The sequence below is a fragment of the Thermobia domestica genome, chromosome 10 (genome assembly GCF_964235325.1).
Source record: "Thermobia domestica chromosome 10, izTheDome1.hap1.1, whole genome shotgun sequence".
Taxonomy (NCBI): domain Eukaryota; kingdom Metazoa; phylum Arthropoda; class Insecta; order Zygentoma; family Lepismatidae; genus Thermobia; species Thermobia domestica.
The window spans coordinates 58,333,949-58,622,306 of NC_137463.1; positions in this window are offsets into that span (position 1 = coordinate 58,333,949).

A 288,358-nucleotide genomic window follows, 5' to 3' on the forward strand; every position below is an offset into this window, starting at 1 on the left:
TTATTTATTTATTTATTTATTTATTTATTATCATCAGAACAAGGACAATAAGATCTTTTCAATCATAATCATATATGAAAGGTAGGCGTTGTTTTAATAACATAAATGCAATAAGATATAACATAATTATAAGTGGAAATTATAAAATAAATAAGAAAATGTTAGAAATATACATAAGTGAGATAATGAAGCTGAGAACTATTTAAGTATAGAAACTAAGAGGGATAAAAATAATACTGCTATACATAGAAAAATGACAAGTTGGTATACATATACATGAGCATTGAATATTTTGAGTGATCTTGAAATATTAGATTACAAATTGAATGAGAGTGATAGATGGAGCAAAGTGCAATACACGAGACGACACAGGGAGTATTTATACAAACAAATGAGTGTTATCTTCTGCCTAGGGGCATCTCTAGGCTGATGAAGACACATGAGCCTTATTAGAGACAAGAGGTATCACTGTGCACTAAATGATGGGGAAATGTAAGGTAGATGTTCATGAAGTTGATAATATTACAATAGGACCTCATCAGGATGATCGGGACACAGAGTGTAGCAGTTAAGTGTGAAAAAGAAACATCAAAGACAGGCCTTCTGAGCATATCAGAAATGACTAAGTAATTGTTAGTAAGAATTTTAATTACATTTTATTGTTTGCAACGAGCAAAGCTTTACGCATTGGATATTTTTGCCAAGTAACGAACAACGTAACATGTTCTGCTTTAATCAGTCACGAAACTGAACCATCTGACAACAGTTACATGAGTAGCAGTGCTGCCACCTGTTGTTATGTCCTAGCACATAAACAAATAGGTGAGAATAGTTCTCAGCGGACGTTACCGAGTCATCACCATCATTCAGAGGTCATTCGTCGAAAAGTCGCTACAACACGGCCTGGTGGAAAAACGACAACTGCCATCTAACTTTACGACAATGACAGCAGCTTTGGTGGCTTTCCGGTTGGAATCGAAAGCGGACGATACCGGCAGTACCGTGATTTTTCCTACCCTTAGGCGGCTATTCGCCAAGAGGCGACGACGGACCGATGATAGTTGGCAGCACTTTGCACACGGGGATATTCTTTGGTGGATGAAATCTGTCACTTGGAGCTCCAGGTCCACATCTTGCTAAATAGATGGGAAAAGGCATTGATGCATTGAATTTTTCTAAGTCTCAGTTTAGGATGAATGTGCGATAAACACAACATTGTCAAATGTTTAGCGCTGTTTGTCAGCCTTGCTTACGTGAAACAGTGGAGTGAAGCTCCACTTGCCAACCGAGCCCCTCTCAATGACAATAACGTTTTGTCAGTTCTGAAACTTTACCCAGACGAATCTCTTTTCAGCGATGCATATGCAGTATTTGCAAGACATCTCTGGTTTTTGTTTGAACATTTATCACGATTAACATTCTTTGATGATAGAGCATCAGAAGAAACAAATAAAAAGATGGTCCAAAGCCTGCAGGCGGAGAGCGTTACCAAACATTCCACGACGATTTAAGCTGATAAAGAACCCCAAAGAACTTAATTTGGTGGATCTAATAACAGAGAGAACACTATCGATATTTGATATCCTAATGGAAAAAGGCAAAGAGAAGTTCAGTTTGTTCTCAAACAAACTCAACAACACTGGCGAGATAATTCTTTTTTCCAAAAGTTTTGTGAATTATCAAAACAAATGTGGTGAATGATGTATAAGAATCATCCAAAAGTATAAAGAAGCCCTGACAAAAGATGAGGAACAGAAGTATTTTCTTCTTCGATTGGTTAAAAACCACCATACAAATATTCCCGCTACACTATTTGTAAATTGAGAATACAAATAGTGACATTTTTATAAAAGTTTTGACAATTGAAAAAAAAATAGACAAAATGGAGCGACCTGTAAATGTGACTTAATTGTACAGAAATTTCGTTAGCTATTTGTTACATCAGAAAGAATAAAATAAGTCTTATTGACGTCCGACTACTGTGGCGTATTTACGATTTTGTTTCTGGGAGAGCTTTACTAACTTTCGGGGGGGCTTTGCCTGCAAGATATTTCATATACTTTACTATAGTAAGTAAGATTTCGGGGGGGGCTTAAGCCCGGAAGCCCCCTAAATACGCCACTGACTGTTGGTTTTGTTTCTTGGACCACCCTAATGTGACATAGTACGATTATTTTAGATCCTTTAATCCTAAAATCTATTGTAAAACAAAGTTGGCAATTGAAAATTAGATTTTCTTTTACAAAAAGGTTTCAAACATTTCATTTTTTTTAAAAAAAAGTCGACTTTCTATCTTTTAATGAAAAGTATTTATTGAAGATGCTTTTCCATCTTTGGTTCCTGATCTTGTACTATCCCAATATTTGCCTGGCGTGTTTTAAGGGAAACTAAAGAAATCTTTAATCAGGACAGGTGACCGAAGGATTTGAATCTTGAGTGTAATAAGGGATTTTGTTCTTATTCTATATTATCTAATAATATATTTTTTATAAATCTAGAAAATTATCTACTCCCTCCTTTCAATAAATCGAAACATAAGTAAGTGCCAATGCTGAAGCGTATCCCACGAAACGCGTATTCCTTTCGTGCGATAAAAAATGTCTGCAGTTTGATGTATATATTTGAACATGAATGCTTAAATTTTACTTTAAGTAGGAGTATGGCTTTAATTGTACTAAAATTTACTAAACCCAATTTTGTCCAATTAAGTATTAAGTATAGAAATTATATTAAGTATTCTGCCTGAAGTTCTGTGACTAATGAGGGTTTTTTTCCTTTCAATTTTAGACTTGGGTGTGGAAATGTTTCTTCCATGCTTCTCGATTTTCAGCTTCCTCTTTTAACTCCTAATATTTTCCCCTATTTTTCAAATCATCGGTCACTTGTGTTCTTCTTCTTCCTATTCCTTGCTTTCTTTCCACCTTTCTTTCTATGGCGGTATGAAGAAAACAATTCCTTCGCAAGATGTGTCCAATCCAATTGGCCTTCCTATGAAACATGCTGGATAGCAGTCTTCTCTTCTATTCTATTCATTTTAAAACGTCGTTTCTTTCTCTCTCTGTCCATTTTATCTTCTCCATCTTCCTCCAACACCACATTTCAAAGTTTTATAAATATTTGTTCCCTAATGCTCCATATATATCACTTCACCAATTTCTTCCTTAGTCCAAGATTAAGCCTGCTAGTTAAGAGTGATCTTTTCTTGTTGAATGCTTGTCTGACTATGGCTATTCTTGACCTAATCTCTTTGGTGCAGTAAGCATCTCACGTGAAAATACTTCCCAGATACTTGAAATTCTCGACCTCTTCAAGTTCTCTTTGTTCTACTCTGACCCGTAAGGGCACGTTTTCACGGGACATTCTCATGACTTTCGTCTTTTCGACGTTGATGTCCATTCCGTATAGTTACCCAATGTCAACTATTTTGTCAATTATCTCCTGTAGTCCATTAGTCCAATCAAACATAATTTTACCAAATAAAAGCCACTAGGCTGCATTTTTTAAAAACAAAGCCCGGGTTTTTCACAAGCCTGTCTCTAATGAGGGTTGAATTAATCTTTCTTCATTTAAAACCGTGTTTCTCTATAACTTCCATTAAAAAAAATATATTCGATTTTATACAACATTCCCTACCATGAAATTAAAAATCTGTCAATCATGTGAAAGTTATTTAACCTCCTCCTCTCGATTAAGAATTTTTATAACTTTCGTTGTATTGGATTTTGCTGCAATATGGAGCAAACAGAAAGTAGATGTTAGATGATATTTTGAAGAATATACTGCAATATTATTTATGTGATTTTGAATTTTAAAATATCCAGATATATCTGAACTTAAAGACTTATACATAAATTTACTGTTTTCACAAAAGAAACACTGACCAAAGCTTCAAACCCACTATATTTTAAACTATAATATGTAAATGTTTCGGATATCTATCATATCCTTCCTCAGACACTATAGAACATAAATGAAAATACAGACACATATATACTCCTTGTTATGAACATTATTTATTTTTTATTTCTTTATTTTTTATTTTTTTATTTTTTAAATTCTTTTAACAGACATATATACAAGGTGAGTCATAAGTCTCCATACAAGATGACTAATGTTTATTTTTTATTTTCCAGGTAGTTGAACCAAAGTGAAAGAAGCGAAAGAATGCCAATTTGAAGGAAGAACGTATTGACATCATTGTGTTAGCTGGTAGTGGTACCACGTGTCATGTAGCACTGCGTTCAATGAAACACACAGAACGCAGATAACCCATGACACAGTGGCCAAACTCATTCAGAAATTCAAGAGGACAGGTTATGTGACCGACGAACCTCGATGTAGAAGACGGCAACAAATGAAGTTACGTCAACGATGGTGCTGGCAGCGATGGTCAAGAGTCCGAAAAAGGGAAACCTCTGCAAAACTCTGCAGAAATTGGTATCAGCCAAAGCAGTGTCATGCGTATCTTGCATACTAACAAGTGGCACCCATTCAAGCTACAAATGTTGCAGAAGCTGCCAGAAAACGATCCTGATCGCAGGGCAGAGTTTTGCGAATGGGCACTAAACATGTACCATAGTGATCATGATTTCGTTAGTACCATCTTTTTTTCAGATGAAGTAAATTTTTATGTTAGTGGTGAAGTGAACAGGAAAATGTGAGGTACTGGAGTGATACCAATCCACATTGGATGTCTGAGTGCAAACAGCAAAGTGCAGCAAAACTTATTGTGTGGTGCGGGATATGGGATAACAGGATTGTTGGCCCTTTTTTCATTGAAGGAAACCTTAACGCCAAAGGTTATCTTGACATTGTGAAAAATGACATCTTCATGTCAATCTTGGATGAGAGTGGGGACTTCCCTGCATTTTTCAGCAGGATGGAGCACCAACCCACTACGGCATTGAAGTGCGCCGATGGCTGGACCAGCAGTTTCCTGGACATTGGATCGGTCGACGTGGTCCAGTGGAGTGGCCACCAAGGCCACCAGACCTCACTCCCATGGATTTTTATTTGTGGGACCACCTGAAATCGATTGTGTACCAGGAGAAAATTCGGGATTTGGATCATCTTAAACAAAGAATCAGTGCAGCTTGCAAACAAGTAACAAGTGCAACATTGACAAATGTTCATCGGAATTGGTTGGAGCGCCTGTCATTTTGTCTCGACATGTAAGGGAAACATGTGAAACATATTTTATAACTGTAGTGTAGTATTATCATCATTTGTATGGAGACTTATGACTCATCCTGTATAGTCATTGTTATAAAAACAAAGTTTAATTTCTATTTGCTGAGGCCTTCAGCCAATCCCTCTAAAGTTCTTTAATCAAAGCCGTTAAAAGATAAAATGTTTAAAGACATTTATATAATACTTTACACCTTGCAATGTTAAATTGCATGCAATATAGGCACCCATGGTCACTACTTTATACGTTTAGGTTGTAAGAACAGATAAATCGGGACAGCACAGAATGACAATATTGAGACAGCTTGTGTAATTGTGATCTCAATTTAGCGTCCCTTTCAGCAGCGAGCCTATACGAAATCTGAAACTACAGCTTAACATTGGGTCCGAACCAGGTCCGTATCCAACGGGGTCTAGGGGGGGCCGGTCCCCCTAAATTTTTGCAGCCCCCCTAAAATTTCACGGTAGGTTTGCAAATGAACTATAATATGGTGATGAACTGTAATATGGTTGGATCGGGCCCCCCTAACTTCAGCCGAGCCCCCCTAAGTTTTTGGGCTGGCTACGGGCCTGGTTCGAACTGCATGAACTCCAATCGGGAATCGAACCCGGGTTTACCACACCACAAGCAGGCACGCTAACCGCTTCTTGATATTTTTGAGAAAGAATATATACTGTATAAAGTAGTGGCAAAGGACTTTTTTCAAGCTTTAACTCACTTACTCCCTTCCTTGAACAAGATTCTATGGAGAAATAAGTATTTACTGTTTTATGATTTTTTTTACACAAGTCCTGAAAGAGATTACCATAAAAGATTTAACTTCTCCCCCTTTTGAAATGCATGGTAAAAATGCCTTTAAACTTTAGTGAAAAGCTTTATTCTAAATTCAATAGAAGAGTTTCGATGCAGCTAATATGTCAGCGCTCATGTCTTTGGTTTGTGTGGTATCGAGTTCAATTCCCAGTTACAGTGTTTGCAGACTTGATCGATCATAGTGAAGCATCTTGGGGTTTATTTGAGGTTAAGAGTCAGTAAACAACTACGACCTAAAAATCTTAGAAATAACAGTTGCTGAAATTCACATACTGACATGTGGCCTAACATAAAGCCATCTCGTAAGCACTTTGGTCTAAATGCAAGAGAATTAATTTTATGATTGAAATAGACAGAAAAAAACACGGAGTACTTATCTGTACCCGTCTTCCATAGATAATAAACATACATAAATATTATTTATGGTAACTAGTTTACGCTTACAAATGTTTGGTTGGCTTCATATGTACTTTTTTTTTTTCAAATGATAAATGACTATTAATTTTCGTATGTGAGAAAGGGGCAAATGTACAATGGAGGAGTGGGTTGTTCTCCCATCGTAAAAGCATGTTTCCCATGATTGAGGACGTCTCACTGGTGGTGTTAAAACGAACAGCAGATAAGCACAATGGCTCGTAACACAAACTTAATAGTTCCACCAGCTGCCTCCCAAGGAAAAGAACAGCACGTTATCTTGGAGAAATGTCAAGAACAGAGGCTGCGTATCCCTGGGGCATTGCAAAACTTCCTACTGAGAAAACTGGACTGGACCCTTCCTAGCAATAATAATAATAGCACTGATGCTACTGAAAATGCTACGCAGCTATCTTAATTTATTTCAGTTACAAGTTTTATTTCTCTAATTCTTCAACTGTTTCCTTTAGATTATCTCTCTCCCTCTCTCTTTCTAAATTTACAATCCCTTTTTGCGTGATACATCTGATTTTATGAGTCAAAACATTAAGTTTCTTATTTGTTGGTTCTTCTTTGAACAATTAATACATAAAGATGAAAGAACATAATATAGTCCGTGAGCTCATAACTAGTTCCGTTCGTACACAAGTAATTAAAGCGCATGCTTTTAAAACTCAAAATGAACCCTCCAAACTCCAGTTAAGGTTATTAAATTTCAGGATACAAGTCAGTGGTCTCAAAATTATGATTCAATAATATTAGCAGTGCGATTCGCGGAATTACTTTAGATTGTAAGTTAAGTTTGAATTAATTATGTAAGTAACTATCACTAATTGTGCCAAGATTGAAAACAAGAAAAAGTTCATTGGCGACTATATAGTTAGCATACGGAGTTAAATGTGAAGGACTCGGGTTCGAGATCCCGGTAGGAACTCATGTGGTTTAGATCTCACGTTAAACTGTAGGTCCATGTCCGATATAATCTTGGTATTAAAAGAGACGCTTAACTTCTATCCAACAAACCAACCAAAATAGGCACGTTAAATATTAACTAATATTGTATTTATCTTTACAAATTATTTTGACATGCATTATTACAAGGTCTGGGTAGTAATGCCAACATTATTATTATTCGTACCAAGTGTTATCTTCAGACAAACACCCAGAAGCGGAGTTTAGGGTGGTCATTGGGGTACGTATAATCCTTATTGAAGGTAAAATTCACAACATCCATGTGTATACATTTTGTTATATATTAAGAAAAGTAACCATAATGCTCTTTGCACTAGAACTGATTTGCAAAAGAAAAAAGTTTACACATAGTTTACAAATAAACTAGTATGTATGGTTTTCATGCGAAATATAATCAGAAATGGAAATGAATAAAGAAGCATGAGAATAATGGGGAAAAGTTACGTGTAAGTTTCATGTCTGCCATAAATTAGTGCATAGCTAACACAATTTAGTTAGGGCCAACATGTTAAAACATCATCATGCATGTCGAAATCCACAGTGCACTTGTAAGTAGCAGTGTTCTTTTAAAAATATATTGTACTTTCTTCAAGTATATTACGTCGGATTTTTTTTAATAATAATCCATTCTTCATAAAAAAAAAGAGAATATTTAATAATAAATATAGGTATGGGAGTCTGAGAAAATTGACTACTGCTTTATCGGCTTTAGATGTAGAATGTATTCGCTCGGCGACTTTTACCAGTACTCTGGCCCCGCAGGGTCACTATTGACATTAGGCCCCGCGCGCACCTGTCACATTCTGAGAACACCTGTCACATTCCTTCAATGTAATCGCTTTCCATCTCTATCATCTTCAGCTACACACACGAAAGGCATCGTACACCGTCAGCGCGTCTATCTTTGTAGATGTCTAGCAGGGAACCAAATAAACGTGGCGCGGATTGTCGCTTCTCTTGTGTCGTAGTGCTTTCCAAGAATTGGTTCCGTCATTTTGGCGAACAAGTCGTCACGTTGCCCCTGAAAGCACTGTTGTGCACTGCGCCCACATGCCACTTTCATCTTCATCCATACTTGTTTGTCTTTCCGAAAACAGGCGCTTCCATTTGCTCCTCTATCCTACGCTACTGCTGCTTTTGGCTGAATATCACACAGTCGTAACAACTCGTCACTTTTTATCACTTCACATTATCTTGTCAGCTACAGAGCTCTTGCAGTGCTGAAGCACACCCCTTTGATGTGAGATGTGATGCCACTACTTTTATATAACCTATATATTTGTAGCAAAACCCAAAATAATTGTTTCCTATATTGTTTATTAACATTGTATTAGAAAATTAAACAATTTATTTGGAACCCATTTTATGTATCAATTCATTTCCTAGAAAGCACTTGTGTTCACCTTCTTCGTTCAATTTCACTCATGTTAGTAAGACTATATTAATAGTACATAGTTTCATAAGAGCTTTTCTTTCTTCCAAGAATTTGTGTTATTTCTTCCTTTATTTACATTACGTGCAGCTTACAGTAAATCGTGGATTAAAGTTTACCGTTTTACAACTTCTGGTACGTGAGATATTTCCTTATTACCCTACTTTACTTGACAATAAATTGTTCCTATACATTGCAAAATTTTCCCTCGTCAATGGTTCTATAAAATTTACAATATTGGACTTTCTCTACTTTTATTGTGTTTCGTAGGTGGAGGAGAGTAAAAAAAAAAAACATATCTTTTATGTTTTGTCACATCTACGAACAAATAAACTATTGTTTGCATCAAAGTACAACATAAAACAAATAGGAAATATTTGTTTTTGTTTTACTCATTTTATCATCTTTTCTAGGAAATAATTATGATCCTTTACGTGAATGTGCTATTCTGTACTGATAAGTGTAATAGTATATGTATTCATCTACCAGAACAATATATCGATTTCAGTGGCGGGTCTTGAGCGAAGTCAATGCTTGAACCTATCGAAGAGAAGCAAACTTATCTAAATGGTTTAATTCTTGCATACAATAATTAATACTTTGCGTAGATTTTTTTCTTTTGATTTGAGGCGTAAGAAGTTCGTATTTTACGGATGATTTCCCTCAAAAGAGACTGGTCACAGATCGTTTTGATTTCAGAAATGTGAAAGAGTAAGACTCATAAAATTGCAAAATTATGAAGCAATGATAAATTCGAAACACCAGGTAACTTAATAGTGTCACGTGTGTAACGTTATATTTTATATTTCAACTTCTTACATTTATAGCTCACAGTTCGAATCACAAAAATTGGTAAATACAATTAAACACCTTAATGGTTCTCACTTTCATCATTCTTATTTTATGTATATTTATTCCGTTGCCATAGCAACAACAGACAAATACCTATCTTCTTTTCAACAACTGACATTACATGATTATCTATACAAAATCAACATATATATTCTACATTTTCTTCTTCTTCTACTTATCAACAAATTGTGCAGTTTTAAGCGCCGTTGCCCAAAATAACTACAAGGAAATGGAAGTAATTTACAGATTAGATATACAATCTTGTTGTACGTGTACATCAATTGTGGTAGTTTAGTTTGTATGACGTCACATTTTCCCTAGTAATATTAAACCGGAAGTACTAGTAGATTCGCTACTTGATTCTACCCCTTTCGGTTTTAATAGAGAGATTAAAGTAGATGTTCAATATATTCTTGGGACGCTTAATTCATTGGAAAATACAGCTTCTCGCTATCTGTTCGTAAAATAAATGATTCTCGCTATCTGTTCGTAAAATAAATGATTCTCGCTATCTGTTCGTAAAATAAGTGATTCTCGCTATCTGTTCATAAAATAAATGATTCTCGCTATATGTTCGTAAAATAAATTATTCTCGCTATCTGTTCGTAAAATAAATGATTCTCGCTATCTGTTCGTAAAATAAATGATTCTCGCTATCTGTTCGTAAAATAAATGATTCTTGCTATCTGTTCGTAAAATAAATGATTCTCGCTATCTGTTCGTAAAATAAATGATTCTCGCTATCTGTTCGTAAAATAAATTATTCTCGCTATCTGTTCGTAAAATAAATGATTTTCGCTATCTCTTATCGTTCTTCCTCTAATATAGATCAATATTGAAACGGAAAGTTGTAGCAGACTTTTATTACCTCCGATTTGAGTAGAGAGCTGAAGATGGATTTCAACTACGGGAACTTAATCCATTGCAAAAAAAAAAAAAAAAAAAAAAACTTCTCGGTATCTATTACCCCCTTATCTCTAGTGAATGGTGTCCCTGGTTCGATCCCCAAACAAGTAAGTTTGTGGTGGACATCGTGCCCGTGGGTTTTCTCGGGGTATTCTCATTTCCTTACACTTTATCATTGCAGCAATTCTTCCGTCATCCTTCCCCTGCTTTTTATCATCGTCTCCCTCAGCCTAAGGAGCATAATCATGGAACGTTAAAGTAAAAGATTTTTTCGCTATCTATTACTGTTTTTACTGATTAAAAATTCAATACTAAAACCGGACATGGTTGATTTCTACCACTTCTTGTTTGATGCCTCCATTAACGACTCCGATTCCTAGCTATTAAGCCTCAACATCCTGGACAGAGCTGATAGTAATTCATTAAATATTTCTTGAAATTCTTGTATCTCAGAATACAAGACAAATGGACAAACGGATAGTTCTGGTAAATATATCATTCGATAACCAATGCGAATTTAGGCGAAATCGATCAACTATCAGCTAGATATTTACCATACGACAAATACTCGAAGAGAATTGGGAATATAATACTTTGGTACATCAATTATTTATTGATCTTAGGAAGGCCTTCGACTTAATACATGACAAGCTATTTAGACTAATTAAGATGTGTTTATATGAATAGCAAAGTAAAGTCGGAGTAGGAAAATACTTGTCCATGAAGTTTTACAGGTTGAGAATGACCTGAAACAGGGATATGAGTTGTCGCTATTATTTTTCAACTTTGTTCTTGAGTACACTATAAGGAAAATCAAATATAACAACCAGGGTCTAAAAGTGAATTGTATTCACCAGGTTATCTGATACAGGATGATAGCAGAGCATAAAAGGAAATACAGAGGTTTTATTAAATGCTTGCAAGGTCACGGGTTTAGAAATAAATGCTGAGAAAAATAATACATGGAAATTCATAGCTACCTTGCAGAGGAAATTCAGATGACAGTTTCTATATGTATTTTTATAAAATCTTCTAGCGTCGAAAGCAAATTTCACTACATAAACTTTCAAAGTTTAGAAGAATCTGTGCAAAGTATAAGTTTGACGTAAATAGAAGAGAAGAAGAAATCAGGTCTGGAAAAAGCCTGTAAGTAGGTAATTGCTTTTTAAATGCTTATTAGTAGAGACGCAAGACTTTTATACACTGTTGCCAAGACTTAGAGGGGAAAATACTTTGTCAACTGAGAAAAACTGTTTAAAACTTTTAGATAAAGTTCTTGTATTGTTTTCTCTCCTTCTCCCTTTTATCCTGTTTTAAGGAAAGTGAGATGTATTGTGTTTCTTAGTTCTTGCTTTCGCTTCTTTTGTTTTAGAAGCGGGATTTTTTTTTAAGTTGTTTCCCAACACCATCTGTGGAGATTTCTTTCCATTACCAAAGATTGTCCTTGTTTTCCACAAAACGCCATCTCAACCATATGTTTCTTCTAATATTGTTTTAATTTTTGCTCCTTGCTTTCAGGTATTTATTTTTTAATCAATTTGTTACCAGCAACTCTTTTGTATCGTTGTCACAAGACCTTGGAGTGTTTTATTTAAGAATTCTTTGTCATTAACCTAAGAAAGAGGCATCCGAATACCATAAAGTAGCGTTTCTCAAACTACGGTCCTCGAGATCTGCTCTTCTGTCCCTCTTAAATTGAACATTAATCCTAAAAACACATAAAAGAATAATAAAGAATCAAGCGAATTTCACATCACACAGTATTGAAAATTTCATAAATAAACGACTTTCACTTTCTGTATTAGGACGGTCATTTTATAAAATTTATTATCCTATCTGCTCTATGAAATATTCTCGATAGCTTTCAACTTTTAAAAAGAACTAATATTCTTTCCTTTTATTAATACTGAAATATAAAAGAATTTTAATGAATACTTGCACTTTATAAATATAAGTATAGTGGTATTACCCTTTCAAAAGCGAGGTTATATTAGACGTGGACCTATATCTTAAGTGGAATCCAAACTACAAGCGCTCCCTTCGGGAATGCCTACAACGCCAAAGGCTAGCACTTTAAATCCTTAGCCATGAGGTAGTTCTTTCGATGTATTGACCTATATCATTAATCGTTGTAAGAAGTAGTAAAGGTGCAAGGTTTGGGACTTGTGGAACACTTGAAATTGTATCAAACTTTCAGAAAATGTCTAGACTTCGTAGTGGTCTTGCAGTTGTCTACCTAATTTTTTACCCTTACAATTTGTAATCCGAGATATACGCTACTAACATAAATATTCCAATACCATACACAACAGCCCTACACATACACATACTCATGGACATTAAGAGAAGTTCAGTTTAGGTTCTTCTAGGTTTTTTAAGGGTAGCTGTTATAAACTGAACACTTGACACGTTTCCTCCGTCGAAACGAGACTTCAACAGCCGAATCCCCATTTAAATGCATTGGAGGAAAGCAAATTTAGAGGGAAAAGAGTGACGTTTTCTTAAAGCTGGAGAGTACTAGAAAAACAGTAAAAAAAGATAGGAAAGAAAAAAGGAGGGAAATTTGCTGCCTATCGCATTTGGTACGACAAGCTTTGATAAAATAAAAAAGAAGTCCCTCGAAAATCAAAGGGATTTTCCTTCGACGGAACATACTAGAAGAGAAAGGGGGAAAATGGTTTGAGCTTGTATATATGTTGAGGGAAAAGACAAGAAAAAAAGACTCTCATATGTGTAAGAGGGCAGACAGAAGGTGATGAATCCTGTAGAATACTCTATAGGTTAAGTTTGAGAGAATGTATGTGAGACACATATACGCACACACACATAGAGACACAGCGAAAGAGAGAAAAAGAAAGTCCCTTTTTCGATTTTTCCCCTTTTCGTCTGTAGGTGTGAGAAGCAGTGAAGACCCTGAAGGTTGAGAAAACACATATTGAATCAATTTTTAGACTTATCGAAGGAAGAGGTTTCTTATAAGACGTGATGGGGTTTTGTAGAGACTCGAGGTAAACCTTAGAACTGAGTTTCACTACTTCTTCTGGTTTCAACAGAAAGAAATAAAAATAAAATAAAAGGAAGAATTTTCTTTCATTACTCACAATACCTTATTTATCATCATCTTAAGGATCTCTTTATTTTAATAAAAAAAAAAAAATATGATAATGAAGTAATTTGCGAATTCACCGCTAATCCTCTTAAGGAGGAAAATTTTCGATTTTTCAATTAAGGAAAATGAGAGGTTTATTTGTTTGTTCGTTGAAGTTTGGCAGTTGTTATCAGCTCCGAGGTTATATAAGATGTGAATTTAAAATTTCAGTTGAAATCCGAACATCCGTGATGCGTTCAATACCCCTCTCCAGGAATCGAACAAGAATCCGCGTGCACAAAAGGCTAGCCACTAGAAGGGAAGGTGAAAATTAGAGCTTACACCATATTAAAACCATAGTTCCTAGCCTCAGAAAACTAAAATTATGTGACTAAAATTCTTATAAATATATAATTTGCCCTATGTAATGTTAATGCTAATATTAAATCTAAAGCTTAAAAACCAGAGGATCATCTAAACCATTGAGATTACGTTTTAAAGTAGCTTGTCAGCAAACTAGACAATATGCGACATGATTAAATGTTAAAAATGAAATCCGAACCACTTCTCGGGTTTGTACTCGAGGCAAGTACTTCACTGAAATCATTTCGTGCGGATGACCTGCTTCTGTTCCTGGCAGAAACTCATATGGTTCGGATCCAACGTTAACCTCTAGGCCTCGGTCTTAATTTTTTTTTTTTTTTTTTTTTTTTTTTTTTTTTTTTTTTTTTACAGGAAGGCAATTATTACAAACCTGGAAAGATTGCAAGAATTCGAAACCGCGCATGCTAACTTCTTATAGACGAAGAGCCAAAACACAGTCATAAAAAGTACTGGACAGTCGTAGAAAGTACTGGAAATGGATTAAGTAGTAATGAACAGTAAGGCCTAAAACCATCTGTGAAGTCTGATTTTAATACTTTATTCAATACGAAAACGTAAACTCTCTCTTCCAACAAGTCTAAGAATTTTTAATAGTAATAAAATTATCAAGAAATAAAATTATGAAGTCCACTTGATGTCAGTACCGTTGTAGTTGAAATTTATTCTGTCTATAAACTTAGTAGTTTTCTTTCTAGAATGAACTTAATAATATACTCCAACTTTGTATTGAAGTAACGCATTAAAAGTCAATTTATTAATGTTCATTATCAGTGGCGTATTTAGGATCTTGTTTCGGAGGGGGCTTGAGAACAAATAATAAGCATTTATGTGTACGTATAATACAAACAAAACTAATAATGAAATTATTTCGGGGGGCTTGAGCCCGATAGCCACCCTTAAATACGCCACTGTCATCATCAAGAAATAAAATTATAAAACCCACTTGACGTGAGTACTGTTGTAGTTGAAATTTATTCTGTTTTTAATCTTTTAAAAAATAAGAGTCCCACAAGGATCAATTCTGTCCCCTTAACTTTAGAAATACCCATAATGCAGTTTACGGCAGAAAAGGAAAAGTAAATATTTGAATTTTCAATTTGAAACAAGTCAATTTACAAACAAGTCAATCGGAAAGAGGGGCACGATTATTTAGTGGAGCCAGTGTGATGTAAAGGCAAAAGGTTTAAATCGCTCTGAAGACCTCGATCAAATTTTTAGTTGTCAGCAAAGTTTCTGTAACCGAGTTTCTGCCAACTATGGTAGTTCTGAACTGCAGAAAAGCAAATTTTTAGTCAGTATCATTGAAAAAAAGGGTTAGATCGCGGATCACGTAAATTTGTAATTGGTGGACAACATTGTATCTGTTAACTTTCTCGTGATTCTTCAGCTTCCTCCCGCATGCTCATTAAACTAATTCTTTAATAATCATTCACTTTAATTAATTATTCGTTTTCTTTGGCCTAAAGGTAATGGGGATGTCAAATTAAAGATAAGATTTCATTTCATTATGATACAATCAAAATTTGTATTGGTAATCTCGTCGAATTTCTTAACAACAAAGTTACGTAACTTCCATGTGTATAAAATGTTATTTTAAATCATGGATAATCTAATTCTCTTATCCTTTGGACACAAAAATTGAGAACAAAAGTCACAAGGGAAGCCATTTTCAGCAAAAGTGTACATACAAGAAAGAATATGTGTTTCTCTGTTTCTTCTATTATTTTTCTCCTTAAACGAAAAGACCTTTTTCCTGTCTTTCTTCTCACACTTTATTTTCTTCTTTTTTTCTTCATTCTCCTTCTTACGTTATTTTATTTCTTCTTTTGTTGCTCCTTTTTTTCTTTTCTTTCTCAATCCAAAGGAATCTTCAATAAAAGATCACAACGAAAAGAAGCAAAATGAAAGTAAAAAGAAAAAATATTAAACTAAAAGAAGAGTGAAAGAAATTGAGGAGAGAGAAAGCAAACTGTAAAAATAGTGATCGATCAGCTCCCTGTAGCGGTAGGAATTGAAGCCAGACCACATATATATCCACACACATACACACGTACTCAACACACATATATATAGAGAGAGATACATAAATAGGAACCAGTCTGAACCCACTTCCATTTTGTGTGTAGCCGTTTTCAACCGATAGACTGTTCGTCTTCATTTTCCATTATATCTTCTCGTTCACTTCTATCTTCTGCCGATACATTAATTTCACTTATTTTCTAGAGCAAGAAAAAGAAAATAAAAATAGAAAATAAAATTTACTGACGAAACATTTCAACTCTCTTTTAAACACAGAAAAATGTAATTTTACATTAAATGAAACGTGTTGTTCGTTTTGTTTGTTTTATTTTTGTTTCCTTCTAAAATTTATTTGTTTCATTATCATGTCCAATTCAAGAGGGATAAGAAAAATAAAATGACACGAATATATATTATTTTTTGTTTTCTTTCTAGAATGAACTTAATAATATACTCCAACTTTGTATTGAAGTAACGCATTAAAAGTCAATTTATTAATGTTCATTATCAGTGGCGTATTTAGGATCTTGTTTCGGAGGGGGCTTGAGAACAAATAATAAGCATTTATGTGTACGTATAATACAAACAAAACTAATAATGAAATTATTTCGGGGGGCTTGAGCCCGATAGCCACCCTTAAATACGCCACTGTCATCATCAAGAAATAAAATTATAAAACCCACTTGACGTGAGTACTGTTGTAGTTGGAATTTATTCTGTTTTTAATCTTTTAAAAAATAAGAGTCCCACAAGGATCAATCCTATCACCTTAACTTTAGAAACACCCATAATACAGTTTCATAAACAGATCAACAAATATTGCATTTTCAATTGTACAAAAATAAAATCAGAAACAAATCAACCAGAAAGAGGGGCACGATGGCTTATTGGAGGCAGGGTGGTATAGCCAGGTGATCTATGGCGGCGTAGGCTGAAGATCGTAAGGGAAGACCAATTGGAGAGATTAAAATCCTTCTATAGATCTTGATAGTATTTTTAACTGTCTTCAAAGTTTGCGTAATCGTTTCCTCGGTAACTATGGTGGTTCTGAATAGCATACAAATTTCAATTAAATATTAAAAGAGTTTATTTTTGAAAGATTTGAGGGCCTGTATGTTTTAGATTCCACTTAAGTTATATTGTTATTTTATATATACAGTATTGTATACATACACAGGGTGTTTCATGGAGAAAAGTGATTATTTTCACAGCTACTGTTACCCATAAACGTAGAAAAGCTACATTGCAAATTTATTCCGAAAATAAAATGAACTGAAATATTTTAGTTTAACGTCCCATTATTATGCCCTTAGGCTAAGGAGACGGGGATTGAGGCAAGCGAATGATGATGGAAGAATTGATTGAATAAAAAAGTGGGGGTAAACGGGAAAACTCTGAGAAAACCCACGAGCACAAAGGTAAGTTTTGAAAGCAATGACCCAGGTAGCACCGGACGTCATTTATGACGTCTTCTGAAGGTCATGAATAACGTCAATGGTACGTCATATTATGGGCATTTAGGTACAATATTATCTCCAACTATTCCAAGGGTACGATTGTCCACTTCTTCATTACAGTCATGGCCTACCGAAATCTAATAAATACCTTACCAGTAACTTGAACCTTAACAACTCTTTTGCTAGTATTATATAGATAGCTAATATATATTACCTAGGTAGTTACCTGTCTGGTATCTATCTTCTTTACTGCAAACAATTCCAACGTTTCTTCATTTGGAGGTTCACTCTTTTGTATAGCTGATTCGAATTTCGATGACGACTTGTAAAGCGGCCAAAATGCTTCCGATTTTCGCCAACCCCATATTAATAACTGCAATCGGATTGCTGTCTCCTATAGATGCCTCTTCTGCAACTACAGGATACATGTTTCTTCAAATTAAAATATATACAGTAACTTTTCATGAGAATTCAATGACAACAAAAACACACAACATGCAAACAAACACGACCGTTCCAATGCCGGGCGCCAAGCTGGACTTTTACGCATGCGTGTTCCATTAATTAGTTTGGTCTCTCTTACGACGTCACTTCTGTCACTATTATGGTTCATACAGTGTATGTTTATTTTTAGGCCCTCTTTTGACGTCATTTTTGTCACTAATATGGTCCGTACACTGTGCATTTATTTTTGGTCCCACTTTTGACGTAATTTTTGTCACTATTATGGGTCGTACACTGTACGTTCATTTTTGTCTCATGGTTAACGTCATTCTTCTGCCATATTCGGTGCGTAGAAATAACGTCAGAATATCTTGCAAAACGTCATTTTCACAAACAACCTCTTAATAATACGTACAGTGTACGTCAGTGTGCTACGTCAGGAATACGGAAGGTATCAATTAGAAATGGGAAGTGTTACTGCACCCAAGTTTCACTATTCGTCGTGTTCTAAATAATGTGCGGTGAGATGTATTTTTTCACGTTTATACATTTAAAAAAGTGAAATATACCATGGGCTATTCCACACTGTGTTTCACGTATTCGAAATAACGTGAGTTTCAATTAGATTTTCCAGGCTTTTGGTCAACCCTAGCTGTGAAACTAAGCTTATTTTCTAATAGTATTTTATGATATTTTCTTACCTTGGTCGTCTCAGGAATCATCTCCGAAACGCTGTCGTTCTTGTTTTGAAACACCCTGTATAATATGGTTGCTTAATTTAGTCAAAGTTCAAAAGTTTTCAGATGGAAGAGACTGTTGTACCTCGATCACAGTGTACCTTTGATCATTCATGAGTCTCTTCACATATATTACTACTACAGGAAAAACAGCTACATTAGTTCAACCTATGTTCACCAGGAAGCATTATTAATTGTTTGACAGTTTCCTGGAATTGTTTACGAGTAAGTGGACAGTCAAAGTTGCTTGATGTCCCAAGTTAGATACTGTACTTTTTTGTAATTGTTTTTTCATTGTCTTGTTTCCATTGTGACTAGCTGAATCCCTTATCAACCTGCAATGGCAATTATCATTTAATAATAAAATATATAATGTAATATTTTAGAAACGAAAAAAAGAAACGTTAAATGCAAAATTGTACTTCAGCTGCTTTTCTCGCTAACACTGTGGAGTATGTGGCGCCGCCAATCTAGGAAGTTGGGTACTACGATCTACTAAAAGCAAGAACGAATCAAATCATTCAGAGCGCATGAGTCTGATGGAATTAGCCAATGATACACTTAGCTACTGCTGGTAGGAGACGATGCAATTAGTTACAACTCTAGCCGGTAGTGTCGCAGAGTCACTTTTGTTGCATTGTGGGAATGATTTGAATTTCCATTACGAATATAGGGAATGGTTTACCAGGGTGATCAGTGTTCATGTATCGTGGATCACAATAACTTCGTGTACGATTGTACATCGTGTACCAATGTACAATAATCATTGGCACAGTTACATGATGTTACATTTATTTGCTTCTTTTTGTTGCACGAAGTAAAAAAAAAAAAAGAAAAAAGAAAAAGAAATCCTGTAAACCGTGAAGCAGTGAAAAATAGACCCTCAAGCAGTTACAGCACCTGACAAAAGATGTCTAAAGTGAGGCGTGCATTGTGTATAATAATAAAAAAAATGCAATATTAGTTCGTGACCAGTGATGCCAACCTGACACAATATGAAATCCCATCTCGAGAGGCAAAAAATCCCATTTTAGGTGGGAATTTCCCACGTTATACTAATTAAACGTATGCTATAATATTAAAAAAATTAAATTTCTCTGTGTTAGTCACTTTTTACAATATCTAAATGAATAAGCCGTAAATGTCGATCTTCTCGAAAAATCCCATATATGCTGCTTATTATCTCTTTCCGAGAAAATAAGGTCAAAAACTACCACGATATGGGATTTTCCCCACAGTTTGGCATCACTGTTCGTGACCTAAATGCCTTTAAAGCATCTGGGAAAGTGAATTTTAAATATACAGTATAATATGATGTGAAGAAATTATTCACAGATGAAGAAGAAATTAAAGTAGTAAATACATAAAAAGGACCGCTGAAATGAATTATGGCCTCACTAAGAAAGGGATTAAGAGATCTAGCATTTGAAGTCGTTGTTGCTAACAAGAAGAAATACCCACCAACTTGCAAAACAAATAAGATTGCTGGTGGGGCCGCAGTGGCTCAATAATAGAGCGTTCACCTCCGGCGCATGGGATTCCTGGTTCAATCCCAGTTTGCGCCAAGAAAACTTTGTGGTGGACAAAGACCGTGTGCGTGGGTTTTCTCGGGGTTCTCCCGTTTCCTCCCACTTTCTTCATTCCACCATTTCATTCATTTCTCATTATCATCGTCTCTTTTAGTCTAACCGGCCTAACCGTGGAACGTAAAACTTCATTTCATTTTTAATTTTCACTTCAGATTATAGAATTCATTTCATTTTAAGATTGCTTGTGAAGAGTGGATACAACTGCTTTAAAAGAGACATTCTGAAACCTTTTCAATAAGGAAACCGGAACAAATTAGTCTTTCTCGTGCGACAGTTTTCAACAAAACTAACCTAACACATTTCTTTATAACTTAGAAGAAGCTCACAAACACTATGGACCCTGCCCCCAGAAAATATGTGAAACCAAGACGAAACGGAGATTGCGACAGTTCTCAAACCATCAAAAATTGTTGGGCAGAGCTCAAAACATATCGACACCATGTGGGCATCTGGTGACATTATCTACTTGCGTCAGCGCTACTGAGAGTCGCATTTCTCTCATGATGATACTTCCATGAAAATATTTTTTTATTGAAGGGTGGACTCCTGAGACTGTTGGTGGGGCTAATGAAGAATTGTATTTTCAGTTCATCTTGTCTTGTCTTCTTCACCATTAATGGTGTTTTTAATAGGTGCATCAGTCATATGAGCCAAGTATGCTATAAATGTGTGTAATTTGAATTACTTATTCAAAAATTGAATTACTTGGATTAAGAATTGTAAAGAAGTTTACAAATGGCGGATGATGCCATTTTCATTTTTCAGTTCATGCAACAATTTATAAAAGATATAAAACCCACAATGAAATAACGTGTGTTGTTAATTGTTGATAATTATAAAATCCATCTTTCCATAGAAACTTTGGATTTAGCATCAGAAGCCGGAGTTATTATTGTCATCTTTCTATCTTCACATAGGCTACAACCACTAGATATTTCACTGTACTCTCGCGTTAAAGACTACTACAACCAAGACGTTGAAGTGTGTAGGGTAAACCATCCTGAGAAGATAGTGGATATTTATTCTGTTGCACAAATTATAGGCCAAGCTCATCCTCGAGTTTTTACGACGAGAAACAGAACCAGTGGTTTTAAGAAGGATGGCATTTTCCCCTTCGACAGAAATGTGTTTAATAATGGTATCTTCTTTATTTTCTTATGTAACTGATCGTCCTGCTAGAACAATGCGAACGGAAACTTTAGGTCGTCAGTTGAAGCATCCTCAACGGAAACTGAACCTTCGCCAAAAAATTTTCAAACTGGACCATCAACACCATCACCACCTGAGTGTCTAACATAATTAAATAGCAAGAGCTCACAAGATGAAGAGTGTGGGCGAAAATCTATTGAAACTCTAGAAAAAGTCCAATCGTGCCGAAACGTTTTTGCCCGAAAGAAAAGAGGCAAAGAAGGAAGGAAACAACCCAGAAGAACAAAAATAGCAACATCCATCCCTCAAAAGAGAACAAATCCGAAAACTGAAGGGAAAAAGTTGTTTAGAAAAAGAAACAAAAGAACCTAAAATAGATAAAGCTAACACAGACATTGAAAATGTTAAATGTTCCGAGAAACTTACCAATGAAAGTAAATCAGAAAGTGAACAGTTTTATTTGTTTTCTGATTATTAAAAAATGCTGCACAAGTGATGAATACTTTTATAAATTAAGAAATATCAAAAACGTAAGAGAAGATTGATTTTGTAAGAGTTGTTGTATCCAAATCTTCGATAATGGAGAATATGTTTTGGTGACGTTTAACAAAGAAAACTTCAGGATGGATCATTATAGGGGCCAAATCAGGTCTAGAGATCACCATCCACAAAGATATCAGATCCAATTCGACAAACGATCTGCAAACAGTAATAAGTTTGTCAAGGAGTCTGAACAGATGTATGATGTCGAAGAAGTTACCTTGATGAAGCTACCTAAGCCAATACAATATAGTGGTTCAGCAAGAACTCAAAGGCATTTATGGTTCAATGTCGACTTGTCCAATTTCAATGTCAAATAAGTAGCAGTAAGTTAGGATTCTTTTTAGAGGTTTGAAGTGTTTTTAAATTTTATTAATGACGAAGTTAGTTTTCCAGGATTACGGTTGTGTATTAATTTTGCTGCCTTAATTTGAAGTTTTGTCTTGAGAGACTGGCCTAGTTGCAAACATGATGAGCTACAAGATTTTTCTATTCCTGTTTTTATTCAGCATCAAATTTGTATTTTTATAGACTATTTATGCAATAATAATAATAAACTCTACTTGTATGTTGGCAAATAACTGTTTTTTTTATTTTTAAGTACTATATGTGTAATTAAAGTAAGCCTGATATACTTCAACTTACGTGTTTGAAAATAGCCTAGTTGGTTGTTTAAATTTTAACTCCATGATTCTCTGTACATGAAGTGAGTGATCCAAAACGTACATTATCTTGTGTTCAAGTGTACATTAGAGTTATTGTGCGTCCCTACCCTACCCCCACACATAAGGGGGTCACGCCTCTGGTTAAAAATCTGCTAGTTTAACATTTTGCAACATTCGTTTATATTAATTTGATTTTCACCCACGTTTGTGTAGCTCTTCTAAAACTAGATAAATCCGTGGATAAAAATTTATAGAGCAATCAGGATTTTGTAATGTAGCTAGGTACTTAGATTTCCATAATAGCCATTATTTTGATTAGTTCAGTTCGAATATTTACCCTCTTTTTCAAAATATAATAAAAGCAAACTGAAATTTACTTAGTTTTCTTCATTTATTGCAACAAATAGTCAGAGCACAAGTGGAAATTAACGTAGAAGCTAAAAAGAAACAGAGACATGGAATTTCGTATTTAGACTTTTCAAAAGCTTAAATGAGAGGTGTAGGGCAGCAGGCCGAGCAAATGTTAGGGTCTGTAGGCGAAGTTTCCAGCTAGCCAAAGACTAGTTTCTAATGCAAGTAGTCCTGACTGACTGATCAAGGACCAGGCCAAATCACTTAAACTAGAAACTTGATATTGACCGTGCATACGATTTGTGACGTAAAATACACTTTTTTTTTTTTTTTTGTAAACTCGATGGGAAAAAGAAAAAATGGAAATAGCAATTATGATAGGAAAATGTCCATGTATCCGAGTCCCTGATGGGTAGAGACACGAAATTTAGTATGTGAACTTTCCACTTAAAATAATGGGAAATCCATACGCGTTCCACCATTTTTTGATAGCTTCCCTTGAAGGGAAGAGAAACAGGCGGGAAGAAGGAAGAAAGGGATTGCAAGTGTTATAACAGGATAATCATATCTCAAAATCCATTAAGGTTTAGAGACTTGGGATTTGCTATTTAGATTTTTCATTTAAAATAATGAAACATGTGTTCGTTTATTTTCTCTAGAAGGGAAGAAAAGGTCGAGTAGAATGAAAAAGCAGGGGCGGTAATTGCTGATACTTCTTGAAATCCATTAAGGTTAGAGACATCAAAATTGGTATTTAGGCTTTAAATTTACGTGTATAAAAATGAAAGTGACAATGTTTGTGACTTCATTCCTCTTGGACCACCCAACCGATCTCGATCAAATTTTCAATATAGATGAGGTTTGGCCTGGGATTATTTTTATTATTGCACATTGACTGTACAACGTAGGAAAGGGAGAGAGGGAGACATATAAAAATACATAAAGATGAAAGTGAGTATGTTTGTAATTTAATAACTCTTGAACCACCGACCGATCTCGATCAAATTTTCAACATAGATGAGGTTCGGGCCTGGGATGGTTTTTATCATTTCACTTTGACGGTGTGACTTAGGGAAGGAGAAAGGGACGATATTCAAAAATTATCGAAAATGACCTAATGTCGAATCCTTTGTTTTAGAGGTCGCTGAGATGAACAGTGACACTTTTAATGCCGTTGAAATCCAAATTCAGCCGTGAAATTGATATATGCAGTGTGTCCCAGGAGGAAGGGGCAATATTTTGGCAAATGGTAGTATGGGTGATTCTAAGTAAAAACGTTCATATGAACATTGGTCCTCATCTCATAGGTTTGAGACCTACAGGTTGTGAACCATCTTTTTAATTTTATGTTAGGTATTGTTCACCCTGTAATCACATTACAGAGATGGAACATAGCGGATTAAAAGGTTATGGAATGAACTTTCCAACGGTATACATCATGTAACAGCGGTATCTTAAAAAATTGAGTTATTGTGGAAAAGTTAAGATTATGTAAGGAAATTGGATGGCAACACTGATTCCCAAATTTCCCTCAATAACTTCCTTTCCAAAGAAATCACTCTCACATGTTGCATACCGTTGGAAAAGAAATTCCATCACTTTCTCAGTGCGCTATGTCCCATCTCTGTAGGATAAATACAAGGTGAATAATAAGCAACATGAAGTCAATAATGGTTCATAACCTGTAGTTCTCAAAACGTTCAGATTAGGACCCATGTTCACGTGAACTTCTTTGCTTAGAATCACTCATACTACCATTTTATTGCCCCTTCGTCCTGGAACACCCTATATATATATATATATATATATATATATATATATATATATATATATCGATAGATAGATAGATAGATATAACCGATATCAAACACCGCTTCAGTAATAGTAAAAAGCGACTGACTAACGAAACATATTACTAGTTTTTCTTATTTTAACCTAGCGAAATGAGAAATTAACGCTAGTTTAAAATAATTAAAGATATGTTTCAGCGTTTTTAACTTAGGATAAAAAGAAGGGAAGGAAAACACGCGGGAGTTGCAATTGTTTCGTCCGCATCTCGAAATCCCTTGAGATTAGAGACATGTTAGGATCTAAGAGATGTGAAACGGTAGGCCGAGCGAATATGGATGTCTGGAGCGAAGTCTCTCATCTAGTCGAAGGCTAGTATAGATATATTTAAATTATGACAACATAAAAACATAAGTAATAAATTAAGGAAATAAATTATCAGATCTGTATGCCAGAATAAACACTATTGAATAGCAAGGAATATATAACATGGAATATATAAAAACTTCAAATAACATTAACTAGAAAGAATAACATATCATCTTGCAGGTAGCATTAGAGAAAAAAAGCTTCTACAGCGGAACGAGCAGTTACATATTGAATATCCAAATTTTATTTCGTCTGGTAACCGATCAGAAAAAAAACTATTTTACTGTACTTTTGCTCCAACTGTTGTAATTTCTGAGTTGTATTGCAGAAATATAATTTTATTTTTAGATTATCCTAATTTCATAAAAATTTTCACTGTTGGAGGCCAGGCAAAGGGAGCTGATGAAGATGCACAACCTCTTCCAATCTAGGATACGTCTGGTTCAGGTAAACAAACTGCTGCCAGAAAACAGCAGAGAACAAATGAACATGGATAGGAATATTGCCAGACAATGCCAAGCAATGTTACCAGACAAATGTGGGTAAAACCTAAAAGAGTCCGAAAATACCAATTAGAGATACGCCCACTTCCAGATTACCCTGTATAAAGGTAACAAACACAGTTCTCCGCTTTTTGTGGAGGTCTGTTTTCAATTCGCCCTCACACAGTGAGTTGAATGCGAATGGAAATAAGTCGAAGGTCAGTTGCTGGTGTGGATATGGGGTGTGGCAGTTCAGTTACAAAATGAACTTGCGTAAGAAGAGAAGGAACATGGGATTTCCATAAAGTGTCCTAAGGGCGTGTATGCTGTACTGGTTGTTGAAACTAGGGCCAAACGGCCGCTGCAGCGTTGCGGAAAATATGTCAGGTCTTTGGTGAGGGTGTCGTGACTACTCGGAGAGTGCAGTGGTGGTTTAACAAGTTTAATGATGGTGACGAAACCCTCAAAAACGCACCACGTGTCGGAAGACTAACATTTGTACAAAATGAAGATTTTCAGGCAGCAATTAAGACGAATAGTTCCATACATGTGACGAACTGGAACTACAATTCTCTGTGAGTGGAGAAACCATTTGGCAGCACCTCCATCTACTTGGGAAGCACTACAAGTTAGGTCGATGGGTCCACACATGACTTGACTCCGGGCCAGAAGACAACGCGAACAGCCACCTGTGCTTCTTTGCTGTCTCGTCTGAGAAAGGACACATTTCTGGACAGGGTTTTGACATGTGATGAGAAGTGGTTCCTGTACGAAGCTCCACGGCGCCGTCATCATTGGTTAGCACCCCATGAACCGGTTCCAAAACAACCGAAACCTGCACTCCACCAGAAGATCCACCTGCATGTTTGGTGCACTGCTCGCGGCTTCTTGCATCAAGAACTGCAACCAGGTGGTCAGAGCATCAATGCAATTGTGTATTGTCAGCAGTTTTGAACCGTGTTCAAGAAAACTCAAAACTCTGAAGCCAGCACTTCTGAATCGCAAGGGGGTCCTCCTGTTACAGGACAACGCTAAGCCCCACGTGTCTAGGATGACCCGAAACACCGCTTTACACCTTGGATAGGAAATACTATTGCATCCGCCATACTCCCCGCATGTTGCGCCGTCCGATTATCACCTGTCCCATTCCTTGAACAATCACTATAGAGAACGCCAGTTGAAAACCCTAGTAGAGGTGCAGAATGCACTTGATACCTTCTTCGCTTCATGGCCCTCCAAGTTCTACCGCGATGGGGTTCATGGTTTTCCAGAACGTTGGCAGAAGGTTGTTGATGCTGATGGGGATTATTTTTGGCTTTCCAGGTAAATCTTAGGTGGCATATCGATGTTCGAAGTTGGTGGGTTAAAAAGCGACAGAGTTTTATATGTTACCTTTACAAATACGTATTGCAAAATGTTCTTAGAAAAAACATTATGTAAGGTCACACATGGAAATTTCAAATTAAGAGAGTTAAAAATTTAAAAAAAAATCAGTTAAGGATGTTGGTTGATTGGTTTTTAGTATAACATCTCTTTCAGCACCGAGGCTGTATTAGACACATACCTACAGCTTAACGTGGAATCTGTACAACATGAGCTCCCACCATGAATCTTACCCGGATCTCTTGCACCTACGGCTCGTACATTAACTGGAGAGCAGAGCAGGGTAAAGGCTAAAACCTAAATAATATCCTAAAAATTACATTTTTGGAGGGTAATATGGTTTTATAATATGGCTTAAGCAGGAGAAAATATTTTTGATGGCAGTAGATGAAGAAATAGAAATGAAATCTTTAAGTTTTACGTCCCACGCATATGCTGGCTAGACTAAAGTGACTGTGATGATGAGAAATGAATGAATGAAATGATGGAATGAATAAAATAGGAGAAAACGGGAGAATCCACCCCGAAAAAATCCACATACACAGTGCTTTTGTCCAGCACAAAGTTCACTTGGCGCGAGCTGAAATCGAACCAAGGACCCCATTCACCAGAGGTGAACGCTCTATCACTGAGCCACTGCGGGTGAAAAGAAATGTAACTAATACATAGCATTGGGAGCGATTTAATGTTTAATTGATATTTTTGTTTTCGATTAGGCCGTTCATCTCTAATAGCCATAAAAAAAATTAGTTTCCAACCTTAGGAAGAGCGCTCAATACTTTTAGTCTTGTTCTCACTTGTTCACACCGAAAAATATATTTTAAGTTGACTGTATATAAACATTTGTTAACGGTTATTTTTTATTCTTTCATTCACTGTTCCATTAAATACACTTTTCTTTTGTATTTCTTTCTTCTCTTTTATCACGCATTACCATTAATAAAATTTTCTAGATACAGTATCCCCAAAAACTCAGTATCTATATTTTGTTCTCTTTATCTTCCATAGTGATCACCACTTCCTTCATTCCAACCACGAAATAAACTATGAGGGTTTTCTTGGAAACAATTTAAAGGCTTAAGTGTAAGCTTTCAATAGTGCTGTAATCTACAAAAGTTTATTCCTAAAAGTTTATTCTAATAGTATGTAGGTAATGACAAACAACTAACCACGAAATATATACTTTATACAATTGTCGTTCTGTTTTCAATTCTGTCTAATCATTTGTAAATCAAAGAACATCAGGAACAAAGCCAAAGAAGGATTGAAGTAAAATTGAGTAAAAGTGAAAATAAATCTTGAAAAATAAATACTGTTATGGTACTTGGGTTTAGTTCTTGTTAACGCTACGATACCTTATATTTTAAAAGTAATTTATCTTAGTTTTATTTACATAATCACTTGTGTTTATTAAATTCTATTACTCGACAAAAGAAATTGTGTCATGAGAATTAAGTACATTGTTCACGAATCATAGTCTTTGTTATGAAACAGGATACTGCAAGCTGGTAATATTGCATAAGAGAATTTACGTAATGAGACCATTATACAACGATTACATAACTACTATTAAATCAGCATTTTAATTCCAGAATTGTATCAGAAAATGTTTGTAATGTTGTAAGAATCTTTGTATTCATTTTTTCCAGAAATTTCTTAGATTGACAAAATTTAAATTATCCGGAAAATTGTATCTTGAGATTTTAAGGATTTTTGGTCAGCAGAATGTTCTTTCTCAACTGAGTTTTCTTAACAGTTTCCACGTGCTGGCTAAGGCCATTGTTGTTTCGAAGTTCCTCTGAAATCTACAATCTCATGTTTTCGACTTGTTTCCTTAGAAATGGGAGTAGTAGTAGTGTCTGGGAGTTAGTAGAGTGTAGATGAGAGTCCCAACGGATCAGTAAACGTAGAGAGCTGCGAACCGCACATAGACAAATATATCATGTTTTCGATATAGTATTACCTTCGAAGTAAAGAGACAGAATAATTTACTTAAGTTTGAAAAGTGTTTAAAAATTTCGTGAACGATTCTTGTCATTAAATATTTCGGTTGCCAAGTTTGATACTTCCAAGGTCATTTTACAATAACCGAAACGGAACTGCAGAGAAGGACTTTTGACAACATGGATCCAACGGTACTCAAGGTATGACATTCTCTTTGGCCAAATTTCCTTTCTTTTATCCTACACAATCTCTCAGATATTTAAACACGTCCAATCTAGGAACACAAAATACTATATTCAATAAAATGATCTGATATGAACGTAAAGCTTCTTTCTAAATTAAACATCAACCTCATTGGCCACTGTTCAGATTAGTTTTTAGTTTTCATTGTGCACAATTTTGCCTAACTTTTAGGGGCATGTTCATAAGAGAAATTTCAGATATTTCTCTAAGATTGGTCTGGTCTTCTCTCTTTAGCTACAATCCCCATATTCATTTTGAACTAGAGTAGGCCAGGCTAACAATACACTACCAGAATCAAATGTAATAAGTTGGTATGTCTTTGAACGTGTTTCAATCTACAATCAGATGATAACTAATCACACATACGAAGTAATTCCAGGAAAATTCAGAACTCAGTTTTATCTTCAAACGATCTCCGATGTAATACGTATGATTAATTAATCCAGTTTGTTAGGTATTACATACATTAAGAGGCCTAATCACTGCGAAATTAAAATACCGTTAGTTTTACAGTAATTATGTGTTATCTTCAAATAGATAAAAGCTAATCGAAATGTGAAACAAAATATAATATAATTTTGTACGAGGTGCCGTCATCACGAGTCACCTAGTAGCTTTCCGTTTCCAGCCATTTATAAACGCGAAAATAAATGCCAATTTTGTAAATAACTGGAAATCGAAAGTAGATAAGTGAGTCATGATAACGGTATCTTGTGTAAAATACGAGTAATATTGTCTAGCAGGCTCCAGTTCCATAATTACTGTAAAATTGATGGTGTTTTTATTTCACCATGATGGAGTCTCTTAAGTCTTCATTTTTTATACCTATCTAAAAATCATAAGTAACAATGTAGCAAACCAGTACAAATATGTAAATACTTGAAAAACCAATAGATGCAAAAACAATTATGAACTAGTTCGACCACTAAGAGCTAAGGTAGAATCAGTGGCGGATCTAGCCCGGGGCCGGGGGCATAGGCCCCCAGTTTTCTAAGTAACAAAAATCATTTTAAGCTATTATTTATATACTTTTTAAATTTGATACTAAACGCATGATATACCTATCATAGGCTGGGTTCTGGCTGTCCCCCCTTCCAGTTTTGTCTTCTAGATCCGCTATTGGGTAAGATGTGACCATCCCTCCTCCTATGTAACATTATAAATGTGATTTAACGGGCGACTGCGCTAATGAGAAAGTGATGCACCATTTTTCTACTTTTACTTGAACTTGAAGCAAACATTAAAAGCAAAAAGGAAAGTACAATTTTGAATTAAGTGGCTTGTATCTATGAGAAAGTTATCAAACAACTGACTTTTAATAATAAAACAACTGAAGAGTTGAACGTTATACGGAGAAAGCAGGTGGTAGGGAGAAAAGAGAGGTTTATGGGAAAACAGAAAAAAATAAGTACTGGAAAAGGTAGGAAAGAAATACGGGGAAAACAACATCGGTTTTTCTCAACAGCTAAGCGATTAAATAATTCTGAAGTGCTTATTCTAGACCTCTTGTGCTAAAATTCTCTTCCTCTCCCTGTGCTAAAAAAAAAATCCGTGCAATGGAAAAGACGAGTAAAAGCTTAGTTTCGTGGGTATTATATGGTTGGGCAACACTTGTTATGAAGGAACAAGCTTCGCAAAATCCCTTGGTCTTAACTATTAATTCACACAGTGCCTAACTGCCTGCCTCTTCTGGTTCTTTCTCGTTTTTCTCTCATTCACCACACACTAGGACAATTTTCTGTTTCCGCTGCAGGGATTTCAAATGTTAAGACTGCAGGACTAAAGGAAATAATTACAAATTAACAAGTTGTATACATGTACGCAGAGAAGGGAAAAATAATATACGTATGTATACTTTTAAAAAAATGTTTTCAACATATTACAAGTATTTTGTGAAATTAGCTACGTTTTCTACAGTAAAAATAACTATATTAAAAATTAAAACTGAACATCTTTTCTGTTTATTTATTCACACTATCTAAAATAAGACTCACCAGAAGCAACTTTATTGCCACAATCCGAGGTCAAGATATGTGTCTCAAATATCTACGTGATATCAGTTCATTCTATGTTCTCTAATTCATATTTGATATTCTATACTTGATTTTAAGTTTAGCGTCTCTTTCAGCAGCAAGTCTATATGAAATGCGTACCTAGAGCTTAACATAGGATCCAAACTATATAAGTTCTCGTTGAGAATCGGACCATGGTCTCCCACGCCAAAAGCAAGTTCTCTAACCGCGTATACCTACAAGGAATCTCGTTGATAACCTGCAAACCGATTCCTTACCTTTAAAATGACTTGTCGCAAACATAGCCAATTACCGCAGACTTAAAGAAAAAAATCCACATCTTAGTAAATTTTCAGAAGGCAAACTTACGGACATTGTCCGTTTCATCTCCCTCCGTTTCGTTTACGCATTACTAACTTACAAGGATAAAGCAGAATTTGATAAGAACTTCGGGATCATCTTTCGCGAGGCAGTAGTACAGATTTAAATTGTTAATATTACAAACTGGGAGAGCGTTGTAACCAAAAATAAAGGAGAAAAAGCCTCTTAAATCCGACTCGCCGCGTATATGATACGACGCGTAAAGTTACCAAGTGATGGCATGGCACAGTGAGCAGCATCTACGGCTCATGTGCAAAGGGTCCTGGGTTCGATTCCAAATTTGCGAATTACAAGGGGGATGAGGGGAAAATCTCCTTTGGTTACGACATACATCCAGTCTTACCAAAGGGGATTTTCGGCTCATCCCCCTTGTAATTCGCAAATTTGGAATGTGGAAACAATAATATAACTGGTGATATCAATATATTTACGGATTAGGTTACATTCTGTTGCTAGTGAACATGGAACATTGCAAGGTTTTACAACTGCTTTGAACATTTCTATTGTTTAAAGCATTATAAACATATGGTGAATTAATATTTTACATGTAATTACAAATGGCTACTTTGTTTTTTAAAGCAAAAGACAAAAAATGACCCGAGCAGGAATCTCACCAGAGAATCTTTGCATGTGAGTCGTAGACCCTCCTCACTCTGTCACGCTGTCACTTGGTAACTTTACGAGTCATATCATATACGCGGCAAGTCGGAAAATTTAAGAAGTTTTACTCCGCTAATTTTGAGCATTGCGCTTCTCCAGTTTGTAATATTAACACTTTCAATGTGCACTACTACCTCGCGAAAGATGGTCCCGAAATTCATTTACCAAGGTCTGCTTTCTCCTTGTTAGTCTTTACAAATAACAATTAAGTTAATATACTAACAAGTAAACCTTACGTTTGGGTGAATCGAGTTGCTGACTGAGACACATATGAGAAAGTAGTACTAAATGTGGTCAGTATTTCAGTGAAGTTGTAGGTGCGAAGCTGCAGGGGTTTAGGAGATACAGCTATCAGAACATCACATGGAAGTACAGAATAGTCTTCATACAGTTGGAGGTAAAAGCTCTGTAAGACCTCTTGTAACGACAAAAGGTGAATAACAAATATATGGGTATATATTAGGACTAGGGGGAAGTCATATAGTAAGGGTATACCTGACGGCGGCCATCTTGAAATCCGCCATTTGGAATTAAGGTTAAGTTTTTAAACTAGGAATAGGGTCATGTGATACATGATTTAAGGCGCAAATTTAATCAGAAGAACAATGGTCACGTTAATTTTGAGTTACGCACAATTGGTAAAAAGTTACAGGGAAATTAAATATTGTTGCAGCATATGTATTAGTCCTTTACCCCACCTTGTAAATTTTGTTTTAATGATAATAATTAAATAAAAAGCAGGTGGATAAATATTAGGTCTATGGTAAGAGTTGCCTTGATGGAGGCCATGTTCAAATCCGCCATTTTGAAGCAGACAAAAGTTTTAAACAAAACGCGTAACAGTGATACCTTATTAATAGCAAATTTTACCATAACTCCAACGGTATAACCATTTTTGCTTTATCATTAACCAGCACAAAATTAAATGGATCGCTCCTTACGACTACTGCTTTGACGGAATTGTTAACGACAGATGTGTCATGTGTAACTCGATTGCCTTTGTCAGGTGTGCTCACTGTGAGCAGAGCATTTGTGCAAGTCATGCACTCTTTTCTGAACTACATATTGATTGTACTAATTGAGGACTTTTCTGGAAGAAAGACCCAAGTTCAATTATGACTCAATTATTCTTTGGTCATTTTTCCTTAAATTAGCAACTTGTTTATGAGATAACAAATGATACTTAATGATAAAGCAAAAATGTTATACCGTTGGAGTTATGGTAAAATTTGCTATTAATAAGGTATCACTGTTATGCGTTTTGTTTAAAACTTTTGTCTGCTTCAAAATGGCGGATTTGAACATGGCCACCATCAAGGCAACTCTTACCATAGACCTAATATTTATCCACCTGCTTTTTATTTAATTATTATCATTAAAACAAAATTTACAAGGTGGGGTAAAGGACTAATACATATGCTGCAACAATATTTAATTTCCCTGTAACTTTTTACCAATTGTGCGTAACTCAAAATTAACGTGACCATTGTTCTTCTGATTAAATTTGCGCCTTAAATCATGTATCACATGACCCTATTCCTAGTTTAAAAACTTAACCTTAATTCCAAATGGCGGATTTCAAGATGGCCGCCGTCAGGTATACCCTTACTATATGACTTCCCCCTAGTCCTAATATATACCCATATATTTGTTATTCACCTTTTGTCGTTACAAGAGGTCTTACAGAGCTTTTACCTCCAACTGTATGAAGACTATTCTGTACTTCCATGTGATGTTCTGATAGCTGTATCTCCTAAACCCCTGCAGCTTCGCACCTACAACTTCACTGAAATACTGACCACATTTAGTACTACTTTCTCATATGTGTCTCAGTCAGCAACTCGATTCACCCAAACGTAAGGTTTACTTGTAAGTATTTTACATACTTAAGAATCGATGTTGCTTAAAGACACTTGAAAATGTTACACTTCCGGAACGCAAGGTGCTTGGAAGGCATTCTCTTATAGGTCATTCCATGTGATTTCTTGCGAAAGCATGGGGACATTTTCCTGTTCAAATTCCACCAACAACATCCAGACAGTATCCATGCAGGCCGTGTAAGGTGTGTGAATAGCCACATGAAGAGAAGTAAAGCTAGATGACTGAGTAAAAAAAGTAAGCTTCTTTATATTTAGAGGAATGTTCTAAAAAATCTACACTATTCTTGATCATTGCAGTAACATTGCATTTGCATTGTGGGTTATTGGAAAATCCCACATAGAACAGATTTCAAAGGTATCAGTAATATACAGGTACATGTTTCATTGTAGTCTTTGTTATATATGTTTATGCAAACATCACGAGAATATTCTTAACATTCAGAGTAAAGGATTATAAAATATAATAAAAAGTGTATCATTTTTTAAATAACTTAAAAACCTGCCTAAACATGTTTTAATTTTCAGGAAAATAATATGTATCATGGATTAATGAAGGATTTTGAACTCAACTTCAAATTTCCATAACTTGTCTGAAATTAAAAGAAGTTAATTGAAGGATATAAACAGGCGTTATCAACGTACAGTAACCCTGTCAACGGAAAGATATAGTTTTTATTCCAGTTACATACAAGTCCTATTTAGATGTGTACAAAGACTTGACAGGTATCGGAAATAATGGCATGGTAGTTGAAAACATGTCTCCGTAATGAGCTGTTCACTCAGTAGAATTTTGTGTCGGCAGGAACGAATAGATTTCATTTGTGTGTTATTATTATTATCTAATACAACTAAAGATTTTCTGTTTAATAATAGCGAGCTCGTAGATGGTATAGTTTTGGTGCTTTTTACACAGAGAGAAAACCGTAGTTGCGTACGAGAAACGTACGTTACATGCGTAAATCTTGTAATTTTTTTAGATTTAACGTACGACTATAGGTAACATAATAAAGCAAAAGTATAACTGAAAACGTGTGTTTTAAAATACTTTCCTTATAAATGTTCCATCTATATGTATTTTCCATATAAAACAAATACAGACATGTTCAAATTATTAGACTCTAAATTCAGTCTGAATATTTTACTGTTCTTACAATATTACGTCAGAAAACACCTTTGAACTTAGTCCAAATGACTGTTCTGTAACTCTGTTCTAATTTCTTGTGGTCATGGCACATGCTTTTCAATATCAATTAAACAAATGCGTAAATGACATTTAAATATAAATACTATACAGTGTGTGTATCTAAATTGGAAACAAAAAGTAAAATGGAATACTCACAAGAAAATGATTTCTCACACAAAGATCACTATTCCCTATAAAATCCGTTATTCTTTATTAAGTTTTTTTTTTTATCCTTTGTGGCATGCTATATACGAGTTTAGCACATTTTGACTTCAATTCAGAATCATGATACCACAAATTTTTTATCTCCTCGATCAATTGATGTTTGGTTGTAATATGCTTCTTCTTTAGCTTTCTCTTCATGAAGCTCCAGGGGTTTTCAATCGGGTTCATATCAGGACTATTGCTCGGCTAAGGAAGAACATTAATTTCGTTGTTCTCGAAGAATTTTGTTACAGTTTTGCCCGGTTGCATGAGACTCCATCATACATAAAGATGAACTGCGCGTTATCAAACCAGAGTGCAGTCTGGGGAAGCATTTCTTTTTGAAGAACTTGTAGGTATTGGTCGTGCTTCATTGTTCCGTCCATTATATATGTAGTTTCTCAGGCCCGAAGACAAACATCACACCGCAGACTATGACTGAAGTAGGCTGTTTTTACTGTTTGTTGGAGGAATTCGAACTTGAATTCCTCCCAGGTCGACGTCGCACATCTTTTAAACATTCATCAGACACGAAGACACATGATTCATCACTGAAACACCTATTCTACAATCATCAGCATCCAACGACAATCTATATTTCGTATGTACTTCTAAGTATTGTTTCTATTTACGAGCAAAAGTGCTATTTAAAAGGCACAAGCTGTTAAGAAGAAGAAGAAGAAGAAAAGGATATAAAGAAATAATTTTAATTATTTTGTATTATATCCATATATTTCTTGTTTTTCGTTGCTATGACAACCTTTATATTTAGTTGATATGGTAACTAAAAAAAGATAGAATGAAGAACCATCTTGTAGGAATGTGATTGTTCATTTTTTTTCAATGTGACAAATTCGATATATAGTACGAAATATATATTCTGAAGTGTATACTCGAGGTGTGATTTTATTATAATCTTACGTGGTATATAAATATTCAATATATATTTGGAATCACGGATTGTAACGGGAAAAAATACGTTACAAGCAGTCCAATGTTCAAGGTCTCATGCCCATTCGAAGCCCTTCTTTGCCATGATTGGAGTAATTTTTGCTTTCTTTCTTGGTCTGAGTGCTTTTATTCCCTCCCTCAGCACAAAGAATCCTTCGAACATTTTCAGGTGAAATGTCTACATTATACTCAGCCATTTTTATGCGTAAGTCTCTTAGAAGTTGCACTTCTGTTTCCCAGAGGAAATCTTTTTAGTTTATATATATATATATATATATATATATATATATATATATATATATATATATATATATATATATATATATATATATATATATATATATATATATATATATGTATGTCTTAGTGATAGCTGTACATTTCCTTCTTGTTCATCGTAACGAATATTTTACTCACAGATTTTTGCCCTACCCCAACTCTAATAGCAATTTGTTGTTGTGTATATCTTCCTTCAGCCAAAAGTGTTTTGACAACTTCCACTTTACGCGAAGAAAGGTCTCTGGCTTTTCAAATTATGCCGCGATTATAGAACTTCATAGAATAAAAGATTAATACACAAAACACGTCAAGATCACTTGAAACTTTCCCATTCGAACTGTTAAACGCTTTGAATGTCGTAACTGCTTACGACTGCAACCACAATACTTCAGATTGTAACTTGTTGTTAGAAACCATAATAGCTGTATACAACTGAAATACCACTTGCAGAACTCCCTCCCCGCTACTAATGCCATCTGCTGTTCAACGGTGATCTCACAACTTCAAATGTACAGTAAACAAATGAAAGATCATATATTGGTGATTTAAACCGTGAAATTACACGTTCTAGAACTCCGAAATTAGGACTGCAACATCAATTTCGCATTTTTGGAGGGTGAGTCTAATTATTTGAACACGTCTGTATAAGTGATCAGGATCTCACATACAGATGGACGTATATTACACATAGCTGACGTATGTAATATACGAAAGATTTTTAGAAATCAGGCACCTTGCAGCAACATGATGTAGCATTCAAGCGGAAAGAAAGCAGTATGTATGTAGCATATGGATAACGTACGCTCCTCACAGATTTCAGCACTAAACTTATATGTATTTTTATAATATACCGCTGTCTGGATAACGGAGTTTGCCTAATGTTTAGCAGAAGGGGTCCAGCAATTATTTCTAAAAAAAAAAAAAAAAAAAGATACAATTTCGGTCATTTCTGATCGCATTAGGTTAATTTAGGTTAGGTTAGGTTAGGTGACTTTGGGTTAGTTTAGGCTAGGTTAGTTTAGTTTATGTTAGATTATGTTAGTGTACGGGTCCAGCATAATTTTCCAAAAAATGATAGAATTTCGCTTATTTCTGCTCATATTAGATTAGCTTAGGTTAATTCAAGTTAGCTTAGGATAGATTAGGTTAGGTTAGGTTAGATTTAGTAATTATGTTACGTCTAAGTGCTTGCATCATCCATTTCGCCTGTAAATTTTGTGTTTCTTACATGCTTCTGGACCCCTTCTCCTTAACATAACCCCGGAGTTTTTTCACAGTGTATCAATTTATTGAAGCTATTTCTCTGCTATGGTGGATTTGTTCTAATTTCAAGTTGATTTCTATCTAGTTGAAGAAATTACCCTCACACCAGCTACACAACACAGAAATATACCAATGATAAAACATACATTAACGAATATTTTACATTGAAGTTACATCAGTTGTATCATTCTTCGTGTTATATATAACCAATGGTATCTAAAATGAAGAAATAGGTATATACAGGTATACATGCAGAGAGCTCAACTGTTTCTGCATCTTGGTCAAAATGGAGCTCGATCAAGTAGCTATTCGTATTCTGTATATGTATTATTAGAAGAATGTAGCGTAAATATTACGAAAGCTACAAAAGAAATCTGTGTTGAGGAATGGAAGGGAACTGTAAATATTCGGACAAACCAAAAAATGGTTTACACCACTCAGATCAGTCGACACGAGTATTGAAGACAAATCTCGTGTCAGGAGACTAGTTGCTATTAAACAGAGACCTCCTCGTGCAGACTATAACGACCAATCCACGCAGAACTATATATGAATTTGCAATACAGATGAATTATAACGAAGCATCATTCATCTTTGTTAACTTGGGTTTGCTTATTAGTTGAACTTAATTCTCATCACTTCATACCATAGCAGACCCATATCAACCGAAACTCATTTCATTTCTACTACTGATTTGTTATTGTCTTCCATAGTCTGAGGCAACGATTGGCAAAAACCCTGCGGACAACATTCAGCCTCCTGAAATGTTCTATAGGAAACGACAAGTGATTCCAACTCTGGCAAATTTAGTTTTACTTCTGAGAATCATTCCATCCCAGTTCGACCGATTACGAAAAATTGTTAAGAAATGCACTCGCAGTTCCATTCATCAGATTCACCTTCATAATCTTTTTATCTTTAAAAGGACATAGTATTAAAAAAAAATCGTGTAAAATATATTATTGTTGCTTAAATAATTATAATGGCGCATCTAATTCAGCAGTTCTCTTTTCTTTCACCCCTCCTTTGAAGTTTTGCCCATGACTAACCCAAGGAATAGAAACATGGGATGCGAAAATCAAAATGAAGAATTCAAAATTAGATATAAATGTTTTATCTAATTATATTATATTAGACATTTCAATAAATAAATATTAGTAATCTTCTTTGGTGAAAACCAATAGAAGACTCGTAAATATTTTTTAAATGTATTATTTGTCATATCTTGCAACTTCACATGTAACAGGATATGCTGGACATTGTGATATACCTGGATCGACATTTGACTTTTAATTGTAACAGTTTCTTTTAATACCACCAAGTTCATTCTGCAAGTTAAGACCGTAGCTACTACTGGATCGAATTTTGGGAAAATGCAAATTTTTGTATAGTTATCTTCAAATGTTCATACTACTACAAGGTCCTATCCTGTGTACACATATGAAATACGCCACACAATACGCAGAGTGAAAGAAAAATATAGATCATGAATGACTTACGCACATTTAGAGAACTGTTATCTCACTAGTGATGGGAGTAAAATGGACAATGACCCACAATCATGTCTTATGTCTCATCCTATGCGCTGTGTGTTATTGATTGGACATGACTGTTTTACACTACACAACTACTTCTAATTGTAATTCTCTATTTTTTATTTTTACAAAATATACAAAGAACAAACATCAGAATACAGTAAATCATATACAAAAGAAGACATTTTTCATCTCTTTTTGTATGTAATTAAATGTAATGGTCACTCCAACTCGAGACAAGTCATATAACGCCCAAACTCTGGGTGGAGATAAAGTTCTATACTTACTATAGATGCCCCTGGCGTTTACAAGAGGTAATTTAGTCAACATCAAACTCCGGTCGCCTTTTCGCAAAAGCTTTTCCCGGTATTAAACCCATTTTTAATCGACCTTGAAAAAGGAAATTCTCAGTTCAACCCTTTTTATATTCTGAATATTCGACATAAGTTCACCGATTTTGATAATTCTACTCTTTTTCTTAAGAGCATATATTCCCAGTGGTACCATATGAATTTCTTTAGGATCTGATGGTGATCTGTGAAGCTAGACTATGAAATATCTCAATGACTGCTGGGTTAAGGCACAAGCTTATACGCAACCATACATTCTTTATCGTGATTAGGGTTGCATAATAAAACAGGGGTTGTACTGCAAAATTCTGGAACAATTTCATAGTACATTATAGTGTCTCTGATATACAAGTGAGCTGCATATGTGAAGTCGGTTAACATATTTTTGTAAAGAAATGTTTTATAATTATACAGTAGTTAAGTGGAATCCCTTAGCTACATTGGAACAGTGGAGAACGAAAATATAATTCAACCCCAGGGATTCTGCAGGTAGAGACTTTATCTGTTATGCCAGCAGGTCTGAGTTGCTGTAATAATTAGTTTAGAAAACTCACACGTGTAAGCTTGATTAAATAAGTTGAATAAACCCGAGACTGACTCAGAAAACGGAGAAAAATTTGACAGAACGCCTGTGTGTGTATATACTACGATAATAATGAATAAACGGGGTTCATTAATTCATTGATCTTTTCTTTGATTCATCGTTGATTGTTTACTTGTCTTGTAGCGTCCCTTTGCAGCAGCATATGAGACGTACTCCTACAGTTTAAGGTTCAATTCGAACTGTCCTGCAATGTCTTCAGTATTTTAGTGCTCTTGTTTTGAGAATCAAAACCGAAATCAGGTAGACGAGAGAAAATCAAAATGAATTCTTTCAGTTAAACATACCAACTTTATGCCTTTTAGGATAAGGAAGACAATTATTAAAGCAAGTGAATAATGATAAAAGAATTGGTGGAATGAGAAAGTGGGAGGAAAGGGATAAAACCTACCGACATGGTGTTCTCCATTACAAATTTACTTGGCCGAAGATCGAAGCAGGGACCCCTCGCACCAGAGGTAAGCGCTCCACCACTGAGCCACCGTGTCCCCCCTGCGAGCCAGTAGAATAATGGGGAATATGTAAAATAATTAGTACAACCCCATGACTATTGAAAGCACCTATAACCATGAGAAAGGAACGATAATATTTAATTGCACCTTTCAACATACACAAATTGTGGTCTTATTCATGTAATTTGGTTATTTCATTGTTTTCTTTTTTTGTTTTGTTAATACGTTACAATGCTTTTTTTTTAAAAAAATAAAGTACGTGATGAACATTAAAAATTTTCCAACAAATGTTATTAAATAAACAATTGCTTATTTACATTTCTCTCTAAATTTTGTTCCGGAATGCTTTTTAGGTTGTTTGGAGAGAAAACAAACGTGTTCAGCACAACAATGTTCTTTATTTTTTCTTTGATTTTGTTTTTGTTTTCCAGATTTATTTTCATTTTTTTCTTTATTTTACTTTAGATAAATGCCCAAGCACACACACACACAATTCGATGAAAAGAAAAGTAGAAAGGAGAAAGTATCTCGCACACTCACACATAGGAGCCCGTGTACTTATCATTTATTTATCTTCGCTTTTTGTTAGATGTATGATGTATGTGAATATGTGTGTGTCAACATTCGGTTGTGCTAATTTAATTTCATTTGAATACCACCAAAAATTTATTGTTCCAATGTTTGTTTAGCTTCAGTTTTGTTCTTGTTTAATTTTAACCAATTGGATACGTTAACTTCAAAGAAAAAAGGAGAAAAACTAGAATAAGAACGCGCTACCTGAAAAGAAAAAAAGAGAAAAGGTGAAAAACGAGACAAGTTTAAGAAGGAAGAGAATGCGGGAAAGGGGGAACTTTTGGGATTTTTTTTTTTTTTTTTTTTTTTTTTTTTTTTGAAACTTCAGATTGCTGAAGAGCCAAAGGTGAAGGAAAGATTTTTTCTATATGTACTACAAACGTTTCGGTTGAGGTATAGGGTTGGTTAGTTGGATGTTTGACTGGCACGAGTGAGTAGGGAATGTATGGAAGATATAGGAAAGAAGAGAAAGACAAAAATAAAGAGGAAGAGAAAGGAAAAAGAAGAATTTTTAGAGGAAACTTTTCTTTGGGTGGTTTCTTCGTTGAGAAGAGACTCCTCATTCATCTTCCGATGTCCAATACACGAGGGCTCACATCAAATAGTAAAAAAGAGAAAAGCATTTAATCAAGAAATAATCGTTGAGGTGCTCCATTCTTTCCTTTTCTTTTAGTCCCTCCTTGTTATTCTTTTCCCCTATCTTCTGTTCGTTCTTCTTCTTTTGCCATATCACTTCTAAAAATCTTCTCATTTTGGTGAAATAAAAATTCACCAAATATGTTTTTATAATGTGTTCATAAGCACCTAGGTCAAAAGGAGTTGAGTTGAGTTGATTTTAAGTTTAACGTCCCTTTTCAACAGAGAGGCTATATGAGACGTGGGCCTTCTTGTTGTGTGGGGAATGTGTAGAAAACGGAAATCGTATGTTTCCGAAGACTGGAGGTCGTCCGTGTCATTCAGCAGCCGATAACACAAAGTCCGTAAAAATCTGCCAGGAAATTATCCTATCTGGTCAGTGCGTCACAAACAATGTGTCAGCCTGTTCTGAAGCCTCTAAAACTGAAATCATACTGAGTAGCATGTGTCCAGAAATTAAAGTAGCCAGGCACTAATAAACGAGTTGCGTACTGTAATTGGTTACTTACAATGATTGTAGGCGGACATTTGGACCCTCTGCTGGACGTTATGTCCAACGAAGCATGGTTCAATTTATCGGGCTATGAGAATGCGTAGAATAATATCAAATAACGATCACGTTTCTGAAAATTCCTGTTTTAAGGGGAGAGGGTATTTTATATTTATTTTTCTCTGTATTGAAGGCATCAAGGAAAAACAGCTGCAAATTTTGAAATGAATTTTGAAACACACTTAGTTTGTACCTTGAACTATACATTGTTCGGCGTAAGCTCTAAACTGCGATAAACAAAGCCACGTGAAACTAAATCTCGTTGATTTGCTGTTGTCCTACCAACGCTTGTACTCCTCCGCAAAACAGTTCATGTGATTGCATTATTACTTTTACTATGAAGCTTCATATAAAACTGCTATATTACTATAAATGACAAAATATAATATGGATTATCTAATAGTACTGCAATCAAGTGTGGCTATAATGAAACAATAGAAATAAACACTAAGCATGCGCAGTAATTATGGCCCCAACTCAACTGTGGACAGGTGTTCTGCTTTTAAAGTCTGAAAGATGACTGGCATGAATCCCGGTTCCGCGAGTGTTGTGGTGAAACACCAAGGCAAACCTTTACTCACTAAGCAACAATTGTTTACGAGCGAAATTCAAATACTTTTTTTTTAATCTTTCGAGTTTCTTTTCTTTCTTTTCTGCTGCCGCTGTAAGTATCTGGACAACACGAGACAGTATTGTCAAAATGCACGTGCATAATTTGCTCCTTCCCGTGAGGAGTGGAAGTGATACATCACTAGCCAATCGTATTTGTGACAAGCGGAAGGATACAAATATTTTGTTTAGCGGAGTTTAGAGATTACGCTGAACAATGTTTAGGATTCAATCATTACTTTGATTAAAGAGTTCATCCTAATGGGGGTATGGTGTTCAGAATTATTGAGGGACATAGAGTATCTCACAAGCCCCTCAAAATTGGACGATGAAAATTCGTAAATAAACTACTGATTACAAATAAGCAAACATGAACTAGCATTTTTCAAAATTCCGGTTTTAACGGGGGGAGATGACATTTCTATATCTTTTCGTCACATTGGAATAGACGTTGTCTATTGTTTGTGATCGCATCACAGAAAATGCGAAATTCATTTAAAGTTAAAGGGCGCTCCACATGCAAAGAATGGGAATTTCAGGCAGTATATACAGTCACTGCAAAAAATCTAAGCGAACTACTGATTTTTTGAGGGTTTTCCAAATAAAGACATTGTGTCTATACAAAACCCTGGTTATTGGTGTTGTTCGGTAAAATTAACAACATTGTTCATATAAGAATGCAAAACTGCATGAGCCTATTTACATTGAGACCCATTTATTGAGGAAAACTGTTTTGCAGTAAACAGATAATTAAAGAACAGACAACTAATGTCACGCTTTGTCTGTTGATGCATTGATACAACGTCTGATGTGTTTGTACGATCAGAACTTGTATATTTATTATCACAAACAATTGAATGTATGCTATTAAACCGTGTTGTAGTATAGGGTAATGCGATTGATCTGTGGAATTCGATCGGTACTGTTTTCACTGGCGTGAACCCGTAAAATAGTGTAATGAACGTGCAAGCACTATAAAATGAAAAACTGTGAATTAAGTGTTGAATTACCTGCTCAAAATGTTATTTTGAGAGAAGGAGCAATTATCTACGGGAAATCACTCAGTAGTTCAGATATTAGTCCTGGCAGTCCGTCGAATTTTTGAATCACACCAACTAACAGGTATAAATATTGCATGGAAACAACCTACAGTAGTTCTCCAAAAATAATATCTTCTCATAACGACAAACTTATTAGGACTACAAACAAACTGACTAGCTATTTAACAGCTTCGGACGAATTCTTACCAATCGGTATCAATTAGGACGGTAGTTCAAAGCTTGTATATTTTTGCTCTTGCGAGTGCAATTGCAGTGAAGAAGCTACTCCTACGATCAGAAAACGTTGAAAATTGGTACTGTTGGGCTAAAACACTAAGATTGGGCGGAGTAATAACGGAAGATGGTATTCTGGATTGACGAATCTAAATTTCAACTTTTTCGATTGCCAACACGTGATGTTTATGCGTTACCCTCCCGAAAAGTGCTTTCATCTTGACTGTGTACTTACCTACAGTACAACACTGAAAAAGCAGTGTCACTGTATGGGAATGTTTTACGGGCAAACAAGTTGTTGATTTAGATCAAATCAACGGAATAATGGACAAAAACGTGTATTTAAGTGAGGCTGCAAATCCATTAGGAACGTGGAGTTTGAGCTGTAATTTTGTGCTACAACAGGATAATGATCCCAGTAATTATCTGCAAAATAAAGAAAAGGCTCACATAATCAAAAATGGAATAGCTTCCACATTCTCCGGATTTGTTACCCATCGAGTTCTTGTAGGATGAACTTCACATGACAGTCCTTGAACACATGCCAACGAGTACTGAGAATCACTGGAAGGTTCTTCAAAGATGTTGGAATCTCATAGCTTTGCAAAAATTGGATAAATTTATCGGGTTAAGTGCCGTATCGCCGGACCAATTTAGGAAATTTACCGGGTCAATTGGAGAATTTATTTAAGTTTATGAGGAAGAATGAGTACAAGGCAGGTAAGGTGAATAGCAAAAGTGGTTGTATTTGTTGATTGTTTTTGATGTTGTTAGCGGCACTGTCTGTGGAGACGGATGGACTATTTCGCAGAGAGGTACACTTGTTTTACTATACGGATCCAGAAATTGTAAAATGTACGGAAAATATTTGGCAAGTCTTTAATTTGCTCATTTCATGTGAAGAACAGAACCCAACCAACCCCTTCCCGGCTTCTAACCCATTCCTACTACTACTATTACTACTTTTACTCCTGCTCCTACTACTGCTAATCCTTATACTATGGATCCGTATTAAAGTAATACTGCACGAATAATGCAACTTAATCTAACGTACTTAATGTAATCCAACAAAATATAACCGAATGCAATACATTTTGGTGCTTTTTTTTCAGTTTTCAAAGTGTCCGGCGATACGGCACAAATGCCAAATTTATCAAACAAATGCTTGGAATTTATAACTCATATCAAGAATAAGGTTCTACACTTGTATGAACGCGAACTTCTTCAATATTTTTTTCTCAATGGAAACACAGCAGCGTATTCTCATTTACTTGTGTGAAGAAATAGTTTTATGGGTTTGTATGGGTACAGTGGAAAATTTTGAAAAATTAGAAGTGTGCTTAGACTTTTGACATCTATATAGACCTTATAACATTTCTTGATATCTCTTATCATTTTGCTTTGATGCCCGTAGAGGGACAGACCGTTTTATAAGACTTAGGTCTACCATACTTATTTATGAAGTAATATAGAAGTCTAATGTGTAACATATTTAATATGTTCTATGAACTTTGAGTACTTTAATCAACATCTTTATAGCCAGGGCAAGAATTTAGTGAAACGTCTACGTAGATTTTTTCCGTCGCTAGAGGTCCCACAGACTGGAACTAAAAATAATTTTGAAAAATTCATATTTAAGTTTTGTTGTGTATATGTATACTAGCTTGTTTATTGTATTATATTTGAGAAATTCCACTTTATTGCATCCTTTGGTTTAGAGGTACCTTGTGTTCAACAATTTTAATATGAAATTGGCATTACTATATCTGAAACTTTTCAAAATCTAATTAAGTAACTAAAAAATAGTTCAATCATGAACTTACTACTCATTCCAAATTTTCTTATATATAACTACAATCTCAAAATTGCTATTGTAACGTTAACCAAACGAAAGAGTATGCCAATTTTGTTGATCCGGTTTGAATAATATTCAGTCCTTCCCTCCCAAACCAATTTCAATATACTTAGAAACAAGTGGTTCGTTTCACATTGTTTCAGTACGGTAGACTTCCGAACTATATTAATTCAATACCGAAACCGGTTCTATAGCTTTTGATTATAATAGAGGGAAAGGAACTTGTTCTTCAGATGTTGAAACCATAACAAAAAGAGTTCACCAATATCTATATTACTATATGGGAACTATGCTACTATTTTAAAACCTGAAAGCTGTGTTAAAGTTATTTATAGCAGTGGCGGCTGGAGAAGCAGTGATACTATTACATAAAACTCTATAGACATGTTCTTTATTATTCAAAAGTAGCATAAAAATGTTAAATAAACTTTTGTATATTTTAGCTGCCTTCGCAACAGTTTCCTTTTATTGCCCGCTTCGGTTTTATCTAAATGGTGGATTTAGTTGATAATGGCAACACTGCAGCTGTGATTGTCACAACAGTCTCTCTAAAACGGCATTTGGGAGTGTACAATACGCACCCTATTATCTGTATTAGGTAACTGTGCTTTCAACATCTGGCTTTGTGACAAAGAGTGCTTGTTAATAGTTTTACATTTTACGGAAATAGCCGATATTCAATGACCGCTATAAATCGGAAACGGTGGGATAAATGTGAAAACTTGAAAGGAGTGTTGCGTTATTTTTAAAGTACAACGATTTAAGTTAAAACATCTTGTCTCAGGGTCTCCGCAGGATTCCAGACAGGGTCCAACTCGAAAGTTTCAAATGGCGAGGCGGGTTAAGTAGCAAATCGTTTGAAAGCTGTTGTTAAATGAAAGAAGATGGAGCAAGTATTGACTCTCTACAACAACCCTGTGCAAAATAGCGGCGGATCAAAATGTAAACAAAAGCTTAATTCAAAAATGTATGGCTACTTTGAATCCAAGATGACCGCTTGAAACCTATGTCGAAAGGATAGGCATAACAAACTGCTGAAGCTGGAAAACCAAATTTGGCATGAATGTTGATCAGTAGGTGACGAAAAGATACGAAATATTCATAAACGTGACATCTTGAGTTCAAAATACCGCTCTATGTATCGAACGCATGTCCAGCTCAAACCACTGGTGTAGGAGAAGCGAAATGTGGTATTTACGTTTAAGGTCAATAATACATATCCATAAAATATCAAAGATGTATAATTTGTTATCCAATATGGCTGTCAGCATGAAAAATGAGTTTCTGTATAAATATGCTATTTCTTGCAATATTGTGACCAAATAATCAAAGTTTGACGCAGCTCGATGTACTAAAATGATTTACACGTGGTTTGGTACTACTCGTCAATCTTGTAAATGAACATTTTGTTTGTTTGTTTACTTGGTATTGCTTGAAATATTGTGATCAAACTAACGAATGGCATACAAATGTAACCATGAAGAATACATTACAAAAGGGGCCCTCAACCTAACTGGTGCAACAAGTGCTTTATGTATGAACTACGTAGGATAAAATTAGAAAAATCCCGAAGGTATTCAACTTTTTGTATAGCAGTATGTATAAGAAGTCAGAGTCTTGTGTTCATCGCATATTCGTTATATTCACGTAAATGATATCAGAGAACCGTGACGAATGTGCTTTAGGAACAAAACATATTTGTGTTGTTATGGAATAAAACGATAGTTGAAGTGAATCGAAATTCAATTGTTCTTTAGCCTTCCTATTGTTTCTAAATACATAATAGAGAGAAATAGAAATTTAGATTTGTACTGTTAGATTTGTACTGTACTGCTCCACCTACTTTCATTTAACAACAACTTTCAAACGATGTGCTACTTATCCTCCCCATTCCCCATGCGTACTTAACTCAGACATACATACTTTCTCATATGGAAATATTAAATTTCGGATGTATACTATGGAAATCTTGTACCTGGATTATTTGTGAAAGAAAATTAACATTGTGTTGAATGTTGTGGATCCTATCATGCTGTAGAAATAGAAACGATACATGATGGAAGATTTGATGAAGTGTTTCGAGGATGGAAATGATAATGTGTAACATTGATTACTGATTTATATTTACATTAATTGTCTGCATTGATGCTAATCGAAACGAGATATAAAGTTAAACCCTCTGACTAGCATTTTTTTAAAATCTGAACATTCTTTTATATGTAAGACTCTTTTAATGTGGGATATTCCTGACATCTGTACACAGTCTTGGAAACTAAAAGCAGTCTCCTGGTCACATCTGACTCAATGGGAGAATAACATGTATTTTTTTTTTTTTTAGAATTTTCTAAAAACAAATTCCCAACGATGTTTGAATTATTCGCATGGGACACATGTATCCCATTGGTAGTCAAAGGGTTAAAATATACTCTGAATCATTGTAATGTGTTCGGTGCTCCTCCTTCGTTAGCTTACCTATTAGATATTGGAGTAAGTCTCATATGAAGTACGTATTCCATTAAAGTAAAGCACTGTAATATGGATCAGGTAATATTGCTACTGAATGTTACAGCTGCCTATATCAAATGATCAAAACGTAAGTGACCCCCCAATATCATTAAAGGGGAATTACCACTTAGGAGGGTCGGGAGTTCAGTTCACATACACTAATAAATACAAAATGAGTTTCATACTAGCTTTTTATCAATTTACTGAGCAGTGCTTAGAGTTTCAAAGTTGTATATTTTCCATATATTAAACATTTCCAAAAACCTAAATATATTGTGTTGGCCGTAACTTCTTGCTTCGATTTTCTGTATGAGGTTCAGGTGTTTTGTGTTCCGTATAAATCTGGTTAAATTCCCTGTCCAGTTTCACTTGTTGAACAAGTTTAATGTGAATGTTTTATGTGTGTGCTAGCACAGCACAGTATGTGGGATGAATATTAAGAGTTTGAATACGAAGTATTCATTCGGTATTCATTGAGAAGATTATAAGTCCTAAGCACAGTGTGAAATGAAAAGAAAGCAATTGAAGACTCTGCAAACGTTGCTATGTTTTCCCAAACATATTCGCTGAATATTTCGATATTTCCACTTTTGTGTTTGATAAACTAAAAATTGTTTCGTTTTGCTGATCATATCAATCTTGCAATCGATCCTTCTGTAAATTCAAATTATATATTTACAAGTAGCAAATCTGTCACTGTTAGTTGTATATGGGTAATTGTTAAAAGAGTATAATGTCATTCTTACGAGTATATATGTCATTGTTAGAAATATGGGATGCGTGTTCTTTTTAAGAATGTGTGTGTCATTATTACCAGTATGTTTATCACGGTTAGAGTACGCGTGTCATTGTTAGTAATATGTCTGTCATTGTTAGAAGTATACTTGTCATTCTTAGGAATATGTGCCATTATTAGGAGTATTTGTATCCTCCTTCTGCATCAAAGGAATATGTATATCTTTGTTAGGTGTATGCGTGGCATTCTTAGGAATATGTGTGTCATTATGAAGACTATGTGTGTCATCGTTAGAACCATATGTGTCATTGTTACGAATATGTCTGTTTTTTTTTAGGAATATGTGTGTCATTATTAGATATATATGTTAGAAACGTGTCATGTTACATGCGTGTCATTGTTAAGCGTATGTGTGTCATTATTAGGAGTATGTGTATAACTGTTAGGAGCAAACGTGTCCTTCTTCGGAATATGTGTATCATTGTTAGGACTATGAGTATCATTGTTAGAAATATGTCTGTCATTGTTAGGAGTATATGCGTCATTATTAGGAGTATGTGCATCTTTGTTACGTATATGTAAATCATTATTAGAAGCATGCGTGTCATTGTATAGAGTATGTGTCATTGTTAAGAATGTATATGCCATTGTTAGATGCATGCGTGTTATTCTTAGGAGTATTTGTGTCATTAATAGGAGTATATATGTTATTGTTAGCAGTATGTGTGTCATTCTTAGGAATATCTGTGTCATTTTTAAGGACTTTGTGTGTCATCGTTAGGGGCATGTGAGTCATTCTTAGGAATATGTGTGTCATATTAGATGTATGTGTATCATAGTTAAAAGTATGAGTGTCATTGTTAGTAATATGTTTGTCATTCTGAGAAATATGTGTGTTATTGTTAGAAGTGTGTGTGTCATTATTAAGAGTACGTATGTTATTGTTAAGAGTGTATCTGTCATTCTTTGAACAATGTATATTATTATTAGGAGTATGTGTATCATTATTAGAAGCATGAGTATCATTCTAAGGAGTATATGTGTCATTATTAAGAGTATGTGTATCATTATTAGGATTATATGTGACATTGCAATGAATATGTGTGTCACTATTAGAAATATGGCTGTCATTGTTAGGAGTATTCCTGTCATTCTTAGAAATATGAGTGTGTTATTATTGGGAGTATGTAGCTGTTATTGTTACGAATATATGTGTCACTCTTAGGAATATATGTGTAATTATAAGGAGTATATGTATCGTTATTAGAAGTATGTGGGTCATTGTTAGGAGTATGTGTGACAATGTTAGGAGTATGTGCACCTTTGTTAGGAGTATGTATATCATTATTAGAAGTATGCATGTCATTGTTAGGAGTATGTATGTCATTGTTAGGAGTATTTGTGTCATTATTAGGAGTATGTATATCATTGTCAGAAGTATTATATTACTGTTAATATAGTGCCACTGTTAGAAGTATGTATGTCAATGTTAGAAGTATGAGTGAAATTTTAGGGTTATCTATGCCAATATTAGGAGAATGTGTGTCATTGTTAGGTGTATATGTGTCACCTTTAGGCGTATTTGTGTCAATGTAAGAAATGTGTGTATCATTCTTAGGAGTATACGTGTCATTGTTAGGAGTATGTGTGTCATTGTTAGAAGTATACGTGTCAATACTAGGAGTATATGCGTCTTTGTTAAGAGTATGTGTATCATTAGAAGTATGTGTGTCATCGTTAGAAGTATGTGTGGCATTGTTAGGAGTATGTGCATCTTTGTTAGAAGTATATGTATCATTATTAGAAGTATGCGTGTCATTGTTAGAAATATTATACACTTATGCGTTAAGAGTATACGTGTCATTGTTAGGAGTATTTGTGTCATTGTTAGGAGTATGTGTCATTGTTAGTAGTATGTGTGTTACTGTTAAGTGTGTGTGCCACTGTTTGAAGTATGAAAGTCACTGCTAGATATATATGAGCCACTTTACAGCTATGTGTGCCAATGTTAGAAGAATGTGTGTCAATTTTAGGTGTCACCTTTAGGCGGATGTATGTCAGTGTTAGGAGTATGTGTATCATCGTTAGGAGTAGTGATGTATCGCTCGCGAGAGAGCCGACTCTTCTGACTAACTCTTTTGCATGAGTGAGTGAGCCGTTGTTCATAGAAATGAGCAATGATTCTTCGAGAGTCGTTACTCTTCGAGAGTCGTTGTTCTTCGGGAGTCGTGGTTCTTCAGGAGTCATGGTTCTTTTTGAACCACTGTTCTCTGGAAGGGACGATTCTTTCGGAGTGACAATGTTTGAAGAACGTGAATCTTGTACGTCGCTCACTCGCGAACCGCCCTCTTGCTGTTTAATCTTGTTGGTTGATTCAGTCAGTTGCTGTTTTGGAGGGGTAGTTTCGCTGGTTCTCACTATGGCGAGAGTCTCTTCAGTCGAGTTCGGCCAATGTGCGTTGCCTTAGTGTATTTACACTTCTAGCATGAATTAATTAAAAAGAGTAACAGCAATGTAAATGTTTAGCACTTTGATGTGGCAGTTGGACTCACATTGATACTTTATACAGAAGGTATATAAAGCGTAAACTTTTAACTATCAATTAAAATCGATTGATTGATTGATTTTGAGTTTTACGTCCCGTTCAGCAGCGAGGCTATATGAGACGTGGACCTACTGATTAACGTGCAATCCGAACCACATGAGTTCCCGCCGGGAATCGAACCCGGGTCTCCCACGCCAAAGGCGTGTACGCTAACCGCTTAGCCACAGATCAATTAAAATCGAATCTGCAGAATGGGGGAGTAGGTCAAGTACGTAAAAGCACGAAAGAGCCGGTTCTTTCCTGTTTCCTGGATCCGTTCTTTGCAATCGCACATAGATAATTGAATATTCAGTTGAGAAATTATGAAAACGAGAGCGCACCAGAAGTAGAGGTTAGTCTCTCTGCGTTTGTTCGTACATCAATATTATGCAACTGGTAGTTTTAAACAAAAGTATGTGCTATACAAATCTTAAGGGAAATGGTATGTTAAAATAAGCATATGTAATTCAAATAAATTCGTAATAATCACATTAAATTTTAAATATATTTTATAATAGGAGAGAATTGATCCTGATTGTCCTAGTTCATTATTTTCGTTGCAAAAGATAATTTCAGCTTAAATAACGAAGGTCTACTTAAGGGTATTTTAAGATCTTTTTATAATATAGACCTATATGGAAATTCTTAAGACTGTGATGTATATACAAAATTCAAAACGTATTCCCCGTAAGTTGTACCTACAACATAACTGAATTTTATGGAAGCACACACGGTTGGGATGGATAGGACCGATACCCCTGTTAAGGTTTTCTGTACTTAAAACAGTTCTTAAACCGCAATGTTATGTTATTGACACAATACATCTATTATATAAAAATGACAAGAATCTTGTAATCACGCCAAGGGAAAACAGTTGAACCGTTTAAAATTATTTTTTGGATATATTTATTAACACCTACTTCGAATTCAGTTTTTATCATATTACTTTGATTTGATTCATGTCATTATCCACGGGGGGCACGGGGGCCGGGACACTTCTAAATTTTTACTGTCTCCCCTAAAATTTTCATAGTAGGCTTGCAAATGACCTATAATATGGTGATGAACTATAATATGGTTGGATCGCTTTCCCTAACATCCACCGAGCCCCCCTACATTTTTGGGCTGGCTACGGGTCTGATTTGGTTTGGTCTTGAGTCTAGCGTCCTTTTCAATAGCGAGGCACTGTAGCTCAGTGGTAAAGCGCTTACCTCTGGTGGGCGGGTTCCCTGGTTCGATCTCCAGACTCCGTTACCTCCCACTTTCTCATTCCACCAATTATTCCATCATCATTCAGTTGCTTTAATCATCGTCTTCCTTAGCCTACAGGGCTTAATCGTTTGCCATTAAACTAAAACATTTCATTTTATTTTAGCAGCGAGGCTATATGAGACGTGGACGTACTGAAAACGGGAACCCGAAGCACATGAGCTCCCACCGGATATCCCACGCCAAAGACGCGTACGCTAACCGCTTAGCCATGGGGAGCTCGTTACTTTGATTAAAATGTGTATTCTAAGGGGGATGTGGTGGCCAGCATTTTTTAGGAAAAATTTAGTTTCTCACGATGTTGTAATAAAATAATAATATATTTGGCATTGAATTTAAAGTTTTAACACTTTTGCAGTAATTCTAGAATTGTATTGCTATAGCATTGAGTCTAAATTTGTAATATTTTGCTTTCCGTATTTTGATTCGCTTAGGCTGTAATTTGCATATAGCTTTTTTGCATTTGTGATGTATTTTCACACTTATTAATAGTAATTTTATTTAGTCTAATTTGTATGTGTATTTTGTATCTGAATTGCATTTTTGTGTGATACATCTGTTAATTGTAATTTGCATTAGTTTAAAAGTGTAACTTCCTGTGACATTTAAAAGTTAAATTTGTTAATAGCAGTATGCTTGTAATCTAAAATTGTAGTTATACCTTTTAAATTAATTTTATGTAATGCATTTAGTCTGATAATACAATTTTAGTTTTTAACTTCCCCCTCTCCCCGTTGTAAAAATATAAGTGAGTCACTGAGTCGTTCAAATGAATCGATTCGCTTTAGTGAGCGAACTATTGAGCGGCGATCTTAAAGATGAATCGGTTTACCCATCACTAGTTAGGAGTATGTGTGTCGGTGTTAAGACTATATATGAATATTTCGGGTATGTGTATTACACTAAGGAGAAAATAACAATAAGTACATTATTCTCGTTAACAGTATGTTTTTGCGTTCACAGTGGATAAATAACTACATGTAAGCCAGTCGAATAAAAATTATTACTTACCATTGGCCACGAAAGATACTTTTTTAGTGGAAAAGAAGTTTACATTTTCCTGGAAAGTACGTACAATAAATTACCTTCAGGCATCTCATTTGGTTTAGCTCAATCTGCTCTATCGTCTGTTACAGGCATCATTTTTAAGCAATATTGTAATTAAACAAAAACTAAAGTCTAAAAGTCAATATTAATGTTAATCTACATTTCATTAAAGATAATACATACTGACATCTAGTAAGTGTCATAACAAAAAAACGCAAGAAAAACGGTAAACCAGAATAGGTTTCATTTTGATAGGTGACGTGGTCATAGAACAATATAAATATAATTTTTAGCTGTTACAAAGTATTCGTTTTTTCTCTCGACTTTCTTAAGACTATTCATGTGCGTATACAGTACATTCGCACTAGCATATTGTTCAGTTTAATGAGATCTACCAACCAGTGTTTCTTTCAGAAAAAAAATGTTCCGGGGGACAGCGCCGTAACTTAGATTTTTTCTGGGGAATCAAGCATTAATACGCATATTTGGCCTCTCTAGAAAAGTTGTTTTTTTAATACTTTGGCCCTCTCTTTCCATCTTTCTCTTACTCTTTATAGGCCCCAGAGCCTGTGGACCTTCCCGCACGGCAAGGTCTGCGGGGTCGTTAGTTACGCTCATGGGCCCGTTCCATACATGACAAATTAATTAAGGGAACAATATTGACAAATTTCAAAGCCATACGAATAAATATTATTTCTAGGGGCCCCTAATAATAGACATTTTTTACTGAAAGGAGTCCACGACTCATTTTTTGTTTTATTTACTTTTGTCTGCTGTTATGTTTATGTAATATAGTGAACCTGTTTGATGTTTCATTTATAATTTAATGCTACTATCGTATATGGAGTAGGAAAGTTTTGTCTTAAAATGGTCCCTCTTCGAACAGCGAGGAGCTTCCCTGGGGTGGCAGTTGCCCCCTACCCTCCCCATACGTTACGGCCCTGCCAGGGAGTAAAATTAGTATTGGGAGAGGAACATTTGGTTCTCCTACATTGGGGACACTCTCAGCGATTCGGGGTGCAGGGCTTCTCCACAAAAAAAAAGTCTTGAAGAAAAACTGCTATTAACTGGTGTATGTCACATCTTGGGCAGGGGTAAAAGTGGATCTGAAAAGGTGGGGGAACGGTAGTTACCGGCATGACGCCATGCCGCTCCTCCTGACTATCTTTGCGCATTGTAATTTCTAGCACTGTGGGGACGTCGTACATATACTTTAAAGGTGGGGGACGGCGTTCCCCTCACTTTTTCCCCCTGATCTTGGGACAACGTTTTTCTTGCTTTGTTTCTTTACTCTTTGTTTGTTAATATAATAGAGTATATGTATAATTCTTTAAATACTCACTAATTCTTCCGTTAATCTGAGTAACAATTTTTGGTCTCCTTTATCCTTACTTGATGGATTTAGTGCTTTTTAGAAAAAGAAAAATAATCGCAAACATATTTTGTACTATTTCCGAATGTCTCCGGAACACAATTCTGGGAAACATTTGATTAGTTTGACCGTTCGAACACGAAATTACGAATTTGTTGTAGTAAAAAGAAAGAAACATGTTTAGAACCTTACAAATATTGATAACAAGCAGAACACCTGTTCTTCGCATGGGGAGGGGGAGGGAATACGTCTCATTTTGGGACATAAAGGTCACCAAAACTGTCACCAATCGACTTAAGCGCCCCCTTGACTTAGGGACCCTAAAAACTATGAATTCGACATTAATATCGGTCATTTTCAATTATTTTGACATGTCACCATTCCCCCATTAGGAGTACTAACGAAGCTGAATTTGGATTTAAAGTGCATCGAAAGTGTAACTTTTCATCTCAGCGACCCCGATAACCGTGAAGTCGACACTAATCTCGGTCATTTTTGGTCATTTTTTATGTATCTTCCCCTTCCCCCTTTCTCAAGTTGCACCGTGAAAGTGAAATGATAAAATTCATCTCAGGTACAAATATCATCTATGTCGAAAATTTGATCGAGATCAGTCGGGTGGTTCAAGAGTTAATAAAGCTACATAGTCACTTTCATTTGTATATACAGTACATAGATAAATACATTAGCGTGTATGAATTCGTTATTTATAATTGAATTTTTGGTAGCATAACCTTTTGGCTTCCAAGAAAGAAAATACAGAATTGTCAATCGTTTTATTGGCCGATGTACAATGCAGAAATACTGTTTTACAATCATAGAAATAGCTTAGAGAAGTACGCAGAGAAAAGGGAGAGAAGAGAAGACAGGAGTTGAATAAGTAAATGTACTTGTAAGCAGTAGAAAAATGCAACAACAACAACAACAACAAAAATAGCGACTAAGCTATCGGTATTCCTGTTTGCCTACAATCACTGCTCATTCTCAATGCCAAATTGAATGTACCTGCTCCTTGTTGTATCATTCTGGTTTATTGAGAAGATGATCAGCAAATAGTAACATCAGTGTATATCAATTTACAAATAACTGGTATATGAATGGTGTGAGAATGTAATAAATCTCATTAGTTTAATACGCTGCAATAACGATCTTTTCATTGAAAGAGACTGATGAAAGGTACAACTTGAGTATGATTCTGAAAGAGTTGATAGAACTCTAATTAGGAGACAACTTAGAGAACTCCGAGAAAACCCATAAATACGATTATATATATATATCCGAAAAATTAACATCGCAAATCAAAGATTCATCGCGAAAGGTGATATTTCATATTATATACATTGCTCTATTCTGTTTAAAACTTAGATATAAAGCAAAATATTACTGTATACTTTTATGATAAAGATTAGGGATGCTCAATTCCGGAATTTTTACTTCCCGAAATCCGGAAAAATTTCGGAATTCGAAAAATTCCGGGTTTCGGAAAAATTTCTGATGTCGGAAAAATTCCGGAATCCGGGAAAAGTCCGGAATTTGTAAAATACCACTTTCGGAGAAATTCCGGAAATTAAATTTTCCGGATTCCGGAAAAATTTTAGCCTTCCTAAAAATTAGCCATGTTTAATATTAATTTGATTTGATTTTTAGGTTAGAGTCCCGTTGAGCAGCGAGGCTATATGAGACGTGAACCTACAGCTTAATTTGGAATCCGAACCTCATGAGCTCCCGCCGGGAATTGAACCCGAGTTTCCCACTCCAAAGGCGCGTACGCTAACTTCTTAGCCACGATTGAGCTCATATTGATATGTAATATTAGGCAAACGCTAAAAAAAAACGTTCTGTAATCAGACAACTGGCTTAAAAGTTGAATATTTGTATTACGTGAATGTGTATTACCGACGACGTGTTAAAGTAAATATCAAAGAAAAATATTGTAAAATAAAAATAAGAATGGCTTCGTTATGAGATTGCAATATGTTAATTCATTGTAAGGTTTCAGTCATCCAAAACAGAATAAAATAAAGTAAAAAATTACTTCATAATAAAATATCAGGAACAAAAAAATATTTTTCTTTTTTTACATTTTACGCTTCGATGCTATGATTTAAATTTATTCACCCACGTATATATACACGTAAGTTTAACAAATAAACAAACAAGGGAGCACAAATTAACACCTCACGCATTCACATACATCCATACAAACAAATACCTTTCTGTTTCTTTCTCTGTATATCTATCTACCTCCCTACCTCTCTTTCTCCTAACCCCCCCCCCCCGCCCCCTATGAGTGAATAGTGGACAATATTCATTCGGAAAACAAGCCACTCATTTCGGAAACATTGACAACCAATTCTGTTGCGCACGGTATAACATGAGGGAATAACCAATCCATTAGAGAGGTGGGACAAACGCAACCACGAAATAGACGCGGGAATTAACCAATCTCTCTGCATTGAAAGGCATGTTTTGCGCGATGAGGTAGGTGGGGTATCAATCTAGTCTTATAAAAGGAACTAATATCACTGCAGTGTTATTACCACACCCTTCATGTTAAACCACAATCATCATCAGTTAACTAGAACATTTTGTATCTTGTTTGGACACAGAGTGTGTAACAGCGTCAACATCTAAATATCAATTACCGTTTAATATTGAAAGTTAACACGTGTTAAGCAATCTGTGGTTATGATTGTACACTAAATTGGATTCGATACTTAAGTAATTAATATTCATATGTGTGAAATTTGGCACTTAGTTTCTAAAGACAAAGTGTAATTCACGTTGATTACAAATATCAATTTTGAAGAGTAACAAGTGTTATTTTTATTTATTGTACTTCGCGTAACGAAGTAGTTTGACAGGTAGAAGATCAGTTCAGAAAGTAGCTTCGAAGTTCAATGTATTGTGCAAGAAGCCAGATTCAAGAAGCCAAAGTTGCATGTTTAAAATTGTTAACTTACGAGGCTCCATAACGTATTTTTGGTAATTATTACTCTTAAGTATTCCGCCATTTGGCAGATCCCGAGACTAATGAGTTTTATTTATTTATTTTCAGTTCAGGGCCTGGAAATGTTTCTTCCATGTTTCTCGATTTTCAGCTTCCTCTTTCAACTCCCAATATTTTCTTCTATTTTTCAAATCATCGATCACTTGTGTTCTTCTTCTTCCTATTCCTCACTTTCCTTCCATCTTTCCTTCTATGGCGATATGAAGAAAACAATTTCTTCCCAAGATGTCCAATTCAATCGGCCTTTCTACGAAGGATGGTAGCTAGAGGTGTCCTCTTCTCTCCTCTCCTTTTTGAAACATCTTCGTTTGTTACTCTCTCTGTCCATTTTATTTTCTCTATTTTTCTCCAACACCACATTTCAGAGCTCTCTAAATATTTCTTCACCACATTTCAGAGCTCTCTAACTTCCGTAATGTCCAATACTCCATACATAGCACTTGACCAATTTGTTCCTTAGTTGATGTGGTTACATGATATTAATGGTTATTTTCATTGATAATATGTTTGAGTTATTAATAATATATTATTAAACTATTATATCTCTTTATTTAATTAAATATTTAGAAATGTAGTTTCAGGCAACAATTTTTGAAATAATTTAAAAATTATTTAATCAGATTTTAGTGTTTTTTTAACGTGAAGGACATGTTGAACTGGCTTGTCGAGCAACAGGGCAAATAACCGTGAGCCTCTTCCCTTTATGACGCCCTTCTAAAGATGTATATATTAATGAAAAATAAAATGAATAGATTTACTTGGGATATTTACATTTTTTCTGGAATAAGCTAATTCCTATATCTTGTTCAGTTTTGTTGCTAATAACTTTTCAAGGCACGTCTAACTTGACAAATCTAAAGTTAGAACTGTATTGCTGAAGTGACATGGCTCATTCGGCATGAAACTTAAACAGTGCCTCTGATTGAAATACCTGTATTTCAAAATCGTATTTTATGCTACAGGTAAAAGACATATCTGGTTATAGGCATAATATTACATGTCTATAGCAACAGCATAATATTATATATCTATAAATGGGTGTACCCTTTCTCTCCGACCAACTGATACTGTGTTCTCCCAATATCCGTACCATTGCTCTTTCCTTGAAGCCAGTCCACCCCTGGAGGAGAAATGTGTGTTGCGTTTTAGATTCATTTAACACACATCTGGTTATGTAAGTCTTTGCAAATAACCATTAATGCCATAGGAATTTTATATATATATATATATATATCTTCCTATGTGAGCCTTAATGTATAGAACGTACTGGACAGAATGTTAGTTCTGAAGTCTTTAATGGAATGAAAATGTTACGTAAATACGATACTGTACAGCTGGACGTTGTAAATGCAACACCAAAGAGAAGACATTGGATTGACTTCACAGTTTAAGAGTATGAACAGAGCGAAAGGACATTATTGGATTGATATCATTTCACATTATGAATTGATCAGACAGCTAAGAGGGAGTCCAACGCCTCCTGCAACTATCTTCAATCCCTTAAAACTTTCAGTTGTTTTCTTTATACGTTTTTAAAACTGCAATCTAGAATAAACGGTAAATTTAAGTTACCCCCTGGAATTACATTAACCCTGTTTCTATGAGCCTCAAAAACACCTTCATCATAAGCTACTGACTTCGGTCATAGCTTCTCAACCTGTAGTACACGAGTCGCTGATAGGTGGTGTGTATGACTTATTGTTGTACTAATTGTGGTGGTACGCTAGTAGTGAAATTTGAGAACCCCCAGACTAAACTAATCTATAATTGTAAGCAGGGCCGGCCTTAAGCCGATTGAACCGATTGCTCGCAATCGGGCCCCACCCCTAAGGGGGCCCCGCGCTAATGCCGTTTTTACTTTACTCTTCAGTGCCGTTTTAACAGCATATTAGGCCTTAGAGCATACAAGTGTGTTGTGTCCCTATGACTTAATTTTTCTCCTAATACATGCCATTCTGCTCACGGGGACCTCAATGCTTGCGGGGCCCCCTATCAAGTGGCTATGGTATCATTAAGATGGTTCTGGTACTCTCGGTTGTAAGGACACACAACAATATATTGCAATACAGATACATCCATGGACTCCACAAGGAAGGGTATGCCCTGTCGCTAACCAGTAAATAAATAGTTGTATTAAGTTTCCGGGCATAAGCAAATATTTTCTGAATTTAATACTGCAGTAGTTCCTTATTTTTATTTTTTTTTTTTTTTTTTTTTAGGTTTACAACTTCTGTTGTAAAAGTAGATATTATGTGCAAGCAGTATTCTTCATACCCCCAACACTCTTAACACTCCCCAAAATTTCCTTACACACATCCCTGGGCTTAAAAATACTGTTTTCTCCGAGTTTGTGTAAAAATTAGACCATTATTCTGGGTTCACGCCCTCGTTTATTTTGAACACCCCACTAAGTAAAAGTTCCTGGCGTTCTTACTGATTATGTCATGTGATACTAACATGAATACCGAGATGGTATCAAATAAATCAGCCTCATTACGACTACTTTGCATATCCTTTTTCTTATTATCTACATATTAAAAATACAAAACTAGAAGACAAACTTTGCCTTCTCCTGCGAAAAATCCCTTGGATGTACTTTTTTAAAGAAAAAAATCAAGTCAGGAAAACCGAATGTATACTAGTCCTTTCTGAATAGGTGGATGCTTATGAAGGCTCATCTTCTAACTCTAATAATCCAATGGAAATTATGCCATCCATCTTTCATCAGTTCCATAAGGTTTATGAACGTCTCGTCACCATTTCATTTTGTCTGCAATCGATAACAATTTCAAGCTGATTATACCTTTCATAACTAACTACATACAATGTTCTCACTAGCGTACATTAGGTTTTCCTGACATGAATTCATATCAATGTGCATTTCATTCAGTCTTACAAATATAAACTTATGGAAACATAGACTTCACTATTGTATTTCTATAAGTTCAGCCCTGTTTGATATATTACATGACACCCTTCATATTAAAAAAAAGTCGAGCGAGATGCAAGATGGCTTACTTCAAGATGTCGGCCATGATAAGCATACCCTCAAATGGATGTCTGCTTCTTCACGGTGTCGGTAAATGTGTTTTTGTTTTTCATCCCTTTAGCCGTTTTACAAATAAAATGAAATGTTTCAAACTTGAAACACATTGTTATGGCTTATTCTGATCAATCACGTTTTAGTCCACTACGGCCGTGTTTATCGACGGAAGCACTTTACATTTTGCGAACGCTCGTTTCTTGATATTCCACACTACTCTGCCAAATTTGGTGAAGACTGTAGATTTCGACATCGCTAGGTTTATTTATAAAAGAACAAAACTATCAAATATTGGTCAACATGGACGGCAGTGCATGGCAGCCAAGTTCCGCGAAGAAAATGAAAACTGGCCTGCACTGCCGTAAGCATATTATACACGAACAAGAATTTTGGGTAAAATCGCCGATTCCGAGGCTTTGTAAAAACGATTCTATTAACGGTAGACACATGAAATTTAGAATTTAAGGAGATATCCGAGAGATGTACTCATATGCCAAATCTCACATTTCTACCTTCAACCATATTCGACTACTGGACCCCTAAAATATACAGTTTTCAGGCTCACTGACTCACTGACTCACTCATCAAATTGATTAGGTACTTACCAATTAGAGACTTGAAGCTTCGCATAAAGATACCCTATAGCAACTTGAGTATGGGAAAAGTCCGAAATTTGAGGTATGTTCTATGGGAATTTTTTATGGGCAAAAAACTGTCCTTAGCCAGGAAAAAATAGTTTCACTGACTCACTCATCAAATTGATTAGGTACTTCCAAATGAGACAGAAACGTGAAACTCTGCACAAAGGTACCTTATAATGGCTTGAATATGGAAAAGTCCGAAATTTGAGGAATGTTCTATGGGAAAGTTTTAATAGGAAAAAAACTATCCCTAACCAAGCAAGAAATCATTTCACTCACTCATTCATCAAATTGATTAGGTACTTCCTAATGAGATAGAAACGTAAAACCTTGCATAAAGGTACCCTATAATGATTTGAGTATGGAAAAAGTCCAAAATTGGATGAATGCGCTATGGGAAATTTTTTATGGGCAAAAACTGTCCTTACCCAGGAAAAACATGGTTTCACTCACTCACTCATCAAATTGATTAGGTACTTCCCAATGACACAGAGACACGAAACTCCGCACAAAGGTACTTTATAATGACTTGAGTATGGAAAAATCCGAAATTTGAGGAATGTTCTATGGGATTTTTTATGGGCAAAAAACTGTCCTTAGCCAGGAAAAACATGGTTTCACTCACTCACTCATCAAATTGATTAGGTACTTCCCAATGACACAGAGACATTAAACTCCGCACAAAGGTACTTTATAATGACTTGAGTATGAAAAAGGACGGTAATGTGAGGAATGTGTTATGGGAAATTTTTCATGGATCATTTTTCATGGGAAATTTAAGGAATGTGCTATTGAATTTTCTATGGGCGAAAAACTGTCCTTACTCAAAGAGAGATCGGTTCATTTACTCACTCATCATTGATTAGGTGCTTCCAAATGATATAGAGAATTGAAACTCTGCATAATGGTACCTACCTTACGTAATGACTTGAGTAAGTAAAAGGTTCCAAATATAAGGAATGTACTATGGGAATTTTTATGGGCGAAGAACTGTTCATAGCCATTAAGTACTTCTTAGTGAAATAAAGATGCGAAACTCTCCATAAAGGTACCCTATAACGCCTTGAGAATGAAATTTGAGGAATTTGCTATGGAAAATTATTCATTGGCAAAAAAAAAAAAAAAAAAACTGTCCTTACAATCAGAAATCGGGAACGATTCCGTTATTGAACACATCATGTGTATAGTGATAATGTTGTCAATCGTCTGAGTGGTGGGGTTGTTGAGCTTCTCGCTGGTCTATTGGCTACCACGTGCGCCTTTGGTGTATGGGTGTATGGGGCCCTGGGTTCGGTGGAAGAGCTTTTGGAATCTTAACTCTCTTCGATGTTTCGTGTTCGTGTCCCTGTTGTCCTAGGTTAATAGAAAAACGAGCTAAGATCATAGAAAAAAATCCGTTATCAGGACAGCGGTATAGTGTACAAATATACGGGATCCTTATGTTTACTACAGATATCAATACTTAACATACGTTATTCATATGCTACATACGTACTACCCTGTTTCCCGCTTAGATGTTACACAATGTCGTTGCAGGATGTCTGACATCTAACAGTCTTCCGTACATTACGTATGTCACCTATAAGTTACATATGGCCGTCTATATGTGAGATCATGACCGTCCCATACAGTTCTTTCGTTCGTGCGGAAAGTAAGTTTATTCGGAACACTTATACGGAAAGTATGTTTAAAATATACTTGTCAGTTATACTACATTTAGTGTACGTTAAGTCCAAAAACTACAGGATATACAGATGTAACCAACGTTTTTACGTACGCCACATACATATTTTCTCAGTGTGCGGGTGAAATAATTGAAAGCTATTAATAAGTAGTTAAACGAGTTAATGAGGCATGTTCTGCGAATCAGTTAACTTTTAAAAACGTGGGCTAAGGCACGTACATACTGCCGTAAATTTCGTGGTTGGGAACCCAGAGAAGGAAAGCAAATATTTTTTTTTTTTTGTTCCGGTGGATTTTCTTTGATTGTAGTCATTAAATAGATATTGAAATTAATTTGAGATAATGTTGAGGTGAGAATATTTAAAATTAATGAAGTTTTCGAAGAAATGAGAAATCCAATTGTTCGAATTTATGCAATGAGACTAGCAACAAAATGTAACCGATTTCGTAAATATATTGGTACCATGAGTTATATTATGGTTACCACAGTCGTTATGTAAAAATGTACTTGATGCTTCGTGTCTCTATCTCTGAACAGTCTGCGAATCTCTTTCGTATCAGCCTTTTCATCAACAGTGAATTTCGTGCCTTTGCTCTTCATATTTCCTGAATTTGCCCTCCTGTGGGTTCGCCCCCACACCCCCGCCTTTGATCGGCCTACTTTCTCACACCTCTTAACCTCACAATTCCCGAATTTCAAGCTTGTTTTCCTATTTCAACTATCTAAAAGATAAGATTTTGTATTCCAGGAAAACGCCTATTTAAATAACATGGGGATTTCTTCATCTTCCTTTAGACTCCTTAAAAATTAAAAATATTCAATTTTAGCAATTTTTCTGTAGATTAGTCCCGGGAGGCTACAATCGTGCCAAATTTCATCATTCTAATCCTGCCGGAAGTGCCTAAACATTTTGGGGTGTAGACGTCCAATATAAATAACATGGAAAAGGTTTTTCTGTTCCCCATAAAATCACTCTACAGTTGGAAATTTTTATTTTTACTGACTTACTTAGGTAATACTAAAGAAAACGTTCAAGCATACAGAATTTCAAGTTTGTATTCCAATTTCAAGTACCTAAAATATGAGATTATAAGTCCAAAAAAGGCTCATTTAAATAGCATGGGGAATTTCTTCATCTCCCCTTTAGACTCCCTAAAAATTAAAAATATTCACTTTTGACAATTTTTCGGTCGGTTTGTTCGGAAAAGCTACAATCATGTCAAATTTAATCATTGTAGCCCTACAGGAAGTGCCCTATAATTTTGGGGTGTAAAAGGTGTCCCATATAAATACCATGGGAAAGATTTTTCAGTTTCCCATAAAACCACTCTAAAGTTGGAATTGCTTATTTTTACTAGTTTACTTAGGTAACACTAACGAAAACATACGAGGATACCGAATTTTCATTTTTTATTCCAATTCCAAGTTCCTAAAACATGAGATTATAGGTCAAAAAAAGACCCATTTAAATAACATGGGGAAATTATTCATCCGCCTTCATCATTTGAACTTTCCACGTCAACTGGAAGCACCCCTCTAATTTATGTCAGTTCATGTAGTTTTATATACAATTAGGATATGTTGGTGGCAAATATAATTAAGATTACAAGCTATTTGAAAGGTGTATATCATTGGAAAGAAAACCCGAGGCAGTATAAAAATGCGCAACATGCGCGTCATGTAATGAACTCAGTAATTTCGCAATATGGAAAGGTAGAGAACAACTAAGTATATTGTAACACCAGCTATGTCTAGTGATGTAGCAGCGAGGATTCACCATCCAAGGTTTTGGGCCTTGTTGGTACTCTTCGTATTTAGGTAATGAAAAATGAGATATTAGCGATCGTGATTTTGTAGATTCGGGTAAATGAATTAGAATCTCGTTTGGACATAACTCTCTGACATGTATTAAATATAATAAATCCTCCCCGCTGTTCTAGTGACTAGCATGTGCGTCTTTCTTGTACAGGGTCTTGGATTCGATTCCCGGTGGGAGAGGCCTTGGAAACTAAAGTTGCATGTGACACATTATGACTCATGTAAAAATGTACAATTTTAAATATAATCCAGCAATATGCCACAATTGAGAATCCCAATATACGACATTGACATGGTGAACTACAAAAAGAAGTGAAATATGAACAAAAACACCAGAGGTGCAAAAAGTGCAGCCAAGTTCTTCAGCCTCAAAAAGTGTTGAGATGAGGATAGATGAGCCAAGTTCCTTGGCCACTGCATCTGAAACGAACACTGGAACTTGGCACGAGGTGTCAAGGAAAATGATGTTAAGGAACCTTAGGGATAGTGGTGGTGGGCGTGGTGGGTTTGGGACCACCACCAACCTTAGGAATATTAACTTTGCTAAGACGCTAAGGCACATATCCAGCATACTGCAGTAAGATTTGATGGTTCGAAACCCAGACAAGGAAACCTTATATTCCTCTACGAAGTGTCAATGTAAATTATGTTAACGAGCCTTAGGGATGGTGTTTGTGAGCGTGGTAGATTTGGGGGTCACCACTAGCCTTAGGGCTGAAATGTCCCGGCCGTAAAACTAGGAACAGGGATCTTAATGTATTCGAATATGTTAGACACCTCGCGCCAAGTTCCAGTGTTCGTTTCAGATGCAGTGGCCAAGGAACTTGGCTCATCTATCCTCATCTCAACACTTTTTGAGGCTGAAGAACTTGGCTGCACTTTTTGCACCTCTGGTGTTTTTGTTCATATACAAAACCTTCTTGAAAAATTACGAGGCACAAGGGTGAAATATGTATTTTAATGTCTGCATTTCCATTTGTTATTTCTCTGAAAAATTAGCTGCTATAAGCAATGAACATGGTGTGTGTTTTCACCAGAACATTTAGGAGGTGGAAAAACGTTCTAAAGGCAATTGAACCCGTCCATGATGAGAGATTACTGTTAGTTCCTCTTGAAAGAGGACTCTGCAACATAGAAACGGGAAAATGTTTCGAAACTGTCTTTGACGTTAATCATCTTTCTTAATCAAGCTTATAAGTAAACATACAGGGTGTTCCGGGGATAAGTGGACAAACTTAGCATGTGTTCAGGATCTCAATACAAGAAAATGTTTTTCTGCGACTTTGGTCGGAAACGCTTAATTACGGAGAGAGAGCTAATTGAAAGTAATTATTGGAATTGCTCATTCCTCTACACTACAAGAATGCTACAAATAAAGGTATGCAAAAAGACGCCCCATAAGAAGCATCTCCAATAACATTGACAGACATAAAGGCCCTCATACAGTAAGAAATCAATAATGCTACTCAAAGAATCATGACGTGAAATATTCTCATCCAGTTGGACCATCCCGACCATGGTGGAAAGACTACAAGGTGAGTGCAATGCAGCGCTACATTCTTGTCGCTCTGGCGCATGACGTCATCTTGGTCGCAGACGTGGCCAACGAGAGGCAGATGAACTTTCAACAAGCGCTTGCTCGCTGGTATCTCACACGCAAACTTCTCTTGTATTTGTAGTGATCTTCAACGAAGTGAAAATTTTAGTACAAACAGTAATTATATAAACGAAATGCAATCAATGATTAAGCTAAGTGAGATCAAAGGAAGATATTTATAATAGCAAAAGCATGGTGGAAAGACTACACCAGTCATTTTTAACTTTGTAATCATGACTACAAGTCATTCTTAACTTTGTAATTGTGAAAGGAACCCCTAAATATGTATATACAATTATCCAAAGTTATCATTAAAATGAACAAAAATTTCAAAATCTGAGTGTAAAAATGTCCCGACAATGTCGCCCAGACATGGTAGGTGGATACTTTATTCTCTTGATCTAGTACATTGTTATACATCTTTGTAACCGTTAATCGTTATTACGAACCTTCCATTTGTTAGATACTTTGAAGTGCAAGGTCCCGTTTCAGCACCGAGGCTACAGGGAATGCATACCAGAATGAAATGGGATCTGAATTACATTAACGAGTTCAATGACTTCAATGTTCGTAACTCGGGGAGGTAACGCCTTCTAGAACATCGTGCCTCCCTTCTCGAGTTACATGCCTGCCTCTGTGGGGAAAATTTTGTCTCAATATCTTATGCAAATGATGATAGAAATGATCACCTCTGCCGCTCCCCCTCCCTCATGATTTCGAATCTGGGTCTTACCTCGAAGTTCGTCTTTTTAAATCGTACTATTGGATTTTTGTACGCAGAATCAACACAAGCCACTGTATATACTACTATTACATACCATTAATACTAAACAGAAACTACATAATGAAATCGTGTTTATGTAATTTCATTTAACATTGTATTTATTTATTATTTTCATGTAAAACTTACCATATTTTAGGTTTATTTTATCCTGTTGCCTGGAAGCTAAAATCCATTTTTGGAGACATTCCCCCTGTTCTTCAGGAAATCTAAAGTATTTTATATTAGTTCCTTTACTTTTTCTGTAGTAATTACTACAGCATACGCTGCAGAGTTAGGCATACTCTATATCACTTTAACAGAATAAAGTAACAAAGAATTTCCACTTGTCACTTCCAGCCGTGACTTTTCCCGTTGTTCCTTGCGACTCAGATGACGTCACAGCCACAACAGCGCTTCAGGTGACATGCGCATGCAACCACCTTGTAGTCTTTCCACCATGATCCCGATGATGTACGTAAGTTCATCAAAGACATTGTTGCACACACGGTTACGATTCTGCAGAAGGAGCTATACATCATACCATCAACCTTAGGTAATTTTTAAAATACCCTCAATCAGATCTAAGGGTATTTCTACAATCATCGCCAAGAAGATATGACACCAAGAATTTTTCAAGTAAATCTATAGATTTCATCAATTTTCGCCCGCTCTTCAGGGACCAGTGTTGCCACGTCCTAGCTCTGAAGTGTGCTGAAAAATAGTACCAAATTGAAACAAGAAGGGCTGAATTTTATACCAGGGTAATACACGGCTCTATAACATGAAACTGAAAGAGATAATGTTCTAGAACAGCCCCCCCCCCCTCTTTCAAGAGTACAATGTGTCGATATAGATCTATAAAACGCAGAAATGTTCGGATATCTTTATATTCGTCAATATAGCGTTACTAGTAAACAACTTAGCCCGCTAAGCCAGTAATTATGTCAAAGTATTTTTAGTGCTATTATCTTTTGGTGTAGAATCTTTGCAATGACATAAATTACATACTTACTTGAGCACACACTGGTCTTCTTTAGAATATTCAACACTTGATTCAAAGTGTTTGTGTAGTACTACTTTTTTTTAGGATTTGAAGATAATATTTCCACCACACTGCTTATTTCTCGTCTCCTTCATGCGCGGTGTGGAAGCGCTCATCTGGCATCATTTTTTTCCAGTATAGTTCGAATTTCGCATTTTCCACACAAAGTTCCTAATGTTAAGCGGTGCAACGCCACAGAATGCAAGTTCAACAGCATTTTTTAAGAGTCCAACACAGAGCATAAGTAACGTGAGGAAAATCTTACTGACACTTTAGAAAATGTGACAAGTATTTGTTAAATGGTGCTGAATTGGGTAGAATTGTACCAACTTTTTCACAAAAGGGGCTGAAAATGCCAACGTGGTACTAACGGGCCGATGAATAACAAAAAGGGCTGAATTTGGTACAATTGTACCAAGTGTGGCAACACTGCCAGGGACCCTTCAAGCAGTCCTCCTCAGAGCCAGGAATACTTGCCTCCCATTGGTGAATCAGAACCCGCAGTTCCAGTTCAAACTTCTCCAGTCTTCTACCAACTTAGCTTGCAGCCCATTGGCTTCTCATCTTGTCCAATCAACGGCTTTGGATTTGGATTGAACACAAACAGCGATTTCCCAGTTTCATTATACATTCCAGCTCTACATGCCATCTAATGCTCAGCTTTCATCTTCATTTACAAAAACGAAACAATTCAACAATTTTCCCTCTGGACAAAGTAGCCTGACGGCTAGATGTTCTGGCCCCACTTCGCGGGGACGAACCAACATTTCTTGTCTTGTCTTGTCTTTCTTGCATTAATTGTTTAAATAAATCATTTCACAGTAACTAAAACAAGTAGTAATATGACAAGAGACCGGATGTTAGGCAAAATGCCTATTCTTCAATATTAAAGATATGATCAAAAATAACATTTTAAAGTTTACATGGGGGTTATAGTTCCAATTTAAGCCGATTTTATTTTGCCTATTTGCACTATTTCGCCAATTAGGGCCCCCTGCCTAAATAATTGTTTTAGTGCCTAATGTTGCCTATGCTATGCATTTTCTTGAAAATAAGACTTTATTGGGGAAAATATATAATTTAGTATTTCAAGGAAGGATTCTATCTCTTTCGAGAAATATAAGTGTTATTTGTAGTGATAAAATGTCGTTAAACTTTGGACTGCTATGTCTACCGATAAGGTGCTGTAAAACTATGGACTGCTGTGTGTACTGATAAAGTGTGTAAAATTTGGAGTCATGTGTAATGATAAAGTGCTGTAGAGAATCCATTAGCCAATACATGTCAAGCTTCGTTTTTATATGTACTGTAAAAGAAGATATTAACAAATAGGTATGTTTCTATATTCTATATTACTTGAATTTATTTTTTGATTGTATTGAGTATTTAATTTCATTATTTCGAGTTACATTTTAGTGCTTATTTTACTGCCTATTTTTTAAATTTTAAGTGCCTGTTTGCCTGAATATTTTCCAGATTTTTAATGTCTAAACATCCGGTCTCTAATTGTGACTGTTCTTTCCAGATATGATATACTAAAATTATTAGCTGTAGATTTACATATACATATAATTTTATATTGAAATGTACCTTATATATGTTTAAGTCTATTAACTTTGACGTGCTATTTAAGCTCACATTTCGATTTCCATCCATTCTGACCGCAAATTCTCTATTAACCTTTTGAAATGAGATGAAAATGATATATATTTTTGTTTTATTTTAGGTCCCAGAATTTGTTCTTAGGGGATGAATGATTAATGAAAGGAAGTGATTATGAAATTAAATTTTGTGTGCTCTGCCACTCGGAATTGGGATCGAGCAGGGAGAGCACAATATATATATATATATATATATATATATATATATATATTGGTTCTACAGATCTTGATGCAAGTTAGTTGTCAACCTGGGGCAGGGGAATCATTTAGGGGAAAATGGGGCAATTGCCTCCCCCCTAGAGTTTGAGGAATACATATACTTTAATCGATTGTCTACTAATATACTAGTACAAAACTTGAAAGTCTTATGTCGGTGATGCTCTTGGCCCCCTCAAGCGAAGTCTGAAATGACTCTCCTGACCTGGGGTCCCGCAAAATTTTCCCAATCGGGCCCCGCACCACCTAAGGCCGGCCCTGATTGTAAGTGGATAGCAATTGCTTTGTTTCAATTCCAAAACTTCTAGTAAAATACCTTTCCCAAGAAGAGTAAAGGAATATTGTGGTGGACCGAAACTCATTTGCCAGTTATATCAACCGGTGGAGCGTAGTGTTTCTTCCAGACACGTTTTTGGTTAGGCACTATTTCCCGGAGTTTTGGTTGGGCACTGCCCCTCGGAGCTCCGAGAGTACTCCCCCGGAAGAGACAAAAATAATACGTCTATAATATAATAATAAATAGAATACTACCTGCAGTGTTTCCCCAGAATACTAAGTATGTCCCCCCGGGAGCTCTGAGTGGAACTGAGAAACACTGAGTGAAAGGAACTCATTTACTAAGCAGTAATTTATCGATATATCAGGTGGTCTAGAAAGTAGTGAGTCTTTTGTGCACGAGATGGCCTTAATGTTCCAAATTCCAGGATATATTAACCGCAGAGAAGCAAGTCTAACATCAGTTGACAAACGGCAGTTGAAGCTAACGGATGTGCAGAAAGTGTTGGAATTCTATATTCAGATGTAAGGTATTGTACCATGAAAATGACTGAACTTCATTAAAACCTACGATACATTATACAATTTTATTTCCATAAAGGTGCAAACGCTGTGCAGGCCGTACAGAAATTTGTGCTGCTTTTGACTTCAAAAGCAACAGACGAAAGATGATAAAGTCGCTTTTGTTCTGGAAATCTCGATTCCAAAATTGTCCTCGCAGTGAGTGTCCAATCACAACAAGAGTTTATAATATTTTTGGCATAAATCGAGCAAGATCGACATGTAAACAGTCATAACATTGCCAGAAACTTAAACATCCATCTCCAAATAGTGTTAACCAATTTGGAGCAATATAGCTACAGAATAAAGCTTGACGTTTCGGTTCCACGTGATCTGACTCAAAAACATTTACATGATCGCATTTCTATCTTCGAATTTCGACTGAAACGTAACAAACTTGAGTCATTTCTGAAGAGATTGATCGCGAGTAATAAAAAGTGGAGAATAAAATAAATGTGTGAAAAAGATGTGGAAAACTTATACTGACGCCAAGGAAGGTTGTGCTGTTCATTTGGTGCCGTTTTAAGAGGTTCATGCATCACGAGCTGCTCCTGCTGGAAAGAGCGATAGATTCAAATGGGTACTATCGACAATTAGCGTGAACACACCTAGCAATTCAGAAGAAATGGTCGAAACTGGTCAACAGAAAGGGGTGTAGTGCACTGTGCTGACAACGCCAAACCGCATAGCGACCAGTCAAACATGGAGAGAACTTCACTGGGAGTTTTAATGCATCCACCATATAGGCCAAACCTGACACCGTCAGACAGGATCGGATCCAGGATTTTCTGAGAGGAGTGCACCATAACTACTAAAATAATCAGACTCCTTGAAATTCTTCAAAGTGACATGTGACAATATTCTTCACACCTGACAACGCTGATATATAGAACAAAGGAGGGGGGGGGGATTGAAAGAGGGTAGCAAGTGATGTGCAGGAAAAATTGTCCCTCACTCTTCCTGGCTTCTGTTTTCTTCCCTATTGCTTTGCTTGGTGAATCTTTTTCTTTCAACTTTCAGAAAATCGACTTAAACTACAGCTTTTCCAAAACTCCCCTTTTTTTTTAAGCCCCAAACTGAAGGATGACGGTAGAAAGTTTCGAAAAGGGTTGCTGTTTTTACTGCTAGCTTCTCATTTTAGATAGTGTATATTTACAACGAAGGGAGGGGGCACAATATTAATTGTCCCGGTCTCTCTAGAACTCTCTCAATGATGTTAAGTTAGTTTCAAAAGGTGCCTGTGAAAACCAAGTGCTACATTTTGTTGACCAAGAATCACAGAAGTTCTATACTGACGGTATTGCCAGGTAAACGGCAGATCATTGAACAAAATGGTCAACATCTGGTTTCATAATGTTAATTTCAAATAACAATAAATTACTTCTCGATTTTAACCTCGGGCCGCAGTGGCTCAGTAGTAGAGCGTTCATTTCTGGTGCAGTTCGATTCCGGCTCAAGCCAAGTGAGCTTTGTTGTGGTCAAATCCGTGTGCGTGGGTTATCTATTGTTTCCTCTCACTTTCTTCATTTCATTTCTCATCATCACCGTCGCCTTTAGCCTAGCCAGCATAAACGTGGGACGTGAAACTTCATTTCATTTTCAATTTTATCCTCCAAAATGTTGAATACTCAGAGACAAACTGATATTCAGTGTTGGAACCGAATGTTAAGACAAGCTCACATATACGATATGATCACAGCGCGGCTGTCAACTCCTTATCTGAAAGCCAAGGGCGCCCATGTTGTGGCTTCCAAGGGGGCAAGTATAAGCGTTGTTTCAAATATAGTTTCAAACTTTGCTGTAACCAATGTAAAAATTCTATTGGTTTTTCGATATTCCCAAGTACAATTTCCTATAAGGAGGCGAGCGTCCCACCTTGCCTCCCCCTGATGGGCGCCCTTGTCTACTATCAAGAGCCCACCTACGGGGGAGGAGTCCACCGGGTCCGAATCTTTCCTCAAAGTTTCCTAATTCAACATACATTTGTACACTTTCTCAGTAAAACTATATTTGTTTAACAGGAAAATTATCGATGTAACATGAAAATTTGATCTTACATTTTATCTGTACTCTTTCTCTTATAAAAACAATCTAATTTTATATTTTTTTCTGAAAATACAAGTGGAAGTATTTTACAATTACGTATCGTCTTTTCGTATGCAGAATAATACCAATTCAATACTACATAGATGTACATAGTGGCTTCTAGTAGCTTTGAATCTCCCCGCCCCCCCCCCCCCCTACCAGAAAACTCCCTGAAGATGATATACTGGAAATATAATCCATTAACGCATTGAAATCGTTCTGATGAGTTAATATTAACATCAGGGTTAAGGTAATACTGGCCACATTCCACGATGTGCACACGGTTGAAAAATAACATCTGTGCTAACTGCAAAAGATAAAGACTTATACATTTTTAAAAGCAGGCTATGTAATCCTCGATTAACTCATGATTTCATATTCTCCAAATGTAAGAATAATCAACACTAAATAAGACACTGACAAACTATCACTAAACAAACGGACAAATTTTGCGGTGCGGGCTATAGCAACTGAAATGGGTATACAACATATGTTTTCGAAATTGTGTTCTCTGTGAGGTACTGTTCTAGGCTAGGTGAAATTCACACAGGTCCTAAACTAATCCCTCAGGGCTAACCTTCCCAAAGCAGTGATCACTGTGAAAGATATTCTGAGTCGTACTTATAGCACATGCACCATAAGACTATTATTCCTTTGTCGTTCTCTATATGGTGATAAATACTTGTACTCTTACAGAGTGCAATATTCTCAAATTCCTGAATGACACGCACCTTCCAATGGTTATTCCAATAAGATGAAATCTCATCTCACTTTGCTACGAATATCTGCAGATTTCTTGACATTCAGCTCCTAGGCCTTTGATTGTTTAATGCGGTTCACCTCAATAGCTATCACAATCATCAGGTGGAACAGCTATTGAACTTCGGTGGTTTTCAAAATCTTTTCATTTACACTGTGGAACATTACTGACGATTATAATCTCCGATCAGGTAGTTTATATCATCTCTTGTGCTCCATCGTGCCCACCAAGAATGGTTAAAAGGGAACGCCACGACTTTTTCATTTGGCGAAAAGACGCCACACTGAAGATGTTTTAAATTAGTAGCTTCAAAAACGAAAACTTGCGTCCCTATCTGTATATCATAGTTTAAAATGTTAATTTCCGTATTCTGTCGCGGTCCATCAAAAACTATGTTTACAGCACTGCAGTCAGCCTCACGAATTAATAAAATTGTACAGATTCTTGAGTATAAATTGAGTGATTAACCTCCCTTTCGGCGTAGTTACTTTTAGCCCAATGATGAACGCCTTGTGTATATGCAACCATTTCAGCAGCAACGATGATTTGGTTGCATAATAATGATTATAACACGACGAACAAGACATGGCCAAGTTTTTATTAAACCACATACATATAAGTTCAGTTGTTTCACTTAAACAAAACTTTTCTGTAATATCATAGCTTTGCTGCCCTTTATGCAGTGAGGCTTTATACTACAGATATACTGTTCGAATTAATTAGGACAAACATGTTTTTCTTGTCTGAGTTGGTATGTGATGTCCCGAACCGTCTCAGACCGGTCATATCAACCTTGACTATAATTTATTCGTTTGACTGGTTTTAGTGTAGCAGTAGTTCAGTTCTGAGCCTTACAGTGTGGCAGCTGGTGGTTATAATGTTGTGTTCTGTCTAACACGTATTACTTTTGCTTGTTCAAAGATAGATATTACTCCAAGGAAGCGTTCGAAAATAATCACTCTTAACGAACACGCTTCTATGGCTGTGAGATATATAGCTACGGCAGTCGGTGTGGACAAATCAAGTGTTTCAGAAATTTTAAGAACATTTCAAGATTCCAGATCATCGTCTCCAAAAGGAAAAGGAAAACTACTTCAAGAACTGATAAAATTCTAATAAGAAATAACAAAATAAATCCAAGAAAGATAAGCACAGACCTTCGAAGGGATTTATTGGATTATGGTATTGAAGTGAATACTTCAACTGTACGGAAAAGGCTTCTGGAAGTTGGCTGTAAGGCAACAAGACCAGGGAAAAACATTTCTAACTCAAACAATGATGAAAAACGTTTAGCAGTGAGCCAATAAACACCGATCATGGACTGTTAACGACCGGCAGAAGGTAATTTTCAGTGATGAAACACATTTATTTGTGCAGGGATACAAATCAAGTGTAGTTAGACGAAGTGAAGGTGAAACTCTTCGACCAGATCATATCCAACACACTGTAAAACACCCTCCTAAACAGATATTTTTTCACAACAAATGGTACTGGAAGCTTAGTTCCTCTTAAAGGTAAGATGAATTCTGTCAAATACATAGAAACATTACGCAGTAGGATTGTTTCATTCAAGAAAACATTTCAACATGACTTGGCCCTTGTCACAATTCGAAATTGGACCAGACTTTTATGCAGGAAAATAAAATAAAAGTGCTTGATTGGCCTGGTAATTCACCAAATCTAAATCCCATTGAGGGTCTAATGGCATATTCTCAAGAATCGTTTAGCTAAGATGAATTGCACAACAACAGAACGCATGCTAAATAGTGCTATGCAAGTGTAATTCCACGATGATGTAGGCAAGAACATTTACGCTACACTAGTGGAGTCAATACCAAGACGTGTTGAAGAGATGATTTCTGCTAAAGGAGGACATACTTCGTACTAATATAGAGATTTATCAGTGTACTTAAAGTATGTAATGATTAAAAGCTGAGGTTCTAGAAAAAGCGTATGTTTTTTCATTTGTCGCAATTAATTCGAACACTAGTAAGAAGCGAATCTAGAGCTCAACGTGGTACCTGAATTACATGAGCTTTCGCCGGGGATCACACGCCAAAGACACATGCACTAACAGCTTAGCCAAGAGGGAGCTCAGCCAAATTATCACATTGTATATGTGATATTTATTATTATGCCTCGAATGTAGAACCAAATTTTGATGGCGCAGAAATTTTGACTTATAATTTTCTTTTATGTTCATTAAATTAGCAAGGATCATTAAATGAATTTATTAGAGGGAGTTTAAAACACCATGATTAATTTGTTATGCGTTATAAGAAGATTAGTTAGAATTTGGAGAATTTACTGCCTTATACGGTTTGCCTTAAGTTGATTTTAAGGATTCTCAGGATACTTTATAGGATTATTTCCTACTTTTCTAATTTTCAAAAATTACTGTATTTTAAAGGTTTCTACCAATGATTGATTTTACAAAAAATATCAAAAGAAAGGTCTATTGATCATAAGTGTTTTGATATTAACTTGGAGTATATTCGTTGAAACATTAAGATATTTCTACAATATAACAGTTTTCCCGAACTATTTTCATTCACGAATTTCTAAACGAAAAGTACTAATGAGATACGTTATACCATAGCCAAGCATTTTTATGAGTAAAATAACCATTTGATAATAGTGATGGATGAAAAAAATATAAGTTATGAAAGAATATAATTGCCTCAGTTGCCTCAATACTTTACACACATTTGTTACTTTGTTCTTTGTCTTCTATTTTGACGTAGGAGTTATTCGCAGTACATTATGGTATGCGAGCCACAAGTTGGAAATCATTTTTCATGAACTGATACTATGTAAAATGCCTGTTTCCCCGAAAGTGATGCGACAGGAAAATCTATCTCTATTTTGAAAAATTCATCAATAATTAACCGTTTTAAAACTTGTTTAACGGATTTCCTATTCAGTAATTAGATAAACGTTGAAACGAGGCCAAATATTTCCACTCTTAGATAGGATACATGTTGATATAGCATGAATGAGTTGCTAATACTCGAAATTATCAACATGTTGACATGATGTGAAACCAATTTTAAATGACATTATCATTTTCCAATCTACAGGTAATAAGAAGTAAATTGAACACTAATTGATTTACAGGTTATGTGGGTGTGTGGGTTTGTGTTTGTTGGTATGTGTGTGTGTGATTGTGTATGGGGGTGTATGTAATAGTGAATTTTAGCATATATATTATCCACAAAAAGTATGATAATGTTTGGTGATTGAAAACGCTTTCCTGAACATATTAAGAGAGATTTCTTGCTATGTAACTGCATAATCTCAGCGTTTCGTATAGTAGGATATTCTAAAGATCTTTAATCTAATCAACATTTTAAAAAAAAGTTAATCAAATTATTTCATCGATATACAGGATTGTCCAAAGCCTGATCAGTCATTTTTTAAATGTCATTCTCTGGCGGTAACTATACGCAGGAAACATTAAAGACCCAAGTTCGATTCCCGGCGGGTGCTCATGTGCTTTGGATTAGACCTTAATTAGTAGATCCCGTCTCGTATAGCATCGTTGCTGAAAGGGACATTAAACTCAAAATCAACTCAACTCAACTCAACTCAAGGAAACATTAAACATTAGCTTAGAAAAGAGATTAAAGAAAAAGTTCTGGCGCCTTGTTACCCTGTTACCGTCTGGTTTAGGTTCCTGCTTACCATCAACTGCTGCAGAACGTTGTCTTTAGTGGAGTGGCATGACAATTCACTCTATCCACTAACGACCTAATCCCCACTGACTTTGGTGTTCAGGATATGGAAGAGAGACAAGGTTTGGGCATAATCACTGGCCAATGATGCTACAACCTGGAATTTTCGTTGTTGTTGTTGTTACTGGATTGGAATTTAGCGTTCCTTTTGACATATTTCTCTCCAGAACGTACCGGGCATACAAATACACGGATAGAGTAAATATATTTATATAGCAGTTTTAGTAAAGCAAACTCTTTTAAAAATTGATATTTCAACTAAAAAGTTTAAGATTTCATAGACTGAAATTCAACTATTAAATAATTTTTGAAAAAGAGAAACCTAATGAGAAACGAAGAAGACATGAGACAAAGTGGAAGATAGAGGGGAAAACTACAGACCATAAGAGGATAGCATTAAAACGTTTACCCACAACTGCACCTCCTCGACACAAACGAACACACACGAAAGCATTCATTGTGTTCTGTTTAGTAGTCTTGTGGTGATGCAGGTGCAATATTTACGCGGAGGACTGGCAACCACTACTTGTGTGACTGTCTAATGCGATTTAACGTGTGTTATTCAGGTCACACAAGCCTTTTCCACTCCTCTCGTAAACTGCATGCATTTCTCTACGTATGGATGTGTGTGTACGTGTGTGCAAGAGAGAGAGAGAGACGGGAGAGGAAGAGAAAGAGACAAAGACCAACTGTACATCTCTTGTATTCTATTGTTACCACAAGTGGAAGAAGAGACTCTGAACAGGCAGAACCAGAGTACGTCCTCTTTCTTTCTTGGGAAGTCAAGTTGAATGCAGGAGTAGTCTGGAAAGGAAAACGGATAAACTAAACAAAATTAACTTAGAAATGCATATATAAAGTATACTTACTATAACAGCCATATGTAATGGTATTCGTTGTGACATCACAATTTTGTGCTCCCGCTCTCAACAAACCACATACAGAGAAAAAGGAGCACATTCGAAACCTTGGCACACAAGATTATAGGTGCCATTGTAGACCTTTTTCCACATAGGCTATACTCGTGGATTCATGACTACGTTTTCTGTCAACATATCGCCTCCAGAAAGCAAAAAGGTGATAAGCACCAAAAATGCAAATTTCTTAGAAGATGAATAAAATCGACTGAAACGACTAATTAATAAAAAAGACTAATTAATTCCAATTCTTTCTTTCTTCTAGAATTTAGTTTTCATTGTAGACCTTTCATATTGTCTCCTTTATGCACAGCATTAAACATGAAATGGGTAGTCAGGATATGCACTTAGTTGGAAATCATGGAAAATGGCCCTTAGCACCTTTTTGCTTTCTGGGGGGGGCATATGTTTTGTTCCTTTCTTCTATCATAATTTCCCGACATTCGCTCTACGTGATTCAAGTATGTTACTAAAACAATGTAAGCATATTGCTCCTGAAAACAGAACAGTACAAAAATCAGGCCCAAATCCACGAGGGGTACGGAGGTCACCCCCCCAAATTTTTACTGCTCCTACTACAATTTTCACGGGTAGATTTGCAAATGAATGGTGATGATTTATAATATAATTGGGTTCGCCTCCTAACTACTACCGCTCCCATACATTTTGGGCTGGCTACGGGCCTGACAGAAAATATACCATACTGCAATTTGGCCGATGATTGATTTGGAATTTTGCGTCCCTCTTAATATGTTTAATATGTTACTAATAATATGATACTAATTATGTTACTGAATGTAGCAACAATAAACTGTCACGTTAAGTAGTCAGAATTTTAATAAAATGACAAGTGTCATATATTTGTGGTATTTATTAAAACCGTCACCATAAATGTAAACGATATAGATTCAAACAATATTTACAATATCATGATGTGAAATATAAGTAGTACGATGGTAGGGTCTATCAAGGAGAAATCCCTGATACTCTCGTGTGTTTATAATGTCTTGTAGTCCTCCCCCCACGACATTTATGTCATGTAAAAGTTCATCAGCGCAAAGCTCATACTCACAAACACAGGCCTTCCATCACCGCTGTCAGTCCTGGGTGGTTCCTCTGGACGCAGAATAATTGTACCATACCACACTCTTAGCAGGTGTAGGTCGAATGATGATAATTTTTAAAAATGCCTGGTTTTATAGTATCACTAAAAACTGTTTTAGTTTTAACAAGGCACTGTTTATTCTGGAAAATATGTTTTTTTCAATTTAAAATAGACACCTTGAAGATTTTAACTAATATGTTTTGGACACCATCACCTTGAATAAGCTTGATATTATCACTTTGAAGGTTTTTATGTTTTGATGCCACTGAAAAATCCGTTTGCGTAGGACGTGTTGTTTTTCGTGGTTGTATCGTATTGTTAATCTTGATAGAATTTTCACAAGGAGAAATCACGATGTATATTAGTGTTTAATAATTTTAAACTTTTCATCGTTTGATGATTTTGGGAATATAATAATCCCCCTTTTAATAAAGTACAATGGTCAACTGTTCATGAGAACCAGTGACATGGAATCCCTTAAAATTTTTCATCGTTTGACTTTTATAACCATGAGGCTGGTGCACAAAAGAAAGAAACAAAAACACTAGAGGAAGGAGGCACTAGTAAACACACACACGAGAAAAAAAAATCACTAAAACTGCTGGATCCGTGTAGATGTCGAGCGTGATCCCAATAGTGTATCCGGGAAGGCTGGAACTCGGGAAATCCTGATCGTGGTGGTGCAGCACGTCGAGAGTCAAGGGCTATCTCCTGGAAGTCTGCTATCTGGAAGGCTTGATCCTTGAGCCAGAATGGACAGCATCTTGTGGTCTGGAAGTCGAGAGGTCCATCATCCAGAAAAGGAAACTGCGACTTGGTAGGCATCATCCATGGAAACGGGTAGCAAGATGATGGGTAGCCCAGGTGCGTTTGTGAAAATAGGCCGGATGCGGAAAAGAAATTACATGACAGGAGGCACTGAATTACTTGTTAAAGACCATTGTGAAAACCTATTTTTTTTTTTAAAGGACTAAAAGAAAGAAAAGAGGGAGAAGAGATAATTGCAAAAGTAACGTACAAGGAACAAAAGGGATAACGTAAAAATATGTATAATGGCGAACTGTAATGAAGAAGGCACCTGATCAATCTTTAGGGAGATACGGAGATTCCGGGGTGTGTGACGTTATTGGTATGAAAAAGAGGAAGATAGATTGGGTTCGGAGCGGCGGGAGGTGTGTAAGATACGGTGTAAGTGTGGCTGGTAGGCGTTGGGTGGGTAAAGGAGCGACGAAATTTATGAGTTAAAAAAAACTTGATGTAAAAGAAGCCACCAATGATAAAGAAGAGAAAGAGGAGGGGGATTGCAATGTATAAAGATATGGGAATAAAGTCGCCAGCTGCAACACCGGGTATAACCAGAAAGAAGAGGATGCTAAAAGAAAAGAAAGAAAAAAAATTGTAAGAGACGAGCCCCTTATTTTATTTTTATTTATTTATTTATTTATTGATTTTTTTTTTATGATCATGTTTACTATTACTGTGTGTGCTGTGTACGGAAGTATGGTCGTGGATAGCGAAAGATTCCGTTATAGTAGAAGAAGTATAGAAATGAAGAGTGAATTTGCCATTAAGTAGGACAGAAGGAAAATATATATATATATATATATTAGTGAGACGTAGTTTATTCCTGGCCAAGGTACCGTAAGTTGACCTGGAAGACAAATGATTCGGGAGAAACTGCATGAGGTTGCCAGTCGTGAGCAAAAGGAGCTTGTATACGGGTGTTAAGAAAAAAATGGAGACGCGAGTAGCAATGGCAATTAATGTGTGCCGTCCGCGAATGTGTGGTGGTGGGTTTGTGTTTTATTAACATCATAATGAGAGGATTTGTTAAGATATCTAGAACGAGGAATGCAAATGGCGGAGGACAGGGTACGAGGTAAGTACCAAAAAGTTGTTTGATTTAGTTTTCAGATTGTCTTTTTTTTTTTTTAGGAAGAGATGCGGAAGGAGAGTTAACGTGAGTTAAGGGGAATTAGTTCGGGTGGCTGAGTTGTGGTAGGTGATAAAGGTAACTGGTGTGTACGACGATGTAAAATATAGATGAAGAGGTGTGATATATTGACTGTAATGTATGGGTGTGGGATGAGAGAAAGCATTTCGTCCTAGCGACCTTAGTGATATCAAGTGGGGTCGGACCAGCCGTTCCCGAAAAAGGACGCAAGAAGGAAATGAGATGGAAAGTCTTTCCTTACGCGTCTAGGAAAGAAAAATGACGTGAATAATGAATGATGCCGGTATATTGCTTATGGGGAGAAGGAAAAGCGTAGAGTTTGTTATGAGCGTAACTAGGAGTTGTTGCACGGGAGAAATAGTACATGTACAGCGGGTTGCCTAAAACAGGAGACGAAGCATATGCAATAATAATGAACTACCGGAAGAAAAAAATGCCGCACGGGAGAAATATTGCCTGTAATGTGTGTTGCCTACCTGTATCTGTAATTATGGCATAACGAGAGACAAAGTCGGAAGTTTTGCCAGTGTGGTACTACAGAAAGGGATCATGTTTCACTAGGAACGTTAAATTAGATAATCAAAACATAACGTGAAATGTAATTGGTAGTTGGGTTTTGAAGTAATGTGTGGTCGGATCCTATTTAGAGGTACTGAGGAAGCGCTTGTACTTATACTCAAATTCGGGGTCTGGGTTTGTAGGTGGGATGTACAGTTTCAAACGGGTCTTAGCAATGACCGTTGGCTTCCCATCAATATCTAGAAGATACTCATCAGCCGAGACATTCGAAATCACTTTGTAGGGTCCCTTATAAAGACGGGATAATGGCTTACAAGTGTTAGGTTTTGTTGAGGTATCTAAGACCATAACTAAACTGTCAGGGAAGAACTGTGTTGGATTTTTGACCTTCTCAATGCGCTTCTTCAGATCAGTGAAAACTTGGTGTTTTCGAAATTCAACGAGGTCCCTCATTTCTTTGAGTGCAAGTAGGCGATCATTAGTATTCAAAGTTTCTTGTTGAACATGTAGCAAATTGTCTAATGGTAAGGTGGGATGAACGCCATAGAGGAGAAAATGAGGAGAGAGACCAATGGAAGTTAAGGGTGATTTATTCAGAGCCGCAGTGGCATGCGCAAGGAAGCGAGGCCAAAATTTCTGGTTGTCTTGGCACAGAAATTTGAGACTCGTTTGCAAGGAGCCTAATCTTTGTTCGACTGTGCCTAGAGAACGATGTTGGTAGGGTAGGCCGTACTTAACTGTTATGTTAAGAGACTTGAGAAAGTTTAACGATACGGTAGACCGGTGTGAACTCTGAAGATCTAAGTAGATTGTGCGAGGAGTATTATATGGAAGAATGATATGGTTTGTGATGAAATTGATGAAGTTGTCGCTGTTTGGAGTTGTTATGGGATGAGTAATGGTGAATCCAGTACAGTGGTCCGTAGCTGCATAAAAGTATTGGAAACCTTCGGGATCGCTGGGTATTAGCTTGCCTGCTAGGTCCAAAGAAAATGTTTCAAATAGGCCTGACTGAGGAAAACGCTGAATTGTGGGGTTATTAGGCATGTAATTGCGTTTAAAGATGGCGCAGCCTTTACATGATTTAAGTTTCTGAGCTAGCCATGATTTTAGGCGCGGAAAGAAATACTTGTATCGCAACATCCAATACATCTTGGTAAAACCTATGTGAGTCATTGAGTCATGATACTCATCGAATAAAGCTGGTTTAAGACTGTCGGGAACGCAGAGCAGTAATCGAGAGTTAGGTACTCGGTACAGTTTTTTGTAAAGTATGCCTTTCTGAATAACGTATTGTTTGTTGAGACGTTGGAATGAAGGATCTGTCTCGTCTCGTTTGTTGAGAGTCTCGATAATTTTGGAGAAGAATTTATCTTCACCCTGTAGGCGAGATAGGTCTAAGTTGTTATCGATAGTTAAAAGTACAGAATCAGGCACAACTTCATTGTCCATGTCTATCGTGTCTTGCGTAAGAGGAGCAGGATGCCTACTAAGATAATCAGCTATGGGGTTCTGATGGCTTTTTGCATGTTTGATTGTAAAGTCAAATGTATTAATGTAGTTTAACCATCTCAAAATTTTTGGGGATGGAACAATTGTTTTCCGAACGGCAAGAAGAGAAATATTGTCAGTAACTAGGGTGAAATGGTGGCCTAACAAATATTTTTCTAATTTCCGAAGAGAAAAGTACACTGCATATAATTCTTGATGGAAGATGGGAAGGGGGGAAACGGTTTTGGGATGTCTGGAAGAGACATAGCAAACAGGTTGCACAACGTTAGTAGTGAGATCTTTCTGTAATAACACCGCCCCGACGCCTACTGATGCGGCGTCTGTCATGAGAATGTGGTGTGTATTGCGGGTTGAATATAGAGCAAGTACGGGGGGTGAGGTTAGAAGTTTCTGCATTGTTTCAAACGCTTGAACGCGCTCAGGAGTCCAGATGAGCTTTTTAGGATTGTTTGACAGAGCCTGATAAAGGGGTGCAAGAATGATGGAAAAATTTTTGAAAAAACGTCGGAAAAAATTTGCACTGGCTAACCAGCTTTTGAGGCTTTTGAGAGTGGCCGGTCTGGGTGCCTGAGCTAAAGCCGAAATCTTATCAGGGTCAGGTTGTAGAGTGTGATTGTCAATAATATGGCCTAAACATTTAATTCTTTTTGATCCGAGAACTGATTTTTTAATGTTAAAGAGCAGAGAATGTTTGGCGGCTTGCTGAAAGAAGGCACGAAGCACAATCATCATCTGATCGAATGAATCTGCGTGGACATACATGTCGTCAACGAATGATGTAATATTGTTGGGGAAGATGTCCCTATAAATGGTTTGAAGAGCTTGTTGAAGTAAAATGGAGGCATTTTTGAAACCCTGAGGAACAGATGTCAACTGAAGGTGATTGAAAGGGAGAGAAAGACCCTTAATGGAGAACGCAGTGGCCGGTCTGTCCTTGGGATCTAAGTCTAATTGATAGAAACTGGAGTGTAAATCAAAGGAGTTGAACCAAACTGAGTCAGAAAGAGACTCTAGAACGTCCTGTATATCTTCTAAAGGAGAAGCTATTGTTCTGGAACGGGAGTTAAGGCCCCTGAGATCAAAAACGGCCCTTAGCTCAGTTTTGGAATTTGGTTTTAAAACAAATAATATGTTATTTCTATACTGAGAATCTGATTGTTCAAACACTCCTTGATTAATGAGGCGCAGGACGAGCTCTCTTGCTCGCGGTCTAAGTCTGTGTGGAATGACGAATTGGGGGGACTGAAAGGGAACGTCTGATTCTAAGTCTAACGTGGCCGAAAAGGTGGGTATTTTTGTAAAATCATTGTCGTGCCATTGAAAAAGAAAAGCATATTCAGAAAGTAGCGCCTTCATTTGAGCAGTTTGATGTTCGTTCATGTCAGGGGAAAAGTGAAATTTGTTAATGTCAATGAGATGACCGATTTCTTTAAGGCGTTGTGCTTTGTGTCGTGAAGCGTCCCCGTCCGTGGGAAAATGAACCTGTCTGATGGTGTAAGCGTTAGTGTTTTGTTCCGGTGGTGAAAATATAGAACCAATAACAATGGGAGTATTGGCCTTTATAATCTGGGGACGAGACGAGACGTTTGCAAGTGGCAAAACAAGGTTATCTATGGAAACAACAGCATGCGTCATATAACAGTTACTTAAGTTTCGTAAGATAGGAGTATGTAGCCGGAAGGATGTATTTGGAAAGTGACCGTTAACCTTGAGAGGAACTGCTTTAGCTGAACGGGGTGGTATGACAAGTCTCCTACGTGCTTGAAAAACAATGTGAGGAGTGGGATGTTTTTTGAAAAAGTGAAATGTGTTTGTATTAACGCTGTGTATTGCATTATCGGCTGGAGGCATGCGACCTAGATGACGTAATGATAGGATGCCTTTGTCAAAATCAAGGGTTGCTTGATGGTCTTGAAGAAATTTACTGGAAAGGATAGCAGGAAAGTTTTTGAAAGGAACCAAACGAAAAAGTACAGAGTATTGATGACCATTAAAATTTAAGTTGAGAATGGTAGCACGGGAGAGATGTACCGGAGATGATGAAAGACCATTTAGAACCGTGTGAAGCTTAAAAGTACGAACCGAAGGGTCGAGTTGGTCGGCTGGAAAGAGACTGACTTCAGCACCAGAGTCAAGGCAAAAGAAAACATCCTTGGTCATGCAACGGGCTTTTACGTAAGGTAATTTGCCTTTGAAGTGCAACGGTAATTGGAGGTAATCTGAGGAAGAGGGAGGGGAAGAAGGGGATGAGGGAGAATTAAGCGCGAGGAGACTGGTGCGCTCTCGCGCTAATTTTTGGCGTTTTTTGGTTTATTGGTACGAGAGTTTGTGGAGACAGGGGAAGGGGAGGGGAGTGAGGGTAGGTGGGTAGGGGTAGGATATTGAAAAAAGGGATGATAGAATGGATATGGGGGAATGGGTATGGTTGGCTGTTGTGTAGTATAGACGTTTTGGGGTTGGGAAGAATGCTTATTAAAACGCTTATTGTTCTTGCCTTTACGAGAGTCGTTATTGTGATCATTTCGTGGAGTGTTACGAGTTGGGGGAGACTGAGGGACAGTTTGACAATGAGAGGAGGCGGTACATTGACAACAATGATATGGGTGTGTGGAGCAATGAGTACACGAGTTAGAAGAAGAAGAGGTCGGATTGGTGGAATGAGAATGTTGGAGACAGGAGGACGGCGGATGGGGTGAGAGGGACTGTGGAAAGGGAAGGGATTTATGGTTAGGAGAGAGGGTGTTGTGATTGTGTGGACTAGGAGAACGAGAACGGGTAGGAGCAAAATGAACAGAGGTAGGTTGAGAATTTGAAAGGGTGTTGAGGTGAAGCTGTAACTGTGAGACTTGATGAGTCAGTTCTTGAATGGCGCTAGAAGTTGGGACATCTGAAGTTTGGCGTGAAAAGGAAGAGTCCGTTTCTCGCTTTTGGGCCATGAGCTGAGTGCGTTCTAAGGTTGTAACCTCATCAATAAATGTGGGATAGTCAGATATGGTGCGAGTGCCAAACCAACGTATGTTCTCGGGTGTCATACTCGACACGCATTCTAAAAGAAACTCCTGAAAATCTAATTGCGTGTATGCCTGATCTGCCAGAAATTTCTTTGCGAAAACGTAATGAGAAAGTGGTTCATTAGGGAGTTGAACTCGAGCCCTATACCGATGAATGCGAGATCGTGGAACCTGCTCGTCGCCAAATTGTTTTAGGAATTTTTGTTGGACGGTTGACCAGGGAAGGGTAGAGAGATTTTAGGTGGAGAACCAATGTTGAGCGGGTCCAGAAAGGGACTTTTCGAAAATCTTTATGCATTTTGAGTCATCCCAGTTATTGACCAGTGCGATCTTCAAAAAATTTTGTAAAAATAAATCCGCGCGTTGTTCCTTGGACGCACTGTATATATCGGGAATGATGGAAGAGATACCTGCCATATTGTTTGAATTTTGAGCTTGAGGTGTGTTTAAGGGAATGAAAGAAGCCTGACTGCGAGTCGTGGGCATGACAAGAGAATGTGAGAAATGAAATGACCACAATGGAGTTAACAAAGCAAAAAAGTGCCTTATATGTGTGAAAAGAGGAACACAGACACTAAGAACCACACGAGAGAGATTCCTCTGGGGGGAGCCATAATATGTTTAATATGTTACTAATAATATGATACTAATTATGTTACTGAATGTAGCAACAATAAACTGTCACGTTAAGTAGTCAGAATTTTAGTAAAATGACAAGTGTCATATATTTGTGGTATTTATTAAAACCGTCACCATAAATGTAAACGATATAGATTCAAACAATATTTACAATATCATGATGTGAAATATAAGTAGTACGATGGTAGGGTCTATCAAGGAGAAATCCCTGATACTCTCGTGTGTTTATAATGTCTTGTAGTCCTCCCCCCACGACATTTATGTCATGTAAAAGTTCATCAGCGCAAAGCTCATACTCACAAACACAGGCCTTCCATCACCGCTGTCAGTCCTGGGTGGTTCCTCTGGACGCAGAATAATTGTACCATACCACACTCTTAGCAGGTGTAGGTCGAATGATGATAATTTTTAAAAATGCCTGGTTTTATAGTATCACTAAAAACTGTTTTAGTTTTAACAAGGCACTGTTTATTCTGGAAAATATGTTTTTTTCAATTTAAAATAGACACCTTGAAGATTTTAACTAATATGTTTTGGACACCATCACCTTGAATAAGCTTGATATTATCACTTTGAAGGTTTTTATGTTTTGATGCCACTGAAAAATCCGTTTGCGTAGGACGTGTTGTTTTTCGTGGTTGTATCGTATTGTTAATCTTGATAGAATTTTCACAAGGAGAAATCACGATGTATATTAGTGTTTAATAATTTTAAACTTTTCATCGTTTGATGATTTTGGGAATATAATACTCTCAGCACACCAAGACTATGTGACGTGAATCTACAGCGTAACGAACCACATGAGCTTCCATCGGAGACAGAACCAGGTAGGGGCGGACCAAGGTAAAATTTTCACCCAGGAAAAATGACTTTTGGTGCCCTTCTAGTCCTAGTTTGTATTTTACATTTTATTACTGTAATTTTAATATTTTAAACCCATTTTTCAAAAAGAAAAATTAATATTCAAATACATAATATAGGTATATTTAGTAATTAAAAATATATATATATGGTATCAATTACATCGTACTTTATTATTATTATTATTATTATTATTATTATTATCATTATTATTATTATTATTATTATTATTATTATTATTATTATTATTATTATTATTATTATTATTTATGTATAAACAAAATATCGAACAGCATTGAATACTACTAATGGTGACATGATTACTGCTTTATTGTAAATTGTTTTATTGTATCAATAGCATCAGTAGTCATTCTACCATATATCCGACTATTGGCCGTGTGCACCAATAAAGTTCAACTGTTGAACGAGGGTCATAACCAAGCTCAATGAAAATGTCTGTTGCACCAACAACGTTCAAGGTTACGTCTCGTTCAAATGGTGGATAAACTTGGTTTTAGACAACGGCCGAATTTGGGGGTTTAAACTTCGTTGATTCAAGTCAGTTTGTTTACATTCAATAATGTCTTTGTATTTTCCATTAATGAAATTACAATACATTTCTCGTGTTCGGGAACTTTTTTTCCTCGTGGTTTCATTATTTTTTTCCATCTCAATTACGATCACTGAAATTAGATTACTCACAACTCTATGCACACAAACTCGAAACTCGAAAACACCTGCACGCGGTATGCTTTCTTCATTTATTACTTTGTTAAACGAAGATTAGAGACAAAAGACCACAACCAATCAGAGTCGATTTTCACAAATTGACTGAAGTTTACTTGAAGGAGATGTACTGAACTTCGATTTTCAATGGTGCAACAAAAGTCCTGGAACCACGTTTCAACTTGGGAGTTTAATGTTGAACGCGTTCGAGTGAACGCTCGTTTAAACTTCGTTAGTGCACACGGTTGTATGTAACAATCTATTCTAAAAACGTGAAATACCTATAAAAGCATTTCACATACGTTGAAGGTGTTTTACGCAACGCAATATTAACAACCCTTTTTATGTATATCCTAATAGTTGATGTCTATAGCATTTATAAAGCGTATCTCATGAATTTGTACAGAAGCTGAACACTCTTACAAGACTAAAGCTTAATAACAGGTTTTATCAAATATTATAAAGGCTCTAACTTTCGTAAGTTTACCACTTCTAACCATATGTTGTTGCAGAGTGGTATATTTGATTTCACAAACACTGTCGAAATGAATAATTTGGCAAGAACTGTACATAACGAAACAGTAACATCTCCTAGACACTACTTTCAACAAAGACCGATAGTTTGGGGCTGCAGTGTCGTTTCTAAGAAATCAAAAGTAAGTGCTGTATGTACTGTTCCCTTTCCACTACCACTTTAAAAGTGTAACACATAAATTCCAATAGCATTCATTGTCTGGGAAAAGTTCACAAAGAATATGGGCCGCTATAAACAATATCAACTCCCCCTCCACTCTTTCTTCTACATGTTATGTCTCCATTTGTCGATACCCTCGTAGTACTATGAAATTCTCTTCTTCCAGAGTGGAATGGGAAAAGATTATGTACTTGACGATACTTTACAAGAATATAAACCAAAAAAATCAGTAGAGAACAACTTCTAGAATTTACCTTTTGAGGCTTGTTTTGGCGCCCCCTGACTTGTCGCGCCTCAAGAAATAGGGTATCCAACGCCGAAGACTCGTACGAGGAACTGCAACTGAATTTTAATTCTGAGCAAAGCAGATTATGGACGAATTCATTCTGAATGTGTTTCTAAGGAACACAGCCAAAACTAAATTAGTCTGGTCATTTTTAGTAACGATGTTTAAAACGCATCCTGACTGTGGTTAATAGGAACTGCCTCAAGGGTGTTAAAAATGTATGTGAATTTTAATTTGTGTCCAAAAGGGGAGAAACGTCTTGTAGATGAGTGAGCATAGAGTCCTAGCGCTGTTTCAAAGCCGTTTCTGTACCTGTATACTATCCGTACCTGTTGAAAGCACCTGAAGTTCAGGAACATTTTCAAGACTCTTAGGGTAGTAGTTCCTTATAATGACTTCCAGGATACATTTTAGATATTTTTGTTCAGTGATAGAACACTATTGGACGTTTTTGGACATATTTGACCAATGACCAAAAGTCATTTCTTTTAAAAAATGTTCAAATCATCTTTAAACATTGACTTATATTTTTCCAGTGTGTAATGATTGACAAGTTTCCGTTGTGAGACGTAAGAGCATGGAGTTTAAATAGAGCAGACAGAAGAAAAAATTTTTTTTTGTTTAGGTCATTCGTTCCTCGTTGGCCTGCTTCTCTTTTGACTATTTAAAGGTCTTTAATTTTGAGTATTACTGGGAGAGAGTTAAATTTTTCCGAATCTGCCATGCTTACATACCACTGTTTGTTTCTTTAGTTAGAAATGCCTTTTACTTAAGACATTTTGTGTGTGTTTGTGTTTCTTTGTGTAATTAAGCTGCAACATCAGCAAACAACAGCAATTTATCATAAAATTTAAAAACCAAATGTACTTTAAATAAAATGAAATATTTCATTCTAATGTCCTACGATTGTGGCCTTGAGGCTAATGGGCTTGAGACAAGTTAATGATGATGAAAAAATTGGTGGAATGAGAATGTGCGAGGAACTATGAAAACCGATGGACATTGTGTTGACCACCACAAACTTACTTGACAGGGTTTCGAATTAGGGACCCCATGCACCAGAGATTAGCGCTCAACCACTTTTCTTTAAGTTAACTTATTTACCGAACGTTCTTCAGTAACTTATTATTTTTCTATTTATAAGTCGTTTTACACGGGGGGCGCGGTGGCTCAGTGGTAGAGCGTTCACCTCTGGTGCTTGGAGTCCCGGGTTCGATCCCAGCCCCCGCCAAGTGAACTTTGTAGTGGACAAACACCGTGCTCGTGGCTTTTCTCGGGGTTCTCCAGTTTCCTCCCACTTTCTTCATTCCACCATTTCACTCATCTCTCATCATCACCGTCTCCTAACCGGCATAACCGTGGGACGTAAAACTTTCATTTCATTTTTTCGTTTTACACGATTTTACAATTTTTCCAGTTACTCTTTAAGAACAGGGACACGAACACAGAAACATGAAGAACAGTTAGAATTCCAAAGCCTCTCACACCTGGAATCAAACCGGACACCGTACCACCAAAGGTTCACGTGCTACCCATTAGACCAGCGGGGGAGGGGGCACTACCGTACCCCTTTACTTCAAATATAAAGTTGAATAATTATTAACCCATCACTGATTTTAAAATATTACATTATAATACAATATTGCTCCTAAATTTATTTGTGTTCCTATAAGACGTAAGGGTAAACTGACAACAAGGTAACTACATATCTACGAATATACTCCACTTAGCTCAGTCTCAGTCTCAGTCTCAGTCTTGTTCTTGGCGGTTTTGTTGTGTTAGAAGTTTCGGGCTATTGCCCATGCCTTCTATGTGTGGTGTTGCTTGGCTTTGGTGTTGTAGACGTATTTGAGCTGAGGGATCGCCACTGTCGCTGATCCCTTGTTCTTCATCGTGGTGCTGGTTTCATTGTTGATTTCGGGGCATCCTGTACAGGTGCCGTGATGGTTCTCTCGTCCCTAAAGTGTTGACTGTCGGGTTTTGGGCATCTCTGACGTTCCTCCAGAATTTGGCGGAGTACTGTTGTCGTAGATCCTCTAACATTGGTAGTTCCAGATCTTCGTGGATTTGGGCAATCCTTGTGTCTCTGGAGTGCCCTGTGATGGCTCGGGCTGCATTGTTTTGGACCACCTGGAGTCGGCGGAGGTATGTGGGGTAGGTGTGTTGCCATGCGGGATGGGCGTACATGAGGATAGGGAGGATGCACATCATGTATGTATGACGTCTTGTTTCTAGGGTCAGCTGTGGGCTGAGGAGAATGGGAAGTAGGTTCTTGAGTCGTATCGTGGCTCGTCTGGCTGTTGTTTCCAGGTGGTCTGCGAAGTTCAAACGGCGATCCAGGATGACTCCTAGGTACTTTGCCTTCAATTTTGGAGGAATGTCAGCTCCGTGGAGGGTGAAGTGGTAATCCTTTCCCTTGATGTTTTTGGTGAAGTCCACCAGCGTTGTCTTCTCGGTGTTCACCTTGATCTTCCAGTTGTTGGTCCAGGTCTCCAGAAGCTCGATGTGGCGTCGGAGATACAGTTCTGCATATCGGAAGTTGCGGTGGCTGGCGAAGATCGCCGTGTCATCCGCAAAAGTGGCGGTGGTTGTGGTTCTGGTGGTAGGTAGATCGGCGGTGTAGATGTTGTAGAGTATCGGGGACAGACAGGATCCCTGGGGTACTCCGGCTCTGATTCTTCGTAGACCAGTGAGATGTTGGACATGGGAGACTCGGAATGTCCTGTTGGTCAAGTAGCTGTGCACTGTCTTGATTTGGTATGGTGGTAGTCTTGCCTGGTGGAGTTTGTGGAGCAAACCTTCATGCCACACCTTGTCAAAGGCTTTTCCTATGTCTAAGAACAGCCCTAAGGTGTGGCCTTTTTCGTTGAACTGATATGTGATTTGCTCCGTTACTCTGACTAACTGCATCGTCGTTCCATGGCCTGGACGGAAGCCGTATTGGTGATCTGGTATGATGTTGGCAGCATCGATGTTCCGCATCAGTCTCCGGTGGAGCACGCGCTCTACTACTTTGCTGGTATGGCAGAGCAGACTAATGGGTCTGTAGTTCTTTGGATCTGTTCTGGCGGCGTTTGGCTTTGGAATGAGGATGACTCGAGCTTCCTTCCAGACTGGGGGGAAATACCCCATGCTGAAGATGGCGTTCGTCATTCTGGAGAGAAGTACCACCACCTTCCTCGGTGCATTCTGCAGAGCCAGTGGTGTGATCCTGTCTGGTCCCGCTGCTTTGTTCGGATTGAGCTTCTGGATGACCTTCCTGATTTCCCTGGGTGTGACTCGGTCTTCCGCCGGGAGGAGTGATGGTTGTTGCTGGATCTCCTGTAGGCTGTGCTGTACTGCTTCCTGGATATGTGGTTGTACCGGTGTGATGTTCTCAGTAAAGACTTCCTCCAGATAGTCAGCATGTAGGTTGGCTTGTGCTTCTGGGGTGTACACCAGTCCATGCGGACCCCGTATTGGTTGCAGCTTGGGTGGTGCTGGCGTCTTTGATAAGGAACGGAGTAGTCTCCAAAAGTCTCTAGACGGTGCTTCAAGTTCTTGGAGATGGTTGTTCCATTGTTGTAGCCAGAGTCTGAGGAGTCTCTTCTTCACTCGAGTTGTTAGAGTGTTCCACAGTGTTTTGTACCGTGGGTGGCGGGTGGTTTGCCACTTCTTCCTCGCCCATCTCTTTAGGTGGATGAGTACGGTTGTTCTAAGGTCTTCTGGCTTCTGCTGATCCGGTGTTTGCACTTGATTTGTTGTTGTTGCCAACCTGTATGCTGACTGCATGGAAGCGGTGAGTGAGGCTACTGCTTCATCAAGGTCTTCATGTGTGTTCACTGGTAATCTTGGGTCCACCATGGCTGCTAGACTTCTGGTGTATTCGTCCCAGTTGGTGTTGCGGATTGCAGGCAAGTTCGCTCGTGACACATGGGTGCGTACTGCAATGGTGTACACCACTGGAATGTGGTCCGACTGCAATGCTGTCACTGCGTGGGGACCGTCCGTTATTACTGTGTTCACTGAGAGAATCATGTCCAGCACATCTGGGTTGTCTCCGTTCCTGGGGAAGTGGGTGGGGTCGGGCGGCGCTGTTGCCAAGAAGTCGAGATGACGGAGTGCTCGGTACAGTGCTCTTCCATTGTTGTTGGAGACCCTGGAGTTCCAAGCGGGATGCTTGCAATTCAGGTCTCCTCCCAACACGACTCGTTGTCCTAGTTGTCGCAACTGGTGCAGGTCTGGTGCATGGAGCCACTTAGCTCGGAATTGCACGAGTAAGTTCTGTGTAAAACTCTAAAAGAAATTTACGAGTTTCCATTATTATAATAGATTTGTACGTATTTTTTTAATACTAACAGAACGTAATTTAAATTTGTAGGTTTCCAATGTAATAAATTTTCACTGATTTATGACAGTATAGGGTTAAAATAGCAGGGAATTCGTGTTACTACTCGGTTCAAAATCTCTTGTCATCGCGAATTCTATCGAGAAATCTGAAGCTTAAAATATACAAAACGATAATCATGCCTGTTGTTCTGTATGGTTGCGAAACATGGTCACTTACTCTGAGGGAAGAACATAGACTGAAAGTATTTGAGAACAAGATCCTGAGACGAATATTCGGACCCAAGAGGAACGGGAATGGAGAATGGCGGAAACTTCTTAACGACGAACTACATAATTTATACGGTTTACCCAACATTGTTAGGGTCGTCAAGTCTAGGAGGCTTAGGTGGGCGGGTCATGTAGCTAGAATGGCAGAAAGTAGAAACGCTTTCAAAGTCTTGACTGGAAAACCCATCGGAAAACGACCATTAGGAAGATCTAGGCGCAGATGGGAGGACAATATTAAGATGGATCTCGCAGAGATTGGAATACAAAGTAGAAACTGGATGCAATTAGCTAAGGACAGAAGTCAGTGGAGAGCTTTTATGAACGCGGCATTGAACTTCCGGGTTCCATAGGCCATAAAGTTAGTTTAGTTAGTTATAGGGTTAAAGTAGGCCTACATAAAATGTGTTTTTTTGCAAATAGAGGGGAAACAGAACCAATGACGTAACTAAGGGTATTGTGCCCCGAGCGTGGATTGGAGGGGTGCGAAACTTGGCAAATATTTATTTTCACTATAAGGCAAGGAAAGGAGTTTTAGCGAACTAAAGATCAAAACATTATCTCAGAAACTTAACAGAACAACAACGACTCACCAATCTTAGGATCATATCCATAGAGCGTAAATTAGTTTCAAAGCTATCTTTTGAGGACATTGTAAAATTCATTGCAGCTAAAACAGCCCTCAAAGTTAAATTTTAGTCCCAGCGTTTTGTGTTTTCATTTAATTTACATCGATTTAAAAGATTTGTAAAATATCTTGGCAAGATTTGAAAATATAATTCTCGAGACAACTTGACTGTTTATCATAATTAAATACGTATTCTATTCTAAAGCAACAGCCTGTATATTCATTCCACTCATATCCACATCCCGATATAACTCCAAAAACATTGTGATTTGCAGATATTATGATAAGACTATGAGAATTTAGGATTTAGATTTTTGGCCTTTCGGCATCTATGGCCATGTTATTTTGCCACGTTTTGAGGGATGACGTTCCTTGGCGAACACACTATCCGGGGAGAAGTAAGGAATGTCAAACGTGTTACTCTCAGATTATTTGGCAATCAAATGTTAGTTTGGTGTTTTATCTTGTACTAGAAGTTAAGGTTTGTACTGCACTTTTGAAATCAAGCTTTACCACTTGAAGAAAAATGGATTAGAAGATTTACTTTGTGACGCCAATATTACACAGAAGATTTACTGTGTCAGGTGTAGTCGGGAAGCGTTTCGGTTTGGTTGGTCAGCGGGAGGCGCAAAAACGAGTTTTGCCCCTGGCGACAACTAGCCTAGTTTTGTCTCTGAACATGAAATAAAAGAATCAATGAAGGATACAAATCTAGAAGGAATCATACGAAAAAGACTACAGAAGTACAGGAGAGAGAGAGAGAACATAAGAACTTCAAGAGATGACAATAGGACAGGGAAGAAGGATTAAGAAAGTAATATAAACATTATTATAATAAGGACGTCTAAAAAAGTACTGTAATTTCCAGATGTAAGAGGCAAATCCCTTCCCCTAGCAAAATATCCTAGTATCTCCAATGAGTGCTGGGCTCTAAAAGGTTCAGAACCACTGAAGAACGCAGTATTTTATGTTACTTTATACCTATATCTCATCTTTTAAGTTTTGCACACCAGTGTAGTTTATTAAAGTTTGTTTGTACCTCAATTGGTAGACATAATGCTTCGTTTATTTATTTTTTAACCACTTTATGTCACGACAAATTATCTTTACGTCTTCAAAAAAATAAAAATAGGTAGCAGTGTGTACAACCACAACATTAATACAAATTTGTCAGCCCCAATTCCAGAGAAGGAAAGGGATTAAATTCAAACAAATTTTTAAAGAACTGTGTAACACTTCTTTTTACACTCTATTTTTGCTAATTCTAACAAAGTTTCCATAATACAGTGAAACATTTTAGAAACTGCAAACCTTGGATGGTTTTCAACTCTTAAGTATCTTACAACAGAACTGAAGAATATATATGTAGTGAGTTTCCTTCTGTCTGTAGTCAAGCTTTTAGAAAGACATGTATGTACTACAAAATTATAATTAGCTAATGATAATATTTTATTATTAGTACTTACAAATGTCTTATTATTGTTCTATAGGAATCCAAGTACGTTTGACTACTGTTTTTAAATGCTCTCTTTCAAGTAAACTTAACCTCAAATTATAATATAACATCCAGATATATAGGAAAATTCAGAATGTTAAGAAGAAATTCATTACCTAAAAGACGGTGTAACTTCTAAGGGAAACAAGAATTTCACTAAATATTAATAAAATATTTACATCAAGATAGTGCTATGGAAGTAATACAAAATAACGTTTAAACCTAAATTCTGCTTTACAAAATTGTAGCGTCTTACAAAATTTTCCATTATAAAATGACTGTAAATAAAGTACTGGCAAACTAGTACTAATTTTTTCGTATTCTTAAGGAAATAATATTCGATATTTCCGGTATTTTATCAAGTATTAATTATTAGAGACTCTAAAGGCTAAAAGCATAAACAGTAACAGGATCTATATATGCTTAAAACTTCATTTGCAATTAAAATCTTTATTATAAAAAAAGCAACATATTTCAATCTACACATATTGTATTTCTGGTGCGCAACCCTGAATATGCGTTAACCTTTTTGGTCTTAAGTTTAGTGTAAGTGCGCTTAATTTTAGGTTTTACAATTTGTTAATTTTTGGAGTTAATTGCGGGCGCTTTATCCATCTCTCGACGTTTCTTCAGTTTCTCACACACTTGTAAAGTTCTGATTTCTCCATGTAAAGTTCTTATTTCTTCATATGTTTTAAGCCTTGATTTTTGAATTCATACAAGAAGTAATTTTGATAGAAAATACAGATTTATAAATAAAGATTGTAAATTTTCTATTCACTCATAATGTATACAGAATAGGGTTATATCTGGAATACTATATCAAGTAATTGGCCTCCATGACTTTGCTAGCACATACGCACCCTTGTTGAAATTTTCCGTGACCGTTTTGTATAAGTGTGGCTGAATTACGTTGATATAGCGCTCTTCTTCCTCTTTCAAGGCATGGGTGGTCGTAGGTTTGTTGGCATAAACCTTAGACTTTAAAAACTGAACAATGAAAAAATCCAACGACGTTAAATCGCATAATCTGGGCAGCTAATTGTGATCACCAAAACGAGAAATTACACGACCAGGAAATAGCTCGTGCAGCAATTGAATTGTTTCTCGGGTTGTATGGCATGTGGTGCCACATCTACTTCAATATTTTGTATTTAACGACTTGTTGAAGGACGGCGAGATCACAAATTGATCCAGTCTCCCTTATTTAAAAAAAAAAAACTTAAATCACTATTCCGAGCATATTTTTTTACGAAAATTGCAAATTATAGTTCATTATTTTGAAAATATTGCTAAACAGTGAAAACACGTTGTACTTTCGTGTAGTGTTCCATTTTAATAACCCTGTACTGTCAGCTGTGATTTTCCTTTTCGTTGGCAACACCTCATTTCGTTTATATTGACAAGGTGGTTCTTGTTGTTGTTCTTGTGGACAAGGTGTTCAGTAATGGAAGAACGACCGTTATGGATCTTATTTGCTGAAAGAAACGCATAAACACATCGTGCAGCCTCCAATACATGAGAACATAGTTGTCACACGTTTTCTATGATACTTCATGACTTTGGTGTGCACCTTTATTTTCATTCAAGAGTGTTGCTCAAATTTCGTGGCGCATTTTAAGACACTTCACACAACATTGACCACTTCAACCACGAACAGTGTCACAAGTACTCACTTTACTGTCTGTTTGTGGCACCACACAGCTTGACAACAGTCTTAATCAACCATTTTCAGATCCCTTGTGCCCACTATCATGTGTGTACTTGCCTTCCGACAGTGTTGCCAGTAGTTTAATAACAATTTTCGTAAAATGAGTTCCCAGATACCACCCAAAGTACAGGAAAAATCAATTAAAAATAACTACTGGAATTTATTTATCAATGCAATAAGTCTTGAAATATGTTTTTATAAATTTAAAATACTATGAAGTAGAAATTATGGAATGAAAGTCAAAATCATTTCTAAATACTAATGCCAAAAATTACATCTAATTTGTAATGATTTCATTGTACATATATGCACTTTTTTTACAATATTTGATTTAGATTTTTTTTACACGAGCATTACAAGACTAGTTTGTTTTGGGTTTCTGTCTGAGAATAGGATGGTAAGATTCCTCATGCAATAGGTATTAAGCCGTTGAGCTCTAGATGGCTAGTAATCCATATAGGACACCACTCAATGATCAAATGAAAACAAATATGTGTGTATAATACGCTAGATCCATACATAAGCATAAAAGAAACATCCTAAAAGGTTAGGATGAAAAGGTTTGATGAAAAGAATTGTTGAAGGAAAAACTGAGAAGGAAGCAAAAGAAGAAAACACATATGAAGCTCTCTGCCACAAGCTTGCATGACCTGGAATCGAATAATTGATTTTGCCACACCAGATGCAGAAGTCCTCCCACTGAGTCAGTAAATTCAAAATGTTCATAATCAGTAACAGATAAAAAGGCAAATTGCTTAAATTAATACATTGGGAGAAAATCCTGTAAAAATAGAAATTGTGAACGAACGTCTTTTAGTATCTAATTTAAATGAGTCTGTTGCTGAGCTACTTTTAATAAATTGCAAACAGAAGGTAAATATTTTGTATATGGAAAAAGAAGTACTAGAACTTAATGAGGCCAGAATTTTAGCCTTTCCCCTATATATCTTTCCACGATTTCTGAATAGCTTTAGGAAGCCCATTCAGGTTTGTCAGACATAATCTAAGGAGATATCGGTAAGGTTTTTAATACAAATACAAATACGAAGCAAACTTCAGGGGGACAGTTTTCTTTTGCTTCCCGCCTACGTCCAAGCATCGGCGCCTATGTTGTCACCTGTATATGGATACGGTTTTTCTTGTGGTGAGAGCACGATAATCTCTGATATAATATTGCTGTTGTAAAAGAGAACGAAATATTTAGCCAAAATAACAATCTCAAAAGATAAAACAGTTTATTTTAATTTTTAATGCGGAACACTATGAGTATTTTGCGAAAATCGAAATTACAAGACACCTGGAAATACACAACATAAAAGCACTGGACATTTTTTTAAATTTAAATATCAATGTTGTAGCTGCTCCTGCACAGAGAAAAAAAACATATTTGGCGTAATGTAACAACCTAGGTTACATGTGTAAATCATGTACTTCTTGGATATAATGTAGACTATATGTAACATCTTCCAGCAAAAGTATATTTTATAATACTTTTCGATAAGTGTTATATCTATACATATGAAAGACAAAAACTATATATAGGAGGTAAGAATTTCACATACAGATGAAAGTGTATAACGTATAGCTTACTTTATGTAACATACGTATATCAATGTAATATACAGAAGACTGTTAGAAGTCAGGCCCTACAGCGGCATGATGTAACATCTAAGTAGGAAAAGGGTACTACGTATGTATCATAAGGATAACGAATACTTTGCACAAATTTCTGTAGTAAACATATGGATACTGTATATTTGTACAATATACCACTATCCGGATAAGGGATTTTTCTCAGTTTGTCATTCGCTCCAAAGTAACTACTGTATATTGGCAAAAAAGGAAAAACAAATTTCCAAACAATTAAGTAATATTCCTTTTGCTGTTTTTTCTAAATTTTAAATTTCTTACTAAATTGAAATAAATAATATTTTATTTTGTGATTACTCTTTCTCTTGACCTAACCAATACTTTTGAATTGCATTGATTTGAGTTTTCACCGTTACTTTTCCTCACTGAGGCTATATGGGACGATACTTGTTATTTAAAGTGGGATCTAAACTCGGGTTTATATCCGAGGTAAGTTCTCTCACCTCGAATCGAACCAGGAACCAAACGCATAGAAAGCAAACACACGCATCAGTGATAAGAATGTCTTACCAAACTCAGTTGAATGCTAGTACAACATATTTTATATTAAAGATTAAGTCAATAGGCCTTTTGTGTGGTACCTGGCAGATATATAAAGGCTGTTTCAAGTTCTGTTTGATACACACTTGCAAATAACTAGACATTTTAGTCAGAGAGAGAGAGAGAAATAGAGAGTAGGAAGACGATTATATACATACATATAGATAATACACACATCCTAAGAAGCTTTTTGTTTACACGCTCTCTTTACCGTAACATAGTGGTTTCCTTTCTCCTACTTGTGCAGAAATAGGAAAACCGCAGAGCGTCAGAAGACATTACACACAGTATATATATATATATACCGAAGTATATTCCTTCGTTCTCTTCATGGAAACCCTTATCTTCCTTATTTTCTCTCTCACTCCATCTCTCTTTGTCTATCTGCTGTTTCTCTAATGTAGTTAGATCGTCGTTCTGTGATCCGGCAGATCCCTCGCACTTTGCTTTGATGTGTAATTACCAAAACGTTTATGTCTGGTAAAGGAAGATGTGTACGGGACTTGCATCAGGTATTGCTTTGATGGCTATATACATACTATATGTGCATAAGTTAAGAACAGGATAGTGCTAAAACAAGGAAGATATAATAGCAGAGAATGTTGCTTTTTTCCCCTTATTTTTAAAGTCTGTTTGTTAAGTATGAATTTTTTGTATACTAGGGATATTTAATTTCTCACAGATTCTTTTAACTGATTTTATTACCATCACTTCAGTTAGTTAAATGTTAAATAATTTAATACACTTATTATATGACTCTTATTTCAGAATTTTTTGCGTAATTAGAGGAGGTTAAACTAGATTTTTAACCGACTTTAAAAAGGCTCAGTTTGACCTCGATGTTTATATGTTTGTGTTTGTAAGTGATTATCTTGAGAACTTTTGGTCATACTTCATGCGGTTTCCACTAATCGAATAAGCTATTTCCAAGCAAGGTTTATACTCAGTGTTTTTAATTTGTTAATTTATTAATTAATTTTGAAAGAATCAAATAATTCCTGAAATGCCCAATAAAAAAAACATATCCTAAAATATACTGCAACCAGAAATTCAAAGCAATAAGGCGGGTTGCATGCAGCCAAGCGGTAAGAGCACCAGTCAGCTTTCTCCGAATGGTTTAACATTGGCGATGGACGTTTTAGTCCATTGGCGATGCCATCACTTATTACATTCAGGTCTAGCAGAATATCATGCGTTTTTTCTCTAATTGGTCGTCCCCTGCGAGAACCATGTTGGAGATCGAAATTTCCAGAACGAAAGCACCTGTTTTAGCAACTTTCAAGTCTATGTTTTATGTTTCAAGTGCTTAAATATCTGCAGCCTAGTAAAAACAAACCTATAGGTAGTCATGATGGCTATTGGTAGAGGTTTACATTTGGTTTCAAGAGGCAGATGTTTGATCCGAGGTCATGTGAGTTCGTGACGGACAACATTGAGGAAGAGGAGGGAAAGAGATTCAAGAAAGTGCTACAGATGGATATTTGGTGTGATATAATGGATTTTACTGTGGAAGGGCAACGAGATGTTAAAAAAATGTCGTCTGCAGTATAAAAAAAGTACTAAATATTCATATGGAGCTAAAAGACCTGTGTGGGAACAGTGCACTCGCAGAGAACAATGTTAGGAAATGGGTGTTAGGAATTTGCGGTAGAAGGGAACAACGAATGATTTGCCGAGGATTGTATGACCAAGTTGTGCGACAACTCCTGAAAACATTATCATGGCGAAAACCTAGTAATGAAGAACAGACGACGAACTGTTTGAGGGCATCTGCAAACTAACGGGGTTCTTGGAAGGCGCCGTACTGAATGATCAGCTTAAACTTTGAAAGATCAATTTCCGCTGGGTCGCAAAGCAGTTGTATGAAGTGAAGAAATCGTCCCGCAAAACAATTGCCAGTTCCTACTGACAAGAAACAGTGCTCCCAATGGACAATTATTTGACTCCGAGATCACTATGGATGAAACATGTATATCCCTCTTGAATTCCGAAATAAAATGGCAGTCAAAATAGAAATATTTCTCTTTACTTCCAATTCCAGCCCCAAAATATGTGTGGTTTCCTTGAAAGAAAGAGCTTCTATGTCATATTCCAGATTATATTGCTTCCTGCATAGTAGGAAAATTGACAGCAGCTCTCAGGTTCAGGGTTTTCCTTTACTAGAACGATGCACGGCCATGTAGAAAAACGATTAATCTCTTCCATATCCACCATATTTCCCAAACCCTGCTCACAGTAATTTTTGGCTATTTCTTAGGATAAGAATTTCTTTTAGGGGTAGGCAATATTCATCCAGAATTTCCCTTGGAAGTATGTATATCAGTAACTCCAACACACACACACCAAAATGATTTCACTGATGCTTTTGAAGTGTGAATACACAGAATGTGATGATGATGTGGAGGTGGACGGACATTACGCCGAAAAGTAACGGAAAGGCCTCACCTAAATATTGAACATAGCCGAAGTTATACAAGTGCCCTCATGTCCAAAATGATTATCGCATATCTATAACTGTCTTCTTGTAAAAATATAATTTGATAATGAGTTTGCAGGATACTTTTAATACTGATACTATGTGTATAATTGGGGTAAATTTCATAGGAAAATAATTATAAATACGAAAATTAGAATGAGTAAAATATTTTCCTACCATTTAGCAACATGAGTAAAACAAAATGTTGCTAAATGGACAAGAAAGTTTTATTTTTGCTTTATTGTTCTGATTTACTACTCGGCTGCAATGATATTGCGCACACTTTTCCGGTTTTATCAGTTTTACCTGATAAGCCGTTGACAACCTGTCATAATGTACAGGATTGCGCACAAAAAAATTAAGCAATGTTGTCAGAGTGAAAATATTTCCTCTTCTGTTATGTTTGTATATATGTATGACTTTATTGACAAGTTGAATGTATTTTTTTATACCTTCTTTGGGTTTGTGTTGTGACTGCCTTGTTTTGACACTGGAGAATGGCGGATTTCCGAGTAAGTGTTACTGAAAAAGGAGTTGCTTGTGTGATTAAAGATGGTTTTAAGTATCGTCGATTTCGGGAGAATAAGAAAGGATCACAGTAACGGTAAGTAAAGTATAATTATTAATTATTTATTTGATGAGGAAAAGAGCATAGGATAACTATAAATAATTATATTTTTTGTATTACAGTATATACAGTATAATTTTAATATTATATAGCAAAGTAAATTTGCTAACGATATATCTGACACTCTTGGCAAATTTATTTTCCAGATGTACGTTAAAATCATGTTGTGCCGTCATTATCACTGATTGCGACAGAACTGTTATTTTGGAATAAAGAGGACAGCACAATCACTTGAGCGATTTTTCAAGGGTTCAAAGTCACGAGTTACGAAAAATCTGTAAGAAAAGAGCAGCGGTATACCCGAAAATACAAGGAAATTAACGCATAAGGATATGAAGAGGTGTAGAGAAGCGATGTACTGTATTCGAAAAATAAAGACACACCAGTTCGTCCAAGAAATATTACAGAGGCTGTTGAGCAAATGATTGAAAGAGAAGATGAGTTCAGTCATGATGGAGAAAAGTTTCTATTTGTAAATAAAGAAGCTAAGATTATCGTCCTAACTTGTGCGAGTAACATTATAGCAGATTTCAAATGATAAGCGGCATGGCCTTGAGTTGGCTTCACGCGGCGTCCAATTGGCTTTGACCGGTGTTGACAATTCGCGACAAGCAGTTCTGCACGCTGACTTCTCGCGCTACTGCGAATCTTGACAATAGCAGAGGCGCTTATTAGAAATATTGTATTAGCACATTAACTGCTCACTTTACGAAGTAGAGAAAAGAATTAGGAACACATACGTGAAAACTACATCTTTTTATGACAACTGGTTGTCATGATACACGCTTTGAAAGGTTTCCATATAAAACAATTAGTAAAACGAGCGTTGAGTCCCGTCTAATTTCCAGTGGATTTTTCTTCGATTTGGAAATCGAACTCAACTTTTATTAAAGGATATTCAGGGGTGTAACCAACAGGTTGTTCTAGGGGAGGAAAGCTTTTAGGTCATTACTTTCAGGGGGAGGAAAGCTTTTCACACATTATAAACAGAACAAATGACCTCTTTCAGAATATGAAAGCATTTTAACTCACCATGTATACTATACACATATTATGTTTTCTCGATGCTATCTTAACAAAAGACGGATCTTGACAGTACTGAAGTTGAAAACTGGATTGTGAGAGATAAATCAATAAGCTATTCATAAGAAAACAAATGCTGTTTCTAGCAGTCTGTTTTTCCGACTTTGTGTTTATGTAGGTTAAAATACTAAAGGGGAAAAAACTCGAAAAAATATCAACTCAGATATTATTATGCAATAATATAGTAGTGAGATCACACGGTGAGCGTCCAGTTAGAGAAATAAGAATATAAAGCATATAATTAATGTTAGTTGTTTTAATTAGGCAAGGGCGCCTATCCTGGGGGGACTGAGGGAGCCAGGGCCCCCTCATTTTATTTGTAAATTTGCAATATTTTTTCTATTAGGCATAATTTGAATGCAATTTGTCTTAAAATTATCATATATGCTTTCTGCATCTGAATTCCCCCCCCAAAAAAAAATTATAGAGAAATCAGCGTCCTTGTAATTAGGTACAGAAATTGTATTGATGATGTTTTCTTTTTTCTTTTTTTAAAAAATCGTATCTTATTATAAACGTTCCTAATTTGCATTAACTATTAAATAAGTTTACTAAACATATACCAGATGAACCTCATTTCGGGGCTGGAAATAGTTTGGAAAGTCAAGGCCCCCTTTTCCCCGTTTCTACACCCTTGAGAATAGTAAGCGAAGATATATATAAGAACAGAAGGTATGGGACATTCGTAATATTGTTTTGAAATTGCCTTCATGCAAGATTCTTCCTTATTCGACAGAAGAAACGCAGTATGATTTTTTTTTCTTTGTTTCAATACCTTACGTATGTGTGGCCAATTACGTACTCCTTCTTTATTCCTCTAGCAGGGATGCAAAAGCACCAGGCGTCTGAGTGGTGTCATAAATTATTGTAACCCAAAACAAACTCGACCATATCGTGTTGCTTACGAATCAGATGGATTGTTGTTGTGAGACCTACATCAAGTATAAATTCTCAACCAAATGTTATTATAGGAACAGACATGGGAGCAAAGGAGCTAGTTGTGTGTGTAGGAACGCAACTTCTCTTCTAGCATAAACAGAATTCATCAGTGTGTGGGTTGCTTTCTTTCGTAGTAGTTCATTTGTTCTCCAAAATTATAGTTAACAATATCTTTAAGGAAACAGAGTACAAGTGCGGAATTTTCTATTTCTTTTTCTTTTCTTTTTTCTTTTATTTTAAAGTGCTACGAAGTGAAGCTTGAAGAATTATTTTTTGTGTTTACATTTTTTGGAACTAATAATAATAAATTTACAAGAGTCAGATGCAGACAATGGCGAAATATTAATTGACATAGACGACAGTGAAAGTAGTGTTGAAGACGAACGTTTAGCAGTTCCACTGGAATAAGTTAATAGGTAGGTTATTCAGTTGCTATATATACTTCTAGGATACACAGCCAAAATCTTTGAATTTGCTGGAATAGTATATTTACATTGTGAATAATGTTGCCAATGTATGTGTAATAATCTCAACTAGAGGAAGAGCGAGAAGGGAAAGGGGAGTCCGAAATCCGGCAACACCGCGCGGAATATCGCACAGCATTGGCTACTGCTCGTGATGCTTTACATCTGAAATACACAATAGGTACGTATAATGATAACATTTACTGTACATAGTCGTAGTGTATGTAATAATATTTACTATAGTTTCAATATTTCAATATTGTTGGCTGTTTTTTTCCTTTAAGCTTTTCATTTGACATTTTAGACTTGATTATGATGAACAGCTGAATAGTAGGAATTGTTAGATTTGTAGTATTAGTGTTAATAAATTTAATGCAACTGAAGTAACATTTCTCCTCGTCTCACTTTTCAGATTTATATTTGAGACAAATGATGTTGAGATGTACGCAGATGGTACATTTACATATGCTCCTCGTCATTTTCATCAGCTGTATACTATTCACGCATATAAAAACCAATTTTATTTGCCTCTATATTATGCGTTTTTGCCGGGGAAGGATAAGGAAACTTACAAGGCAATGTGGGAAATGATAAGAAGTTTAGAACCTGAAATAAATTTGAAGACGATCCATGTAGACTTTGAAACTGCAGCTCACGAAGCTATCAGGGAGGTATTTCCAGAATGTAACATCATCGGATGTCGATTCCATTTGGGTCAATCTTGGTGGAGAAAGATCCAGGGTAACAAGCACTTATATCGAGCCTACTTGAATCCTTAGTCTGAGTTAGGTAGGTACTGTAAGTGATTTTCCTTCATAAAGTTTTGCTTGTTAGCCAACTAATCAAGACAGTATTGATTCCTCTGAGATGTCATTGCTTTTAGTGCCAGATAAAGATGGTATGTAATAATATATTTTTTAAATAATAAAAGCTTTTAATTGTTAACAAGTAAAACAATTGATTATACCTTGTTCAAAGTAATTCCAATCTGAATTGTTATTATACACATTTCGTTAATAGTCTTCCAATATTGTGACATCTTACCGTCGTTGGCACTCAGAGACTAAGTCGTTCCTATTCTATTCTACTTTTGTGAACTACATATCGTTGAGTTAAATAGAAATTCTTCTGAATAATTATGGGGTTCCTTATATAAGAAGGATTCCCTCTTGTCTCATATAAGAAAGAAGAAATACAATATATCGTTGTCTGGGATTAAACAGTTCGTATGTCTCCAATTTTGGCGAACTTGAGTGTTTGATACTATTAGAATCAGTATAAGGTTGTGCACAATCTGGTTAACGATAGATGATTCTGTTATTCCCTAAAAGGCTAAAATTATTTTAGCCTGCTTATATTAAGGCTAAAATTATTTTTGTAAACGTTTTTTTTTCTCCTGTAAAATTAGCGAAGGGTTACTTACGCGGTGTTGAATCTCAGACGACGATATAATAAATTGTCAATATTAACTATAATGATCATCAGACTTATTATATTTTAAATTACATTAGAAATCATAAAATACGGAAACAGTAGTGTAATTGAGGGATTTAATTTTATTTTACAGGGATGTGGTTAAAGTCGTTTTTCGGTCTTTCATATTTACATCCAACTGAAGTATCCGATGCGTTTGCAGATTTGATATCAGTTGCACCGGACAATGAAGGTCTTCGCTTCTCCGACTACGTACTCGAAAATTACATTGAAGAAACTAGCAGGTAGGTACAAAATACTGTTTCTAATTAAATTTAGGAAGGTGATTTTACTTATATTGACAGATTCCATATTATTAATAAGTAAATCGTGTAATATTGCAAGGATTATATTGGAATAATCAGTATTTATATGAGGAAATCGATTATAAACATCAATGTTTGTATTAATAGTATTGTAATCTAAGTTTATTGTATAGTATATTATTGTAACAAGTATATTATATGGCTGAAAAAAAAAGATGTTAAGGACAGACGTTAATAAATTTATAAAAGCAAAGTTTTACGACAAGGGAGAACATTATTCATTTTGATTTTCAATTGTCAATTTTTTCCATAAAACTTGGATAATAGTGAAAAGCATGCCTACTGTACTATATTATTATTATTATTATTATTATTATTATTATTATTATTATTATTATTATTATTATTATTATTATTATTATTGAGTATGTTTTTAATAATTGTTTGCTTCCTTTTTTTTTAGATTTCCACCTAGAATATGGGCTTCAGAACCCTCAGTAGCTCCTCGAACGACGAATGGGGCGGAAGCATTCCATAAACATTACAATGAACAGTTCTATTCACCGAGTCCGGATATTTATCAGGTGATTTCATCTTCGTTGAAGACACAATCCGAAACAAAATTGAAATTAAGATCAATTACTAATGGAGATACCAATACACAAAGAAAGGAAGATGTGAAGAGATATAATTTCATATTGAAGCAGTATGAGATGCTTAAAAGTGGTGCATATTCAGAGTATCAGACAAGGAGAATTAAATTTCTAAAAACTGTAGGCTTAAAATTACAACCAAGAAAATTTTAACATGTAGATTATAAATATAGATAAACTTGGTTTTGGAGGTATCTTGTATTGTATTTACTGATCCAATTATATTTAGTTCATGCCTAAAAAATGATTATGGTGATACATATTCAGAGTATGAGATAAGGAGGATTACATTTCTAAAAATTGTAGGTTTAAAATTGGAACCAAGAAAATTTTAACATGTGGCTTGTACATGTAAATACTTGGTTTTGGAGATGTATTGTATTCATTGATCAAATTATATTTATTCAATCCAATTTGTATTTTATTTCTAATTTCTGTTTCTATCCTAGTCTGAAAGAAAACCTTGTTTGCGCACAATATTAAAGCTGACATTGTGGCAACGTTGGACAAAAGTATGTGTTAAAAGAGGCCAACAGAGATTTGTGCGCAATTCGGGATCTAGAGTGTGCGCAATCCAGGTGCTCCCTTACTACTCTGTTGACATGAAATTTATCACATACATGTCCTTGGTGATTATACACATACTAACATTTTAAGAAACACCAGGCGAATTCGTTATTTCTACAACAACATATTTGTAGACATGCGACAATAATTTTGGACATGAGTGTACATATATAAACTGTACATGCCTTTGGTACACACATTGTACACAAAACGTTTCGCTCTGTAAGATAAAGTTGCATTTTTCAAATTGACTGTGCATTTTGCTTGTGAGCTATATAATTTTATTTTATTTCATTTTGTTGTGGTGAACAGTAGCACGCCCTATATTATAATCAGCAGTGGTGGCTTTCTACAGGTTTTCTTTTCAAATTTATTATGTTCTGAAATTTTGTGGCGAGATCTTTCCTTTTAAATGTCATGGTTTAACTTACCAATTCGTAATAATCACTTCTCCAAGTTTCAAAATCTCAATTACGGGTTTAATATCCATGCACTGCTGGCATGGAGTCAACGTGCGTTAAGCTCTGGCTCAGTTTAATACATGCTAAAACGAAGGTACATACAGGAACGTACGTACCTAGGGGGTGATCCTCCAGATTCACCACCCTCAAAAGAAACTTTCTAACTTAACATATATGTATATGCTTTCTTAATAAAAATATACTTGTTTAACAGGAAAATAGTTGATATAGTATAGAAATTTGAAAAATAAACACATTCCTGAACTAGACTGAACTTATTTAATATAAAAATACATTTACACGTGACGTTTCGATCTTCTAGCCAAGATCCTCATCAGACGTACACTCTGCCTAGATGAGGATCTTGGCTAGAAGATCGAAACGTCACGTGTAAATGTGTTTTTATATTAAATAAGTGCAGTCTTGTTCATCAGTGTGTTTATTTTTCTGATTTGATTCGCAAGACGTTGACTATGATTGTGTGTCAGATGGAAATTTGATCTTACACTTCATCATCTGTACTCTTTCTTTTATAAAAATAATCTAGTTCAACCATTTTTTTCTGAAAATATAGGGGGAAGCAGGGACTTATGCAGGGAGTGGGTCCAGGGGTTCAGGACCCCCCCCCCCGAAATTTCGACGTTTGTGTAAATTTAGCCTAATTTTATTGGCAATTTTAGGAATTTTAATATAAAATACCCTCATATTGAGTCTGGACTCCTCCTAAAATAAATTACTGTGTACGCCACTAGATGGAAGTGATAATACTTCTTTTATAATTTCTTCTTTTTTGGTGCAAAATAGTACCCGTTCAATACTACATAGACGAAATGACTTGAAGTATTGGACCTCTCCTCAAGGTTTGGACCCATCCCATTTTGGCCGAAGCATTGTAGTCAATAGCAAATTGTGCGCTTTTCTGTCTGGAAAGATGTTGCGTTAAACATCACTTTTGTTTTCGCTACTTACTACGAATTAGATGTACTTTAACGATAACGCCAATCATGGACGAACGAAGAAAATTTTCTAATGGGGGCTCAAATCCCATGGTTGCTATATTATATTTGGTATGTTTTATTTGTTTTTAGAAAAATCTAAAGAAATTTAATACCTTTTCGTGAGCTAGGGGAGCTCGAGCCCAACCTTGCCCGCATATTTGCGGATCCCAAACGTTTCAGATATCCTCTGATCTGATTGGTCAATACAGATACGATATCACAAGACATGATGTACATATAGCACAAGGTAAACGGCAAATGGTGTTGGCTCTGGTAGCTAAGTGGACTAGAGCAACATGCTAGTAAAGAAAATGTTTTTAGCGTGGGTTCAAATCCTGCCTACGGACAGTTTTTTTTACTACTTTTAAAAATTTTTATAACACATCTTTCGTTAAAATAAGATTAAAAATAATATACAAAAAGTGATTTAACGATCATTTTTTAAAAATTTTCATTAAACTTCTTTCATTAAAATAAGTTTGCCCTTGTACTATATAGATCCACAGCAAATGTAGTAGTAGTGCGTTGCCCTTGTACTATATAGATCCACAGCTAATGTAGTAGTAGTAGTAGTAGGAACGGGTTAGAAGCCCCGCAGGGGTTGTTTGGGTTCTGTTCTCGACATCAAATTGGTAAGAATGCTGAAACGTTTGGGATCGGCAAAAATGCACCTTGCCCTCGCCTTCGGGCGCCCATGACGGCAATGTAAGAAAAAATCCTATTTGCTTTATTGTAGTATATTTTTACATATAAAGTAGTAAACAATTTTCTTAACAGGTGGAACAGAATTGGCAACCAAAATATTTGTTTTCACTTTCATAAATTTTGCCCCTTAGTATGGCATTCGAATTGTTGTATGCAATTTAACTTAAATTCAGGCATTAGGTTAGTACAAAATTTCTGACGTTCTCTTTAATATTCATGAAGTACTCTTCAGCAAATATACAAATCTCCTGCATTGAAAAATTTGTATAAACGTACGAATATCTCGCATAGAAGTGGTTGCAGTCAGTTAATATTAGTGTAATCCGACGAACTGCAAAGTCGGTAGTTGCTCAATGAAGGTGTTTAGTTTGGTGCAATGTCCTAGAATATCCAATATGCCGTGTACGTCTATGAATCAGTGGTACTAGATCATCAAATTCAAATTTCCCTCAGGAATGCTAAAAACAAAATCCGTTTTTAAGATAAAATTTCCCTAATTTTAGTTTAATATGAATATATATCGTTACCTGAGATTCAATACCACATTAGTAACATTTCACTAATTTTGCAGGAAAGGAAAACTGTTTAAAAACTAGTTTCACCCTCAATATACACGGTATTACTTTGAGGCCGCGAGAGAGATTGAGACAGAGCCATTTGTCGTGATATAGATGTACTATTTTATCAGATCGTGCTACATATTATACTGATTCTAACGGCATCAAAAGCTCGAATTCACCAAAATTGAAAATGCGTGGCCTTGAATCTCAGACAACGATATATTTACTTATCTAAGGATTATTATACTCTGCTCATATCTCCACAACATACATTTGTGTTTTTGATATTCTGTTATTACTTTTAATGTTATCTTGTATAATTACATCCTGAAGCCAGGCCGAGGAAGATTTGTGGAAAAAACTTTGGTCACTTTGTGTGTGGGATTCTGGAAAAAGTGCCACCGTCTTTCGTCATACTTCCGCAATACTTAGTAACATAACATTTGTTGGAAAGCCAAATTTCCGTACATTTTATTTCAAATTCGTAAAATCTATCTTTTTTCCCTCCTTAAAAGATATTTTTGATAAATCTCCCTACACCGCGGAAAATTTCCCTCAAACTAGCATCACTGCTATGAATTTCGACTCAGTATTATTCGGGAAACTTAATTGATTGGCTTTAATGGGGACGTCAGCGTCGAGGCTATTTGCGACTGTCATGATCAACACGACTACTCAAACACGGACTGACAAAAATAAAATTTAAAAATGAAAATATCAAAACATAAAAAACAAAGAAAAAGCTGAATGTGAAAAGATTCCATGTCCATTTTTTCATTTCGGATTAGACATAAAATCTGGCCTAAACATGGATCTGAAAAGGTAGGGTGACATGACGTTACGCCGTCCCCCGTGTCCTTCTTTGCCCATTGTATTTTTTTAGGAAGTGGAGGGATACCATAGATATTTTTTTTCGAAGTGAGAGGACGACGTTCCCCCTCACTTTTACCCACTGGCGCAAATTCCGGGAAGATGAGGGGGATACTAATCGTAATCATTCAACCGTTCACTGTTGTTGTTCAAATATACTCACTTCTGAACTGCTCAACTGATGAGTAATTTAGTTAAGGAATATGTTCAGTACTAAAGAGCACTTACGGCAGGTGAGACAGGTCCCTGGTTCGATTTCAAGTCATGTAAATTTCTGATAGACTTCAATGTACTTGTATGTGTACTTCCGAAGTTTTTATATTTTCTTAATTACTCATTTCACCCATTTTCCCACAACAATTCAGTTCATTTGTCTTATATTTAGTGTAGCTTAGAGGCCATAATCGTGACACTATACTTTGTTTTCCACGGTTCTCCAGTGGCCCCGTCTAGCGTAGTCGCTAAGGCTCTAGCCTTTAGTGCGAGCTGACCCGGGTTCAATTTCTAGTGGGAGCACTCGCTCGAAAAGATATAAAGTTTTTTTCAGGTCAGCTATTTTTAGTGCGGTTTCTCTAGGTTTTCCCCATTCATAACCTCAAATTCCGGGATGGTACCTAACTTACAGGTCCCAGGCTAGTTCCCACCTTTCTCATTTCTTCCTTCCTTCTTCTTCTTCTTTACATATGTCGAGGGACGTCATCCATCATAGGTGATGGGCTTAAGCCATAAATGCCGGTAATGCCCAGAAATATATAAATAAATAAGAAATCATTGTTTCCCAGCAGATAGTGTTGATAACATGGATTCGTACACAAGCAGGGTAGCATATGTCCTTGCAGCGCTGCAAAGTCTACAGAATTTTCATTGTAATGTATAAAACAAGAACAATTAGTACTATATACATTTTTTAATGTCAAATGCATCGTGCAATACGTTAAAGCTCCAATCAACTCTGTCAAAACAAGGAAAAAGCTTATACAAATTAATTTTAACAAGGTTATGTTTGGAATGTATAGTTACCTAAAAAGAATTTTAAAAAAAACTGTTGTTGAGCTACAGAACTATTTTCTGCTCTGCCTTTCCGCTCCCATTCTTCTTGCCCTGTCACTAGTGGATCATCCTCAACACGTTTTAAGATTTCGGGAGCTCTCTTGAAAATATATGGTTAGCGTATTCGCGTTTGGAGTGAAAGTCTAGGTTCAATTTACGATCAGAGCTCGTGTGGTTCGAATTCTACGATTAGCTGTAATTTCATGTCTCGTATACTGAAAGGGATGTTAAACCAATTAGAAGGTTTCAGGACCCTTATCCTCGTTTTGGAGTGTTGGAGGAAACACACATCCATTTTTGTGTGTGCTGTCTCTGAGTGCAACAGAAAGGAATTCTTTCATTTGCTCCATTTGGACATTATCTATTTAATAGGCCTAATATGATGGAAGAGTTATCACACAGCAGAGATATGTACAGAAATCATTGCAGATTTCGCCAGAAGATATTTTACGGGAGATCAATAGATAGTGTGGTTTCCTGACCTAGTGACACTGTTTCTTTGATCATATGCCACGACTCTGATTACAGCACCTGTAGGCTTTAGGTCATATTAATTTATCCATGTAAGAGATCTAGGATTGTAATCATATAAAATATATTAGCCAATTGTCGAAGCATTTTCTTAGTAACAATCATGACAGACTGGCCAGTTCTTGCTACGTCTTTTAATGTTTTGCTGCGCCAAAACTATTCAAACGTTAGTACATAGGAGCCGATTACGTGGGTGATCCACAGCTCAAGCACTCATTGGAGGCTTTTAATGAATGGGTGCTGAACACCCATTGAACTTTTGCGTTGGAATTAACTTTGAAAGTACTCTTTCATGCCGTGAATAAAAAAGCTATAGTACATTTCAGGTAGAAACCCATATGTCAGGATTACTGCATATCGAGTATCGAGCGATATAACATTACAACAATAATAATAATCCGCATTCACAAGCTTATAAATTTGTATAATTATTTTTTAAAGAACTTAAAGTTTGATGTTATTTTATGTTTTTAAAAACGTACAATGCCTTTACAGAAATTACAAGACAGTTGAATCATTTCCTATTTTCACTCAAATTATCTTTTAAGTTTTCTAGAGGTTTGGTTGTAATGAGTTGAGTTGATTTTGAGTTTAACGTCCCTTTCAGCAGAAAGGCTATGTGAGACGGGACCTACTGATTAACGTGAAATCCCCACCACATGAGCTCCCGCCGGGAATCGAACACGGGTCTCCCACGCCAAAGGCATACACGCTAACTGCTTAGCCACAAAAGAGCTCAGATTTGATTGTAATTATTATTGTTTTAATATTTTTCTATCTTCTTCGGCCAATATTGTCAAACATATTTGAAATTCACAAACAAAATCTTAATGTTTAGAAATTTTGTTGAATATGAAGTTTAGGAAATTATTCTATAATAAATTAAAATTAAATTATTTTTTAACGTTTGCAATTTAAAAGTAATTTCACGGTTCATTTTATCTCAGCAGGTCTTGATAGTTTTTCTCGCCTCTCAGGAAGAATTTAGGAACCACAGATCTATTGGACCTTTTCAATAATAATAATAATAATAATAATAATAATAATAATAATAATAATAATAATAATAATAATAATAATAATAATATGAGATGTTAGTGCTGAAGCCTGAGCATCCATTGAGAAACGCGTATGCTTTAGGATACCTCGTTCGTGTATTGTGATAGAAGATAGTCAAGTGATAATTCCTGCAAATGCTTCAGTGAACTGTGATCCAGTTAAATCATTTCTAAGATCATTAATAACCATCACACGAAATAATATATAAAGGCAACTCAATTGTTCAAACCAACTGAAGTGAACTTGAGACTTTTCGAGCAAGAATTACTTTTTACATTTACAGGCCAACTGCATCTATTTATGTCCCTTTCAAGAAAGACTGGCTATGTAAACTTAAGTCTTAACTTCCAGTGCACAAAATTGACTTGTTCGTATCTCGAAATTAATTTAAATTAATGCAGCCTTCGTCTAATACAGAGGCGTTAGTATTTGATCATTTAAAATATTTTCTTCAAAGTACTGGAGGGCCTTTAGGCAGAACGGAAAGACACCGTCATCCCTCCCTTTACAGGTCTCGAACTAAAAGATTTCTAAGACAACGAACGAAAGTATGTAGGAGCCAATTCAGTTGGAATGTCCTAATTTTAAAACTTGAAATGTTGAATTTACTATATTTCTGTGCAGCGTGAATTTTTAGATTAAAGTATACTGGACCCCCTTAAGCTAACCTAACCTAATAGAACTTAATATAACGTTATATTATGTAATCAACTAACTAACTAACTAACTAACTCTATGGCCTATGGAACCCGGAGGTTCAATGCCGCATTCACAAAAGCTCTCCACTGACTTCTATCCTTAGCTAATTGGATCCAGTTCCTACTTTGTATTCCTATCTCTGCGAGATCCATCTTAACATTGTCCTCCCATCTGCGCCTAGGTCTTCCTAATGGTCGTTTTCCGATTGGTCTTCCAGTCAAGACTTTGAAAGCGTTTCTACTTTCTTCCATTCTAGCTACATGACCCGTCCACCTAAGCCTCCTAGACTTGACGACCCTAACAATGTTGAGTAAACCATATAAATTATGTAGTTCCTCGTTATGAAGTTTCCGCCATTCCCCATTCCCATTCCTCTTGGGTCCGAAAATTCGTCTTAGGATCTTGTTCTCAAATACTTTCAGTCTATGTTCTTCCTTCAGAGTAAGTGACCATGTTTCGCAGCCATAATTATCGTTTTGTATATTTTAAGCTTCAAATTCCTCGACAGAATTCGCGACGACAAGAGATTTTGAACCGAATAGTAACACGAATTCCCTGCTTTTAGTCGACATTTAATTTCTTCGTGAATATGATGTTTCTCTGTTAATATTGATCCTAGATATTTGAAACTATCCACTTTATCAAAAGTATTATTTAATATTTTAACGTATCCATAATTTGCTGTATTCCGGTCCCGACGCACTTCCATGTATTTAGTTTTCTCTGCATTTACTTCTAAACCCATGTCCCTGCAGGCGTTTAATAAGATCTCTGCATTTCTTTCATGTAATCAAACAAAAATCAATAGAAAGAAGTAGTGTCAAGGACACTGGACCCCTTAACGGAACATTGACCCATTATTCTTTCTATTCGGCCATATTGAACCGTTTATTGTCCCATTTTAGTCTGCTATAACGAGGATTAAGATTTTCCACTCATGTAATGAAAGATACTTATAGAAAGATTTTCCTTTTATGCAATTTATAAGTATGCTCTTAGTAAATAAATTAGTAGTGTTCTTTGTACGAGTATACCGTGTTTTATTAAAATGAATATTGTAAACTTTCGAAATGCTCAGCTGAATATGTTACTTCAATTACCATTATGTTAAGATACTAATTATTATTATTATTAGTAGTAGTAGTAGTATTAGTATTAGTATTAGTATTAGTATTCCATGCACCAAAGTAAGAGTTTACCTTTGAACGATTCTTGTTTTCTTCCACCTTCATGTTGTTAATCGAGAAAGTTAATCAACTTCGTATGTTTGGAGCCAAAAGCTATAATATGTTTTCATACTGGTCCACCAACAGAAAAAGGGTTCATCAATGTTATTATAGCAAGGATTCAATCTCTCTACTCTTCTCTGGCTCTGATTTGAGAATCGTGGAAGAGAAAGAAGAAGAAGAGTATCCCTACTCGTTTTTGACGCTGTTCTTTTTCTTCTTCTTCTTCTTCTTTGTGTGTTATGATTTCTTATTTATTTACCATTTTGAGAAAACCGCAAAGGGAGAAGGGGTGTACAGAAAACGAATTGTTCCCAACAAACGTGCTTTATTCCCCACAGCCATCTGTCTCCAAACAAGCGATATATCCCAAAGCCTTGCACGTTCCCACAAGAGCATCCTTTCGGAAACTTAATTAAGTTTTCTCCGATCCTCTTCTCAACTCCACCTCCCCTCCCCTCCCCGTCCTCATACGCAGCTTCTTTTATTCTGAGGTATATACCAAGGGGGACTTCTTCTTCTTCATAGTTGGTTCGTATGATCCCCTCTTAGTAGTACTTTTGTTATTCCCCTTCTTATTACGGGCGGAAGTAAACTCCCCATTCTCACTCATTAAAATACTTAATGGTGCCGCCCCGCTATCCGTTATTCTTTTTTTAATTCCCTCTCCTATGGATGTTATACATTATACCAGCTTCTTTTCCTGGGAGAATAAACGTATTGTTTTACATACAAACAAATCTTTCTGTAGTATACAAACAGGATCTTCCATTGAAATTCCACACACATATCAAAGCAACATCACCAAATTTTAATGAATAAAGATTACAATCCTGAAACAACAATGTAATCCGAGGCCTATGAGGTTTCGTTCTTTTATATAAAGGAAAAACGTGAATCTCTTCTTTTACTGGTGGAGCACATTGCCTCACTCTCCTTTGAAGGCATTGTAGAGTAGAGTGCCGCAAGCTGGACCTTCTGTGGAGAGCCGAGATAGCTCAGTGATAGAACGTTCACCTCTGGTGCGTGGAGTCTCTGGTTTGATCATAGCTCGTGCCAAGTATGTTTTATGGTGGACAAACAACATACAAAGGGTTTTTTCGCAGTTTTTTCCGTTTCTTTCCACTTTCTTCATTCCACCATTTCACTAAAATTCTCCTAGTCATCCTCCCCTTTAACCTAAGTAGCGTAACGTGGGGCGTGTAAGACTGAAAGATTTCATTTTATCTCAAATTACGCACTGGGAGGTTGACGAGTGAGCGAAAAGGTCGAGCTTTCGGAAATTATGGGTGGATGTTCATTGCTCATAATATGTTACTGTATATGACTTCAATGCAGAAGTTCAACTTAAGTAGATTACCGCCATAAATCTTCAAGTAAGCCTGTAACGGTTAGCAACAATAGGAAGGAAGGTGGGTTAGTGATTGACAACGACAACCTATCTTCAGCCACTTCACTGCTAAGAAGAGGAGTGAAGTAGGCCTACATTCGAATTTGTCCAAAAAGAATAAAACCCGTCATCAAATTTGTTAGACAAACTTTGGAATTAATGTCACAGACATAAAGAGACAAAAATTGAATACTGTGACAAATCTTTGATTAGAATAGAAAAACACTGTGTTAAAGGAAAATGTGGTTGTGGAGTAAAAGTTTTAAGAAACAGGGTCTTTTTGGTATATATGCAGTGTGTCAAAGAACTGGCTCCATTTCTTTCAGTCTGTTTAATGTATATTGAACAACCAAAGTACCCTACCAGGTAGCTGCCTACCCAACCCGGTTTACCTTACCAGGTAGCTGCCTATAACACGTTTACGCCCTCTGGGAAGTGAGTAAGTAGAAGAAAAAATTGGTGGAAATTATAATGGATGATTTCTATGCTTTAACGAAACCATTACACAATGATTTACAATAATTTGACGTAAGAAATTTTGATCCTTGCTACTAGGAAAATGATGTAAACATACACATGTAAAAGGATAACTATTACAGACAGAACTCAATTTATACATTCCAGATTAAACAATTATATATATGCAAGGATAAAAGTTGATCTAGAAAGGTAGGGGGACGGTAGGTAGCTCAATGACGTCACGGCGTTTCCCTACCTTTCGTTGTCCATTGTAAATTTTTTAGGAACTGAGGGACGCCGTACATATTTTTGGAAGTAGGGGGACGGCGTCCACCGCGTTCCCCGCACTTTTACCCCTGTATATAAGATAATAATGGAGAAACAATGAATGAAAATTTGATAATGTGATAATGAGGATGAGGAATGAGGCAAGATGCAATACACATGGCTAGTGTTGTAAAGGGTTGAATAAAACCGGAAATTTTGGGGGGAAATGTTTTTCTTTACCATTTTTCATACTAAAAATACCGTATTTGCCGGCGTATAAGACGCACTTTTTTCCCCTGGAAATTGTTGGTAAAATTGGGGTGCGTCTTATACGCCGGTGCGTCTTATGCAACTAATGGTAATACGAAGGCATTATATTTCACTGCCTCTGCTTCTCCTTTGTGTTGTTGAAATCAGGATTCAAGAAAGTGCTGACATAAGGTTGAATATTTCAAAGATACCGATAACATTGTTTTTTCCGAAAGGAATATGCATGCAAAACTTGTCGGCATGATTCTTGTAAACCGCTGGATAAAGACCAAACAGTCCGTGTTCTTTCGTAACCGCCGATTGTTGTTTCACCGCATTGCTTTTGAAAGGATGACGGTGTTCTTTTATTTAGTACTTGTAACCACAGTTTTTATGTTTTGTATTGTTTATGAATAGATGACTAACAAAGGCTAAGGAAGATTCGCATCGTGTTCCGCTTCAGTTCTTTAATCTTCGTTATCGTGGCAAGTTGTTAAAATGTCGCGGAGGCACAGCTACGACATAGCTTTTAAGCTGCAGGTTATAGAATATGCAAAAGCTAATGGGAATAGAGCCGCAGAACGTCATTTTGGCCCTCCTCCTACAGAAAAGATGATTCGCACCTGCCGAAAACAAGAAAATGAACTTACAGCAGCAAAGCGATCTAAGCATAATCTTCGCAGAGGAGTCGTCAAGTGGCCACAACTCGAAGAGGATGTAAGAAAATGGGTTGAGGACCAAAGGAAGAACGGGATTGCAGTGTCTACAAAGATGATAATCCACAAAGCAAAATCTATGGCAGAGCGTGCAGGTATCACTGATTTCACTGGTTCAACTTCATGGTGTTCCCGATTCATGAAAAGAAATCGCCTTTCTATGCGTGTAAAAACTAAAATAGCACAGAGAATGCCAGCTGAATATGAGGACAAAATTGTACAGTTTCACAGATATGTCTTAAAAATCAGAAAACGTAAACAATTTCAACTTTCGCAAATAGCCAATATGGATGAGGTACCTCTCACATTTGATGTACCTTCAAATAAGACAGTGGACTCAAAGGGCAAAAAAACTGTTACTGTGAAAACCACTGGTCATGAAAAAACGCGTTACACTGTTGTGTTATCATGTTGTGCAGATGGAACGAAATTGACGCCATTCTTGGTATTTAAAAGAAAAACATTACCAAAAGAACAAATACCAAATGGTGTAGTGATTCACGTTCATGAAAAGGTTTGGATGGATGAAAACGGAAATAAGATGTGGATAGAGAAGGTGTGGTCCAGTCGTCCTGGAGGACTCTTAAGGAAACCGTCCTTACTTAGAGGTTGTCAAGAAGAAACTGCATGATATGAAAACGCACATAGCCGTAATACCGGGAGGATTGACAAGCCAGCTTCAACCTTTAGATGTTTCTATCAACAAACCTTTCAAGGGATTCATGAGAGAGAAATGGAATGCGTGGATGAGGTCTGCTGACTTCGAAGTCACTCCCACAGGAAGAAGAAAGAAACCCAGTATTTCACAAATATGCGAATGGGTGAAAGCATCATGGGATGAAGTGAAAAAGGAAACTGTCATAAAATCATTTAAAAAATGTGGAATCAGTAACGATATGGATGGTTCTGAGGACGACTTACTGTATGAAGACAGTGGTAGCTCTGCTTCTGGTGAAACGGCAAGTGATGAAGTTTCAAGTTCTGCTGATAGCAGTAACAGTGATGACTGACGTCTTCCAATGTGACAAAACAAGTTTGTTATCTTTCTGTCCAAGCCCTTTAAGTGAATGTAACGTATATGGAATATGTTCTTGTATTTTTGTCATGTACGCGTGTATTTATTTTTTGTTCTCTTTTCTTTCTGTCCAAGCAATTTAGGTGAATGTAACGTAAATGGAATATGTTCTTGTATTTTTGTCATAAATGCATGTATTTTTTGTTGTATTTTTACAGTATATCTGTTTACATTTTATGATTAAAGTAAAGTACCTACATTAAAGTAAAATAAAAAATAACAAATGCTTGAACAAAAAATAATGGAAATTAATAAAATTTTCACTATTATATTTTTTTCTCAAAAATCGTTTCCAAAAAAGGGGGTGCGTCTTATACGCCGGCAAATACGGTAACGGAAAATTTGGGGGGGAAAATAGTTTTTATGACTTTTATCAGTTGCTTGTTTCATCCAACACCCCCATTCGAACATATACAGAAGCAAATATACAAAGGTTAGAGCCTAATTATTTCTTTTACACATGAAAATTAATCACCCTAACTAGTAAAACTTAAGAGGCTCTATCACTGCGAAATTGAAATACTGCTAATTTTATAGTAATTATGTGATATCTTCAAATAGATAAAAGATAATCAAAAATGTGGAACAAGACCTCCCTAGACAATGTTATTTTGCATGGGGTACCGTTATCACGAGTCACCTAGTAGCTTTCCGTTTGCAGTTATTTAGAAACGCGAAAATAAATGCCGATTTTCTAAACGGTTGGAACTCGAAAGCAGATAAGTGAGTCGTGAGAACGGTATCTCATGTAAAATAATATTGTCTTGGGAGGTCTTGTTCCACTTTTCGATTATATTTAATCTGTTTGAAGATATCACATAATTACTGTAAAACTAGCGGTATTTTAATTTGCAGTGATAGGGGCTCTTAATTGCTTTTTGCTAATGCACATATTACAGGTATTATATCCGCAATTTAGAATGCTTTGGCAGAATTGAATGAATTTTTATATATTGCCATAAAAACTTGTATGACAGCAATGCATATACCATCTGAGAGTATGAATAATAACTATTTTTCTATCTTTTTTTTTTTATCTTCACTCGTCAAAAGATGAAATAACATGTATGATTACATGTAATGACATCCATGACTTATAATTATATCTGTAATGAAAATAGACAGTGACTATAGGATTGTGCAAATGACAATATCGGTGTCGCTTATTTGCATTTAAATCAAGATTCTCTTTAAAGGAAGGAAACCATCAGGCAGTCATAGTTTGTCAAGTGGGGAAGTGATCCTTAAAAACCTGTAGACGATTAGTTGTAGCGGATACAAGTTGGACGACAAACTTAAGCTCACTAATGGATATCACCAGGCTGTCAAAACTTTTCATCTGAGTGTGTACTTACCATCAAGTGCTCCTACAAACTTCGACGCAACATATTAAACTTACTGTAACTTGATGCTACAATGAACCTCTAGAACCGCATACAAGTGAGTACCTGTTTCATTCAATAGACAATTTGAGGATTTTTTTTTTTTTTTTTTTTTTTTTGATAGAGAATTAGTACATCCAAGTACACGTATCTTGAGATTTAATTAGAGATGTTTAATTATTTTTTTGATCTTATACAAAATTATCATTCTTTCGGTTCTTTAGAGGCGAATCTCATTTTTCAATTTCATACACATCCATCTGTATAATCCTACGTACATTGTCATATTCATTCAGGGGCATGTTACTTCATTCAAAAAGGAGCATGTTAACTATCTGGTAACTGACATAGCCAACACTAAAGGCGTATCTCCTTGTTAATTAATTATTTCACTCAATTTGGTAAAATAACGCCGAAAGCTATGCTACTCATTAATCTATTTATTTATTACATTTATATTTACAGGGGCAACGAAGAAGGCATTGCTCTTCCTCCTTTATTTATTTCATTCTAACTAACTAACTAACTAACTCTATGGCCTATGGAACCCGCAGGTTCAGTGCCGCGTTCACAAAAGCTCTCCACTGACTTCTATCCTTAGCTAATTGCATCCAGTTTCTACTTTGTATTCCTATCTCTGCGAGATCCATCTTAATATTATCCTCCCATCTGCGCCTAGGTCTTCCTAATGGTCGTTTTCCTATGGGTCTTCCAGTCAAGGCTTTGAAAGCATTTCTACTTTCTTCCATTCTAGCTACATGACCTGCCCACCTAAGCCTCCTAGACTTGACGACCCTAACAATGTTGGGTAAACCGTATAAACTATGTAGTTCTTCGTTATGAAGTTTCCGCCATTCCCCATTCTCGTTCCTCTTGGGTCCGAATATTCTTCTCAGGATCCTGTTCTCAAATACTTTCAGTCTATGTTCTTCCCTCTGAGTAAGTGACCATGTTTCGCAACCATACAGAACAACGGGCATGATTATCGTTTTATATATTTTAAGCTTCAAATTTTTCGACAGAATTCGCGACGACAAGAGATTTTGAACCGAATAGTAACACGAATTCCCTGCTTTTAGTCGACATTTAATTTCTTCGTGAATATGATTTTCATCTGTTAATATTGATCCTAAATATTTGAAAGTATCCACTTTATCAAAAGTATTATTTAATATTTTAACGCCCCCACAATTTGTCGTATTACGGTCCCGACGCACTTCCATGTATTTAGTTTTCTCTGCATTTACTTCTAAACCCATGTCCCTGCAAGCGTTTAATAAGATCTCTGCATTTATTTCTACTGTTCTCCTATCATCCCCTATTAAATTTACATCATCAGCATATGCCATCACCTGGTGAATACCGTTCAACTCTAGGCCCTGGTTGCTATCTTTGATTTTCCTTATAGCGTATTCCAGCACAAAGTTAAATAATAATGGCGACAATGCATCTCCTTGTTTCAGGCCATTTTGGACGTGAAAGCTCGTGGACAAAAATTTTCCTACCCGGACTTTACTTTGGGATTCACTTAAGCATATCTTAATTAATCCAATTAGCTTTCTCGGTATTCCAAGTTCTGTAAGAACTTTGTACAATGTTTCTCTCCTAACCGAGTCGTAAGCCTTTCTAAAATCAATAAATAGTTGATGTACCGGGATATTGTATTCCCACTTTTTTTCGAGTATTTGGCGAATGGTAAATATTTGGTCGATAGTTGATCGATTTCGTCTAAATCCGCACTGATAATCTCCAATAATTTCATCTGCGTATGGGGTCAGTCTTGCTAATAGAATATTTGAAAGGATTTTATAGGATGTTGACAGAAGAGAAATGCCTCGATAATTATTACAGTCAGTTTTGTCGCCTTTCTTGTGAATTGGAACAATGATTGACTCTTTCCACTCTTGTGGCAATTCTTCCTTGTTCCAGATAAGGAGAATGAGTTTGTGTATCTTGTTCCACAATTTTTCGCCTCCAGCTAAAATTAACTCAGCCGGAATTTCATCCACACCCGGAGATTTGTGTTTCTTTAATTTCTTTATAGCGGCTTCTACTTCTATTCGATTGGGTTCTGGAATATACGGTTCTGCGGTGTGTATCTCCTTTTCTCCACGCGCATTAGTTTTTGGCTGCGTGTTCAGCAAGTCGTCAAAGAAATCTTTCCATCTATTTAAGATGCTATCCGTATCAGTGAGAACTGTTCCGTCAGTTTTCTTTAATATATAAGCACGAGGTTGATATCCTTTCTTAAATTCGCCTATCCCCTTATACATGTCCCGAATATTTTTATTTTTACTATTATCTTCAAGTTCCTTAATTTTAGCTTTCAAAAAATCCCGTTTCTTTGTTCTAAAAGTTTTGGAAGTTTCCCGCCTGATATCTGCGAAATTTTGTGTAGTTATTTCATTCGGATTTTGTAGCCACCGTAATTTTGCCTGTTTTCTCTTCTCTGCTAGTTTAATGCATTCTTGGTCGAACCATGGTTTGTTCCTACGTATTTCCGCGTGTCCCAATTTTTCTATTGCTGAACTTTTAATGCTATCTCTAATTTCAATCCAAGTATCCTCAACACTAGTGCATTCCGAGTCTTCTAAAACCGAGAATCTATTCGAAACTTCAATCTGGTATTCCTTTCTTACATGGCTCTCTTCTAATTTCTTTAAATTAAATCTCTCCGTTTTCGGACATTGAATATTACCTTTATTGAACGATAATCTCTCCCGTATTATCGCTACTACCAGGTAGTGATCAGTGTCACAATTTATTTCATTCATTTCTGTATATTCAAATGATATATTGCATACAACCTTAACCTCCCCAATGCGAAGAACGGATATTACCCTTACTTTACATTTGATGCTACAGTAGTTGTACCTAGGTAAGACTTACACCTCCTTCAGGATAGATTTCCATTCTTCTCTGTTCTTTTCTTTCCTTCTCCATGCCATTATTTCCATCTTTTTTAAATCATTCAGTGCATCGTTTAACAATCTGAGTCTCTGTCTCCCGATGCTTCCTCTTCCTTGAAGAGTTCCCTTGTAGATTTATTTCACTCTTCTACGGTCTTCCATGCGCTCTAGACGTCCCATCTTAATCTACCTTCCTTTATTTCCGTTACTAGATCGCTATTATAACATAGTAGTTTTAACTCTGCATTTCTTCTTATCCTCCATATCCCACTTCCGCATACAGGTCCGGGGGCAGAGTACTAAATATTTTTCAAAAGCTAACAATTTTTCTTTTGCCAGTTTTTTGTAAGTGAGAAGAAATAATAAATGTAACTTATGTCAATAATAAATAATGTTATTCTACACCCGAAAATACGAATCAGAAGAATTTTCGCTGTTGCCATCCATAGAAATTATAGTGTGACCAGAATTTGAATTACCCAAAAATCTAGGCTAAGGCAAAGACCAGAAAAATGAAGTCAACAGTAATTGATGACTTATCATGCTATGTTCCTTGTTAACTACTTTTTAAATAATATTTGTATTTATTTTGTAATAACTTACATACGTTATTACAAAATAAACATGTTACTACAAAATAAATACGTAGTGAACAAGGAACACAGACAGCATGATAAGTCATCGATTGCCGTTGAGTTCATTTTTCTAGTCATTGCCTTAAAATAGATTTTTGGGTAATTGAAATTCTAGTCACACTGTAATTTATATGGATGGAAACACTGAAGATTCCTCCGATTCGTATTTTCGGGTGTAGAATAACGTTATCTATTATTGACTTAAATTACATTTCATTATTTCTTTTCATTTACGAAAAACTGACAAAAGAAAAATTGTTAGGTTTTGAAAAATATTTAGTAGTCTGCCCCCTTAATATCTTTCTTTCTCATCTTAATTGTTCTTCTATCTTGGTTGCTAATGTCCATGCTTCTGGTCTAATAACTGTCTTGTACATTTTCATTTTGGTATTTCTTGATATAGATTTTGACTTTCGTTGGTTTCTCAATGGGTAGTAGCACTTGTTTCCTGCTGTTATTGAATGAGTTAGTTCTTACTATCCATCTATCTAGGCCTATATGTCTATGTAAATGAAAGTGGCTATGTTTGTGACTCGATAACTCTTGAACCACCCGACCAGTCTCCATCAAATTTTCAACATAGATGAAGTTCGGGCCTGGAATGTTTGTTATTGTTTCATTTTGACGGTTCAACTTAAGAGAGAGGAAGGTATATAAAAATGACCGAAAATGGCCTATATTAGTGCCGAATTCATAGTTATCGGGATTGCTGAGGTACCGCTTAAATCCAAGTTCAACTCCGCAAGTTGAGGGAGAGGGAGGTTATATATATATATATATATATATATATATATATATATATATATATATATATATATATGATCGATAATAGTGTCGAATCCATAGTTTTTCGAGTCTCTGAAACGAATAGTGACAATTCTGAAGTCATTTAAATCCAAAATTTAGCCCTTATGTCCAATACGAAACGTATTCTGCCCATGCGAAGAATGGGCATTCTGCTAATATATATATATATAGGAGAGAGGGAAATCGTCAGCTGCTATCAGTATCACAATATGAAAAGCTGATAGAATCTATATGTCCAATTCAAAACACACAGAAGTTCAAAGCATTGGTGATTGTCCCTTGTTTATTTTTGGCCTTTGGCACTTGCTTTTTTTATTTTTATTTTTAAGGCGTACATACTAGAAAAATAACTAGAATTGTTGAGTACAAAGAAAACAAAGTACAAAAGAAAGAAAAATATATTATTTTTCTGTTTTTTATTTTGAAATCGAAACCTAATCCCATCTAACTGCAGAGCTAGCTAGTGTTGTGGGAACTGAACTGTGAAAAAAAAGAACACACATCAGTTTCATCACTGGTTGGGCATCAGGTTCGTTTTGTTTTGTTTTTTTTATTTTCTTTATCTTACCTTTTTCCCTATTTTTTCCTCTTTATTTTTGTTTATTTTTCTTTGTTTGGTATTACACTTCGATACTCTCGGTTGATGAAACAATGGTCGCTCGCTTTTCGTAGGATAATAACCCAACTTGACTGCCGCCAGAACTTCCCACTTGCTTTATTTAGTACACAGGCGTAGTTGTTTCTCTGCTATCTACGTATTTTCTTTAGTACTTATCCACGTTAACAAAATAAAAAAAAAAGCAAGGAAGAATTACGTCATTTATTGTTTTGAAATAATTAGCTAACAGTTTTCACCAATAGGAAGATAACATGAAGGGATATCGGCACTCCTCTCTCTGAGCGCAGTTAATGTTCCCTTTTCTTTTCTGAAAGTAAGATACAAAATGTAATTTAGAAGAACGAAAGTAAAAATGTTTTAGGTCAAAAATAAGTAGATTCTTGCAGATATGTACAGGGTGTTAATGAACTATACGACAAATTGTAGAAGGTGATTCCTTACATCGAACTAAGAGAAAAAGTTCATATCGACCTAGTTCGAATTCCAGAAGCTGTGGATAGTGGTTCTTATCAGCGTAAAGGAAGTCACGCATACACAATCCAAAAGTGTATATTTCTTCCATTTTCAATAGGTGTACAGAGTATTCCTCACAGGTCGTAATTTTCAGACATGCTCTCGATAGTTTTCAGATAAACCCTGATTTGAAGGACGGTCCAAAGTAGGCTGGAGGTAAGCCTTAACAACTATGGACACCCAAATCTTCGGAAGAAGTTCGGAAGTGTTAGGAACAGGCAGCTCCGTGTATCTTTGTGTTCGGAATAATGTGTGCTGCAATGCATTTCGTCACGTTTTCTTTACTAATAAGCGTGAAAGAAAACATCGCAGCATGCATTTTCCCTAGTACGAGAGGCCCTGCTGCTGTCGATCTTTAATACTTCTTACATCGCACCAAAGGATTCCTTGTTCATTTCTATCAATGATTATTGTTTGTCTACTTTGGACCAATCATAAAGTCAGAGCATGTCTTAAAGTTCATTGATGGCATGTCTGCATTTCATCTTGCAGGCAATACTTTGTAAACTCATTGAATATTAATGAAATATGCATTTTTGGATTGGGCATGCGTGACTTTCTTTATGCTGATAAGGACCACCATCCACAGTTTCTCGAATTCGAACTAGGGCATCTTCAATTTGGCTTTTTCGCGACTTTGGACAGCCCTACCTCTGAAATTATGCACTTTTCCCCACAGGTCGATATGAACTTTTTCTCTTATTTTGATGTAAGGAATCACCTCTTACTGTTTGTTGGTATAGTTTTTTGACACCCTGTATATACAAAAAAGTTTATTTATTTATTTTTTAACATTTTTATATATTGTTGTTCTGTTTACTGATTGTAACTTTCATTGTAATTAACACAATATAATGTATAATACATAGACGCCGACTTTAAGTTCTCTATGGGTGCTCAGGGTTCGCCACTAGTGTCCCATATATACAGCAATTGCTTTCGAATTCTTCCTACGAGGCGAGAAAGATTATCAAGACCTGCTGAAACAAAATGAAGAGTGAAATTATTTTTGAATTGAAAAGGTAATTTTAAAAATCATTTTAATTTATTTGAGTATGATTTCCTAAACTTTATATTGGACAAAATTCCTAAACATCAAGATTTTGTTTGTGAATTTCAAACGTGTTTGGCAATATTGTCCAAAATAGGAAAAGGGACAGTCAAACCCTTTCGAGGATAATTTGAATGAAAACGATTAAAAAAAAACTGTCTTGTAATTAACGTAAAGCATTATGATTTTTTTAAAATATAAATTAACAACATCAAAGACCAATTTCTTTAAAGAAATAATTATACAAATTACACTCACGGATTATTATTATCGTTGTAATGTTATATCTCTCGATCCTCGATATGCAGTATATTACACCTAAAGAGTCTAAAATAGGTATCGATAAATTATTATTTAACACATATGAATTCCTATTTAAAATTTAACCTGGGAACACATGCACTATAGTTTCTTTTTATTATTCACCGCATGAAAGTGTAATTTCGGTACGGTAAAAGTGACACAAATTTTTTTATCACTTTCTTACATAGTTTCTGATGCTGTATCGTATGGAGGGCTCAAAATGGAAAAAATAAACACACACACACACGCACACACACACGCACACACACACGCACACGCACAGACAGAGAATTCAGTAACGAACTTTTTAAAGTTCGTCGAAAAATTAGAAAGCTAGCCTGATGTATGTATAAACACCTGCAAACTTCATGCCCAGGCCCCCGCCAAGTGAACTTTGTGGTGGACAAACACCGTTCACTCGGTGTTTTCACCCGGTTCGTTTTCACTCGGTTTTCCCGTTTCCTCCCACTTTCTTCATTCCACCATTTCATTCATTTCTCATCATCACCGTCTCCTTTAGCATAACCGGCATAATCGTGGGACGTAAAACTCAAACATTTCATTTCATTTTTTTTCATGCCCAGGCGCGCTCCCAAATATTTTGGTTAGGATCTGTCCAATACTACAAGCTATTACATCTATGTAGTATTGAACGAATATTATTCTGCACCTGAAAAGGCGATAAGTAATTGTAAAATGCTTCTACCTATTATTTCAGGGAAAATGATACAATTAGATTGTTTTTACAACAAAAAGATAGAGGCTGAAGTACAAGATCAAACTTTCATCCTACATGAATCATTTCCCTGTTAAACAAGTATAGTTTTATTGAGAAAATGTACAAATGTATGTTGAGTTAGGAAGTTTTAGGGGTCCGGATCCGACAGACCTCCTTTGGTTGCACCTCTGTTCATGCCAATATATGCTTTCATTTAATGAGATATATCCCATTACATATCATGAAGAATATTATTGCCCCTTATTCTGTGTTTATTGTGAACGAGTGCTCGTAATGCTTCACTTGAATTTTTCTCGACTTAGATTTAAACGACGCATATAATTGTTTTTAGTTTGTAATCTGCCATCACTCGGTTTGACGATCCTCGATTTAACTAATTTCAGAACTAACGGACGAAATATGAAACAGCTGATTCAGTTTGAATATCCTGATTTCAAACTAAAAATGTTCAATTCACTATATTATAGTGTATATTTATCAGCTATTTTACCCAATGAGTTGTATAGTGAGCTTCATGTAAAAATAATATACGATATCATTCTTCTTTCGTTGTTAATGTAATCTTTCCGCAATAAAGTTACTGCAACAGACCTCGGATCAAAAACCAAACATCTGCTTGTCAAACAGAAGAAGACGTGAAGACCGATAGCGTGTCAGCAGCGCAGAAACAGAGCATGCAAATAGCACATTTACACCTGTGTTCTAGAAAAGTATAGACATCAACCTAATCATTTGCAGAGGTCAAAGAAAATCTAACAAACAAAAGTCCGATCCAACATGACTCGTATACAGTCTAATAGGAGGCCTATTCCTCTGCTAAGTTTTTTGTAAACGAACTTAGAGGGCATAAACCTGTTCATAGTGAAAATAATCCTCATTTACTAGAAGGAATATAAGGTGGAAGGTTCGAGGAATACAACAAGATCAAACACTTGTCAAAACTGCTACGCTTATGGTCACCCCACATATGCCTGTACTTACCCAGAGTCTGTTCTTGCTGTGGAAAGAGCCACACCAAACCATGCATGAACTCTATCAGCAGATAGCTGTGTGCTACATGTAAGATGATATGACATAGAACAGCAATCAGCAGCTGTTCGCAGATAAGCACTCAACCACACTAACATCGTTAACCCAAAAGATTTCACCGTCAGCATCCGACCTTTTGCAGAACCAAGACCATGAAGCATACCAACAAGGGGCCACTAGACGGAAAGAGCATCCACATACTATTGTAGCTAAGATTCTAAGATAAATTAGGCCGTTGCAGCAGTGGCGCAATCCATCATGCAATGGATTGCTACTATCATCATTATTGTGACTGATTCCCCTCCAGAACAAATAACAATGAACCAATCCATCAGCAAAGCTACAAGACACAATCTTCAACCACAATCACACAAGAAAACATCTAGTTAGTCCATTTCAAATTAGCAAACACTCCGAAACGAAAATCAAAGAGCACCTAGGAGATCATAGACTTATCAATACGCAAACAATAACACAATATGGCCAAATAACTTCCATACAACAATAACAATGCAACTCAGATATACAGAACAAGATTCAAATGTGGCAGCACGCTTCTCCCCATCAGTAGCAAGAGAACAAAACCAGAAATATGAAGCAGAGTAGAGAAAATATACCGCAACATTTCAAGAATACATACGCACAATGAGCAAGACCGACTCAAAAAATAGAACATAACATGTGGATTTATGGAACTACGGCGCCTGATAGCCTATGTCACACGATAAGTAGATCACACCTATCAGCCTCCTGTGGTGACTTGAATTTTGTCGCCGAAAACTTACATTTACACCCGGACGAAATAACACACAGTGTTAGACATCCTTCTAGCTTCGAAAGAATTGAAGAACGAACGCGTTATTAGTACTTAAAGGAGTATCCCTATGCCTCCATTGTTGTTAGATTAAATTACTTACTCGGAAATCTTTATATTGTATCTAGATCACTTTGTTGGTATCTAACTTACTACAACAGTAATCTAATCAAAATCAATACTTCGTATATCCTCTTTGATTTATTCACTATCTGTACCTTTATCTTAGCTTCATATAAATCTCTTAAATCACATTTCTCATCATGATCATATCTTCTTGTAATCTTGAAATCCTGAATAATATCTTTCATAATATCAATGATCTAAATCTTCATCATATCTTATTCCTTACTATTTACACATATTACTCTCTTAACTGCGTAACGGTCTAGTATCATCTTTGTAAGCACTTTGTGCCATTCTCCATTATCCAATATCCAACATCCATTTCCTTTTTACAGTTCGTTTCGCCGATAACGGATGATGGTAAAACATGTATATTTAGATAGTTCGCATACTAGTTCCTTTGTGATTCCTTAAACCGCTTGGGATCGGTCCTGTAGCTTCTAAGGCAGAGCGTTTCGAAACGTGAATTTTCAAATATTCGGCGGATCATAACTCTGAAAGGAGACGTTTTTCGTCCCATGTTTATTAGAACTTTTTTCTTTCCTTTCATATAAGGAATCACCTCCCAAAGTTTGTCGGTGGAGTCACCCATCACTCTGTATATATATATATATATATATATATATATATATATATATATATATATATATATATATATATATATAAAGTAAATTATTTTTATACGAAAAAAAAAGAGTTCAAATGAAATGTCAAATCATATCTTAAAGCTACATTAATCTTTTCCCTGTTAAAGCAAATACATTTGATTAAGAAAGTGAACAAATGTCTGTCGAGTTACAAAGTATGGGGGAGATCCCACTTTTTGTGCTGAGTACTTTTTGTACTTGATTTTCAAACCATTTAAACTAATAATTCTATATTTCGATTTACCTTAGCACTATATACCTTTCACTAAACACAAATGGTCAAAACAAAGCAAACTATGTTCATGATGTTTTGTTTTTGTTATTTTGTGTTGAATGTTCTTCACAACTATCTAAAACCCTTGTACAAATCTTAGAGTCTTTTCTTGCTTGTTTCTATTAGTATCTAGAACTTTTAGATACGCTTCCATTGTAGTTCACCAACAATTTATCTATTTTTTGGTTGTTTCAAAGCTTGGACATAATCCAAAAATATCTTTGTTAACATTTAACTTTAATATTACTCCAGACTTCGCAAAGAATCATCTTGATTGCATCTGCAAGAAAAGAGCAAGCGTATACTAAAACGGATGTACTTTTATGGTATTGCAAATTGCGGTTTATTTTACTTTCATGAGTGCAACTTTATCAAAATAACTTCCTAAGTTAAAAGATAACTTTCATTCTTTTAACGTTGTAAGCCGGAATTTTCTTGACTTTGTTTTCTACAGTAGTATAAATTGCTCTTAGGATTCAAGTATATACTTTCTTTGTGAAATGTAATGATTCCCAACCGGGTGTACGTGCATCTTTGAAGGAGTGTTGAAGTATACGAAAGACACTGATTTCGAACACAAAGGAACAAAGCTACTATTCGAACAATCTAACTGTTACGTCGAAAATTACGTAAACTAAATCTAGGTACTATGTATTATACAGTTAAATCGTTATGCGTTATAGATCTAATATAAAGTAATATAACTTGGAGGCTATCGTTGAAATGGAAAATACAATATTTTTCCGCATCCTGTGTTTCTTCTTTTTGTTATTTCCATACAATAATTGATACTTCATCTCTGAAAGAAAGCAAAATGAAATTATATTAAATGAAATTTTTAAATTTTACGTCCCATGGTTATACTGGCGAGGCTAAAGGATACGGTGATGAGAAATTAATGAAATGGTGGATGAAGAAAGCGGAAGTAAACTGGAGAACCCCGAGAAAACTCATGCATATAATGTGTATTTACGAGAAAGCTCACTTGGCGCGAGTAAGCATTAAAATAAGGACACCATATACCAGAGATGAACGCTCTATCACTGAGCCACCGAGTCCCTGAAAAAAGTCTATATTAGGGGAGACCGGGGCTGGTTGGAGAACTTTTCATTCTTCATTTTTTTGATGAGCAGATAGCGAACTGCATTTCAATGTAGTGGACGTGTATGGACAGACCGTAAGGTTTCCTCTGATATATCCAATTTTTGTGTTTTGTTGCTTATAATTTTCGAGAAATAAATTTTTCTTTCTTTTAAAATGGAGTGGGCTGGTTGGCTGTTATTGAAGGACTAGTTGGTATACTTTTTAAATATAGCCTACATATATCTATATATATTGCTCGAGAACTGTAAGCAACAAAACACAAACAAAAATTAGATTTATTAGTAGTAAACGTGATTTTTCTAAATTCTATATATATAGTGCAATGAAGTAAGCTATTTGTCTGAATTTTGAAATGGCTTTTATTCACAATATTTAAAAGGATGAGCATTATAAAATATGATTTTTTTTTTCTTTCATTCTAGTTTGGTTGTCATGACATCGAAAGCTACAAAATTAATACGTTCACTGGAGAAACAAGTAAATGGAATAGACGTTGACTTATCTGCGAGAACCAAAAATGATTATGGAAGAGCCATTTCCAATAGGTATCAAATTTTACGATTGCCCAGAACTTTCAGATTGCGGCAAAGAAGCCATTTTTTCAATCAGGAAACATTACAAAAATATATTCTGTACCAAAAACAAAATAAAGACTGAAACAATGAACAATGAAAGAGAACATTCTGGACCGACAAATCTAAATTCCAACATTTCGCCTTCCAATCCTAGAGGCTTGTACGTCCTCGTCCCGTAGGACCTTTTATTCCGACATTCCTACTGCAAGGCACGGAGAAGGTGGCGCCATTGTTTGGGAATACTTTACGGGCTACTAAGTTGATAATTTAGTTTGAATCAATGGAATAATTAACAAAAACGTGTTTCACATCTTTTAAGAAAGGCATGGCATTCTATCAGGAATGTGTACTTAGGGCAATAACTTTTTACTGCAGCAGCGTTACCACTCCAAACTTTCTTAAAAATAAGACAATAATTACCTGCAAGGTAAAGAAAACGCCTACATCACCAAGAAATGGACCAAATTTGTCACCCATTGAGCTGTTGTAAGCTGAACTTGACATGTCAGTCAATAAATAGATGCCAAGGAATACAGAAGGTCTTTGAAACCCTCTTCAGAGTCGCACAAATTAATCAAATGCCTGGAATTTTGTAAAACTCTAACCAAGGCTAAGAATCGACATCTCATTAAACGCAAACTTACTCAATAATTCTGTCTCAGTTGAAACAAGACCATGAGTGGTGATGCTTATTTAACAGAACATGTCCAACAAACTGGATTTTATACGGATACACATTTTTTTTTTTAATTCTGAAAAATCAATACTGGGCTCTTGTCAATGAAGGTAACCAATAAAGTTCTGTCGTTTTTTATGAAAGCCTGTGTTCAATTGGCCCGCACATCGTGAGTTGAGTGCAAATGAAGATAAAGCGAAGGTCAGTTGTTGGAGTGGGTATATCCAACACAATTCCTTCTGGTGACAGTTCAGTTACACCGAGAACTTGCATAAGGGCAGCATGAGCTTGGGACCTCCATAGAGCGTCATAAGGGCGTGTATGCTGTAAGAGTTCAAATTGGGGTCAAATTCCGCTGCAGCAGGGTGGAAGATATGCCAGGCATTTGGTGAAAATGTCTTGACTACACGGACAGTGCATCGGTGGTTTAACAAGTATAAGGACGGTGACGAAACACTCGAAGACGCACCACGTGCCTAAAGACCATCACATGTACAAAACGAAGATCTTCCTACAGCAATTGAGGCGAACAGTGGCGAGACATATGCAGAATTGGAACTACAATTCAATGTGAGTGGAGAAACTATTCGACAGCACCTTCACCAATTTGGGAAGCACTACAAGTTGGGTCGATGGATCCAACATGATTTGACTCAAAGCCAGAAGGCAACGCGAGCAGACACCTGTGCTTCTTCGCTGTCTTGTCTGTGGAAGAAGACATTTCTAGACAGGGTGTTGACATGTGATGAGAAGGGGGTCTTGTACGAAGCTCCACAGTGTGGTCATTATTGGTTAGCATCTCATGAACCACTTCCAAAACAGAAGAAATCAGCACTGCACCAGAAGAAGGTCATCCTGTGTGTTTGGTGGACTGCTCGCAGCTCGAGCATCCAACTACTACTACCAACTGGTCAGAGTATCAATGCAACTGTGTACTGTCAGCATTGGGTCGTGTTTAAAAAAAACTTAAAACTCTGGAGCCAGCACTTCTGAATCGCAAAAGAGTCCTCCTGCTTCATTAACGCTAAGCCCTACGTGGCTAGGTTGAACCAGGCCACTATTCTACTCCTTGGATGGGAAACACTATTGCATCCGCCATGCTTCCAGGATATTGCACTGTCCGATTATCATCTGTTCCATTCCTTGGATAATCACCTTAGACCACGTTAGTTTAAATCCCTAGTAGAGATGCAAAATGCACTTGATACCTTCTTCGATTCACGGCCCACCAAGATCTACCGCGATTGAATGCATGGCTTGCCAGAGCGATGGCAGAAGGTCATCGATGCTGATGGCGACTATTTTTGATCTTCCAGGTACGTCTTAGGTGGCATATCAATGTTCGAAGGTGGTGAGTGAAACAGCGACAGAACTTTCTTGGTTACCTTTATACTTTTACAAGTACACTATACATTTATTATAGGTTACGCAACTACTTCAAGTACTGGGACATGTTTTCGGAATATGGTTTTTATTCAAGGAGAGCTTATATTGCACGCAATAGGTTTTGTACCTTGCTGCCTTACTTTCAAGGAAGTACGGTAATAGTAAGTAAAATGGTTACCTAACTTTCCTAATAAAGCCCAAAGATAGTGCCATGCAAAAGCACTTCGTTTTTGGAAGTGTTTTTTACATACTATAGCTTATACGATTAAGTAAATAGGCTATGCGTAATCAACATTTATTAAAACATTTATTATTGAATAGTCTAAAATACATTTTCCTTTTTTTGCGATGTGTGCAATTATAATATTCAAACATGCACTATAACTTTTGTGACTTTACTTGTTATTATAAACTAACTTTTAATATCTGATTGTATTTGTACTTTTAGAACTTGAGAGCATCCCAAGCGTAAGTACTTGACGATGAATTAACAATAAGGTATAAATAGGGTACTAGATTAGACTGCAGCAGATGTTAGAGTACAAGATGTAACGATCAGCTGTAAAAATTTAATGGGAGACGAAATGAGGTGATACTCAATTGTATTTACGCATTTCTTTCTGTGGTCATACAAAGACTTTATTTTCCTGCTCAGGGACGTACTTAGGGGGTGGGTCCGGACCTCCCCCCGACATTTCTACTTTTGTGCAAATTTAGCCTAATTTTAGGGGCAAATTTTAACGATTTTAATATAAAATACCCTCGAGTTTGGACCCCCGCCGAAATAAATTCCTGCGTACGCGCCTATCCCTGCTGTTCGAGAAATATTGTTGTATTATATGATAATTTAATGATTAATGTATGTGAACCTTATGCATCAACGAATCTAATCCAAATTTAAAACTTAAAACTTGTTAGCAAATGTAAGACATATAAATAGTAGGATATATTTTTTAATAAAATAATTGATTTGCACATAAAACAACAGAACAGAATTTATAGGTGAAATATTGTAACATGACATACTCATTTTAAAAATTATTACTGCACTGTCTACACGAAATTTAAAATTTCGGACAGTTACTTAGATCTACTACTTTACACTTGAAACCAGCATCATAAGATGTTCATTTCTGTTTGATCTTCATTTCATAATTACGTATTGCAACAATAGGCCAAAAATTAATATAACATAGTAAAGAATTATAACAATACATTGTGTCATAAGACATGACAGTTGAGTGTTGAGTGTCAGAGTGTCAGTTGTTGAGTGCGGACGTGTTTTCGTGAAGCTCGTAAGTTCAGTGACCCGCGCAATGGGAATCTCAACCAAGCAGTGGAGAGCTAGAATTGGCCTGTTTTGTAGTGCCACGAGAAAACTTCCGATCTTAAACTTTCCGAAAACAAAAGCATCACGGGCGTTCTTATCTTACAGCTTAGTGATACTTGCATTATTAATCATAGGAGGGGTCGAACCCCACCCCGGTCCCACGCAATCTCAAAAAAGTGGAAAAAGTGAAATTGCCGAGATAAAAGAAACTTTGAACAACTTCGTCACCTCTATTGAGGTACTGGTGAAAGAAGTAAAGCAAATATTAGTGCAACAATGATAAACTGCAATGAAGTCACCATCAACTATGGATTGAAGTTGTTTCCGGATATAACGTACCACCGATTTTAAACATACGCCGTTATTTTGTGCACTACATCAAGACAGAAAAGGTGCACATTAAATTCGCGTAATTCAATACAACTAACATGTGGTTTGAAGGAACTTTATAGTTGATAGTTAGTAATACTGAGTTTGACTGACAAGGGACATCACCCAATTGTCCGGCTCCGATTTCAATTAAATGTTTTTTTTGCTGATAGAGGACATGTATTCATTATTTGTGATGACAGAAATTTTTACCACAATGCACGTTTCATAATTTTCTATAATTTTTAAGTTGTGATGTGGTTATTAGCGATTACTACAGAAATCCCTTACACCGTAGTAAGGGACTTCTGCAGTAATCTCTAATAACCACATCACAATTCTTAAAAATTATTTAAAAAAATAGAAAACATGCCCCGTGGCAAAAATTTCTGTCATCACAAATAATGAATACATGTCCTCTATCAGCAATAATAATAATAATAATAATAATAATAATAATAATAATAATAATAATAATAATAATAATAATAATAATAATAATAATAATAATAGAAATCGCAGCCGGACAATTGAATAGTATCCCTTGTGAGGATTATATTTATAATGGTTGTTCTATTCTAGGCATTGAAGAGGGAGAACGTTATTTTAAATTTTGCAGGGGAGAGGTCAATATTGTCCACCGAAATACGAGTTCCATGTATTCATAAGTATACTAGGAGAATACCCGTTCTTCGCACGGGGAGAGTATGTTTCATTTTCTACATAAATGGCTGAATTTGGATTTAAACGATATCGGAAGTGTCACTGTTCATCTCAGTTACTGCGAAAATTATGGATTCGATACTAATATCTGCCATGTTCGATCATTTTTATATATCTTCTCCCTTCCCCAAGTTCCGGGGCTGAAGTTGGATTTAAACGGCATCGGAAGTGTCATTGTTTATTTCAGGGAACACAGAGCCTGTTTATTTCAGCAAACATACGAATTCTTGACGAGGTTAGCACGCATATGAAATATTATAGTGTACATAACTTTAGTTCCCGAGTTTATATACCATCAAAATTGGGATATGGACTTAGGAAAGCTTTCTCAAAGGAATTATCTAATTGCTATTTGAACAATAAATGGAACAGATACGTTATTAAAAGTTTATTTGAAACATAAGATAATAAAAGATGAGATGCTTAATCAGCTTTGTTCTAAATGCAGTGTCTACTTGTAATAAAGATTTGGTTTTTAAAAAATGAATAGAGGACACAGGTTTTCAGGAATATTTAAACTTGCTATATTAGATTATAGCACGTGTGATTATAGTGAGCAATTTTCCACATTGCACAATTCTCTGTTCATGAAAATTTTTAACTACACTGGAATATTGCTTTTCGCGAGATCAACAAAGTCAAATACTGCCATGTCTGCTCAGAGGTTAGACGGATGACTATTCGTAATTCACCAAATGGTGTTGCGATTGCGGTGTCAACCTGGCGTCGTGAGGACAATTGAGGAACTACTTGAAAGAAAGAAGTATCGATTTCCGGTCTAGAAAGCTAACATTAACGACGAGGGAAACCTATGTGCTGACCACTTATCATCTGAAAGGCATGAGGACTACAAGGCAGTTGTTCCCTTAACCCTACAATGCATAGTGCGACAGATATGGGTCATAATCTGTGCTTTCCTATATAATGGTATGTAACTGTTAATGCACGTTGAACCAAATTGGGAATATTCGAAGATAGTTGTAATTCCACAGTTTCCGAATGATGGTACTATTAAGCGTACCGGTACTTCTGTTACTATTTTTTAAAGTATTTTTACACCGATTTTTTAAAAATCATGCATAGTAGGGTTAAGGACTATTGCGCTACAAGTTTATTTTTTACTTCTCTATTCACCCATTCAATTTGTTTTTTTACGCTAAACTTTGCTCTAAATGTTTTTATTCTAGGATCTTTAACCTCTGTATCTTTTTTTTTAATACACACTTGGACCAATTCAGCAAGTAAATTCGTGAAAACATATAAGGATTATTTTGAGAACTAAATTTACCTAATGGAAATTACTTAAGGAACAAAAGAAAGAAGCGAAAGACTAAAACCTCTACCCAGAGATCCATTGGTTAAAACAAAACGTTTCATTACAAACCATTCTCTCTGAAACGTTTTCTCTTCGCTTCCCTTGCCCACTTGAACATTTTTCTTCCACTTTTTTAAAAAATATTTTTTTTCTTATTCAGAATCTCTTATACTTTCTTTCTTTTCTTTTCTTTTGTCGTATGTCTGTGTTTCCTCTTGGATTTCATTTTGAGCATTGGATGAAATCCAAAAGGAAGGGGGTTTGTAACCTCCTCTCTCCCCCTCCCTCCCTCTTTCTCCCAATCTCTTGGTTGCTTGCTTGCTTTCATGTTTCAAAGAATTTATTTTCATTGAATGTGCGAGATACACGGAAAATCTTGGTCAATACTACCCAATTGGTGGATTTTCTGCCAGCTCAACGGCAAACTTTCACAAGCGATTACATGCTGTAAGGTCTTCATTCAAGTAATTTGAATGTTCTTGTTCAATTCAACTGTAATGGTTGATTATATTTGTTTTCCGTTGTAGTAATGTAAATAATAAAATCATTTAAAAAAAATTCCAGCACTTAAATATTTTAATTGAGTAGTTGTTTTGGAGTTTAGTGTTTCATTTTAGTATCGAGGTTATATGAGACATGTACCTGTCCCAACATGAGCTCCCACCGGGACTTGAGCCTTGACCTCACCTATAGCGGTAATGCCTTTGATTCAGATACGAGCGAGTCCACTAAAATTGTAAATTGTTATTAACCCTTCCCTAGTGTTAATAACATTAGCACTGGCGCGGAGTATTACAAACACCTCAAAGGAAAATATGCCAAGTTTTGTAACATAATTATATTGTGATTTGGGATTATACGAGATAATTGAAATGTTTCCGCATAAGATATTTAGTGGGAAAAATAATATGTTATTATACTGCCATGTAATCTTATATCGTATATTTGAAAACAAGAATCATTGGTTCTCTTTTAATTTTTAATCTTTCTAACCATTGTAACTAGTAATGATTTCAGAGGGTGGCATGACAAACAAAATGACTGTAATGGATGCATAATTGTCAGTTACAAAATCATAGAAACATCATATTTGTTTGAATTGGCTATAAATCGTTACAATAGTAAAGAAAGAATAATGGCGGCTTAGTTTTGTGAAGAAAAATCTACCATTCCAGTCAGGGTTGCCAACCGTCCCGATTCTGTCGGTACTGTACTAATTTCTGACATTTGTCCCGCGTGCCGACCGGACTCTTGTCGGGACGCATATTGTCCCGATTTATCGATTTTCAAAGTTAATATTTTACTGAGCCATTTTTACAAAGGAATAACTTATTCTTTCACACGCACAAATTTATGTATAGAATCAATTTGACAAATTTGTGTTTTAATTTGACTCATGAAAAAATAGCAGCTCGCCTTTAATTTATAGTTATTCCCTAATTGTTTTGAGTTGATAGTCCAGCCGATTATGATGATAGTATATTGCATGGAGACCTAAAACTATTGATTTTGCAACCTCTACAGAAAAGCGATTGCTACCACAGTGGCAGTAACACTAGCGCTCACTTCAGCAGGTGGCAGCCACGCCAACTATAGGGGCTCCAACACCGATTGTCCGGTCCCGATTTTTTCTTAAGAAAAGTTGGCAACCCTGATTCCAGTGTGCTTATATAAGACGTAGATATAGTTTGTTTGTTTGTTTTTTAACATGGGAACTTTCGTATGATTTTCCATCAAGTATCAAACCTAAGTCTTCTGTATCAGTATTTATTACGCTAAACATTTAGTCACAAGGGAGCTCTTTAGTGACGTATATAAGTGGGAGAGTTACCAAGTTTTAATTTTTTGTGAGAAAATATGAATTTACCATATTAGTATATGAATTTTAAAAAATTGCTGGTGTCTTAAAATGATATGACCTTGGGTGCCTGAACCCCCTTTTCCCCTCTTTTGTTGACATTCTGCGTACATCACTGAAGTGGGAGAGGTCTTTATGAGTTTTAGTAATTAATATGAGCAGAAAATGAAGATTTTGAAAAATATAGAATCAAAATCATGTCATATTTACAAACTGTGAATTAACTAGTATTAAATAAAGTTATTAATTGTATGTTTTTCTCGTTGCTTATAAATCATTACAGAATAGTAATTGAAATGAAGACTGCAAATTTCATGAAACACCTCTGACACGATTGTGTTATATATATATATATATATATATATATATATATATATATATATATATATATATATATATATATATATATATATATAATGTGTCCGTTCTTGGTGCGGGGCCGATTGGTTTACGCAGGGCAGTACTGGCCAGGCGGGAAACCGAGAAAACTCCCTGTGGGTCCTAGACGGTGAATTTATTAGTGGGCCCTCCGTCTCGGAGAGCAAGTACGAAGAGGCACACGTCACGCACTCCTTGCATATTGATGATAGCCCGTTTCGGTTCAAATCTTCAGGTGCCGAAACCGAAGAGGCGCGTCTGAGCAATAAAAAAAAACTCCTTGCATACGGGGTAACGGAACGGAGTACGATTACCGGCAATACAATCAATTAATCCCATGCCACCGTTGTCAGCCCATCATGTTGCGAAAACAATCTTTCACATTATTATTATTATTATTATTATTATTATTATTATTATTATTATTATTATTATTATTATTATTATTATTATTATTATTATTATTATTATTATTTTGTAATTCAACCCTTGAAATGTTCCTGATTTCCCACTCTGCTTTATAATTTTGCTAATATTGAAATATTCAGCTAAATTGAAATCTCAGATGATGCCATAGCCTGAAGCTAAATAATAATTTACATTTTACAGCACCTTGTTTTCTGTATAGGAAATATGCAGGGCCGGTGTATTACCATTGGGAGCCCTGGAGCGGGAAAATACAATGGGGCCCCACCAAAAATGTCTAGGGTGGGCCCTCTCTCAACATGTTCAAAAGAGTCCATGAATTATATACGAGTGTCTAATGCCATGTTTTTTAAACTTTTATGGTGAAAATGTTTTCAGTATTTTTTAAAAATTTTGAGAGGTCCCCTTGCTTACGGAGTTCTGGATAAAAAAAAATGAAAACTCGATCGGAGTAACACTCCCGAACTCCCTTTTATTGTTGGATGAGGGGCAGTACGTGCATGCATTTAGAAAAAAATTGTAGGTGACGTACTTAAAAAGGTAGGTTAAATGCGTAATTCCTGTAGTTTTTGGACAACGTACAGCAAATTTTTGTACTATTTTTTGTATAACTGAAAACGCGTTTTATAATACTTTCCGTTTAAGTGTTCCACCTATATGTACTTTCTGTATGAAATAACATAGGCGGTCAGGATCTCACATAGAAATGGACGTATGTAACACATATCCGAGTAATGTAACGTAAATATATGCATGTGATGTAACATATGGATAACGTATGTTCCATAATGATTTCTGTAGTAAGCAAGAGGATTCCGTATATTTGTACAATATACTGCTGTCTGGAGAACGGACTTTTCTAAGTGTGTGAGTGGGCACCCTAGAAAGTACCTTCCCAGTGGGCCTCAGGATTGCAGTACAGCCCTAATTTTATGGAAAATATTTACCCCTCTGAAGATTTTAATTTGAATGAAAGTGAAATTATAAAAACCCATGAGATACTCTATTTTTGTACAAATTTAGAACCTCTTATCTCACATAGACCCGCCCTTTAATCAAAGTGACATCGTAAACCACAGCTGGACGTAGGTATTGACTATATTTCAAAGTTCATTTCAAATGAGGCAGTCTTATTATAATTTACAAATTATAATTTAAATCAAGTGGATTTTAAGCTTTGGTCAGTGTTTCTTTCAGTCATTTCCTGACATGCTTTGACAAATAACAGACAATGTCAATTTAAATGCGGTGCAATAAATAGGAACATCAGGTAAGGGGAATCCCCCCATTCTATTCCCTCCCTCTTAGAACCGAATTTCCAAAATAAATGCTCTAACATGCGTTCTTTTATTTTTAATTAGGGGTTTATGTACAGAGTTTTATCGTAATAAATTGGTAGACTTACGAGATATTATAATTTGCGCTTACATTTTACAGCCCGATCTCCCCCTTAGTATTGGGGCAGTGGAGCAACCACGGGGTCCACCGGGTCCAGACTCCGCCCTGCAAAAAAGAAAAAAGAAAGAAAGAATAAGAATGAAATCTTCCTAACTCAACATACATTGGCACACTATATTAATTAAAGTATACTTGTTTAACAGGAAAATGAATGATGTAGCATGAAAATTTGAACTTACACTTTATCTGTACTCTTTCTCCTATAAAAGCAATCTAGTTCCAACATTTTTTTCTGAAAATATAGGTGGAAGTATTTTACAATGACTTATAGTGTTTTCGGGTGCAAAGTAATACTGATTCAATACTACTTTAGACGTAGTGGCTTGTGGTATAGGACTTCCTTCCCAAACCTTGGACGCCTCTCAAATTTTTTTCTGGGAAAAGAACTGACTATCAGTATATTAAAAAAATATATCTCAAACGGTTCAGTCCTTTTCCTATGGGACGATATTTGTATTCACCATTATTAAACTTCCATATTAATAGAGGCTCTAACATAATTTTATTTACTTGTTTCGACAAAAGTCCTGAGAAAACTTTATTATGATAATAAATCCGTGATAATTACAATACAGAAGAACTATGATGTCTTCAGAGGCATGTAAGTTCATATCCAATAACGAAACACAATGATGTGCTTCAAATTATTAAACTATCTTAACTGAGGCCAGTATTCCTAGCATTCTGATAATTTCCCCATATTATAATGTATAATATGTAGTATCTACTTTGTTTCCATATATCAGAATTCAGATATTTCTTAGTAATGTCCAGTTGTCGTGTTATAAAGAAGGCACCTATCCGAACCGAAGCAGTTTCGGAAGGACACAAAGTATTCCAGAAGCCAAAATTACATTTTCGACTGGCGTCGTTTGCGAAGAAATTTCTTCGAAAGTTCCATCCTGTACGGAGTGTTATCGTTGTTTCATAAACCATATACAACCTTAAAGCTTTAACACCATTGCCCAAAGGAGAGTTCGCTTCCACACACACACACACACACATATATATATATATTCAAAAGAATCGTTCTATGTTATTGAGTTTCCGGTATCTTATGAAAAACGATTCATCGCCAACAGGGAAGCACTTTTTTTCTCCTTCACCCTATGATTTTCCCCTATTCACTTACATGTACATATATATATGTGTGTGTGTAGTTATATAAATATAGGGATGTTAAAGGAAAGAACGCAAATTTGAATTTTCCAACCGACGATCGAAATAAGCCGTAAAACATCAGAAATATTCTAAAATGTGAACGGACGGAGAAGTGAAAGTAGCTTATAAAAGCAGAAGAAGAAAACGATAAGGAAAAATAACGAGCGAGGAATGTTACTTGTTGTAATACAAGAAAGAAGCCACAAATAAAAAAAATGCGGAAGTAGTTCTCGAGAAATCTCAAGTAGTTTGTTTAATAAATCATACTTCATCAGTCTCGACATCTGGTGGAATTGTTACTTATTATTATTATTACTCTGCAAACTTCCCATATTTTGCTTCCAGATATTTAGTAAAATGGGTTCTGGTTGTCCCTTCAACCCAGTTTTTACTTTCTAGATCCGCGAGAATTCGCCCTATTACCATTGACATATTTCAACCCAAAGCATTAATCATCAATAATTTTTTTAGTTCTCGAATTAACTTTACTGTTGCTATTTATTGATTTAGTCTTAAAAACTATTAAAATGCTTCGTAAAAATTAAATTTAGTGACTTAAACTAGAAACACAAATCACTGAACAAAGAAACGTTTATTTTAAAGCAATTAACTGTCTAACAGTTTCGCCACTGAATAAAGCAACGCTTATTTTAAAATAATTAACTGTGTAACAGTTTCGCCACTGAACAAAGCAACGTTTATTTTAAAATAATTAACTGTGTAACAGTTTGGCCACTGAACAAAGCAACGTTTATTTTAAAATAAATTAACTGTGTAACAGTTTCGCCACTGAACAAAGCAACGTTTATTTTTAAAAAATTAACTGTGTAACAGTTTCGCCAACTAACTAAACATATTGGTTTCAAACACTGTAAAAACAAGAGCGAGTTGCATCTAAATATAACAAGATCCTCGAAACTGGTCCTGAACGCTGATTGGCTGATCAGAACGGACTCAACCAATCATAATGAAAGTAGACAAAAGTGAAACTAAACACCATAAATGCCTTTCCTTCCCTGATCCGGTAGAAAACTAAGTTACAAATTAAGTCTTTCCAACACCTTGTCCCACTTTCGTCAATTTTAAGTTCTGCATTCCAATTCATAACACAGGTCTACTCTTTTTCAATAAATCTGGCCTCTTTGCACTTTCTTATCAATATCCTTTGTTCCCGTCCAAACACTTCAATCTCGCACAGATTAATAATGTGTCCCTTGTCCCTCACGTGTTTAAAAATAACATATCTTCCTCTTTCTAATCTTACGTCGTCTTTATGTTGTTTTAACCGTTCTTTTAGGGTTTTTTTTTCACCGTTTCACCAATACAACTATTACAATCACTGCACCCTATCTTGTAAACCACTCCTCTTCCATCAGCTCGTCTTTCCTCCTTTCCTTCTTTTTTTCCCCTCATGTGTAAAACATCCAGTAACCTCTTACTACCTTTCAGGAGAGCAGTACACAGTGAGAGAAAATTTACTTTTCTTTCGTATATAGAACTAACATTTAGAGATTGTACCACAAATAAATATCCATATAATACGTACACATACGATGTTTATAACAAATGTAAATGTACAAGTATATTTAACCTTACATGAAATAGTTTGGTTAAAAAACAAGAAAACAAAATGGCTGATTATTGTCTCACAGTGTACCATTCATAGTACACAGTGAAACATACATATTACCAGTGGCGTATTTAGGGGGGGGCTTCCGGGCTTAAGCCCCCCCCCCCCCGAAAGTTAGCAAAGCCCTCCCCGAAACAAAATCGTAAATACGCCACTGCATATTACATATTTAAACTTCTTGATATGGATTTCACATTTTTAAATACATTTTGTGTTAATAACCCAGATAATAATCGGAAAACGAACCAATGTGCATAATATAAGACACATAAATTCCTTACGAACTAACGAAGGTCAATGAATCCAAACGATGTTGGGAATTGGATGTGACATGCGAATCTTTTTGTCTTTATTGGAAGGGGTTTGGACAGTATTGTTGCATTGTCTGATGATAGATCTAGAGCTACGTCTGGTACCTCAGGCCTCACAAAACTACTGTTTTAGCACTTTTCCTAAGGAATGACACTTCGTCTTCTTTTGTCTTGTTTCCTTCGGTTAAGCACACATGTAGAACTTCAGCAACGTAATATACACTTTTAGGAAAAGAAACAAGAATACTTTCACCAACAGAAGGTTCCTTTTCTACGTTATCGAGATCATCGCAATAATAAGTGTCCAATTCAATATCATGTTCACTTGAAGAACTGTTATCCCATTCTAAAGCACTTCTTTGGAAGTTTTTTTTTTTTTTTTTTTTTTTTTGCTTTTCCATTCTGTTTTCGTTGCTTTTGAAATTTTTCTGAAGTTTTTCGATGCGAGCTCTTTTCGGTGTGTCTGTTAAAACAATACTTATGCCCTTTCGGCCAGTTTCAGTTTCTTCTTTCGAGCATTAACATGAGGATACCCATGACAAACAGCTGGGGGAAAAAAATTCCGGGCTTTTCTTCTCGACACAGAAGTACTAGACGAACTAGTACTTATGTTCTCGTCATTACCACTTTCTAATCTTGGTGTGAATGACATATTAGTTTCTGTAGTCAGCGATTTGCGGATATCATCAGCACACACATTATCAATAGAGATATTTGTTGCCAATCTGTTCTCGTTTGGAGACTTACGAAATCTGATTCACTAAAGATGTGTTTATTAAAAGGACAAATTTCCCTATTCGCAAATCCGGTCATAATGTGGACGTTCTTCTCTATAAATGACGTAATCCTTGATAATGACAAGATTCTGGTTGACGAATACTTAGCAACGGATTTCTATGCAAGAAACCTCTCCTCTATTCCAAGCCAGCACACTTGGATTTGTTCCACGAATCTGGAACTGCTATAACATTTCTTACTTCCATTTCAAAAGGCGGTAATAAGTCCATAACATATTCGTGAGTGCTTCTCCTATACACTCTGCTACCTGATAAATTGTCATAGGAATGTCCAAATTTTACATCATCCAAGAATCCACCGCAGAATTATAATACGCCTTGAAAGGGCCATTCATAGCCACATCCAAAGGTTGTGAATTGTGACTACTGTGAGGAGGTAAGTATGGTGACATCTGCATTTCAGGCTCGATTTAAAACTTCTGGAGAAATATGACTTCTGTGGTTATCATAGATCAGCAATGTTGGTGTACCTTTTAAACTGTGATAATGTGTAATGTAGTGATCAGGTACTTTAGAGAATATTTCCGCTGACATCCAACCAGAAGGAGTAGCCAGCCATAAAATACCCGGGGATGCTCCATTTAACAGGTGTGTTTTAAAATGTTAACGTGGTAAAATCATAACTGGGAAAGAAAAATGTTCCACTTGCTAAGACGATTGTGACTACTGTTACCAGTTCACCCCTTTCTGTACTAGTACATTTATTCACTTATTTCTCACCTCACAATTATTTTTCGAGACTTTTGGACAGTGCCGTTTCACCTAGACTAAATATTCTTGACACATTTCCTAAATCAAGATGGCGTTTGTAAACTGTTTGTAGATTTTGAAAGAATTCGTGGACGTTCTTCTCTATAAATGACGTAATCCTTGATAATGACAAGATTCTGGTTGACGAATACTTAGCAACGGATTTCTATGCAAGAAACCTCTCCTCTATTCCAAGCCAGCACACTTGGATTTGTTCCACGAATCTGGAACTGCTATAACATTTCTTACTTCCATTTCAAAAGGCGGTAATAAGTCCATAACATATTTTACTACATTGTACGGCATATGCAGCGAGAACCTTTTCTTATTTATTAGAAAATATTCTTTGCACATCGTAATTGGGTTCCATCCTGGTGTCTGGATTCAGCTTTCTCTTCTTCACATAACGAAACAAAGGTTTGATATGGAAGGTTCTTCTCTTTAGCAGCTTCTCGGAGAGAGTAGTTCTGGTGGATTACTAGAGCAACTGCTTCTTCCTCGTCTTATTTGGTTGCTTTTCCCATCTTTCAAGGGATCCCACGTGGCCACACGATGATAAATCTGCAAATATAAGAACAAGAAATAACTATGAATAAAAATTAAGCTTGTTTAAAATTTCAAACATATTTTCAAAGCTATAAGATCAAGCGTGTTGTATTAAATAATTACTTTGCTTTACATATAAACCTCAATTGTTTACCGAGATAAAAACGTTCCAAAATATGTTCCGTTCATCATAATCTGAATCACTAATTCCGGGCGTTTCAAGACGTTTTACCTTTATTCATTTCCCTTCAATTTATGATTACAACCATTTGTAAACTTGGTCTATAGTGAAAGTTTAATTTACCAAGATAACATAGATTAAATGTACTTATTCATTGAAAATGAAAAGCTGCTATTACATCATTACTAAATTCAAAATCTTGCCCTCACAAATGTTTAATTTGTACAGTACATAAAAGCAACTCCAGTAAATTATCAGCAGAGGCTGCTTTAGGATTTTTAATTTTGAGTAGACTCGCTCAATCGCTTATTCATACATATACACATTTCATTCATTGTCAGTAGGAAATTACTTTTACGGTAGTGATTGATGCTATTTGTTAAATAATTATCTACCATTAATATAAATAGCGGAAAATATATTTACTCTTTACTGTATCTTGTAGCGTTTATATATTTTTCAAATTTTTGGGGTAGGCCTAAGCCAACCCGGACTACCCGTTAAAGTCGCCACTGATCATCATATCAACTTTCTATGCAGACGATAAATGTGATACAGGAAAAAAAAACAACCAATATTATTATAAAAAGCAAAAATTATCTGCAAGCGAAAAAGTAGTACACAATGAAACGCGTCTCACTGTGTACCATTAGGTTCTGTCTCAGTGTGCACCACAGGATATGCAATCGAAAAATGGCTACCTCCTCCTTTGTATTTTAATAGGACCCGTTGATTACATCATATTTATCACAGAAGCTAAAGACAAAAAGACAGAATTCGGAATACTTATTGTTAACAATAAATTAATAAACATAATAAAGTGCAAAATTATAAAAATAGTAGCTATGAGCGTGTGAAAACAAATAATTACCGCAACGTTTACCTCGCTGATACGATCTGCCCATCAACAAACCAACACAATGGCTCCAACATTTCTGAAATACTGTGAGTGCCATCTAGCGGGGAAAAAACAATAGAAGTAGTTCCAATGTTTCACTGTGTACTACCCTCCCATACGTTGAAATATTCCCTGTGCATTGAAACAAACCGAATTTAATATAAATAATACGCGGGTATTCCAAACGTTGCCAGCCTCACACTTGAAATACCGCGCTACTTGTAATAGTCATTGTATATAGTACCTTCTGTGAAAGAAAAATGTACCAGTTATAATTGTCTAGCTGCGTCAGTTTGTTGACAGTCAGTCATTTGCATTAGTCGCTATTAGGGCTGGCCACAAAGATCCGGTTCCGGCGGAACCGATTCCGAGAGAAACCGGTTCTCGAACATCCGGTTTTCAGAACCGGTTCCGGACCTGGATCCGAAAACCCGGTTCCAGAACCGAATCTTATGAACCGGTTCCAGCCCTGGATCCGAAAACCTTGTTCCAGAACTGGATCTTAGAACCGGTTCCAGATCTGGATCTGAAAACCCGGTTCCAGAACCGGATCTGGGGCCGCGGTGGCTCAGTGGTAGAGCGTTCACCTCTGGTGCTTGGGGTCCTGGGTTCGATCCCAGCCTCCGCCAAGTGAACTTTGTGGTGGACAAACACCGTGTGCGTGGGTTTTCTCGGGGTTCTCCCGTTTCCTCCCACTTTCTTCATTCCACCATTTCATTCATCACTCATCATCACCGTCTCCTTTAGCCTAACCGGCATAACCGTGGGACGTAAAACTCAAAGATTTCATTTCATTTCAGAACCGGATCTTAGGAACCGGTTCCAGACCTGGATCCAAAAGCCCTCAAAGACCCGTAAAGGAGGCACAAAGTTCATCTTCAAAACACTGCAAAGAGGACCATGCGCTTGTGCCCTCCCCGTCCAGACCCGCTTGTGCCTCCAGAAAAAAAAATGGTCCACCAGTGACTGTTTAGCCAAATGAGTTGACCAGTTTGCTTGTTTAGCCAATGAGTTTGCCAGTTACCCAGTTTATTTAGCCAAATGAGACAAGCGGCCACCGCCTGGGCACCTGCCTGTCGCTTCCACCATTTCATCTAGCACACTGTTCAAAGTCTGCCAGCAGCTAGGGTTTAGCGTAGGGATGGTCACAAAGTTTCGGTTCCAGACCTGGATCCGAAAAACCGGTTCCGGAACCGGATCTTCTAGAACCGGATCCGTTCAGATCCGAAAACCGGTTCCACCAGGAACCGGTTCTGGCCATCACTAGTAGCTGTACGTTGAGCTTGCATACTGCATGACAATTTCATACAGGTTGTACTGCCAATGTAACACTGTAGCTTCGAGAAAGTTTAACATCCACCTTACAGGCCAAGTTTAGCTTTATAGCCTTTGCCAACAACATCCGCTTCTACTAGAGCATTGTCATGCAGGATGTGAGCTCAACGCATAGCGACTGATTAAAATGTCCCTTTCTGTAACGAGTTGACGCAGTTAGACAGTTGAAACTGATACATTATTTCTTCCATAGAAGGTACTATGTAGACAATTGAAACTAATACATTATTTCTTCCATAGAAGGTACTATGTAGACAATTGAAACCGATACATTATTTCTTCCATAGAAGGTACTATGTAGACAATTGAAACTGATACATTACTTCTTCCGTAGTAGGTACTATGTAGATAATTGAAACTGATACCGTACATTATTTCTTACATAGGAGGTACTATGTAGAAAATTGAAACTGATACATTATATCTTCCGTAGTAGGTACTATGTATATAATTGAAACTGATACATTATTTCTTACATAGGAGGTACTATGTAGACCATTGAAACTGATAAATTATTTCTTCCGTAGTAGGTACAATGTAGATAATTGAAACTGATACATTATTTCTTCCATAGATGGCACTATGTGTCACGAACGGCTTATTACCAGTGGCGCGATTTTATCAGAGTCAGACCCGAAACTTTTGAAAACATCCTCGTGTGAAATTCATATACAACCTCAATCCATTTTTAAAAAGCACAAGCGACGTGCAACTACAATTAAAGAAGGAATCAGTGACATCACATGATTAAAATTCCGGTTCATTTCCAAAAAAGGAGACAATTAATTTTCTCGTATAAATCAATGAGCGAAAAAACTAAAAACGAAGATAGCACAAATACTCAAAACCGTTAATGAAACTGGAAACATTTCACAATATTTTATAGTGGATTTTGTTTCCTAAACTTTATCACGAACTTTATCACTCCTTTATTCCTGATTGATTTCTACCTTAAATCATGAGTCTATTTGGGAAATATTTCAACCCTTAGCCAAAGCCATGGGGTCTATTTAGAAAATATCAGGGAAAGCTCACATAAGTTTCATTAAAATCTTAGATATTTTATGGAATTCATCACAAAACAGACACGTAGGTAGTCTAACGGACAGAACTCAAACGAATACCGTACCAAATAGCAGGAGATCGCTTACGTTAGCTTATTTTACATTATAATATATTCGATATCACTTTAAAATAAGTTAGTTAACATACACCTCACTAACTAATCTAAATCAAAAATACTTAATGGCAGAGTGTCATGGTCCTGTAGTTCTGTTCTCTTGAAGCCCAAATACATTAGTAGAGAACAGCTCATACTGTGAAGATTGATATTGTTTGACGGTTTGTTCATCCGTCTATTGTGCCGGATTCAAGCAGCGGTGTGAATCGAAATCACTTTATCAATAGATTCCATTCTTCATAGCCTCGGTGTTGTGTTCGGATGCAAAAAAAATTGATCATCACAGAAACGTCTCTCATTGGATCTTATAGCGATTAAATTGCTAACGTTATCATATATTTTCCTAGTACGCAGCTCGATATTGTGGTCCTACATTCTTACTGATAAACCAAAGGGTCTTTTTACCGTAAGCTTTCTTACTAAAATTGTCTCAACCCCTTGTTTGTTCCGGTTGCCTGAACAGTTTTGTTTTAAAAATAACACTATATCTATTCTTATAAACAATTCTGTCGATTTGTATAGATTCATTTGTGCAGGTGGACCTGTCCCAACAGTGTTTCTCCCAGACATGCTTTTGGGAAGGCAGTGCGCCCCGGAGCTCTGAGAGTCCCCCCCCCCCTCGAGGAGATAAAAATAATACGTCTATAATATAATTATAAATAGAATAGTACCGTGTGCAAATATGTGCTCCTCCGAACACTAAGAGTGTCCCCCTAGACATTTTTTTTGAAAGAAACAATGCTTTCCGGTAGACCTTAACTTGTGTTGCCTGCCTTAGTTTTACCTTGACTATGCAATGAGCAACAATAAAATGCTGAAATGGGTCAGTTTGTTCAATGAAAGTCTGGAAAGCACTCATGACGAATAGCGGTATGGGCATCCACTTGTAATGACTTTGGTGCAGGCTGTTGTAACCAAAATTCATGAAAGCAGGAGATTCATAATTTTCTAATTGTAGTTGGATTTAATTGACCTACAAGAGTTTAGACACTGACTCACTGGCGGTAGAATTCAATTTAGGAGCGTATTCATAAACTTATTGTTCGTTCCGATAAGTGCTTAAACCACCGTAGAAAAATAAACAAGTCTATGTAACTTCAAAATTTAAATATTTTGAAAAAAATACTTACTTGTTTCGTTTTTATAGCAAAACGGGTCTTACTTAAAAATGAACCTCGTATATTGGTAAAAATGAAAAATAATTAAACTTGTCCTGAGTATACATTTGATAATAAGACAGACTTAAACTTACGTAACTTTTTTTTAATATTATGAGGGTAATGCAAAGTGAATTTAATTTTTTTACCTCAAAATGGATAATCTGTAAAACAAAACAGATGCAATACAACTATTGCATTTACAAGTAATTAAATACATTTTAAAAACTATTTTACTTATGATATCTTTCTAGTTATTTTAAAATCCTCTTGGTAAGGTAGACCCAACGTGAGCTTATGGTTCAGGTCTCACCTTACGTCCACGTCCCCTATAGCATTAGTGTTGAACGGGACGCTGAAGTCACGTCCTGTCCCGCTCTTTGCAAGGGCAGAATTGAATTATGGAAAAGTTTTGAAAGACATATTTGAACTTTTACTATCTTCCCCACCAACATCTTATGATGCGTACTTGAATCAAACTGAAATAAAAAAAACTCAGCTACCCTGCGTTGGCTATATTCAAAACAGCATTTCAGATGACTCAACTGTTCTTTTTGACAAAAATTAAGGGAAATATTTTAGTTTTACGTCCCACTGTTACTCCATGTGGACTAAAGGAGACAGTGATGGTGTGAAATAAATAATGGTGGAATGAAGAAAGTGGGAGGAAACGGAAACATGTAGAAAACCCACGAATACGGTGTTTGTCCACCACAAAGCCCAATTGGCACGTGATGGGAACGAACCACGGACCCCACACAGAAGAGGTGAACACTCTATCACTTCTTTTTTTTTTAAAAAAAAAAACTCAACCGACTGTACCTCAGTTTCCTGAGCACCCTAGTTTCCTCATATACAAGGTTTCTTTAACCTTTATCAAATTCGAGAAAATTACGAACATAAAGATATCCAGGACAGTTAAAATTCCAAAGGATCTCCCACTCGGAATCGAACCCGGGACTCCGTACACTAAAGGCGGACATACTAGCCACTAGACCATCAGGTTTAGCTACCTGAGCCAGCGCGTCTGTTGTTTTGGTGAATAAGTTAAGTCCTTACTTCGCCTTAGGATAGACAGTTTGCCCTTTTTTTTTCCTTAAAAGCAAAATTTTCTGAAACACTAGAGCACATGTTTGCTTATTTCTAATGAGTTCATATATTAAATTTCGTCTTCTAAACTTAAGAAGTTCATGAAATATTCCATTTTTGTCACAAATTTCGAATGCCCTCTCCCATTCCTATGAATGTGTATTTTAACGAAAATGCCATAGTAAAGACCAAGTTTGAAAGAGATACTAAGTATATTAAAAAATTGATTTCAAACCATTCAGTCGTTTCCTCTAGTGAAATCATAAACAAAATCACTTTCTTTTTTTTTTTATTTCAATGGCATTTCAATAGATGATACATGTGTGCGTGTATCAATGTATGGTACATACTTATTAAAAAGGTTAATTAATGTAATGTGAAAAGTAAACCCATTTTGTGAAAGTAACATATGTTTACCAGATAACTAGACTTCAAAAAGAAATGAGTAAAATCAGGCCATTAAATTTGCAGGCCATTTCAAAAGAAATAAATTTGAAGTTAATTTTTCGGAAACGGATAAAGGTTAACATGGATAGATAATATGTGCGAGATCTTCATATCTTCAATGCCTGAATTTTTCGTCAAAGGTAAATCGAAAACCTAATGGCTTCTTTCAACTTGAGCGTGTGTAATGAATGTATTTGCTTTGACTATATTCACTATGAGGTACCCCAATGTTGTTTTTTTCAACGTTATTTTTTTTCTCGTATAGCCTATAGTTCACTTGTGATGTCCGAAAGAGAAACCAAGTGACCCCTGCGTGACCTTTCTCTTTAGTCGCAACTCGACTCTGTCATGTCCCCTGTAATTAGCAATCAAAGTAGTGGTAGTGTACAGAGGTCAAACAGAGTTGAAAACGGTCTCGCACTAGGACATACACATCTACATTCATACCATATATATATATATATATATATATATATATATATATATATATATATATATATACATATACAAGTGTGTATACATATGGAGTATGTCGGATGTTTCAAGGTATTTGTGAGTGTCTGTATGTATGTATGTGGTTTTGGGTGGGAGAAATAGGGTTTTAGTCAGAGCTAAGAGGGCGAAACGGACATACGAGACATTTGTGCCGGTAGAGCGCCGTGTGTGGACTCCCGTAATCAAGGTATCGTGTAATGTATGTTTACCTCCCGTTTTGCTTCGGGTACGTTTGCTAATGGGAGCCACATCAGCAGTTGTGTTAAGCGACTAATTCAGCTTACTTGAAACCCGTTTCTAGCCCCCCTCTCCTCCCCATTCAGCAGGTAATTCTACCATTACTTCCGAAATAAGAAAAAAAATAACATGATAGTAGTAGTAAGTCGTAGCGTAACTTGTTACTTTCATATTTAGCTACATGAATATATTGCACAGATTTTCACATAGTTACGTGCGAGCACTTAACATGGATGTTAAGCCAGACCGTACAACTTATATACACATATTATTCCGTCAAATAATTAAATAAATTACGCGTACAGTCCTCGTACACTACATTCTGCTTTTCCTCTCTTCAGACTTTAAATGAATGTAAAACTAAACATTTACACAATATGTTGCGATTTTCAAACCAAATTTTGTTTGAGGTTGCACATATGTCGATAATTACTGTAAAAATGTCTATATATGGTAGAAATTAAACATTTTCTTCTCGCAATAAGGAAACTGTGTTAGTAAAATTACTCCTCTTATCTGTTCTCCTACTCTTTCATAACGGTAGTTCAATGTTACAACAGGAAAAAGTCTTCTGCAAACATAGCCTGTTGTATGCAAATGCTGAATATTTCTCAGCTTATATAAACAGTGGCGTATTTAAGAGGGGCTTCCAGACTGAAACTCCCCGCCCGAAATTTTACGATTACTATTTTAAAGTAAATTAAATAACTTGCAGAAATTTTACATTTTCAGAAGTAAAGTTAACAAAGTCCCCGAAACAAAATCGTAAATACGACGCTATATATATATATATATATATATATATATATATATATATATATATATATATATATATATATATATAACTCCGACCATGGCGGCTCAAGAGGTACTGTAAATCTGATGCCATTTTGCAAGCGGCTTCGGTTTCGGGAACACTAAAACGTCGTGGGATGGATTTTCAGCAATTAAGTAATCTTTAATTCAGTTGATCTATGATTTGTTGTGTGGTGTGGTAGACAAGAAAACTAAATATTTCCGAATTATGAACATTTTAATTGATCTTAAACGTATAAGTGTGTAGTGTGTAGAGGAACGTCGAGTAGTTATCTTCAGATATGACAAAAATATAATCGCGCTCTTAAAATTACCATAGACCACGTGAGTACATTTCTTATCCTATGAATCATGTTTTAAAATATTATGCCGTCTTTTCGTAATTTACATTGCTGTCTGAAATAGGCTATAAAACGTAGATATATTAACAGGGAGGAACGCAAAAGGTGGGATTTGGGCTTCCAAACCCCTCAAAATCCCGATTTTTCTACAAATTTAGTCTTATTCTAGGGACAAGTTTATAAATTTTAATATAATTTATGCTCAAATTGAATTTGACATCCTCCCCAAATACCTTTCACCCTTTCGAAATAAATTCCTGCGTACGTGCTTGTGTTTCAATTGTCTTTTATGAAAATGCTGTTCTACACAAAAGTGTAGGGTTTCAAGTCTGAACAATGGGAGCTAATTGTGCTATATATCGAGCTCATTATTATTATTATTATTATTATTATTATTATTATTATTATTATTATTATTATTATTATTATTATTATTATTATTATTGTGGTGTCTGGTTCGGTGTTAATGATTTATAATCGTGGTTAATCATTTGATGCTAATATTACCATAATTCGGTCAATCTGGGTTCGATGATAGCGAACCAGACAACGAGCTAAATAACTACACTTAACATATGTCATTAAATGATTTGTTCTTAATTCTCATAACAATTAAATTAATAAACAGCTTAGGGTTTGCATGGACAGTGTGGCTACTAGCTATCTTCCTATTTCGTTCATAAAGTCTTGGATTTACAGTTTAAACTCAAGTTAATATAATTGACTTTAGTTGAAGCTAAAGATCGTTTGGTTTTGTTAACAATTGCTTAATTTAGACATCTCAAGAGAAACTACTAACCTGGTTGCTGTTAATGTACTCCAGTCTTGGTATGGAAGTGTTGAGATTACAATCAAACTTGGATGTCGAATCGCGAGATCTTTCCGAAACGAGGGCTTAATCGAGACTGCTCTCCTCGAGCTCTACATACAGGTCGAAAACTACCTTCCGTATTTCTTGCAATACTTTAAATTCATATCGTTACAATTACCTCGTAGGTGACTCAATTGTCTTCCTTGTAGCAAGACTTCCTTATACCTGACTCTGGACTTTTACCAAGTGTTTTACATATTTCCTGATTGTGAAGTCTATGGAGTAATGTGCATATACAGAATTCTTTACACGGAAGTCTGGCTTTAAGCAATGCAAGAGATTTTTAAGTCAATGTCCTTATACACTTATACTATCTGACCTGCCAATTATTAATGCATCCACCACATTCTTATTATTATTATTATTATTATTATTATTATTATTATTAATAATAATAATAATAATACCCTGAAATGTATGCAACCAACATTTTAATCTTTGTAAACTTGAGGTCCAGCGTACCAGCACCTTTATTATAAATAAACGATATATATATATCGGCGAAGATAAGCAGTGGTCGGAAGAAAATTCTTATGGTTAGTGATTTGTCCCGCCTAACATTAAAGCGGAATGCCACTCGAAACAGTCGTGCAACCGCGATTCAACTGACGAAGGAATTCAAGTATCACCTCCTAAAGCCTGTGTCCACAATCACAGCCCGCCACGACTTGCATAACATACACATATAGGATGGGTTACAGGGACGAAACCGCCGATAAGGGACTATCGATACTTTAATACGACGCCAAAAGTGTCTCGAACATGCCAACATGGACCACTGATGAGAAAAAAACGTATCAGATAGTTGAATGAGTTATCGTTCAGTGTTTATATGTAGCGGAGACCCAAAGATAGGTATTATTCGCGGCGTCTTTGCCCAATCCTGATATATGGTGCTGTGGACCCCAATATTCTAGTTTACAGTGGATCTTACGCTAATCAGTATCGGTCGCGTCATTGCCCGTAATCACGTAGCCATGTTGGGGGATTATTTGCATCCTATCATCCACATGTTATTTCCAAGCAATGATGCCATATTCCAAGATTCATTGAAGCGTTCTTGAGGACCATGCAGATGAACACCTCTCTTAGCCCGCCAAACTCCTAGATCTAAAGAATTTTGAGCATCTATGTACCGGTTTGCAGATACGAATACGACACAGTTTTCCATCCTCTCTCACACAAAACGGAATGATGCATTTTACGTAGAATGATGTCATATTTCACTTGCTACCATTCACGACCTCTATGACTCCATTCAATGCTGCATCAGAGCTGTTCTGAAGGCTAAAGATGATCGATCTCATATTAATATGGCAAGTTGCTTTTTTCTAGGTCTTTCCATTAAATTTATGAGGATCTGTATTTCATACACGCACTAAACTTGTCGACTTCTACCACTGTGCAAGGCTTGGTAAAGATCTGATGAGTTCCATCGAAAATAATGATAAAAATGGAAGTAAGGCTTGATCACTATTTTTTACGTTGAATATCCAATGATAAAAAAATAATTATTAATAATATTACTTAGCCATTTAATAATTGGGTTAGTAACTGGAATCTAGGTCTGCATCTGAATATTCAAACACCTCAATTAGATTATGAAAAGAAAGGATTTAAAAAAGTATACTTTTAAAGAAAAAACGAAATGGAATAACATTTTGAAATTCGGAAATGGAAAATGATATAATTCTTTTGCATTTTACTTTTAAAGTATATAGCTATATCAAGTTCTGGGTAGCCATATACTGTACCGTAATATTAATGCTTTAAAATAGGTGTATTAATTTTGTTGGTCTCATTTATTTTCTGGTTCTTTGCAAGTGCTTTCAGTTTCAAATTATATTATCCAGTGACCTGCCAGGAAGGGGGGGAAGTGGGGCTATGGCCTCGGGCGCCAAAGTAAGCATGTGCAAAATTCGGGGGGAACGAAAAGAAGAAAAGAAAAAAGAGGGAAGAAAAATTACTTGTAATGTTACTAGTATGTGCTTAAATCCTCTTCCTGTTTTAGGAAACGGTCCTATAATGTTACTCATGTTAAGAAAATGCATGTGCACAGGCCTATGTTTAGCACAAGGGGTCCAGCTCTTTTCTCTAAAAAGTGTTACAATTTTGGTCATTTCTGTTCACATTCGGTTAGTTTACGGTAGAGTTGGTTAGTTTAAGTTAGGTTAGGCTAGTTTAGGTTGCGTTAGGTTAGTTTAGTTTATGTTATATTAGTGTAGGAGTCCCGCATAATTTTCTTTAAAAAATGATAGAATTTCGCTTATTTCTACTAATATTACGTTAGTTTAGGTTAGTTCAGGTTAGCTTACGTTAGTTTATGTTAGGTTAGGTTAGATTTGGTTACGTTATGTTCTCGCATCACTCTAAGTACTCTAAGTACTCGCATCACTCATTTCTCCTGTAAATTTTGTGTTTTTTACATGCTTCTGGACCCCTTGTACTAAACATACCCCTGTGCACATATGTAAAATGGAAGGAAACATTTAATAAAAAGGGCTCAAAATCTAGGAAAATCAGAGTTTATTTTTGAAAATTTTCTTACTATTTGCGTGGCGCTTCGTGGCTGGTCTTTTGACCTCACTTATAAGTATGGGGCCCCGTCGGATACTCTCGCCCCGGGTGCTAATTTTAAAATGCACGGCACTGATTTTATCTTTTACACCAAATTTTTCCGAGTGATACGTCTCCTGTCCACCCGCCAGAGATGCTAACCATAATTGCTATTCCAAAGATAAATTTGCAATTCCCACTTGTCACACTCACGAAATACACAATAAAGATATGGTTGTCAACACATCATCTAAACATTCCGATAGAAAGATTCTTATTTTTTTACGGATGTTTGACATTCAAAATGACAAAAAGTGTAAAGAATTGTTCTTCGAAGAGATGTTTTAACAATTTAGTGTTGTATAGATGGTATTTGAAAGATGATTTAAAATTAAAATTAATAAGAAGAGAGTAGTGATCTCTTTCATGGCACTTACTACTCAAGTTTTAAATAAATTAGATTAGCAAACCTGTAATAAACAGAATAGGGAATATCTTTTTAGCTGTTTTACACAGCGAATGTTTGAACTTACACTTCTCGCATGGCTGTTACTCCTACGCTTCTACAAGTTGATGCAAGGAACAGGACGCAATGAAGAATACTGAGATACGATAGTGAAGCAAGAAGACGTGCGCTTTTTTGCTCTCGCGATCCGTGTGATACTTAGTGGAAATAAAGACAATCCTTCCCAGAATTTATTACAAACACTTCCATAAACACTCAAAGTCACTCTGTGAACTCTCTATAGTGTTGTGAAAGTGATAGTTTCAGTGGAAAGTGCTGTGATTCAGCTAGCTATTTTGTAGAGTAGTGTGTGCACGTGCATGCTTGGTCGAACAAAGCACTGCACACACTCCTGCCGCTAAAGACACGCCAGAAAAGTAGTCGTTCAGGAGCGCGGACCCGAAGGAAAGCACCCGCGCGTGATTGGACGAATCCGCTTCGAGAGCCCGCCTCTGATTGGCTGTTTCAAACAAGCTATTTGCCAGCCCTTAAAAGGCAGAACCCAGGAGCTATATAAGCGACCATGCAGTCGAATTCACCATCCCAGGCGGCCAACTACCGGAAGCGCCCCCCCCAGCCACACACAAAGGGAGCCATCAAGAAATCGAAAGACTTGCGGAGCAATGCTTTTGGGTACACGTCATTGGGAACGGGCCCCAGGCGCCGGCAGCGAATCTTCGTTGACGTCACCCAGGACCCAGTCTCAGTCCAAGAAGAGAGCAACACAGCCCAGCTAGACCATGGTGACTTACAATCCCATAATCACCGCACCCCACAGGATCTACTCAGTGAGGGGCCTACGCCCCCCTCGGAAACAGTAAACCAAAAACAGTCAACTGACACCCCTGCAACGCCCAATAGTCAATTCGACATGACCGGGGCATGTCAGGTCCCCCTCCCCCCCGAAGACTCAACAGAAACCCCCCAGATGACTACATGGACGCATCAGAAAGTGCAGCCGAGGCCTCCACATCCACCGCAACGGACCACAATGAAGGGTTCCAGATCCCCAAGAAGACCAGAAAGCCATCTATGCCCAGTGAGCCCACCATAGTCTCAGTAATAGCATCCAGAAACCGCTTTGCAGCACTTAGCAAAACAGCCACAGGATCATCAAACGATCAAATGGAAGAGATGGAGGAAGGAGCCAGCTCTGACCCCCCACTCCCCTACTACCCACCAAGAAAAGTGCCCCCAGTGTTCATATACGGTGTTAAAAACAAGTGCAAGTTCATCCAGTCACTGTCAGCATGCTTGGAAGCGGAGCCCAAGAGCTTCCATTCCAGCGACTTTGTCAAGCTCCACTGTGCGACCATGGCAGACCTCGCCAAAGTCGAGGCGTTCTGCCTTCAACAAAACTACGAGTACTCTTCAGAGCTCCCTAAAAACGTGCGCAACCTAAAAGTAGTGATTCGCAAGCTGCCTATAGATGCTGATCCTGAAGACATTAAAACTGCACTAACATCACTACAATTTACCGTAGAATCAGTCAGCCAGTTACACGGCAGACCAAACGCCCAGGGAAACCGTCCGAAATTTCCCCTGTTTCTGGTCAGCTTACCGAAAGGTCAGGGGCCGCAAATCTACGATCTCCGGTATCTCCTCACCTTTAAGATAGAGGTGGAACCGTACAAGGGCAGTGAAATACTACAATGCCATCGCTGCCAACGCGTTGGCCACTCACAAACTACATGCCGCGCGGGGGCGAGGTGTGTGAAATGCAGCGGAAACCACCTCACCAAAGAATGCCAGAAGCAGGGACGGGACACAGCAGCACGCTGCGTCAACTGCCAGGGGCCCCACCCTGCCAATTATCAGGGGTGCCCGTACATCAAGGCAGAGAAGAAGAAACGCAGTGGGAAGCAGCAGGAGATTCCACCAGCAAATCCTCCACCACCACGCAACCTCCAGCGGAGAGACAACAACCCCACTGACAAGAGGCCAGGAAACCAAATACGGGATGCAGGCGTCACCCCCCTGAACCTGACCCCGGAGTGCAACGTAAGCACCGACAAGAAGTCAACCACAACAAGACTCGCATCCACGACCACCCCAGGGAACGCAGAGTCTCAGCCAAGCGCAAGCACCAGCTCCGCCCCGCAGCACATCAGCGCAGCTGCAGAACAGCCATCCCAAGGACCAACACCAGCAGCCCAGCAGCAAACCGACCGCAACCGGGACCCCCCAGGAACAGCCGACCCCATCCCAGACGCAGACAACAACAACGCAGGCAACAACACCCCAACCACCACTCAGCCAGCAACCGGAGGCGAACTCCTGTCACTAATAAGTACACTCCGTGAAATCCAGGACCTGTTAGCGGGGATCAACCTCAATCGCTTCCTCGACCGGCTGAAAACCGGCCTTCGCCAGATAGCACAAGCAACCGATCCCACCACAAAGATGATCACCCTACTCCAAGTCGCTGCTTCACTAATGGATGATGGCACCGAATAATATGAGACTCAACCGCGACATCCGAATAACCTGCTTCAACGCAGAAGGTCTACAAAAACAGCGAGCAGAGTTCACTGACTTCCTCACCAGGGAAAACATAGATGTGGCTCTGCTCTCGGAGACATTTCTCAAACCACCCGACCTACTACGGATCCGGAACTATGTGGTGTACCGCAACGACCGAGTAGGTCGAGCCAAAGGAGGAACAGCAGTGATCATCAAGCAGCATATACCACACGACATACTTCAACTCCCTGCGCTGCAATCCATCGAGGCCTCAGGAATCACTATCCATTCCCCTGATGGTCCCTTACATCTCCTATCAGTATATAGGCCACCAGACAGGCTCATCAGTGCTCAAGATCTGCTGCTGTTAAGAAGACTAGGCCACCGAGTATTCCTGGGAGGGGACTTGAACTGCAAACACCCGGCCTGGAACTCGAGAGTCTCCAATCAAAACGGCCGGCGCCTCCACCAGCTCCTCAGGCAAATTGATCTCCTACCGGCAGCACCGAGGGAGCCAACGCACTTCCCAAGGAATGGGGGACTCCCTGATGTCCTCGACATTACGCTCACTGCTAACGCAGCTATCACAGAGGGACCGGATGTGATTCATGATCTCCAATCGGACCATATCCCGGTGGTACTCACACTAGCGACAAGGCATCACGTCTCAACCCGCAGGATTCCAACGATCAAGGAAATAAACTGGCAGGAGTACACCAGACTGCTAGCAGAGATGGTTGACCCCAGACATCCTCTGCAAACTCCGGAGGACATCGACACTGCAGTCCAGGACCTAAGCGCTGCGATGAAATCCGCCCTTACACTGGCTACCACCACAAGCGACAGACCCCAACCCCAGCCGGATCCTGGTGACTTGCGGACCACAGCTCTCATCCATATGAAACGCTGGGTCAGAAGAAGATGGCAAACAACTCGCAACCTCCAATACAAGGCTCTCTGGAACGACCTTACAACCAGAGTCAAGGAGAGACTCCAGAGAAGAAATATGGAAAAGTGGGACCAGAAGATCCGTGGAATGGAGACGCCATCGCCAGAGTTCTGGAAACTCCTTCGCTCATTGAGCAAACCCTCAGGCCCACCCCGGACACAGCCTCTACGCGGACCTCAAGGACTGGTGTACTCACCTCAAGAACAGGCAGACCTATTTGCAGCACACTGGGAGAATGTCTTCCAGGAGCATAACATACAACCCGACCGATGCACAACAGAAACAGTGGCACGAAGCATACAGATCCTAGAGCAACCAGATCCCTGCCCAGCAGACCAACTAGTGACTCCCAGGGAAGTCCAGAAGATTGTCAGGAAGCTCAACACACAGCGAGCAGCAGGTCCTGATAGAATTCCACCAGCGGCAATCAAACACGCTCCGCGTAAAGTCATGGTACTCCTGTGTCGCATCACAAACGCAATTCTACAAACTGGCCACTATCCTACCAGCTGGAAAGAAGCGCGCCTGATCATGATCCCCAAGTCAAAAGGCACAAGAACGGACCTCAGAAACCACCGTCCCATAAGCTTGCTCAGTCATCTCAGCAAGGTTGTGGAGCGCATCCTCCAGAAGAAACTGACTCAGTGCGTCGCGGACCGGAACATCATTCCTCACCACCAGTTCGGCTTTCGAGCTGGACACAGTACTACGCTGCAACTGGTCCGAGCAGTAGAAACAATCACCCAACAATTTAACGAAGGCGGTCACACACTAGGCTTGTTCTTAGACGTGGAAAAAGCCTTCGATCGAGTGTGGCATGATGGGCTTCTGCATAAGATGACCTCAGCTGGCATCCCCAGATACCTCACCCGAATAGTGAAGATCTACCTCTCCAACAGGAGCTTCCGAGTCTTTCACTCCGGAGCAAGCACAGATCCGAGGCCAATACGAGCAGGAGTACCACAAGGGTCATGCATTTCACCCTTGCTGTACAACATCTACACAGCAGACCTGCCCACCACAACCGCAACGATGACAGCGACGTTCGCGGACGACACTGCATTGTTCGCCAGCAACAGAAACCACAGGTACGCGGAAATGGCTCTTAGGAGACACATCGCCCTCCTTGAGACATGGACGCGGAACTGGAAAATAAAGATCAACACGGACAAAACTGCCCTGGTGGACTTCAACAGGAAACGAGCCCCGAAGGAATACAACATTACGTATCAAGGGACTCCGCTACGACTGCAGCAGAGTGCCAGATACCTGGGTATACTCTTGGACCAAAAACTCACCTTCCGGCAGCATCTGGCAGATACCACAGACAGAGCGAACCGGAGATTCCGTGCCCTGCTGCCTATCTTCCTCACCAGACAACTATCCCACGAGGCGAGAAGGAATGTGTACATAGTATACATTCGGCCACTTCTGCTCTACGCCCATCAAGCATGGGAACACGCAGCGCAAAGCCACCTTAGACCGCTGCAAGTTGTCCAGAATAGGGCAGCAAGGGCAATAACAGGACACTCGATGGATACAAGAGTCGACCAGATCCACGAAGACCTCAATCTGCCGCTCCTCAGCGAAACAAGACGCAGCCTTTCAGCGACCTTCTGGGCCCGAACACGACAACACGAAAACCCTGCAGTCACCGACCTAGCGAGACCACAGCCAACAGCCAGAAGACACCACAGGATGCCTCAACCCCAGTAGTCGACCAGATCTTCCCAAGCCAGAGTCTGCGACAGTAGCAGACTCCAACACCAGAAACGCTGGACCACCAATCACACACAACTATCACAGATGGAAGGCAAGGGCTTCGGCCCGGTACTTCAGACCAACACGCCATGACACTGCCACTGCCACTGCCACTGACGCAATGAAATTGGTCAAATGTTAAGTGGGTGGTCAGCACGTATAAGCTGAAATATGTATTATGTAGTCTAATGCGAGGGGTTTAGTTATTGTTAATGTGTGAACATTACTTGTGATTTATTAATTAGTATTGGGGAGAGGGCTCAAAATAAGTTTGCTACTGATCTGAAATTGTATAATGTACATAGCTTACAAATATAAAATTAATATAGTAGGTGTTTAATAAAATATAAGCTTCAAACAGAGGGTGCTGGGGGTCATCGGTCCGGTTGCCCCAGGTGCGATGCACCGCCTATTGCTACGGCTTCCAGCATTAAGGTACTGTCCTAAAAATGTAGAACTTACACACAGACACCATCACATATGGAAATATCTTTCCTTTTCTGTTTTGTCGTCTTATCCACTAACAATAACTGTACCTGAAGCAAACCTTTGTGGAAGTTTATTGACAAACCTATGGAACAACCGTATATTGGAATGTTATTAAATTACATAAGACACAAAATCTACAAGGAAATTACAAGCTTATTAAATATTCGTCGTGAAAGTTTGAATCTAAGAAAATAACTTCACTTTTTCTTCGCTTTTTAGTTTGCTTATTGAACTTACAACTTTTAGCGAAACTTTCACGGATCAAAGTTGCTTAGGAGGAAATACATAAAGAGAGAAAGAGAGAGAGACATCAATTTTTCTAGTTGTTTTAGTTCTAGAAACTAGAAAAGTGATACGAACTATATGGTTGTTGAAGGTTGATGAAGATAATTTTCGTGTTGTTTTGAACCGGACGATTATTTTTTTTCTGAAGTTACTCTTTTTTAACTTTGTAACGTATCAAGACCGCCTATCTAAACGGTCTGTTACAGTTAGAGGAAACGAAAGGATGCTGTGGGGAAAATTGAGAGCTTCTGGGGGTAGGGAGCAGTATGAGAAGAGGGGTTAGAGAGGGAAAGAGTGAGGGAGGGTGGGTTATATAGAATGTGGAAATAGAATTGGGAATTTTAGTTCCCATCGAAACGAGTCCAGTCAGCACTCTCTATATTTACTGCTGGTCAGCGTTTTTTTACCAAACAGTTTTTTTTCTTTCTTCTATCATGGACCCAGAATTCTCTTTCGCTTTCACCATTTATTCTACCTACAAAACTTTTTTTCACCATCACCCCTTTCGTTTTCCCTCTTTACAATGTCGCTTTTCATCACTACTACAACAAACTCTATTTTCCACCCCCTATCTCTATGCCTTGTCCTGTTTTCACCGCGCCCTTTTGCTACTTATACGCACAACAATTCGAAATTGTTGGAATCTCAACTAGCTTAGAAAAGGGGAGCAGGATGAAAGATCGAAACTGCAAGTTGTAATTGTTCAACAGCAGATGATTGTGTATCTACAGTGGTTGTTGCGACTTTTTTTTTAACTGATCGCTGAAGGTTATATGTACATATGTACACGTTTACTCTATCTATATATATCTTGTGTGTTCAACAAATGTTTGGAGATAAGCCCAAACCGAGAACAACGTAAGCAAAAATATGTTATTTTGCTTTTCGCGCAAGCACACATTCATATATCATCACTGCCGTAGGCAAAGTTAGTGTAAGGAAGATCTGTTGATATACATTCTTCTGGAAATAATTCGGTGGAATAGAGACAGTATCGTCATTATCATTATTCTGTCATAGCTGACAGGTTATTTTCCCGAAGCTGTCATCGACTATAGTTCTCACCTGTGATTTATTACTAGAATATTTGGTAACTACTATATGACATACCGTTTTCAAGATTCTAGAGTATACCCACCCTCGTATAGGTTTGATTTTACTAAGTTTAAGAGAAAATGAAATGAAATCTTTCAGTTTTACGTCCAATGGTTATGCTAGCTAGGCTAAAAGAGACGGTGATGATAAGAAATGAATGAAGAAAGTAGGAGGAAACGGGAGAACCCCGAGAAAAACACTCACATGGTAAGCTCACTTAGTGCGAGCTGGGATCGAACCAAGAACATCATGCAGCAGAGGTGAACGCCCTACAACTGAGCCAGCGCGGCTCCTAGAAAATTTAAGGTGAATATACAGTGGACTATAAAAAATATTAGGTAGGTATATGCCATACACTCCCGTGTACATCTCATTACGTCTAAACCCCTTTGTCTTGCTTTAGGAGTTATACGATAAATACAGTCAGTTGAAACATACAATGCAGAAAGGATACTATGATAAATGTCACTAGAAGGGTGTGAACTATGTATACTCTATGTGTATCGCTGTCAGGTAAATGTATCGCCGTCAGGAATATATGTATCGCTGTCAGGAAAATGTGTATCACTGTCAGGAAGATGTGTGTCGCTGTGAGGAATACTTATATCGCTGTCAGGAAAATGTGTATTGCTGTCAGGAAAATGTGTATTGCTGTCAGGAAAATGTGTGTTGCTGTCAGGAAAATGTGTATCGTTGTCAGGAAAATGTGCATCGCTGTCACGAAAATGTATATCATTGTCAGAAACATGTGTGTCACTGTCAGGAATATGTGTATCGCTGTCAGGAAAATGTGTATGGCTGAGAAGACAATGTGTATCGCTGTCAGAAATATGTGTGTCGCTGTCAGGAAAATGTGTATCGCTGTCAGGAATATATTTATCGTAGTCTGGAAAATGTGTATCGCTGTTAGGAATGTGTACCGCCGACGGAGTATGCGTGTCACCGTTAGGAGAAGACAAATGACAATAAATAAAATATTGTACTGATTAGTATATCTTCATGGTAAACAATGTGTTCCAGGAAAATAAAAACTATCAACTCTTTTGCAACGAACGATAAAAAATTAGCCCTTTAAAAATTTGTTTTTCTTGCTTTTCCCGAAAACTAAGCATAAGAATTTACCCATATGTCATTTTCCTCAGCTCGATGGTATTTACCAATTTATATATGACCGTTCTTCGGAAAATATTATTATCAAACAAAAAAACACGGTTTAAAAAGTAATCATAATTTTGGGATAAATTTATTTAACCATACTGTGTACTATGATAACGGTAGACTATATCTCATTAACTATACTGTGTACTATGTTAGCAGTAGACTATATCTCATTAACCATACTGTGTACTATGATAACGGTAGACTATATGTCATTAACCATACTGTGTACTATGATAACGGTAGACTATAGCTCATTAACCATAGTGTGTACTATGATAACGGTAGCCTATATCTCATTAACCATACTATGTACTATGATAGCAGTAGACTAAATCTCATTAACCATACTGTGTACTATGATAACGGTAGATTATATCTCATTAACCATACTGTGTACTATGATAACGGTAGACTATATGTCAATAACCGTACTCTATACTGTCATCTTTCTCGTGTCGTACTGAAAAGCTTAATATGAGAGTACACTTCAGAATTTTTTTTCATCTTAATAGTTCGTATAGTTCCCGTACAGCGTCTATTTTTAGATTTTTTAAGAAAACTCATTTTTTTTTGTCGATTACTCGAAAATTACGCATGGCAATTTACTCTCCCGCCTCTAGTGTGTTAAGCTCAATCAGATATATTGATCGGTTATATGACTCATTTGTGACATTTTTTTTCAAACGTTACACGCTAAAATAACATTATAGAATTTTACTTCGTTCCAGGATCAATGATTGCAATTATGATATTACGTTTCCGTACTGAAAGGTGTTAATTTTACAGTAATTTTACGATTTAATAATCCAATCTTAAAAGTTAATTGAATACTTTAGAGAAGAATCATTTTTTGATGTATTCTATAAATCTCTTCTAACAGAAAAGGTACTTTTACTGCAGAGACCTCTGATATGTTAAAGACCTTTTCATACCTTCTTTGATTTCCATTAACCATATCTTTCCTCACTTTACTCAGAATATGATTTCTTCTGAAGGAATGCTTTGACCAGAGTTTATTTTATTACTAATTTTATCTCTTCCTCACGTATTTCCCGTTCCACGTAACTAATCTTGTTCATTCTTCTTCTTCCCCTGATTACGAGAACCACAATTATTTATTCGTTTTTTGTTGAACAAACTATTCCCGTTTTTGATCGATATAGTACAATACTTCGTAATACTACTCTTCTGTAAATCTTTGTTTAACAACAATATTCTTCTTTAAGGAGTTTGACTCATCCTGTCTGCTCCTGTTCGTTCGCCAGGACACAAAAAAAATCTCAATAATTATCAGGTTGCCTAAAAGTTGTACAGACATTTATTGTTATTTCAAAATTACATTTATGAAACTAATCGCATCTGCACTAATTTCTTTCATTATTTTGTATCAGTTTCCCTGCAGCACTATATTCCTGTCACTATTGAACTTCTGTACCTTCTGGACCGAGGTGGCTCAGTAGTAGAGCGTTCACCTTTAGTGGCATGGGGCCCTTGGTTTGATCCCAGCTCGCGACAAGTGAAGTTTGTGGTTGACAAACAACGTGTCCGTGAGTTTTCTCGGGGTTATACAGTTTCCTCCCACTTTGTTTCGTTCCACCATTTAACTAATTTCTTATCATCACCGTTTCCTTTAGCCTAGCTAGCATAATCGTGGGACGTAAAACTTAAAGATTTCATTTCTTTTTTTCATTTTTTCTGTGCCTTTTGATCAAAATATTGTTACATGTGGTTTTTACAGACCTCTTCTGAAACTAACACCATTCACGAAGTTCTGCAGAGACTGAAACAGATTATATTTCGGCGGGACTACGTCCGGGATATACAATGGATGAATAAAAACTTTTCAGATAAGTTCCCTCAAATTAAAGATGTATGTGGTCTGATGTTTTCAGGCGGTATACGACACAATTACTGTAGTCCATATCCGGTTATTTCTTTTGAACTAGTTGATTTACTCGCGCTAAGTGCTCGCGATGTCGATATTACAGGTCGATTATTCATGATCAATTTCTTGAGAAATGACCCTATTTCTTAGAAATTCGCATAGTTTTTTTTTTTTTTTTTTTAAGTCTGGTTATGTGGCACCCAACGTCAAGCTTATTTCTGTAGTCATCTTTCTTCAAATGATTTTACGCTGTTTGGTAATGGATGTTTAAATCATCACCAAACAGCTAAGTCATAACTTCTTACATGACGTTTTCTTGTTTACCTTTTGCCAGAACACCATCCACTTCTCCTGTGCACTGAGAAAAAATCGTAAGTAGCGTACGTAAATACGTAGGTTACATGTGTAAATCCTATAGTTTTTGGACTTAACGTAGAGCAAATGTATAACTGAAAGTGTTTCAAATGAACGTACTTTCCTTATGAACTAAAGAACTGTATATAGGTGGTCAGAATCTCACATACACATAGATGAATGTAACATATAGCTGACATGTGTAACATACGTATATGTATGTAATATACGGAAAAGTTAGATGTCATGCATCCTGCAACGGCATGATGTAATATATAAGCTATGTAGCATATGAATAACGTACGCTCCTTACTTATTTCCGTATTAAATATAAAGATTCCGTATATTTGTGCAATATACCGCTATCCGTATAATGGATTTTCTCAGTGTGATTGAATTGGTCACCCACTGCAAGGTGCATCTTGAACATCAAAATTTGCAGAATGAAAGCAACTGAACCTTCTTTTTTCTGTTCCTTTCATAACGTATCTTGCACATAAACGGTACAAGTTTTTCCACGGGGTTCCACGGCAGGTGGATCACTAGGTGTTCTCGGTGCTATGCTAAACGTTGCTTGAATAGTGCGGCGTTGCCAGATAGTGTCGAGTGTTTACTGATACCAGATGAAAAAGGAAGTAATCATGGAATTCTGCTTGTATACTTACTGGAGAAATTAGTTTTCGACCCTTACCGCAATTCACAGCTAAGTTACGCTTCTTGAACTGCAACGCTAGAATCCAGGAATTTTCTTATAGTGATTACCACAGTAAACGTACAAATTTGGCAACAACGCATGATGGCCTTCTGCACAAGTTTCTCCTGAAAATCTATTTCCTTAAATGTAAATTAATATTTAAATAAAATATGAAACATAACACGAAAAATGGTCAAACAATATATCTATTTCGTAATAAGATCGTTACTTTAAAATACTTACACATACAAATAAACATTTCATTAAACTGAGCACTTCATTTAAGATCTAACAGCAAGTGCCATCTTGTGTGCTCATTGTAAAACGAATCAAGTTTTTTTTCTTTTATTTGTTACATTTTTCGATATCAGAACACACAATCATATGAATCAGTATCTTGTGTTGTTGCTGAAACATAACTCTATGTTATAGTACAAAATTTATAATATGTAACGTTTCATTGCGCAGTAGTTAAGGGAATAAGCTAAAATACGTACTGACTTGCGGGTGGTGATCCACCTTAATCAAAACAAAATTCTAAAATGTTACACAGCTTTATGATAGATTCACTCGTCTTAATGGCGCAATACTTTACGTCTGACTATTAATACGTCAACAGTTTCTGCATATCTACTAGCTTTAGTTTTCAGCTTTCAAATGACATTAGGTCTGAGGGAGGTGCTCTGTCTCATATACCCTAAGATATGGGATACTAACAGCATCCCTTTCAATGGCATTTTGGATTACTTAATAGTTAATAGATTACCGTCAACGTTGGCCAGGATGGAGAATGTTAAATGTTTGGAATCGTGTTCATTGAGTAATCCTTCCAGATACAGTTGATCCGAAGATACAGTCCTTCATCTATACCAGGGAGAGGTTACTGGATTACGCCTTAGTGATATGCAACCCAACAAACTCTAAAGTCAGGTTGGTTGCATCCCATTCAGTTACTTTCAATATTCTAGCCAAAGCATTGCACAAGCTCCATACTTGATATTGTTACTTCCGTTCCTTCCCAGAAGGCAGTGTTCAAAGTTTGAGAGAATCTAGGGAAATCTCCTATTCTAGGGAAATTTCGTAGGTAAATTTAGCAAGGGAAAGGGGATTTTTTCAGTATAACATGAAAATCCAGGGAAATTCTTGCGCTGACTAATTGACTAACTTTTTTTTTTTTTTTTTGTTCTTCAGAAATAAATCAATACGATAGGAATAGTGTGTGTGTGTGTGTGTGTTCAAAGTTGGTTAATTTGCACCCATTTGTAGCTGTATTTGTCTATTTTTTGTAAAAAAAAATGCGAAAGAAAACGTAAAAAATAGAACCCCAAAACAAATAAACAAAACAATTATGGTTGACACTTCCTTTAATGTAGCTAAATTAATCTTATCACATAACTTCTGTCACAGAAATTGGACGCGCGACAGATTAGGGAAAATTTGATAAGAAAAGGGAAAATTTTGTCTGTTGAGGGAAATATTCTTAAGGAAACCTATGAACACTGCTAGAAGACTTAATTCACTATTCTCAGAGTCGAGTTAACACACTCTAGGTAAAGTTTCATTGTTGTCTAGTTCAAGTTTCAATACATGTTTATGTGGCAGCAGTGATGGTTTCAGATTTTCACCGTGGAGAAATTTCAGTTCACTGAGGATGAAAAATTGTAACACGAGCTTGAGAACCCACATTGAGGAAGGTAGGAAATGTGGTCATAAGGGAAATTTCGTAGCTCCGGGAAGAACCATTACTTCACACTGAGAGGAAAATAAAAACTAATTGTTATTGTATCGGAGAGGTGAAATTTAGCAGCATTCTGCATCAAAAACACGATTATCTGTACGTACAGGTTTGTCGCTCGGCCAGAACCAATCTGTACGGTCGCAAATATATGGAAATCATGTGTTTCTTCTTTTAGCACGTGCAGGATACAGAAAATCATTGTTGCGTATTTTGATAGACGTTATCAGGTTGCGTACGGATATTACACAACCCAGAAGATCTGCATCACAATAGGAATTTTTAAGTTATTTGCATGCATCACAACATAAATTTTCTAGTCATTTGCATGCATCACAACACGAATTTTCTAGTCATTAGCATGCATCACAAGACAAATTTTCTAGTCATTTGCATGCATCTCAACACGAATTTTCTAGTCATTAGCATGCATCACAAGACGAATTTTCTAGTCATTTGCATGCATCACAACACGAATTTTCTAGTCATTTGCATGCATCACAACACGAATTTTCTAGTCATTAGCATGAATCACAAGACGAATTGTCTAGTCATTTGCATGTATCACAACACACATTTGTGAGCGGTTCTCTTGCCATGGTAGGACCAGCGCTAGGAAAGCCGCCTGTAGCTGTAATCTATGTATTTTTCCTTCTAAATGCGTTTGCTTTATTTTTTCCGCGTGCGGCAGCTTTCCCCGATAAGAAAGATCCACATGAGAAATCTGTATTACAGTCAATTAAATTATTTAGTACAGTACAATTAGGTTTAAACCCGAACATTCAAAAAATAAGCTGAAACATTTTCTAAACGATATGCAACTCAGAGAAAGTTTCAAAAATCTCGCTTCGGGTTTGGTCACTATGGTTGTCATATTGGGTAGCCTATTTCCAGCGCCAAAAATTTTCGTGGAAACCATAACATTTATTTAACTGACTATAATATAGGTGGTAAACACAGCAAAGGTATAACCTATATCCCGTTGAAAAGATATTTAATTAGTTTTTCTTATTCTGTGAAAATTGAGGAAATTTATACTTTCTCAAAGGAAAAAAAAAGAGAAATTCCACAAACTTTCTTAGAACAGATGTGAAAAATTAAGTTTTAGGATCCTTAGGATCCATTGTAGAGAAAATAACATAAAATATGTGCAAAATTATTATGTATTCTGTAATATAATAAGAGGAGAAGGAGCCAGATCGGTGCGTAGGCGTAAATTTGTGTCTGACCATTCTTATTCTTGTATTTATTTTCTGTTGACCTTTCATATCTTTTGAGTAACTAGTAATACTCCCTACATAGTAGCGTTTTCCGTAATCAAATATTATTGCATTAATGATAGAAAATTAGATGAACTTCCTCTTCTTACCTTGGGACAAATACGGGAAGTACTATTTTAAAAAATCACAATCTATATAGTACACATATTTACATGCTTATGTAATGTCCTGAGTACGGAGCAAATGATTATGCAACCGATTTATTCTTATTTATCTCAACCAAGATTATAGATATATCTAAGATTATTCAAGAAAGAAGACTGCAGTTGTATGGCCATCTAATGAGAAGAACAAACGGCTATATGGTCAGGAGAGTGATGTCAATGATGGATGGGAAGAGAGGTAGAGCGAGATCAAGTAGGAAATCGATGAATATTCTTAAAGTAAAATGATATATTCCAGTTTACCGTCCCACATTCCGCTCTTTTAGTGTAAGGTAGACAATTACTAAAGCAAGTGAATGATGATGGAAGAATTGGTGGAATGAGAAATTGGGAGGAAATGGGAGTACTCCAAGAAAACTCACGGATACGATGTTGTCCACCTCAAACTTTCTTGGCGGGTATCCACGAGGGTCCCCAAGCACTAGAGTTAAGCGCCCAACCACCAAACCACTGTGCCCTCCATTAGATATGATTGAGAATGACTATAGGGACAAAGATCTAACAGATTCCTGGACAGGGCTTTATGGAGAAAGCTCATTAAGAACCTAGATCCGACGTAAATTTGAAAAGACGGGGAGCAAGAAGAAGAGTGTTTTTGAAATCTTAACTTAGTGTTTCAGCGCAAATAAAACTTTGCTCTTCAGTAGTTAAAACCTTGCTTAATTAAAACCTTTACATGTTTACATTTAACTTTGCATTTACCAAGTAAGTCAGCGGTTAGACAAACATTAACAATCAAATCTTAATATAATTAAAGTTTTTGTCTTAATAATTAATAGCAAAGCATATTCATGTTCAATATCATTCACCACCCACTAAAAAAAATAACTTCGTTATACGTGTATGATAATTTTGTCATTACCATTTTAAGCACAGAAGCTATACATCATTCTGTAAAAATAGTTGAAAGTGAAGATAATAAACGTGCTTATAAAATATAGAAACTTCAAAAAGAAGTACAAGTTCTTAAGGAGAAAATTGAGATAACTGATGGTAATTGGCAACCTTCGATTATGAATAGAACCGATGCAGAATACTATGGAATTACATTTTGGTGTAGGCCCTAGGTATTCCCCAGAATGTAATTTTGATGCTGAAAATATATGCTCTACATCTGAAAGTGTGGAAGAAGAAGAAAGAAGACAGCGGAAGAGAAAACTGGACTTTTCTAAGCTCCAAAATTTATATCCGAAAGAATTGGAGCAGAAAATAAGAAAAAATTGCCAGTGCTTCCGTCTCATAAAGTTGAGTCAGATAGCGTCAAAGTGGACAATGGTGCAAACAGTAGCAAAAATGTACAGAACAATTCATTTAGTAACGTTCCGGGAAAAGTAACGAAGATATAGTGAAAAGTGAAGCAAGTGTCAGTGCTAATAGTAATAGTCAGTCTAATAAAGTGAAGTTACAGAATAATCAGAAACGACTGTCAGGTTTGCGTAGTGAACTGTATAAGGCACTTATTGAGCTGGCTCTACCTGAAAGTGAAGATGAAAAAGTTTTGAAAACGGACGTTAATAAGAAAACAATCCAGAAAGTCATTCAAGAACAGGATCGGTAGTAAATCGAAACATGAAGAAGCAAAGAAATTAGCAGAAGATTGTTCTTCAGTAATGCAGGCGTCAGTAGCGAATCAAACGAAAGAAAGTAATATCAATACGATTGAATTGAGTGATGTATCTTAGAGTGTTGAAGAAACTCCAGAATCTGTTTCTAGCCCGAATATAACCAGTGAACGAATTGCAGAGAAATTCCCAAGAATGAGTCTGCGGCAGAGGAGAGAATCAAGCAAATCGCTTGATGATTTTACATCAGACGGTGATCTAGGTGGGACTCGTAGAGGTAGAAAATTTAGTGGTGATACTCCAATTTCTTAGCACAGAAACGAGACTTCAAGAGTGCTGAAACTGTATCAAAGAAGATGATAAAGTATTTAACTGTAAAGATGTAAATAAGCATGTAGATAATAAGAAAATGTTTACAAATTGTTAAAACGTTTAGTGCCTCAAAATGTATTGCCTAAGTTTAATCTAATAATATAGTTTATGATTATTATTATTATTAAGTATTCTGCCTTTCGGCAGGTCCTAGGACTAAAGATCAATTTTAGATTTAGGCCTGGAAAGTTTCTTCCACGATTTTTGATCTTCCCCTTTTAACTCCCAATACTTTCTTCAGTTTCTGAAATCATCGATCAGTTGTGTTCTTCTTCCTATTCCTTGTTTTCCTTCCATCTTTGCTTCTATGGTGGCATGAAGAAGAATATTTCTTCGCAAGATGTGTCCAATCCAATTGGCCTTCCTACAAAGGATCCTGACTAGAAGTGTCCTCATCTCTCCTATTCGTTTTAAAACATCTTCGTTAGTTGCTCTCTCTTTATCCATTTTATCTTCTCCATCTTCTTCCAACACCACATTTCGAAGCTCTCTAACTTCCGTGATGTCGAAGTCTCTGAACCATACAGCCCAATGCTAGAGATATAGCACTTGACCAACTTCTTCCTAAGTCCAATATTGAGCCTGCTAGTTAAGAGTGATCTTTTCTGGTTGAATGCTTTTTTATCTATGCCAATTCACCTGATTTCTTTGGTGCAGTCAGCGTCTTTTGTCAAAATACTTCCCAGATGCTTGAAATTTTCGACCTTTCCAAGTACTCTTTGTTTTACTCTGAGCCGTAAGCGCATTTTCTCGGGATATTCTAATGACTTTCGACTTTTCGATCTTGATTTCCGTTCCATATTATAGTTTCCCAGAGTCAACTATTTTGTGAATCATCTCCTGTAATCCTTCTTCGGTTCTAGCTCTAATGACTGTATCATCTGCATTCCTGATCTTGTTAATGATCTGCCCACAAATCTTGAAATCTTCAACTTATGATACGCTTAATTAATTTTGATTAAGCTAATATTTTTATTAAATGGTTTACATATCTACGTTACAATCTTGACATTAGATGTAACTAATGTGTAATAAATTAAACCTGTGTCAGTAACCCAGTTAGTGAACTGTAAAAATATGTGTATTTTCTCTTGTAATAACACTTTAAATTATTAAAGTGACTGTTAAAAACGAGAAACTTTTCCTAAGGCTCTAGATTGTGTAAGTACATTTTAGAACATTTCAATCTGTAGTTATTCATTGATCTTCAATAGAAGTATAAAAGATACTTGTTGACATGACAATATTTTTCTAATAAAAATTTGTTCATTATGGTACAACAAAATTTAATTTTTGGGTTTATAATATATTAGTATTGATTTGTTTGAAAAAAAGATCTGTTTTTATTATATCTATGTCGGAATAGAAGAATGGACTATTACGTTGTATATCAGGTGTGTATTGGCTTCAATATAATAATTATTAATCATAATTAAGAAATGAATCTATAATTTTTGGACCAAATTAAATAACAATGAAATATTGAAAGTGCCTTATCTTCTGTAATTAAGTAGAGTATAATTAATCGTTTTGAAATAAGATTTGGGAAAAAGAAGTAATATAAATAATATAATATAATGTATTAAAGAATTTGTAATTTTATTAAGAGAAAAGGGCAGTTCAAATGGTATAGGGACTATTATATTTGTTATGTAAATTATTAATTGATCTAGGGTTCTTTCTTAAATTCTGAATAATTTAAGAAGTTCAATTGTTCGAGAATCATAATATACAATGATATTACTTCTTTTACAACTTTACAACTTATAGTCTTATATATATATATATATATATATATATATATATATATATATATATATATATATATATATATATATATATATATATATATATATTATCTGTTATAGGTCTGACGTGTGTTATCTATGTTGACAGTGAATGGCCACACCTGATTTGATCACTTATGTAAAAAAAAAATGGCGAGTTTACTAAGATAGAAGATGTGTATAAAATATCTATACACAACAAAATTAAGTATTTCTAGAATATAGTATTTAAAAAGAAGTTATATTTGTGTGTAAAATCATTGTTGATACATAATTGATAAGTTATAGCTATAAAAGTTAAACCATGGTCTTTCTAATCTATACGTACTGTCCGTATGAAAGAAATAGCTGTATATAAGGGGTAAAGATCTCACAAGCAGATGAACGTATATAACATATAGCTGACGTATGTTACATACGTATTCGTGTGTTATAGACAGAAGACTGTTAGATATCAGACATCCTGCAGTGGTATGATGTAACATCTAAGGGCAGTGCATATCGTCGCATCAGAACCAGAGAAACGTAACTTCAAAAAATGCGGTTTTCATTTTCTTCAAGCACCACTTGGTGTAAATGGAACGTAACGCCATCTGTTCTCCTTGTCGATCATCTGTTGTAATGTAGCTCAATTACCATCTCATTAAAAACTCATCTTTCTAAGAAAATAATATTTTTGTCCTCTCGCCTGTAAACCTAAGAAAATGGAGTTACGTTCCCCTGGTTCTCATGGACGATATGTTAGCTTATGGATAGCATACGCTCCGGACAGATTTCCGTAGTAACTCATTGATCCGTATATTTGTACAATATACTACCGCTGTCTGGACAAAAGATTTTTCAGAGTCTTCATATTTGAACTATCTCTGATTTTTTTTAAAAAATACTCTTCCCTTGGATTTTCAAGAGATTTCCAGAGGGATAAAAGCAGGGGCGGATCCAGGACCGACTTCTGGGGAGGGGGTTGTCATACTGCTACTTTTAAGGACTCCAAACTTTGGGATGGGTTTTATTTATATATATAAAATAAGAAATTTTCCTCTTCTGGGGGGGCGATTGCCTCGATCGCCCCCCCTTCTGGATCCGCCCCTGGATAAAAGTTTATATTCAGCATAGCATCTGCATACAATGAATTTTCTCTTCCAGTATCACAAAATCTTCAAATGTCATAAACGATAAATTGGTTCAGTTACAAGCTTCTTAAGTTCGAAATGTTAATTTAATAACTTTTTTAACTGATAACAAAATGTCATATTCGTATTATTTACGTTAGGAAAGCACAAAGATTCAAGTTTTTTTTAACATTAGCAAACCTACCATTACAGTTAACTTTTCTGTACTGACTATTAACAATACTTTTTTTTTTATCACAACGTTATGTAGAAGAATAAAAGGAAACTATCACACATTTTCTTGTAAAAAAAATTAAATAAATACCAAAAAGAAAAATCTCATGAACATTAAACATGTCGCAGTAAAATAAAATGAACAACTACCACGGGCGGAATGAAAAGCAGATTCGCATCACAGCAACAAAAGCACAAAATTAAATTGCATATGGTTATGCATGCAAAAACAATATGTGACAACCAACAAACGAAATGCATATATTCATGCACGCAGCCGTCCTTGTACGTGGGGAGTCTGCTTTTTTTTTTCAAGTATGAACGAAGTATTAAACCAAAAATTTAAAAAAAAAAATTAAAATGAAAAGTATTTTTTTAAAAAAATGGTTTGGTGTCCGTGTGAGAATCGAAGTTTCATTGCCTTTCAAATTTGCATAACTTGGCTATCTTTGCATGAACACGTGAAGGGAGATGGCTACGTATGATAGGAAAGGGATAGCGTAAGAGAACACGGTTGTATTCGGCCCACTTCTCTCAAAATATGTTATGCAGTCAGTGTGAAAACATATTGTCATTTAAAATGCGTAGGTTTGTGGCATGTAAATGTGTATCTATTTAGGAGAATCTACACTATATACAATATACATACACACAGTGTATTTTAAAAAAAAATAGTGAAATATTTTCACAATTCACTGTACTCTTACAATTATTGTTAGAATAGTTAATACAAACCTATATTAGTTTCTTCTAAACATTCTGAAATTTGGACATATTCAATATTTACGTAGTTATAGCACTTACGACTCCAACGTAAGTTAGATAGAACATCTGTTGGGGCCATAAATGTTTTAGATACTGCACATGGTCAGAGTTGATATTGTTTTGAAAAAGAAATGCATGTTGATGTGGAGTGATATTAATATATATCTACGGAAACGGTTTGAATGTATTGTATATTCGTCGTATGGTTAACTCGGTAGTCTCTTAAGAATGGCAATTGTTATTTATTATCTGACAGATTTATTTATTAATATAATTGTGCTTTTTATTATTAACTAGATTTATTATTAACTCCCAGTTCTTCGCACGGGAAGAATACGTTTACAAAAAAATATTTAAATTCTCTTCCTCATCAGAACACTTATATCAAAGAAAGTGTAATGATAAAAATACAGAAGATATTCTACATATTCTACTTTTGGTGTAAATATTAAAACATCCCAACACAATACGTCTTCAATCAAATAGATATTATTAAAAACCCAACTTGAAGTAGGTACTATCTTCCAAAAGTTATTTTAAACAAGTCAAACGTTTTCCCGACCCGAGAATTACGTACGTGAGCTATGAATTCTACACAATCTTAGGCATTTTCAGTTTCATTTTTTACCTCCCCCATCCAACTTTTTTTATCTCCTTCCGCATGGAGAAGAACTTGAACTGAAATGGTATTGGGGGCGTCAGTATTTATTCCAGCGAACCCGAAAATTATGGATTCGACATTAATATCGGTCATTTTCAATTACTTTTACATGTCACAATTTTACCCTTCCAGGGCGTAAATGAGGGCTATACTTGAAATTATGACATCTGAAGTGTCATTCATTACCTTAGCACGCCAAAAACTATGGATACGACACTAATATCGGGGCTTTATTATTTTAATTTCTGCCTCTTCCACTACCCTTAGGAGTGCTCAGGGGTTTTGTTTCCTTGAGGGGTCTGATGAACTTCTGATGAACTGCATCAGAAATGCAACCAATTAAATTAGCGACGCTGAAAACTAATGATTCGACACTAATATCGGTTGATTTTGATATTTTTACATATCGCTATCACTTCTGGGTGCAAATGGGAACAAGCAATGAACATTATGATTGTTGCAACAGTCTGTTCCAGATGCTGATTGACTTCCGTCAAATTCGCTCAAGGGTTCTTGATTATAATCCTCTACAATTCTCGGCAGTCATTAATAATCTTCTGTTTACTATCACTTTTTGCCGATGTTATTTTGTCATAAATTTTGTACAACGTACCCATGGGAGTCGATTATAGGGAAATTGATTATAAGATACTCCACACACTTTGTTTGCAGATCTCAGTATCTGGATAACTTTAGTTCGATCTTTGATTTGATATCCTTCAAGAACAAAAATATTCTAAAGGGCCCACTCAAATTTATTCAGAAATCCGTGTAGTTGGCTGCATCTGCACCTTGGACACTGTTTCTCGTAACACATTAGATACACTTAAGTCAACTAACCGCGGACTCTCAATTTGGTCTCTTTGGAACTTATTGAGATTTCCCGTATTGTATCCTTACCATCTGCGCGCTTCAACTTAAGCCAACTAACCTCCGGCTTTTAATTTTGTCTCTTGAAACTCATAGAGATTTCCCATATTGCATCATTACCATCTGTCCGCTTTAACTACCTCCGTTGCGTTACTATTGGGCGCTAAAAATTCCAATATTTTAGATTGAAAAATTAGTATACCTTCCGATAATATTGCTTTTTTATCAATTTTCCGTATCTTCAATAATTAGCCAGACCTATGGGAGAATCTGTGTATGGGAATATCACAGTATCCACAAACTTTTTACACTATCCAAGTGAACTGCCATTGATGACCCTAGGAATCTCATTTTTAATTTTCCCTATAGTGTCATTTTTTATTATTTTCATATTTTGTTGCAAATTTCGCAATGTTAATAATAATTATTAATTTTTTCCAAGGTTTCGTTTACATCAATTAATTAATTATGTCGTTATTTAACTAGCTTATATGTGAATGTAGCGATACTTATAATCCAGTTAGTTATCTATCGAAATGCATATAATTATGGAACTTCTTCTAAATTATGTGATTCTAAACATTCGATTTCGTTGAATGTGATAACTTTAAATATTTTCAAAATTATTTACTCAGAAACTTTCGATGATTATTAAAAATAGGCGAATTATATTTATAGTCTTGTATATAGTTACATTCCCATATATTTTAATGTAGCATTGCCATGTAAACGGGGCTGTGAATCCCTGATTTCCTGAACGCCTGGGGCTGTCACTAGGTACTCGATGAGGATTTTGAATTAGTCAGTCGTATGTAATTTCCACTCCTGTACGTATTTTTACAATTTTGCTGATTTTAGCAAAAGTAAGGTATGTTAGGCACCAGAAGTTTAATTACCAAAGTGAAAAGCAAGAATTGAACTGAAATTGTGGAAGAAAATCTACTAAATAAAACAACTGGAGAAAAATCGGTGACATAATTTGTTTTATAGGCTTACTGATCCGTAAATCTTGGCCAGTACCGTAAGCTGAAACATTATTTTGGTGGGAAGATTCTTAAAAATTAAGATAAAACTAGGCGTAACGTTTTGAAGTATTAAACATTGCAGATGAAATTACTTTTACTAGGCAAAAATTGAATTTTGAAAACATAGAAAAGGCAATGAACATAATTCGTAGCTGGTTTTATTTTTAGTCCCTCCTTCCACAGAGTGAAATGACTTGTGTTTTTAAGCATTGCACAATATTTGGCTACATATCTAAAGTATTACTATCTTGGAAGAATGAAAGAGTCTTGGTGAATAAAACTGTAATCTTGTATTTTTTCAGTTCAACGACTTCAAGTTCATAGTATCGACAAAATTCTTTAAACCAGTTTTCTTTCGTAAAATAATACTTATTATTGCACATATAGTAACAGCAGATAAATATCAACAGAACAAGCACAGTTTAACGAATATTTTTATTTTATTTAGAATTGTTCTGTACTGGTGTTTGCATAATAATTCCCACAAATATTTAGATTTGATTACCCATCCTGTTTTGATTTTCTTCCAAAACGCATACTTAATGGTCAACGAATAGATTGATATCATAATATCTTTGTAAATATTAGTAGTGAAATGTGAGGAGATATCTACTGTATTTAAGTATGGCCCAATATTAAAGACGTGATGTACGTTTAATATTTGTACAAAGCATGCAAGATTATTATATTATTTTTATTTGATAAGTATATTAACATTGCCTATATTAACATTTAATATATGATAAACTTTTCGTGTAAATACCTAAGCACAACCTTGTTATAAAATGTGAAATTTATTTTAATAATTACATAACAATTTAAACTCGATTTTAGCGACAACTATTAACAAAATTATTAATTAATTCAGATCAAATGTCACTAGAAGTTCATTACAAACTTTATTTTTCTTAAACTTTTCATATAGATGTGCAAAAAGATTAACCTAACTACTACACAACTGTATTTCTGTGTTTAGCTAAATAATTTCCTTGCATTTTAGAAGTTCTTTCATAAGAATTCTTCAGTTTATTTTCAATTACGAGAAAATATTTTTAAAAGCAGCAATAGAGTTCTTATTTGTACAAAGACGAACGTGAAACATTTTCTGAATTATAAATTGATAGGTTTATAAATATAAATTTTTATTTTAAGTAGACTTTTGTTTTTAACATTTGTAGGGACACATTTCTTAATAGCTGCTAAAATAGCGGCCCTATATTAAATATCCAATTTACATAAGTTGTGACCAGTGGCGTATTTAGGGGGGTGGCTTCCGGGCTTAAGCCCCCCCGTAATCTTGCTTAGTATAGTAAAGTAAATGAAATATCTTGCAGAATTTTCACATTTCCAGGCAAAGCCCCCCCCCCCGAAAGTTAGCAAAGCCACTCCCGAAACAAAATCGTAAATACGCCACTGGTTGTGACACATTTATTATTATTATTATTATTATTATTATTATTATTATTATTATTATTATTATTAAAGGTACATTTTAAGTACTTACATGGCAAAATATTTATGATGCTGGTGACCATAATGATGAAAGATGTTAGAATAGTATACATTATGTACCTTATTACCGCATTACCTTAACTTGAGAGCCTGACTTACTAAAAATAATACAAAATTTACCATTTTTCTTTTGCTTGCTTATAAATAAGTGAAAGGAGATAATGAAATGCAACTTACCGCAATCATAGATAATGTTATTCTACAACAGAAAATATGAACATGAAGAATTTTCAGTGTTGTCATCCATAGAAATTATAGTGTTATGAGAATAACAATTTGCCCCAAAATTCGAGTTGAGGCAGCGACCAGAGGAACAAACTCAACTGCATTTGATTAGATATCATGTTGTCTTGGAATCCTGTGAACTACTTTTTAAAATAATAGTTTTATTTATATTATAATAAACAAAATAATTTTAACATATAGTTATTAAAATTTAATAATAATGGTATTTAAGAAGTAGTTCACAGGATTCCAAAACAACATGATATGTAATCAAATGCAGTTGAGTTCGTTCCTCTAGTCGTTGCCTTAACTTAGCTTTTGGAGGAAATATTCTAGCAACACTGTAACTTCACTGAAAATTCTTCATATTTTCTGTTGCAGAATAACATCTGTGATTTTAATAAGTTACATTTCATTATTTCCTTTCACTTATGAAAAAACAAGCAAAAGAAAAATGGTAAATTTTGTATTATTTTTAGTGTCAGGCTCTTAATAACAAATACTCGCGTCCATATAGCGTCCAAAGTTTCAATATATACATCAATCTGCTTTGTTTTCCTTATTCGTACTAATTGTCAACTATCCTACTTTCAAGAGGAAAAAAGCCAGGCAAAGTTCACTTCTATACGTGGTTCATTCATACGCATATATTACAAAACTGTTGTATCTATCTGTCCCTTGATACAAAAGAGAGAAAGCGAGGCAGAGATAAATCTCGAACGGAACCAGGAACCTGGACAACGCTTAGCTTAGAGTGTTCTCGCCAATTTATACATAGCATGCGTCGCTACACTCGGTCCGAATTAAAAGGATCAGTCAGTTTGCAAGGAAAATTATTCTAAAAGGGAGGGGTACAGAAATTCAGGTTCTCCAATGTCTTTTTTACACAAAAGAGAAACTGAGAAAAAAAACTATATCATATAGACCAATAGAGAGCAAGCAAGAAAGAAACCGAACTAAATAAAAATATATATATAGAAAGATTTTTTCCACTAATGAATTAAATGTTACCTTGGATGAAATATACATCATTTGTGTGTATGAAGTTATGAAAATAAATGTAATAACGTTATATTATATATCGTGTTTACCATTTCATGCGAAATATTGTGTGAAAGAGAAACCATTTTTTAGGATTATGCATGCCTTTGACCACACTATGTATATCAAATACACTTGCCGTTGAGCAAATTATGGATAATATGAACACACATGAACTAACAGCAAATGATTGTTTAACATACTGTGTATATACGTATATATGCATTAATACGAGCACAGCAAAATTTACGAGTTTTATCCAAAAATAAAAAAATAAAATGAAGTTTACGAATGAGAAGCCATTGTGAAAACTAACTTAATTGTCCACTGCACTTGATTTTGTAAATGATTCATTATACAATGTAGCCTTAAAAAACATAAAATATTAGACATTTATTGTACAGTACTTTCTTTACTTTGGTTTTTCTGTTTGAAGGTGCATAATATGATTACACTAATAATAATAATACTAATAATAATAATAATAATAATAATAATAATAATAATAATAATAATAATAAACAAAGCATTATGTTGCATAGACTGACTTATATATTACACATAATTACTAATTGACAATGGTTTTTACCAATTCAAATATTTACAAATAACTACATAAAATCAATAAATAACACGCATGTATGTGCAGATGGAAACATTGTACAGTCGAAACGAGTATTGCTTTGAGATATGACGATAGTGACTATAATTGAATAACGCAGATACAAAGAATTACTGTTAAAGCTCTTATCTCTGGTCCGGTGGTTACGTATGCGCCTATCATGCAATTAAGTGATTTTGAGCTTAACTGCACGTGCGTATAGTGTTGCTGTAAGAATTCCTTATGTTCTTTCTCCAGGATTCCCACTAGGTCATGACGTGTCAGCACACAATGGGAAACAGATGGGAAGAAAGTTTGAACAGAAGTAAAGTTCAGGTCAGCCTAATTAACAGGACGGCGACCGTTAGTACAATTACTGTCCACATGTGAGTGCAAGAACACTAGACAACTTTATTATTATTATTATTATTATTGAAGATAAGTCTACGTTTCCCCGTCTCCCTCATACAATTATTGTTGACACCTGCCCTTGGCGAAGAACGTCTCCGGTGAAGTCGTCAGAATCAATATGATAATGCGAATGGAGAATTGTGGGGTATTCACCAAGGAGAGATTTTTCTGTCTCAGACATAATAAGGACCTAGTTTGCACTACAAGTTGTATAGAGGTAAGCGGAAAAATCCAACATGTATTCACATCTTCTTCCCTCCCCCAGCTCCCATGCAGAAACTACAGTCAACATTCTAGTATGAGAGATAAACTACTTATCTACTAGGTCACAGCTAGTCTTCATTTATGGAAGTATGACTAGTACATCATGCATTCGTGACTTCGCCAATACTGTCCTGCCGCCAATCTCAACACTTTGCGTATCCCATCCTGCAGCAGGATAATGCAATTTCCCATACTATCGGCGGAAACCAGCATACTAATTACTTATTGTTCAAGCATGCTAGGTCTCCGGATCTAACCCTTGAAATGAAATGAGATTAAATGAAAACTTGAAAGCTGTGGAGGTGAAAGCTCTACAATAAGCCACAATGCTCCCTTCTAACGTAAGCCTCATCAAGATGTGTGAAACAGAGTGGTATCACCATCCCACAGAAGTACGCGATATATATATATACAGAATGTGAGATGCCATACCTGTTCAATCTTGTATGACGGTTGTTGCACCTGCTACTGTATTGCATATGTATGATTTTGAGCACCTTGTGAGAAACGTTGGTATTGTTCCATAGACACTACTTTGTCTTATTTTCTACCTTCTTGTTGTGTTCCAATTTTGATCCAGATACGTAAACTCCTATAAATTTTGGAGCTCTTTCGTCGCTGAACGGTCAGCGTACGCACCTTTGGCGTGGGAGACTCGGGTTCAATTCCTGGCAGGAGCTCATGTGATTCAGATTCCACGTTAATCAGTAGGTCCCGTCTCATATAGCCTCGCTGTTGAAAGGGACGTTAAACTCAAAATTCAACTCAAATTCGATAAATATTCTTAAGGTGAGTTTAAAGAGAACTAATAAATAGAAACACGTTATTTCTATTCTTCTAATTTATTTTATATGGAGGGACAACATTTCAAATAATTCAATCAATTCAAGAGATAATTATTCAAAGCTAGCCCAAAAACAAATTTAATTATTAATCAAAAAAATAATGTTTTTTTTTCGAAATTGTGTTTCTTTTACTGTCGAGAAAGTTTGAGAGCATGTTTATGAAGAGTAAAATTAATTACTCTCTGCAATGCTAGTGTTGGAATGTGTCATTGGTCACCGGGTCACTTGAGTCATGACTTTTGTCCAGGTGATCCAGGTCTGGATCAGGCCTGGTAATCCAGATACCCAATGACTCGGGCAGATTGAAGACCCAGACAGACCCGGTGAATCGGACAGACCCAGGGACCCAAATACACCCAGTCTGACCCGATGACTCGAACAGATCCGGGGACTCAGACAGACCCGATGACTCAATGAGACCCGGTGACTCGTACAGTCCTGGGGACCCAGACAGACCCAATTACCCGAACGAAGTTGGTGACCCAGAAATAGCCGAAATGTCAGTAGCTTAACTGCAGAATTTTTAAAGATGATTAATGATGTTCAGTACTCGGACATGGACATTCATTTGTTTGATTCTCGGGGTAACATTTCTTAATCAAGATACCATGCTTTGAATATTTCATGTATTTACAAATATAATTTCATATTTATTTCGTTTTCCATACATGGTTTTTGAACATAACCGGTACAAAAACAATTAACAAAACACTTTCTTGGTTCAGTAGTATCTTTTAGATTCTAAACAACAAGTTTTACTGGCCGGTCAAACTTTGCCTATCCCTTATAAGAGAAACATGTAGCTTATCCTCTCTGAATAGTGACGCGTTCGTAGTCTGATGAGCCTTGTAGTTATTTTTCAGTGCAATGCTTCACGCACAGAGACGAGACAGGATCATGAGAGAGGAGAGATGAAACACGGAAAGTATTATAAAACATATGTTTTCACTTATACGTTATCTGTAGGATGTTATATAGGGTTATACATTACGTCCAGAAACTACAGTATTTTACGTATGTAACCTATATTTTTATGTTCGCCATATATGTTTTTTTTTTTTTTACTCGAGTGCATCCAATCAAGAAATAATACGAGTAGAATCTATTGAAAATATTATTTTTACTCTGAATGTTAAAATAACACTGTAAAGGCACTCCATTTAACATGTACACATATGTAGATGTACATATAGTAAAAATAAATATGGCCAAGAGGGAAAACAATGATGTTACCATATTTCCATCAACATATAGCCACTTCCTGAAAAGAATAAAGAAAAAATGACAGCATTTGGTAGTGCTGGCAAGTACTCTAGAAAAAGAACAACTAATCAATAAGTATCTTTACAATGCATGGTCATCACTCATTCTGCACCTTTGTTACTCATTCGTATTCCGAATCCATTTTTGTGCTCTCCCTTCCATCCTCTCCGAAACGACAAATATGCGAAACTCTTCTGAAAAGGAAGATGAAATACAATTTTTTTACTTCTGAAAGCAAAAATGACGTATTTCTTCCCTCCCCGTCACTCCAACACTTTTTGAATTCATTTTCTTTCTGTCTTCACATGTGAAATAAAAATAGATTTTGTTTAATTTTTTTGCATTTCCAGTAGAAATAAAATATTCAAGTTTCCCATCAAGTAATAATAAATATACTCAATTCATTTTTCAATGATATTTTTTTTAATCACTACATTTCAGTGTGTATTTTATGATTCTTTCCATATGAAGTTGTTCTTTAAAATGTGAAATCAATTATCAACATATTTCAAAAGATCTTCTACACTTTAGTAATGGTTTTTCCATGTTTTTACTGAAAATAATAGAAGTTGAAGTGTTAGATCTTGTGTTTCATAAAATAACCATCGTCACAGGTAGTCTGTCATTATTGGCAGATTACTTACTTCCATACTCCACGGTCTTCCGCTAACCTCTTCGTCTTCGCGCACGATTTTCTGTTTGGATATCGTCCATTAATTGTAGTCTTCTTCGACCCCTTCCTCTCTTTCCTACCACCATACTCTCTAGCACATTCCTCATGAAACAGTTCCTTCTTACCCAATGTCCCAACCCGTTTCTCTTTCTCTTCTTAATATTTAAATTTATTCTTTCCCTCCACTACTTCTTACACCCTTTAATTCGTTTTCCGCTCGACGCAGCTAATTCCCTCCATTCTTCTCCACACCCAAATTTCGAAATCTTCTAGCTGATATTCATCATTTCGGCGTAATGTCCATGTTTCTGACTTAAACAGTACAGCATTCCACACAAAGCATTTTTTGAGTCTTTTTATCAACTCTTTATCCAGTGTTCCACAAAATAGTATTTTCTTTCTCCTAAAGGTTTCTTTCGTCATTCCTACCTTTGCTTTCAATGTACGTTCACATTTCATATTACTACCAATAATGATACCTAAGTCTCGGAAACTAGTCAACTGTTCTATTTTCTCCCCTCCTACTGCTATATTTGACACCGACTTTTTCGTTCAAATCACAATGGCTTTTGTCTTTCTAACATTTAATTTCATTCCATATTCTTCGCAGATCTTCATCAAATTTTCTAACGTGTTATTGATTTTCTCTTCAGGTTTAATCAACAAACACTATATCATCTGCAAACCGTTTTTATAAAATAAAAAAAAAAGATAACATAAAATCTACTTGTAATTTAACATACTTCTCGCCATGATAGATTTCCCGCTAATTCGTCTTTCGTGCTATTTTTTTTTCTAAAATGGTCTTGATCACCTGGTTCATATTTGAATTATCATTGACATTATTTCTCTGATAGTAATCAAGTGGTAGCTAGCCTCCAGATGCGAAATGGCCCTGATTCAATTCTCGGCAATATCATATTTGTAATAAATTTAATATAGTGATGCTAAATATATAGTTTTCGATACCTGGATAGTATTATTAGTGATGATATGAAGTATGAAGGTGAAATAAAAGCGAAGATAGAAATGGTGAAAGAAGCCTTTAGGAGTAAGAAAATACTATTCTATGAGACCTTGAATAAAGACGTGAGAAAAAGACTTATAAAATTTTGTGTGTGAAGTATTGTACTATATGGGTCAGAAACATGGACATTTCCGCAAAAATGATGAAAAACGAATGAAAGCTTTCGAAATGTGGGTGTGGAGGAGAATGGAGAGACTTAGATAGGTCTAGCGGAAAACGAATGAGAGAGTGTTTAAAATGATGAGGGAGGAAAGAACAATTTTAGATATTATTGAAAAGAGAAAGAGAAACTGGTTGGGACATTGGCTGAGACGGAACTGTGTCATGAGGGACGTCCTAGAGGGTACGGTGGCAGGAAAGAAGGGGAGAGGGCAAAGAAGACTACAATTAATGGGCGATATCAAAACACAAAAATCATAAGTGAAGACGAAGAAGTTAGTGGAAGACCCTGGAGCATGGAAGCTTCTGAGCTGCGGCAAGTGACCTGCCAATAATGGCAGAATACCTATGATGATAATGAATGGGAGTATATATTTAAAAGAGCGTATTAGGACTTGAAAAACACTATAATTTTTATTCAGTGTAAACGTGATTATTTCCAGAATTCTTGGCTCTAATATTCACCTCGGTCCAGCCCTTGATAGAATACACATACTCCATCTTTAATAGAAATAATATAATGAACAAGATGGCGCCAAGCCGATTGACACATTTTAAACTTGAATATTGCGCAGGAGTATCAATTTATATTAATGAGCATGAGCGAAAGAGGAAGAACGCCACATTATATTGTCAGTCGTAATGAAGCATTGGAGCACAAAACATTGCGGTACCTCAGTTTGTACACACGCAGAAAAAAGAAAGGTTACTAGTAAACAAGAAAAAGGTGAACAGTAACCAAGTTAGTTTGTCAATATAGGGACAACAAAGTCATGCGTCCCAGCAACCAAACCAAAAAGGTTAACGAAAGAAGGTGATCGCAACCTTGCGTTACAGGTTAATATTGCTAGGTTACAGTGTAATTATTCACAGGGGTACGCTAACCGATCACGTAGTTACCACGACCGATCATAGCCTGTAACCGGTAACCTAGTTGCAATGTTAGAACAACCGACTACTCGGTGAACGAAACAGGGTGCGCCAACTTTCTAACTACGTATTTTGATTAATATAACATATTAAACTAATTAGAATAATTGGTATTATTTCTTCAATCACACCTTTGATGGTGTGAAAACACCCAAAAATTGAATATAAAAATAGATAACAACTACCTACGTTTACTGCTCATTCGTACTTATGGATTTTTTTAACAAGAGTTTCATGGATGGACGGGCCGAAGAAGGCAACACCTTCTCTGTGGCCAGAGATATTTTCAACTTTTTAGATTATGTGACATGGAGAATGGTTTCAGGCTATATAGTTATATGGATAGAAGTAGGGAACTAATAACAAAATCAAATTGACGATAACGTGTCAAATTTGGCTATTGTGTTAAAATGCTTCTTGAGTACATATACGGAGGTTATGTGCAATATATATGTGGATTTCGGTGGTAGATACGGCGGTCAGGATTATACTGGTCTGTGGCTTTGGTGCGTTCGTATATTGCTAAGAGATGATCCAGTGGTGTTTACCTATGGAATAATAATAAACAAAGTCTTTCATTCCCTTCCGTAGAGGGCGAGCCGCAGAAGGTTACGCCTTCTCTCTGGCCAGAGGAGTACCTATGGAATTTTTTAACTGTCTTTCATTCCCATCTTGCGATGGGCGGGCCGCAGAAGGTTACGCCTTCTCTGTGGCCAGTGGTGTATAATAATAATGGATGGTTACTGTAGAGATGAGAGACAGGGTTTAATTACATGTGTTGAGTAAACAATATTAATGTCAATTTGGAGGCACCATAGAACGATATGATAGTCTGGGGCTAAATTTGTGGTCAATGTGATTAGGTCATTATCGATATAGATGGGTATTTGTTTGGTATATATGGCGCTCCGGGTTGTAGTCAGGTGAATTTGTTACTCTTTCGTAAATTGCGAGGAGATGGTCCAGAGGAGGATATCCAGAACGGGGGAGAGTAGGAATCTGGTCCAAGAGATATGTGATGTAGCTATGTGATGGGTGATGTATCGGGTTCGCAGGTTATAGAGATGGTCCAAAATAGGTGGTGGCATGGTGGTATTTTGATAGAGTTCAGCGTTTGGGGTTTAGTATGAAAGGGAGTAAGCGATGCGTAACGCCTTGCACTCGAGAAGTTGAACGTGGTCATAAAAATGTGGTGGTGCTGAAAGCCACGCTAGATTACAGAAAGTTATAGCTGAAAAGACAAATACTTTCTCCTATGGAATACGCTTGTACGCTATTTATATCAAAAATATAAAGCAACTAACAGTGAGCATTTGTTTCGGTGTGACTTTTTCCTACAAGTAAAGATGTAGTATTTGTACCGTAAAACAACGTAGAACGTGTTATGTTTCCTGTAAACATCACAAAATTATTGCTCCGAGTGTATGAATTATTTGACAACAGTTACATGATTAGTAGTACTACCATCTAGTATAATTATTCGTACTAGAAACATGTCTCATAAGTTTATATTCATTTAAATGTCATAAATAAACTTTCCTTTATATTTCTCTATTAATTCATGTAGAATCCATATTTTCATAACTGCTTTCCTATTCATTCGGCTGTATTCACAATTGTTAAAACTTTTTGTTCTTAAAATTGCAAATGGCGACGTTGCTGTTTGTGCTTCTAGTAATGCAGTGTTATCAGTAAACAAGTTCTGGAGGGTTGAATTTACCTTGTGTGAAACTCGGTTGATGACAACAGAGTGTTTTAAATTATATTAACCTTTTTGAATTGGTTACCTTCTTCTAACCTACTTTATAGGTTAATAACAACCAAACACTGTATTGTTTCTACGCATTTTTAGTAACCTTTTTCGATTGATTACCGGTGACCTCGCAAAAGTAACCTTTTTTGTCCCAGAAGTGTTGTTACAAATTAATAACTGGTTCTAGCAGGCAAATAGTCCATTAACCTCCACTAGGTTATCGCTTATTTTTCTGAGTGCAGGGTGGCGCGGAGCCGACTGACATATTTCATGTTGCATATTGGGCAGGGATGATAGCTTGAAAAGAATAGGATGCCATTTTATAGGAATACCATGGACATCGATGGAGCGTTAAACAACATGTTTTCTGTGTTCGTACTTATTACGAAACGAAGTCAGTCATTAAAGTACAGCGATTGTGGAGGCATTGTTACCTGACATTGCGGTAAAGGTTCATTATAACTGTTACAATGTTCTTATGAAACGGCGTCCTATCCAGTTTCCATCTCCCAGCCGCAACGCACTGGGCCGTACTGCGTCTGCGCAACATTCAGCTTTCAAATATGTGATTCGGCTCCTCGCCATCCGTCTGTAATCAACTTTTAGCATGAAAAAGAGTGACTTAGAACCACCAAAACTTCTACACAATTAAATCTTCAGCAGTTATAATAGTCAACGAAGCTCTTTCTTTCGATTTTTGGCTCGGGAAGGGATTGGATTTCGAGGAAGTACTAAAAGTGTATGCACGTTTCTCGTGATTTCTAAGAAAGGCTTGCCTGTTTGCAACCAGTTTCACGTCGTGGATCTGCGGGCTTTCATAACAGCAGAAAATAAAAATACCTGGCCAGTTAAATAGTAGAAGAGAAATTCTTTAACGATATTCCTTTTTTCCTCCTGTTATCCAGATGAAGACTTAACAACAGTATTCCTTTTTTTCCTCCTGTTATCCAGATGAAGACTTAACAACAGTGTACGAACAAAATCTCGCGTCCGAAACATCGCCGTCCAGAATCTTGCGTGGCCAAAATCTCTCCTGACCTAAACTTCGCGTAGGACAACACCTCGCCTGACCAAAACTACGCCGCTTAAAATTTCGCGGACCAAAATCTAACCTGGCCAAAACCTCGCGGATCAAATCTCGCTGGGCTGAAATTCGCAGTCCGAAATCTCATATGGATAAAAAAAAAAACTCACCAAAACAATATAGCTATATAAAAATGTTGTGGGCTCAAAATAATAATAAAAATCCTAAAATACATAATTTAAATACTAGAAAGGAAAAATTAGTAATTCAAAAAGTATGGATATATAATCGTAAAATTAATTATGAGAAATCTTATTCATCGAATCAATTTTAGTTGAATTATTTTAGTGAGAGTGAACTGCAAATCCACCACGGGTTCAAAACCAACTCCAGAAACTCTAGTATATTACCAATTCCGTAAGTTAAAAAGATTAAATTCTCTATATAAACTACTCATTAAAAATAAATAGAAAAGTGTATTAGCATTTTTAAAATTCAGCTTTTAAGAGGGAATAGAGTAAATTTTATAGTTCATTTTTTCTCCACATTTCAATTGGCGTTGAAAACGGCTGAACCATTTGAAATAAATTTTCTGTTTACCATACTGTATTCGGATTAACTGTTAAAATGCAAAGAGGTGAAGTTTTCTGTCGTAAATACGTTTAAATAGAGAATAGTTCCCTTCCGTTAAGAACAGGTAAAATAGCGTGTTAGTAACATGTTGCGAGAGACGAAAAGACTGTCCATATATAATAGTGTTCCTTAAGTAGAGGGATCTGTCTCGTAATAATGCATATATTCTTAACGGAACAATACAATCTGACCCTATTGTAGAGCTGTCCGTTAACTGGGGTTTAACTGTATAACTAAGAAAATATATGGCCTATGGGACCCGGAGGTTCAATGCCGCGTTCACAGAAGCTCTCCATCGGCTTGTATCCGTAGCCAACTGGATTCAGTTTCTACTTCGTATTCTTACTTTTGTAGGATCCTCTTAATATTGTCCTCCCATCAGCACCTAGGTCTGGACCAGGGGCGTCATTTAGGAAGGCAGGAGGAAGCAATTGCCCTTCCCCCAAGAATTTGAGGAATACATATACTTTAATCGATTCTCTACTAAAATACTAGTACAAAACGTGAAAGCCTTATGTCAGTAGTGCTCTTGCCCCCTTAAGCGAAGTCTGAAATGATGCCCCTGGTCTGGACTTCCAGTTAAAAATTTGAAAGCTTTTCTATTTTTTCATTCTGGATACATGACCTGCCCATTTGAGCCTCCTAGATTTGATCTTAACAATTTTCGGTAAATGGTTTTAAGGTTATGTAGTTCCTCGTTATTAAGTTTCCACCATTCCCCATCCCCGTTCCTCTTGGGTCCGAATATTCGCCTCAGTATCTTGTTCTCAAATACTTTCAATCTACGTTCTTCTCTCAGAGTAAGCGACCATGTTTCGCAGTCATACAGAACAAGGGGCATGATTATCGTTTTATATATTTTAAGCTTCAAATTCTTCGACAGAATTCTCGACGACAAATGATTTTGACTTGAATAATAACATTAATTCTCTGCTTTTAGTTTTTATTTTTTTTTCATGAATATGATTTTGTTTTGTCAATATTTATTCGAGATATTTGAAAATATCCACTTTATCAAAAGTATAATTTGATATTTTAACATATCTATAACTTGCAGTATTACAATCCCATCGAGCTTCCATGTAACTGTATAAGCTATTTTAAGTATACATTCAATGGTATTTTGAATATTATACACTGAAGAAATTGCTATGGCAAAATTTCGCCCTGCAAGATTTTGAACGGCGGGATTTCGGCCCACAAAGTTCTGATCAGGCAAAACTTGATCCAGTGAGATTTTAACTAGATGAAATTTTGGTCCGCTAGTTTTTTGGACAGCGATGTTCTGACTTGGTGAGAGTTTGACCTGCTAGGTTTCGGCTACACAAGATTTTGTTCGACGAGATATTGGTCATGTGAGATTGTGACCCGTAGGTTTTATGTCCAAACCCCAGGGAACGATAAATGCTTACAGCAAATATATTAGTTAAAACAATGGAAACACTTTGAGAAAATTAACCTAATTAATGCGGTATTGGATCACATATAGCCTCTAGTGATCTCAAGAAATCGTTGCGTATAACTCGTGAAACACTTCTAAAAAATAATGTACCTTTCTTAGTGCGATGCAGTGACGATGAAGTGGAAAATATGCACCGGACTTGCTCTTCTCAAAGTGGCCACAGGTCGGATAATATTATCACAGCAGTTTACAGGACAACTGAAGTTCACAATATTCATTACTATTAAATCATAACGATTATTTGTTGCAGCCGTCACCTTCAAGGATGTAATCATGAGTGAGGTGAGCTCCAGGATACCTGGACTGGTAAATGTTTACTAGCCTACGAGATGAAGGGGACCACATGTCAGACTGTACAATTTGTATTTATTTATTTATTTAGTAAGAAAGCGTTATAAACATTCAAGGGATTTAAACACGTGGTATTCATTTATATAATTATACCAATGCACTAGCACATTAAGTTATCACCGTAAAAAAAAGTCATAAGTTTTTTTGCGAGAAATTTTAAGTACTTAATAATGACATTTCTAAAGTGACAACAATCTGAAATAGCTTCTTTTCTTGCAGTGACAAATTACGTGTTTCATCCAGCTTTCCAGACATATGTATAGGTTTGATGCAGTGTTTCTTCCAGACAAGATTTTGGGGGAATCATTGCCCCCAGGAGCTTCGAGAGTGCTACCCAGAGACTAAAATAATACGTATGTAATACTAGGAGAAATCAAAAAGTAAAGGAACGCAATTTCTCGCACTAGGGTTTGGTAACACTGCTAGTATCCAGTGCTGAATTAGTGTCGTCTGCAATACGTTTATGTAACATGTCACTCTTATTCCCGCGTTAGTCGTTGGAGTGTAGCAGACTGTTAAACATGGCAGCTCCATTGTCGACCTGCACCGTAGAGCAAATGAGGGCAGTGATTCGCTTTTTGTTTGCGGAAGGTGTTAAACCTGCGGAAATTATTCGTCGAATGCAAGCCCAGTATGGTGACAGCTGTTTATCGCGGAGCAAGATCTATTAATAGACAGACCGTTTCAAACAGGGAAGAACTTCATGTGACGAGTAAAGATCGGGCAGGACAACGACTGAGGGCAATTTGAAAGTCGCTGAGATTATGGTGATGGAAAACAGACGAATCAGTGGACGAAATCACCAATTCTTTACTTATCAGTCATGGTTCAGCATATTCCTTCTTACAAGGCAAGCTAAATTTTCGGAAAGTGTGTGCAAGGTGGGTCCCGAAAAATTTGTCAGTTCAGCATAAGGCACAAAGGTTGGACATCTCTCCTAAACATTTGGCGCGTTATCGTCGCGAGGGAGATGGATTTTTACAGCAAATCGTTACTGTAGATGAAATTTGGGTACACCATCACAATCCGGAAAGTAAGGCTGCGAGCATGGTTTGGAAATATCCATCATAACCAGACGTTAAGAAATTTAAGCGTCAACTATCAACTGGTAAGATTATGCTAACATTATTCTGGAACATGGAATGTGTGGTAGCCGTTCATTTCACCCCAATAGGCGAAACTGTGAACAGTGAGATCTATTGTAATGTGTTGCGAACTAAACTGAAACCTGCAATCAGATCGAAACATCGCGGAAAACTGGGAAAAGGTGTCATTCTGCAGCAAGATAACGCTCGGCCATATTCTGTCAATTGGAAGGTCGGAACGATAAAGGAGTTGGGATTCGAGTTGCTGAAACACCCGCCATACAGTCCAGAACTTGCTCCAAGCGATATTCATATGTTTAGACTATTGATAGAAGCGCTCAGGAGAAGAAGATTTGCAACCGATGCAGAAGTCATTGATGCAGTGCAAAATTGGTTACAGGTGCAACCGAGAAAGTTCTTTTTCCGGCAGAATCCAAAAACTTTTGAAAACTTGGGAAAATTGCGTTACATTTAAGGGAGATTATGTAGAAAAGTAATGTATGTTTCAGTTTTCTATCATTAGAATAAATGTATCTTTCCTCAGAAGTCACTTTACTTTTTGACTTCTCCTCGTTTACTAATACATGGAATAGTATTGTGTGAAAATAATATGTGCACCTCCGATTACTAAGTGTGCTATCCCGGAACACTTTTTTTCTGAATCACTGGTTGATCTTGATAAAGTTCTTCTCGGGCAATGGTTGATGTTGTTCCCGATTATTCCTATTACAACAGTTAATGAAGAGCGTTCACTTTCCAAAATTAACGTACTGGTAATAAAGAAATAACAATCTGAAGAGCACCATGTTCTAAGAAAGATTGAAAAGACTAGCGCTCCTTTCCATCGAGTAGTCCTTGCCTTCGAACCAGGACTTCGAAGAAATAATAGACAACTTTTTGCCGAAAACAAGGCAAGAAGGAAGGAATTTCAAAGTTGGAAAACATAAGGGAACGCTATATTTATAAAAACGTGAACCTAAAAGTAAGTTTAATATGCGAGTTATAAAAATAATTCAAATATAATTTTTTTGACGTCAGTTGATAGTTATAGATACCAGAAGAGGAGCGCAACCATAGAAGTTTGCGAGGGATCTTCACATCTCTAGTTGCCTCGAGCGTGTACGGGAATATACCGGAGTACACAGTGTATAACTAATATTTTTATAGTACAACGTATACTCACATGAAATTCACGAAATTCACGAGTATATGAAAGTAAGTATACGTTATATTTTTGAAAACGATCGAGCGTATACCTACCAAAAATTCAAACGTTGTATCATTTTCTACCTGCTCCAAAGTTTACTTGGGCCCACGTATTTCTATTAAAATTCTTGTTAGTGCCTTATTAGAAAATACCTAACAATGAAACACATACGTTACAAAATTACGAAGAAAACAGTGCCGCTAGTTGCATTACACAAGTTTTCTCATTGTTTTGATTACTACTTGAATATACTGACAGTACACGCACGCAATGTATTTTGGGAAAGACAATCCTTCACCCCATCCCCATACCTACATAATTACCAAGAAAAAACATCTCCATAAGCGGCTACTCAATGTTAAACTTTATTGGTTGTTTAGTGGTGTTAATGTAATTTTGACAAATGAGTCGTAAATGAAGATATGATCTGAGGGGAAAATGCACACTGAAAGTATTTGAGGATAAAATCCTAAGACCAACATTTGAACCTAAGAGGAACGGAAATGGGGAATGGCGGAAACGTCATAACGAAGAAGTACATAATTCATAGGTTTATCAAACATTGTGAGGGTCATCAAATCTAGGAAGCTCAGGTGGGCAGGTCATGCAGCCAGGATGGAAAAAAAATAGGAACAATTTCAAAATTTTAACTGGAATACCTAGGCGCAGATGAGAGGACAATATTAGATCTAGCAGAAATAGGAATACCAAGTAGAAACTGGATCCAGTTGGCTAAGGATAGAAGTCAATGAAGAGCTTTGGCGAACGCAGCATTGAACTAATAGATAGAACTAATATTTTTTAACTATGAAATCTTTACAGTTTGAGACAGTGGACAATTCTATTGGGCTCTGAGAAACATTTGATCAGGGAAGATAGATTTCTCAGGAAGACTTGAGAACATTTCTTATAATGCTGAAGGCTAAAACTAAAAATTTTCTACTTGCTTGTTATAATTTTACTAAGAATAAAAATTACTAAGAAGGAAAGTACTTGGGCTCGAACGGGTGAATACGCACAAAAAGGAAAGCATGTGTAATGTTAGCTCCCCGGGAGCAAACACTGGTATCCGTTTTTTGCCAGATGCTGTAAACGTTCGCAAGAGCAGGGCAAAGTAGAGCACGTGCCATAATTACAAGACGTCTATACTGTCCGACTCCGGACGATTTTCTGCATAAAAGGGTTGGGTGAACGGCAAAAGCGGCTAACACGAATCCCATTATTTTATTGCACTCATTTTGAATGAAAAAGTTGTCCCAGGGTCCCAGACAGGGTCCAACCAAAATTTTCAAGTGGTTAAGGGGAGGCAAGTAGTGTATCGTTGAAAGGTGTTGCGAAAGGAAACCAGATGAAGCAAGTCCCGAGTCTCTACGCTCAGCCTGTACAAAATGGTAGATGATCAAAATGTCAATACAGTTGTCATGAAAGCGTCTATGACCATCGTTTTGCATAGGGTGCGCATTATTGACTTGGGACTTGTTGCAGCATGTTTCTTTCCACAATATGTTTCACGAAATACTACTTCACCTACCTTACCATTTGAAAATTGTGAGGTGTTCCCTGCCTGGAAATCTACAGGGGCCTCTGGGGTAATACGATTTCATTAAGCATGTGTGCCCCGAAAAATAATGGAATACGTGTGCGCCGATGTTTCCATCCACCCAAATGTTTCAGCAAAAATGGCCCAGGGTCAGAACTTCTAGACAGCATGATACACGCTCTTGCGGACGTTTACACCAAGCTTGCAGAAAAACGGACATTACTGTTTGCTTGAGGTTTGCTAACATTACCACGCTTTCATTTTTGTGCGTATTTGCCCATCCAGGATTGCGTATTTGCTCACGTACTCGACCGAACAAATGCTCACAGAAATAAGAGTATGAATAATGTTAAAACCCTCAAAACGATAGATGATGTCAGTTTGTCTGCAAGATGGTACAAATTTGACCAATAGATGGGGCTCCCCTCATATATATCTCTACACTACTCCCAACAGTGAAGCTGCAAACGCTAGTTCTTTGCATGAGGAAAGGTTGAATAGGTACCGTAATTGCGGGCTACTTGGACCCTTAAGGGGCTACTTGGATCCATACCAAAAACTCGTTTAAAATCCTATATGCAATGCAATAATGAGTGAGTTCAGAGTTAGATCCGTTAGATGGGATCATAATGCAGGCGTACACACATTGAAACTAGTTCTGTGGTAGGCTAGGATTGAGCAGCATCGGTGAGAAAGGTCGTTGACGAAAAGAGTGTATTTATTGACCGCCAAACTTTTATGTGTGGACACTATTTGCAAGGAAGTGGAACCAATGCTAAGTAAACACATAAGTAGTTACATATAGGTTAATGAAACTGACATGGTAAACTTTCTCATATACAATAAGATGTGTGCGTAATTGCATTATACAGTATATGAAGTGTGTACATATGACCTGGAAAACATGGATATTTTGTCCCACATCTTTTGTTATCTTTATCCCACCCCATCCTTTGTTATCTTTATCAATGAAAAATAAAGGTCTGTTGTCACGTGTCACACAAGTAAGGACTTTTTATTGTTTCCTTAATTATACCCGTACAAAATGGTACATCAATATAAAATATTGCTTGCAGGTCGAAAATATGCTGATTTTTCATAACAGCTTGAAGAATGTTTACCAGCAATTCAGTCGGGGAAAATGTCGCGAAAAGAAACAGAAGCTCACTTCAAGATAAGTCGTTCCACCATAGAAAGAAGATTAACGAATAGGTCAAGGCAGAATCCGGGCCATCTGAAAGTGTTCACTGAAGAAGAAGAATTAGCCTTCCTAGTCATCTTGATAAAGTTTGTGATTTCGGATTCCTCGTTAATTAACTTGATTTCAGATTTATTGTGAAGTCCTATTTTGCCATGCATGGAAGAACTGTCATTGCTTTCTAAGAAAATCTTCCCAGTCGAGATTGAGTGAAGTTATTTTAGAAAATGCACCTCCAGTCAACGACTAGATTCGCTGCTAATATAGATAGGACTCGTGCAGCTGCAGAAGAAAACGTAATCAGCTATTACAATCATTATATTTGATAGTACCTCTTAACATGTTCTCTTTGTGGTTTGCAGTAAATAAAAAGTGTTGTTCTTGGAACACCTACGTCCTACTTAGTCTCAGAGCAAATTTCAATGGTTTTCTGTAGGAAAATATAGGGGTGGGTTCAAGTAGCCCGAACGCGAGTCTTACTTGGACCCATTTTTTACAATAATCGCCTGTGCTTTGTTTTCAATATATGTAACTAAAACTGTCCTCGATATGTGCAATAAAGCCTGTAGTTCCACTTAATATGGGTTATGACAATAACTTTCGAGTTTTCGTGGATGAAAATAGGCCGAAAGAACGAATTTGTTGCAAAATTGGGTCCAAGTAGCCCGCATCTACGGTAGTGAGACGGCAAATGTAGTGCAATCCGATAAATGTAGTGCAATTGGTTGGAGTGAAAGTGCGACGGAAGGTACGTCATGAGGAAGGAATTGGTCTGGAAGAAGAGACATTTGCATATTTTCTAGAAGAATTAATTATGCAAAAATATGGAAATCAGTTAGAAACCGAATGTCTGGGGACATTAGAGCGCAGTGGTAAAAATTGTGAAGAGAATGAAGAGGAAGAAAGGAAAACGTACAATACCACTTTAGGTCCTGCAAGAGACAATAAAAGTAGCCAAAGTGAACACGAACCGTCGCCGAAAAGGTGTAATGTCGGCAGCGTGATCACAGTTTACTGATGTCACACTAGGTAATATATTCGAGGATTATCATGTGCACGGATTAAACGCATATAAAAACAACTCCTGGAACGATACCCGAAACTGAAAAAACAATATTAAATGCGTGTTACAAAACGTAGCAAAGAAACGGTAAAACACGGCTGCGTTCAAAGCAAATCGTTCATTACAGTTAAAGACAATCAAGCAGGGTGTCATAACCAAGTTCGATGAAGTGCAAGGTATGGGAGCTAGCGCCCTGTAATTATGGCACGTGCTCTACTTTGCTCTGCTCTTGCGTATGTTTACAGCATCTTGCAGAAAAAACAGACATCACTGTTTGCTTCTGTACCGCTAACATTACACATGCTTTCCTTTTTGTGCGTATTCACCCGTTCGAGCCCAAGTACTTTCCTTGTAAGTATTACTTTTTTAATATGCTTTGTTTCTATGAAATAAAGACAAATAAAATATTAATCGATACTATTTTCAATTACATTTTACAAGATATATTTAAAAAAAACAAATATAGAAAATTAACTCGTGGTTTTCCCACAAACAAGAGCTCTGACATTAATATCTGAAATGTAAATTAATTTGCGGTTCTTCAGAGAAATTATTCGATTGTTACCTTAACGTTTCGAATAGAGAAAGGGTAGAAAAAAGAGAGAGGTCAACTAGGGTTTGGGAAAAGCGGGCAAGAAGGAGAGAAAGCAGAGAGACAGAGAAAGGAAGGTAAACTATATATATTTTCATGGCTAGTGTGTGGTTGACTTGTCGGTAGAAATTCGATTAACCAGGGAAAAATTTTTTGATTCCTTTTCATTTCAGGAATGGCGAAAGGTTTTTCCAGAAGGTTGTCACAAACAGCTGTGTTCCCAAAGTTCCGAAAAGGGAGAAAGAGAGAAGAATAAAGAAAGAATGAAAGAAAGACTTCTCCAAGTCTCGGTCTGTCAACTGATGAAGTGGAAAAATTCAACAATCTGTCGCAAAAGAGAAAATAAAAAGTAACTATATATATATATATATATATATATATATATATATATATATATATATATATATCGACAGAGAGAAAGAAATCCGAAAGCAACGTATAGTAAAGAACATAGATTGCGAGAGTATAGACATTTTAAAGTGCAAGATTTTTCTAGATGACCTACTTACGTAAAGAGTAAAAATCATTAAGGAAGTTGAAGTTACTAGTCTGAGAAATGGTACTATATACACTGTGTGTGTATGTAATCAAACGAATTCCTGCGTAGAAACAAATGGAAATTATGAAGCGAGGTTAGATAGTACCTCCTACTGAGATTTAAAACGATGTGATTAAAAGCGGTGAAATATTCGGTTTAATGGCAAAATTAGAAGCCAAATAGAACAAGAAAATATAGTTATGTTCTTGGGTATTCAAAGTTTATTGAGAGAACGATAGATTTTTGTAAGATATACGTAGTAGATTTGTACGCAATCTTCCATCACGAACGATCATTTTGATCAATTTGTACATTGAATTTACATTGTTTAGTGACATAGGTAACTTGGATTTGGATCTGCATCTGAAGATTTAAAACCTTATGTGAGGTTATTCAAAAATATATTTGTACGTAATTTAGATGAAGATCTGATCTATGTGTAGTCTTTTGTGTTTCAGGAAATAAGTATACTTGAAGAGTTGTGTAACTGAAGTAAAATGTACGACTTCTGATTATTAAAGAATGTCTTATATTGTACTGCCATCAATTGCCCGTTTCGCAGGGTTAAGATAAGAACAATATCAATATGTTCCGTTAGTCAGTCATTTTTTAATATTATTGAAGCACCCTCTGATATCGGTCATTTTCGATCATTTTTCTATATCTCTCCCTCCCCCTAACCTAAGTTGCACTTCATTTATGTTGAAGATTTGATCGAGATCGGTCGAGTTGTTCAACAGTTATTAGTCACAAACATAGTGACCTTCATTTTTACATATAGAGTTTACAAGTATGCAATTGTTCGATTTGTCTTCATAGAATTGCATCAGATTCTAAGTTCACATTTATAACTTAGCACTCACCTTACTTTATACTGCTATATTACTACTATAAATATATGTACTTAATGCTATGTTAAAAAGAAATGAGTTTCGTTGACATCTTGAAATTATAATTGCCTAGCAAGTGTCTTTAGTGTACGGGGTCCCGAGTTCATCTCCTGGTTGGAGAGCATTCAAATCTCAACTAACTACAGTGGTTCGTAAACTAGAGATTGTTACGTGTGGAAATTTTATCCACACATACACAAAAAAATCTTGGAATGTATTGCCTAAGGATTATGCACCTAAAATAAAGATGTATTTTTTCAGCGTATCTGGCGGAAAGTTGTGAAGTACGTACATACGAAGGTGCTTGGAGAGAATGGCTTAGTCATTCGATCACTACTGTGAAAGTGAGCACTATCTATTCTATTGTAGTCAACTACATATAACGTAATTACATATTATGAGTATCAGAATTAGTCAGTTTAACAGTTTCTTCAAGGGAAAGAAATATATGTATTTTCAAAAGCATTGTTACATAATTACAGTAACGCTTTATTCTGGTTCACGATATTGTGTGGGTTAAATATTACCGTGGTGCTGCACAAAAAGAATAAAATCGGAAGTGAATATAATTATATACCAGTTTTGTCTATAAGTGAGTTGTACTTCTTTATTATCTATGATTTAAAGTGTACATCCATTGAGGAGTTATTCATTTGTTATAAAGTTATTCATATCATATATATATATATATCAGCTTTTATTTCTATATCATAATATTACCTTTTTGATTATGGAAATAAGGGTTTTTGTTTTGCTAGTCTGAAATACGCGTTGCTACGATAGATAAGAATTATTATAGAAAATATATCTAATATTTGAGATAGAAGGAACTTCAATTATTTTCCTTCAGTTAACAATTATCATTGTAAGCCTTGTATCCCTCTATTCATACTTGTCCTAGTAATTAAAGGCCAGTGGTCCACGACGGAGCTATACCAAGGCACGTTACAAGATTCATGTCTGGTACAGTCTTAGTGCTGAGAAAAAACGCTAATCTCGCACAGTAAATAATAACAACTCTCAAGCCAAATGGAATGTTTTTCCGCCTCTAGGCTGTAAAGTGTTTTCCAACCCATCACATCAAAATATTAATACAACAGAAATTTTAAGAAAGATAAACTTGTATTACGTATACCTATATCATTGTTTCAACGTTTTTGAATAAACTTTAACTAATATTCACTTGAATCTGCTGAGAATAAAGATTTGAATTACTACAAATTTACGTGACTTGATTAGTTTTATTTTTGCAATACATACTTGTACGGTAGTAAAATAAATTCAAACACTAAAAATATAATTAAAACGAACAGAATAATTGTTTTGATTGCTTAAATTTATGTTTTGATTGTAACACAAAACGATTATTTTGATTACAATAAATAAACCGTTCTTTTTTGAAATTACGTTTTTACTAACACTAAAATTAATCACATAAATGAAACAGGAGGAAAGGGTATTTAAGAACATTATAAGAATTTTTTTTTTAATTTTAATCAAGTTCATTATTATTGTTACTTTTGTCATTTATAAAAATCTTGCTTTTAAAATTTTCGGCCAATCTTGTAGCACTAGGCCTGGAGATGGTGGTTAAGTCCAACATCATTGGAACGCAATAGTAAAACAGAAAAGTGAATAATCTCCGTTTTCAGTTAGAGGATGAGGATGGATGTGAAACGTACTTTTATGACGTTGAATCTATATCAAAAATCCACTACTCGCTATCTCTAACTCTTTCACTTTTATGTTGAAATTGTAAGTCCCATTCGATTGTTCCACTAGTCAAAAGATAAAATATTCTCTATTCCTTGTTACACCTCAACAGCAATAAACAAAATTTCTCATATCCTTCAGCTATTCAAATAATAAACTAGTCTCTCTTCATTCTTACTTGTAAGTAGCAATAAACAGAATTACTTATATCCTTCAGCTATTCAAATAATAAATTAGTCTCTCTTCCTTCTTACTTGTAAATAGCAATAAATAGAATTACTTATATCCTTCTACTATTCAAATAATAAACTAGTCTCTCTTCCTTCTTACATATAAATAGCAATAAACAGAAATACTTATATCCTTCTACTATTCAAATAATAAATTAGTCTCTCTTCCTTCTTACTAGTAAATAGCAATAAACAGAATTACTTATATCCTTCTGCTATTCAAATAATAAACTAGTCTCTCTTCCTTCTTACATATAAATAGCAATAAACAGAATTACTTATATCCTTCTGCTATTCAAATATTAAACTAATATTTCTCCCTCCTTACTTGTAAATAGCAATAAACAAAATTACTTATATTCTTCCGCTATTCAAAGATAAACTACTCTCTGTACTCTCTTACTTCTTCTAAATGGCAAGAGCGAAACTAGTTGTACCATTCCGGTATTCAAAGGCCTCATTAGTTAGTGATGCTTTACTCCACGCTTGAGGAGTCATTCCGACGCGTGTAGTACTTGTAAAGAATGTGCCGTACAAAACTAGAAGTTATTGTTTAACAATGGTTTCCTTTCTCTCTTAAAATTTCCTAAGCAACTTGTAATTATTGTTATTAATAAATTCAACAGAAGCACTTTCCATTACTGCAAACATACAATATTTGTTTTTATTCTACCATCAGAAGTTAGCCATCTTTTCAATTTAAAAGTAAAATGCAGACCTACTTCTCATAAGGAAGCTCATCATCGCAATTGCTTATACCCAGTAATTCTGTTATATCATTAAGTAAACTTGATTGCAGTAATCTTATGTAATTTTTGTGTTGATATTGTCCCTTATTAGTGTCTTAGTTTAGAATGTTTGTTTTACAGTAAAATGAAACTGTAGTTTTATTAATAAATGTTTTATAGTAAAATAAAACTGTAGTTTTATTAATAAACTACTTTGCGTAAGAATATATGTATCAATGACTCAACAGAAAAATGATCAATGTGCTTTATTACACCCTGCTTTATATGTGGTCGTTCATATGTAAGACAAAACAGATAATATATATTGATTTATTCTACACTCTATACTTCCTTAGGTCTGTTTTGTGTGAGAGTATATACGTCAATAACTCAACAATCAATCTGTATGCTTTGCTCACACGTGACTTTGTTTATGGTTGTTCTGAAGTAAAAATTGAACTGACATTAGTACTACATTAGTGCTAACTTAACAAGCCTTAAAAGCATGTAACCCTGATGAAGGCAGTCGTGGCTACAGATTTCCAAACTCGCAAATCCGGCTTACGTGCTGAGTCAGTATCGAACTCAATATTATAAAGACAAACACTATAAATAAGGAAGCTACGGCCGGTATTAGAGCTTAGCGTGAGCTCCAATGTTATTAATGAGTGCGAGACGTAATGAGGATAGACAGCTCGAGCCCTGAGCTCTTGAGCAATTAATAGGGGCAACCCTCTTTTGAGGATAGTGAGTCTGAACCTGAGCCTATATGAGCCCAAGCTAAACTCAATTCGAAAATAGCCTTTTCTGATCATGGTTGCATTTGAACTTTCAAGAAACAGATTCGCCAGACAACAGTATAAACATTATTACATGAAATTTTGACGAAAGACTTGGAAGAGAAAAATGTTTTCCCTTAAGAGACAAAACTTAGTGTTAAAATGAATATTTCAGTTTAACGTCCAAGGGAGACGATGGTTAAAGCAGGTGAATGATGGTGGAAGAAGTGGTGGAATGAGAAATTGGTTGGGAACGGGAGTACCCCGAGAAAACCCACGGATGTTGTCCACCACAAACTTACTTTGCCGGGGATCGAACCAAAGACCTCACGAACCAGGGAAGCACTCTACTACTGAGCCATCGTGCCCCCAAAAGCTTATTATTGCGAGGGAAAAGTTTGTACGCTAGCAAAACGTGCAGCTTTGAAGTGGGGGAAGAGATTGTCCTGCATCCCTCTTTAATTTTCGCCATTGTATAAGACTACATGTTGTCTCTGAAAGTCTTACATCAATAAAGAATAGCACCATTTCTGTTTTATTAATACTTAAGGTCAAACATGTTTCAAGAATACTTAAAAACAAACAAAAAAAGACAGGTCTTTGACACTCATCAAATATAGAACAAAGGTAAAAATCTGTAATCCGAAAGAAGGTAAAAAGATAAAAACCTTACTTTTTAACAGACAACTGCTTCTTACAATCTAAACGGTTAAATCAATAATCGTGATCTTGGCTTTGCTCTGTCACTTTCCCACGGCTTTCACTTTCTAATTTCATGTTTGGGAGTCTATCAATACAACATGAAATAAAGTAAAAGCCTTAAAATTATACAACTTAAGCCATATGACCAGCATAATAGCATATATATGTTTTTATGGCATGTTATCAGTATAAAAATCCATTTCCGTTCCTCAATCCTTATTACAAACACGCAATCATAATTCGTGGAATAACAACTAAGCTACCACTACAAATGTATTCTAGTTCTACCTTTGATGTGGCAATCGAGAATGTACGGAACGTATTTAAGTCGAGAATGTAAACCTACCACGTGTAGGGAATTCTCCGAACGGTAACAACGCAATGACTTTGGAACTTTAACTTATTTTGAATATGCAGAATTATGCAACTAAGTAAATTAATTATTTCTTCGGTTCAACAGGAATATTACGTTTAGTTTACTTATTAAATATCTTCAGATGTGCTTGTTTCTTTTTTTTTTTAATTTTACATCATATTTCTGAGAATAACATTGCATAATATGTTTAAGAGTTTATTTACTTGTTACTTTCGCTGAGCAAAAGTATGCGTAGTTCAATTACATTTTCGTTCTGCGACCGTAAAAATAACAAGGACAGTAGTGTGCAAGGGCGCCCATCAGGGGGGCAAGGTGAGGCGCTCGCCCCCCCCAAGAGGAAATTATACTTGGAAATATCGAAAACCCAACAGAATTTTTACATTAGTTACAGCAAAATTTGAAACTATATTTAAAATGTCGCTTATACTTGCCCCCCTTTGGAAACCACAACATGGGCGCCCTTGGTAGTGTGCTATCTATGAAACTCATCTACTTGCAGCCTTTGGCGTGGGAGATCCGTGTTCGATTATCGGGAGCTCATGCGACCAGAAATGGAAATGACCAGAATTTAAGGTGCTATGGACCAGAAGGATAGAAGCTACAGGGCACACTACTGACAGTATTTTGTGACCGTGTTGGCATTTTGCTATGTTATACTATCGGTGTTATGCATTTGAACTAAATTCAAAGTATGAGACCCAGATTCCTTTATTACCATCTGTTGCTACATATCAAACTTCTGCATTGTACATTTCAGCACACGTTGCTACAACAGTGTGCAATATTGTTCCACTACACTTCACTGTTATGTTTAGCGATAATAGTTCATTTTAAATCTGTGCACACTTGTATATGATGCTATTTCAAACAAAATATTTTTATGCTGAGTTGGCAACACTACTTCACCTAGGGCAACACTGTTTGTGGTTTTCGATAGGGCATTTTGTTCTCATTATATTGTGCAACTTTTGTTTTGATTACTTTAACGATTTTCAGGATATTTACTTTAAACTTATATAATTCCATGATATAATTTTTTGGAATATTCAAATTTTGAAGCCCCGTAGCTCCTATCTTTCTGGTCCATAGCACCTTAAATTTAGCTCAATTTCATTTCTCATGATACTCTACAGATGTGCTGTGTGGCAATCAGATTTGAGGGACAACTTGTGGGACCTTCCCGTGTCAGTAACTACTGGCTGGATGTAAATCAAATTGTATGGGCAAGTAGCACATCGTCTAAGAATAAAAATCGTTATATTTGGTAGCCGAGAACGGTGAGGAAGAGGCTCTGGTCGGCCACAGAGTCCCATATGCTACAGAGAAAGAGCTCAAAAAGATTAAAAATACAACATAAAATTAGTTTGATGAATTCTCATGAAGTTTTAAGCACGTAGCTTGACTTAACATGACTGTAAATACTTATTTTTTGTGGTCGACATCAGTTCTTCAGCAATACTTATTTTTTGCAACATCAACATCTACTTATGTTGTAACATCGGAATATAGTGTATAATTTATAAGCAGAAACCATTTTCAACATCACGGCACTAGGACGAGCTTGAGCAGGGTGAGCACCAATGATTACGCCACTGATTATATGTACTATTTGAGCTGAAATGCCCATTCTTCGCACGGAAAGGATAGGTTTGTGGAAAGTATATGAATCCTGCTTCTTCCCTTAGGATAAGACTTGTAATCAAAGTAACATCATAAAACCCCAGCTTAAGATGGATACTACTAGTATGTTCCAAAAAATTAATAACCAAACAGGTTAATAGTTTTCCTTTGATACGCATATCAGAAGCGGTAGAAATTAATCATTTCCGGTTTTAACGTTAATCGCTATAGAGCAAAATCGGTAACAGTTAGAGAGATACAGTTTTGTGCAATCGATAATATATTTCCATCGTTAACTCTCTCCTAAAACTGGAAGTGGTTGAAATCTACTGCCATTTCCGATTTCAATATTGATCTTCATAGAGAAAGAAGGCTCAGAAGATAACGAGAAGCGGTTTTATAACATCGATTTATCGTTCTTAGATTAAGTTTCTCTCTTAACACCTTATTCAAACAGAAAAAGGTAGAAATCAACGATTTCCGGTTTTAACGCTGATTGTATTAGAATAAGAAAAGTAACAGATAGCGAGAAGCGATTTTCCGTAATCATTTAAGCGTTCCAAGCTTCACTCTAATTTCAGTACTAAGGGGCCACCCACGTATTACGTAACGCGGTAAGGGAGGAGAGGTTCGGTCATGCATTACAAATTGTGAAAATTATCTCTCATCTCGTGGGCAACACTATTACCTACCTATCCACTACTTCTGCCACTCTTCGTAGGATTTACTGTGAAATAAAACAGAACACTTTTTATGTAAGAGAGTATTTAATCGGTAATTGCTGGTCAAGACATATTTTATTTTTGCCCTCCCGCTGGTTTAGTGGATAGTACGTGGGCCTTTGTAGTATGTGGTCCCACCTGGATAGGATTCTCGGTGGGAGACCTTTGAAAAACTATAGAACCAGGCCTGTATCCATGGAGGGTCTAAGGTGACCGGGCATCCCTAAATTTTTCCTGGCCTCCCTAAAATTTTCATGGTAGGCTTTCAAATGAACTATAATATGGTGATGAAGGATAATATGGTTGGATCGGGCCCTGCCTTTCTTCTACCGCCCTACCCCTACATTTTTGGTCTGGCTAGAACTCATTATGGTTGTTCGGATTCAGGAGGTCCATTAGCTCCGGACCCCGACCCCAAAACTTCCTAACTCAACATACATTAGAACATTTTCTCAATAAAACTACATTTGTTTAACACGGAAATGATTGATGTAGCATGAAAATTTGATCTTATACTTCATCTGTGCTCCTCCTCTTGTTGAAACAATTTACTTCTATTATTTTTTCTGAAAATACAGGTGAAAGTGTTTTAAAATTGCTTATCGTTTTTTCGAGGGAAGAATAATACTCGTTCAATACTACATACACTTAGTGGCTTGTAGTGTTGAACCCCCAACTCCAAAAAGCTTGGACCCCTCCCAGCAAAGATTTCTGGGTGTGCGCCTGTTCGGATCACACTACGACTAGAGATCACCGTCTCATATAACTCGCTGTTGAAAAAGATTTGAAGTTCCGACCCAACCAAAATTTACTTTTTTAACACGAAGCCTTTAATAAAATTAATAAGTAAAATTAAATTTTTAAATAGACTATGCCAGCAAACGACTCCTTAAAACGACAGCACGCCCTAAGTATGTCGCGATTAGTGTAGATCAGTGGTTCTCAGACTTTCCGGTAACGCGGACCCCCTGTGGATTCGGAAAGTGATCCATGGACCCCCTGTTCATTCGGAAAGTGAACCGCGGACCCCCTTGCAATGCTATCTGAAATTTCACATGGTATTAAAAACTAGAATTATCACTAACAAGAAAAAGATCAAGAAAAATATTGCAATAAGTGACTTATTCTAAAGATACATGATTGTTTCCTAGTGAACGAAATTTCAATTGAAAATACAGTAACTTTTAAGACTGAAAATCAACGTACTTTTTTTTTCTTTAAAGGAAATTCACTTGATAAACAATGTGTGGTCACTAGTATGAGGAGTGAAATTCTTTCTTTTTTTTTCGTAAGTGCACTGAAATCCGGAATAAGTTTTGCCACCATCAATCTTAGATACGATTCCACATTAAGATTATTTCGCTTTCAGGCTCTAATACTGCAAGAAGCAGAAAAGGTCTGTTCACTTAAGTAAGTGGTAGGGAAAGGCATCAAATGTTGCAATGCATTTATAGACAACTCTTCATCCTCACAGGGTAGAAATTTAGTAAAGTTGGAAAACATTTAAATTTACAAACGTAAGTATAATTTCTAATTGCTTTCTTTTTAGTAACTGAAAATAATACTTTTTGCATAATAGCTCTGAGTTCCATTTTATTATAACACATTTCAATTTTTAGGCGTCTCGGACCCCCCTGGCTACGTCCCACGAACCCCCAGGGGTCCGCGAACCCCACTTTGAGAACCACTGGTGTAGATGGTTGTATATACTAAAATGTATGACTGTAGATGGCTGTAAAATTATACTCATTTTAAAATATTCTCCCCAGTCTTGAATTAGTAACATTTTTGCAATCCCTGCAGTTGGAACACTGCTTACTCACATATTTACTGTAAAAAATATTTCTACATCATGACATCTACAATTCCGCAACTAAAAATTGTACAGCGTGGGATACAACGCGATAAAAAAAAAGTAAATAAATAAATGAAAACGAACGTAACCACTTGGGTTCCGTATATACAGTGCCATTACCATTTCTTGCAATGAAAACCCACTTCCATCCACTGTTGTTCCACGAGGAAAATTTATTTATTTCGTCTTTCGGTGACATTTACTCGATTGAAACAAGACCAATTTCGCCGGTGGTTAGAGTAATACCACGAGCTTAACCACGTCTTCTAGCTGCAGAGGTTTTAGCGATCCAACATTTCCCCCCCTCTTCTGCTACATTGTACAGCTTCAGGCTCTCTCAAACTGCAACTCGTTATTGTCACGCAAAAAGAACCACTGCTGCCACCTAGCGATACGCAATGGAAGCACTGCACCCAAAGTAGCATTTTACTTTCATTTCCTGTTTTTTTTTCTTTCTCTTTTTTTTAACATTACGACTTTCTCTTTCACTGGTAGACTCTTTAATAAATGAATAAAACCGAGAATAACGAAGCCAATATTTCGATATTCTCACTTACAATACATTAAACGTTAAAATAAACATTTTTTTTCACAACTCCAAAGAGACAATAGATTTTTCTTTCTAAATGTTCGTAAATGAAATGCAATTAAACTTTTAGTTAACGTTTCACGGTCGGGTTTCCTTCCAGAAAATTACAATATAAGGGGGTTGCACCGGGACACTATTTGTTAAAGGGCGTGCTGTGCACAAGAGTCAAATGTACTTACAAACAAACACTTTAACTCCTAGCAAATTCCAGCTTCCAGTTAATTTATTATACAGTAGACTCCCAGTATACGGCCTAATGTGACGGAAGGGTAGTCCGGATAACGAAAAAGCCGCATACGCTGGATTCACTGTAGTACACTTTAATTTAAAAAAAAAAAAAGCATATCGCAAGAACAATTTAGGAATACAGTACCGGACTTGGGGATACTTTGATCAAATTTCATATGTAAAAGTCAATATCTCCGTATCTTTCTACATTAGAAAGAAAATAAAAATACATGACAAATCGGTCTGGCTTGTATATACATATCCTGTAATTGTAAAGTCAAATTGCTTTGTACTTGCCAAGAAAAGAAAGGAGATGTGTATGATCAAAGTTATACTTGGTGTGGGGGTACACTGATAAATCTTAATTTTGTCATGGAATATCAAAGAAAACCCATTGTAAAAGCTAGAAAAAGGAAAGGAAATGTTTGTTAGTATATCGTAAGTTCATATGTGGGAGATAGAGGTAGTAAATTCTAAATTAAATGATATTGCAAATATGTATGAACTGTTTATAATGAGAATGTAGTTGTAATATGGCACATTAGTTGATTCGAGAGCTAGAAACATGTAACGACACTGAACAGTGAAACATGTGAAAGGAAACGTGGTTAGATGTTGACATTGCTTGAAGTTCCATCTACTAATTTGGCTCCTCACTCAAAGTACATAACACAAAACATGGCAAACAAAAGAAGAAAACGTAAGAAAAGTGAACAAAACAACTTCAAACTACAATCACTTGGACATCCGTAAGAAAGACATAATATATATTCCCACCGCAGTCTACATCAGGTTCGAAAGAATCTCAACTACATCGTCTGGTTGGATGACGCAGGCATCATCATCAGAGGCCTACGACGATTATTTCAGGTTCAGTGTCTGTTATTTGACACAAATATTTGCGACATCTCCGGACAAGGGATGTTCTGCTATCCCAGACAAATCAGTGGGGTTGTCGCTCTCAGTGTCTCCTGCTGTAGGTACAGCCGTTGATATGCTATATTCAAATGCAACACCCAGTCTTTTCTTCTTTCTGGGTTGTTTGCTTGATGTACCGGTACCGAATGCTGCTCCTTGAGCAGAGTGGTTAAAGCATCTTCGACACTATGGATGGGATTCTGCAGCATGTTCCTCGGGCAATCTGTTAAACAGGGTGTTCACGATGTTTATCCCACACGTTCGGATACCATTGATCAAATTTATCTTGATTGCTGATGTCATGTTGCAGTTGTGATCGTGAGTATGTGTGGCCGCCTTCAATATTAATCTTTTCTACAACATACATGAGCACAGACACTTTTCCTATACTCCCAGAGCTACCAACACAAGTTATACTCAGTTTAAGTGGTGTATTTTACACATACCTTTACAGTGGGAAGTTTTGAACACGTTAGTTACGCTTACAAATTTATACGTATTTTCACTGCAGATAAAGCACTTCCTCGTAGAGATACGGTACGTGCGAACTGGTTGACAGCTGTGTCGTCAGTACATGACATGATTCTCAGGGCTTCCACATTCGCAGAAATAACTACGATATATTTGGTATTGATGTCGCAAGGCGACTCTCTATTCACTTTGGAAGTTTTGATCAAAGTATCCCCAGGATTTAAAGTATCCCCATGTCACGGTACTGTATACGTATTGTAAACTTATAGTTATAATCAAGAACAGCGGCAAGCATACTGTATTGAGGTCCGTCACACACTGACGAAACAATGAACAAGGAGCAGAACTCTGCTCTTTTCCTGTCACAACTTGTATTTTGCACACGACACATAGGAGGATCGTAGCAGACGCCCGCTTCCAATGCCTTGGCAACAAGGGCGTAAGTATGAAATATGCATTTTGAGAAAAAAGATGTTGAAAATTGTCGTCTCGTGTCTCTCTTACATAAAACAATATAATAACCAGTATTATATTCCTGTTATTGGTAAATCACATGTTAATGAAGATAAATACAGGGTGTTTGGAATGGGACTGACAGTTTTTAAAAGTGTATAGTTTTAATATTGTCAGAGATACAGAAGAAAAAAACATTCGTATTGAAGGAAAACACAAAAAAATTTTGTTCAGCAAATTTTCATACTTGAACAACTAACGGTGACGGCGCTATCGCCGATAAACAGAAATGGCGTCGGCAGTTGAAAAGGCACAATGCGTGTGATGGTTTGCAGAGACAGAAAGTGTTGTTCAAGTAGAACGAAACTTTCGACGTGTTTACCACAAGGATCCTCCGCAACGGTATCCAGGCGTGGAAGGATCAATTTTTATCAACGGGGAGTGTGGTAAAACAACACAGCGGTGGTAAATCGCGAGTGTCAGAAGAAAATGTGGAAGCAATAAGAGAATGTTTCTCACGTAGCCCGAGGAAGTCAATTCGCGCAGCGAGCAGGCAATTGGCAATTCCAAAGTCAACAGTGCACGATGTGGTACACAAACGATTACGTTTGCGCGCGTATAAGGTGCAATTATTCCAAGAAAATAAGCCACAGAGAGCAGCATTTGCTACTGAAATTCTGGACAGGATTAATTATGACCATAATTTCCTATTGAACGTTGTTTTCTCTGATGAGGTAACTTTTCACTTGTATGGCTGTGTTAACAGACACAATGTTAGGATAAGGGGATCTGAGAATCCGCATGCGTACATAGAACATTCTAGAGACAGTCCCAAATTGAATGTTTGGTTTGCTTTAACACATAATGCAGCTACAGGCCTCCTCTGTTTCATAGAGCAAACCATAACAGGAAATGTGTTCTTAGATATGCTTCAACACTTTGCTGTTCCCAAGTTACAACATTTGCAACCTCAAGTGATATCCCAATTGGATGGTACCCCGCCACATTGGAGCCTACAAGTGAGGGAGTACCTTGATACTGAATTTCCGGGCCGTTGAATAGGCCGTGATGGGCCAAATAGGTGGCCTCCACGCTCTCCTGATGTTACCTCCTGGACTTCTTTCTGTAGAGGTATGTGAAAGAACTTGTGTATTCTAGTGAAAAGGTGCGTAACCTTGACGAACTGAAGAACCGTATCAGGAATGCGATTGCTTCAGTAACACCTCAGATGTTACAAAATAAGTGAAGAGAGATTGAGTTCAGGCTAGATATTGTAAGGGTTACAAATGGAGCTCACATGGAGTTACACTGAGTTAGAATGACTTGTAAGTAAGACCAAATTAGTAAGACCAAGTAAGTACTTGTAAGTACTTACTTGTAAGTAAGTAAGACCAAGTAAGTTAACATTTTGAGTTCTCCTTTAAAATGCATGTTTTTTCTTCTCTATCTCTGACCATATTAAAACTATACACTTTTAAAAACCGTTAGTCTCATTCCGGGCACCCTGCATACGTTTCTAACGTAGTACCTAGATTTATATTTAGAAAAACTGATGTTATACGCCATTTTTTACATCAAAACTTTTTTTTTCTAAAAATTAAAAGTTAATTAATGATATATTTACTCAACTATTGCTCTTTAGTAACTCTTAGAAATAAAAGTAAGATGTTATGAGAATATATAACAAGAAAACTACTTGAAACGCTTTTCAGTGCTCTGTTTTTTTAGTCATTCTCACTGTGATGTAGAACATCATCACACTTTCCGAACTTTGTTTCTCGTTTTTCGGCACACTCTGAGACACAACATGCTCATACCATGCTTTATCAGGGTCTGGCATAAACCGACAGAGACTTCTAACATCAGGTAACTTGGAGAGGCTCTTACCCTTCGTTTCGTTACTGGTGTCAACAATAGCACTATATTTTCAAGAAACGGTTTTATGATATATTGGAATGGCGTATACAATGGTACGTAGCTACTTGATGCTAGAACCGCTGGTAGGTCACTGCAGCCTTACATATGATTGAAGTTTTAATAGAATTTTACTCTCAGGTTTTGGGTAGAGATGGACCATGAATTGATAAAACACTGACATATTCTTCTACATATTCAACTGCAGATCTTGGAGGAAAATGAGCAGTTTGTGGAGAGACAGAAGCAGTGTTAGCAGCTCATGTCTCTACGTTACTCTGGATGATATTACTGTTGATTCAAAGAGCTGCTCTGACTTCTAGAATCTAGATATTGAATTGAAATTTTAACAAGAGGTTAAACAAGCATGGTAAAAGCCACTTATCCATTTGGTTCAAAAGGGTGTAACGTCGCTTACACCCTTATTACATCAAATTCCTCAATTTCATAATTCTGTTTATTGCATAAACCAAAAGCATGAAGTTTTGTCTACTTTGTAACATATAATGAAGTAAAGTGAATTTTCTTTTTTTAAAAAAAATCATGATTTTATAATTGGCAAGCTATCTATTTTGTAACAATTTTCCAATATGACAACGGAAAGGGTGTGTATAGAAACTAATCTAAAACAGCTCTTAAAATATAAAACTGCTTTCATGTCTAAAATATGGGATGCTATCTTTGAATAGTATGGAAGGAGTATGTATGATGAAGTTACAAACAGAAGATATGGTTGTATCTAAAGGTAGCATGCTACACAAGTCTGTTTTTGAAGAAGTGAAAAAAAATCTTTTTGATCATTAAAAACAAGCAAAAAAGAGCTGAATGAAGAGGCTCTGAAAACTCAAAATTCAATAGCAAAAATTCGTGAGTCTTCAGAATTTCAAACTCAGTGCACGAAAAGTAAGAGGAAGAAGATTTTTGACGGATCTGATTCAAAAAATGAAACACATTATGAAAGTACTGTACTATCATTAAAGAAAATTGAATGACACCATTCAGTTTCAATGCTAGGCTTGATTCACTACGTGATGATCTAGATAAACGGACCACTGTCTGTTAAGAGATTACAGAGATGCTTGATTTTTTAAAAACAAAATTAGAAGACTGGGCCAGTTTTTTTAAACAAGGAACTTGTGCGAACTTTAAAGGAACGACATAGAAATGAACTTTTTTGGAGGAAGATTTATACTTAAAAGGATACCTGAGGAACATAGAGAATGCAGTCCTTAATAAGAAGTGTAAAAAAAGTCCCTGGACACACACCGTCCACAAGATGATAGTCAAAATCAACCGTCAAGATATTTATCCAAAAGTGTATAATGCTCTAAAAATATACGAATACCACTGCACACAGTACCACCACTTTTTGAGCTGAATGCTTTTGGCTCTTCAAAGAGTTCAAAACTATCTGAGATCGTCCCAAGATCAAAATCGGCTGGTGAATACTGCAATATTATTCATAGAATCTGGCGTTACAGTAAAGCCAGACTTTGAAAACATTATCAACATGTTGGCACTCGAGCAGATGAGAAGAAAGTCTTTAGCATAAATCTGTTATCACACAAAAGATCTTAACAAGAATAATAAGGTAAGGACATTGGAGAAAAGTATGTTGATTTTTTTTTTTTTTTGTAATTATAAAGGAATAAATATTTTTGTTTTGTGCAATAAAAAGAATAATTTATAATTCATATTTGGGATTTTAAAAATTGGGTTTTGATTTGATGAAGGAAATGGCCTTAGGAGTCTTAACCTAGGAGTTGGAAACACAGCACAGGTCAGATCGCTACTTTTCTTCAAGGTTAGACGTAGCAGCTACCTTGCTTGACTTTGGGAGGAATAAACTAAACGTAATACATTTCTTATACAGCTAGCTTGAAAATGTTATTATTTTGTGATGTAGACTTCTGATTTGTATTTGTATGTTTCGGTTACTTAATTAAATTGTAAACTTCATGGTATTTTTCCTTTAATCTTGAGGATTTAATTTTTTTTTTAATGTTAATTTACACGTAAACTTAGGTCTTCTAAAAATTTGCAGATTACTGCTCCCGCAATCTTCACATCTTATCTCTTATATTAATACAACTGTAAAAGCCCAATTCTTAATGTCATTGCTAGATTATGTTTCTAAGAAAAATATAGCCAATATTATGCTTTTTTATTTTATACAGTTACAGTAAAATGTATAACAGGAAGTTTTAAATTTACAAAACAAATTTAATTCAACTTAAAACGTAGAAACAACAATTTGGTAATTTAAGTTGAAATTTTAATTAAGAAGAAACTCATATTCCACAGTAACGCTATTATTGGAAGTAGGCAAATAAAGGGCTTAGGCGTTGTAGCCTACATCCTGTCGGATTTGGTAGGGCTTGGACCTGTAAGAGGGCGTCAAATTTGGCTGTGCACATAGGCAGCATCTACTCTGAATCCAGCTCTGATTATGAAAGTATGAGGCTTTTTACTCTTGACGCAGAATCGTGAAATAAATTGAGATGCTACCTGAATTGAAAGGTTATTGAAACTTATTTATAATGCTCAAAATTGTAGAACACTAACCATCTGTCCGGCCATAGTACCTGCAGATGTTATTTGAATTTAGCTTGAAATTTGTGTGTAATCCGCCAAGCATTTTAGTCCAATAAATTTTACCATTTTTGTTGAAGATTGGAAGGCCTAAACCCTCACGCGCTCCTATTAAAAAGGCCTGGTGACATCACTATGAAGAAAGAAACAATAAACTAGTCACTATTGTTGTTTGAGTACAAATGCAACACCAACAAAAATATTGATCATGGTGTAACATTATGAGCAATGTACGATGTACTAATGCAGAACTAATTAAAGAAATGTTCTTTCAACAGAACAAACAGATGTTCGTAATGATAACAAATGTAATAACAAGAATTACAAAAGAACAGTCATAAACATCGATTAGGTTTCAACAAACTTAGTTTATATTTCAGCTCCTATTTTCTTCCGTAATTCTCTCTTGTTCCCTTTCACAGTTTAATTTTTTGCATTTTTTTTCCTTTCCAAAATATCACATCACCGCATACAAACCAATGTTGGTTAATATAGAAAGAAATCCCCTAGGTAGCGTCGATGTTCCAGGAAACTGTAAAATAGCTTTTTTTTTTTTTTTTTTTTGTTCTTTTAGCTTTGCTTTTAGCAATACCTCCCACAGAGCCTGTTGTTTGCTGTATATTGGGCGAGATTTTAGAAAACTACCAGCAGAGAATTTTCGTCTTGCGGTATAGACTCTCTCTCCCTCTCTTCTTTTCACATATGTATACATATATGAAGCGTAAAGCAACGAAAAATGCAACTGAGGTTGATTTTAGTTGAATATCGTACTGGGAGGCATTTGTAGCCAGCAGGAAAAAATTAGGGAGGTAATTGCGTTCGTTGTCTAGGGACATCAAGAAGCAACGTTTGTTTCACAGCATAGAATATACTGTATGTATGTATATTGGAAAAGAGAAACTGGTCCTTCGTTTACCTTACTTACACGCTGCCCTTCTGGGGGACTTTTTTTCACAGTATGTATCACTTTTCGGTCTTGATGGAGAAATAATTTACTCACATCAGTAGTTTAATATGATTATTCCTACATTCAGTAGGCTCGAATATCAAGAACGTCTTTTGGGATATCCTTGGTTCGATACGTGCTGACGTAGTTCTTTCCTCGGCATTCTTTAACAAGTTACACAATATTCCATTTCATGATATAAGGTTTAACAATACATTTTGGACTGCATACAATTTCGGTGTCCTTATTAACAATTTTGAAGATCTGGATTGAAAAATGTCCCAAGTTTACTAGAATAGTTTTCTCAGGAAAACCAAAAAACATTATAGTATTGAATATTTACGTTTGGAAGATTTTTTGTCCTAATAATTATATTTCTTGTCCCTTCTTAAAGAGCAAGTGCTTGAAACAAATTTAATGTCAAAAATAAGTGAACGCGGGAAGTCAATTACTCAATTCAGATCCTGGATTTCAAATATTTTGTGTTGTTAAGTACTGTTACATGTTCAAACTGTGAATAATTCTTACACCTTAATACACTAATGAAAAATATTAAATTATACATATTTCCGAGTCTCCTCCCCCTAAAACACACCCAACAAATCCTGAAATGCCACTAAGTTGTGTTATAATATTGTTGAGTGATTGTTGTGATTTGCGTGTGGTTGTAATAGACCCTATGATATATTGTCATGGAGTCTCAATAATTTAATATCAGTTTAAGTGAAAATAATAATTATGTTAGAAACATTGTGTATGTTAATTTTCAGTTTTGGAATATTATCAAAATTTGTTTCTGTTTTGGTTTTCAGTTTCGCAAAGCACTGTGAATGTTGTTAATTATGTAAGTTTATCTGAGATGATTTCTGTCTGTCAATACAAGCATTTTGTAATTGCATGATTTGTTATCAAAAACATATTGTATCGGACAGCGTGATATAAGTTTTGCTAAATTCTAAGTGTTGACATGGTGCTCAATCTTTAATCAGTATTGGTTAACTAAGGTTTCTTGAGAGAAATCTCATACGCACGTGTAACGACCTCAGCCAGAATTTTAGGAGCCACGAGATGTAGTATAAGCACCTTTTATTATATAAATGCTTCAGTTTTTTTCATCAGATTCAGTATTAGCATAGATAGTGTAAGGGACAGAGAGTTCTGGAGAAATTGTTGGAGAACCATTGGGCTAGTATCACATAGCGAAATCTTAGAATAAAGAAACAAGTATTTATAAAGTTCGGATAGACTAATACTGTAAACACCAAAGGTAGTTGCACTCAAAATTGGTAGACGTCCTGATTTTGGTTGACATCATCATCATGTAAGGTATAATCCAGTTATCCTATCCTCCTTCAGCCTGAGAATTGGCTTTCAACTTCAGGATAGCTACAAGAACACACATTTAAACACATTAAGAATGAGACAAAATACATATTAAATATACTACTTTAAATTGTGTTTGTCTTTTACATACACGGTTCGGTTTTACCGATTGAAAACAGTGGTGAAGATCCCCAAAGTATCTCATAGCATATTATAGGGGCGTTCTTATAACATTATTAATATTAGATAATGAAGGATGTACCTTGAGCCAAGAGCGCCCATGTTCTGGTTTCCAAGAGGGGGGGGGGCAAGTAAAAGCAACGTTTCAAATATAGTTTCAAATTTTGCTGTAACTAATGTAAAAATTCTATTGGGTTTTCGATATTCCCAAGTACAATTTCCTCTTAGGGGGGCGAGCGCCCCACTTTGCTTCTCTCTGATGGGCGCCCTTGCCTTGCTAGCAATGAGGGAATACTCCATGTGCTCTGTAGTCGAAAAAAGCTACATTCCAAGTTCCATTTTAAAGGAATAGCAACCCAGGTGGACAATATATTTTTAAAAAATGTACCAAAATCAAACAGTTGAAAAAGTATTGCAACATTAACTTCAAAAATTGTCGAGTGGATGAATCCAATAATGTTGTTATTAACTGTCTGAGAGGTGTTTCTCGTTATTTGTATCTGAGATCGAATAAAGTATTATAGCAGAATAAAATCTTTTTTCAGTTATTTAAAGTTTTCCATTGCAGTGATGTGATTCAACCGAACTCAAAAAACTTCCTAAATCCCCCAAATGAATAACATTTTAAGTTCTTTGACTCGAAATTCTATTTAACTGAAATTGTTTTATATTTAAAATAATACTAGCCAACCCACATATCCTGCGCCAGCACAGGACACTATTGTAGAGACTTGCACGGGCCGGGCTTGGGCGTGCCGACTCTGTTATGTCTTTGGGTCGGGCCAGGCTTGGGAGGTCGACACTGACTTCTCTTCAAGTCGGGCCGGGCTGGAGCCGATTAATTGCAATTCTTAATAATTATTGACTTTCGTTGAACGATAATTGGAATAAAGCCAAACGTTGAACGAAGTGTGCCCGTGAAAAATGTTGCAAAGAATGCAATAGCTATTTACAGTTTCTATTGCTTAGCGGCACCACTTTCACTATGGAGAATTGCAATCATTGCGCGGTAAATTGAGCTCTGGACCTTGACCTTCACTGAACCCAAAATATGACAAGAAGGGATGGGAAAGTTTTGCCTGTCGCTAAACAATATTGCCATCTTCACTTTATGCTAAAAATCAATTAAGTTAGATTTTTGTTACAGGAAATGGAGTTTTTTATTATCTCGATGACAGGCAAAGTTCGAGGAGGCAATGGTACTATTTGGGAGGCAAGCGTCAGGTTATGAACCAGAGTTTAGAAAATGTTTCTCAGGGTTAGGTCAAGTTTAATACTAAATTTTGGGAAAGATTGGGGCTCGAGCTAATTTTTTTTTAAATTTATCGGGCCGGGATCGGGCAAAAAACTTTAAAATTTATGGAGCCAAGAATGTCTTGGGCCAAGAATTTTTAAAAAAACTTTTGGGCCGGGCTGGGTTCGGGCCAAAAATCGCCAAACATTTTCGGGCCCGGGTTGGTCCGGGCCTAGGTACATTCGGGCTGGATTGGGCTCGGGCCAAAAAATTCGGCCCGTGCAAATCTCTACACTATTGTCTGAATGATTGAGTTTTTATATATTAATGTCTCCGTTCCCTTCCTCTCACCTAGGTTCTACAGTCAAAATGAAAATATTAAAAAAAAAAAAAACTCCAGGCTCGAACATCATCTATGTTTAAAATTTGATCGAGATCGGTCACGTGGTTCAGGAGTTATTAAGTTTTATTTATTTTTATATATCTCTTTCCCCTTTCCTCCTCATACTCCCAAGTGCTACCATCAAAGGGATACGATAAAAAACCACCCCAGGTCCGAACCTCATCTATGTTAATAATGTGATTAAGATCGGTTCGGGGGGGGGCGGTGACTCAGTGGTAGAGCGTTCACCTCCGGTGCTTGGGGTCCCTGGTTCGATCCCAGCTCGCGCCGTGTGGACTTTGTGGTGGACAAACACCGTGCTCGTGGGTTTTCTCGGGGTTCTCCCGTTTCCTCCCACTTTCTTCATTCCACCATTTCTCCACCATTCCACCACCATCTCTCATCATCACCGTCTCCTTTAGCCTAACCGGCATAACCGTTGGACGTAAAACTTAAACATTTCATTTCATTTCAAGATCGGTTCGGTGGTTTAAGCGTGATTAAGTCACAAAAACGGTCCACTTTTATTTTTATTTCTTTTTTACATATATGTCCCCCCTTCCCCTACCCAATATTGTGATGTCAAAGTAAATTGATGAAAACATTCCAGGTACGAACCTTATCTATGTTAAAAGTTTGATCGAGATCGGTCGGGTGGTTCAAGAGTTATTAAGTTTTATTCATTTTCATAGATTTGCCCTCCTCCCCTCTCCTTCGTTCTACCATCAAAATGAAATAATAAAAAAAATCCTACTTTAGAACTTCACCTATGTTGAAAATTTGATTCAGATCGATCGGGTGGTTCAAAAGTTGTTAACTCGCGAACATGGTCACTTTTATTTTTATATTTATTGATTTTTGAATATCTTTCCCCTCCTCCCCATCCCCTACGTTATTCCGACAAAGTGAAATGGTAAATTCCATCCCAGGCACAAACGTCATCTATGTTAAAAATTTGATCGAGATTTGCAGTTTGGTTCAAGAGCTATTAAGATTTACTTATTTTTTTTTAATTCCCTCTCCTCCCTTCCCCCAAGTTCTAACGTCAAAGTGAATAGCTAAAAACACTCCCAGGCCAGAACTGCATCTACGTCAAAAATTTGATCGAGATCGGTCGGGTGGTTCAAGAGATTAAGAGTCACAAACATAGTCACATTTAATTTGGATCTGAAGTTTTTTTGTTCACAGACACCGCTATTAATATATAGATTTTGATATAGGCAAAGTGAATACAGATATCTAGGAATAAAATTTAAGAAATGTAAATAAAAAAAAGGACTTGAGTTGTGTTTTCAATTTATTTCACTGGATCATGTGTTTCCCGCGGAAATTCATGAAGTTTGGATACCACGCTAAGCTGTACCTCCACGTTTGGTATAGCCTTGGTGTTGATAAGGAAAGAACGCAAAACAACCAACCAACTATGGTCCAGCGCCCCCTTCATAATTCTTGCATACTCCTTTTTGCTCATTCATCATATGATTTTTTGGTTGACTCCTTCTGTGACTTCGGATACAGCTTTGAATTCTCAAATCTTCAATAATAATAATAATAATAATAATCTATTCTCGCGAGTTTATATCTGTTTCCCTCAAAGACTAATTTAAAAAGATTTTTTATTGTAAAGAGAAACTCGCTGTAACGTATGAAATTGGACTCCTCTGGAACCTATGAGAAGGTGATAAGGTGATGAAAGTAGCATATTATCTTTCTCTTCTAATAGCCAAAGATAAAAAAAAAAAAAAAAACTCAAGCTACTGTTGAGACACTTATCAAACCTTCCATACTCAAAGGCAGCCAAAATTGTACGTCGGGAAGAAAGTCAGAAAAATGACAAAATATCACTTTCAGACAATACTCTGTAACGTAGAATCAATAAAATACCTTGGATTTAAAAGCTCAGGTAGTTGAAAAGTTTTTTTTTTTTTTTAAAAAAATCTCCATATTTTGCTCTGCAATGTGATGATTCTACGGATATATTTCAGTGAATATTGTCGGTTGGTAAATCAAAAGAGGTTAACGAAAGAAATATTATTTTCAAAAACTTTGTAAACCGCCATAGAAGAAAATATGGAAAGAAAGCGAGTAGTAGAAAAAAGAAGAAATGAAATCTTTAAGCTTTACGTCCCACGCTTATGCCGGCTAGGCTAAAGGAGACGATGGTGATGAGAAATGAATGAAATGTGGAATGAAAAAAGCGGGACAATCCCGAGAAAACCCACGCACACGGTGTTTGTCCACCACAAAGCTCACTTGGCGCGAGCTGGGATCGAACGTAACCTAACCATTTTTTTGTAACTTACTAGAACTACTTATTACTGATTTTACTTGCTTTATTCGCTTAATGGGCTTTTCCAATCTCCTAGAACGACAGGGATACGAACACAGAAATATTGAGGACAGTTAAAATCACAAAGACTCTCCCACCGGAAATCGAACCCGGGACCCTGTACACCAAAGGCGCACGTGCTAGCCACTAGACCAGCTGGGAGGACTCTCACTGAGCCACCGCGGCCCCAGAAAGATGAAAATAAAAGAAAATATTAGGAGTTAAAAAAGGAGACCAAAGATTGAAGAAACATTTCCAGGCTCAAACCTAAATTTAAAAAGAAAAAAGAAAAGAAAGAAAACTCATTAGTCCAAGGATCTGCCAAAAGGCAGAATACGTAATAACATTATGCATTCAATTAATGGAGTAAGTACTCCTTAATGATGCTGTAATATCATAACGCAGAGGTCTTTCTCAAATTACCTGAAATTAGAAGACCATAACAGTTAAGTCTTAAGGTATACTATATACTGTACATAAGACAATTTTGAGTAACTTAATGAAGAAATAAGAATTTAAAAACAGAATATTTTCAAAAACTTAGTGATTTTTTTAAAAATATTTCTTCATGAAAAATTGAACTAGTTTTTCTTTCGAGAATTATGTAAAGAAAAAAGAATCTTTAAAAAAATTCATTGCAAACATCTCTAGCAGACACTCAGTGCCTGAGGAAAATGTTGAAAGTTATCATAGCACCTGTTCTTTCTCGCCTTTTGAGGTCGTCAGTATGTTTGTTTTGCCCTTTGGCAGAGAATAAAGCAAACAGGCCCAAGATTCTTTCTGCAGCCGAAGTTCAAACTGTTCTGTGTGTATGTATAGGGAGAGATCAGAAAGGCCGGGGACAGGAAGTTGGAGAGACGAGACGGTAGCAGAAAGTGGGAGAAATAACAGAGATTACATCAAGAACGAAGGAAGTAGATAGAATTGTATATCCCAACATTATCTAATCTAATTTGGCCAATATTATTATAAGCAATATTATAATTATAGGTACCTTTAGGTAAAACTGAATCATTCCTTACGTGTACAGGGTGGCCATAAAGCCCCGTTACCCCTGAAAATAAGTAACGTAAACCACTGAACGTAAGTAACTACACGGAAAGAACTGGATGACATGAGCAATAATGCGTTTAAGAAGTTTTATTGATATAGGAAACATTAAATGTCCAAAGGATCAGTCTGTCGACCGTCATTCTCATGACAAAGGATTATACGCCGCCAGGTTCTGTACGACATTTTGCGGAGCATTGCAGGTGTAGCTAGAGTGAAAGCTTGCTACACAACTTATGTCAGTTCGGCAGTGGCATCATAATGGTGTTGTGCAACGATACCCTTTATGAACCCCATAGCGCATTATGAGAAGTGGTGAGGTCTGGACTTCGTGGTGGCCAGGCAAGTGGTGTGCGCAGATCCGGACTACCACGACCAAGTATCAGCCATCGTTCACACAATCTGAAACAATGGAAAACCATATATTAGCATTTATAGAAGGGTAACGGGACAACTTACAATTGCAATTATCAATGGTAACGGAACTTTGTGGCCACCCTGTATAAAGACGGAAAAAATCTGATAGTACAGCATACAATAGTTGACATTGCATTTAAAATGCTAGTTTCCGTTGAATATAAGATTTTCCTTATGTGATTTCAATTACCCCATCTTCCTTAGTGTCTTCGCATTTTTTTTTCCTGAAGAAAATCAAATGAAGTTAAAGATAACTTCTTTAAATATTTTACAGATTATGGACAAATACAATTCAGTATAAATAAACTTTATAGTATTTAAAGTCAACTGATTATTATATGTATTATTCATGACATAGCGTTGAGCTACTGCTTTTAAAAAAATGTTTACTGAATTATCCGTAAATTGCTTACATTGCTTTATTTTGTTCCTATTTCAATACCCGTCTAGTACATAGTAAAAATTTTGCTGTGTTAAGTTTTAGCACATGTCTGGTGTTACTTCAATTCCATCGAATTTTTTGGAGTAAATTGTTAAAATGGCAGTGGTTAAATCAACTCCTTGATATGTTGAACACCTTGGGCTTTATGGGTTGAAATACACCGAGAACAATTCCGAAAACATCAAAAAACAAATGGTAGCACTATTGCTAATGATGTAAATGATGTAAATTTTGTCAGAATATCCATACGCTCACAAGAGTTTTTCGTGAAAAATTACAGGATAGATAGTATGTTGTTCACTACTTGGTAAAAATGTCAAATATACCTAAGGATTCTGATATCCCGGATTTATATAATCTGCCTCCTCCCCAAAAATTATAGAAAACTCCAAATGTCCGGATTTTTCTCCAAAACATAAGTAAATACCATTGATGCAGGTTTTCTTTTTTTTTTTGGTAAATACCGTTATCATTAGCCATCGATATTCAATGAATAGGAATCACTTACTTTCTGTCACTTGCTTTCGGTGAATACTAACATATTAATTTAATTCTGATATGTCAGCAAGATACAAGTGCATAACTATGTACCGGTAACTTTCATAATGTGTTACGATTTTTAGAGTAAATTTTCATAGGTTGTTGCGGTTTATAATTCTGAAAATCTGGGATTTCTTAATATACCGCGTAAAGTTTTACTCACAGCTAAAAATTCTTGTCAGTTAAATGGATATTCATGTGTAACGTGAATAGAGACTAGAATGAAATTTTTTTATTGTTTATCAAAACAATTGATTGAAAATATACCTAGAAAGAATTCACGGAAACAATCCTCTTAATTTGAACAAACAACGTGTAGTGAAAGGGAAAGCAAGAACTATTTCTGACAATAGAAAGGTAGACCTGTGACGAGATAAACAAGGACTTCCTGATTGACGTCACAGAGAATAACAATTTTGTGGTTAAGAAAGTCCAAGAATGGAGAACAGGAAGATAGAAGAGAAAAACAAACTGTGTATAAAAACACTAGTAAAAATTTACTAGGGGTTCAGTCACGGTCAGTTGGTCAGTTAATCATTATCGGACGAAACTATACGAGTCACGATCCGCACTCTGTACACGCGTAGACTTTGTCCGTCTATCCTTTCAACTGTTGGATGTACTTGGAAACATGTAAGTTGGGATTGTTCTTTATTTGTTTCTCATCATGCGTAAGATTAATACCAGAGGTAACATAGATCCTAAACTAATTCCTCAAGCACCTTAGGCCTATGTGCCAGGACTGTAATTTTAATTTAACATTGTTCTCTAATTAATTTGCATATGAAATTAATCCAAGGTTTTGAATACTCATGTCCAAAACTATTTGACTTAATGGTTCAAACTAATGTTATTCATTTTAGATAATGGACTGGAGTAAAAGATATAATTTCATTGTAAATGATTGTCAATGTTTAATGAGCTTGTTGGTCCAAGGTCTTGTGCCGACATTCGTGTCGTGCTTTATGTAAAAATTGATTTTAGTTGTGAGGGCCAACTAAGCTCATCCTTTCAATTCAGATTCATTATAAATAAATGATGGACTAGATTCCTAGTATCTTTATTTACCAGTAGTAATAATAAAAATCCCCGCTCTCTCTCGCGTGACATGGTAATTCACTTATTATAGTGATCTATTCACTAGTAGTGATCACATTTATATTTATATTAATGTAATATGGCTCCCCGAACTTATAGAGGAATTATAAGGATTATGCTACTTTGGTTTTGATTTTATGCTATGCATGACCTTTGCTCCTAATCTTTAAGTGACATTGTATTTTTTCGCTGTTCTCTCTCAGTGCAATTTGCCATTTTTTTGTTCAGTTGTGTTTCTTAGTGTGTAATTGTGTTAACTATGGCTAATACGCGCTCTGGCAGTAGATCTAATAGTGCTAACCCCGTTTCGATTATTATCCCTTCTGTTTCTTTAGATGTGTTCTCTGATGGACCTTCCGAAAATGTAGATAGATTCTTAGCGAACTTTGAACGTTTAGCCGAGATTAACGGTTGGTCTTCAGATCGCATAAAGGCTATTTTTCCCACGTGTTTGAGTGGTCCTCCCTTATATTGGTACAAAACCCAGGAAAATGTTTTACGTACTAAAGACTGGGCAGGATTAAAAGCGGCCTTTGAAGAACAGTTCGGTTCATCTCAGTTACCTATAACGGCGTTGAATGCGTATAGATCGCGAGTGCAGGCCCCGGGAGAACTTTTAACACATTTCTTATTCGAAAAGAAATTTTTAGCAGATAAATACAATCCCAATCTATCGTTTAAAGATTTCGTAGCAGACGCGGTCATTGCTATGCTTCCATCGCATATGCACTATTTTTCACAAAAGACGTATCCTAATTTTGATGCTTTTGTGCAGGACGCGTTTACACGTCAAAAAGCAGACCTACTGCTTCACAAACGTCTTTGCGATCAAGATACTGTAGCTAGCGATCCCAGGCACCATGCAGTGGCATCGCCAGCAACGGCTCCCAAAATGCAATCGAACCCGGTAGCACAGGCAGATCCTTTTTCTGAGATATTGGAGAAACTCAATTCACTCCAACTACAGTTTAATCAAAAGGCATCCGTTTCGCATGTCCATTTTGCCGAAAAACCTTATCGCCCCCCCACCCCACGGGCACATTCACCTGCTAATGATGGTAATTATCAGCGGCAGCATCACCATCCTCAGGCACAACCGACATGTCAAAATTGTCCACCGTGCTCTGATGGATGGCAGCAAAAGGGACATAAGAAAGGGCAAGGTTCTGACAGAGGCTTGGAATCGAACCCAGTACGTAACACGAAGCAGAAGCCCAAGAACAAAAAGAAAAAACAGGCAAATAAACAGCCCCTTGGGAATAATCCCCAATCATATGTTGGTCAACTTCCCCCAGCATACCCTCCGTATGCAGCACCGTATCCATACTATGGATACCCTCCTCCTCCTCCATACCCATTCTACCAACCCACGCCGCATCCGGTAGCCCAACCACCCCCAACTTCTAGTGCCGTTACTGATCAAAAAAACTAGGTACGGTGCAGGAGCCCTCCGCTCCTGCAGTTTCGCCCGAGCCTACCCCTGTAGCGACAACACTACATCATGCAGCTTCGTCTATTACGCTACCACTACACCTCGATGGTCAACTAGCATATGTGGAAGGTTATTTAGGTGATGTAAAGAAGCGTTTTCTTCTGGACAGTGGCGCGGAAACGTCTATAATTCCGTGGTCCGCATTGCCAAAGAACGTGTCTGTTTTTCCGTTACAAACATCCATTTATGGTATCAGTGACAAACCAATGGTTCTGACCCATGCTACGTATATTAAAATTAAATTAGCTGGAAAATCCTTTACTGTGTTGTTTCGGCTTATCCCCATTCCGAAATTCCCCATAATTTTGGCAAATAATTTCCTCAGAACACACCAGGCAGTAATTGAATACCAGACGAATACGCTTACCTTACGTCATTTAGGTTACTTTCCTAACAAAGAACAGAAACTACCACAATGCATTAATAAGTTGCCGGAAGAAGTTGCAAAACAAGTGAAAGCAAACAAACACTTAATTTTGGTTTGTAAACAAACTATCACGGTTCTTCCACGTTCAGTGACGTTTGTCCCACTTGAAATCCCGTTAGCTAGTAATTTCGATACTCTGCACATTTACACGCCGATAAACAGAAACCTTAAACGTTGTTTCATAGCACACACGGCAGCCAGCGTAGACAACATAGCGGTTCCAGTAGTAAATTTGGCTTCCAAGCCCCAACGTTTTCATAAAGGAACGCCTATAGCTATTGCGTCTGAGCTAACAGACATTCCAGAAACAGCGAGAGTGAATACTATTAGAAAGCTATTTACTCCTACTAGGCAGCAAGTGCAACAAAAAGTTAAACAGCGAAGGGAAACGATAGGACATCTCATTGACCAATCTAAATTTAACATAAACCAAGATCTCACGGCACAACAGCAAAAACAGATTAGAGATAGACTTATGAAATACGCAACTGTTTTCAAATGGTCAGACGTAGATTTTTCTCATATTGAAGCATATGAAGCATCATTAGACCTTCAATCTAGGGAATCGTTTCGCTCTCCGATGTTCACCATTCCGCACCGTCTTAGAGAACGTGCGCGGGAACAGATTCTCAAACTTTTAGAGATGGGAATTATTGAGCTTAGTGATTCTCCCACGAGAAATAACGTCTTAGTAATACCAAAACCTAACTCTAATGAACTGCGTATTTGCCTGGATCTCAGAAAATTGAACCTTCATTCCTTAACTATAAGAGATGCTCCAGCCAACATGGTGGATGTGATAGATAATTTGGCCGATGCTAAATTCTATTGTACCTTAGATTTAACACAGTCATTCTACCAAATTCCATTAGATAAAAAGGGTAGACCTTTCACGTCTTTTTCGGTCCCATCCCTAAATTTAACACACTCGATGTATCAGCTGACAGCCATGCCAATGGGTCACGTAAATAGCACAATTATGCTTCAACGTGTTTTACGGGATATTTTCAAAAATATAGACCCAAGTAGACTCACGATGTACGTAGATGACATATATCTACACGCCCAAACCTTTGAAGAACTGCTTGAGACTTTGGATAAAGTACTTGCTACTGCCCAACAGTATAACGTACTCTTCAATCTTAAAAAGTCCGTGTTTGGCGTTACTCGATTAAAATGTCTCGGGTTTATTATTGAGAATGGTCACATACAACCTGACCCTGCTAAAATAGAAGCAATTTTGAAAATTCCCACACCAACGACGGTGAAACAATTGCGGTCGTGGTTAGCTTCAGTTAACTTTTTTCGTGGATTTTTTGCAAATATTTCCCTTAATTTGGCACCCTTGTATGATGCCTTAAAAGGTGCACCGAAAAAGTTAATTTGGACACCGGAGCGTGACAAGGCTTTCGAAGAGATGCGTCAAGCATTGACGAGCCCACCCCTCCTCCAAATTTACTCTACTACTGACACCACTCATGCCTTAGTAGTTGATGCCTCAACCATTGGCGTTGGAACGTGCCTGTTACAAAAGCGTTCATCCGACACAGAATGGCATCCGGTGCAATATGCCTCATCGCGTCACCCCCCACGAAAAACACCTCCGCCCGTCTATGAATTAGAACTGTATGCAGTCTATTTTGGCTTACGCAAATTTTATAAATATCTAATAGGTCAGGAGTTCATAATTTACACCGACTCGACGGCAGTCACGGTTTTAAAAAGTTCGGATCATCTGAGTGGCAAACTTCAGCGTTGGCGAGATTTCTTTAGCACATTCTCGTTTACAATCCAACATATAAAGGGCCAGAATAACACATTAAGCGACTTGCTTAGTTGGAACCCACTTCCGGTCACAGAGGACACCATTGAAGAGGCGGAAGAAACTCCCCACGAATTTCAATTGTTGGCACTTGATAAGCGTGTTGATGTTGGCGAACTACAGCGCCAAGATTCATTCTTTGGCAAAGTGATAAGAACACTACAAGCAGATGACACATCGCACAGACAGTATAACCAATGGAAAAAGGAATTCACGATTTCCAAAGGAATTCTTTATCGAAAAATCAAAGCTATCCCACAAGATAGACTTGTACTCTGTGTCCCTAACAATCTAAGGGATTCTATTTTTGCTGAGTTGCACACGCACTCTTTGACCCACCCAGGCTTTACTAAGCTGTATCAATTGTTGAAGGCAAAATATTACTTCCCACAAATGAAGAAATGGCTGCATAATAAACTGCGGAAATGCCATGAGTGTTCCTTATTCAAACGCTCTTACAACTCTTCTGTGGAGACTATTCAACAATTGCCCCAGAGTACTATTTTACGATGTTTTTCCATTGATCTTGCTGGCCGTTTGATACCGTCTGAACCGGATAAGTATCAATACTTCTACCTCGCGACTGACCACGCCAGTGGTTACGTCATCACCGCACCTATTAAATCCCCAACATCAGAAGCATTTATTAACTTTTTCATGGATCACATCGTGATTCCCTTCTCGTGCCCATCTACCTTGTATTTAGATCGTCAAACCAGCCATACCTCCATAAAAACCAAGAAATTCTTAGAGAGTATGGGAGTAGAAGTAAAGTACGCCCTTCCCGCACGCCATCAGACACTAGGTCACGCCGAAAGTCGAATTGGCGATATACAAAATGCGCTCCGCTTTCTCACGAAGGATCAGCATTCACGCTGGCCTGAGTGTCTTCACATTGCAACGGCATCTGTGAATAAGACTCCGATTACAGAGATTGGAGTGAGTCCATTCTCGATTTTGTATGGTATTCAACCTGTATTTGCCATAGATCGTGTATTGAATGCCCCGGAGGATAACCTCGACAATCATGAACGGCTCACACAAGCACGTGAAATGCGTGATTACGTTTTACATAGACGAAATCAGATTTTCAAGCGTCGCCAAGAAAAGATACACTCGCGAAAAACGCCGACGGAATTCGTACCCGGTCAGCAGGTTGTGGTCCAAAGGCTATACACAAAACCTGGAGATTGTAAGAGCTTTCAACAACTCTATGACGGCCCTTACGAAATCCATAGTAAACTTGATGGTAACTCATATCTAGTTACTATTAATGACAAAAAGGTTCCGATCACCAAAGCGCGCCTCAAACTCTATATTCCAGAAGACGGACCTAGTCCAGAGTTTGTAACCAAATATAGGCAATATTTACAGTCAGATTAATGATGTACAAGTGTGGAATATCATGTATATGAGTGTTTGGTATAATAACAACCTTCATGTTTGAACTCCCAATTCTATTTCACGTTCTCACAATCGGTTTCAGTTATTTTTTCTTTCCCAGTAGCTTTAGCAAGAAAAGAGTAGTTTTTCAAAAAAAAAAGTAATTCTCTACTCGATGCAGTTTCACTTACTTCCCCCTCCGTTATTACAGTTACTGTAGGAGACTCAGATATGGATTCCAACTTTCACTACTGCTATTTCTAGCTTACATAATATGTTATGCGCTCCCATCATATTACTTGGGAATGCACCTTCACTGGTTAGCAGGCAGCATAGCATTGTTTACGGTACAAGCACGAATGTATACTCATTCATTGCACAAGTCATCCTACACGGGCTTTTTTTTTCTCGACCATCAGAAGTGTGTCTTCTCGACATAACTGAGGGAGGCATTACCCCCCGGAGCTCTGGAATGATCCCCCGGAAACGACTAACGTTATTAGCTTTGAATATTTAACGTTAAGCATTGTAGGCCCCGCACTATTTACGGGCGCCCCCCCCCAACAATATGTTTTCTCATAGAAGCACTGACCATATGTGTTCTTTCTTTTTTTAAATTATGGAAATAGTATGATATTACATCAAGTAACACATATTGGGCTAGTACCCTAACACACTCATCTCATAATATTGCCCCACTTGTACATACAACAAATCACTGGACGACAAAATAATTTTGTGGACATTATGTTCTGTACTGTTGGTTACCTATGCCGCCTACAATATCAAACTAATGAAAGTAAATTCCTGTGAACTACGGATTTTTATGGTCGGTCACAGAGGGGACTTAACCCGCGTTTCCCCCATTCGGAGATTCCCCCCATTCTGAGCTTAAACTTCTTTTGCATTTGAAAAATAAGACTGGTTCACCTCTAAACACTGCAGTAACACGTATACATAAATGAGCAATGACTAATGCAATCCAATATTTTAAACATATTACTCATAGATTTCTGTGAAAATATATGTACTGATAATCTTCGTAAGCAGAAAATGCATTCAGTTGTCAAGATGAAGAAGTAGGAAGCAGCTTAGTACTGCATGCTTCGACATAGGCCGAAGTTAGGTAACGACACAATTGTGTAACACCCAAAGAAAACACGACATAGGTCGTGGTTAGGCCCAATAAAAACCCTACCCTCCCTTCATTGTGGTATTCCACTTTCCTTTACAGCAACCCTTTTGAATGCATTTCCTTCTATACCAACATCCCTAACCTGCGATATTAAATACACATTTAGTATAGCTCCATCTTTCAAAAAAAAATTATTATACGTAATTTACAGGTACTCACCAGTGCGGCTTAATAACGCCTAGGCCAGCATAAACGAAAAACACACTCACCGCATTTTTTTCTTAGAGCACAATACTACGGAAAGTATAAAATTCACACGCGTGATTGTAGACACATCCCCAAAAAGCACACTGCATTGCAACAAGGAAGTTCTGTCTGACCATGTTCCACGCTGGAAATTCCAAGGTCAAGATTTCCTACCCTCTACGATGTCACTAGCCTATCTCCCCCAAGTACTGTGCATGATCGCTATTAATTGCACGCATTACTTCCTGGTTCACTGAGATGGCAACCCCCTGACGTCATTGGTAAAGCTATGTGCACCTGACCTGATTTCAGCGCTGACATGTATGAGGAAGTTACAAAATTATCTCCACCTGTAACAAGTTCTCTTCCCCCATATGGAAAATTGTTAATATTAGCTAGCTGTTTTCCACCCTAACAAAGAAGCTCAGAAATAAACTATTATTTTCCCTGTGTATTATGGTGTAAGTTTAGGCCTTTATCTTTCATGTAGAGTCATTTATTATATTTATATATATATATATATAAAAGGACGTCCCAGTACACGTCTCTATTCCGACCATATTTTCCTTACAGGATTCTCCTGTGGATCTTGTGGATACCAGTGACGCAGGCAGCAAACCTCATTGACGCATCCACCTTTGTGATCACTTGTGCCAGTTTAGGTTCGTTGGCATTAATAGCTTCGTTAATTGCTTGTATTTGTATTTACAAATATGCCCGCCGACGGCCGCGATCACGATTCTATAATTTCAATATCACGTCTCAATACAGGAATAGTCCCCATAGACGGACGAATCCCGTAACTAGTGAAACTGCGGTGCTTATGTCGTCTTTACTAAGTCCATCAGAAGCATCCCCGTCCACACCTGCGTCCCCTGATTCCATGAATGCTCCCTTGACCAGCCCATATTATCATCGTTCTACTTCACGAATATCATTACCTATGTAAATATGTTTTGGTGTTGGGTAATTAAAAAAAAAACGAAAAACCCTAGTCTGTCATGTTTTTCTTTTTCGTTCATTCATTGGTCTCTTGATTTCACCTTGCATTGTTATAACGATTAACCTCTCATACTCCATAACTGCTAATCACCTTTTAACTATTTCTGTGATGGCGAATGTGCATTTGAGAGAATAGTAGACGCCTATGGCATCTCACTTACTGGAGCAATGGTTGGTGCGAAAGAGAAACCAATATAGAATTAATTTCCAACAATATATATATTATATTATGTATACCCTATGTATTATTAGTATCTCATTTCGTAGTTTTAAGTATTATTTTCACTTAGGTATCAATGTATATATGTTATGTTATTCTAAAATACACATAAAATACTGATGTTCACCTCTTGGTTCATAACAATTGTTATAATATCTGTTTCAATTCCAACAAATTTCACGTTGACTAAAGTGTTTCCAAGCTTCTAATAATGTTAAGGATTATGTGACGTTGTTGTTTCAATACTTCTAATGTTACATTTTAGACTATGTGGTTGAATAATCTAAATCTTCCATACCATTTGTCTATTTTACGATTTGTGTAATTTTGTGTAACTTGGTACCATTAATGACACACAATCTTTCACTTCTATGCTTTTGTGTTCTCTGTCTGGCATCTTACCCATATGCTGTGACGATCACTCTTCACTTCCCTCTTGCTTTTGTGCTTCCCTGGATCTGTGTTGAGTACAAGTGTTTACCAGTGTTTCAATATACAGGGTGTTCCGAAAAGACTAGCCTAAAATTAATTATTGGTGTCCATTTCAGGATCACTCAGTAGTATGTTTTTAAGTGGAGGAGTGTAACGTGAATAGAGACTAGAATGAAATTTTTTTATTGTTTATCAAAACAATTGATTGAAAATATACCTAGAAAGAATTCACGGAAACAATCCTCTTAATTTGAACAAACAACGTGTAGTGAAAGGGAAAGCAAGAACTATTTCTGACAATAGAAAGGTAGACCTGTGACGAGATAAACAAGGACTTCCTGATTGACGTCACAGAGAATAACAATTTTGTGGTTAAGAAAGTCCAAGAATGGAGAACAGGAAGATAGAAGAGAAAAACAAACTGTGTATAAAAACACTAGTAAAAATTTACTAGGGGTTCAGTCACGGTCAGTTGGTCAGTTAATCATTATCGGACGAAACTATACGAGTCACGATCCGCACTCTGTACACGCGTAGACTTTGTCCGTCTATCCTTTCAACTGTTGGATGTACTTGGAAACATGTAAGTTGGGATTGTTCTTTATTTGTTTCTCATCATGCGTAAGATTAATACCAGAGGTAACATAGATCCTAAACTAATTCCTCAAGCACCTTAGGCCTATGTGCCAGGACTGTAATTTTAATTTAACATTGTTCTCTAATTAATTTGCATATGAAATTAATCCAAGGTTTTGAATACTCATGTCCAAAACTATTTGACTTAATGGTTCAAACTAATGTTATTCATTTTAGATAATGGACTGGAGTAAAAGATATAATTTCATTGTAAATGATTGTCAATGTTTAATGAGCTTGTTGGTCCAAGGTCTTGTGCCGACATTCGTGTCGTGCTTTATGTAAAAATTGATTTTAGTTGTGAGGGCCAACTAAGCTCATCCTTTCAATTCAGATTCATTATAAATAAATGATGGACTAGATTCCTAGTATCTTTATTTACCAGTAGTAATAATAAAAATCCCCGCTCTCTCTCGCGTGACATGGTAATTCACTTATTATAGTGATCTATTCACTAGTAGTGATCACATTTATATTTATATACATGTAATAGTATTTATATTTATGTAATACATGATATCCGTGTGAGGCAATCAGCACGCTAAAAATTACATTAAGCTGTATCTATCTGATATTTCTACACAGTATTTTGAAGACGTTGTAATAAATATCATTGTTAACTCATTGTTCTTAGCAAAGGAAAGGTTTAACTGCTGACGAATGATACAATTATCAACATTTTGCAGCACTATCTCCTCTATTTCTTCGTTCATTCACCAATTCTTTAAAATCGCCGCTGTATTATTTCCATATCGGCCCTGTATCAAACCGGTAAAACTCAGCCTTTGTTAACCTCAACACTGTGACTGCGGAAATAACTCGCTAAACTGGTAGTCATGCTGGGCCCACTGATCTTGTGTTAAAATCGAGTTGTATTAACACTTTCATTTTTATTTATTTATTTATGTATTTCTATGTACGATTGTTTCATTCGCCCTCATTCCGTAACAGCAATTGCAAAATTAGTATAGCGCAAATGCAGTGCAAAATGTGCAATAAAACATAAATTATAAGTGATATACCGGTTATCACTAATCTAAAATGTAAATTTTGCGTTCTATTGACGCAAACAGAATGAGGTCTCATATTCCTGCGGTTTTACCTCAATCAAGTCTCCGAAGAACCTCTGACTTAGCTGGAATAGCAACAAATTTTCTTCTTCTTGCAATAAAACAACTGGACTAAAACTTGTAATATAAAACCAGAGGGGAGCAGGGTTCCTAGAAAGAATGAGAACTCAAATTGAATAGTAATTAAAAGAATGAAGCGTGTTTAATTTACTGAACTATGGCCATAACGATCCTCTCGTGACAAAGCGGCGTATCTCAGGAACTACCAACGTGAGATTTGATGACATGAATGAGTATCTCTAAATATGCTCCTTTCTTGCGAGACAGTTATATTATTCCTGAGATACGTCCATAACTCAAGAAGCTGTATTTCAGTTAATAAACTACACCAAAACTGGTTATAGAGATGGTCTTATCTCACTTTTGGTAATTTTTTTGACACGCCCTTTTGTAATGAGAGAGACGATTTACCTATTTGTTGGAAATGGAATTAGGTTATTCGAATTATATATTCATTGGTTTATTGAGTTTCCAATTATCGATATTCTACCGTACTCATTAGTTGGTCGGATTGGATTTGATTTTTGCGGTTAGTGTCCCTTGTACCAGCGATGCTAGATGTGACGTGGACATACAACTTAATGTGGAATCCGAACCACATTCGGTCTAGCTGGGAATCGATCCTGAGCCTCCAGCACCAAAAGTGCGTACGCTAACCATGTACTCAAAAGGAAGCTAACTATATATCATGAAACACTCATGACACAAATAATCATTATCATCATTACCACCATACTTTTCAATGTGTACTGCACGATTGTTTTTTTGCAAAATTACAGCAAATCACTATCAAATGCCTACTTATACAAAAGCGTTAAATATTCATATTCACCGATCTTTTCCAATTGAAATTCACTTTCTTTATAGTGACGAACATGAACATCAACGTACACATGGTCTTTGGTTCCATTCCTGATGGGACAGCACAACAAATAACTTCACAATAATGCACTTCCATTAACCATCCATCTCCTTTAGTCTAAAGAGCATAAGTGTAGGACGTTGAAATAAAAGTACTGAACATCAGAATTTCAGTTAGACATTACTTCCAATTTGGCGCCTTATTGTTCTCTCTCTCGTTCACTTGCTTTTAGTAGATGAATAGGGCAACCCAAAAGCATGAAAAGCATAAAAAGCATAAAAAGCATAACAGCAATTTACACATATGATTGGTACCTTGAACATGGTTGTGGTTCTCTAAGGGTCCAAAAGAAACTAATTTTAAAAGCATAATAAAGCGTAATGTTATAAAATAAAGCATAAAGCATAATTTAAAATATATAGCACTATTCTTGAAAAATTCTGTATAACTGCAAGTTTAACATGCACTATTAATATTTTTTAAAACTAGTATTTACCATGCATAATCATTAAGAACATAATAATGCAACAATGAAAAGCTTTTTTTTTATCTCTGTAAACTTTTCGGTGTAATCCTTTGATTTGGAGAAAATGAAAAAGGAAAATAAGAAAAAATTCTACCAACAATGAATATTACACAAGAACTCTACACTACATTATATGTAACTCCTAAACTTGAGCACTTTCTGTACTTTTTGGTGGCATCTTTTACTTTCCTTTTCTGTATATATGCACCTCTAAGGCGCACACAAGTGGTAGAAAACACTGACTCGAGTAAAGCATATCTCTTTACAGTGCATTAAGTAGAAAGTTCATTAAATATGAAAAAAACTGGTTGCATAAAATAATAATAAATAGATTAAGATATTTAGAATATTTAATGTATAATAAATATTATACATTATACATGATTAATGTAAAAACAACGATTTTAATTGACAATAAAGCATAATTAAACAAAAAAATAAAGCATAATGTGGGTTGCTCTAGTGTTGAATAACAAAACGCAATAATCATAGTCGTACAAATTCAACATATTAGAAATCTTTTCCTTTTAGATAGGATTCAATTTTCAGCAGAGATTAGGTATTTTACTTTCTTTTCATTCATTTTAATTATCCGAAAATGCATGTTGCGGGCTGCTGTTATTCAGAAATTAAGCCTTACAATAAAAAATACAAAGAATCCTAAGTTCATAATAAAATGTAAACATTATCGTATATACAATTCAGTAACTTGCTTTAAATCGTGCTCTGGTGTATTAAAATGTTTCTGCAGTGAATTTTCTCCAATTATTCCCATAACTCAACACTTTCCGCACTTCATTATACCCTTAGCTTACCATGATTTAACAACGGTGCCCTAAGTTAGATTACAGGCATACCTGTGACATTTACATAAATTACATATATACATAGAAGGTAAAATGAAGATAGTTCGCGTACAATTCAACAACCTTGCATAAAATAGCGAATATTGACGGAATATTGTTAAGATTGCCCCAGTATTGCGTTTAACTTAAAATCAGCTCAGATGTGCATTCAATTTGAAAAATTTTCTCTATTTTGTTTAACGTTTGACAGTTGTTTAATTGCTGGCCAGTCTTGTACGAGGTTTATTTATTTATTTATTTATTTATTTATTTATTGAACAAATTCCCAGATACAGCATAACTTTGCCATTTTACACAGGGACATGCTAACAAAAGAAAGAAAAAAACAAAACAACAATAACAACAACATAGAAAAAAGAGTGTAAGAGGAAAACTATTCCGTCAAAGCTCGCTTAATTGCTCTTTCAAACACTGGGTAGCTCGAAAATATGTCCACATCAGTTGTTACTTGATTATAATAGTTTGGTATTCTATAAAAAAAGAGACCTCTGTATAACAGCCAACCTAGGATGGGCAAGATGGAATAGGTGGGTATTCCGAGTGATGCGGGAAGGGACACGTAAGGATAGTTCCTGAAGTAATATTTCCGATCTTAAGTTTCCATTAACTATTTTATGTAGATATTTCAGGTCAGAGATAGTTCTGCGTACTTCAGGAGTCTGAATATTAAGGTGTCGCAAGAGTTCCTTCTTAGATAATTCAAAAAGAAACCGAGGGGCCGCGGTGGCTCAGTGGTAGAGCGTTCACCTCTGGTGCATGGGGTCTTGGCTTCAAACCCTGCTCCCGCCAAGTGAACTTTGTGTTGGACAAACACCGTATGCGTGGGTTTTCTCGGGGTTCTCCCGTTTCCTCCCACTTTCATCATTCCACCATTTCATTCATTTCTCATAATCCCCGTCTCCTTTAGCCTAACCGGCATAACCGTGGGAGGTAAAACTCAAAGATTTCATTTTCATTTTCAAAAAGAAACCGAAGTTTTGAAATAGGTGGCAGAAGACGTGCTGTGTCTAACCGAAACTTGTATACGGCGCTCTTTCTGTTGACAAGTTCCGGACGTTTCTTTTGAGTTCCTAAGTACTTCACGCTAATTAGCGGCACTACATGAGAAAGTACTGCTACTAGTCGTCAATAGTTCGTGATTGGTGATACTCTCCCAATCCACTTAAGGCACAGCATAACCTTACTGGACATTACCACCATCAAAATGGAGCGTCTTCTCGCTTCGACTATTATCGTTTTAGCATCCATGATCAACCACTCCAGAAATGGTTCGATTTCACTTTATTTTAGTAGAGATTCGTAGATAGAAATTCGATCGAGTAAATGTTTTTGAGTAAAATCATGTGGCACCCGAACTTTTTTAGTTGAGTTGATTTTGAGTTTAACGTCCCTTTCAGCAGCGTGGACCTACTGATTAAGATGAAATTCGAACCACATGAGCTCCCGCCAGGAATCGAACCCTTGTCTCCCACACCAAAAACGCGTACGCTAACCGGTTAGTCACGAAGAAGCTATCCCGAACTTTTTGTAGGCACCTTTCTCGTAATGGTTTTACGATGTTCGAAAGTGGATCTTTATGTCGTTGGCAATATCATTCTGTTTACATGCCAATCTAGCTCTACCTTTGCAGAATACAATCATTTTTTCTCTATGATTGATAGCTCATTGCGAGAATAACCTTGGACTCGAAATTTCCAGAACGAAAGCAACTGAGTCATATTTTGTTTGTTTCTTTTGATAACGTATTTTGTCTATAGATAACACACATTTCTCTTTGGGCCAGCACAGCATTTTCGTCTTTGTCGAAATAAAATTATAAAACGTAGCGCAATTTTGCAGAAATTTTGCTCATGTTTAGTGTGAAATAAGTTACGTTTGATTGTAAGAATTCCAACACATTTTGCATATCTACTAGCCTTACCGGTCATCTGCTAAATAGACGTTAGGTCTGACCCGCTGCGACTCATAGACCCTAAGATTTAGGACACTAACACCATCTCAAATTTCAATACTTTTTCCACTATCTGATATTAATTTTTCGCATCCTCAATGACCTAATTTTCGAAACGTTCCTACTTGAACTCTTGACATAACACAAATAAGCAAGCTTCTTGATTAATTTGCAATTCTGTGTTGAATGAGGGTAGATAGCTAATAAATCGAGTAACAGATAATGAGAAAATTTGAAAACTTGACATCGCTTGTTCTTACGCAGAAGCTAGCAAGTGAAGTATTGATGTAAAAACGCCCACTCTTTTCATTCCTAATTTTCACGCTTCTTGAAATTCTAAGCATGTCTTCTGAATAGTCTTTACTACTCCAATTTTCACGAATGAAATGAAAAGAGAACGGATGAAAACGAACACGGCCCACTAAGATGAAGAAGGAGGACTTGAAGTGACAATCTTAGTTGTATTTCGAACAGAGGAAGAAAAGGAATAGCACTAGGTCTTCAGCTCAGCGTTGCCAACTTATCTAGTAGATTTTTTCTTAGTACCCGCTACTGAAAAATAGTTTATCTTTTAGGTATGGAGATGCAATTAAACTATAAAAGAAGATACTATCATGTCAGTTAGAGAAAAAACAGTATATCTTTTAGGCAAGGAGGTACTATCATATTAGAAAAGAAAAATAGTATATCTTGTAGCTAAGTATATACCTTTATTGATTTTCTCGAAAACTACGCATGAGAAAGGGCCTATCTCCGGTTGCAATGATGTGAACAGACTTTGGAGGAGACGGCAGCAATATCAGCTATACTTAAAAAAGGGTCACATGTGTATCTTATAGTGAGAAGGTAGTTGAATTGAGTTGCTTTTGAGTTTAACGTTCCGTTCAGCAGCGAGGCTATATGAGACGTGGACGTACTGATTAAAGCGGAATCCGAACCACATGAGCTCCTGCTAGGAATCTAACCCGGATCTCTCACGTCAAAGACGCGTACGCTAACCGCTTAGCCACGAAGGAGCTCCAGTGCAAAGTTAGTATCATCATACTAAGTATTTATGATTAATAGTATCCTGCTCGAAAAAGCAGAGAGTCTTCAATATCTTACGGTCCTCTGTTAATAACTTCGTTCTGATGTAAAAATTACCGTACTTTTTTAATGCTCTTCTTTAATTACAATTTTCTTCTTATTCTTCCTCTTTTACCACTTTCTATCAAATCCCTAATAGTATAATTGTTATCAAATAACTAATTAATCAATTTATTATATTTTCTCTATTTTCTCTATAGATACCATCCTTAAACGGATGCTTTTATATCTAAGGTGAAGTTATTTGTTTCTGCAATGAAAGCAGGAGTTAAATTGGATGTAGATGGTAACAGAAGAATGATCGCTCGTACCGATTGGACTGGTTCGACGATGAATGTCCTGGGAGAATACAGCAGTTCTTCCTGTATTCAGGTTGGCCGAACTTATAGTGATACGGTAGTTTTAACTGTGACCAATCATGATTTTAACAGCGATAACACTGAGGAATGGAAAGCAATGGAGAATTTTAGGATATTTTCTGGAACTTAACGCTAAGGAAAAAAGTTTTAAATATGTGCACTTCTGGTACCTTTGAAAAGACAAAATATCCTAAAGTAAAAGATCCCACATCTGAATCTTTGGGATAAGGATCTGTAAAGAAAATTTTGATCTTGAAGCTTCCAGTTTCAAAGTTAAAAACTGATTGTGGTATTAATAGCTACGTTACTTATTTAGAATAAATCACTTTGTAAGATATATGCACTCTTGACAAGAATACTGTACTTGTTTAATCGTAACGTAAAAAGAAGTTCTTACCTACAACGTAAGCTAAGTATTTAAACATGTATGATATCTATAGTACCACCTACGTACGTATAACCTACATGGTTAGTTGTTCCAACATTTATAATTACATCATCAATAGTAACACTACAGTATTGTATTACAAAATGTTTTTACAGTATAATGTTGAATAGTCATGTGTAATGATGATACACTTTATGCCACAGTTTATAATACGGGTTTTCCACAAGCTAAATGTTACTGGCAGCAGAGAAGTGTGTAGTGTAATAAATATTATTGCGTGCAATACACTATGGAGCATCATTGTGGTCCTCGCATCATATATTATTGGCAACAAAGGACATACCTTTAAGCACCATAAAAATCTAGTTTTTTTTATCGATTTTCTCGAAAACTCCGCATGCAAAAGGGCTTATCCGGTTACAATGATGTGAACAGACTTTGGAGGACTGGCGGAAATTCAGCTCAAGTGTAGAAGAGACAATGTAGATTATAGATTCCAGAAGCAAGTAGTCCTAAAAATGGATATAACATAGTCATAAAAAGCAGGAAATATTAACTTTAATATCAATGGAAAATCAATGAAAAATAAATAATTCCTCCACTTATCTCAAAAACCAAAAGAGGAAGATGGCGGAAATTCAGCTCAAGTGTAGAAGAGACAATGGAGAATATAGATTCCAGAAGCAAATAGTCCTAAAAATGGATAGAACATAGTCATAAAAAGCAGGAAATATTAACGTTAATATCAATGAAAAATAAATAATTCCTCCACTTATCTCAAAAACCAAAAGAGGAAGGTGGCGGAAATTCAGCTCAAGTGTAGAAGAGACAATGGAGAATATAGATTCCAGAAGCAAATAGTCCTAAAAATGGATAGAACATAGTCATAAAAAACAGGAAATATTAACGTTAATATCAATGGAAAATCAATGAAAAATAAATAATTCCTCCACTTATCTCAAAAACCAAAAGAGGAAGGTGGCGGAAATTCAGCTCAAGTGTAGAAGAGACAATGTAGATTATAGATTCCAGAAGCAAATAGTCCTAAAAATGGATAGAACATAGTCATAAAAAACAGGAATTATTAACGTTAATATCAATGGAAAATCAATGAAAAATAAATAGTTCCTCCACTTATCTCAAAAACCAAAAGAGGAAGATGGCGGAAATTCAGCTCAAGTGTAGAAGAGACAACGGAGAATATAGATTCCAGAAGCAAATAGTCCTAAAAATGGATAGAACATAGTCATAAAAAACAGGAAATATTAACGTTAATATCAATGGAAAATCAATGAAAAATAAATAATTCCTCCACTTATCTCAAAAACCAAAAGAGGAAGGTGGCGGAAATTCAGCTCAAGAGTAGAAGAGACAATGTAGATTATAGATTCCAGAAGCAAATAGTCCTAAAAATGGATAGAACATAGTCATAAAAAGCAGGAAATATTAACTTTAATATCAATGGAAAATCAATGAAAAATAAATAATTCCTCCACGTATCTCAAAAATCAAAAGAGGAAGATGGCGGAAATTCAGCTCAAGTGTAGAAGAGACAATGGAGAATATAGATTCCAGAAGCAAATAGTCCTAAAAATGGATAGAACATAGTCATAAAAAGCAGGAAATATTAACGTTAATATCAATGAAAAATAAATAATTCCTCCACTTATCTCAAAAACCAAAAGAGGAAGATGGCGGAAATTCAGCTCAAGTGTAGAAGAGACAATGTAGATTATAGATTCCAGAAGCAAATAGTCCTAAAAATGGATAGAACATAGTCATAAAAAACAGGAAATATTAACGTTAATATCAATGGAAAATCAATGAAAAATAAATAGTTCCTCCACTTATCTCAAAAACCAAAAGAGGAAGATGGCGGAAATTCAGCTCAAGTGTAGAAGAGACAATGGAGAATATAGATTCCAGAAGCAAATAGTCCTAAAAATGGATAGAACATAGTCATAAAAAGCAGGAATTATTAACGTTAACATCAATGGAAAATCAATGAAAAATAAATAGTTCCTCCACTTATCTCAAAAACCAAAAGAGGAAGATGGCGGAAATTCAGCTCAAGTGTAGAAGAGACAATGTAGATTATAGATTCCAGAAGCAAATAGTCCTAAAAATGGATAGAATATAGTCATAAAAAACAGGAATTATTAACGTTAATATCAATGGAAAATCAATGAAAAATAAATAATTCCTCCACTTATCTCAAAACCCAAAAAAGGAAGATGGCGGTAATTCAGCTCAAGTGTGGAAGAGACTATGTAGATTCTAGATTCCAGAAGGAAGTAATCCTAAAAATGGATAGAACATAGTCATAAAAAGCAGGAATTATTAACGTTAATATTAATGGAAAATCAATGAAAAATAAATCATTCCTCCACTTATCTCAAAAACTGTAATAAGGAGATGACTAATTGAAAACTTATTGCAAAGACATCATGAAAAGCTTTAAAAAGAATGTATGACATGTAAGACAAATATGAATAAGACATTGTCAAAAGTCAGATTGTTCGAACAAAATCAATAATGATGATAATGTATATGCATCTTCTTCGAATTACCCAAGTCGCCCCTGACGGAAGTTATGTGCTTGAAATTAGTGACGGATCTAGCCCGGGGCCGAGCGGTCTATCCCCCCACCCCCACCCAACCAGTTTTTTAGTGACAAAAATAATTTAAATTTTTATATGTATATTTTTGGACGTTTATAGTAATTTCACGATATTCTATACCTATCATAGACGAATTTTTGCTAGCCATCCCAGTTTTCACCTTCTAGATTTGCCTCTTCTTGAAATATCTTACATCTGGATCTAGAATCTCCAGCATGCAACGTGACTTTTACCTGATCACGTGACACAGTCTGGTCTCTATGGGAAACCGGGTAGGCCCTTTCGTTCAAACTACTAAGTTTGTGCACCTTATTTTCATCTATCGTCTGTTATGGTCTCATCTTTGGAAAATATTATAGTTATACAAAACTAAACATTAAATGTTTCATAATAGTTTTGGTCTATATTTCATTCGCAATTTTTGAGTACTGTCGACGTGCTACTACCATAATGAAAAGCTAGAGGGAACGAGACTTCAGTTTGAATTTCGACTTAATAGGTAGCACGGTTATCACACAGCACCTTTTTTTTTTTTTTTTTTTTTAGAAAAAATATTCTTCATTTTCATTGAAACTGCGCATAAGAATTTACACCCACTCACTGATATAATTTTCTTCAGGGCAATCAGTGGCGTATTTACTTTTTTGTTTCGGGTGGGGGCTTTGTTAACATTATTTCTAGAAATGTGAAAATTTTGCAAGATATTTCATTTACTTTACAACAGTAACTAAGATTTCGGGGGGGGGGGCTTAAGATTTCGGGCTTAAGCACGGAAGCCCCCCCCCCTTAAATACGCCACTGAGGGCAATGAAATGTATAATTTGGTATATAAATTAGAAGCACGAAATACCGATCTAACAGGGAGAAAAGTATTCCATGTCCCTTAATAATAAAAGATACCGTAGTTTTTAAATAAAACTTTCCCCAGGTAGTCATGCGCCTTGGGTGCACGGGGTCTCATGTTCGATTCCGGTATTTGGTAGCAAAGAAATAAATTCACTTTTATTAATTACCCGTCTCCTTTAGTCTAAATACAAAGCCGTGGGACGTTAAACTAAAGAAAAAAATGAAACAAGGCCTCGAAGAAAAAAACTTTCCACAGCTCTTTTCCCAGGGAAACTTTGGTTTTGATTGAACATTTCAACTTTGATGAAGAAATACTAGTCCATTCCACTTTTCTTTTCACATTGTAACACCAGATACCACTTAATTACTGTATTCTGAGGGTGGAGGAAAAATATGAAATAATTAAGAATAACACTGGTATACAAAATTTTGCTTATTATTATTTCTTGATGAATTTTTATGTATTTTGACCTCCTGAACACGAATCTGGCACTTATTTTTATGTAGTGTCAATATTTTCAGTGATATAAGCATGTTTTATTTTTCTCCTATACTGATATATGCATAGCAATTTGCGTGCTTTTATTTCGATACTCGCTAGGTGGTATCGCATTTTTATTAAAGATAATTGTTCGGAGTAGGAAACAGAGAATATAGATTCTAAAGATACATAGCAGAATTGTAAATTGATTAAATAGAGTTAGTTATTCAAGTGTGAAGCTGATGTTGGAGAAAACAAAATATAAGGAACATCAATGGGACGTGTGTGGGGATTTCAAAATTATTGGTTTTCTTCTTGGGTTACAAAGTGGTTATACTAAATATTCCTGTTTTCTATGTCTGTGGGACAGTCGGACAACTAACCAGCATTATGATCAAACCGTGTGGCCTGAAAGAACGGAGCTTATTCTAGGAGCACATAATGTGATAAATGAAGCATTAGTGCTCAGGGGGAAGATTCTCATGCCAACATTACATATTAAGCTGGGATTGGCAAAACAATTTGTGAAAGCTCTGGGTCGCAATTCACCTACCCTACGATGTATCAAACAAATGTTTCCAGCTTTATCAGAGGCAAAAGTTCTGGCTGGCATTTTCACAGTGCCTCAGATTTGTGTCATACTTAATAGTGCTCCACTTAAACAAAAAATGACTGAGTTGGAAAGAAACGCTTGGGAGGCCTTTCATAAATTGGTGACGGGATTTCTTGTGCATAACCGAAGTGAAGCGTTTGAACACCAAGTTAAGACACTCATTGATCAATATCGAGCATTGGGATGTAGAAAGACTTTAAAATTACATATGCTACATTCATACTTGGATTTCTTTAAGGAGAATTAAGGAGATGTTAGCGAAGAGCAGGGGAACGTTTCCATAAGGACATTCAGGTAATGGAAAGCAGATACCAAGAAAGGTGGGATTGTGCAATGATGGGTAATTATATTTGGGGGTTAGTCCGTGAGGAAGTGAACGTTTTCCACAAAAGAAAAAGAACCACTAACCTTCAATTTTGATTACGGAATTCCAGTACTTGATTAACACTTTCCTCCAAACTCAAGTACTTTTGTATATAATTTTTATAAGAAATGTAATATTCATATATTTTAGTATTTATGTATTGCTATGTAGATTTTTGTTACCCAGAAAGTTGATGTCCAAAATGTGTGTTATGTTTGTAATTCAATGTTCCTATAAGACACAATTGTATAATATATTACTGTTTGAGTAAAATCTAATATGCTTATATCATTACAAATTTTGACATTACGGGAAAATAACTGTCATACTCGTGTTCAGCGGGTGCAAATCATTAAGAAACCGACGAAAAACCAACATAAGCACGACCTTGATCAAAATTTGTATACCAGTGTAATCAATCACTCCATAGGAAACATAAAGCTCAAATCGGTGCGAACGAATTGTTCGTAGAGCTGATACACATCGAAAGTAATTTAATGTCGAATACTACGGTGGCCATGTGACGTATTTCGAACAATAGAAAGAAGAAAATTAAATATTTGACTTCTTTCCGAGAACTTTATTTTGAAGAAAAAAAAGTTCTAATAAGTACATCAAATTACGCAGATGGCTTTATAAAAAAGATCAAAATCATAATGTCGTTTACAGCAACTTGATACCAAACCATTTGGGAGATATGAAAAAATATATATATAAAAATTTAATATGTTGCTTAAAATGGCGTATTTGTGTTTTTTTTTAATTCTTGATTTACTTTGCTTCTATAACATTACAATAATATTTCTTGGTAAGTGTAATTACAATAAGTTCTCGGAATTATATAATAATAATAATAATAATAATAATAATAATAATAATAATAATAATAATAATAATAATAAGGAATGTTGCAAACGTTATACGTTTTACCATATCTCCAGAACGGTTTGAAATATCAAATTACTGTAAACACCATTGTGATCTTCACATCTACTAAACACCATCTACGCAGTTAGAAGAGGTACTTACTCAAGCAGTTGTTTGAAATAAAAGTTTAAGAAAAGAAGTCCAAATCCATTTTAACTTTGTTCGTATTCATTTGAAATCCGTCATACCATGATCACAATACTTTGGATGTCGATTGTCATGTTCGTTCCGCATGTCACCACTGCTTTAGAAGCCACCAAATTTTGGGTATTTGTGATACTGTAGTGTCCTTAATCTGCAACACTGCATGACTGGTACAAAACTGTGTGTGTCTGTTTTACACCTACAGGAGTTGGACAAAAAGAATCTAAAACGTTGAAAAAGTGTGAAAATTATACCTAGTATGGTATGGGGCCTCCTTTTGCGTCCGAAACAGCTTGAATCCGACGTGGAATGGACGTATACAGCTCCTGAATCGTGGTGTGTGGAATTTTGTACCATTGTTCCTCCAAAACATGCTCCAGTTCCTTAAGGGATGCTGGTGGAAGGTAATGAGATCGAACATGCCTTTCTAACTCAGACCACAATGGCTCAATGATGTTCAGATCTGGTGATTGTGGGACCCAGGGGAGGTGTGATAGCTCCTGGTCATGCTTCTCAAACCATGATTTCACCGTTTTTGCAGCCTGACAGGGTGCCAAATTATCTAGGTAGATGCCATCGCCATCAGGGAACAATATTTGGGCCATGGGTAGAACCTGGTCCCCCAAAATGGCATCATACGCCTTAGCATTCATCATTTCATGCAGGGCTATGATGGGACCTGCAAAAAACAACGATATCACTGCCCATATTGTAACAGAACTACCCCCATGCTTTACAGTTGGGAGCAGACAGTCTGTATCATAGGCCTGGGACGGTGTTCTCCATACGTAAACACGACTGGTTGTTGGAAACAAGGTGAAGGTCGATTCATCGGACCACATTACGTGTTTCCACTGCTCATGAGTCCACGCCTTGTGGTCCGTGCACCACTGGATACGCCTCTTGGCATTTACTGCTGTGACCAGGGGTTTGGCTATAGCGGCTCTGCCATGAATTTTCATTTTATGAAGTTTCCGTTGCACTGTTTTCGATGAAACCGGGTTCTGTAGGTCGGAATTGAGTTCAGACGTAATTTTCATTGCAGTGGTCTTCTTTTTAGCTGGTACAATCCGTTTTAATGCCCTCCGGTCCCTATCTGACAGGATTGTCTTTCGACCACTGTTGTTGCTTTGCAGACGTCGTTTGCCCATGAATCGTGTATGCCCTCGTGACATTGGACACAGTGCCTTTCGATACCCCCACGATGTTCGCCACTGTTGCCACTGAAGCTCTAACCAGACGGGCACCAACGATCATGTCTCTTTGGAAGTCTATCAGGTCGCCCATTTTACCGCACCACTTTCACACCACGACTAGGGATGCGAACGAGACAAAATTTGTGGCTGTCTCGTCTCTAAAATGTGCTGTAAAAGTGATGCCTCGACTCGAAAAATGTATATTTCTCTATTGGAAGAGCCGTGTCTCGACTCGAATTTTCTCACGAAAATCCTGTCTCAACTCGTCTCGTGCGCATCCCTAGGTGAACTGGTTACTGCTGACGGAAGAAGAAGGTCTATATGACACAATGAAAACAAAAAAACGATCGGCAACACGTGTTGTACAGTGGAGGGCCAAACTTACGTGTCCTGTATGAAGTGTTTTTAGAATTTTTTGTCTATCTCCTGTATATTTGAAATGTGTAATAGCCTGATGTAATGCCGTTTGAAAAAATAAAACTTTATGTGAGGTTGACAACAATGTTAATCTTGGGGCATCTCAGAGAGTACCGAAGAATGTCCCCCCGCCGACATTTGGATGGTACAAAATTTGAGTGCTTTCTATCCATTAATTTAAAGGTGTATTTATCAAAATAAATGGTCCACCCTGTATACATAGCATTTATTTAGGTCTTTTAAATTCAAGTAAGGAAAGTTTAGAAACGGTTCTTATTTAAAATATATTAACACAATATAAAGAAAGGAAATATAAATTCTGTAAATAATAAAATTTTGCTATCGTTCAACTAATATCATGATCAAAATGTTCGTCTATATTTTAATTTTGTAAACTAAACTTACGTTAGGCTATAACAGAAAATATGAAGCTCACAATAAAATGTTCCCCGAACAGAGAATAAGATATAAGTGACATTCTAAACCAAAACAAATATAAGTTTATATCTGTTTCTTCGCTTGTGATATTTCTACTTCTTTGTTGTCTACCAGCTTGAATTTAGGTAGCTCATACAGTATTATTATTATTATTATTATTATTATTATTATTATTATTATTATTATTATTATTATTATTATTATTATTATTATGTAATATGCCTTATAGCAGGTCCTGGGACTAACGAGTTTTCTTTTACTTTTTTCTAGAAAATGTTCTTCCACGTTTCTCGATCTTCAACTTTCTCTTTTAACTCCCAATATTTTCTTCTATTTTTCAAATCATCGATCAGTTGTATTCTTTTTCTTCCTATTTCCCGCTATCCTTCAATCTTTCCTTTGATGGCGGTTTGAAGAAGACAATTTCTTCGCAAGATGTATCGAATCCAGTTGGCTTTTCCTACAAAGGATGCCGGCTAAAAACGTCCTCTTCTCTCCTATTCTTTTTTAAAAACATCATCGTTTGTAGCTGTCTGTCCATTTTATATTATCAGTCTTCCTCCAATACCACATTTCTAAACTCTCTAAATCTTTCTTAACTAAATTCCGCTGTGTCCTAGTCTTCGTAACATACAGTCCAATACTCCATATACACTACTTGACAAACTTCTTTCTTAGTATAATATTAAGCCTACTAGTTATTTCTTACAACATACACCACAAGAATATGTATAACTTTTGGAACTTGATTAATTTTAAGGTAACGAATACGACCCTTGTGATATGTTGGATTGCATAACTTACTTTAGCAAGCTATCAATGAAATGCCGTTTTGAAAGCCAAATGAAATAGCTTGCTCGGACTGATCATAGAACTCATAAGCAATGAATATTATAAAGGCACTTCTTTTTTAAATTGTAGAAACCACTACAGGAAAACAAAAGTAATAGGATACCCGAATTTAAGAACTCATGAAAAGTCCAGAAAAGTGAAGATTTCCCAAAATTCGGGCTTCTATGAAAGAAGAAAGCCTTCATCTCAATGACAAATCATAAATTAATTTTTGTTTCATTATGTAACTTAATTGGTATGAAAATGAAAGAGAAATCTTTCAGTTTAACATCCCACGTTTGTACTCTTTAGGCTAAAGGGAGACGATGATTAAGACAAGTGAATGATAATGAAAGAATTGGAGGAGTGATAAAGGGGAGGGAACTAAAATATCCCGAGAAACCCCACGCGCACGTTTTCAACCAGAAACGTACTTGGACGGGCGTCAAACCAGAGACCCCACGCACCAGAGATAAACGCTCTACCACTGAGTCATCGTGGCCCCCAACAACTCGCAAAGGGTCTTCTCATTTAAAAATCATGTACTAGGTTGAATCATTAGTAACGTTCTTTCCATCTATAAAAACCCAAGAGGTAATTCAAGTTAGTTTTAATTCATTATTAAAATATTCCAGTAACGGATTTTTTGAACAATCTGTTTCTTATAACAGATTCTTCCAACATCCTATTTCTAGTAATAGTCTCTTCGAACACCCTATTTCCAGTAATGGATTGTTTGAGTATTCCTTACCAATACTAAACAATTACTCGAATACCTAATAAGAGCTGTTTATTGAAGTTTATCGTGTTTTTCGGCTGAAGTTTAGCGTCTTTTCTGAGGCGTGGAATTAAGTTTCAGCTGCAATCTAAACCACCGTAATGCGCTCAAATTCCAATGTGCTCTTACTGAGAATCGAATTCGCATCCTCTAACATAATAAAGAATAGTTATTTGAATATTGGAAGCGATTATTTGATTATTCAATGATAGCATAAATACATTCGAATAATTTTAACTGTACTGGTTCGCGCATCCTATTTCAAGCAGTTGAGTCCGTCTAGTGAACTCCCGTTGCTAAGAAAAGAGCATTAGTACTCCACGATCCGTCAAGTCTTCCCTCGGTGCTGAGAAAGAGCATTAGTACCCCATGATCTATCTACTGTACCCTTGGTGCTGAGAAAGAGCTTTAGTACTACACAATCGTCTAATATACCCTCGGTACTGATAAAGAGCATTAGTGCTCCCCGATCCATCTAGTCTTCCCTAGATGCTGAGAAAGAGTATTTAGTACTACATGATCTGTCTAGTGTACCTTCGGTGCTGAGAAAGAGCATTAGCACTCCACGATCTGTCTACTGTACCCTTGGTGCTGAGAAAGAGCTTTAGTAGGGTCTACTACACGATCGTCTAATATACCCTTGGTACTGATAAAGAGTATTTAGTACTACACGATCCGTCTAGTGTACCCTCGATGCTGAGAAAGAGCATTAGTACTCCATGATCCTTTTAGTGTATCCTCAATGCTAAGAAAGAGTATTAGTACTATAAGATCCGTCTAGCATACAGTTTGTGCTAGACAACATTGTGTTCGTGGGTTCTCCTGTTTCATAACTACATTATAACTCTACTAATTACTTTACAATCGTTCACTTTCGTTAATCATATGTCTCCTTTGTTATAAAAAAGATTAAATTTGGGACTTAAAAACTAGAAATTTCAATTCACTTCAATTTCAAATGGTAGGTATTGAAATTATCGTATAATTTGCTAAAAATAAAACACCTGTTAGCAACACTGTCGGCAACCTTTAAAAGATTGAAACTTTCACGAGTCATCACCAGCACCTTTCTGTGTTCTTGAGGTCGGTGCAATCACACGGTGACTTCAAGTGAGAAATTACGTAGTTCTTGCTCTTTCAGCTGGCTCTTTGCCTTCTGCCAAGCACCTCTTCAATGCTGCTTTTAAGACACATCAACCCTTTCATTTTGCAAAAGCACACATTATGATTCGGCAGGCTCCCTTCATCTCTTACAGAAGAAGAAGGTGGAACTTCATTCGCACCCCCTTTTTGCTCTACGAGTTTCTTTTGTCATTTCATTTCAACTTCACCTCGCTCGCTCTCGCAATTCCCTCTCTTCCACCTTTTAAATTGTGGTAAAGAATCTACTCTATCCTAACACCTTTTTTTCTTTTCGTCTTATTAACCCAACTTTTTCTTTTCTGTTTAAAACAGTTATCTTCTTGTATTTTCTTTAATTCTTTACATGCTTCACAATGTTTTCCGCTCTAAAGACAATTCATATATTCTTTCTTATTTCTTTAAAAAAATATATCACAATAATTCAATGGGAAAATGAAATTAAATTTTCAGTGTTACGTCCCTTCCATATGCCCTTTAGGCTAATGGGGAAGGATGATTATTGACAGTGGATAATTGTGATAAAACTGCTGCAGTGTAAATGTAGAACGAAATGGAAAAACTCCGAGAAAACCTACAGATATGATTTTGTCCACCGCAAACTCACCTAGCCCGGGATCGAATTAGATACCCCTCCCACCAAAAATGAGAGAATAACTCAATTGAGAGGCAAATTTTACTAAGTAGTACTAGAAAATTATACTACTAAGGTTTGGCAACTAAACACTTTATCAATCATGTCAGTTCATATTGTATTGATTACTTTTTATTTTATAAATTTGTTTTGTCTAAGTATTCTCTTTTTAAAAAAAAGAAAGGTTCCAATCCATTTGCTTAATAGGTAGATGAGATTATGAAGAAATAATGATAGGATAGGATGCTAATTTTTTACTCCCTTGGTTTAAGAATAGTTGTTGGTAAGTTACTTTTTACTACAGGAAGTATGCGCCTTTTGGCGTGGGAGGCCTGAGTTCCATTCCAGCTGGAGCTCACGTGGTTTGGATCCCACGTTAAGCTGTAGGTTCACGTCTCATGTAGCCTCGCCGGGGAAAGAAACATTAAACTCAAAATCAAATCAAGTCAAATTTAGATTTAACTACAGGTAGATAATTCTCACCATTCTGTACAGAACCACTCTTGCCTATTTCTGAAAAAAAAAAAAGGAGGTGGTAGCTTTCAGGTATGTGTAATGTATGGTTTTGCTGTATGTTCAAGAAAAAGTCCAAGCAAATATATCCAGATTCTTGGGGACCACAGTGGCTTAATGGTAGAATATTCACTTCTGGTGTTTGGGATCCATGGTTCGATCCCACTTGCTCCAAATGGACTTTGTGGTGGACAAACAAGGTGTGTGTGGATTATTTCGGGGTTCTCCCGTTTCCTCCCACTTTTTCATTCCATTATTCCATTCATTTCTCATCATCACTGTCTCCTTTAGCCTGCATGGTACAATCGTGGGACGTAAAACTGAAAGATTTCATTTTTAAAAAAATTCTAGGGTATCCAAGCAAACTTAGGGAGGAACTCGGACCACTTCGACTTCCCAAGTGTCAGCGCCCATGAGAACGGGACGCCCATCAGCGCCCATTCTCATCTTATTTCCCGACCATTCGATCATTTAAATGAATTTCAGTTTTATTCAATATCGGTTAATAGTAAATTACGTATTATTCATAAGCCATAACCTATATTCGTATATTAACTGTGCGGATATAAGTGATTTGTATAACCATGGAATCGAATTGTTCGATACTACATATCGAAAACAACGGAGATTTATTCAGAAAAAGTAAAAACAACAGTAAAATATGTTGTGCAATCTAAGAAATTATGATCACGTTATTGTCGATATTAATACAGCACGTTAGTCGATATTTGATTGTAAATTTAATAAAAGTTCTTCAGCATAATTAATTCTTTCTTTAACATTTATCTCCATTGTAACTCACGTGTCTTCCCATTTCGCCTAGTTCTCATTTTGCATAACTTTCATCAGCTGTTATTCACAGATAAAAATTGCATCTGCCTGTTTAAGCAAAATGCAAATTTACGTTTCGCGAGTTATCATTCCGTACAATCTTATCAAGGAGAAAATATCCCCCTATAAATATCTGACAGTGTCTCTAACAGCAATAATTTCAAACCATAGGTCCATCTGATTTTATGTTCAACTCAGAACTATGAAATTGTAATTTTAAAACGGCATATTTAATATACTCAGCTGAAAACATCTATGTTCAAAATTCCTCCTACTCTTTATTTAATTGTACTTTTTCGGTTTTACGACATTATTCTCAAAATATTAGCATTGAATTTTGCGATACATTTCTTTAGTAAATGCAATATCTCCTGTGTTTATCCAAACAACGGTTTGTTGTTTTAACATATATTTAATAGTAACACATAATAAGGATTACACAAATTAATGGACTGTATTTAGTACACCGAAGATTGATAGTTATTCCAATTGAAAAGGAATGTAATTTGGTCCTCCAAGCACGATCGCGGTAGCGCGTTACACACATAAAGCTCTCACTCCCACACACTGACAAAAGATGCTTGGACGCGGCCTAACTGTAAATTTTGAACAATGGGAGGAAAGGAACCAGTATGCGAAACTTCGGGGTAGAGAAAAAGTCACCCCAAGAGCCATCTGTACACAAAAATTGGCACTACATACAGACACTGTCAAAATTGAATATAAGGCTGTTAGAAAAAATAATAATTATTTGGCAAAGGACAGGATGGCCCAAACATCCTGTAAATTAGGCTTTTCTGAACGTGTAGCACATTGACACCCAGGAATATACGAATGGGCCGGGGAGTCCGACTCCTCCCGAAATCCCGACTATTCTGTAAATTTAGGATAATTTTAGAGGTAATCTTAGAAATTTTAAAAAAGTTATATTCATATTGAATTTGGAAATAGGGGGCGCGGTGGCTCAGTGGTAGAGCGTTCACCTCCGGGGCTTGGGGTCCCTGGTTCGATCCCAGCTCGCGGCGTGTGGACTTTGTGGTGAACAAACACCGTGTTTGTGGGTTTTATCGGGGTTCTCCCGTTTCCTCCCACTTTCTTTATTCCACCATTTCATTCATTTCTCATAATCACCGTCTCTTTTAGCCTAACCGGCATAGCCGTGGGACGTAAAACTCAAAGATTTCATTTCATTTTTTGAATTTGGAAAATCCGGAAAGCTTTGTACCCCTTGCCCCCGAAGTAAATTCCTGCATAAAACCAAACCTAAGTTTCAGGGTTGTAAAACTTCTTTCTTCGATTTTTCCCCTTCAGCATTACAAAGTTTATATCATATCTGCACATGTTAACAGTTTATTCTATTAATACGAGGAACAGGAGGATTAAATGCTAAAATGAATACCTTAAAGATTCACTGTTAAAAAGACTTTCTTAAATCTGAGAAACCATTTCTTATCTGTGCACCGAGAATATCTTTTCTTCGAAACAAGAATTGGAAACTCTCATTAATGAGAAATGAAGAAAAGTAGATGAGGTTGTATAACGCGAAACGAGTTAATATACTGTTACTTTCCTTATGAATGAGAATTAGCAGATCTCGTTTCTCTGGAAATATTGTCTCAGTGCACAGATAAGAAACGATTTCTCAAATTTAAGAAATGATTTTTAACAGTGTACTTGCCTGTATTATGGAAGATCTTTCTTCCCTACATTTTCTTCGATTTTAAACGTATTGGTTGGCTTGGAGACGATTTGAAACAGATCAATAGTCAGTCACGAATTTATGTATAAAAGTGGTATTGTTAATTTGTACTAATATGAGAAATTTGTGATCTATAAAGTTCCGTAATTGTAGTGTTTTAACTTAAAGCAACCACCTTACTGCAATCATAAACGCACAGACAAATATGGATTATTTTATTCTACGATATCTGTAGAAGAGAGCGTACTAAATTTCTCAATATGATTATACCATACTTACAAGCACATCCATTGCCTAAATTAAAGATTCATCCATACACTAGTATGTTCTTGAGTCAAGAGTGTCAAGTTTAACTTCCCAAAACTCTCCCCTGCTCCGTTCAAGTAAATTGTGTTTATATTGTTTTCCATAACTGATTAAGTGCACCAAACAAAAACAAAATAAAAGCAAGAACAACATGGAAGTAGGAATAGAAACGTCATTGAATAAAAGAAGCTCACCATTTTTTAATCGCTAATATCTATCAGTGAATGAAGCATTTTCATCTTAATTTCCTGAGTCACTCAAACTGTTCGCAGACTCTAACCATTTCTTTCCTTTTTCTCCGGATAATCTTAAGTTGCTTCGTCATATATTTAATTTGGTTTTGCATAACTATTTGATCCCCAATTACTTCTGCCAACACTTGATCCTTACACTTTGTAGCATACGCCCTTTCTTCCGAACTTTTTTGATCTTTCTGTCCCTGCCCTCTGTCTTTCTTTTATCATACTTTGACTTTTTAAGTATTATACATATTTTTCTGCCACCATCGGGGGAAAAAATATTTTGTTTCTGTAGACATTTGGTTTCCGATATCGAAAACTTGAAACGTTCTCATTTTTTTCGAATTACCTTCTCGGATAGATTAGATGTTATGGGATTCATTCTTGGATGTGTTGGCAACATTTGTCCAGTTGCCGTTTGAGGTATTAAGATTTTATTAAGATTTTACTTTTTCATTGTCACAGACTAGAATATTTCCAGTATCAACCAGCAACCTAACTAGGCTAATTGTCGCCCGGGACAAGAACTCGCCTTAGCCCCCCTCCCCTTCCGTTGACTAACTAAACCAAAACGCTCCCCGACTACATCTGATATTGGCATCACACAGTAATTCTCCTATTCCATTTTTTTCTTCAAGTGGTAAAGCTTGATTTCAAAATTGCAGTACACAATTTAGTTTTTAGTACAAGATAAAACACCAAACTAATTAGTATTTGATTCCCAAATACTCTGAGAGTAGCATGCTTAACATATTCTTATAGTCTTATCATAATTGCAAATTACAGTGGTTTATAGAATTATATAGGAATGTGCATAGGTGTAGAATGAATCATAAGTCTGTTGCTTTAGAATGAAATATTTAATTATGACAAACAGTCAAGCTGTTTTCCCGAGTATTATACTTGGACATTTTGCAAATCCCTTTAATTCGTTGTAAGTTAAATGAAAATACAAAAAGCTGGAACTAAAATTTAACTTTGAGGGCTCTCTTGGCTACAAAGATTTTTACAGTGTCCTCAACAGTTAGCTTTGAAACTAATTTATGCTCTGTGGATATGATCCTAAGATTGGTGAGTCGCTGTTTCCTGTTAAGTTTCTCAGATAATTTTTTGATCTTTAGTTCGCTAAAACTCCTTTCCTTGCCTTATAGTGAAAATAAATATTTGCCCAGTTTTGCGCCCCTCCAATCCGGCATCCGAGCTCCGTTTACTCCCCCCTTCCGCCATTAGTTACGTCACTGTCATCAAAATCGATCCAATGTTTCGCTGTTCGCAACGAATCCATTCTTAGTAAATTTAACATGGCATTTAACTCCTCAAGATACTGTTTTCCATTTCCAGTACCTTCTTGTGAGGTATCCGCACTTAACACTTGCGTCTTTTTTTTTCGGAAGATTGTAAAGTGTCATATTGACAAACGAGTACAAAGTGATTTTTTCGTCCACATTTCACCAACATTTCTCCCAGTCGGACATTTTCCTTTTCTATGGTGTCCCCCCACAAAATATACACCTAATAATCATTGACGGAGATGATTTGGGAGAGGATGACGTTGAACTTTGTCCTTGGCTGAACTTATTGAAGAAACAATTTTTCCGGTGTTGTATCACATTTATGTCACTATCAATAGACAATTTATAGTGTATAACTGTAATTATCACTCAATACTGGCTATGGTTTGAACAAGCCTGAAATCCTATATATTCAACAACGTATGCCCTATAGCTTCATCTCAGGTACCAAAAACAAAGTGATCCCGAAGATTGTCGTTCAGGCAACTCTTACAATCACCATATGACGATTGTTTCTTTACCTCCATTACAAAGGTTGATATCGTTTTTGTTGTTTTGTTACATGGAGTGCAACTAGTGACATTCAGGTATGATGTTAATCTTTGTGGCGTAATGTTCCTTGGTGGCCTTTTTAATTTCACCATATGTCTTATCTGCAGGTAAAGCTGGCCAACATATATTACAAACAATGTAATTGATCGTAAGCGGTTTTTTCATGACTGTGAAGAATGTTGAAACTTTCTTCTGTTCTTGAATTTGTGCTGCAAAACACATATGCTCAAACCTATAAAGAGATTGTTTCAGTCTATAACACTCTATGTCAAATGGTGGAAATGGAATAATCCACATCTTATAAATATTTGATGTAGTTTCTTAAGACGACTGCGCCAAATAGTGTTAATCTGTACCAGGGGTAAAAGTGGATCTGAAAAGGAAGGGGGACGCATGACGACAAGCCGTCTCCCTTGCCTATCTTTACCCATTGTAATTGTTTTAGGAAGTGGGAGGACGTCATAGATATTATTTGGAAGCAGGAGGACGACGTCCCCCCGCATTCCTCCTCACTTTTACCCTTGATCTGTACCAATATGAGAAGTTTGAGATCTGTTAATTAAATCTCGTAATTGTAGTGTTTTAACTTAAAGCAACAACACTACACAGATAAATATTGCAAGGATCCGTACACCCGCACGTACTATAAGCCACGTGTTATTACTATAAACACGTGTTTTCATGATTTGTAAATAAATAGTGGCAGACGAGAATAGGAAACTACATTTGCAGGAAGAGACGAAGAGGACACGCAGAACCACGAAGAAATCCGACTCTCTCCAAAGACTCTCCCTCCAAAGAACGGTTATAAAAGAGGACATCGAAACTAAGAAGTCATCAATCCCTTGTACTAGTCATCCACCTACAATACCTATTCCCAAGGTCGTTATGGGCTACGGAGACATAACCAACAATTCCTACTCCTGAAGCCGCTATGGAGTACGGAGACTTAACCAACAATTCCTACTCCTGAAGCCGCTATGGAGTACGGAGACTTAACCTACAATACCTACTCCTGAGACCGCTATGGAGTACGGAGACTTAACCTACAATACCTACTCCTGAAACCGCTATGGAGTACGGAGACTTCACCTACAATACCTACTCCTGAGGCCGCTTTGGAGTACGGAGACATAACCTAGAGTACCTTCTCCTGAAGCCGCTATGGAGTACGGAGACTTAATCTACAATACCTACTCCTGAGGCCGCTTTGGAGTACGGAGACATAACCTAGAGTACCTTCTCCTGAAGCCGCTATGGAGTACGCAGACTTAACCTACAATAACTACTCCTGAGGCCGCTATGGAGTACGGAGACTTTACCTACAATACCTACTCCTGAAGCCGCTATGGAGTACGGAGACTTAAAATACAATACCTACTCCTGAAGCCTCTATGGAGTACGGAGACTTAACCTACAGTACCTACTCCTGAAGCAGCTATGGAGTACGGAGACATAACCTACAATACCTACTCCTGAGGCCAATATGGAGTACGGAGACTTAACTTACAATACCTACTCCTGATGCCGCTATGGAGTACGGAGACTTAAAATACAATTCCTACTCCTGAGGCCGCTATGGAGTACGGAGACTTTGAAATAAAAAAAGAAAGAAGAAGAGTTCTTCTCTACTATAGAAGAAACAATGTGTACAAAAAATCTAGTTTTTACTAAAATACTAACTGTTAAAAAGAAAGGGTTTCAACTGGGAACCGAACTCTAGGTTCTTAGAGATGCGAAGCTGGTCAAACATAAACCAGGCACAAAACACGCAGTTAATGAATTTAATTTATGTTGGCACACACAGACACACATTACACTTTCTTTAGTTTAAAGTTACCTTTAAGTAGTTGAAACCTAAAACATTAACACATCACAAATAGTTAAATAAAGAAATAATAATCCAAATTTTTTATGTCTCTTCTTTTTATGTTTAAGCATCTAACTAAAGAATTTTACATTTCTATTAAAACAACTTTTGTATTTTAAAGAAATGCAGACTACTGCTGTAGTCTCAAGATCCTAACAATAATAATAATAGAAACAATGGGTTGTTTGGCTCATAGCGAGTTAAGGAATTTTCTCCGAGCAACAGGATCGATTTTATATGCCAATTCACACTTGAAATGAACCTTATGAAACTTCACTTATTTTTCTCTCCTAAAGATATGCCACATTGACTTGATCCCTAGCCTTCCGTTGCAAGCGCTGCTATCGGCTGAAGGAATTCCACTCGCTTTCTCTCGCTTAGCAACAGCTGAACCCTTATTGGCTTAACGCTGGGTGTATGAGGGTGTGAGCTTTAGTTCGCATTTTTGCCACGGCTCAAGACATTTTGGCAGCACAATAGCAAGGAGTCATATTACACAAGTAAGTCCTTTGATGAACGTTGTTATAATCAGTTGCCAAGAGGGTTTTCGAATGCTTTGTATGAACATTTTAAACGGAGGAAAATACAGAAAACAAAATATTCGTTTATCACAGTTTCTCAAACAACAGCTCGCTGTACCATAAAGGTAGCGGATAACTAAATTAACAAATTATCTCCCAAAATAAAATTATGAATAAGAAATATTTAGCGTGTTCATTTACTATTCATCGTCTTTACATTACAATACACACATGAAACAAAATACACTTTAAATAGAAACAAATATTTCGTAACCCCCTTTTTGAGAATAACAATTCCCACAAGAGCATGAAGCTCTTAAACATTACAATATAAAATTACACAAAATAAACGCGGTACGTCAAGGTGCTACATAATACAACTATATAACACTAAATAAGCACCAAAAATTGTAGTATTTTATAGGGACAGCCAAAATATACTAAAATTTGTTTAACACACTAAAGAGAGTGAAAGACATGAGAGAGTTAATCATTCGGTATCTTTATAAACTATCACTAAAAGAATATAGTGTGTTAGTCAGCCATGCAAATGGAGGAAACTGTAATGCCAAAATTGATACTGTAATAATAATAAAGATTTTAAACTTAAGATAATTTGGCAAGTTTAAAAGGAACGGGGATTTTATAAGACGCAATAGTATTAATTATTTTCAGACTTTAGCTTTCAACAATCACGATGGGATGGGTTCCACGCAATATAGCTCAGTCGATCAAACAGTTTTGTTCGTCAGCTCGACATGGCACCGAGCTAGCCACGAAGAAACGATTTAAAAATCGAATTTTGGCTGCGTTACTAAATTAAAATAGTATACTTTACTAAACATGGCTATTTACATATTCACAGTCCTAATCAAATCATCTTCCTTGAAGACCACCAAAATCGCAATTTTGATTGCAATACGCTGAACATACACTGATAGTACGAACTTCTCGTATAATGCGCCTTTTCTTTACTAAGTGCTCCAAAAAGTGGTTGTAAATTCTTGAACCCAGATAACTTAACCAAGGAGTGGAGATTAAAATTCTGCGTTCGAATAATATTATAAATACATAAGTTGCCAAGAGCTATTTAGAGTTTTACAAAAAACCTAATGAAATTAAAGAAACAAATTTAGATAGCCAATGACCATTTTATAGATCAATTACACATTTGGCGGATAAATTCAAGAATTGGATGGAGTAAAACTATCGGAAGCGCCTCTTACGAGTGTTTGAGAGATTAGGCGAAAAGGGCGAAAGTGATTTAAAAGTTTATGAAATAGGAGACTTATTGACAAAAGGAGGGAAATTTTCTCGGAATCTTTTTCTTTGAAACAGGGAACAATGGAAGTATGCTGTTGAATATTTGTTTCTGTTGTGAAACTAAATATATATATTGAATAAAATTTAAAAGAAGCCATGTTTGTTCAAAAAAATAGGAAAAATAAATCCTCTAAAATAATAAAGATTTAGACAATTACAAAAAATATATATAATGTAAAATAGTAAAAATAAATAAATGTAACTATTCTTAAAAAGGGTAGGGTACAACTTAACCTACAATTCCTACTCCTGAAGCCGCTATGGAGTACGGAGACTTAACCTACAATACCTACTCCTGAAGCCACTATGAAGTATGGAGACTTAACCTACAATTCCTACTCCTGAAGCCGCTATGAAGTACGGAAACTTAACCTACAATTCCTACTCCTGAAGCCACTATGGAGTACGGAGACTTAACCTACAATACCTACTCCTGAAGCCACTATGAAGTACGGAGACTTAACCTACAATTCCTACTCCTAAAGCCACTATGAAGTACGGAGACTTAACCTACAATTCCTACTCCTAAAGCCACTATGAAGTACGGAGACTTAACCTACAATTTCTACTCCTGAAGCCACTATGGAGTACGGAGACTTAACCTACAATACCTACTCCTGAAGCCACTATGAAGTACGGAGACTTAACCTACAATTCCTACTCCTAAAGCCACTATGAAGTACGGAGACTTAACCTACAATTCCTACTCCTGAAGCCGCTATGGAGTACGGAGACTTAACCTACAATACCTACTCCTGAAGCCACTATGAAGTACGGAGACTTTACCTACAATTTCTACTCCTGAAGCCGCTATGGAGTACGGAGACTTAACCTACAATACCTACTCCTGAAGCCACTATGAAGTACCGAGACTTAACCTACAATTCCTACTCCTGAAGCCGCTATGAAGTACGGAGACTTAACCTACAATTCCTACTCCTGAAGCCACTATGGAGTACGGAGACTTAACCTACAATACCTACTCCTGAAGCCACTATGAAGTACGGAGACTTAACCTACAATTCCTACTCCTAAAGCCACTATGAAGTACGGAGACTTAACCTACAATTCCTACTCCTGAAGCCGCTATGGAGTACGGAGACTTAACCTACAATACCTACTCCTGAAGCCGCTATGAAGTACGGAGACTTAACCTACAATTCCTACTCCTAAAGCCGCTATGAAGTACGGAGACTTAACCTACAATTCCTACTCCTGAAGCCGCTATGGAGTACGGAGACTTAACCTACAATACCTACTCCTGAAGCCACTATGAAGTACGGAGACTTAACCTACAATTCCTACTCCTAAAGCCACTATGAAGTACGGAGACTTAACCTACAATTTCTACTCCTGAAGCCACTATGGAGTACGGAGACATAACCTACAATACCTACTTCTGAAGCCACTATGAAGTACGGAGACTTAACCTACAATTCCTACTTCTAAAGCCACTATGAAGTACGGAGACTTAACCTACAATTCCTACTCCTGAAGCTGCTATGGAGTACGGAGACTTTGAAATAAAAAAAGAAAGAAGAAGAGTTCTTCTCTACTATAGAAGAAACAATGTGTACAAAAAATCTAGTTTTTACTAAAATACTAACTGTTAAAAAGAAAGGGTTTCAACTGGGAACCGAACTCTAGGTTCTTAGAGATGCGAAGCTGGTCAAACATAAACCAGGCACAAAACACGCAGTTAATGAATTTAATTTATGTTGGCACACACAGACACACATTACACTTTCTTTAGTTTAAAGTTACCTTTAAGTAGTTGAAACCTAAAACATTAACACATCACAAATAGTTAAATAAAGAAATAATAATCCAAATTTTTTATGTCTCTTCTTTTTATGTTTAAGCATCTAACTAAAGAATTTTACATTTCTATTAAAACAACTTTTGTATTTTAAAGAAATGCAGACTACTGCTGTAGTCTCAAGATCCTAACAATAATAATAATAGAAACAATGGGTTGTTTGGCTCATAGCGAGTTAAGGAATTTTCTCCGAGCAACAGGATCGATTTTATATGCCAATTCACACTTGAAATGAACCTTATGAAACTTCACTTATTTTTCTCTCCTAAAGATATGCCACATTGACTTGATCCCTAGCCTTCCGTTGCAAGCGCTGCTATCGGCTGAAGGAATTCCACTCGCTTTCTCTCGCTTAGCAACAGCTGAACCCTTATTGGCTTAACGCTTGGTGTATGAGGGTGTGAGCTTTAGTTCGCATTTTTGCCACGGCTCAAGACATTTTGGCAGCACAATAGCAAGGAGTCATATTACACAAGTAAGTCCTTTGATGAACGTTGTTATAATCAGTTGCCAAGAGGGTTTTCGAATGCTTTGTATGAACATTTTAAACGGAGGAAAATACAGAAAACAAAATATTCGTTTATCACAGTTTCTCAAACAACAGCTCGCTGTACCATAAAGGTAGCGGATAACTAAATTAACAAATTATCTCCCAAAATAAAATTATGAATAAGAAATATTTAGCGTGTTCATTTACTATTCATCGTCTTTACATTACAATACACACATGAAACAAAATACACTTTAAATAGAAACAAATATTTCGTAACCCCCTTTTTGAGAATAACAATTCCCACAAGAGCATGAAGCTCTTAAACATTACAATATAAAATTACACAAAATAAACGCGGTACGTCAAGGTGCTACATAATACAACTATATAACACTAAATAAGCACCAAAAATTGTAGTATTTTATAGGGACAGCCAAAATATACTAAAATTTGTTTAACACACTAAAGAGAGTGAAAGACATGAGAGAGTTAATCATTCGGTATCTTTATAAACTATCACTAAAAGAATATAGTGTGTTAGTCAGCCATGCAAATGGAGGAAACTGTAATGCCAAAATTGATACTGTAATAATAATAAAGATTTTAAACTTAAGATAATTTGGCAAGTTTAAAAGGAACGGGGATTTTATAAGACGCAATAGTATTAATTATTTTCAGACTTTAGCTTTCAACAATCACGATGGGATGGGTTCCACGCAATATAGCTCAGTCGATCAAACAGTTTTGTTCGTCAGCTCGACATGGCACCGAGCTAGCCACGAAGAAACGATTTAAAAATCGAATTTTGGCTGCGTTACTATTTGGTCTAGGAATTAATTCGTGCGGTTGGTACGCACACATTGAAGCTGTAGTACAAACACAAAATACATAAATACCTTAAGAAAAATATTGTCCATCGCTAGCCACCACTTTCGCCCATCTGTCAGGCAATGTACGGATTCCGTGGCGAAAGAAGTCCTTATCCTTGGAAGCGATCCAGTCAGAGACCCATGTTTCGATATCTTCTGAAGAAGTAAACCGCTGTCCAATCAAATCGTTGTTCATGCAATCGAACAAGTAGTAGTCCGAAGGAGCAACGTCTGGTGAATACGGCGGGTGGGGTAAAACTTCCCATCCGACATTCTCTAAATAGGTTTTGACCGGTTTTGCGACATGTGGGCGAGCGTTATCATGTTGAACAATAAGTTTATCATTTCTGTTCTCCCATTCTGGTCGTGTTCTGGCCAGAGCTTGCTTCAAACGCATTAATTGTCGTCGATAACGTTCTCCATTCATAGTTTCACCCGGTTGCAGCAGCTCATAGTACACCACACCTTTCATATCCCACCATATGCACAGCATAACCTTTGCACAGTGAATATCTCGTTTTGGTTGTGATGGACCTGGTTCACCTGGTTTCACCCAGGCCTTTTTTCGTTTAGGGTTCTCGTAATGGATCCACTTCTCATCACCCGTAATAATTCGATGCAGAAACCCCTTTCTGCTCTGTCGTTGAAGCAGCAATTCGCAAATGGTTTTTCGTCTTTCAACGTCTCTGTCTTTCAATTCATGTGGAACCCAATGTGACATCTTTTGAATCATTCCCATGGCTTTCAAGCGTTTGGAGACTGTTGTTTGATCAACGCCTAACGCTGCTGCAAGTTGTTCCTGCGTTTGACACGAATCCTGCTCGAGCAATGCTGTCAATTCTTCGTCTTGAAATTTTTTTGGCTGTCCAGCTCGCTCTTGGTCTGCCAAGCCGAAATCACCACTTCTAAACCGTGCAAACCACTTCTGACACGTTCGCTCAGCTAGAGCATGGTCACCATACACTTCCACCAAAATACGATGACTTTCAGTCGCACTTTTCTGCATGTTAAAGTAATGCAGCAGGACACCCCGCAAAAACACTTTATCAGGCACAAATTGCGCCATGTTCACTTAACTACAAACTGGTGTTGTTGACGCTTTAATCCACTGCCCTATACTACGAACGATACGCGATGACAGGGGTTTGCAACACATGTGTGGATACACGGAACTGTGGGACGCTCCGTTCGTTGCGCCATCTCTTGTCCACCCGCACGAATTAATTCCTAGACCAAATAAATTAAAATAGTATACTTTACTAAACATGGCTATTTACATATTCACAGTCCTAATCAAATCATCTTCCTTGAAGACCACCAAAATCGCAATTTTGATTGCAATACGCTGAACATACACTGATAGTACGAACTTCTCGTATAATGCGCCTTTTCTTTACTAAGTGCCCCAAAAAGTGGTTGTAAATTCTTGAACCCAGATAACTTAACCAAGGAGTGGAGATTAAAATTCTGCGTTCGAATAATATTATAAATACATAAGTTGCCAAGAGCTATTTAGAGTTTTACAAAAAACCTAATGAAATTAAAGAAACAAATTTAGATAGCCAATGACCATTTTATAGATCAATTACACATTTGGCGGATAAATTCAAGAATTGGATGGAGTAAAACTATCGGAAGCGCCTCTTACGAGTGTTTGAGAGATTAGGCGAAAAGGGCGAAAGTGATTTAAAAGTTTATGAAATAGGAGACTTATTGACAAAAGGAGGGAAATTTTCTCGGAATCTTTTTCTTTGAAACAGGGAACAATGGAAGTATGCTGTTGAATATTTGTTTCTGTTGTGAAACTAAATATATATATTGAATAAAATTTAAAAGAAGCCATGTTTGTTCAAAAAAATAGGAAAAATAAATCCTCTAAAATAATAAAGATTTAGACAATTACAAAAAATATATATAATGTAAAATAGTAAAAATAAATAAATGTAACTATTCTTAAAAAGGGTAGGGTACAACTTAACCTACAATTCCTACTCCTGAAGCCGCTATGGAGTACGGAGACTTAACCTACAATACCTACTCCTGAAGCCACTATGAAGTACGGAGACTTAACCTACAATTCCTACTCCTGAAGCCGCTATGGAGTACGGAGACTTAACCTACAATACCTACTCCTGAAGCCGCTATGAAGTACGGAGACTTAACCTACAATTCCTACTCCTAAAGCCGCTATGAAGTACGGAGACTTAACCTACAATTCCTACTCCTGAAGCCGCTATGGAGTACGGAGACTTAACCTACAATACCTACTCCTGAAGCCACTATGAAGTACGGAGACTTAACCTACAATTCCTACTCCTAAAGCCACTATGAAGTACGGAGACTTAACCTACAATTTCTACTCCTGAAGCCACTATGGAGTACGGAGACTTAACCTACAATACCTACTCCTGAAGCCACTATGAAGTACGGAGACTTAACCTACAATTCCTACTCCTAAAGCCACTATGAAGTACGGAGACTTAACCTACAATTCCTACTCCTGAAGCCGCTATGGAGTACGGAGACTTAACCTACAATACCTACTCCTGAAGCCACTATGAAGTACGGAGACTTAACCTACAATTTCTACTCCTGAAGCCGCTATGGAGTACGGAGACTTAACCTACAATACCTACTCCTGAAGCCACTATGAAGTACGGAGACTTAACCTACAATTCCTACTCCTGAAGCCGCTATGAAGTACGGAGACTTAACCTACAATTCCTACTCCTGAAGCCACTATGAAGTACGGAGACTTAACCTACAATTCCTACTCCTGAAGCCGCTATGGAGTACGGAGACTTAACCTACAATTCCTACTCCTGAAGCCACTATGAAGTACGGAGACTTAACCTACAATACCTACTCCTGAAGCCACTATGAAGTACGGAGACTTAACCTACAATTCCTACTCCTGAAGCCGCTATGGAGTACGGAGACTTAACATACAATACCTACTCCTGAAGCCGCTATGGAGTACGGAGACTTAACCTACAATACCTACTCCTGGAGCCGCTATGAAGTACGGAGACTTAACCTACAATACCTACTCCTGAGGCCGCTATGAAGTACGGAGACTTAACCTACACTTCCTACTCCTGAAGCCGCTATGGAGTACGGAGACTTAACCTACAATTCCTACTCCTGAAGCCGCTATGGAGTACGGAGACTTAACCTACAATATCTACTCCTGAAGCCACTATGAAGTACGGAGACTTAACCTACAATTCCTACTCCTGAAGCCACTATGAAGTACGGAGACTTAACCTACAATTTCTACTCCTGAAGCCGCTATGAAGTACGGAGACTTAACCTACAATAATTACCTACTAATGAGGCCTTATGTTCAATGGAGACTTAACCTACAATACCTACTCATGATTCTGCTACGTGCTAAGGAGACTTACTTTACAATACCTACTCCTAAGGCCGCTATGTTCAACGGAGACTTAACCTACAATACTACTCCTGAAGCTGCTATGGTGTACGGAGTCACCACTTCAGTCTGAAGTCGCTTTTGGCTAGGACACATTCTTATCAACCCGAGGCAACATTAAACACGGAGAGGACCCTTTTTTTATCCAATACTGAAAACATTTATTTAGAATGATAAGAGATTTAGAGAAAGATTTTATTGAGACTTTGTATGATAATTATAGACATTTTTATAATAAAAAGGTAGATTGGTAAATTCCCGTGTATGTTGTTGGCTCTACCTACAAAATATTACAATGTGGATTACTTTTTCTACGACATCTGTATATCCAAGAGAGAATAACTAAATTTCTTAAAATGATTACAAAATACTGATAAACATATCCATTACCTAAATTAAAGATTCATCCATAAATGAGTATACGCTTTAGAGACAAGAGAATAATAATGTATTATCTAATATTTTTGTTTACACAAGTTTACACCTACCAATAAGAGTACTCTATATGCAACATTGTATGGCAATTTGTGCCTAGTTTCATTTCCCAACAGATAGGTGTAGAAACACTATTAGATCTACTATATTTCCCTCTTGATAAGATTGTTAGACAGAATGAGAATCAGACAAATTGCACTTTGCCTAAACTGGTGAAAGTGATTTTTATCTGTGAATGGTACATTGCGGTGACTCAGTGGTAGAGAATTTATCTTTGGTGCATGAGGTCTTTGGTTCGATTCCAGCCCGTGCCAACTGGTCTTTGTAGTGGACAAACACTGTGTACGTAGGTTTTTGCGGTGTTCTCCCATTTCACATCTCATCCTTCATTACATCATTATCATCCATCTCCTTTAGCCTCGGTGTATAATCGTGGGACATTAAAATATAGGAAAATAGATCTACGAAAGAGAGAAAATAAAGTATTAGGGGGGCCGCGGTGGTTCAGTGGTAGAGCGTTCACTTCTTGTGCATGGGTTCCTTGGTTCGATCATAGCTCGTGTCAAGTGAGATTTATGGTGGACAAACGCCGTGTGCGTCGGTTTTCTCAGCGTTCTCCTGTTTCTTCCCATTTTCTTCATTCCACCACTTCATTCATTTCTCATCATCACCTTCTCCTTTAATCGTGGGACGTAAAATTAAAAGATTTCATTTCATTTCAATAAAGTATTAGGCGAAATCTGAATTAGGCCAATTGACAAATACATTGTAATTCACGCTTTGAATGAACACACTGAATTAACTGAGTAAAACGAAACATCACGCTCATACCAAATATCTTTGAAGCATAAAATCGAAGTAAAGTAAAACGCTCTTTAGAAACAAGGTACGGGCGAGTGCGCGCTTATAAATAGTCAGAAGAAACATCCCAAAATAACCAGGCCATATCTGAGAGAAAGTCTGTTCAGACAGTTGTATAATGAAATAGAGAACCCTTTCCCCTCCCTCTTTTCTTTCTCTTGTTGTTTAGATTCTTGTGTAAATCTTCAAAGGGAGAGAGAGAGAAAAGATTTGAGAAGGATAGAATTTATCTAGGATAAAGGAAACTGTCAGAGTGTCAGTGCATTTTATAAATGATAAGCAGAGAGAGAGAGGAGAGAAACGTGTAGCTATAACGTTTAGCGAAACAAAATTATTGTTCTCTTCCTCAGCTTTTCTGCTACTGCTGCTGCTGCCGTTGTTCTGTTTGTTGTGAAAGCGAAAGTTCCTGAAACTATTTACATTTCACAGGTTGTGTGTGTAGTATATCACAAACTGTGACACATGTATAATATTTCTTTAGAAAAAAAATCTGCCACTTCCTTTTGTGTGTGTGTGTGTGTGTATCTCGTGTTAGTTGAAATCCAAAATTGTTGTCACAAAGAACTTTCTTTTTGCTAGGCCCCGCATAGTTAAATGTGTACGTATCGCACTGCGTATATGTTAAGAAACGCATAATGTGAAGAATCCGCTAATATTTCTGACAGTGATAATAATTACGCACAAATAAGAATAGGTACAGAATGAAATGACGACACGCATTGTGATGGAACGTATCATGAATTTCAGCTACTGTAACGTGACAAATGTGGCAGACTCAACTCAACTGCTTAATGAAAACCAATGTTCAAAGATGAGTCAGATGATACGTTTCAGTGCACAAGGGAACCAAGTCCATTGTAAGTCATTTTTCACAAAGCTTTAAAGATTCCTATTAAGATGTTGTACAGGGTGGCTCGTAATTATACATATGATGTTTCAAAGACTGTGGTAAAGAAACTACAACATAATTTCAACATAAAATTGAACATAAACGTATTACTGTCATACCTTTCCTTACAAGAATTTTAATCTCTGTCCTCCATGGCATGGTCCACCAATGCATCATCCAAATCGATTCATGCCTGGAGACGTACTGGAACCCTGTGGAACTCCTCTGTGATAGCTTCCCAAATTTCGACCAAATTGCGTATTCGATGTTGATACACTTTGTCCTTTAAAATACTCCATAAGAAAAAAATCAGGTGGTGTCAAATCGGGAGATCGTGGTGATATGAGCCACTTCGCAAACACCACACAACACACACGCTGTTCTTTCAGAGACAATTGTTCCGCCATCCTGTCTGGCATACATTAACGGTTCTAAGTCCGGAGACCGTTATCCCTACTACCAAGCTACACAGTGTTGCCATATCGAAGCTTTTTTGTCAAGAATTACAAATAATACAGACAGTCAAACATCATATTCATAATTACGAGACACCCTGTATAGTAAGTAATTCTTATAATACAAAAAAAAAACTGTTAACTTTTCCATGGTCGGACAAACTATTTCTCTTTTTGTCACAACTTTAGTAATGTGCATGATTTCCTTGAGTTCTGAAGGCCGTAAATACCAATCAATATAACTCATTGAGATAAATAACATGATGTGAGGGAGTATAAATAATTATGTATAAATTTTGAGAAAATCTTTTTTTTTTTTTTTTAAATCTAAAAGTTGATGCTACACGACAAATTTATCATCTGTAAACATGAAATTGAAGCTGAAATTTATCCACATCAATATTTTCATTATGACATTAGCAAGAATATATAATATAATTATACTATGATTATTGAGATATTACCTGGAGTTATATAACACTAAAAATTTTATTTTTTTCTTTCATTATAATATTATCCAAAGAGAAGACAATAATTATAAATCGATAGATAATATTGAGTGAACAAAATGAGATATTTGAAGGTAAATTCTCAGTAGTAGTTTCGGAGAAAATCGGCAAAATATGTAATATTTATGGCGGTAGAAAAGAGAAAAATAGTGTGTCGTTCGTTGTCAATTATAATAATTGCTTTCAGTTTCTGTTCTGCTGGGTACAGATTGTTTATATTAGGATCAGGCAAAAGTGGAATCTGATGTAGACATCTATCGGACAAAATTGAAACAATATTGAACAACAAACAAAACAAAATTATTTTTTATTGTCTGCCAAAATTCATTTATTTATATGCTGTATACTTTTGAAAAGTACAATTAACTATTTAAATATGACAAGGTATTCCTAACAGTGACACCCATACCCCTACTCCTAACAGTGACACTCATACTCCTAATAGTAACACACATACTCCTAACAGTGACACAATACACCTAACAGTAACACCCATGCTCCTAACAGTGACATTCATACTCCCAATAATAACACACATACTCCTAACAGTGACGCAATATACCTAACAGTGATACTCATACTTCTAACAGTGACATTCATGTACCTAATAGTGACACCTATACTACTAAGAGTAATATTCATACTCCTAACTGTGACACTCATACTCCTAACAGTGACACCCATGCTCCTAATAGTGACATTCATACTACCAATAGTAACACACATACTCCTAACAGTGACACAATATACCTAACAGTGATAGTCATACTTCTTACAGTGACATTCATGTACCTAACAGTGACACCTGTACTCCTAACAGTGACATTCATGTTTCTAACAGTGACACCTATACTCCTAACAGTGACATTCATGTTTCTAACAGTAACACCTATACTCCTAACAGTGACATTCATGTTCCTAACAGTGACACCTATACTCCTAACAGTGACATTCATGTTTCTAACAGTGACACCTATACTCCTAAGAGTAATTCATACTCCTAACAGTGACGCTCATACTCCTAACAGTGACACCCATATTCCTAACAGTGACACTCATACTCCTAATACTAACACGCATACTCCTAACAGTGACACAATACACCTAATAGTGATATTCATACTTCTAAAAGTGACTTTCATGTACCTAACAGTGACACCTATACTCCTAACAGTGACATTCATGTTCCTAACAGTGACACCTATACTCCTCAGAGTAATATTCATACTCCTAACGGTGACACTCATACTCCTAACAATGACACACATACTCCTAACAGTGACACCCATATTCCAAACAGTGACACCCATACTCCTAACAGTGACACCCATACTCCTAAAAATAACACTTATATTTCTAGCACAGACGGATAAAAATATCGAATTGCTTACACATAACGGATTGATCCCTCTAATTCGGAGGTCTGCGCATGCTTATAATTATGGCAAAAGTAGTGTATATAATTTTCTTCATCGTACATACTCTCATAATATAATTGGAATACTTGTAGAGAAGTCATATCCTGGTAAATTAATCTGTAATAAAAGAACCTTTATGCCGCGTGTCGCTGTAAGGGGAGAGAAAACATCCTTTTTCTTCTTTTTGTGTTATGGAAAAATTATATTTTACTTCCCCCTATTTCTAGTATGGCATCTAATCATTAACTACAAAGATAGTTATCAAGGATCCTTTTATATTATTTCGTCTTTTAATAATATAGGCGAAACCCATGAGTCTATTTATGTAGTCGGTTATTGCTCCGAGACAGGGGACGAGAGAAATATTGAATGTAATATTGTGGGTGCTACGCCAACAAAGACTTAATGAAACAGTTGCTTGATATGATGCGAGAGCAGAGAGATCCAAAGCGAGTGGCTGGTACAGCACAGTCTCTGGGCTAACATAATAGCAGGTAGCAAAAAAAAGATGTAGATTTTTATCAAGTCATCCTTTTCCTTTGATCATGTAACCAATATAATATTGTTCAGCACACCCATGTGATTGTTATTAGCGACAAAGAATGATGCTGTGGTTATCAAAGAGGTAGATAGTTTTTTTTTTTCTATCATCACGAAACACATATTTCCTTCAACAATTAAAAATCATCATTTGTCGTGTCTTTTGTCCTTACTTGTTATTCCCAGTGAGACGAGATGAAACAATAAATAAGGTTACTCGTCTCGTTTCGATTCTCAGAAAGCATTTCTCATGCCACCTCGATGTTTTCCTTAATTTCATTTAGAAATTCATATCATTTCATCTAACAGAATCCATCCGTATCATAATAGCTTCATGAAGGGTATAGAGTTGATTTGATTTTTAGTTTAACATCCCTTCAGGAGCTAGGCTATGGGAGACGGGACCTACTGATTAACGTTGAATCCGAACCACATGGGCTCCCGCCGGGAAATCCAAACCCGGGTCTCCCACGCCAAAGGCACGCATGATAACCGCTTAGCCACGAATGAGCTCATGAAGGGTGTAGATTAACATCATTTGAACCATATTTATTGTTGGAGAATACTGAGTAATGACATGCGTGTCTTTGAACGTTGATAAATGTTCTTCGCATAATCACTTTATTAATGTATAGATTTTATACTATGAATCATACCAAACCACTTGCCTTAACAGCTCATCTCGAGAGCCTGAGTCGCTCCAACGCCATCTGTTAGCGATCGGCTGAACTACGTCTACCTGGATCGCCCTGTCACTATTCGGCTTATCAGGAACTTTCTAGACCTAGTGATCGTCACGTCTTTTATTCACATGATTCCCCAGTTTGTCTCACGACGCTGGGTGGACACCGAAAATTGGGAAGCACCCGCTGGGAATCGAACCCAAGACAACATGGACGTGAGCCAACGCTCTAAGCACTACATTCTAAATACAGTACCCACTATTTCAGAGGTACAAAACGGCCGTTTTGTACCCATGAATTTAGCAGGTACATGGTACCCAAGAGGTAGCAGGTACAATGTACGTGTGATTTCTTAGGTACAAATATTTTTCATGGGTACTAAAGCTCCTTAATTTCATGGGTACAAAACCTAATTTCATGGGTACATGTACAGTCAGAAACAATATTAAGTATAGGTTGGAGCTATAATTTCTTATACCTTCAGGCTATACTTAAGTTAATATTGTTTCTGACTGTGCCTATTACATAGAGCTGCAGTGGCTCAGTGGTAGAGCGTTCACCTCTGGTGCATGGGGTCCCTGGTTCGACTCCAGCTCGCGTCAAGTGAACTTTGTGGTAGACAAACACCGTGTGCGTTGGTTTCCTCGGGATTCTCCCATTTCCTCCCACTTTCTTCATTCTACCATTTCATTCATTTATCATCGTCGCCGTCTTTAGCCTAGCCAGCATAACCGTGGAACGTAAAACTCAAAGATTTCATTTCATTTTGTACCTGTTTTATTGATAAACACAAGGTGACTCAGTCAATATCTAGATTACAACACTTAACAACATTTGCTATTATAGGTTGTAATCTAAGCATTTTCCAGTCAACATTAAAAGTCGCAATCACTCTGATTAACGTAAATATGCTTAAAAAAATGCGTGGTTCTGTATAAAACTTAGGTGGGCACGGGAAAACTTTCGTAACGTGAGTCTGTTGCCCATTTCACAAGTAGAAATATTGGTTTAATCTATTTAAAAAAAAAAAAAAAACTTTATGGATACAAGGGTCATGTGATGCATCACCTTTAAGCCTAAATTTCAATAGAAATTCAAAGGCGAAGTCAGATTTTCAGTATTTGTACCCTGCTACTTTTCAGCGATGACTTTATAAATGATATTGAAATTAGGAACAATATGAAACTGGTTACATAAACAGTAATAATGAAAAACTCACTTTTTCAATGAAGTTCTCATGAAATACTAGCACAAAATGAGGTGGGCTCCTTTTTCCATTTAAGATTATTTTCAGACAAATCCAACAGGGCTGTCTCCAAAATGGCCTACATAACACATTATACTGCTAGAAATTTCCCTCATCCACATAAACCCATTTACAATTATATCTCTTTCACTTCAGAATATACAGTAATCAGGGTAGCTCTAACCTTGACTTACCTTGTATCGTATCATACATGAATATACCTTGTACTTTGTTCTTTATTGCTCCTTGTATTGTTCCTTATTTTAAACACAAATATTTATTTGATTTGAAATGTTTGAATACGTTTTATATTAATAATAAAGTACGGCCATTCGTCCTACTGGAAGGACGCGCCTCGTGATTAAAAAATGGAGAATCTGTCCTTCCGGAAGAATATGGAACTCCTATAAGAGGTATTCTGCAAAAGAATGAATATCAGTGTGATATTATCCATCAAACATCACCTTCGGAAAGCATCTCACCTTTAGTGAACGAACAATCGTAACCTTTTTTTTTTCCTAAGATTGGATGCCATACAGAACTGAGACTTCCTTTTCCCTTAGTGATGCTTTCTATGCTGCCACAAATATACAAAGTCCTCGTAACTGTGGGCAAATATTGTAGTACCTTTTGGACGTGTAGTCCTTCCTGAAGGATGTTTAAGTTACAAGTTTTCTGATGAAAATAATGAAAATACTTAAAAATGCCATCGATGATATTTTCGACATCAAAGCTCTGCTTTTATCAACCCAAATAAAACAACATAACAGCTGAGCAATGCAAATACCTTTCATTAAAATTTAAGTTTTAGTTTTTAATAAAACTTATTTTCTTTGCTCAGCTGTTATTTTCTTTTACTTGGGGCAAAATGCCACATATTCTTCTTCAAACTGTGGATTAGGAATGAAGAAAGAATACTTCAGTTTGCGCTTGCGGACTCACACCGATTAAAGCATCCCAATTGAATAAAGCAGATCCGGAAGCTACGCAAAAAATTTCAAGAACAACCCAGGACAGTGGCGTAGCAGCTGCCCCCGCAACCCCCGCAGTGCGGGGGGGCCCCGAGGTATGGTGGGCCCCTAAGTCTTGCTATGAATAAAGATTTAAAGAAGTAAAACTTTAATCTTACTTCTATCGGCTTTACAACTAGGGCCCCTTCTCTATACTTTGCGGGGGGGCCCGCAAAAGTGTGCTACGCCACTGACCCAGGACCAGACTGCTTTGTTGGATTGGGGGGGGCTGATAATGCAAATTTGATATTTTAACATTATTGTTCACAATTTTTGCTGCTACATTATAGAATCTTCTTAAATGATAAATAAACATTATTATTTTAAAATGAAGTGCTAAAAATACTTGATATACAGGAACATAATTCAAGTGATACAAAAACAAGTTTATTGCTATTGTTTAATTGTTATTCTTACAGTTGTTTTCGTTATAATTTTTAGTGTTTTATATAGTTCCTTCAGTATAATATTTCTTTGTCACGTGTCAACGTCCCAGAAACTGTCCAAACCAAGTTGGGTATAATAAATTCTTAACGTAATAAACACATAAGAGCAGCAGGGAGGCCTCTTCTATATCTCAGCTGTTTCTCCATTTCCTTTCCACAGCATTTTGGACTCGGCAGTATAGAACAGGGTTGGTCCTTGAGGTTTCAAGGTTTCTGGAAACGATGCCTGTAATATATATATCCAAAAGGAATGAGTTTAGATATGTTTAGTAAAATATAAAGAATACAGTACATATTTACATAAAGAAATAAAATCACGAAATAACAATGCTGTCAGGCACGTAGCCAGGATTTCGTGAAGGGGGAAGGGGTCCGTGACATGAAGTACTGTGGTCAACACACCAGGGGCTCGATCATTCTAAACTATTTTACTGGAATATATATTGGTTCGTTTAGCCAGGATTTCGTAACGGGGGGGGGGGGTCGTGACATTAAATTCTGAATGCCCAGTAGCTTGATCAATCTAAACTACTTTACTATCAACTTATATTGGTTTGTTAGGACAATCAAATGAGGATATGTTGGTTAGTATTTTAATAAGAAACTATGAAGAAATCTCGAGTAAAACAATAAAAAAAAACAATATTTACGTCCTTCCTCTGTTCATTCAAATATAACAATTTCCCTTTCATTATAACCTCAACTATTATAAAAAAAAAGTATACGTATATTCACTATTATGAAAAGTACATACTCAATAATGTCTTGTAAAATATTTTACAATATCTGCGTTCCTTTCTCTATTGAATCAGATGTTAACAGAATTTTCTTTCCACATAAATTTTTGTTTTTATTATTCCGTCAACTACTGTCTGTTCCAAATGACAGGTTAAAGAAGCAGTAGAAAATTGTTTTTGAAATAACATGTTAGATACTGCAAGGATGCGATGTCAAAAAATGATTCTAAAAAAATGTCCACGCTGTTACACAATGGTACTATACTTTTGGATAGAGATGCAAGGGCTCGGAAAAAAACGGCTTTTTTGGAAAAAAACTGTTTTTTCTGCTTCGCTTTTTTGCTTGGGAAATTTTGGGCTTTTTTCAAATTTCTGCTTTAAATTGATAAAGCAGACTTTGTTTCGCTTCTCTATAACACAAAAAGTCATTTAATTAGTGGTTGATGCTGATAATAATATAAAACCTCGAAAATAGACTATGAATTTCGAAAAGATATTTCAAACAACTTTTCTTCAACATATTTACATTATGAATTCCATAGGATTAAGCAATGAATATAATAAGAATTTTTTAACCTCCTATATACAAAAGTAAGCAGAGTTGGCAAGAACCATGGTTGTTTTTGAAAATGCCAAAAACCCGTTTTTTGGGGATGTTTAAACCAGGCTTTTTTGGCTTAAACCAGGCTTTTTTGATTTAGAATTTTTTGCTTTATGTATTTATATTACATATTCACAGAAATAAGTTTGTTTCGCCATGGTGTTATTATGCAACAGCGGGGTTATGCCGGAAGAACTCCCATAAGCTTAAAGAAGTCCGGTCAGTAAATTTCTTAAATTGTGAATCTCCCGCCCTAGCCATCGAGAAAATCCCGTCATTACTTGAAATGTAAGACAATAACGGGAAAATCCTGTTATTGCTTTGCATGTAAAATTTAAAGGTCAACGTATCATAATCAATACGCTAAAACTGAGGTATTAAATTACAAATTTAGTATGTAGATACCATTGAAAATCCAATCGAAGCTAATGTTGGAAGCTACGTAGGCAATCGATAAATTTTCCCAATCTATATTTAAGCAATCTTGGCTTCTTTATAAAACAACAGGCATTTAGGCATGCAGAAATATACAATTTGGTTTCGTTTCGTATGTTTAGGCTTAACATCCTTACGAAATACGGAGGTTATCAAGGAGAAGACTTTCGCTTAAACTGACATCCGAACCGCTACTTGGTTTACGCATGAAAGAAGGGTCGTGGTTCGACCGAGAATTGAACATGGGACACCTTGATTAAAAGGTGAAAGGGAAATAAAACTATTGCAGGTGGTTTGGTATCTGGAAACGTCACTATGAAGTTCACACGATTCGCATTTTTCATTCTTTTTATTTATTTTTTTTTGGTTTAAACCAGTTATTTTTAAAAAAATGTTGGTGTAAACCAGCCAACCCTAAAAGTAAACACTTCTTTTTTTAAAAATACACAAATAACTAGCAAAATAGTGTGTAGTATTTTTACTTCAAAATATTCCATACCCTCTTTTTGAAACAAAATAAAATTAAAGTAAAACAAGAGAAATACTTAGATTTAAATTATACACTTAAAGGCTGCACATCTAGAGCTGTTGGTTCTGTATATTCTTGAAATTCTACAGTTAAGTTTTATATAACCACCATCACAGTTTACCCAATCCTCAAGTTTTCTGAATTTTTAACAAGAGGGATTCAACATATCATTACGGAACTCCCCCCCCCCCAAAAAAAAAGGACTACGGAATATATTTAAGTTCAGCTAAATACAACTGCACAACAAACATGACTGAGTGATTAGGTTTTGC